General features: G+C 39.4%; 6 protein-coding genes across 7 annotated transcripts; 2 read left to right on the top strand and 4 right to left on the bottom strand.

Annotated features, from left to right (window-relative positions):
- The first annotated feature begins 39,633 nt into the window (after positions 1–39,633).
- Positions 39,634–213,212, top strand: LOC128738854 (putative uncharacterized protein DDB_G0271606). The gene is given in 7 exon segments (XM_053834298.1): positions 39,634–39,712; positions 137,949–138,143; positions 138,265–138,329; positions 138,635–138,795; positions 139,140–139,717; positions 192,967–192,974; positions 212,719–213,212. Coding segments are annotated over 7 exon segments (1,578 nt in total). The 3' UTR covers positions 213,211–213,212.
- On the bottom strand, positions 80,934–81,973 carry LOC128738859 (uncharacterized). Its single transcript, XM_053834302.1, has 4 exons — positions 81,797–81,973; positions 81,646–81,737; positions 81,431–81,578; positions 80,934–81,366 (listed from the first exon to the last, which is right to left on the bottom strand). The coding sequence occupies exons 1-4, from the start codon at positions 81,924–81,926 to the stop codon at positions 81,209–81,211; spliced, it is 528 nt and encodes a 175-aa protein (XP_053690277.1). The 5' UTR covers positions 81,927–81,973; the 3' UTR covers positions 80,934–81,208.
- LOC128738860 (uncharacterized) lies at positions 111,217–112,441 on the bottom strand. The gene is made up of 4 exons (XM_053834303.1): positions 112,187–112,441; positions 111,796–111,887; positions 111,595–111,739; positions 111,217–111,534 (listed from the first exon to the last, which is right to left on the bottom strand). The coding sequence occupies exons 1-4, from the start codon at positions 112,311–112,313 to the stop codon at positions 111,383–111,385; spliced, it is 516 nt and encodes a 171-aa protein (XP_053690278.1). The 5' UTR covers positions 112,314–112,441; the 3' UTR covers positions 111,217–111,382.
- Positions 123,628–125,949, top strand: LOC128738856 (uncharacterized). 2 transcript variants are annotated; one of them, XR_008412130.1, is made up of 6 exons: positions 123,628–123,847; positions 124,036–124,314; positions 124,384–124,652; positions 124,713–125,258; positions 125,317–125,553; positions 125,612–125,949. XR_008412130.1 is itself a non-coding variant. In XM_053834300.1 (3 exons), exons 1-3 carry the CDS (start codon positions 123,679–123,681, stop codon positions 124,542–124,544), a joined length of 609 nt encoding a protein of 202 aa, XP_053690275.1. In that variant the 5' UTR covers positions 123,628–123,678; the 3' UTR covers positions 124,545–124,687. The 2 variants fall into 2 exon arrangements, 1 of the variants encoding a protein (XP_053690275.1); XM_053834300.1 differs by lacking the exons at positions 124,713–125,258; positions 125,317–125,553; positions 125,612–125,949 and having other exon boundaries at positions 124,384–124,687.
- On the bottom strand, positions 162,543–177,108 carry LOC128738855 (uncharacterized). Its single transcript, XM_053834299.1, has 4 exons — positions 176,551–177,108; positions 176,175–176,266; positions 163,208–163,352; positions 162,543–163,009 (listed from the first exon to the last, which is right to left on the bottom strand). Exons 1-4 carry the CDS (start codon positions 176,708–176,710, stop codon positions 162,777–162,779), a joined length of 630 nt encoding a protein of 209 aa, XP_053690274.1. The 5' UTR covers positions 176,711–177,108; the 3' UTR covers positions 162,543–162,776.
- LOC128738857 (uncharacterized) lies at positions 199,161–200,097 on the bottom strand. The gene is made up of 4 exons (XM_053834301.1): positions 199,919–200,097; positions 199,681–199,772; positions 199,458–199,605; positions 199,161–199,395 (listed from the first exon to the last, which is right to left on the bottom strand). Exons 1-4 carry the CDS (start codon positions 200,082–200,084, stop codon positions 199,265–199,267), a joined length of 537 nt encoding a protein of 178 aa, XP_053690276.1. The 5' UTR covers positions 200,085–200,097; the 3' UTR covers positions 199,161–199,264.
- Positions 213,213–225,254: the final 12,042 nt, after the last annotated feature.

Here is a 225,254-nt window from a genome sequence, read left to right as displayed (position 1 = left end):
ACAAATTGTGCCTCTTCCTCCGTCTACTGTAGAAACCACCGACCGAGAAGTTTTAATCTAACTTGTTTTTACTGTCAGGACGACGACACTATGCAGGCCCTCGCTACTTACAAGGTACTGCGCGTGATGCTGTTCGTCTGTCAGCGTGTTAGCCGTGGTTCTCAGCGCGGGTTTTCGGAAAAAGGTTCCGTTCCTACGAAATTAAAATTTTATCAGAAATTGTACTTGAAATCAGTGTTTAAATTTGACTTAAAATTAGGCTCGAAGTTGAACTTTGAACATTAAACATTAAATTAGACTTAAATTTATGCAAGGACATGGACGAAGCTGTACTTGAAGCAAGGATTGACATATCTCGTCATACTCACTCACGCGTTTCACTTCTTTTATGTTTCTTTTTCCTCTTTTTCAAGCCCGTTTTCCACTTTTTGTTGCGTTTTTACATCTTTTTCGTACTGTTTGCTCTCACTTTTCTTTTTTTCCTTCCGGTTTGATACGTTTTCTCTCATTTTTTTAGTGTCTCGTGTTTCATTGTTCCATTGTTCTTCGTTACCTGTCCCACTTTTTTTTTTAATTTCCAGTTCTGTTTTTCCTCTTGTTTATCACTCATAATTTCGTAATTTTCTTTCCCGTTATCTGTCTTTTCTTTTTCCTTTTTTCTTTTCCGATTCGCCTTCTTTTCGTTTTTCGTTTTCGTCTGTTTCATTGTTGATTGTTGAGATGCTTTCTTTCCTGTCACGTCTATTTTGTTTTTGACTGCAAGTTTTCTTTTGCTCTCCGGTTTTCCTTTTTCTTTCCCGTTTGTCGTCTTTTTCTCTAAAGTTTAACCGCTTTCTTTGGTCAGTTTTTCCCGTTTTTTCTTCTTTTTCTGTCCCATTTTCCCATTCTATTCACATTTTCCATTACCATTTTGTTCCATCTTTCTCTTTTTATATCTCGTTTAACCCGATTTCCCCGTTTCCTCTCTATGTTTTTTGCTATTTCCTTTTTTGTTTCTTCGTTCTTTTCTATTTCGTTTTTCTTTCTTTTTTTCCTACCTTTTCTGTCGCGTCGTTATTCATTTTCTATCCCATCTTTCCTCTATTGGTTCGTTTTCCCTCCTTTAATCTTTCTTGTGTCTCTGTCTCGTTTTTCGCCCTTTTCAGTGCCAATTTTCCTCCTTATGTTTACTTTTCAGTTCCGGGTTTCGCCCTTTTTTCTTCCATTTTTTCTCTTTACCAATCTCGTTTTTTTCTGTCCCGTGATGTTTATGTTTTGTTTCCGTCTTCCTTTTATTATGTGCTGTTTTTATTTCTTTTCTGTCTCATTCTATTTTAATTTAGTTAATTTACAGACAGTTCTTAATATAAACTTATTCTATTGTCAAAGGTTTTTCTTGATACATTGAAATAATAGTAGTCAGATACAATATGGAATTCGTGGGAATACATTATTCGGGTCTTTGTAGGCAAAAAGAGTACGGTGTAAAGCAAGTTGAAAGAAATTCGCTCGTACGTTAAACCGAATCTGACCTAGTAGCTTCGGGCTATTTTGTTTTTCGTTTTATCTCTTTTGTCTTCCGTTTTCAATTTTTTCAATTTTACTGCTCCCATATTTTCTCTATGTAAGAGTAATAGACAAAACACGGTCTTGTACACCACTATTTGTATTGCGGTGCTCTTACGTTAGCATAGAAACTTCTTGTTTTCTTTTCCCCCTCTTTTATTTCGTTGCTTTGCTTATTTGTTCCGTTATTTCTCCTTTTTTTGCAGAGAGGCGGGGTACCTCTTGCCCTATCAAGAATTCCTCTCCTCTGTACTCGGTCCTGGGCTGCTCGTCGCTACTTCGTTGAGCGTCTCAACACACGGAAGTTGGCTTCAACCTGATCGGGCCATCTAGCACGTTAGGCCCCTCTATTCCTGGTGCCGTTGGGGTTATTGAAGAAAGCGGATTTCACTGCACAGTAGTCCTGCCTGTTCGTATGTTCGAATCTCGACAGGCGGTGCCGCTACAGAGTCCGTAAGATCTTTGCATTGGCCTCGTAATTTTCCTGTGCTCTAATAACCGGCTGCGAAGTCTGTCGATAAAAACGGGTCATGTTCTTAAGGACGTTTATCTACCCATGGCTTTGCTTTGCTGGTCCAGCATTCTGGCGGCGTGGCCGGCCCACCGTAGTCTCCCAACTTTCACCAAGTAGTGTCTGCAATTCTTGGTTCATACGTCTACGCCACTCTCCGCTTTCCGTTCGTACTCCGCCAAAACTAGCCCGCAACACCTTTCGTCCTGTGCCTTGCGGAGGGAAAAGTAGGCTCGATTTCCCGCTTGAATGTGTCGTTGAATCTCCTTACTCGTATTATTGTCGAAGGTGACCAGAGATCCCAAATATTCGAACTCGTTAACCACTCCCAGTTCATCGCCGTCAATAGTCACTGTCCGTGTGAGGCAAACGTTATTTTCTCTGGAGCCTATTCCTACCATATATTTGGTTTTCGAGGCATTGATTTGTAATCCCATCCTCCTAGCCTTTGTTTTAGCACAGACAAACAGACATAACACTCGTTTTCCATTCTTCGTACCGACAAAACCGTCATTTCAAATTTGGGCTTAGTTGGGAATGTCTCTGTTTTGGTCAAAATGGCGCTTTTTGACGAAAGAAGGGGAATTTCCCATAAAAAATACTTGCTTCTTCGAGGGATACCCATGTTGCTATTTGATATTTGGGAATGACGATCATAGATGGTGCTAGTGTTCAGGCTAAATGTGAGGTACGATAATTTTTGTTGATTTTTCTTCCAAGTTTTTTTAGTTTAACGTAGATTGCCTTCGGTGTCTAGTAATGATGTCGAGGTCGTCTGCGAAGCCTAGGAGTTGGCTACTTTTGCCAAAGATCGTTCCTCTCATTTCTATGCCCATTCGCCAAATCACACCTTCAATAGCGATGTCGATATGTACAGGAGAGTTCATCTATTTGCCGAAATCATCCGGGCGATTCGAAGGCACTCAAGAATGCTCCCAAAACACACATGTATGTATCATTCGCTCCAGCTTTGATCAGCCGCGTTAGTTTGGCCAGAAACCCGTTTTCCTGCATTATCTGTCAAAGCTGTTTGCGCTCGACTGTATCATATGTTGCCCTTAATTCCACGAAAATGGGATGCGTGGATACGTTGTACTCTCAACGTTTCCGTAGGATTTGTTGGAGAGTGAAAGCACGGACCCCCATATAGCCCACCTGGTATGTTGAGTACTCAAAATAATGGTTATTTATTGCACCGTAATGGAAGAATAACAAAAGTAATTTTACCGTTTTGGTATTGATGAAATCTCGTGCTTTTTTTCGAACTCATCATATTTTGGACATTCTGCTGGCTAACCTGAGCGACCACTTTGTTCCACCAATTTCATGTTTGTCGCATTCCAAGTCACCTCTCCACTCTTCTTTAACTTCTGTTTGACGATTGCCCACTATGCTCTTTCAATTGAGCGGAATTGAGTGGAATTGAGGGGTTGTTGGGTTGATTGATGTCCTTCTCGAAAAAATCCACCCCATTGCAATGTCTCGATAACACTGTAGCACTTCTCCGCTCTAGTGGCAACTTGTCAATTCAGGCTGAAACTTTACAGGACTATTGTGAGCTTTAACGTACGGAAGAATATATTTTTAGGCACTCCTTCCTGCTTGTACATTTTGGAATCCATAATCTTGTTTGTCACGAAAAACTGGGTTTTTTGTCCACAGCTGCAACCACCTTGCCAGATCATAAGTTTTCTTGCGAATTTCGTCGTGCATAAGGATGTATCCTTTGCATCATTATAAAACTTCCGGCACGTCTTCTGGTCTTTTGGATTCTGCTTCAGTGTCCTGTTGGGTTTCTTACTGGCCCGAAAATATGGAAATCCTACTCGCAGACGAATCCTGGCTGACAGTGTTGAACTTCTTGGTGATATCATAATTTGACATCCCTGGGGTTTCCCTAATCGTTCTCAACACCTTCAAAAGCAACTTCCGATCCATGTTTCCATTACGACTAGGATCCTGCCGATCGATGGTATGCAACTCGCAAAAATGTTTGACAACGCTGCACACGATCCAATTTTAAGGATTTCGCGATATTTGGGCCTGATTGCGTCAGATGTTCGAAGTTAATGTCTAAAATTAATTTTCGGTTCACGGCATCCATCAACCATAAAACCATCTTTTCTTTCGTGACGAACTGTTCAACACTGAGGAATCATTTCAAAACAAACTACTGTCAAAACACTCCAAATCCGACCATTTTTTTTTAAATAACCCTCCACTACTCCCACACCAAAAAGCTCTGAGTACGAGCCCCCTGGTAATGGACTCATCCAAAGTAATGAACAACGAAAAAGATATATTAGAATATAAAATAGGACGTGTAATTAATTGGTGTGTTTGAAAGTGATGAATAGACATAATAACTACGAAAAGGGGATTCCCAGTGGAACTTTGAAGGGATCCCAAAAATCTAAATAAACATAAATAGTGGTTTTTACAATACAGGTTACAAATAAGAAATATTTTTACCTAAACATTTATAGAGTGTATTTACTAACATTAAGCTGTGGTTGACTCGAAATTAAATTATGAATATATTGACTTTAGACTTGTAATACTGTTTCAAGCTTTTCTTAAATAGCAGTCTATTGTTGATTAGCCTAAAGTGCTCTGGAATTTTATTACATGCAGAAGGGCCGTAAACAGATATTCGCGTTTGATCAAGGGTACTGAGTGCTCGGGACCTTGCCAAGTTATTAGCGTACCTTGTGTTATGGTCATGAGCTCTAACCGGCAAAATAATATTATGATGCAACGAACTAGAATCAATGCAAGTTCATTTTCAGAAGATATTTTTTAATTTGAAACATCTGCTAAAATCAGTTACTTTTAGCTCTTGAAAGTTTTGCCCAATCGAATAGTTCTTCAACTTTGCGACATAGCAGATCCGATCCGATGAAAATGATCCGATCGATGAAAATAAATCCAAGTTTGATGGTTGTTGCTGACATATAGTTAGAAATAAACCGTGGAGGATTTAAATAAAAAATGTGGATAAATTCCGTGTGTTGGTCTGGGAGTGTACATGTATTATTTCTTCTCAAAGACAATTGGTAACGTTATGGAAAATTTTAGACTTAACCCGTGCAGATCATTTTCTATTTACGTCAATTTCCAACAGCTGCTGTTGACATACAATCCTGCCGAAACTAAGTGCGAGACCTTGGACGTCTTTCTAAGGCTTGACCCTTTTTTACCGACAGACTTCACAACCGGCTGTACCCTACTAACAGGACAGTTGCGTGGCTAGTGCAATAATCCTACTGACTCTTTCTAGCAGCTCCGCTTAGCCGGAATTCGAACATACGATGACTGATTTGTTAGGCAAGCATCATACCTCGTAACTAACTAAGCGGAAACTAAGTGGATAATTTCTATAAATCGCCCATCAGTCTTTATTCCAATGTATTGAGGGATTCAGGTTGTTCTTCGGTGGGAGAAAATATGTTTTCCATCAATAGTAAATCAACAGAGCGAGAGTGAAACTGCGTGCTATGAAAACACTCGACAAATAGTTTCACACATCGTTCAGCCGGATAATATCGGAAAATTTTTCCTGCACAGAAATATTATTCAGTAACTATGAAAATCCATCAGTAAAATCTATTAATAGTGCCTGCATTAGGAGTAGTGCTTTTTTCACAGCCTTATCAGTATAATATTTTTCAACCATCAAAGGAAAAAAAAAACAGTAATAAATAAAAATATGCTCTCGGATGAATCACACTGTTTGATCCTGATTTTGCAAACCACCGTCAGAAGTCAGAGGAAAACTGCAGCTTTCTATTGATTTTTCCCGTTCTATTTTTAGACACTGGATGTGGCAATTCATCATAAAAGCGATGCAGAAAAACAAAAGCCAGAGGAGCAATTTGAGAAGTGTGATAATGGAAGTTGATTCCAGGGGTTCTCTATTCGCCATTAGCACTTACTCTAGACGAGTGAGCTCTCGTAGGTACCTACAAGTTTCCGACATTTCGCGAGCTCAAGTTTAGTTCGCGTAAAAATGCTACTAGCATCGAAGTTAACAACGTTCCATGCAAAAACTTCTCAAATCACACCAGCAAGTTGTGCCTGCAAGTTTTCCTCCCCCCGGGGATCGTACGTACAACATTCAATCACCTGGAAAAGGCTACATCGCACAGAAGAACACCGTTTTGCTCGCCTGGTAACAAAGGAGGGAAAACTTGTACCGAGCAGCAGCAGCGGCGGATTTTATCAGCCAATATGCCATCGACTGGAGCCATCGTACTGCGGTAGTAAAAATTTAATTTCATTACGTACTACATGAGCGCACAGTATGGAAAAGCTTTTCACTGTAATAAAGTTGAGTTGTGAAGAGCTTCGCTGCTGCCGGCAGATGCTGCTGCGCGTCGGTCGTCGTCTGATTGCTGGATTTTCTTCGGCAGATGTGCTGCGACGGCGGCGGCAGTTTTGCGAAGTGTCGAAGGCGAACAGAAGGAGGACACAACTTTTCCCGCAACGAGCAACGACAAACGAGCCGATAACAGCGAGTATTTCTTTTTTTCTTGCTTGGAGCGAATGTTGTCGCGACAACATGCACGTCACTATACGTATGTCGGTATGATTCAAAAGCGTGCTTTTATCATTCGTCGTGTCGTCGCAAAAGCGTGCCCCTGAAAATACTAATTGAGTTAACCTGGCGGGAGGTTGGTCTCTGGAAAATTCTCGTCGTTCGTCGTGGCTGTCGATTTCGAAGTCGACAGTGTGTTCTGCCTGCCACACGGGTGGAATATCTCATTAACTTGTGCTTTCTAATTAGATTAGTGGTTGTCTTCCTGCAGCCTTTCACAATTTCACAAGGCAAGGCAAGCAGCCAGCAGTACAAGTATAGAAATGATACATTGAAGAATACACTCCACATGTCTTATGCTATACCAATTGAGTCTGCCGTTTGTCTGTCTAGCTATTAAATTGGTTCATTGCCTTTGCCTCTGTGCCTCGTATCTGGTATGGGAACGCGTGTGCTGGGATTTATACGATTGTGCCACATGCCCTCCAGTTATACTGTTGCATTACAAGCTGGTTGGAAGATCCGTAAATTGCATGGATTCACTTCCCGGATGTTTAATTCCGTAATTCTCAGCTAGCCCCTGGGATTAAAGTATTGTTCAAACTGTTGCCCTCGGTTTGAATTGGAAGCAATATGGCGATCACTCTAGCCAAATTATAAAAAAAATGTTGTGCAAAACATTATAGTTTTAAGTTGTTCCACGCGTTGTTGAGATCCTCCTCCTACTTTGCTAGACGAGCCTGACTTCCCATTTATTTGATTGGTTTATGATGCGGCTGTTGGTTGAATTGTTAGCTTCTCAATTATTCATCGTTTTCTGAGTCATGTTTTCTCGGTCCATATTTATTGTTATTCACAATATCTACAGGGTAGCGAAGAAGGCAGCTGCCATGGCGAAGCCAGACCGTCCTACCAAGCAGCTAAGGGCCACGAAGGTAGACCATCAAGAAAATTAGTAGATACTTTCTCTACGGTTATAGCCGGTCGGTAGCATGCTGCCCAGCCAGTACCGTTTCTTTTGCGTTCAAGAGTAACAACTTTCTTATTGGATGGGGATTACCGGCATCCGTGCGAAGCTCAAGGTTGTACAGCTGAGATTGTTGTCTGAAGCAAGCAAACAGAATAAAATTTGAAAACAACTCCCAGGTGCGTGTATCTTCTGATTAAGCAGCTCCTTATGAACAGTAACCTAGTTAATCATTAAGCTTATGTATCATTTGTAAATAAAATAGAATATTTTCAAATCAAAAACGCCATTGTGTAGACTTTTCGGTTGCTTTTATCATTTTTATTTGTTTTTATATTTCATTTCAATCTGACTAAGATATTTGAAATATGTCTCTGTTAGTACCAACCTAAGTAACAATTCTAAATCCGCTTGGTTTTATTTAAATTTTATAAGGGTTTTATTGCGGTATGTTGTGAACAAGTTATAATTGGTTCTTGGGCAAAAAGTCGGTAACATTCTTACAACTTGCCGTGGCATGAGGCTTCATTATTGGTAAATGCAGAATTGAGTAGAACGAAAATATGTAGAGGAGCCTGAGAATAAACCCGATCCATTTAATCACCAGCCGTAACCGAACCACGACCACATGCTGTTGTGGCTGTAGGACCCCTTAGAATTGGCCTTGAACTTGGGCCTGGATTTGGACTTGGACTTGGATTTGGACTTCAACTTGGACTTGGACTTGAATTTGGACCTGGATTTGGCTTAAAATGCAGATTTAGACGTGGAAATGGCCTTGGCAATACGATGACTGGTCTACGTCCATTGAATCCATCGAGGAGATACCAGTATTGTCAGATTTTGCTGAAGATGTTTTATTACTGAGGAAATGGCTATAATTTCTTTTAAAAATTAGGAACGAAACCAAACACCGTCAAACTTCATGTCACCTGCTCTGTAAATATTTATGTAAAACAAAATAATTTTAGTAATCCAGACTCAGAAGTTCGGATTCGGAGCATTGAATTTAATTGATCATTACTTTTGTTATTATTGTAAGTCTGATTTCAATTCCAACTGCGAGTCTAGTTTCTAGTCCATTTAAAACCATTTATTGCCATTTTTAAATCTAATTTTAAGTTATGTTATGTCACATGGAAATTTTTTAAATATTTTTTTGGTCAATTTCAAATATTTTAATGATAATTTTTTCACGATAACATTTTTTGCCGGAAAACGATCCATAAGAAAAGAAAAAAGGTTGAAAGAAGAAAATGGGAGAGAACAAGAGGGAAAAGCAAGGGAGACTGCAAAGAAGAACATGGAAAAGAAGAAAGAACCCCAAAACCGAATCAAACGAGAAAGAGTATGAGGATACACTGGACAAAAAAAAAGAGGGAAAACGACACAAAAATGAAAATAGAATGGGGAGGAAAGGATGAAAACAGAAAGTAAAAGCAATGAAACGAAACAGAAAAACAGTGCGTGACAGAAAAGGAGGAAAAGCAGAATATAATAACAGAAGGATTGGACCAAATTAACGATGAATCAAAACAAACGACGAACAAACGAATAATGGGACGGAAAAGGAGTTGAAAAGCGAAAAAAGAAGACACCGGGACCGAAAAAAGAGAAAAAAAAAATCGAAAATGGGTAGAACGAGCGAGGAAAAGAAGAGAGACGGAGAAAACCGGAAGAAGAAAGACAAAAAACGAAATTCAGGACTCAGGACAAGCGCGAAACACGGGACAGGAAAAGAAAAGTTAAGGAACATTGAAACAGGAAACAGCAGGCAGAAAGAAATGACGAGACAAAAAACTTGCCTTGGAAAAAGAAGAATAACGAGAAAGGAAAAAAACCGATGGAGGAAACGAGAAAAACGGCAAACAAGGTCAAACAGGATATAACAATGGAAAATAGGATATACAAAGAGGAAATGAACAACAAGAAAAATGGATTGAAAAATAAAAGAAATATGGGAGATAAAAAACAGAAAAGACGAAAAAACAGGGCAACAAAAAGAGATGAAGACGAGAAACGAGAAGGAAAGGGGATAAATAGAGTTAAAAAAGATCGAAACGGGAAAGAAAATAACAGAAAAACAAGTGAATAGCAGGTGAAAAAACAAGACTGAAAATAAGAAAATAGGAACAGGAAACGAAGATAAACGAAATAATGAAACAGGAAACACGGGACAGAAAAAAAGGAAAACGAGAGAAAAAGAGGAAAAACGGAGAGAAAGAGAGATTAAAAATTAAGAAAACGGTGCAGAAAAAGAGAAAACCCAGCACAAAACGTGAAAAACGGGACTAGAGCAAAAAGACAAAAGACGTAAAACGTGTAATTTCAAGTCTAATTTCGTGTCTATGCCCAGTTTGAAGAAAACATTGAAGTTCAAATTAGCCCAAATTCAAGTCTAATTTAATGTCCAATATCAAATTCTCACCACATGACACACACACAATGGCTTTCGAATTCCTCTGGCGCAAACCTAATGGATTATCATTCTCTCTGGGTCGTTTTGAAGAGTAAGGTGCGAACCAAAAATATTACACCAGCCTCGAGACGGGGCCAGTAAGTTGCATTCGGGCAGCTTGCGATTCGTGTTTTGATCAGCTCAAAGCTGTAGTCGAGGAAAAAGGTGATCATATCGAGCCAAAGTGAATTGATTTCGAATTTTTGATTATTTTCACAAATTCTATACTCTGAAATAAATAAAAATCAATTTCCAACCCGCATTTATGGCTTTTTGAATGGTTTACGCATCGAGTGCCGGGCCCTGTTAGCGAACGAATGTTCAAAAAATTGAAGTTGTCTGCTTTTCGCCGAGCTCAAAGCTATGGCTAAGGATTGGGCAAGGGCTAATGCAAATTATTGTCGAATGGAGGCCGGGATGAACTATAATGGGACTAAAGTTGCACTATATGAAGATCCAAATAGAGCCAAAATTGAGCGAAAACTGTATTAAAATCGAACCAAAATGAACTAAAATTTACCTGAAATTGAACTAAAATTAGGTTACAATAGGACTATAAGTATACCAAAAATGAAACAAAATTGATTGAAAATTGGGCCAAAAATACACCACAATAGGACCATAAAAAGTTGAAAACTAAAATTGGACCAAAGTCACATTAAAATTGCCTCTAATCAGGAACAAAATTGAACCAAAAACGGGAAACGGATCAAAGATAAATCAAAAGTGAACCAAAGTTAGGCGAAATCGCGCAATTATAATTGTGTGTGTGTGTGTGTGTGTGTGTGTGTGTGTGTGTGTGTGTGTGTGTGTGTGTGTGTGTGTGTGTGTGTGTGTGTGTGTGTGTGTGTGTGTGTGTGTGTGTGTGTGTGTGTGTGTGTGTGTGTCGGTTTCTGTGAGTATGGCATACGTATAGAGCAACAGAAATTGTCGGAGGGCTCGAGAACAAGTGCCACATTTGATTGTCTGATCGAACAAGAAGGATGAAACCTGTCGGCAAAACATTACACTCTGCTCAGAGTGCGTAAAATTAATATTCATTGATGAACTCAAGACTAGAAATTGGATGCCAATGATTTCTCTATGGGTTTCGTAATGCGTCTCGTGCCCGTACTCTTACGTACGTTTTGATCATAAATAATACAAATATAAATTAGAATTTTATTCATTCTCTACCTCACCGCGAGTCACCAATTGTAAATCAAGGCCAGTAGCACATATTATTATCAACAACACTAAAGTCATCCCATTGTTCGCAACGGTTTCATCGCGACTGTCGCTTGAAATTATACTTCAGGAGGAGGTCAAGTATCAAAACTTGTGCTCTTGTGCTCTGACGTCAAACAGTCATCTGAATCAAACAGGCCGCCCCCAACGTCGAGGCCGAGATTATTTGTTTTCACCAAATTAGCTCAACGTTGCTGGCCGACAAACGATACTTCTTCGGACCGGGCGGTGACGGACGATACGCAAACCCTGGGGCAATAAACAAAAAGTCTCCCGAGTGTAAACAGTCGCTCGTTGAATGGCACTTTCCACGAGAACAAGAAAGCGGCACAAACAGATTAGTTCAGCAGCACAGTAGAGCCATTGTGTGTTAAAGTGAAATAATTACAGCAGATATCGTTGATGAAGATGTTAGAATAATAATCACACTTTGGGTCATTCAACATTTTGCACACTCTGATATCATCAATTTATGCCTAATTTACTTACATTAACTTTCTTCTGCTTGGAAGATATCTGTACTAACAACAGTTCCCAATACAACCATCAAGTGATCCTCACCGGTCCGAAAAGTTTCCTAACAAATCCAATAAATTATCATTTACCCCAAAAGTGAACGAGAAAGAGTGACAGAGAACACAAAACAACAGATTTTTGCCACCATCGCACCGTACCCCCGCACCATTTGATTGCAAAGCTAACCGGCACACTGTTGAAAAAAAATCATAAACAGACGAAACGTTTCCCCTCCAGCCCCAATCCACCCCCGCATTTTCATAACCGGCAAGTTGGGTGGCGATGTTTTTTCACTCCGCAACCGTTCGCCTCCATCATCCGTCCTAAAGATTGTTCCAGGAGGAGGAGGAGGAGAAAGTACCTACGATGAAAAAAGTTTTCCTCGCAAAAGCAGGAGGAGCAGTTTACCCGCCTAGGCACACACGAGATCAAACCTAATTTCGTCGGAAGCCTTGCGTTCGGGTAACTTTTGGCTTTCGTGTACGTAACTACGTAAGACATAAGCCCAAAGCGCTCCCTGTCGGGCGGGCGGTGTCGCTTTATACGGTGTCGACGGTGCGGGTGTTTCGAGGTTTCATTCTTTATAAGAAAGTTAAACTAATTTGACGCAGCAGCCTGAAATTGCTTCCGAAGCCAACTAAAGAAAGAATGTAGGTACCTACCTATACCTACGTTGATACGAGTAACTCTCATGCGGTGAAACCTTTCCAAGCGTCGTCGCAGTCGAACTATAAGCTGTCATGATTCTGATTAAGAGATTCAATCTGGTAATTCCTCATCTGAATGGATTTCTTCTGATGCTGGTTCTAGTCAGACGGCATATTCGGTTGTCGTCGGTTTGCCACACTGCAACCACGGTGGCAGTGAGTGAGTGGGTGCAAACAAAACCGGCCCAGGAATGGGAAATAAATTACCTTTCAAGTTATTCATTTATTAAACTACATCGAAAGCATGCTAGGCGGTGAGAGTCCATTCCAATATAAAAGATGGATTAAGTACACAGGCGGAAGGTGTACGTGTATGAGACACTTGAGTGTAGTCTTTTGTGTTTGGTTCTAGGCTCTCAATGGGATGAGGTAGCTGCGGTTGAAAGGGTGATGTCCGAACAGAAGCAAATTTACATCAACTCCAGAAACCAAACCGATAAGATAATTCTATTTGTGATTTTACTGAATGCCTGTGGAATTGGAAATTAGAAATCAAACGAATTTGTTACCTATAGTTTTCTTGCTGGCTTCTACAAAATGCTGTCAGAACTGCGGCAAAGATAAATCTCCACTACAAACGGGCAGTGAATTTGTATTCAATAAAGTTTTTTTTTATGGCACGATCATCATTATTGACTTGGTTCAGGAGTCATATTTTTGCAATGCTTGTGTTTCCACGAAACCCACGTATTGTAATTACAGAGGTTTCACTCGTTTTTTTCTGTCCCACATTCCGACATTTTTGTTCTCTTTTTTCTTTTTTATCGTTTTTAGTTTTTGTCATTGTTGATTTGAGATAATCGCCGCCACCACAACGTTTGTTTGATTTTATCGACGGTATTCGGCGAAATATTATAAGAAATTTTAAATACCAGCTAATCCGAACGTTTCGAGCTACTGCTGGTCTTCCCTCATCATCTGTGGACACTAAAACATTATGTTAAGCACATTTACAAAATAAAACATATTACAAATTCTTAACTTACACTTTTATCGTCCATTAGGTTCTACTTGGTTTATCTGTCTCATTGCTTTATCTTACTTTCTATTTCGCTCTTTCGCAAGTTTTTTAATTACAGAGTCATATGCAACTTTGAACGTTGCGGTTTTTGTCATTTTCTAACTTCTTTTAACTCTCTCCATTCTCAATTTTCTTCTTCTTTGTGCGTTCCGTTTTTCCTCTTTTTAATGCTTAATTTTTTTCTGTCACATTGATTCTGTTTTTGGCTCCCATTTCCCTTTTCTCTTCGGTAATTACTTTTTATTTGCCGTTTTTCGTCTTTTTCTTCCGTTTTACTAATCTCTTTAAACTGTATTTACCGTTTAAAATTTCTTATTTTTCTATCCCATTTTCTTGTTTTTTTGTCTCTATTTTCTACTTTTATACCCTGTTTAAGCTCATTTTCCCATTTACCTGGTTTTCTCAATCGTTTCCCTTTTGGTTTCTTGTGTCTCGTTTTTCTTTTTTTTCTCTATCGTTTTCCTATTTTCCGCTGTTTCTTTCATTTCCTGTTGCCGTTTTTCCGCCCTTTTCCTGTGTCCTGATTTTCTACTGTACTGTTTTTCGTTTTTTCTTCCGATTTTATCCCATCCCCTTTTCATGGTTCGTTTTTGACGTAGGACTACGTGTTACGGCAAGATTTGAGATAGGGTGTCATGTCAAAAAATCGAAAAATGCGAGCGTCACGAAAAATGACAGGTTTTGAGCGCTAATAGCTCAGCGGTTTTCCGATCGATTTTCAATATTCTTACACCAATCGATCAGAAAATCTTCTAAGAATTGACCCAAATGCAGAAAAGTATGAATTCTTGCTGTTGAACTATTGAAAACTTGAAAATAATGAACCTATGTTTTACCAGAATTCTCGCTTCGTGATTGGTTGTTGGAAATGACGTCATCAAAGTAGAAACGCGTTTTCATGCTTCGGCTTATGATTGAGTCAATTTTTAATAGATTTCCAAGATATTTACACCAATTGATCGGAAAATCGATTTGAAAAATATTGAAAATATAGAAAGCTATTGATTTTCAATGCGCGTCATTGAAAAATTGAAAATAACTTTAACTCGGTCGTGCTAGAAATTGTCGCTTTGTGATTGGTTAGTAAAATTTCCAATTATTATCGAACAAGTCTTGGTACAATTCAGGAATCACCAAGAAAGTTGATGTAAGTTCCATTTAATTCTACTATAACAAAGATACAAGAGAATTAAATGGAATCCTACCCTTTCTCGTTGATTGCTAATGGATCATTGTAGGTTAGCTTTTGCTCATGTTTACCGCTAGATGGGCACTAAAGCCCCACGTGGCATATTTAGAGTAAACTTTAAGGCTGATACAGATTACACGTCATAATTTCTTGCCGTTCCGTTGTTGTTGACGGTTGATAATGGTTAATATGAACCGGTCTTTATAGGTGGACCAATCAGATTGCAAGGCAGTTTGACAGTCGGTCATAGACGTTCGTCGAGTGTGTTTGACAGAACATGTCTATGCTGGAGCCATCTGTGAAATTTTTTAGCTTTTTCAATGATCCATTGGCTTGAAAATACCTTATTGAGATGCAGGGGCAGACTGGGAGTCAAAGGGCCCACCGGGCCTTTGAGATTAGGGTCCCCAGTGTGCAATATTCTCCTGATAGTAAATTAATACAAAAAATGACATCTACTCAAAAGACATCAGCGTTACAAGGACAGTAAATCGAATAATTATGGGCTCTATTTTGTAAGTCATGTCGTGCAACTCGACTCGAATCAGTCACTGTCGAGTGCGAGTGTCGAGTACGGGGAGAACGGGCAGCATAGCGGCTCGATGCACGATCGAAACAAAACAAACTCACTCGTCATTAGGACCGAGTCACCAGCTTTTAGCGTGTGCATCATATTAGCGGTTCACGGTACTTTAGTTTGGACTAGGGCTGTCTAACCGGTAGTACCGGTAGTACCGAAACCAGTAATACCGACCAGTTTTTGGATACCGAAATACCGGGTTCGGAAAGGTAAAAAACCGGATTTCCAGTGTTTTCTAATATCCTAGTTTTTTTTAAATTCCTTTTTCTAAGAAGAATTAAGTTCGATAGAAGATTGTAAAATTCATAGAAAACCAACTGCGTGTTAATGCTGACGAGGTTCTTCAACTACTACCGATGAAGAGGGTGAAACTGTGGGTTAAATAATTATAGCTCTTGAAGCCGTTTAAGGTACAGGCCTCTTTGCTGTATTTTTCATGCAAATGTTCCATTGTATAAACCCGACGACGATTCGAAGTTCCCAAATAACGAATTTAGGAAACAAGATCAGGACTCGGCAACGTCGCTTACAATAGTAAATCGTCATTCAACAATAAAGTAATGAAGCTTCTGTTTCAACTGAAGCAGCGCTGGTTCGTTCCAAAACTTGCTTCAATCAGCGTCAATGAAACGATTTTCACTTCACCATGACGACCGGTTTTAAAGTTTCATTTGTATTCTTCTATCAAATACTCGCAAGAAGCCCAATAACTTTGAATGCAATTGAATTGAACTTGGGTAATATTTCTTACAATTTAAAACATATTACATGAGCCCTCATGAGGGACCATCACGTTGATAAAGTCCCCTGCGAGGTTAGAATGGCCATGATTTTACGGTCGATGGTGTCATACGCAACTTTGAAATCAATGAAATAATTGTGCGTTGAATTCTATATTCATGGACATTTTGGAGGATCTGCCGCAGCGTGAATATTTGAATCTTTTCTAACCGTCCTTCAGGGAACCCGGAAGAGCACTTTCCACATTCTGATGAGGGTTACTGTGCTTTTTTCTCGCCAATGCAGCGTTTTCCTCATCTATCACCCATTTATGTTTCTGCAGCTTTTAAGTTATAGGGTTAATTACATACAAAATTTCAAGTATCAAATAAGCTGATTTTATAAATGATAGGATCTCATCAGTTCAATATATACGAGTAGCTTACTGCCCCTACACGACATAACAGAGAAAAGAATCGATAGAACAGGATTCTTATTTCATAGTGCAGGCGATTCCCGTGCCGATTTATAGCTATCCCTGGGATTCAACTCTTGGATTCTCCTATAAGAATCCTGCTTCTATAAGCAAGGTATTCTGTGCGAATCCTGTGCAGAATTTCTTCACACGATTCCAATGTGAGGAATCCTAAAGGCTCTGCGCGAATCTTTTTGGTTCGTCCTGGTAGAGCTGCGGAAAAAAGAACCCACCGTCTAAAAAACGCCAGTACGAAGAGCACGTGCTCGCCGGTCCAGAGGAGAGGTTCGCCAGCAACGATACACGGAGTTTCTACAAAACGGTCAGGTGCAAGAATTTTGCCATGCCTGTGATAGTGCTGGCAACCTGCTTACTGACAAAACGACGGTAACAGCCAGGTGGAAGAGTATTTCCAGACGCTGTTGAATAGAGAAATAAACACAAAGATCAGCAGCTAGGGGAAGACGGGGTAAGACGGCCCCCCTAAGCGAATAAATTGCTGGCATAAAATGTGAACGAAAATTCACATTTTCTTGTTCCACACATGGAAAAGCATTCATTTATCTACCATTAAAAATTATATAATGAATTAATTAGTTTATTTTTCCGTGATTTTTCATCAATTTTCGAAACGTCTAAAAATTACTCGTTCACAACCAGGCGGGATAAGAAGGACCACCAAAGGGGTAAGACGGACCATGGCGGATTGTGGCAGATTTGAAGGTTTCTTTGAGTTGTAAACACAATTTCAATATTAACTAAGTAAGAACAAGTTCTTAAGGGGTTTTTAGGTACATGCTAAAAGAAGATATAGTTTAATTTAGACACCTGCTAAAAGAAGGAACTTTACTACTAGTAAAGTCGATACGGCCGAATGCCACAGGTTGTCTCGAAAGTGTTTAGATAGTCTAATAAACAAAACATACTGGGGCATTTGTAGAAAATTTAAGGATTTCTTGGTGAAATCGATGTGGTCCCTCTTACCCCGCCGGGCCTTCTTACCCCTTGTTACCCTACAGGATAAGAACTGTGAGTGACGCCCAAGCTGTGGCCGAGCAATCAGAGAACTGAAAAACGGTAAGGTTGCTGTAAAGGATGGTATCCTGCCTGAACTTCTAAAAGCGGGGGGCGAGCAGCTGTACGAAACAATTCGCCGCCTCATTGTCAGAAACAGGATATGGATGGAAAATCAATATCGGAGGAGTGGTTGATTGGCCTTGTTTCCCAAAATTTTAAAAACGGACATCGACTCGAGAGTAAAAACTATCGAGGAATTACGTTACTCAATTTTGCCTATAAGGTGTTCTCTTTATCCTGTGTTGTAGACTGCGACCGTTAGCGAAGTTCTTCGTCGGCGAGTACCAAGCTGGTTTTCATGAGGGTCGCTTCACGATGGATCAGATATGCGTCTGGTAACTGACGAGTACCGGAAGTACAACTTGCAGACTCATCATCTTTTTACAGATTTCAAGGCGGCATACGATTCCGTCAAATGAAATGAGCTGTGACAGTTAACGCTAGCACATGGTTTTCCTACAGAACTAGTTACGTTGATTCGTGTGACGCTGGATGAGTAAAAATAATGAGTCAGAATAGCGGATGAGACCTCACATGGTTTTTGATTTTGAGGATGATGTCGATATCACCGAAATCAACTGTTAAGCAGGGAAAGAAAATATTTAGGTCATTTAATTGGGAAATTGGGAATTACCATTAACACCGCCAAAACGAAGTACTTGGCTTGCAGAGAACGTGGAAATCCAAATGGTGTTGGTGCTGAAGAGGAACTGAATGAGGAACGATATGAAGTAGTAGATGAATTTGCTCGTGACATGTGACAACGATTCTTATTCTTCAGTAGCATAGAGCCGGGGTGGCGGATTACCTACGAATGGCCGAAACACAAATGGCCGAATCACGAATGGCCGAAACACAAATGGCCGAAATAACGAATGGCATAACATATCAAATGGCCGAATCACGAATGGCCGAATCACAAAAGGCCGAATCGCGAATGGCCGAATCACAAATGGCCGAAACACGAATGGCCGAATGTCATATTCGACCGAAAATATTCATAGTCTTCAACCTGTGCAAACGTTGGATACATGCTGTCCTTACTCGCTACCGCTCGTTCGGACTTAACTAAGGGATAATCCCTAATAGACAGTAAACCTAGGAAAATGCATGCACCTAAATAGTAGTGGTTTCTGCGGGGGGGCTGCCCCCCCGCAGTGGCCGGCGCTTCCGACGGCGGGTCACCGGCGCACACTCGCGGCCTGCGGCCGTCTCGCCCTGAATCATCTAGGAAACATTTGCTACTCACACGGTAAATACGTCTCGCACCTTATAATGAAGATGTGTTTATAATCAAGAAATATTTTCGGAATACTTATATAAGTGGGAGAAACCGGAACAACAGGCCATTGTTTCACCCCACTCTGTGGTCAAATTTTAAGCCTATCATTGACAAGCTACCGCGGAACACAAACAACTTGGAACCATGGCACCAACGATGGACAACCATTGTTGGTGCCCATCACCTGTCACTGACCAGGATCATCACAGAGCTTCGGGTGGAGCAAAATGCGATAAAGGGGAACATCCTTAGAATTCTTCAGGGGGATGTTCCGAATTCGCGCCGAGAAATAGACGAAAAAATCTACTCGAAATGTGTTAATGCTCACAAAATGAGCAGCAAAAATTTTGTTGACGCAGTTGCGATTTTATTAAGCGCTAAACAAAGACGTTCGTAAAGCATGTTTCGTTTGTTTAATAGTAGTAGTTTGTTTTTTGTTTGATTAAAGTTATTTGTTAACTACTTGCCAATTCATGGTTTTTTATTGAGTAGTTATTTAGGCATTCCGAAAAATTTCGGCCTTTCGTGATTCGGCCTTTCGTGATTCGGCCTTCTGTGACTGTTATTGAAATTCGGCCATTTGGATTTCGGCCATTCGTGATGCGGCCATTTGTGTTTCGGCCATTCGGTGCCAGCCCGGGGTGGCTCGTGCTGTTTCAAGCACTCGTCTCCATTCAACTCGGTCTTGGGTCACTCGTCGCCAATTTGCTAGTCGTCTCAGAAGTCGCAAATCGCTTTCGACCTGGTCGAGTCATCGTGTACGTTTGACCCTCCTGTTCCTGGTGCCGGTGGGGTTGTTGAAGAGGACTATTTTCGTCGCACTGTCGTCCGGCATCCTTACGACGTGTCCGGCCCACCGTAGCCTGCTAACTTTCGCTAGATGTACGATGGGAGTCTCCCCAAGCAGTGCCTGTAGCTCGTGATTCATACGCCTCCGCCACTCTCCGCTTTCAGTTTGTACTCCGCCAAATATCGTCCGCAGCACTTTCCGCTCAAACACGGCAAGGGCGCGTATGTCCTCCGTAAGCAGCGTCACGGCTTCAAGTCCATAAAGAACTACCGGTCTAATAATGGTTTTGTACATTGTTAGCTTCGTGCGGCGGCGTATGCTTCCTGATCGTAGCGTTTTACGAAGGGCAAAGTAGGCCCGATTTCCCGCTTGGATGCGCCGCTGGATCTCCTTACTAGTGTTGTAGTCCGCGGTCACCAACGATCCCAAATTCACGAACTCCTCTACCACTTCTAATTCGTCGCCGTCAACGTTTACCGTCCGTGGCAGACGCGCATTTGTTTCCTTTGAGCCTCTTCCTTTCATGTATTTAATCTTCGACGCATTTATTTTTAGCCCAATTCTCCTAGACTCCGCTTTCAGTCTGGTGTAGATTGCCTCCGCCGTCGTAAAGTTCCTGGCTATGTTATCGAAGTCATCTGCAAAGCCTAGAAGTTGGCTACTCTTGGTAAAAATCGTGCCTCTCGTTTCGATGCCCGCTCGTCGGATCAACCCCTCGAGAGCGATGTTGAACAGCATGCAGGATAGACCGTCACCTTGTCTCAATCCTCGTCGCGTCTCGAAGGGACTCGAGAGTGTCCCAGAGATGCGTACGAAACACATCACTCGATCCAATGTAGCTCTGATCAGTCGCGTCAGTTTGTCCGGAAAATCGTATTTGTGCATTATCTGCCATAGTTTGTCTCGATCGACTGTATCGTATGCTGCTTTGAAATCAATAAAGATGTGATGCGAGGGCACGTAGCACGTTGTACTCCCGACATTTCTGCAAGATCTGTCGGATAGTAAAAATTTGGTCCGTAGTTGCGCGAGCCCCCATGAAACCCGCCTGATAATTCCCTACGAAACCTTGCGCTATCGGCGACAGTCGGCGTAACAGGATCTGGGAGAGTACATTGTAGGGGGCGTTTACCAGCGTAATACCACGATAGTTGCAGCAGTCTAGCCGATCACCCTTTTTGTAGATGGGACAAACCACTCCTTCCATCCATTCCTCCGGTAGCTTTTCCTCCTCTCAAATACTCGAAATAACCCAGTGTAGAGCCTTTGCTAGCGTTTCTCCGCCATGTTTATAAAGCTCAGCCGGTAGGCGGTCCTTCCCAGCGGCTTTATTGGTCTTCAGCAGCCTGATTTCTCGTTTGACTTCCTGGAGATCAGGTGCTAGGACATTACTATCTTCCATGGGCGCTCCTAGGTTAATTTCCGTTCCGCCTGCTTCTGCGACTTCGCCATTGAGGTGCTCATCGAAGAACTGCTTCCACCTGTCGACCACCTCGCGCTCGTTTGTAATTAGATTCCCTCCCTCGTCCCTACACATTTCAGGTTTCGGTGTGTAGCCCTTCCGAGTTTGGTTCACCTTCTCATAAAACTTACGCGTGTCATTAGCTCGGAATAGTTGCTCTAATTCTTCACGATCTCTGTCCTCCTTTTGGCGCTTTTTTCTCCTCAGGATCGTGGTCAACTGGTTCCTAGCTCGTCGGTATTTGGCCAGGTTCTCTCTAGTGGCAATACTTAGATAATTTTTCCAAGCATTTTTTTTCTCCTCCACCGCTTGTTGGCATTCCCCATCAAACCAATCATTTTGTGTACTCCGAGGCTCAATACCTAGTGCCGCGGTAGCGGCCTCTCCGATGGCCGAGCGTATTCTGCCCCAACCGGCTTCGAGGTTTGAAGCACCTAACTCCTCGGAAGAAGGCAGTGCCTCATTCAGTACTCGCGCGTAGTTCTCGGCAGCTTGTGGGTTATCTAGCTGCCTGATGTTCAGCCGAAGAGGGCGGCTTTGCAGTGTCCGGTATACGGTGGACAGCTTTGAGCGCACATGTACTGCTACTAGGTAATGGTCAGAATCAATATCCGCACCCCGACGGGAGCGTACGTTCGTGATGTTAGAGAAAAACCGACCCTCTATGAGAACGTGGTCAATTTGGTTCATTGTACGTTGGTCAGGTGATCTCCAGGTGGCTTTGTGGATATCCTTGCGCGGGAAAAAGGTGCTTCGGATCACCAGGCCTCGGGAAGCTGCGAAGTTTATACATCGTTGGCCGTTATCGTTTGTGTCGGTGTGCAGGCTATGGGGTCCTACCATCGGTCTATACATTTCTTCCCTACCGACCTGGGCGTTCATACCACCGATGACGATCTTGATGTCCCGTGACGAGCAGCTGTCGTACGTTGCCTCCAGCCTCGCGTAGAACGCTTCTTTCTCATCGTCGGGTCTACCTTCGTGCGGGCAGTGCACGTTAATGATGCTATAATTGAAGAAACGGCCCTTTATCCTCAATACACACATTCTCTCGTTAATCGCCTTCCAATCTATCACGCGATCCTGCATTCCGCCCAGCACTACAAAGCCCGTTCCCAGTTCGTTGGTAGCGCCACCGCTTTGGTAAAACTGTGCCTTTCCGCCACGGATCTTCCATACCTTCTCTCCTTTGCGACAGATTTTCTGCAGAGCTACGATGCCGAGTTTGCGGGGTTCAAGCTGTTCAATCAGCACCCGCTCGCAACCTGGGAAATTTAGCGATCTGCAGTTCCAAGTCCCGAGTCTCCATTCGTCGTCCTTGTTCCGTCGCCTAGGTCGATGCCGAATGTTCCGCTCCGAATATGCTTGAATGTTGTTAGTTTTTGAATTTAGGTGTGTAGCCGTACTGGGGCAACACTACCGAGTCTCGCGATGGGGCTGCCATCTTATAGTGCCGAGACTCACTATACCTCCTTCCAGGTAAGTATACGACTTTAGTTCCCACCGGGGTGGGTTACCCGATCTCCGCTAAGGTTGCTCGTATTCCGGCTGGTACCACGAGGAGGTCGGGATCGGAGTTGCTGGATAAGAGGCTAACAACCACTAAGAGGTCTATATTCCGCATTATCCAGCCATTTACCAACCGACAACAAACCGTTTACAAACCGTTTTGGTTTAGTTACTTACTTGGTTTCGTTTTAATAAAATAGATTCAATCAATTCATGGATATAACCCCAAAATCGGTTAACGATTGAATGTATACAATGTTACTACTTTGATAAACGTTACGTATGTAGGTTGTATACATGAAGAATCGTATTATTACATACATGAATATATCCTTCTATTGCTACAAAGAGACTTACGTAGTCCTACGTCACCTATGCGGTCGTGTCTTGTGCACAACCCCTCTGATTTTTTTCTTTTTGTCATGCCAGTTTTCATTATATTTTTCTATATTCTTTGCCTTGGTATGATATTACATAGAAAAGGTGATAGGAGGTTCCCCATGGGCGCTCCTTTTGTTTGTTTATAGAGTTTTTCATTACGTGTGAGATAATTTTCTTGCATACACAATTTGATTAACGCCAAATATTTATTGGTTTTGGGTTCCCAATTACTATCACTGTGCTGTGTACCAGGAACAGAGGGGCCCAACGTCCGCGAGGTCGAAAATGATTTGCGCCCATGCCAGGGAAATGGATGACGAGTGGCTCACGATCAAGTTGAATGGAAACGACAGTTTCAAGCCTCAGTGCGCTTTCTGACTCAGTGAGCGATTTTGTCATTACTGATACTCGTACCACCAACGTTTTGGTAGTAATTTTGAAAATTTCGAACTCAATTTTAAGAAATCTAATGGCATTCACTAACCACTGTTGCGAAATTCTGAATATTGAGGGTCGAAATTGTACACAGATCTCTCCAATACTATAAAAGTGAAACAGATTGAACGGAATTAGTGTCACTTTGTTCGATATGCCCTAGGATTGTTGTCCAGTTCGTTTCAATATTAAAAAAAATCCAAAAAAATTTGTTAATTTACAAAACCTTCTTGGTAAAACTGAAAGGACTGGTTAGAACCTATTTCTTGACTGATTCTTAATATGTTCAGTACGAAAATTTCAAAAACTTAAAGTTTCGTTGAAATATTAAAGTAACATAGATTAACACCATCTTTATTCACGTTAGCTGGATGTTGAATACAGACAGAAGCTTCGAAGCTAACGTCGTTAAATATTTTTCTGTCAATAAAATTCGCTGGTTCTGAATCATCTCAGCAGCGCCAGCAGTCGTCCGTCGTTGGTAGCAGAATCGCATTACGCTTATCGCAAAAAATTTTACCCACCAACCAACGCTACGTTTGGCTGTTAAAACCGAACCACCGAGGTTTTACGCCCCCGAAAGGAAATCATCACATGCATCCGTACCGTACCGTACCGGATGTAAACGAAAATTTTTGCGCTTTTTCCACTATCTCACACCGAAATTTTTGCGAAGGAAAATGGTTCAGAAACAAGCGAGGCTCATTACGATCGACAACGGGGGTGAAGCGCCGCCGGCGCCAAAAAGGTTGGGGAAGAAAAACGAAAAATTTATGTAATACTTTGACCTTTTCACCTTTTCTGATAATCCTTGCAGCGCACTGGGGCATGAATGGACGATGCTTTACTTACTTTATTTTCAGTACATACAGTACGGGTATGTTTGACTGTTGGATAACGAAATAACACAACACCTGCCTGACTGACCGTCAGACTTGATCCGATGAACTTGGTTAATAGGATGAGAAAGGGGACATCAAATGTGGGAAAATTAGCTGACCTAATTCGAATTGCTTGCGACACGAGGGGTAGAACAAAATGCCTGCGGGATGTAGACGGACGAAGGACGGCTTAATAATTTATCTTGCAGACCAGCTCAGGCAGCCCGCCCCATTTCTGTGCGCTGAAACGTGTTGCGGTGTAAAGGATCTGGTACCGTGCAATCGAGTTTCTCCGATGGTTCCTACATTGTTTCGAATCTGCACGCTCGCCCGATAAGGAGCGTCAGCAATGGGACTGTGACTAAGATCCGAAAGAATGGCGATTGTTTGAAAACTTACTGCGAGTCTCCCGTGGACCGGGTTGGGTTGGGTTGGGTTATAAATAACCGGGAGTCCGGTTTTCTTTTCTTCGTGCTGTTTTGTTTCGTTTTGTCGTTTTTTTTTTGCTTAGCAAAGTTGGGGCGGAGCACGACGAATGAAAAGTTTAATTGTTTTTCTCTAATGGCACTGAGAAAATGGAATTTTTCTTTCGCTCGTTTTGTTGATTTACTAGTTGTTTCGCTCTGTGACAATGATTGATTGTTTGTGGTGGTGGAAGTCAGATGATTTCGTTTTTTTTTGTTATTCGCTTGTTGTAAACATTGTTGAGTGGGAGCTAACAGAGGCAACCATCCGTCTTCATATTTTGCGCTTCAATGGAGACGCATGGTTATTGAATGAACACTCGACAGAAACAGAGCAATTGAGGGATTTTTATGGGACGTAAAATAACAGTGTGACGAACCTTTTCTTACCAATTATCCTGACCGATAGAATTGCCACTCGATCACATAATTAAATGCATACAACTCTATCGTGATCGATAGGCCTTGTCTCAACAATGCACAATTGCTCGTTACAAGGGAAAACCATCGTCGTATGCATATCATAATGCTAGTACAACCCATGTGAACTCTCTAGCAGACGGGATAACCGCCAGCATCATACAGAATATCGAGCAACCTAACTCTTTAGCTGGTAATTCAGCTGAAACGATGGATATATTTTAGGATTTTTCGTTAAAAATTCACTAAAAGAAATAACCATTATTTAAGGCTCAACCATCGACTTAACAAAAATTTTGGTAGAACCAACAGAAGGATGTAAATTGAAGGTTTCAACCTAATGGGAAAAAAATAATCCTATGCAATTTCCACTTCCAATCCGCCATGCCGTTTTCTTCAATTACCGGCAATAACACATAGCCACTTTCCGGCTAGACAGAACCACTCCATAAAGAATGGAGAGAAAAAAAAAACCTCTTAAAAAAATGCACGTCTGCATGGAAAACAATCACCGCCCGTGCCGAGACAGCTTTCGAGCAGAGGAAAAAATCAATACCAAGGCGACACCGCAAGAAAGCGTTACGTGTTTTACCAGTAAAAGTCGAATGTTCCCGTTTTATTCATCCAGTTTTATTTTTCCTGAAGCAAATTATCCTATGGTTTGGTGAAGGGCGAGCATTTCAAAAACAAAAGCTTAACAGACAACCAATCGGCTAGTGGGGGAACTTTCGGAAACCGGCCGTCACTTCCCGGAATTACCGGCACCTCGCCAAGCATGACCGAGCGGCTGGAATACATCGACTCACTGGACCGGATCAGTTTCACCACGCGTATCCGACCACCAGCAGTTTGGAAGAGAGCCATTTTTGGATCAATCAATATTATGAAATTCCGAGCATCACACGCACACAGGCATAACATAACCAAACTATGTATGCCTGCCGATGAGCTGCCGGTTGTCGGTCAGTGCCGTTCCTGATCCTGATACGAAGCATCATTTGATTTACGACCGCATCGTTTCTTCTGTCGGCGACTGGTTAGGATGGTACCGCACACACAGGAGGGATGCTGTCAACGTCATCGCCGGCGCGTTTTACGCGTTGGCAGCGTAAAACGATTCGTTGTGCTTTTGGCACTTCATTTCTGCTGCGTCGGGCGGGTTCTTCTCTCCGAAGGCGGACAACACCAGAGAGCTGTGGAGGGGTGCTTTCCGTGAAAAAGTTTCCCCCCGTCGTCGTCGGCATCACAAAAGCAAACTTGCTCTTACTGTTCATAAATAACATCTTAAAAATGTCGGCACCATTCCGGGCACCGCCTTTCAACCTGAGAGCCTTATTCTATTTTTAACCGAATTTTCCAACAAATGCTTTTAGTGTGTACCCTCCTCTGCTGACAAGAAACCTGGAAATGCTATTTACGTTCGAAACCATCCGTACGACAACCGACGAAAGCTCCGGAATAGCTAAACGTGGAGGCCGCGGACTGTATATAATTAGATTTGGCACTCTCTGTGTGCCGCGAGTGAGTATTAGTCACGTGCGCCTCCGTAGCGATGGACAGGATCGTTCGGCTGGTGCCACATGCGACGACGATATCGCCCGGTTTAACTGACTGACACAGCATCGCAATTTCGATGACCTTAACAGGATTGGATTGCTTAATGGCCAGGTATAACACACGTCTCGCAAGCCGCCGGATGTTTCCTATTCACTTTTACTGGCTTGCTCGACGGAATCGAGCCGAACCGAGCTTGCTGACGTGGCTGGTTCATATGGTTGTTAGCACAAATCGTGATGATGAAGCAAACAATGCCTAATTAGTAATGAAGCATTAGTTTCGATAGCACTACAGACGTTGTTGGGCAGGGTTGTAACGATATAGCACCACTTGACAATACCGTTCTGTGCTGACCGGATTATATGGAATGTTTGGAAGTTGTTTGCTTTCCCCGGATTCGATTATTGCTTCAGATATTCTACAGTATAAGTTATTTCGTTGTTTTCTCAGCGGATGTGATTCAACTGTCGACTTATTAATTTACAATAATTTTTAACTTTTGTTCATTAATTTTTGTTTTGTTCAATTATCCATCACTTTGATTAACCTTCCTAATGCATTAGAAAAAAGTTACATATTATGCATTAAGGGTCGAAAACGACCCAAGTTTTGAAATTGCTCTCATTCATCCATTTTCAATCCGAATTTCGTTTTCTTTACCTCGTTTGAAAGATATGGCCAAAAACTAGCACCCAAGGTATGTTGGGGAATATTTGTTGACTGATGGTCACTTCTGCGTCGGTTCCGGAACACCCACTACCAGGTCCCGGGGGACATTTTTATATTTTGAGATAATTCTTTTTGCGGCACATCAAATCACATTGGCTTGATAAAATAAGATTAATGGAAGTGCAATGGGAACATTTTGGACCCAAGCGGCCATTTCCTCATTGGTTCTGGAACATCCGGTACCCGGTTTTTGAGGACAATTTTAAATTTTAGGATGATTTATCTTGCGACACGTCAAATTACATCAGCTTGATAACGTAAGACTATTGAAAGTATAATAAAGACATTTTGAAGGCAAATGGCTACATCAGCATTGGTCCCGGAACATCCGGTACCCGGGTTTTGGGGCCATTTTTGTATTTTAGGATAACCCATCTTGCGACACATCAAATCACATCGGCTTGATTAAATAAGACTGATGAAAATAAAATAAGGTCATTTAGAAGCCAAATGGCCATTTTACCATCGGTTCCGGAACATCCGGTACCTGGTTCCGCGGGATATTTTTGGATTATGAAATAATTCATCTTGCGGCACATCAAATCACAACGCCTTGATCAAATAAGACAGTTACAAGAGCTATGGGGACCATTTGAAGACAAATGGCCATTTCATCATCGGTTCCGGAACATCCGGTGCACGGTTTATGAGAACATTTTTGGATAGGATAATTCATCATGCGCCACATCAAATCACATTGGCTTGATGAAATAACACTAATGGAAGTACAATGGAAAAATTTTGGAGCCAAAATTAGCATTTCACCATCGGTTCCGGACTATCCGGTATCCGGGTTTTGGGGACATTTTTGGATTACAGGGTAATCATCTGCCCCGAGTTACCCCGTTTTATTGTTCATTATAAATACCGGGTACCGGATTATATGCGACTGACGCCCCATTATACTTCCATTTTTTATCAACGCATTATTTTATCAACGCGATGTGATTTGAGGTGCCGCATGGTGAATTATCTCAAAAGCCAAAAATGTCCCCCGAAACTGGTACCGGATGACCCAGTACCGATGGTAAAGTGGCCATTTGGCTTCTAAATGACATTGTTTTACTTCCATCAGTCTTATTTTATCAAGCCGATGTGATTTGATATGTCGCATTATGAGTTATCCTAAAATACAAAAATGTCCCCAAAAACCGGGTACCGGATGTTCCAGGACCGATGCTGATGTAGCCATTTGCCTTCAACATGTGTTTATTATACTTTCAATAGTCTTATGTTATCAATGTGATGAAATTTGACGTGCCGAAATAGAAATCATCCTAAAATTCAAAAATGGCCTCAAAAACCAGGTACCGGATGTTCCGTAACCGATGGGGAAGTGGCCATTCGGGTTCAAAATGTCCCCATTGTACTTCCACTAGTCTTATTTTATCAAGCCAATGTGATTTGATGTGCCGCAAAATGAATTATCTCAAAATATAAAAATGTTCCCCGGGACCTGGTAGTGGGTGTTCCGGAACCGACGCAGAAGTGGCCATCAGTCAACAAATATTCCCCAACATACCTTGGGTGCTAGTTTTTAGCCATATCTTTCAAACGAGGTAAAGAAAACGAAATTCGGATTGAAAATGGACGAATGAGAGCAATTTCAAAACTTGGGTCGTTTTCGACCCTTAATGCATAATATGTAACTTTTTTTGCTGTGGCTCTTCTAGATGTCGCTGAAAGCTGAAACTCCCCCACAATGCTAATTTTCCAAAGTTAGGAAAAGTCAGAAAATTTCAAGTCTCTAGCTCTTACCGTTACTGAGTATCAAGCTTTGTAAGTATGCCGATGGGTCGAAAACGACCCCAATGCACTAGGAAGGTTAAAAATCCTAGAAAGGCTGTGGGACAACACAGTTGTAGTAATCGACTATCAGTTATTCTCATCACAGGACTGTTTTTTTCGTTTTTTTCGGTTTAATAGAATTAGTACTAGTATTGGTATTAGTTGGTGTTCAACCTCGTTTGGTTTTGAACATCTTCGCTTCGTAAATTACACTGCTAAAGATAGTGGATAAAACGCAAAAAATTTCGTTTACATCCGGTAGGATGATTTCCGTTTGGGGGCGTAAAACCTCGGTGGTTCGCTTTTTACAACCGAGAGCAGTGTGTTGGTTGATGGGTAATATTTTGCGATAAGCGTAATGTGATTCTGTTAGCAACGACTGCAAGCGTCGGCACTGTTGGGATGATTCGGAACTAGGGAATTTTATTGACAGAAAAATATTTAACGACGTTAGCTTGGATGCTTTTGGCTGTTTTCAACATTCGACTAACGAGAATAAGGATGGTGTTAATCTCTAATACGTTAAACATTTTCGTTTAATTTCAAGAATCATCCACAAACATTCAAACAACATTTAAAAACATTCATCGCATAAAAACTAACCGGATACAAACAAATAAAATCAACATATTTTAAATAAATATATAAGTAACTTCAAATTACTAAACTAATTACGTTCAGCTGCCACCCACCGGAAAGATTAGTTTTATTTTAATTGAATTGATCTTGGCAAAGTAATTAAGTAAGAAGGTCGTAGAAAAAAAGTGCCCTTTATAACGGTTGCCTCCTACTTGCCAGTATGAGCAAGCGCACCCCAACTTCGCTGCTTGTGGAAAAGGAAACGAACTGGTTTCTACACTCTAAAAAATTGGCAAGTTCTTTTTAAGTGGAAAATCATGAAAACTGGCTCACGGCCATTGACATGCTCTATATTTTCATTCATTTAGTTAATGATGAAGTTGATGAAATTTACCGTTATAAAGTTATAAACCGTTATAAAGTTTGCTTCAGATAGTATTGGAACAAAAACAATTGCGTGTATTTCAATTATTTATTATTGAATTCAAGATCTTTTCTTACACAAATGTAGCATTTTCTTCATACTTTTAAGAAAATATACGGATAAAATTATTCGACACGGTTTCGAAGGAATTCTCGAACTTTTCCAGTAATATGGCTCATTAGGCGGCGCACACTTCCTACGTCCATCATTTTGGCTACCTTATTCCACTAGATCTTCATCTGATTGATGTCTTCGACAACTTTTTCCTTAGCCTTGAGTCTCCTCTTCATGATTGCTCAGTATTTCTCAATAGGGCGGAACTGGAGGCAATTGGGTGGGTTAAGGTCTGTCGAAACAAACTGGACCCCTTTCTCTGCATAGTGCATACCATTCTAGAACGGCTTTGCTGTAATGCCAGCTTGCCAAATCTGGCCAGAATATCACGGGATGATGCTGGGATCGAATGAACGGCAAAGTTCGTTTTTGGAGACACTCAAAACAAATTTAAATTTGCTAGGAACATCCCCCCGAGCCGTTGCCAAGTAAAATTTTTGACCTGGCATTTGCCCGAAGTCAGCATTGACATAGGTTTCATCGTTCGTCAGAAGACACCCGTCGAACTTGGTTAGCACCCGGTCGTATAGCTTTCGAGCACGGATTTTGGCCACACTATTCTGTTTTATGGTTCGGTTTGGCTGTTTGTAGGCTCGATACGACTTGATGCCTTCCCGGAGTCGAATTCTCCTCACGGTACTATGGGCAGCACCGAATTTTCTGGCCAAATCACGGTCCGACAGATTGCGATTCCTCTTGATGGACTTCAAAATCATACCACGCAGTTTCCGGTCGACTGTTCCATTCCGATGATTAGCTTGAGGCTTCCGAATCGTCGTCAATGTTTCCTGATACCGTTTGATAACGCGCTATATGGTATTTCTGGGCAAATTCAGCCGTTTAACTAGCTTAGATGCAGACCACAATGGATTTTCCAAATAACTGTGAACTATGTTTTCCCTTCTTTCGGCTTCCATGTTGTTTGTTTACAAAATACAGTCGTTTTGCGGAATGTCAAAAATACATAGGTGAAGCTAACAAAGATTCCGACACGTAGGCGCCAAGAACTTCCAAATCCGTACACCAAGAGCACCACAATATGAGTAAAAGTTTGTTCCAATTGTAAATGAAGCAAGCTTTAGAGCGCCCTACACGCTCAGTTGAGATTGTTTTTCCTGACGTACATAAAGTCGCTAGAATGGATATTTACGGTAATAAGGAAACAACAATATTCATTTATTTACATTCATTTATTTATTTATAGTCTTATTTCTTTAAAAAATTGAATTTGTGACACATTAGCATCAATTAACAAATGGGAGTCTCTTTCGGTTTTAAAACACAATAAACGAATAGCGTTGTTATTATTTATGGAATTTATTTTATTTTTAGTTGTGTCTTTTTTTTTGTGTGTGGATATTATCACTACGACCAGCATTTTGATCTATTGTGATTTTATCCAGGTGTTGTTCCGCACTTCGTTGTTATTGCAGTATCGCTATAAAGTGAGCGAACTGCTTATTATCCGTGCTTTTCGGTGTGTTTTCACCCCTTTTTCCCTCTACGCTTCTTACTACTTTTCAACCAATCTAGCTCTAGAGCCGGGAAGTGCGGAGACTAGTTATAATTTGTCCTTGGACAGTTGTGTTGCTTATTTTGTTTTTTTTTTGTTTGATTAAAGTTATTTGTTAACAGCTTTCCAATCCATGTTTTTTTATTGAATAGTTTTTAGGCATCCCGAAAAAATTCGGCCTATCGTGATTCGGCCACTCGTGATTCGAACTTTCGCGATTTAGCCAAACGCATTTTCGGCCTTCTGTGACTGTTTTTGAAGTTTGGCCATTTTGATTTCGGCCACTCGTGATTCGGCCACTCGTGATTCGGCCATTTGTGCTTCGGCCATTCGGCACTAGTCCGGTAAAACTCCAGAGTTGGCACAAATAAATGAGTCCGTGACCGTAAAACCAGATTTGGCTGGTGCGTTTTTGGTGGCAGCGACAGAGGAATTACGCACACGCTCCACTACCATGCGTATGAATGTGTCAGTGACCCGGATTTACACAATTTGATAAACGATTACTTCACGTTAGATGATGAGAAAGCGAAGCCGTCGCCGCAGCTAGAGTCCGAAGAAAACAAGCGGACTAAAAAAATTTATGGAAGCAACGACCTTCCGGGTTGAAGCTAGATTCGAAACAGGATTACTGTGGAGATATTACCATGTTGAGTTTCCAGATAGTTATGGTATGGTGGTCAAGCGCTTCGAATGTCTGGAGCAGAGGATGGTTCGAGATCCCGAATGCAAATCTGAGAAAGCAAATAACCGACTATCAGGTGAAAGGCCATGCACACCGTGCGACTGAAAGTTGACTGTCCTGAGGCGACCCAAAGCGTTTTGGGTATCTGCCATGGAATATCCCTGAATTCCATGCTGCTTAGGGGACCACAACAACTTACGTCACAGCCAGCTGTGCTATCTGGTTTTCGCCAGTATAGAGTGAGAGTTTCTGCAGACATTAAAGGAATGTTCCTCCAGATGTCGATACGGGAACAGGACCGTCATTTGCAATGTTTTCTGTAAAGGAACAATCCAATAGAACCCCTCGATACGTTCTTAATGAACTTTGTTATCTTTGGTTCTACAAGTTCACCGGCGTCGGCACAGTTCGTGAAAAACATAGAGGAGTTCGCGGATCAGTTTCCACGAGATGTTGAAGGAATCGTAAGGAATCGTTATATCGCCGACTTTCTCTACAGCTCCGAAGACGACAAGTACACGTTGTTACTCCGCCGGAGCGAACGCGCAAATCTACACACTTCTTAAACGCCACGTCTTCGTCGATGCGAGTGAAGTCTCGTTCTCCGCTGTGGCTTATTTCAGAGTAGTCAAACCTAGCGGTGAAGCAGAATATACGTTAGTAGCTGCCAAAACGAAAATTACGCCATTAAAAGCGCTGTCGATCTCTCGCTTGGAGCTGCAAGCAGTGGTTTTGGTAACCCACTTGATGTCATCGGTCGTAGAGAGCCTCATCGCCGAAGTGAAGTAATGCGTTCTAGTTTGGCTACATGCCAATCATCGTGCCGACAGTACGTGGCCTGTCATATTGGGGAACTGCTATCTTCAACGGATGTGCTACAATAGCGATAGGTTCCCAGCAAGTTGAATCCGGCGGAGACGGCAGCGAAATGGGGAAAAAGTTCGTGTCCGGCAACTACCGACGTTTGGTTTATAGAACCTGCATATTTTTCACAACCCGAAGAGTACTGGCCAAAGCAAAGATCATCTTTGATACCGTCAGAAGAAAAGCGGCGGTCGTGCTATGAGTTCACGAACATCTTATTCCGGACAAGGTTAAAGAAGTCAACCGCTTCTCTAAAATCTGAAACGTTAACGAGGAGTAGGAGCCGGAAATTTTGCACCTAACACAGAAAGAGCTGAAGAAAGCGAAGAGCAGTCTGTTGCGGATGGTACAGGGGGAAGTATATGCCGAAGAAATGATCGCGTTGTCAACGGGACAAACCGAACTAGCAAAGTCTAGCAGTCTTTTCAAGAAGTCACCTGCTGTGGATGAGTTCGGAGTCCTGCGAATTGATGGCAGCAGAAAACATCTGCTTACCGAGCCTATCGTGGACGACTACCGCCGTGCACTTTGTCATGCTAATTAGGAAACAGTGATGAATGGAATTCACCAACATTACCACATTCCTCGGCTGCCGATAATGATGAAGCTGGTGGCAACCACGTGTCAATGGCAGTCAGTGACAAAAGCGACACCGAAGGTTTCACGAATGGCCCCACTCCCACAAGCTCGATTAGTGTCGTTCACTTACACCCGCATTGATTTGGTTGGCCCGCCGATGGTGAAAGTGGAAAGAAGCACTGCGAAGCGTTAGATCTCCCTATTTAACTACTGGTGCCGTCCACGTTGAGGTTGCACACACTCTCTCTCTACGCTCTCTAGTGTGAAGTTTCATTAGCCGTCGTGGTTCACCGGGGAAGATACACTTGGACGACGGCACAAATTTTATCGTTGTCGCAAGGTTGCTCAGGGAGCAGGTCGAAGCTATATACGTTCACTAATACTGATACTAAGTGGATCTTCATACCACCGACAGTACTCCACATGGGTGGAGCGTGGGAGAGAATGGTACGGCCAATAAAACTGCAATGGAACCGCGTACGACAACAATAGCAAGCTGTATGATGAAGGATTAGTGACCCTGGTCGTCGTAGCAGAAGCAATCATCAACAAGCACTTACCTACTTGCCTCTAGATGCTGCCGAAGGATAAGCTCTGACTCCAAACCACTTTCTGTTAGCAAGTTCCAATGGTGTGCACCAACCTGCCACAGCGTTCACTGACCCTACGTTGGCGGTCAAAAGTTCCAGGTACCAAATCAACATCAGTTCGACATCCTCTGGAAGCGACACAATTCTCAAAAAAACGACTGGCTGCGTGGACGAGTCCTGGAAGCTGTGGTTGGCAAGGACGGGATAATCCGGCAAGCTGTTGTTCAGACTACAAGAGGGATACTGCGTAGACCTGTATGAAAACTGGCTGTGTTGGAGGTTCACACTGATGGTCAAACTGGTTTCGATGACCAGCGTTATGGAGGGGGGAGAATGTTGCACATTAACCCTAACCCTAGCCCACACCAATCGACTTTGGCCGATAGGGCCGTAAACAATCTATTTGGAGGTTTGGCAGATGTGAAATTGTTGAATCTACTTAAAGTTATGCTAAATACTACGGAAAATCTCCTTAAATCTGTAAATTTTTTAAAGCTGCTTGTATTAAAATTCATACGTTGCTAAGAAAAGTCAGAGGTCGTTTTTCTTTGTTTCGTTACCGCCGTCGGAACAATTACAGTTAAAAGTACATTTATTCGTTGGTCGAACATGCCGGTTATCTCGGTTATGGTGAATTTAGGTTATCACATCAAGTCTTTTTTGGCTGAAGCTGTAGAAAATTAGGTTAGGTTCTAATATTTTTTTGAATCGGTGGTTCTACAATTGATGGACGGACGGTAGAGGAACCCACAACACCCACCTACCGTCCCTCCATCAATTGTAGAACCACCGATTCAAAAAAATATTAATATTAATGCCTGACCGCATTTCATGGTCAAAGACTAAAAACACGAGTTTGGTCTATTTCATAGGAACAGAACCTTTCTCCGAAAATCCGCGCTAAGAATCGCGGCTAACACGCTGACAGACGAACAGCGTCACGAGCAGCACGCTGTAAGTCGCAAGTGCCTGCATAGTGTCGTCGTCCTGCTTGTAAAAACGAGTTAGATTTAAACTTCTCGGTCCATGATTTCTACAGTAGATGGAGGAAGAGGCACAATTTGTGTCTAAAAATAGCCCAACCACATACGTAGCTACTTTAACAAGGGGGTTGCGCAGTCTCCTTTTGTCTAGCGCCTCTGCGGTTCAAAGGTATATGGGTACCAGCGAGCCACATGCCCTGGCGGGTGTTGTTTCAACCTGCCATTTTCGTCTGATGTCGATTTGTCGTATTGGGCTTAAGGGGGCATAGTACTTTTTACACCATATTTTTTCTCTTATTTTAAATATTTTTTTCTCGATAACGCGGAAAGCGAATCGATTCGGGTTTTTTGCATTCTAAACATTGCACTTTATACTAATATTTACAATTTTGTCTGCATATGTGAACCTCTTCCCCTCTCCCCTACGGCTCCTTGAACATGATCATTCGAAAAAAATATGATTAGCGGTACCATGGATTGGCGCTGGGGGGCTTATCCAAATTAAAAATTTCAAAACGACATGAAAGTATATCAAATTATCTCGTGTTTGACCCATCCTTTTTTTTAAATTCGAACGCATAACAAAATGGCAGACATTCAAACATAAAAGTAAGGTTTTTAGTCGAAAAAATTGACTTTAAACATTTCTAAAATATACAAAAATTGTAATATCAAAAAAGGATGGGTCAAACACTAGATAATATTGTTGGCTTTGAAACAAAAAAGAATCATGAGAATTGCTTGAGCCGTTCTTAAGATATTTATGGTACCGACTTTCAAAACCTGGTTTCGAGAAAAACGATGTTGGAGTTTTTGTTCGCTGTGTAATCGCTCCAGACATGCGCGGTACAAATAGCTGTAACTTTGTCAATTTTTGGAATTCATCGAAATGACTTGAAACACATATGGCCAAAATGTTAATCTTTCGAAATAATCAATAAAAAAAATTTCGATTTTTTTAAATTGAAAAAGTACTATGCCCCCTTAACGGTCTTAAAATTTCAAAAACTATGTATGCGGGGGTCGTTAACGAACTTTTGAGCGAAAACAATATGTTTAAAAAATCGAAGTCTGGCACTGAGAGCATTGAAGGATCAAAAAAGATTTCCAAGTATTTCCGTAAGAAATTGTCAAAATATGCATGAAAACTAGATAGAATGAATGAATGAATGAATAGATATGTATTTCACTCTTTGATTTGTTTTTTTCAAATTTTTCAGCGAAGTGTTTGCTTCAAACCCTTTTTCTTTATTTGAATGTGTCTACTCCCTTTGTCATATCCTTTCATTATTGCCGCACAACCACTTGTAAATCTGTTTTCTTCTCGGTAATCCCTATAAATCGACACAAAGCCTTTGTTACGTTTTTGAACCTTCCCCTTGTTAATGGCCATCCTGTTCCCCCTTTCAGGAGTCCAGCCACTTGTGTAACTACTATCATTCCAAATACAAGAGAAACCCCTTTCCCCATTTGAACCTTCCTCCCCCCCCCCTCTCCCTCTTTTGTCAACCCACCTTCATTGATTCTTTTATCTCAAAAACATGTGTTTGACAAACGACGTTTGATGTGAACCGTCCAGACGTTCCGGAGTTATGGCGGAACATACATTCATACTCACGTTCCTCGTTCCCTTCCTGTCGGCTCCTACCCAGTCAGTTTACACTTCTATCACGTAGCTAATTGTGCATCAGCTTGCTCTATGAAAATTCCTTTTACGAAAATGAAACGAAGATTTTTTTCAAATATCCCTCCTTGGTGGAACCACCTCTTTTCTCAGTCACTTGCTCAACTGCAAACGGTCTAAACGTAACCTCTTTTAGTTATGTGGACCTCTCCCTCGTTGTTACGGACCGACCCTTTTGTCAACCCCCCAGTGCTGACCCAGATAACACAAGATCGCAATAGAAAGTACACAATAAGTCGTATGCATGTCCATTTTACATTGAAATTGCATAATGATTAGAATATGTCAAGACGAAGTGTACAGTAAGTTGTTTTGCAGTCGTGCGTGTCGTCATATACAACTTATGGCTGTAAATTGTAAAGCAGTATAGATGATTGTAAAATTTAGTTATATCTTAATCGTATATTGAGGATTATTAAGTTGCGTGTTCTAAAAATTGTTGTATAGCATGCAAGACAGAATTATCCAAATTTTTCCACGTATGTTGCCTCCACTTTGGTACTTATATGTTCTTATGTGGTGTGAAATATAACTTTTTCGTGCGAATATGATTTCGTATTTCTCGTTTGCAATCGAAATATACAAACTAAATTGTTTACTTGGGATTCCCTTACGTCAAGCAATATGAGTGTCAAGTTTGGAGGAGAACCGTCCAGGTGTCCCGGAGTTATGGCGGAACATTTAAACGTATAAACATACTCACGCTCACTTTTATATATGTGTGGCATTGTGACATTTATTCTATATTGAGGGGTTTGCCCGAACTGTGTATTAAGATGTTTACACTAGATTAGTAGAGTCGCGACTAGCGTGGATCGATGGACAGTGAGGGATGTCAAGGTAAGCGGCCCGTGTAGTCAGTCAGTGTAAGCACCTCAGGACCGGCAACATGGGATATCACAATATGGTCGGTGTTAAGTCAGACGGACCCAAGTGTCAAAACTCTGATTTCAAGAAAAACGCGTTCAAAGTTTGCTCCTGCTGTGTAGTTTAAAGCTATCAATCATTCGAAATAATTTTATATCTCTGGTTTTTTGCAACATTTATGTAATGTGAGTAGAGTAAAATGTAGCTTAGGAAATTCTTAATCGTTTGCTGTCATTAACTTATTTTTTTTAAATTTTGTGACTTAGTCCGGTCTGATTTAACACCGACCATATAAAGAAGATATTAGACTATTTGGCTAGCAACATTTTTCATTACTTTGTAATTACCTTTCGGTTTCAGTATTCTTGAACTATAAAATATGTGATTGAAATAACATTAAAAATTTACCATTTTTTAAATTTTTTTTTTAGATTTTTAAAATGACTCCTTTTGTTAATTTCTTACATATTTCAAGCTAAGCCGTTCTAAAAGCAGATAGCTTATGAGAGTGTATAATGGTTTGATTGTAAATAAATCCAGTGTGAAATATTTGATTTTGGATGAATATATGTTTGTCAAAACTAATGCACACTATTTCTTATTAAGTCGAAAATAGATCCTCTATTTTATCCATACATCACCGGTCGGTCACAATTCCGACGAAACCTTTTTCACCCATGTAACGCCGCCGCTGCCAACCGCCAGATCAGCAGATCAAGTCAAGTCAATAAACTAGGTACATTCCTGCGAATCCAATAAATTATGCCCCTAATTTATCCAAGCAACCGTATTGTGTGACACACGAATGTCAAAACGTAATAACTCACCGACAGTTTCAGGCAGCGAATGCATATACATCACAGCCTTTCTCGTTCTATCTTTCTTTCCAGGTCAACATTTCAGGCCGGCGTTGTCAACCTCCAATTGGACAACAATCGTTTGCGGTTCAACACGGTCGGTCGAATCGGTCGGTCGGTGTGGTGCAGCTGTGCAGCTCGTCACGACAGAGCATCGTCGGGGTCACGATTCCACTCAGTAGACCCCGAATTGCCGTCTCGATAGATAGCCGTGTGTTTTCCAGCATAGCTGCTCTCCCACGCACGTCTGCAGGTGGTGTAGGTGCTGGGGTCTGGTGGTGGTTAATTGACACGTGCGGGACGAACCGGGAAATGAAGATTTATGAGTGATTTATGTTTTGGTGAGAAGTGGATTCCGTGACGCGGTGCGGAATAGATCAATTAGTTAGAGCATGAGAGCAAGAGCAGGTGGAGCTCAAAGCCATTAGTCGCAATAAGAAGAGAAATTGGATTAGTGTTCAGTGAGGGGCGAGGGAGTGATAGAGGAAAAAATCAGTGTGCGAAGCAACAGTGACCCGCATTAACGACTGTGTGTTTACCGCAGCATTGCGACTGGATTCGGAGGTTTAGTTCGCTAGAGCAAGACAACCGAACACCGAACGAGCAGACGGCCAATTTTCAAATTACTGCACATCCCTTGAGCAGTCTCTCCAGAGAAGAAACAAAATGGGCTGTGGACAAAGCAAAATCCATCTCTATCCGAGGAAAAACAAGAGCAAATCCAACGGCAAGAAAAGTGGACACAGTAAGTACCTATCTGACCAAAGTACCATGCCATTCCTTCGGTGTGTATATCGTAAACAGTGCTGCCGGCCAGCAGTAATCCTTTGCTGGACACTTCCACTGTTGTAGTTGAGTGCAGTTGTCTGTTTTCCACCTGATCCGCCCGCCTGTCGGTTCTTATCCGGGATCAAAGGTATACATTGTCTGGTGGAAAACAGGATTATCATCAATCACAACTTTTACTACCGTTTGCTTGCTTACCTCAACTAATGGAGGTTAGAGTTGAAAGTACGGAAGAGAAGGATAATAATTTATTTTATGTTGATCATGGGTTAATTTTTAATACTTACCGTGTGTAATTAGTGGCACTTATTATCACCTTGCGAGGGTGGGTTTTCCACCAAAACTCTTACATTGTATTTTATTTCTGTTGAAACAATCAAAGCGTAAACAAAGACACACATGCAACTACCTCGCCGCCTCGTAGCGTGTCATGCGGAATTCTATTTTTGGACACCGTCTAATAGTTTTCCTTTCCTTCCGCGAACTGGGTCAGCGGGATCCCTTTCCATCCTCAATCAGAAAATCAAACCGATGACACGCGGCGGCCGGTTTGCTGCCATCGTTGTGTTGTTTACACTGCTCGCTATAATTGGCTTATTCTGTCTTATCTTTTCTCGGGGTTTCTTTCCGGCAGAACGACGTTTAATTACAACCCGAAACGATGGCTGGCTGGCTGAAGCCCAGCCTAAGCCAGGGTTTCTTTCCGAAGAAGGATTTCCCGCCCGGTACGGACGGGTTCGGGTATCGATTTGGGGCAGAGAAAGTTTCACATGGAGATTTTACGACGTAGAAACCCGGTGTTAGCAAAGGCTTAGAGGGGCTTCACGGTGCGAAATAAGTTTCATGCTGAAGTGGGCTGACATTGGGTTTTGGGGTTTTGTGGGTTGGAATCCACGTCACTCACGATCAGTATCCTAATGAATAATACAGTCCAATCATGGCACTAGCAGATGAATTAGAACATTTATTATTTATTAATATGATAGATTCGGAACCGAATCATAAATTTATTAAAACTTTTATTATCTACCGCACAGTTTATGAAATGATGGCTCCAAGCGGATATTGAAATTCGAATTAAATTGAATCCCCAGTTAATCAGTTTAAGCAATTTTACAGGGGGTTTCACTCTGTCGACTCAATTTCATTTCTTTTCAATCTGTCGAGCTGCTGCAACGGCCGGAAACCTAAGGTGCAAAGTCGTTCGGTTGCCGTTCCTTCTGACGGACCTGAGCTTAACACCGACCGATACGATATGCAGCAGTAAAACGGCAACCTTTTCCCTGGGATCGCTCCCAGTTTGATAGTAAATGTGTTAATCGGAAGGGAGGATATGAAAATGCTAATGGAGTTCCGTTTATGTCGCAGTCGCAGGAACATTCTCATTCTTTTGCCGTCCGATTTCCTGGGCCGGTCAGGCTGCAGACATGCGTGTGTTTTAAATATTTTCAAAACATGAAACGAGCCAAGCCAAGCCCAGGTCATGTCCGGAACTGCTGTTGCTACTACTGCTGCTGCCGCCACCGTGTACCAACTTTAATTTAATTTTGCTGCTTGCCTGCCTCAGGAGAATAACATCAGACGACTGGCTGCATTAGAATTCCAATGAAATATGCTCCTCGGTGGGTAACATTTTATGTTCCCTGGCGTTAGAGGCTTACGGATGCTCTGTTCCGTGAGATAAACACATTATAGGAGGGAACGTTTTACGGCTGTTCTGGCTGAACCGTTTAGCAGCAAAAAAAAGCCAGCACAAAATTAATACCAACACGAGCAAAATTAGTTGCATTCCGGGCAGCGACCCCCAGGCTGAGTTAGTGCCAAACCAAAACCACGCAGATCCGGTGAAAACATAACTGTAAGCGTAAAGGATAATTAGAAGGAATGCTCGAAACTCATTAAAAGTGTAATTGATTCACGCGAAAGGATCTTCCGGGTAAGGGTCGTTACGGGATTAACGCAAAACCTTTTTGTGGCGATTAAAATTAGGCTGGTCTGCACGGTTGTACTACGCATCCAATGTTTCTAACCATTATTCTTTTTCAATGCCACCTTTTCAGAAACTATAGAAGCTCGGAAAAAAATTTGGTCACCCTATCCTTATTGCAGACTTTATTCTCACCTAACCGTTCTTAATTTTTTAAAGCTGCTGGGGAATAACTAATTCCGTCGCTTAATCATAGCACCGACGTGAACGACATTTCAGTACTTCACATAGCACACTTGTTGCACAACTAATTAACCCTAGCTGTTAATTATGAGCCTTCTATTTAATTGCAAAATACGAGTGGAACATTTTCCAACATACATTGCGCCAATACCGAATATGCTAATGGACGAGTTTCACTAGAAAAACGGCTATAAATTCTTGATACAGATATGGAAATTTTGAGTAAGTAAAAAGTAAAAAGTAAAAAGTAAAAAGTAAAAAGTAAAAAGTAAAAAGTAAAAAGTAAAAAGTAAAAAGTAAAAAGTAAAAAGTAAAAAGTAAAAAGTAAAAAGTAAAAAGTAAAAAGTAAAAAGTAAAAAGTAAAAAGTAAAAAGTAAAAAGTAAAAAGTAAAAAGTAAAAAGTAAAAAGTAAAAAGTAAAAAGTAAAAAGTAAAAAGTAAAAAGTAAAAAGTAAAAAGTAAAAAGTAAAAAGTAAAAAGTAAAAAGTAAAAAGTAAAAAGTAAAAAGTAAAAAGTAAAAAGTAAAAAGTAAAAAGTAAAAAGTAAAAAGTAAAAAGTAAAAAGTAAAAAGTAAAAAGTAAAAAGTAAAAAGTAAAAAGTAAAAAGTAAAAAGTAAAAAGTAAAAAGTAAAAAGTAAAAAGTAAAAAGTAAAAAGTAAAAAGTAAAAAGTAAAAGTAAAAAGTAAAAAGTCAAAAGTCAAAAAAAAGTCAAAAGTCAAAAGTCAAAAGTCAAAAGTCAAAAGTCAAAAACTGGATAAAAAATTGGACAAACATCGAATCAAAGTTGGCCCAAATTAAACCGTAGTTGAATCGAAATCGGACCAAAATTGAACCAAAGTTAGACAAAAAAAAATACCCAAAGTGGAACAAAGTTGGCCAATATTAGATTAAATTTGAACCACAATGGGACCAACACCGGATCAAAGTTGTGCTAAAGCAGAAGCAAAATAAAACCAAAATTGCACTAAAAATAAATCAAAATTAAACGCAAGTGGACCATAATTGGTACAAAATTAAACTAGAATACCAAAACTGAATGAAAATCAAGCCATCATTGTACCAAAAATGGACTTGAAGTTGTACTAAAAGTGGACCAAAATAGGACTTAAATAGGACCAATATTGACCCAAAATTGAACCAAAGCTGAATCGAGAATGAACCACGATCAAACCACAATTGGTTCAAAGTAAGCCCAGAATTGGACATTTGGACCAAAATTAGATGAAAATCGTAGCAAAATTACCAAACCAAAATCGGACAAGAATCGAATCTAAATTGAACACAAATCGAATCAAAGTTGAACCAAACTAGACCATAGTTGAACCAAAATCGAACTAAAATTGGACCAAAGTAAGAATAAAATTAGATTCAAAGTGGACCGACAATAATGGAGCAAAGTTGAATTTAATTTAGACCAAAAACCAAAAAGATTGGAAATTGTAGATTCAGAATTGAAAATTAATCGTAATCGGACCAAAATTGAATCACAGTTAGACAACAATAATACCTAAAGTGGTCTAAAGTTGTACCAACATCGGACTAAAATTGGACCACAATTGGACCCACACCAGACCAAAGTTGGACCAAAGTAGGAGCAAAATAAGATCAAATTTGGAATAAAATTACGCCAAAAATAAATCAAAATTAGTCGGCTGTGGACCATAATTGGGACAAAATTAAACTAGAATACCAAAACTGAATGCAAATCAGACCATCATTGTACCAAAAATTGACTTCAACTTGAACTAAAATTGGATCAAAATAGTATGTACCTAAATAGGGCCAATATTGACCCGAAATTGAACATCAGAGCTACTCGTCCTTTTTATCATTTTCGATCCACTTCGTCATCAAGAGCCAACAACCATTCTTATGACCAGATAGAATGATGCGGCAGCGCATCCGTCAGCCCAATCTGACAACGGAAAACTGTCAATTTTACACTGATGGATATGTTGAAGCGCAATTCTGTTTTCTTTTTGTATTTTGTATTTTGTTTTTATATTCAGAAACTTCCCCAGTTCGAATTTTAGAGTGAAGTATTCAGAAATCATTGTCGTATACTTTGCCTGTCTCAAATTTCCTTTCCGAAAAACTACTCAATATTTCTATTATCATTCCATAAAACGTCTCATGCCCAGTCAATAATCACGGACTGCGATAGGTGCTCTATTAATTAACTCTATTAATCGAGTTTGCAACTGTTTATAATTGTTTCACAGAAACCAAATAAAAACGAAAAAGAATAGAATGAAATTATTTCAGAGAATGAAGTTAAACAAAACCAGGCAACTCCATTGAAAAAATAACAGCGGGAACGCATTGATAATGGAGTCACACATTTGTTCCATTAAGCGGTACCCCCCTGGCATTGTTCAACTTTTTAAATGAATTCATCTCCATCATCGAACCACCTCTGGCAAAAAAAAAGAAAAAGCAGCTAATCGGCATATTCTATTTGGCCCCCATTATCCGGCGGGGAAAACAATTTTCCTAGCATAACAACACACAGGAAGGCAGCAGCAACCATGAAAAAGTAGCTTCCCGGAATCGGAACCGAAATCGGTCTTTCTTGATCGATTGCATTTCAAATTTCATGCGAAAATTCGAAATCCATCCGCCACCCTCTGGGCTGCCGCTGGGAAGGAAAGAAACAATCGAATCGAATTTGACTGCGGGCAGAGCGGAGAAACAAAAGCGGACGACTGAGGAGCAAAAAAAAAATGTCCCGTCACCCAATCAGCCGGCAGCCGGGGACAATTCCGAGGAAAAGCCAACATTGATGAGTGTTTTCCCGAAGATAAAGAGAATAAAACCAGATGCAAAGGGGGGAGAACAAGTTGCAAATAGCTTGTTTGTGTTTTCAAACGGTTTGGTTAGCTGTCGGTCTGCGGCTCGTTGCTCCAGCTCGGAACGTTCCCGTGCTGCTTTTTACCGTGTGCCAATAAGCGTGACGATTTTTTTTTCTTTCACTCGGGTGACTAACAATGTGTCTCCTTCAGTTTATGTCCGGTGTTTCGCGGTAAGCGCACTGTACCGGAAGAATTCGGATCCAATTTTTTTTCTTTGCGCCCCAAAAGGTTACAGTTGAAAAATTGCCTCCAGCTTTATTTTGCTTCCGGATCAAACTTCTGGATTGTTTCTTCTTTTAGGAGGGAGTCCGGCGTTCAGTATTTGAGTCGGCTGTGCTTGGTGGCAACCAAGGATTATTTATGATCGGAAGCTGGAAATTTGATCTACAAATTTTGAGACTGGACAGATTGACGAAATTTGCTCGATTTTATTTTTTGGTAATAAAACATTGAGAGAAATTCTGGCTCAAATTCAAGTTGCCTAAAATAAATTAAATTGTGGATAAAAGTCATATGATAAGACATGCTTCTCGGTAATAAGGCTGTTCTAGAATGTGATGAAGTGTATTTCCTGCGTTAATAACCGTAATCCGCAGTTTTTCTGCCGTCAGCTTGTCATATAAGTCGAGTACCCTCCGACGTAATTGACAAACGGAGAGTACGATCCTGCATTATTTTCGTCTTACCGTCAACATACTCGTACTGTCTAATCACTGGACCAGTCACATTCATTCTCACTTCGAAAAAAAGCGCAATATTTTGCTATTCGCCGTCACAATAAGAAAGTTGGTCTGAGAACAGCCTTGTTTATAACGCCATCATCGTCGGCTTGATGTTTTTCTAATATACTTTTTCAGCAGACTTACAAGGCTACCCAAAAGCATCCGAAGGATATCATTTTCATTCAATATTATGACTCAAAGTTCAATTTTTCGCTTTTTTGAATTAAAATGATCTATCATATTAGTGGAATGAAAAAATATCCCAACTTTGTGGTATTAATATATGAGTGTGTCTCTTTTTTTCGATTTCTATTGTGCAAAATTGTACAACACTCCATCAGCCGCTAGAACAGGCTAGGCGAGTTTTCAAACATTTTTTACACTCTGTTCCGCTGATCCATTGTATGTAACAATACGTATATCCTCAGGCAGAGTAATTACCCTAAATAACCAAGGGAACAAAGACAAAAAAAGTTCAAAATTTATTGCCACGAGAAGAAGCCTTCTAGCGCAAAAAGGACTGATTTATGATATATGCACAAGCAGGGAGGGTCGTCATTTATCGCCGTTGAAAGGAACTTTTTACGTAGCAAATCGACCCATTACTAACAACACAATGGCTTTAACCTTGGCTTTGTTTTTCTTGATCAACCTCCGTCCTCCGTCGTCTGCTGTTATTCAGACAGTGTAGTCGAAACATATCACTCACAAAAACGTGTGGAAACACAACGGCACGGAAAGCGTCATTCAGAATCACAAGACCGATGCTTTTATCATCAATCATTAATTACCCGAGAGCAGATTACGCTGTCGACAAACGGCATTATCATATTATTGGCTGCTGAAGGACGGACGAAACAGATACGCAGCTGTCAGTGATAAAGCCTAACCTAAAAATATTGTTGAACTGTTAATCATTCAGATCATTATTTTAAAAATATCCTCTCCATTCTCGCAATTAATCCAACCAACAATCTTCTCAACTGGTAGCGGCCTCCAACAAATCCCACAACTGCAAAGCAGCTACTTTTACTGACAGTGGGAAACCGTTTCCCACACACGAAAGCACTGAAAGGCCGTTTCTCCTTATCGGGGCTGGCGGGCAGCGCCAATAAAGTCGTCACGTTGCGGCTTCAACGGAATTCTCCTTGGTCGTCGAAAATCGATGTGGCGTCACGGAACACCCCATTGTGGCACCCACAAAAAGAAACCTATTTTAGGCACATATCGCCCACAAAGGTCCACCCATCCACCCACCGTCCTGGCAAGCCAGAAGGCCGCATGTTATAGCCGTAACTTGTAACTTGTACACCGGAACGGTTCTGACGTGCCGAATATGCCGGAAAGTGAAACTTTATCGTTCAATCGTTTGGGATATGAGCATACATACACTATGTCAATGCTTTACTTTGCTACATACGTACATATGGCACAAGCGGGGAAGATCTTCCGGTAGATTCTCTTCCCGTGGACCGGTATACAAGCAATAACCGTCGTTGCAGATATTAATAGTATGTTACGTTCGAACTATGTAGGTTATACAGATTTATACGCAGCAAAGTTATAGCTCTATTTGTAATCAAAACGAAACTTTTACTGCAGGATAAACTAGGTGAACTGAAAGACAAACTACAAGGAATTAATATAAGGGTTATAGCCCTTTGATTAATTTTCCCAATTAATCTCCTTGCTTCTTACGTTTTATTTTTTGTTTCCTGATTTTTGTTTTTGATTTTAGATTTTGGGCTAATTTTTAGCTTTCGTTTCCGAAGCCTATTTTTTCATTTCCATTTTAAATTTTTGTTTTCTGCTTTTTTACGCTACTTTCCATTTTCTGTTTCCAACTTTTGATTTAGGGTTTTTAGTTCCCCGTCTGCTGTTTTTGTTCAGTTTCTTTTCACACGTATCTTTCCCCTACGAGAAAACTGAGCCTTGACGTGGTGTAGGACTTTTTAACTAATCAACTAATGAACAGTGATCACTTTTACTTTTGAATGTGGGTATGCATCATCAAAATACTGGGGATGGGAATGGGAGTAAAAATTTATCAAATTTGATTATTGCGTTGTTCAGAAAGTGCTTTTATTCCGTTTAAGAATAAAGCCAGTGCAAGGATCTCTAATAATCAGTAGATGAATGTTTCTGGGGCTCATCCTTATCTATCACAGCTGTCACATATGTCTCCGAAAATTGCCTCCGAAATATAATTTGACTGGGTCGATCGGGGGCTTAGGACTAGTAAGGATATTCGTCAAGTGGAACTAGAGGGTCAATGGCGCGAGACGGGACAGCGTAACTAGCTGTTTTGCTGATGAATACGAGGTCGAGATATCGCCCATAAGGATTAGAAATGCCATTAATCTGTAAAAGATTGCATCTAGCTACACCATCAAGTAGTATTTCTTGAACCATTGCTTCATTACGTCCTCTGGAAAGAGTATTGGCTGCATCAACATACAAATAGTTATGCTGCGAAAATTTCCACTTCAAATTAGGCTGATTATAGTCACCGGCCACAATTATTGTATCATCAACATTTGAAACTTGGTGAACCCTTTCAATACAATCCACATGTGCTTGAATAACCTCAAGATCGGCATGTTTATCCGGGGGTAAGTAGAAGCATCCAACAAATAGATGTCTGTTTCTTAGTCGAATTGGAACGAATATCTGTTCTAGACCAGCGGAATGGGCAACTTCGCAATAGGTTGAGTCAAAACACTTTCTGACGGCAATTACAACACCGCCACCAACCCTACGGACACTGTTTAAAGGGTTTCGATCCATTCGGTAAACAGCGTACTGATTGCACAAATAGTTGTACGGAATTGATTCTGTCGTCGAGCCAAGATTCTACTAGCATGATAACGTCATAGTCCTGGTCGATACAAGCTAGAAAAAACTCGACAATTTTAGACTTTAACCCTCTGACATTCTGGTAGTAAAATCGCAGAGAAGTAGCGGCGTCGTCGTCATCTTTGCGCTATCCATTTGGTCCAGTAGAAGCAGGCCGGGAGCCCTCTGCCCCAGTATCACTCACTGGATTAGAATGACTCGGTTGGTGAAGGGTAGCAGAAGACTCGGCTGGATCGGATAAAGCTGAAGTTCCCGTAGTGTCTGAAGACGTGCGTTCTGATCGAGCAAGTTGGAAGAACCCCTCGCCATTTCCGGACACAGGAACGGAACGACTTTGCAGGCGGGAACTTTCAGTGTCAGGATGATAACTGCAACGCACGACTGTGTCGGAGGGCTTAGGGTCTTCCATTATGCTATTTATCGTGCGTTCCGTTGTCGAAGCAATGTTGTCATCAATGAAATGGAAGAAGCATCTAGACTGGACTCGTTTCTTACTGACAAGGGGTGATAAATGGGGTGGGCGGTGGGACAGCAGGTGATGATTTCCCGTCGATTCGAGGGGTTTTGGAAGGCCCCCAAAAATCCCGTTCCGTACGGATATTTTCAAATTCCCGGAAGAATATTCCTTTCGGCCAGACGGATGGATCAAGAGCAGTTTCCTTCAACTTGTTATCGACTCCAACTTTGAAGGATATAAATGCCAGTTGAGTAAGGTCGGCGTCTCTACGCACAAGTTTTTTCACATCTATTGGCTGGTCAGTCTTTAGGCAATCTTTCACTAACTTGGCTACATCCTGTTCGGTCACGTGAGGTGCAATTCTGGAGACGTAAATCCAAAATTTCTCTGGCGGCTTAGCAACAGTTTGGACAATCATATCTGCTTTTTCGATGGGTTTCGTACCACCAACGAGAATAGCCGTCGGACGAGATCTCGGTATTTCCCTTGCAGAAATTTCACGAGGACGTTTCAAGTTTGGCCAAACGGGTCGGGTCAGATTTAAACTACTAGTGCTGCTCGATTGTACCTTTTCATTCAGTGATACCGCTAATTGCTTAGTCTCCTGCAATTCAACCTTCAATTCAGCTAATGAATCAGTGAGTACATTTTTCATTGCATTCACAATATCTGCCGTTGGTGCTGGGTTTTCTTTAAATGTTTTCAATTTTAATAAACACCCGTCACAAAACCATAGCAAGTTTTCATGTTCATTTATGAAGTCCATGTTGGGACGTTTTAAGCCGACACATTTGAGATGCGCGGTTTGTTTGCAAAAGCCATCGCACTGCATGAACTCGAGCGATTTGATCGGCTTAGAGCACTCGCAGCAATTCGAATCCATTTCAACAGATGGACCACACAAAAGATGGGTTTAACGAGAAATGTAATGACGGGAGAAGTTCAACTTGTTAATCGATTGCCACCACTTAAATTTTTTTTTTCAGAACTTTTATTTATTTTCGATTTTAGCCAAGCGCATTCACACTGAGGACCACCGTGATTTCTATACAGCGGTACCAATTGCCACTCTGCAGCGCTACCGGCACAATGACTGCTTGTTTGTCTTATGTGACAATGAATAACACTCACTAAATCTTTCGTTTACACTGTTAGTTTATCGATTTTCACCAAACTTTCATCTAATACGTACTAAAAAACATTGCATCCGCTCACTAGCGCAATTTTAATACACACCGTCAACAAAATACCGGTAAAATAACGAAAAGAATTCCGAGCTCACGCGATACTGTTGCTGTGTTTGCACAATGGGCGAATTACTGTTATAGTTATAGTTATAGATATTGCGCACTAGCTATTTGGTCTCGAGGGTTGGGAGGCGGGTGCGACTCTATATTTTAAAGCTTCTGTCGACTACTGCGAAAGTCCAGGTCGTGATGCTCTCGATTTACTTTGCAGACCTGTTTTGGGACAGTGGTTAAATGCTGGGGGATGTAGGATGATGCCAATAGGCATCATACCCGCTAATGCGCAGATTGTGTCATGTGAAACTGTGCGATACGCACTCGCCACTCTCAAGCACATGAGACGATAGGTGCTGTCCAGCTTGGCTAGATAGCTTTTGGTACCTAACGCCGATGACCATACCGGCCCGCCATACCTGAGTATAGACTGGACCACGTTGGCTAATAGCCTTCGCTTGCTGCTATATACCGCAGAGCTATTAGACATCATACAAGACAATGCCGAAATAGCTGTGGAAGCCTTCTTGCAGGCATAGCCGACGAGGCTCCCGAACTTGAGCTTGTCGTCGACCATGACTCTCAGGAGTTTTAAGGACGAAATAGTGCAGTCCCCGACGCTGATATTTACTTGCTGCACCGACTTGCGGTTGTTCACCACGATAACCTCCGTTTTATGATGCGCTAGCTCCAGTTTCCTGAATCGCATCCAATCTTCCAAGGTGATGTCGTCCGCAAAGCCGACTATCACCACCCCTACCGGGAACTATAGCTTCAACACCTCGTCATACATGACGTTCCACAACGCCGGGCTTAGTATTAAACCTTGCGGAACCCCTGCGGTGATTGGAACGTACTTCTGACCCGTGTTCCTCCGTGCTGTAGCATAGCACACGATTCTGGAAATAATTTTCCAGAACCCTGTACAGCGACACCGACACTTGGACGTTCCGAAGCGAGTTGGCTATGGAGTCACAGCTAACGCTATTAAACGCATTTCTCACGTCGAGCGTGATAACTGCGCGATAGCGGATACCCGTCCTCTTGCGCTGGATTGCCACCTCGGCTGTCTTAGTGACAGACAAGGTGGCATCCACCGTAGATTTGTCTTTTCGGAAACCGAATTCGTTCCTTGACAGACCGTTTGTACCCTCAGTGTACTGTACGAGTCTGTTAAGGATAACCCTCTCCAGCATCTTACCGGCAGTATCGAGCAGATAGATCGGCCTATATAACGAAGGGACACCCGGGGGGTTTCCCGGCTTCGGCAATAGGACCACGTTCTGTCGCTTCCATCTGTCCGAAAAATGGCCAGCTTCCAAGCATCTACTCATTACTGCCCCGAATAATTCGGGAGCCTCTAGTATAGCCGCTTTAATGGCCATATTCGGGATTCCGTTTGGCCCCGGAGCCTTGCTCACCTTTAGGGATTTAGCAATCTCAATGAGTTCCTCTTTCGTAAAAGTCACTTCCTCCCCGACCTCTAAACCGCTGTCGCTCAAGTTATTTTGGATGTTCGGCTGGGAGGCTACGTTATGGTCTGAGATACTGGAACGTCGAGCGTGGGACGACTCAGCGGCCTGGGGCCAGGGCCTTGGCTTGTGGCGCGGAAAGAGGCCCTCGATGATCCACTCCAGCATATCTGGCGATTGCGGGCGTTATCACGCTCTTGGTCTTTGCCATTACGATCCTGTAGGCATCACCCCACAAGTTCGCATTGGCACTAGCAGATAACCTTTCAAAGCAGGCTCGTTTACTAGCTTCTATCCCGTTCTTAAGCGCTGCGCGTGCAGTAACAAGTGCTACTCGACATTCAACCATGCCTTCGTCCGAACGAGCTCTTTGCATAATTCTCCTCGCATGACAGCAAGCTCCGTGGAGTTCCGCTATTTCATCTGTCAACCAGTAAGGCGGTGACCTCCCATACCTAGGTTGACCTTTCCTAGGTATGGTAGCGTCATACGCTCGTGACAGTACCTCAACCAAATGATCAGCGTTCGGATCGGGCATACCGCGATCACCACAGTTCCTACTGAAGGTACTTGTGGTGCCGACAACGAGTCTGTAACTGATAACTGCTTGGTACAACAGCCCGCGTAGCAGTGTTTCAAGTTTAGTTGCGTCTTGCGTTACCTGAACTACGCCCGTGTTTTAGTCGCCGGCGTGCCTGCCGGGCACTTTGGGTCTCCTATTATGTGCTTAGCGTCCCGTTGGCCGATACATATCAGGCACTTGAGCAGCGCAGCACAGTCCCTCGCTATAGGTTGCTTCGGTCTGGCTGCTTACAGCTCCAGGACTTGTGTCCCCGCTCAAAGCACCAGAAGCAGGCCTCCGGCTGCTGGAACGCGCTCAGTGGGCTTTGGGACCACCCCACCTTCAGCGTCTCGTCAGGTAGAACTGATATTTGAGGTCTCCCTGACACTTTGTTGATATCACAAAAGGGCCCGGCGCAGAGTATTATACGCTATTGTGACCTGCTGGATAACCCGAAAAAAAGGAAAAAGTTTTTGTTCACGCGTGTTCCGTTTTTGCGATTTTATGTTGTCAGTCTTGCTTTCAATTTTCATAATCTGTTTTTCTTTCTTCATTTTCTGCTGTACATTTTCCTTTTACTTTTCAATTTTCTGAACTCAGTTGTGAAAAGTTTTTTTTTAATTTCAATTCCAGTTTTCCGGTTTCTGTATTCGGTTTACTGTTCATTGTTTTTTACTTTTTAGTTTTTGATCTTTACTTTTTACTTTTTATTTTTTATTTTTTACTTTTTATTTTTTACTTTTTACTTTTTACTTAGGCCATTGCAAATCATTTTCAAAGTTTTTGACACCCCGCCCCCCTTGGGAATCGGCTTGAAAAATCGGGGGACAAAAAAAATAATTTGTAGGATATGAGATAATTTTTTTTTATAAATTCAATTGTCTGTGGGTTCTACAGCCTGAAAAACTTGAAAAATGAGTGTACGAGTTGAATTAACGCTTCTAGCATGAAATAGAAAGGGAAATTCAAACAGCGGAATTTCCGAAAATCGGCAAAAAAATTATCTTTCGTTTTTGTCTTTTTTTCGTAGATTTTGCATGGAAATTAACAACGTTTATATTAAAAGCAAGAATAGATTTGGTTTTCACGTTTAAACTTATAAATAAAAATGTCTAAAATTCATATTTTTTTGGCTCGATTCAAAAAATTCTCTTTGTTTTTTTCGCCACCCCCCCCCCCCCCCAGCCCTTCAGTGGCCCAACACCGGAGGGACAAAAACTTTTTAAAATATTTGTAATGGCCTTACTTATTGCATCTTACATTTTACCTTCTTCTTTTATTTCTAGAAAATTGTTAGGCACAAATTTAACCTTTGATATTAATGTCCACTCTTCCGATTGAACAAAAATCTCTAGTTTATCGCTCTTATAGGTATGTGCTCCACAAACGACCCTCGGCAGTGCTTTACATTGTTCAAGCATCGTGCTGCTGGAATATCAAAATCATAAAACAACATGGCAAAACACAAAAGTTCAACTATTCTCCCCCCAACACACATTTACAACCCGGTCAGCGGCTCTATGAGTGATGGCAGTTTGTTGGTTGGTAGGACTTTGTTTGCTTGCTTGGCTAGTCGGACGACTACGTGAAGGGTCATGCTGTTGCTGGTGCTGCTGCTGCTGCCGCCATCATGACCAGAAGCCAGAAGGAAAGATGGAATAAATCATTTTACAGCCAATTTGACTAAGTTGTCCCATAAATCGTCCCAAGCGTTTCGTGCTGCTAAATGTAACACAATTTATGGAATTGTGAAAAACGCGACACACCGAATGCAGCGCTCTTTACGGTCACCGTTACCACCGCGGACCCCGACCATCGTAAAGAAGTTAATGCTACTTTAGTTGGAACGACGAGTCATGCCGCCGTCCTCTTAAGGAGACCGTGACAATTTATTAACGCACAATGAGATTGATTGTAAAAATGTACAGATTTGAACCGCGATTTAGTATTCGGTGTACTAATTTCCCAGAATTAAACGACTCGATTTGCTGTTTATTTAGGGTTGAACCGCTTATCGGGAGAAACACCCCAAATTAACATTAGTTCCATTTCTAAGACTTTCCTTAAGACTTAGGTCTTAACACAGTTTCGCCCAACCAACATTGTAATTGAACACGCAATTAACATAAACATCTCATAAACACGCATTCAGCATATCGTAACAATTGCTAGTGCTTCTCTCGACAATCATAAAACGCAATTACACACACACACACACACCAGCTCCAGTTGACTTAACTGGCTCGTTGGCAGTGTTCTGGAAATGGAAACCACGGGGGGAGAGCAAATTGATATAAAAGTCTCCCCGTGCGTTGGTAAACGATTTTTGCGACGTTCGTGGCCTGTTAATTGCTGCGATTAATTAGAGCTCATATTTTTACTCTACCGGAAGTTACCTTCTTCCGTTCTTCCTCACCGTACGTAGGCTACGTTAACGTGTAGGTTCTACGGGAAACTCCGTAGGCGCTGGGTTGGATTGCTTTGAATGGCTCATTTCGCTTCATTGACCGGATAAATGGACCGAAGCATCTCGAGCTCGAGCAGGTGCGGAGCCTGCTTGTGTTCATTGTTTTCCTGTTTCCTTTTGTCTTCCGGCGGCATAGAGCCGCCGTATAAAAACGCTGAAATGTATAATCCGCCGTTTTGAGTTTCCTTGTTTCGCTACAAAAACTTTAATTAAATTTCCAATAATAATTCACACAACCGAAACGATTTATCGAGGCGGAAGGAGGTACTTAAAATTCAATATGTTTCAAATTGAACTGATTCAGTTCGTTCCTGGAATGCATAATTTGATGGAGACTGGAACTGGCGACGATTAGCTTGTTGGACCAGTTTCGTATCTCCAGGCCAACTGACTAAAAATGCCGTAGTTGTCACTTTGCCGTAAAATAGAACTGAAGCGAAAAAGCACCATTTACGGTTGTCACTGTGAGCTTTTGTGAACGTCACGTCGAGTTCATGTTCACTTGACTGCAGCCATTCCGGTCAGTTCACCCCGGGTTACACTGACAATAACTACTGGCCGATGATAATGGGGGAGGGAAAAAATGAAAGTATTCGTGCAAAGGAAAGACCTGCGGTCTGAAGCACCCTGTGTTGTAATATATCTCACAAAAAGTACGAATTATTATTGCAAGCGAATTCACTCAGTCATATTTCATTACATTAACTTGAATTAGCTTAAAGAATTTTCAGCACAGTTAAATATGAATCAACCTTATTTTCGCGGAAAAAAATTACGGTTTTATGCTCGAAAACGAAATGGTTCGTACAACCACCGAGCGTTTGACCTCATTTACCATCAGCAGACGCCACGAACTTGTCACCAGCAGTGACGTTCCGAGAACGTTTCTGGTGGACAAAAACTGTCTCCACCGGCAAAACATTCTGCTGCTTACCATGTCTCGCCGCCATTCGTAGATATCACAACACTTCTTATGAAAAGCAAAATGGTGTAAAACTTTCCTGCCGCCATCGTCATCACCACAGCGTTAATTTATGACGCGGTTTAGCGAAAACCCTGTGCTCTCCTTAAGCTGCCTGTCATCACTCAGCTGTCGGCGGCTAGTGCCACGTACCAGTAAGGTACCGAGCAAGGCGGATGATGGGGTGTACTGTGAAAAAGGATTTTAGGGCTGATCCTGCTACTGTTGTGTTGTTGTGCTCTCATCTCTGACTGGCATCACTAGTGTTATATAGTAGCATCACGGCTTAGAGGATGATGGCACTCGCCTTAATCGTCCGACGAAGTGATGGTGCTTTTTTTGTTGCAATCTTTTTCTCTGTCTCCGGTACTGTTCAGGACATTCGCCGGAAGTTTTACGTGAAGCAGTCACTGATTAATTGTTGGTCGGATGGTCGACGGCTGGTTATGACAAAATGTTCAAATGCATCTTTGAAATTCGTGTTTTCGACCTAGTCAATCGGATCTAATGCCATTCATTGTTAGCAACAGAGACTAAGAATAGCCCAATGTAACGAAATCACTGACGTAAAAATTCGGAAACATCCATCACTGGATTAATCGACCGAATTTATCATTTTTGCCTTGAACTTTGCGGCGGCGGTGAAAATAAGCTTTAGTGCTGATTCACGTCAATCACGTCCGACCGAGGCGAAACAATCCGGTCTGATCCGTTCCGGCAATTACATCGAGCAGATTCGGAAACGCCGTACTTTATTGCCCTGTTTGTTGTTGGTTGGCTGGCGAAGCTGCCACAGCCGATAAAACACAATGAAGCCCTAATGCCGGCCGCTAACATCACGAAGATTACGATGAAAGTCGATTATCATACGCCACACCCTGGGAATGGATGCCAAAGCGGGCTTAGCACCGCTTTCTTGCTCCCTAGTGGAAATATTTACCCACCTTGTTCACCAATTTTTTAGAATTCTATCTAAAACAAATATACTTCCTCATTTAATTAAACTGTTACACACTTTACTCCAAACTACACACAAGAATTAATTTGCAGCAGACAATTAATTTCATTTTCCCGCTGGCCGTTGGTTGTTGCAGTTGCAACTTGCACCGAAAGCGACAATTTTATTTCCGCTGTTAGTACATTTCCCGACCATTCACCGTCAGCCAACGTCGAATCGGAACACAGTTTCAATCCCGAAGGATATCCCGAAGAGGACGGCACAATGTGCCAAACGATATAAATTGCACGGCGCGCCGTGCCAGCCAGCCAGCCAGCCAGCGGGCAGTTTGCTCTCTCTCGAGAAATTACAGCTTCGACTTGGCGCTCCACCACTGACTGCACTTGGTTCTTTCGGCAGGGAATTGCAGGACTGTGGGCTCTGGGTAAGCTCACAGCGCAGCATGGAAGAAGGATAATGGTTGAGCTCACAGAAAAACAGTTTGCAATTGAAATAGTTTTCCTTCATGTTTTCTCCACTGGACGTCCGGTCCGTCCGTCCGTTCGTCCGTCGTGTGCCGCTGGCATTACTGCAGCTGCTGAACTCGACGGAGGTACATATTTCTCAATTTTCTCAAACAGATGAACTCACTGTGTGGTCGGTTGGTGTGCAAACGGAACCGGTAGGCGCCGTCGTGCAGGATTTTTATACAATTCGATATTGGTTCGACATCAAGCTAAACAATCAAGTGACAAACAGCGCCTGCAACTGTGTTTCGGAATGAAATGTAATAAAAAAAAGTTCCTTCCGAGTCACGGAACCAGAACCACATTCGACAGGAATCGGATCATTCCCGAAATCCTATTACTCTGATCAGTCGTAAACAAAACCGACACAAATTGCGTTTCGATGGAAATACTTTGCCCTCGTTCTAAACAGTTATTGGTTTCCATGTGTTTTGTGCGATCAGTGAGTGTCAACTCCAATATTTATATGATACTAGCTGACCCGACAAACTTCGTATTGCCACAAATTAAACTGTGTTGTACATAAATCCTGATTCTCGGATGACCTTTATCACAATCTGGAGTTTTGAAAGTTTCTGAGGAGCTCATGGGTGGTTTAATATACAAATTTTTCTCACAGTAAAATAGAAAACAACTCCCCTCATTGCTTAGCCTGATAAAATAAAGCGGATAGCATTTAAACATTCGCCATCATTACAAACCATTTCGCCGAATACCATTTTGTGGAACATCAATTCTCGGTTGACCATAACGCGGAATATAGAGTTTCGCAGAATACCATTTTGCGAAAAACCTTACGCGGGATGTACCATTTCACGAAAAATCTTTTCGTAGAAAGTACCATTTCGTAAGGGTGACCCAACTGAAGAGAAGTAATAGAGGTCAGTAGATCTAGGGAAATAAATAAATCTAGATAGAGGTAATCTCTACGGGGGGCTGACCCCCCCCCTCCCGCAGTGGGCGGCGCTTCCGATGGCAGGTCGCCGGCAACACCCCCGGCCTGTGTCCGTCTCGCCCTGAATCATTTAATGTTACAATTGATAGTTTCTGGTGGTCTTGTTATTGACTAATGTTTTATGAAAGAGTCTAACATTTCTAGAGTTCGATTAGCTTTAGAGTTACGCAAAAATTTCTGTTTTATTTGTATGAGAGTCCTTATCCCCCTACCACAGGGGTGAGAGGTCTCAAACCATCATAAAAAAATTCCAGCCTCCAAAACCCCCCACATGCCAAATTTGGTTCCATTTGCTTTATTAGTTCTCGAGTTATGCAGAAATTTGTGTTTCATTTGTATGGGAACCCCCGCCTTTTAGTGCGGGGGGGATCTCTAACCATCATAAGAACCTTCCCTGGCCCCAAACACCTCTACATGCAAATTTTCACGCCGATTGGTTCAGTAGTTTTCGATTCTATAGGGAACATCCCGACAGACAGACAGACAGACAGACGAACAGACAGAAATCCATTTTTATATATAAGATCAATCGTATCCTTCTGGAAAGAAAAAGATGATCTTTATAACGATAGTCTTTCCGAAAGATGAGAGAAACAGTAGTGGAAAGGAATGAAATATAGGTGTTTTGCAGTATCCTCAAAGCGGGACAAGAAGTATATTTACGGGCATCAGCGATACAGTTAATCTGACTGGAGATTTCATTGGACGAAAAATGAACGAGGAACTCTCCTTTCGCAATTCACTTGCAACTCTCCTTTCGCAATTCACCTACGCAATTGACTGCCTTGAGGAATCATAAATGGACCGCAATAAGATTAAAATTGTACCAATTGCACTAAAATAGAATTGATATTGGATCAAATTGCGCTAAAGTTAAACCACATTGGACCTCCATTAAAACAAAATTGGACCAAAAGTAGACCAAAATTGAAATAATTGGACAGAAAATAAATCAAATTGGAACACTATTACGCTAGCATTTCACCGCAATTAGATTAAAATTGTACCAATATTGAACCAAAGCTCGACCAGAACTGGACCACAATTAGATCAAAACCAGACCAAAATTAATAAATAAATGGACTAAAATTCTAATGATAGATGAACCGAAATTCGATCAAAATTAGACCCAGTGTGAATTCAAATTGGACCAACTTTAAACTAAAGTCAGGTCAAATTGGACCAAATGTAAATTGGACCAAAATAGGATTATAGATCGACCAAAATTAGATCTAAACTGGATTATAGTAAAGGCCAAAATTAAATTAAGTTGGACCAAAATAAGAGCAAAATTGAAAGCGAAAATTAAACAACTTTAGGAAAACGTTAAAATTGGGACAAATTTGAATCATTATAACAAAATATAATCGAAATTAACCGCAATTGGATTTAAATTGACCCAAAATTAGATAAAAGGTAAACTAAATTAGACCACCATTGGCACAAAACTGGACCATAAGTAGACCAGAATTGGAAAAAAATGGACTGAAAATATATCAAATTGAAGAACTGATAGACCAACATTGGACGACAAATGGATAGAAATTGTACCAATATTGAACCAAAGCTGTACCAAAATTTTACCGAAAATGAAGTGAAATTGAGCTTGCTATTCTATTGTATTAGAATTCGAATCTAAGTTGGACCAAAACGTAACGGTAGTTTAACCGAAATTGGCTCAAAGAAATTGGATACAAATTTGACCAATTTTAGACCAGGATCAGGTCTATGCCCGACTGAAATAGGACCAAAATTAGACCCAAATAGGAAAAAAGTGGGACCAAACTTTGTTTAAAATTGTTCCAAAATTAAACCAAATTTTAATATATTTTAAAGAGAACCAAAATTAAAACAAATTTAAACCATCATATGAAAATACTTGAACTATACCAAAATTTAACCACAATTGAACTGAAATTGGATCAAATTTAAGCTGAATAGGACCACCATAGGAACAAAATTGGACCAAAAATAGACCAGAGTTGAAAAAATTGTTCCGAAAATAAACCAAATTGAAGAACTGTTATACCAACATTGGATCACAATAAGAACAAAATTATAAAATTAGACCACAACTAGGCAAAAGTTGGACCAAAATCGAATCAAAGTTGGACCAACATTGAACGGTTGAACCGAAATTGAACCAAAATTGGACTAATTGTGGATCCCAATTGAACCATTCTTACACCAAAGTAAGGCCAAAACCCGACCTGAAATTGGACCACAACTAGATTAGAGATGAACCAAAATTAGACCCAAATTTGACCAAAGCGGGGCTAAAGTAAACCTAAAGTTTAACCATCCAAGTAACAATTCCAAGTTTTATTATGTTCCTATAGTGGTTTTCATGACCAATTTTATAAAACCGCTAATAAAACTATGAGCTCCACCAAAACTTTCAGATGACCGCTATAAAACTGCTTTTTGACCAAGTGGCCCACTCCTCAGAATGTTTTCATGACCGCTATAAGAATCAGGTTATAAACTCAAGTAGTCATATCACGCTCTGCTAAGAGCAGCAATAAAACCGATTAAGCTTTCGCTGCTTGACAGCCATCGCCATAATTTAAAAAAGCTTTTTGCTTTTTGCTTTTCGCTTTTCTAGCAAACGCCAGCTTTGTCAACTTGAAAATATATCCGTGATCAGAAAAGTTTTAATTTTACTGACAGATCATTCTGAACGATTTGGCTTATAGCGACCAGAATAAAATATCCCAAAGAATATTTATTAAATTTTAAGCAATTTCATTGGTTTGCACCATGTGCGCATTTAATTTCATCGTGCATTTTGATGTGATAGGTCGGTAAAATCAGCGCGCCACTGAAATTTGCAATTTTCGAAAACTGGTTGTTTTAACAAATTGATAATATTCAGTTAGTCTATTTCAATTTCTAGCAAAATCATTTCAGTTGCTTCCTCTGACAGGAAAACCGATTGATACCGATTGACCTGCTTTCTGCATAATACTTTGCTTTGATGAATTATTGTTTGCGAGCTAAAACAAAATACTAGAATATGGCAATATAGCTTCGCATAAAAAAATGATTTTGGTGTTGAACTTTGGTATTCATCATAATAGCAGCAAAAAAACTGTTTGCTTAGGGTGTTGCCGTTTTAATAGCTCTATAGCTGATTTATTGAGGTTTGACAAGTACGATCAATTTTGATTGGTGCGCCATTTTGTATTGTTACGCCACACTTATGGTAAGTTTATAGGAGACGTGGTGCAGCCAACAAGTTTTAACGTGGAAATAAAAGCAACCACAATAAATTTGCTTTATTAACAGTTTTATTATGGTTTTCTAGCTAGCTATAAGTGTGTTTGGACTCGTATCCTCTTGGTATTGCGCAATACTACAATAAACCTAGAGGTAATAATTAATACCCCAATAAAACCTTTAAAAAATTCAAGTAAAATCAAGTGGTTTTAGAATTGTTACTTGGGCTTAGACCAATTAGAACAAAATTGCACCAAAATTAAACCAAATTTGAAAGAAAGTGAACAATAATTGTAACATACCAAAATACCAATTTTAACCAAAACTAAACAACAATTGTATTGAAATTTGATCGAAAATAGATCAAAACTGAACTAAAATGGGACCTAAATTAGACTAAAGTTAAACTAAATTGGATCACCATTGGAACAAATTTGAACCCAAAGTTGACCAAAATTTAAAAAAAATTGTATTATAAATCAAATAATAAACCAAACTGGAGAACCACTAGACCAGTGATGGACAAAGCGCAGCCCGCGGGTTAATTTGAGGGATGGCAGACTTATGAATAATTTTTTTGTTGACACAAGGGTCACTCTGTTCAGTCGTAGTACCTTGTGCATATTGTAGATCTGATTGCTCTGCGGTTTAAATCTTGTAGTGATTGCTAAAAATCGGCTTTTGCTGCCGCCTATTTTACATTTTGGGATGCGAAAGAATGGCCAGAGGTCATTGCAGCCCGCGGACTCATGAGGCGACCTGATTTGGCCCGCACCACGCTGGACCATCAATACATAAAAATACCAATATTGAACCTAAGCTGGAACAGAATCGAACCACAATTAGACCAAAATCCGATAAAACATACAAATTAATCCAAAAATGGACCAAAATTGGACTACAATTTTATTATAAATAGACCAAAATCGAATCAAAATTGTACTAAAACTAGGCTTAAAGCGGACTTAAATTATATTAACTTTGAACCAAAATCAGGCTGAAAACCGATATAAATTGGTTAAAAGATGAAGCAACATTAGACCTATATTGGACCAAAACAGGGCCACAATATGTCCGAAATGGTACCAAAATTGCACCAAAATCGGACCACAAAACAGAATTAATTTTGGATCATCATTCCGCAAAAATTGGAACGTGATACATAATATGGACGAAAAACCGCAAGTGGATGTAATTTATACAGACTTGAAGGCAGCTTTCGACAAAATAGACCACAAAATACTGCTAAACAAACTATCCCGTCTTGGTATTTTTACGCAAGTGACAGCTTGGTTAGAATCCTTCCTTACGGAACGCGAACTAAGGGTCAAGGTTGATGGTTACGTATCGCAACCTTTCTCGAACAGCTCCAGAGTTACTCAAGGCAGCAATCTTGGGCCACTGCTGTTTATTTTATTTTTCAATGACGCTACTTTCACTTTGGACAATAGCTTCCAGCTCGTTTATGCAGACGATTTAAAGTTATACATAACAGTGCGCACGCTAGAGGACTGTTGGCGCCTACAAAACTCGCCAATATCATTTGCGAATTGGTGTCACACAAACAAACTGATTATCAGTGTTGGAAAATGCCAAGTGATCACGTTTCATCGTACGGCCCAGCCAATATTATTCGACTACCACATCGACGGTGTTGCTTTGGCTAGAGTTACTAAAGTAACTGATTTAGGAATTCTCCTAGATACAAAAATGTCATTCGATCTGCATTGCTCAACAATCATATCTAAGGCTACGCGACAGTTGGGGTTTGTTCCCAAGGTAGCGAAGGACTTTTCGGATCCGTTTTGCTGGAAGTCATTGTATTGTGCACTCGTTCGTCCGATTTTGGAAAATGCGTCTGTCGTATGGCATCCTTACCAACTCACATGGTGCCTTAGGATTGAGCTTGTCACCGTATCCTGATAGATGCCGGCTTTTGGGCCTTGATACTCTGGAACAACGACGGAAATTTCAGCAAGCACTGTTTATAACCAAGTTACTTAATAGTGAAATCGATGCCACTGAACTACTCTCAATTTTGAACTTTCGCATACCAAGCAGATCTCTTCGAAATACGACACTACTGCAACCAAATTTCCATCGAACGTTGTTTGGGTACAATGAATCGATTTCAGCATGCATTCGCGCTTTCACGGCAGTTGAAGAATACTTTGAGTTTAACGAACCGACTAGGACTTTTTTAATAGAATTAGGTCGTTGATAATTAGTTGTAGATATTAGCTAATTTTATTCATTAAGACTTCATTGTCAGATGGAAAATTTGAAATAAACAACAAATAAACAAATAAACATTGTACCAAAGCTCGACCGCAAATAAACCAAAATAAGATCAAAATTCTTCCAAAGTTAAATCGAAAGTGGACTTTAGCTGGATTAAAAGCGAATCAAAGTTGGATCGAAATTGGACCGTAGTTGCATCGGGATTGGGCCAATATTAGTCACAAGGTAGACCCGAATTGGTCCAATTTTAAGGCCAAAACCCAAGTAAAATTAGGCCAATATTAGATCAGAGATTTACTAAAACTAGTCCTAAATGAAAACAACGTTGCATCAAATTAACTTAAAATAAGACTAAAGTGGACTAAAATTAGTACAAAATTGAACCGTTATACCAGGATACTTCCATAACTTAACCAAAATGAAAGCACAATAGAACATCGCCTCTAGGTTCTGATAATAAAGAACAGAAGTTGGCGCTAGTGTCTCATCATGCGCCATGCGTGAGAGTATGCTTGTAACTATCAACGTTTCCCTGTTGAATACAACAGATGTCGTTAGTTTGTAACAATATGATATTGTACATATTGGAAACAGCCCAATTAGGTGCGACAATAAATTTACTCAGCGCAGCAACAGTACTCTCTCATGCATCTCAGTTTCTTTTGTGTTTATCGCTAATCGCAATATAAGGTTTGACACCTGAACAAATAAATAGTTGATAAACGTTGTTTCTATTTAGTATGCTCAAATTGAAATGCCGCAAACATATTCAGCTGCCGGCTCTCTTACGGTATCAAAATCACTTTCCCAGGCTCACGGAAGAATGATAGTTAGATGATATGGAGAGGTATAGGAAAAGTTTGTTTTTTTATCTAAATTAGGCAGAAGTTATGAAAATTAAGCATAACAGAGTAACTGTACCACAAATAAAATGTGATTAGTGATTGTTTTTTAGGTGGGTAAACATAGATAAGTGAGAACTTTCGATTTTACTACCACTTGAAAAGCGCAACCGTTTGAAAAGCAACGGTTCGTATGTGGTCTGCCATCTCAGATACCCCACCACAGATGGTCCTAAGCACACGACGTTCAAAAAACGGCCAGTGCTTTCAATTCAAAACCATTCAACTGATGCGACCAAGAACTAACCAATTTCGGTCTAAAATTGAATTGAAATCGGACCAATATTGGCTCAAAACTCTACTTAAATTGGACTAAAGCTAGACCAAGGTTGGACCACAATTGGTCCACAAATAGTCCAAAGTGGGTTAAAATTATACAGCAATTGGACCAAAACAGGGCCAAAACTAGACCTAAATTGGGTCAAAATTAAACCTAAATTGGATCGAAATTAAACAAAAATTGGACCGAAATTGGATCTAGATTAGACGAAAATTAGATCAAAATTGAGCCAAATTGGACCTCAATTTTTTACTATAAAGCTGAGATTTTGATAAATAAATATAGAAAATTTATAAATCCCACGCGTAGGCATATTGCGGGCCAAATTATATTTCCCTATGAAAGCCGTAGGCCGGAATGCCTTCTGACTGTTACTGCTCATAACAGAATGGAAATTACACGGCATCAACTATCCTTTCACGCCACGGATTTCACGCCAACTCGACCAAAGGTTGGCACGACTCTCTCTGAATTCAATGAAACTTTGTGTGTGTAAATAATTCAGTGAATAAGCAACTTTGCATACTTAGTTTCTCCAAAATTACTCTAAACTAGCTTTTGGAAAGGGCGCAATTTTTTTCACTTTTTTTTAATAAAAAATTTAAATCGAAAACGATAGGACCTACAAAAAAATGATCTATGAGTGACTTTCAGAAAATGTTCTGAATTTTCATAAAAAAATACTGAAAAATTTAAAATTAATTTCTACACTGAAAAACAGTGTTTTAAAAATTAAAAATCGATTTCTTAAAAAACGCCACCTCAGAAATTGATGAAATTTTTTTGAAGATAGATAATTATGTAGCCTACAACTCTTTCATATATTGCAAAATGGTCAAACTGAACAAAAACTTTTTTAAGTGCTTACCGGGACAAAGAGATATTTCAGTACAGTAAACTCTCGGAAAAGTTAATCGATTGGGGAATGGGTCGATTAACTTTTCCGAAATATTAACTTTTCCGAGTAGTCCTGAAAATCATTCAAAATGATAAATACAAAAGCGAAAAATGCACTCCAGGATATAGGATACACACTTTTATGTATTTTGAAATTGTAATGAAAAGAACTATGTAGCAAGATCTTTATGAAATAATACTTAGTTCCTTTCAGTAAGTTTAAAATAGTCAGTTACACTAGTTTACTTTTGTTTTTTTCGTATAGTCTGCGACTACGTTTTGATAATGTTCGCGCTTATTTTTAGTTTCTTGCTGTTCCTTCTTTTGCATTTAAAACTCAATCTGAGTTTGCGCTTTTCCAGTATATTATCAATAATCCTGAAGTAACTATGTGTAACTAGCAAATAGTTCAATACGCTATTGTTGCAACTATACGGTACAAGAGTTTAATTTAATTCCAGTTATGATGCGACTCTGTATAACTCTGTATGACTGTGGAAAGGCGACAATAAACCGAAAAATGAGAAATAAAGATAGAAGGTAAACACACGTGTGTGTTTAAAGGCTTGGACAACCAATGAATTCAAACTCTCAGAAAAGTTAAGGTAAAAATTAACTTTTTAGAGCGTTGCATGAGAGCTGATATTCGCTTAACTTTTCTGAACAATTAACTTTTTAGAGAGTTAACTTTTCCGAGAGTCTACTGTATTTCCAAAATTATAGCACCAACAAAAAAATAATGTATTAGTAACTTTTAAAAAATTTTCTGAATTTTCATAAAAAACACTGGAAAAATAAAAATTATTTCCTACACTAAAAAAAAGCATTTCAAAAAATAAAAATTGATTTCCGAAAAAACGCCATCTCGGAAATTGATGAAATTTTTTTTGAACATAGATAATTATATGGCCTACAAGTCTTTCATACATCGCGAACACATTTTCTAAAAGTCACTCATAGATCATTTTTTTGTAGGTTCTATAGTTTTCAAGTTAAATTTTTTATTAAAAAAAGTGAAAAAAAATTGCGCCCTTTCCAAAAGTTAGTTTACAACAATTTTGGAAAAACTAAGTATGCAAAGTTGCTTATTTACATGAACTCTTTACACACACACAAAGTTTCATTGAATTCTGAGAGGGTGCTGCCAACTCCATAGACGAGTTGGCGTGAAATCCATACCGAAAAGTATTCAGCTTCTTATCGTATACGTTTTTACACGGGGGATAAGTGCCGTGTAAAATAAAACCGTTTAAAAAAAAGCGCGTTAATTCGAAACATGTTCTAAAAAAACCGTGTTATTCAAAATTTGTAAAATTAAACCGTGTAAAAAAAGACTTGAGTGTACAAAGTTTCGCCACTAAGCTGCTTTCTGAGCCATTGAAAATTTTAACCTACAATCCCTCCCATAATCACACTAATTGGTCACGGACCAGTTCGATAGAGCCTCTGTTTGACCATCACTATTTTAAACATATAAAGTTGTGGTAATACAATGGACGCGTACGGCGATTTGTTTTCATGTACTAAGAAATGGATATTTTGAGCGTAGTGTAAATAGAATTATCCGTTTCCTTGCCAGGGATATTCGCTTTGCAACTTTGTCGCATTTTTAAAGCGTTAGTATTTTTGATAGACGAAGGAAATAGTAGAAGAAAGTTATAAAACATAGATGCTTTATAGTATCCCCAGCGCGGAACAAGATGCGAAAGGAAAGAGGGGAAAATTAGATAAAGAGAGGATATACAGGCAAAGGGTTTAAAAACTGTTTTAAAGGGTTTGTCCTCGAATAACGCTTCATAGATAATTTCCATTAAGAGATAAAAGTATGGTATCTTTGACAAAGTTGTTTGTATTGATATTTACTACAATTTTGCCGAAAGTACTAAACCTGTATCTCGAATATGCGAGAAAATAAATTTCGGATCTCACTTTTAAGAAAATTAATCACCCAAAGATTTCTCTCACAAGAAAGGTCTTGTTGTACCAAGAAATGTTCCTAAAGACACTATATGCGGAAAATTTCACGTTTTGGCGCTATATCACACGATCACGTATTTCGCTTTTCGGACCACTGTGCATTCTTCCAAGTTATGCTATGTCTGAATACTTACAGAAATCCGCCGAATAAGACGTTGGTTGGTGATGTACGCCTACCACGATTTCTCAGCTATCTGTCGATCAACAAAACTTATTTTTGGTATATTGTTAGAGTCCTTCATCAGCTTGTCAATTACCGAAAATCAATTAAATTTATTATAATGAAACTGAGAAAATGCTGTAGGCGTAAATTGGCCCCTACGGCCTTATTCTGAAGACTGCTGTATATAGAAAACAGATAACAATCATTCATTTAGCAATTCAAAATTAAATTTACGTTAAAATTTGCTAAAATAATGTAATAGAATTTACCACAATTGGAATATCTACTCTACGTTTTCAAGATTTTTATAGTAATCGGTTGGAAATCTGTGTTTTATTTCAAGTGATGAAAAAGACGTATCTTCGAATCAAACTTGTTCAACAAGAAACGGAAACAGAAAGAAAACGACATAAATAATGTAATAAAGAAAACAGATGAACTATTTAAAAAAATCTTTTGAAAAGTTTTTTTTCGCACTAAAAAGCAAACCCATTTTAGGAATTATTTCTTCTCCACTCTAAGAGCTCAAGACAAAGGCATGCCAAAGCTGATGTGCAAATGGTGAATGGCTATAAGTCACTCAAGAAACTTCTTTTAATTAGCACCCTTTTTGCTGTTATCATGATGATTGCACGACTGCTGGTCAATGCTTTACAGCTTCCCCAGCAGAATTTCTTTTAATCTGTGCCCACTTGAAGGGGCACCGAACAACGCGCCGCGCCGGCTGGCCTTCTTTGGTGTGGTTTGCGCATCAACAATCGCTGCTGGATGGAAAAAGTTTTATTTCCGCATGCCGCAGTTCCACTCCGGTTCTCAAGGTGCACCTTGTAATTTCCTGCATAAACGACGGAAACAACCCGGCATGGAAAAGTTTTTATCAGTCCAGCAGGCACATTTCAGTAGTTAGTCTCTGGTTGGCATTATGTGATTCGGTCAGCCACAATTCATTAAATATCCTGGCACACCGGTAGTTTGTTATCTCACTAAAACACGGAATACGGGACGAAGTAGCAAAACTCGAGAGAAATACCAATCTCAATCATTCGGGCATTACATGGCATGTAAATTACGAAGTACATTTCCCTGGAATCAAAAACTTCGATTACGGAAAAACCATCAACGTTAACCACAATTCAACAACGGAGAAAATAGTTCATGCTTATCACAAAATCTAACCTCACACCCCTACTGTTGCAATCAAATTGAACTACCACAATGTTTCAATCCTCCCTGCGGGTATAAAGGTGCCTATAAAGCGTTAACAACTACACAGATCACCCGTGACAAACCCACAGATACCGGACTGCAATTTGTCTTCGTTTGCTTACATCGATTTCCATGTGTGCTCGAATCGAAGTCATTCGTTGCGCCCGGAAAACCTGACTATCCTCCACACCCCGTCATCCATTCATCCCTCCACCCCTCCATCCCTTTACTCGAACCGCATAGTTTCCGGCCCGAAGCGCAAACGGAAAAACAGCTCATGCGAAAGCTTTTCACCTTCCATCCGTTTCTATCTTCACTCAGAAAACAAACCGGTCGGTCGGTCGCTGTTGCATGGTTGAGCACTCCCTGCTAGAAGGTGTCTTCTGCCTGTTGGTTCTCACGCCATCATCATCATCATCAGCGTCATCATCGCCATCATCCCCGCCGGCATCATCATCAGCATCATCATCATCAACAGTTACAATAATGGCTAGTGGAGGGAGCCTAACAGAACACTAACGGTATGCGATGGCATGCGATCCGATACGGCGCCTGGTCCCTGACACCTTCGATCGGGAGGCAAACGGTTCGGTTTCGGTGGAAATAGGGATCCCGGGAAAAATCACAAACCGTGCTACCTACCGACATAAAATTCCTTTCGTAAAGATGCTTTGTACACTGCTATTTTCGCTGTTGTTCGATTCAAATTCACCAACTGACGAACTGACGAGCTGACGGATTCGCTCGAGTGACTGAATGCTGACAGTTTACTAGGTACCTAGCTACTATTGCCAGTCGACGAATATGGCAGGGGACCAAATCCGCGCTCCAAACAGACAATATTCCCCAGCATGCAAGCAGCACCAGCAGCAGTAGCAGCGATGTGAAGGATTCGGATGGATGAGTTTATGACAAAACACATAAAAGGGTTGAATTGACGTTAGCTTTTGGGTGGATTTTTTTATGGTTATTTTTTTGCTGTTTGGAAATTGAAAGAGAAACCATTGCTGCGCTCTGTTTTCAACATCAAACTTGCCGTTTATACTGCCTACCATATCAAGTGGAGATACCAATCAAGGGACACCTCCGATTTCCAAATTATATTTAGATACAAACAAATTTTAAATAAATAGAAGGAATACTTCATGCTTTGCAACTTGGTCTGATATTGAGTTTTCTCATTCAAATTTGAATTTGAATGAATGAAGTTTGAAGTCCAATTTAAAACCAACTTATTTTTATTTTTAAGTCTAATTTTACATTAAGTGGTGGTGGAAAACTTCAAAGGAAATTCCGTAAAGTATGTTCTGTTGCAAGGAACTATTTTGGCATATTTATTTCTTGTTTTATCAATTTCTAATCTTTTAATGACAAAATTTTCATGACAACTTTTTGCCTTTCTACTATATAAATATATAGTATAAAGGTATAGAAATCACTTGGAAAACCGGAAATGCAAAGAAGGTCCTGCGGGCCGAATGTTATATACCATTCGACTCAGTTTCGAAAACTGAGCATTTTCTGTGTGTGTGTATGTATGTGTGTGTGTGTGTGTGTGTGTGTGTGTGTGTGTGTGTGTGTGTGTGTGTGTGTATGTGTGTGTGTGTGTGTGTGTGTGTGTGTGTGTATGTGACGCTTTTAATCTCACTCACTTTTCTCGGAGATGGCTGGACTGATTTTAATGTTCTTAGTGTCAAATGAAAGGTCTAGGTGTCCCATTGGTCGCTATTGAATTTCATACTGATCGGACTTTTAGTTCAAAAGTTATGTATAAAAATACGAAAAATATGGGACTTCATTATCTCATAGGTCTCTTAACCGATTTGAACAAAATTGATTGCATATGAAAGAGGAGCCTTGCAAACCCTTAACTTCCAAATTTCATGACGATTGGACTTGTAGTTTGAGAGTTACATAAAGAAATGTGAAAAAATAATATTTAAAACATATTTATGTAACATATAAGCATTAATTTAATGAAAAACATCACACATTTTATGATTATTTGAAAATTACTGCTGAGATCTATCAAACGAAACCGAGTTATTTAAAATCGGACGCTTCATTCAAAAGTTATTCAAACTTTAACACTTAAGCACCGTATATTAAACCGTTAAAACGTGTGAAATCAAAACATATCAATCAAATCTTGATTGTATTCAATGTATGAGATGTGTGTGATGTATGTGTGTATGTATGTATGTATGTATGTATGTATGTATGTATGTGTGTATGTATGTATGTATGTATGTATGTATGTATGTATGTATGTATGTATGTATGTATGTGTGTATGTGTGTATGTATGTGATGACAATTTGCAATTTTAAAATTTGCAATGAAATTCAAGAAATGTGAGAATCATGTCAATTGTCTGAAGTTTTTGAAGCCTCTTAGTGGAATACGAACTCTGAAATTAAAGAAAAGAAAGAACTTTTACCGACTAAATTCCACTATTTAATATTTATTCGCGACAGATACGTATACGCTTTGAAATAAGACACTGATGAAACCTGCACGTCGTAGGTGAACTACGTATCTGTTGCAAATAAATATTAAATAGTGGGATTCAATCGAAAAGTTTTTTCTTTTCTTTGATTTCAGATTTCAATTGTCATTTTCTTCACTTGCTGATACTCACAATTGTACAAGAAAAGCAAAAAGCGAAGAAAAGCAGTTTATTTATGCATGTAGGTATAGTGGTGTATAGAATCAAAAATACTAGTGAGTTGATTTTTCCAAATAAATTTGTACAAACTCCAAACAAATTCTGCGCATCAATAGATGCTCTTTTCAATCAATAGATACTAGAGCTTAGAAATGTTATATGAAAAATAGGAAGTAAACGTTGCACGGTAGAAATTTTGTAAGATTTGTTTTCGTTAGTGATATTTTAAAGGACAGATGTCTTATGTCATGTATCATGTTTTAATAAATAAATCAAAAAAAGAGAAGCACTGGGAATCATATCGATCGTATTTCCCATTCTCAAGCATGTTTATGGCGCAGCTTTGGCACTATTTTTCGACTTCATCTTGTTTTCCTAACCCTCTAACATTGGAAAAACGATGCGATCAAGCTAATGACTATCTTTTCATGAAAGTACATTCAAAAGAAGCTTAAGTTTTGATTTTCATGCAAAAATAATTATCTGGAGGAGCGCTAGCTAAGAAATAGTTCCATTTCTCGTTTTCATATCTAATGCTCTATTCAGTAAATTTTTTCTAATTCAGATATATTGCAAAATTGAAGCCAAGCACACCAATAGTAAAATTTTGAGATCAATCATTTTGTTGTAGATATCCTTTTTCTTCAAAAGCGAAATATAATAATTTTTCTGAACTCTTGTTTTTCAAAGATGCTAACTTTTGAATTACCATTACCATTACCATTAATATCAAAATATCAAAAAATCTGCTATGAACAAATACTTCATATTGTCAATTCAAAACAAGTTTCGTATGTGGCTCTGAAGTCCGAAAGTTAAGGCCGTCTGTAGACCCGTTAGAGGGTTAATTTCTAATTTTCTATACATATTCATTCAAATCTGTAAAAATTATCTTTTGTGTTTACATTATTTTTCTATAAATATTATAAAACTAAATAAGGTGTTCATCAAGTAACATAAATGACGCTTACATGTATTTACGAACCCAAGGAAAGAAAATATAATTATTCTACACATTACGTTGTGAATTTTACTGGCAAATAAGGATTTTGAGGAATACGGAACGGATATTTAAAAATATAGTCTAATATAACATCTATACATCTACAATTAAGTTCCTGAGAAATTAAATAATGATTATTGTGGCAGTAGAAAGGCTAGGTCACGCCGCTAGGTGGATTAATTCGGGTTTTTTTGTTTCTGAGTTACCATTACGTCTGTTAAAGTTGCCTGGATTTTACCAGATTTTTGTTTGCACACCTGACAAAGCTAAAAATCTTCCAGTTGTTTGGTAAAATGTCAGATATTTTTTTTTATTACAGGCGGAGGAACGTTTGGTGAGGAAGAATGGTGGACTGGATGCAGATTGCGAAACTTCGATGTGAGACCAAAAATATATTCCGTAGTTCAATTACTGAGTGGGACACTTTCTCGGTTTGCGCCCAAGTGTTTTGACAATTAAACTATCAGTACACAACACCCCATATTAGATGATCTCACATCTAGTGTCGATCATTCCAGTCTAACCATCCGTACTCACACACCATACATTCCACCCGCCGACGGTAACTGTTTTTATATGTTTGCTCTTTCTGCTTCTACCACTGAGAAGATCGACTGCATTGTGGACCGTCGATCAGCACGCTGTTGTCATTTACCACGCCCGGTGTGGTTTTTCTGTTTTACTTGTATTTGACTTTTTTAACAGACACTTTTATTCGGATTTGTCAGGTTTTCGATAAAATCTATGGGGAACCACGGTTATGGCTGAAAAATTTGGTTTTCTTGAATATCTACCAAATTCAAAATTCATATCTTAATAACCACACAACGTAAAGTGTCGAATTTCTTATGAAAATGTTACTAAATATTCTTAGAATAATCACAGATGGATTACCGATAAATCTAGAGGTAGTTCGTAGGAAAACGTACAGAACAACCGGTAAGAAGAAGAGGAAAACACGAGAGAGAAAAACAAAGAAGAAAAACTGGCATGAAAATATGAAAGAAAAACATGATTGACTAGGAGGGAAAACGGGCCACATAAATCTGAAACAGGAGAAACAAGAAAATGGAACAGAAAAGAGAGAAAGCGATACAAAAACCGAGGATAACAGTCTTAGAACAGAACAGAACAGAAGATCTACTTAAATTGGACTAAAGCTAGACCAAGGTTGGACCACAATTGGTCAACAAATAGTCCAAAGTGGGTTAAAATTATACAGCAATTGGACCAAAACAGGACCAAAATTAGACCTAAATTGGGTCGAAATTAAACCTAAATTGGATCGAAATTAGACAAAAATTGGACCGAAATTGGATCTAGATTAGACGAAAATTAGATCAAAATTGAGCCAAATTGGAATTCAATTTTTTTCTATAAAAAACTGAGATTTTGATTAATAAACATAGAAAATTCAATAATCCCACGCGTAGGCATATTGCCGGCCAAATCATATTCCCCTAGAAAGCTGCGGCTCGGAATTCCTTCTGGACTGTTACTGCTCATAACAGAATGCAAAAAACATGGCATCAACTATCAATTCCTGGGATTCACCAAAGCATTTATACTGAAAAGAATTCAGCTCCTCATCGTTTCCAAAGTGTCGCGATTAAGCTGCTTTCTGAGCCATTGAAAATTTTAACCCACAACTTGTCCCATAATCACCCAAATCGGTCGGCGGGCTGCAGTTTTGCTATTACAGTTTTAGACAAATAAAGTTGCGATAATACAAAAGACGCATATAGGTATGGTGATTTGTTTTCATGTACTGATAAATTGATATTTTGGGCAAAGAGTAACTAGAATTATCCGTTTCCCTGCCAGGGATATTCGTTTTGCATCTTTGTCGCATTTTTATAACGAGTCTTTTCGATAGACGAAGAAAATAGTAGAAGAAAGTTTTAAAACGTAGGTGCTTTATAATATCCCCAGCGCGGGACAAGATGCGAAGGGGAAAGACGGGAAAATTAGATAAAGAGACCAACCTTGTGTTTTTGTGTCTTGATCTTTGATTGAGGTCAGGCGTATAATTGAATTTTTTATAACGTTAGTGTTTTAGAGAGAACAGAAAAAAAGGAAGAGAAATGAAAAAAATGTGACAAAAGAAGGTAGAAGCATAAATAAATCGAAAAAAGTCAAAAAAATACTGGACTCGCTGTCGCGGAGTAAAAATGGAGCAAAAAAGGAAAAAATACCAGGGAAGGGAAATGAAAAAATAAGAATATGAAAAAGGAGGAAAAATGGAACAGAAAAAAAGGAAACCGGAAGAAAACAGGAATAAAACGAAAAAGAAAACCGGAGTGTGACAGAAATGAAAGAAAAACGGGGCACATAAAGAGGAAGAACGGAACAGACGGAACCGATAACGGGGTAGAAAATGAGTTTAAAAGCAAAAAGAGACTAAAACCGGACCAAAAAATAAAAAAAATCGAAACGGAACAACGCACAAAGCGAAACAGGAACAAAGGAACAGCAGGCCTGAAAACGAAACGAAAGCCGGAGTAAAAAGACGAAAATGGGAACAGAGGAAAATCAGGACACAGGCAAAGGCAAAAAACGGGATAGGAAAAGAAAAGAAACAAAGAAGAGGGAACAGCGAACAGGAAAAAAGAAAAACGACAGAGAAAATGACGAAAAACGGGAAGACAAAAACAATAGGAACCAAAAAGGAAAATCATAGATGAACAATTTAAGAAGTCGAACGAAAAATTGATAAAAATCATTAATAAAATTTTGTCGCCCATTTCTTACTTTACTTTTACTTTTTCGGCGACAATCCGCTTATCGAATCTATGCCGAGTTCAGGAGCCGTTTCAACATTACTCGGTCTTGGGCTGCCACTCTCCAGTCGCCCCTAACACCCGCTGTTCTAGGTCTAGCATCCTCGTCAACAGCGCTCATCCAACGGGCACGGGCACGGCCTCGAAGTCGTCGGCCTCTGTCGGGTTCTCTGCTAAATATTGTTTTCGCTGGTCTCTCATCCGGCATCCTTGCTACGTGGCCAGCCCACTGTAGCCTGCCGTATTTTAGGGCGCCAAGAATTGATCGCAGGATCTTACGCTCGAAAACGCCAAGAGCTCGTCGGTCGCTCTCTTTCAACGTCCACGCTTCGTAGCCGTAGCGTACCACCGGGAGAATTAGTGTCTTATAGAGCGCGAGTTTTGTACGAAGTTGTAGGCTACGGAACCTCAGCTGGTTACGTAATCCGTGGAAGGCCCCGTTGGCAGCCGCTATTCGCCTTTTTACTTCACGGCTCACATCGTTGTCACATGTCACTAACGTACCAAGGTAAACAAATTCGTCGACCGCTTCAAAAGTATCTCCATCTATCAGCACCGCAGTTCCAACACCCGAAGGGATGCCACGCTCTCTACCAGCTACCATATAATTTGTTTTGGTAGAATTTATGATAAGTCCTATCCCCGCAGCTTTCTCCTTAAGATGCGTGTACGCTTCTACCACAGCTCTACGGTTAACACCGATGATATCGATGTCGCACAGTGCGTTGAGCCATAGACAAAAATCGTTTTTCACTTTTTTTAAATCGGATATACTAAGTATTTAGAATTGTTTATAGATGCCTTCTGCTATATAAACAAGTATTAGTTTGCTTGGGAAAGCGCCACAACTACTATTACAAGCGTTCAAACTGTCAAGTTGCAGAGTGGATTTTACTTACAAATTTTGCTTTCATTTTTGAAGGTCATTCATCACGCTCGTAAAACTTTCATAGTTTGTGTAATCAAAATCTTTAAAATGGAGAATAACAATCAAGGTTAGTAGAATAAATTTCGGTTACAGAAGGAATTCATTTTGACCTCACTCCTAAAAAATCGCCCCATAGAAACGACATAGATATTGTCCTTCAAAAAAACAGAACTCCAACTTTGATTACTGATTTAAAAAATCTTCCACCGACTTCCAAGCTAAAATATACACAGAATAATTGTTCAAAGTGTCCTCTACAAGATCGAACAGGTTTTAGCTGCAACTACCTGCAACTCTGCAAGATATTTCAATATTTGTAGATCAACGTCAAACACTGATAAACTGTCAGATTTCCGGTGATTCTATTATATTATGTTATCCCTGTTAGAAGAAACCACTGTTCATAAATCTTTGTGCTATTACTGTTCAAACTTAAACTCAAAGCGATTTTATTTCATATAGCGAGTAAATATTTCTTTAAAAAAGTTAATAAACTTAATACCGGCTGCCGTTTTTTCCCGTTTCTCGAGTTGATAATAATGACGAATAATCAATGATAACGGTTTTCCTGCTGGAAATTCGTTTCGTAGATCTAATTAAAAGGTTTTCAAAAATTGCCTAACAAAAACAGAACGTCGAGCTGCAGACTTTGTCTCAAATTTTGCCACGGAAAATTATTATTTACTTTTCCGTTACGGCTGAGAATGGTATAAAAGAGGCTTAAGTATTACTTAAACACAAGCTCTGTTCACAGATATAGAGTGCGAAAGTATATTTTGCTTTAAAATGTTTAAACGTCTTCCATAAACATAGCTTTCCAATTTTTCATGCACTGAAGGAAAACTTTTCAATTACCAAAATTGCAGCCAAGGTTGATCTTCGAGTGCTGTTTAACCTAACACTAGATGGCATTGCTGAATTTACCAAAGTATTTCTAGTACAAATGTTGCTTTCACAAATAACTTTGGTAGTTATATAGCCGACGGCAACCCATATAATGATGAAAAACTTTTGCAATGCTTGCGTAAAAATTTGGCGTTTGGGACATTTTCTGCCATTATGTAAATATTTTGAGACATTTAAGCAAATACTAGCTTCGAGTATCACAAACTACTTTTTTCATTAAACTAGCTTGATAAAATGTCTAAAACTAGCAGTTTTGATTTTTGTTCCGCAGTTCCATACGTTCAACGCACTGTGTGTCGTCCGCGATACCTAGGAGCATATGAGATTTCGTTATGTTCAATTCAATAGTCCGTCACCTTGCTTCAAACCATCTAACGTCACAAACGATGTCTCGCCCGCTATCCTGACGCTTGATTTTGAATCATCAAGGGAAGCACGTATCAGCTTAATCGGTTTTGTTGGAAAACCATGTTCAAGCACAATCTGCCACAGCTCGTTTCGTTTAACTGAATCGTACGCCGCCTTGAAGTCTATAAACAAATGGTGAGTCTGTAAGTTGAATTCCCGGGATTTATCGAGGGTCTGTCGTAAGGTGAACATCTGGACCATCGTGGAGCGTCCCTCTCGAAAACCGCACTGGTATTCGCCAACAAAGGTTTCCTGCAACGGCCTCAGTCTGAGAAACAGGATGCGGGCGAGAATTTTGTATGAAGAATTGAGGAGAGTAATGCCTCGATAATTGCTGCATTCGAGTCGATGGCCCTTTTTGTAAATTTGGCATATGAGACCTGCCTATGCGCCTATGCCTATGCCCCTATGCCTATGCGCGATGCCTAGTCTCGCGGACAGGGCAGCTGTCTTGGGTATAGCTGGCGAGAGACAGCGTTTCATAAGTCTGCCGTCCGCTCCGGATCAGTCACTGTTGTATGCCGCCCCTAACCTGGGATACAGCCGCATACCTGATACGGAAACGGCGATTCACCGTGCAGTTGGATCAGCGTCGTGAGCCGCCCCTAATGGAAGCAAGGCCTTTTGACGCCTGGAAGCAAGGCCTTTTGCCAACACTCAGCAGATGCATGAGTGCCTCCTTCCCTGTTGGTATACGACCTTAACTTCCACCGGAGTTGGTTACCCGATTGGTGTCTCTCAATACCGGACACTTAATGGATATCTTAACCCTCCGTTACTCGCGCTTTTGTATTTTTTACAACGCCTGTAAACCGTTAACTTTTCCTCGGTATATCTCAAGATTCCACCGATAAAGAAAATTACTGTTTTCAGCAAAGTTGATCCGCAGACCAAGATCTTTCAAACGGTGGAAAAAGTTTCATAAGTTTTTCACCAAGTGGCATTAGTATTCGAGTGAAATCTTGTAGGTTTTAGCATACCTATAAATCGAAGTTGGCGCGAGTAACGAAAGGTTAAAAAACGAGTCCAAGGCTTATGTTTTCGAAAAATAAATATCAACATGGAACGGTTCAGTACGGCAAAAACGCCAATTATGCCTAATGTACTTATGTATAACGAGCATTATGCTTAACGACCGTATGCATATCCTCCATATGTGTAATGGACTACACCACTTAGATTCAGTTTGCGGTAGAATGTGATTGCGTTGTCATTGCGTATCGTGATATCCGCATTGGTGATCGCATTGAAGAACAGAGTGAAAAAGCAAAGAACCTAAGTTGCTTCCTTGTGGAACCTCCGACGTATTTCTAGATGGTTTCGATTCTTCTATACAAACACAACAATATTTCACGTTGGTCTCCGAGGTGATGGGTGTGCTGGCACAATATCAGAGATTATTTTACTAACTGTGCAAAGTGACTAACAGTGTTATTTGACATTCGCAAGTAAGTCGAGTCTAAGTCATTTACGTCCAAGATATCTTCAGAATTATCTGCGTCAAATGGAAGTCTGAAGTCTGGTTGTCATTTTTCTCTATATTTACTAGAGAAGTACCATGACCGCTTCTAATTCTGCGCATTTTTCTTTATATAAGTATTTTGTAACATTGTGCATAACTATGATCATTGCGTAAGTTTTTTATAAATGTCTGTTGAATATTACGCCATTATTCACAAACGGGCCATAATATTTGAGAGCGAAATAATTTAACGTGAAACTGAAAGTATTTTATATGGCAGAAAATATCGTCGTTAGCACCAACGCTAAGATTGTCCTTCTAGAAAATTAACAAATTTATGCTCGAAATTCTCTGCAATGATCAAATTACCCAGCATAATAGAAAGAATAATTAGTTTTAGTCATGTTTTAGACAAAAAAAGTGATGTATTGTTTTCCTTAGAAAAATGCGATGCAATAATGCGCAGATTTAGGCACAGATTTTTTATTCATGTTCCAAATTCTGCGCAGTAACGTATCGTACGAAGAAATTGCGAAAGAATACGCAACCTCACCCAAATGGCTGAGGTATAGAGGCATGAAAATTCAAGCAGAATCTTTAATTTGCATTGATTGGAATCCTGTGCTGCGTCTCGGGGTCCGAACCAGCGCCAATTCATGAAACCATGTCTTCTATTTGTTTTAATGTCCAACCTCATAGGGCTGTCAGAGAGTGGTGAAGTGGTTTCTATATGAAAACACAATTTTTAGTATTTGTCTAAAGTGTAATGTTCAGTATGCAGAAAACCCGAATCAGTTCGCCTTTCATGTTATCGAGAATAAAATATTTAAAATGAGGCAATCAAAATGATAGCAATACAGTAGGATTTCGAATTTGGCAACAAATGCGTGTCGCCTATGTTGCCAAAATCGAAACCGTGCCAAAATCGAGACCCTTTTGCGTTATGAAAAAATTTAATGTAAATGCTTTAGAAGTTGACTAAATATCATTAATCAACGATTGCAACCATTTTATGTTTAAAAAGTCCGACAAGAGCTATCCGTCCGGTGCAAATAAGTTATTGACACCCTGCGGTAAGACGTAGTCCTACGGCAATAAAAATATTATTGTTCGAAATCACATAACTTTTTTTCATGAACAGGCTAAGGGCATTATTTTTTCATCATTTAAAGCATGTATGCGGAAACTGATTGATACTTAAGCATATTTTTGGAAGTGAAATATCTTGTGTTGCCAAAAACGAATACTTTTGTTGCCAAAATCGAGGCATGCCAAAATCGAACCATGCCAAAATCGAACCATGTCAAATTCGAAATCCAACTGTATTGCTTTGCCACCCGGACAGCACAAAAAGGCCGGATCATGGATTTAATTATGGTAATGGCTAATACCGGATTTTTTTGTGTGCTTTCAGCGTATAAAGACATAAACAGCATGGCAGGAGTATTTATTTTCAGTTTTTGGGTGCGCAGAATTAGGAGCAAACATGCGCAGAATTAGGAACATGGGCAAGGAAGTGCGCAGAATTAGGCACCGTGGATAAGTTTACAAAACGAAAAATATACTCAATTGTTGGTCGACTTATAATTCCCATATTTTTTACCAGATATATAGACCATTGCACTACACGTTGCTGCTAACCACGTTGTTAATTTAAATCTAGAATACTTAGAATAGCGGAAGAATCATAAAAATGTCTTAACTGCGCAGAATATGGTACGTTCACGGTAGCTCGCGAGTACTTATTATCATTAAACCAGCGACACTCTTTGATGACGGTTTTGCTGGAATTTCTATCATCAATGAATGCGAGTTATTGAGTGCCTTGGCCATTCTCTCATTTCAGTTTTTCTAATATTTACCAGCATAAAGCGTTATGTCATCCCCTCAGTCAATATCGTCGCTCTGTACTACAAAAACTCTAATCCAATTTCTAATCTAATGTCTCTAGACATTACGCTCTTACGACAGTTTACGCTTTGCTGCAACACTAAATGATAATGGAAAAGGCATTGTTCCAATCTCACTATGTTAATCTTGAATTCGTTTATTAATAAAACTAACTTAATGAAGTAATATCTTTGGAGCAAGCACTGCTTCAGGAGTAACTTTCAAAGATGCTAAATGTAGATTATTATTCAACTGATAAGGCTTCCTTCATCACTTCCGTTTAGTTTGGTTTGGTTATCACACCTCTCGAGGAGTTGCATTCCTAGTCACTCTGAGTCGTAGTTGTAGTTTATCCCACCACAAGGGACACGACATCTTCCTCGCCCGAAGCCGATGGTCGATCGTCGCTTTTGAACCGAACAAAGTTCATCCCGGTTGGTTCCACCGGATCGTGATCGAACAGCTTACCGAGCGCAACAAGGGTCAGCATGATGTGTAAGACAACATCTGTAAGCAGGCAAGGTTGAATATAGAACCGCTACCCTTAAAAGCCGTTAACCGCCCTACTCACATAAAGCTACCAGTGCTGACAGCGGATTTAGAAGCACGGTTTGATACCATTGGGAGTTGTACCAAATCAGGAAAATGTCACGAACAAACAGTAGAAATAGGTCCACCATGAAAGCGACTGCGAAAGGGTAAATCCATTTTTTCACTTCCTGTTGATAAGCAAGATGTTGATCAGTAAGTGCGGTTGCGAGCAACATTGTAGCATTGTGTGTGAACCTTATAGATTCCGTAGAACAGTGCAATTCCAACGAACAACCACAGGATTCCGAAAAGGAGCGCTCCACTGCCCATGAACCGATACTCATAAACTGAGAAAATAACTGCAGTTATTTTATGGCACCAGCAATAGAAACAGTCCATAACTCACATTGTTCCAGTGGATAGAACATCTCACTACCAGTGAAGCACACTATTGTCATCAGAATCGTACCCAAAATGGTCGATATAGCCATAACGTAGCCATGAAATTTGATATAAAACCGCAAATAACGTTCCATGTTGCACTTCAAACAACGCTGCCACTTTCATCGATCAACCGAAAGCAATAACTGACCCAGCCAGTGTAGAGCGTAAAAAAGATTAGCTTCCCAGAATGTAAATATTATTCCTGTTCAGTCAAACAAGTATACACACGTCGATTACGCTTGATACAGTTTTTAAACTATCTGTACGCTGCTGCGGCGAGAGTGTAACTACTGATTGCCGGTTGATCTTGAAAATTAACTATATAGTTTCGCTCGTAAATAAATACAGTCTAAGCTTGGGTGTGGTGACAGGCTATACTGGCAACTGGCAGCAACGTTTTCCTACGAAACGGAGCTACAAATCAAATTACAATTGCGCTAACATCAAATTCTACTTTCTTTCGACATCAAATGCTTGTGCTTTCGATCGAGCACTGCATAATTCAAGCGCCGAAACTTGCTGCCAGTGCCGGGTGCTTGTTTCCACTTTCAAAATCAACCAGGAAATAACCAAGTTCACAAGTGCAAGTGGAAGCTTCTCGGTTTCTCCCGTGTGCACCGTCATCAACCAAACTATTGAACTTTTCGAGGATTTCTATCGCTCCTTTACTTCTTCACTCTGGTGCTTTATTTGCATGCCTGCGGTCCAGAGCAGTAACCGCACCAGTCACTGCACTGAACTGACTGGGACTCCTTCTGCCTGGATAGAATAAATTTACGAAAGTTTAGAAAACTGAAATTGGTTTTAGTGTATGTACATTAGACGAAGAAAAAAAAACGAACTTGTTGAACAACTTAGGCAAGCAGTCTACGGATAAGTTTGGATAATTTATTTTTTCTGCTATGCTGCAGGTTGGTAACATTTATGCCACTGCTCAACGCTAGCTAGGTACTAAAACTTACTCGAACCCGCGCGTTGGTTGAGGTTTCTTTCCCGCTCCTAGACATTAAAAGCAAAGTTTCGAACTGGAGCACGTGACTTTGTCTTTTCTCGAGAGCCTGTGGAGTGTTTGGTTTTTCACTTAAAGATGATTTAGTCTTTTTTAAGGCCAGCTTACCGTATCTGAGAAGAAGATGCTAAAAATCTGTTTTTTTTGTTTTAATTTCAGTCTATCTATTTCTCTGTACGGCTATAATAATTGTGTCATTCCCATTTGTGCTAACGTTTAACTTAGTTATTCTCCATTTATGGTTGGATGCAGATCAGCACTTGCAAGTTCAGGCATGATGATGCCAGATGGCATGGCATGATCTTTCGAAAAACGATTCTATAAATTCTAGCTCCTGGGTTTACGAAGCATGAGAAATTACAAAACTTGGTCATGACAGAAAATTTATTTCTGTTTTATCAAAATGATCGTGGTCTTAGATCCAAAATTGACACATTATTCATTATTGTGGCAGAATCTGATTTATGACATGAGATACATTTACAAATGATTTTTCATTTATGACTTAGGATTACGCTAAACATTATAGAAAGGATCTTGATAAATTAATAATATTTTTGCATCAATCATTTGGAAATCTTTATGGATAGGAAACTGCAGGACAAGAAACACTCAGTCCATGAAATAATTTCTTTCGAAATTTAAAATTGCTACGATTTGGTCTACTCAGATTTCTCCAAATTTTGTGTTCTTAAATATCACAAAACTAGTCATTTTTGTCAACATTTCTGTCTTTATAACACTCTTAAACTTTTAAACTGTTTAGCTGATTTTAATGATTTCGATTAAATGCAAGGATGAATGAATAGAATTTACTTGTATTAATATAAGTATAATATAAGAATAAGAATAGAACGTTACTGACCTTTTCAGTATAATTTCTTCAGAACAATTTTTAGTTTTTGACATGCAGGTTTTTTAAGAAATAAGGTGGCATTCTCAATGGAAACGCATGTGTTTTGATTTACCAGAAATATCTATTCAGTACAAAACACCATGCGTTTTGATTATCGAATCGGTTTAGTGTTTCATAAATAAAGAATTTAAAGAAAAATAATTAAAATTAACGACTTTTGTTATATTCCTAAATCAGAGGTGCAAGTGCAAAAGTGCCGAATAAAAAAGGATATTTTTCCTATGTATTTTTCGGCTTTTGCAATCTTTGTAAAGTAGAACTGATGTTTTTAATTCACTCCGACGTTACTACTGTTTATTTTAGTCCTATTCATCGATAGAACACCTAACACCTTTCTATCTGATCATTTCTTGGGCTTCAAAAGCTTTCCAAACAGAGACGACACTAGTTACGGACACTAGCCACGAACTAGTTACTGTGAATACATTTTCGTGCCTTGACGATTGCAACTGAGAAATAAGGAAGCAGTCGAGTTAAAACTAGTTCGATTGAATGGAACAAGATTGGATACCATCAAAACGACGATCTTGTATTTTAATCATTATCAGTTAGGCTTATTTGGTTAAACCTGCACATGCACAACATAACCCTACTGAACTTATTGAATTTTGCAACATCTTGATGATTTGATTTATAAAATCGGACGTTTTAACACTTTTAAAGACGGGACTCAGGTGTCTAAAAAAGTAATACACTTTTTTACTGAAAGAAAACTTTTTCACGAATAAATTCCACTGTTGAAAAAAAAAACTTTAATGATTCGTCTAGTCAGTGTCTTTATTTTTATTTAAAAGTTTACAGTCGAACTGCCGCTGAATACAATTCCGTAATTCTTTATTTACATTCATGCCCTAACCAGGGCTTGGAAAGGGATCGCAAGTTGAATGTGACTGCCGTGAATGCGAACTTTCCGCATTCAAACTCCGCTTTTTGAACGATCATTTGACTGTTTTTTGAATCCAGTCAATCTGCCGCTTGCGCTGCTGCCGTCTTACAATTCATGCGGTATCTCAGCAAAAGTAAACAGTCGACTCCCGTTTTGCTTTGCGCTTTGAGAATTTAAACTGCAAGCTGACTGGAAGCAAACGGTGACGTATTTTTTCGTTTCTCTTTTTGTCTCCAAATCGGTTGCTCACAGTGATAGTTCGTTACCCGGACGTCGGTCCGATGTAAGCAAAATATTCGTTTGTATTGGACGGAGTCCGACCGACTTCTTCCATGCACATGTAGTGGTTTTTTTTTTGTAGTATTGAATCATACGATTGTGCGGTTGCTTTTCGTTACAGTGGTGATTGCCAGTCATTTGACTGTTTTGCAGTCATTCGCTGCTCCAAACGGAAAAGGCAACTTGATCGAAACGAAAATGTTAAAAAGCTTTAGAACGCGTTCGTTCTACTGCGTGCAATCGGCGTTGTGTTACGCATAGCGTTCGTATTCCACCACTAAACGGACGGTGTGAACTTGAATGCGCGTTGGTGTGACTGCGGTAGAAAAAAAGAATCGGTCGAAGCCCTGGCCCCAACTCCTTCGTATTGTCGGTCATGGGTAGACGTTTTTTATTCGTCTTGAAAATCAGTTAAGGTGAAACGGTACTGAATCCCAACAAGGCCGGATCGATTGTACCAATATTCTCACATGGACGCCATTTTCCGGCCATGTTGAAATTCAGTACCGTTTCACCTCAAATGTACCTCTTCCTCGACAGCGCTTGGCGTACTCATTCTGGTTATGAGTTTAAGATGGTAACAACCCATTTTCTATTTCATCATTAAGTATTGACTGCAGAGTTTTACATTCGAAAACCCCAGATAGTGGTCCATCTGCTTCCTTTGGCATTTATGATCCCTCCGATGACTGTAATAGACCACCGAGAGAGTCAGTGATCAGCAAAGAGCTAGTTTCGTGAGATTTTGTAAGCTACCATGTACTTTGTTTCGGCAGCACTGATGATGAATCTAAATTTAAAACGCCTGAAAGCCTCTTCCCTCTATCCTTGATCGTCATCCGCAAAACCAAGAAGAATGTGAGATCCTTCTTGTTAGTTCGTTTCTTTGCACTGTTTTCAAGGCAATGTTGAACATCAGATTTGAGAGCGCATCGCCTTGCTTCAGTATATCCATCACGAATGCGACTAATGTCATTGTCACTATTCTATGCTTGCTTTAAACAAACCCGAGCAGGAGCAAAGAGCAAAATAATATCAAAATGTGTTATTGGAACTCGAATAACTCATATCAAAATTTGGTCTTGTTTTGGCTGACATAGTTGGTAAAATAACACAAAAAAATATCAAAATTTTACTCCTTTAAGGCCAAAAGAATAACTACTTGTGTTATTTGAATAACAAAGCAATAACATAACTGTATTCAGAACTTAGAATAACATATTTTAGTATTGAATAACAAATACAGTAGTATATGAGATTTTATAAAAGCATTTTATAGAATATTTATAATAAAAAATCTCTGTAATTAATAAAAAAAATTGTATGAAATATATCGAATGTCATTTTAAGGCCAAATTAGATATGATAACAAAATCAGTTATTAAACTGATCTTACAACCACTGTTTTAAATATCTAGTCAATAACAAAATGTGTTATCAATGTATCTCAATATCTATTCAATAACAAAATATACCATTATAACACAGTTTGATATTGTTTTTATATTATTTTGCTCTTCGCTCCTGCTCGCGAATCCAGTGCTGGTAGAATCACCTCAACGAAACTACGTCGGAAATCCACGTTTGAGCATCATCAACCACAGCCCGATTCGCTTGACTGAATCGTACGCCTCCTTGAAATTCACAAACAGTCTGTAAATAATACTTTCCAGAATCTGTAGTGCAGGAAGAACAAGTGGTCCGTTTATGATATTCGTCGACAAAGACAGTGGCGACGGCTTTTTATAGATCTCGCTCCAAAAGAATTGTGGTCCTCCGGTACTGTTGGTCCTGAGCTGCCATTCACTAATCCTTTTGTACAGCAAATGAACAAGTATTGTTCTCGAAAGCGATATCTGCCCCGAAATCTACGGCCTCTTCTGGTGTTCAGCTGGTATGGCTACTCTTTCGCTGGGTGAAAAGCGAAGCTTTGGGATTAGCGTCTTTCTAAGACTTGACCCTTCTCTATCGACAGACTTTGCAGCAGGCTGTTAGAGTACAGGATAGTTACGGGGCTAGTGCAACGGTCCTACTGACTCTATCTAGCAAGCACCGCCTAGCCGAGATTCGAACGTACGATGACTGGCTTGTTAGATCCGCATTATCGTACCTTGTAGCTAACTCCGTGAAGGGCCACCAGAAAAGCTAGTGTTCAGTAGAAATGTAGTTTTGTGCAAATTTTCATTTTATGGGAGTTAAGCTGGTCACTGGTCACTGGTTCCGTAGAAAGCTCTATTCTCAGCTGCAACTAGCCGTTTGACTTAACATATTTGGGATTGCTTCCACTTGCTTCAGTTCATTCAACCTTACGAATATGACTAAGGATCACTTCGGTTATTTTGATGCTAAATTTGAACCAATTTTCGATTAAACTTAGTCAGTTTCGTTAGACTGAGTCATACGCAGCTTTGAAATCCACAAATAGTACTTCCGGAACTTATGCAGGATCTGCCAATCGATTAAATCTAAGGGTGCTCCTTTCATCTCGTCATCATCGTCGTCAGCAGCATAGAGGCTTGATGGCTCGTGCTGTTCCAAGCAGTCGTATCCTTTCAATTCGATCTTGGACCACTCGTCGCCAATTTCCCTCAGATTTTTTCTCAGAAGTCGCAAATCACTTTCGACCTGGTCGAGGCGGTGCCGGTGGGATTGCTTAAGAGAACTGTTTTCGTCGCACTGTCGCTCGGCATCCTTGCGACGTGTCCGGCTCACCGTAGACTAACGATGTGAATCTCTCCACTGTTCGCTTTCAGTTTGTACTCAGCCAAATATCGTCCGCATCACCTTCCGCTCGAACGCGGTAAGGACGCGTATGTACTCCGTAAGCAGCGTCAAGGTTTCACATGCATGATTCATGTTGTTGTCCGCGGTTACTAGCGTGCCCTAATGCACTAACTTGTCTACCACTTCTAGTTCGTCGCCGTCATCGGTTACCGTTCGTGGAAGGCTCGCATTTGTGTCCTCTTCCTTTCATGTATTCGGTCTTTGCCGCATTTATTTTTAGCCCAATCTTCCTAGACTCCACTTTAGGTCTGGCGTAGATTGCCTACGCCGTCGCAAAGTTACTGTCTATGATATCAAAGTCAACTGCGTGACCTCGAATTTGGTAAAAACCTGTGCCTCTCGTTTTGATCACCCACTCAAGAGCGTTGCTGAACAGCATACAGGATAAACCGGCACCTTGTCTCAACCCTCGCTTCGTCTCGAAGGGACTCGAGTGTGTCCCCGAAAAGCGCACGAAACACATCACCCGATCATCCCTCAGAGCAATCACGTTAGTTTATCCGGCAAACCGTGTTCGTGCATTATCTACCATAGCTGGTCTCGATCGGGAGTATCGTATGCTGCTTTAAAATCAATAAAAATATGATGCGTGGGCATGTTGTATTCCCAACATTTCGGTAAGATCTGTGTGGTAAAAATTGGTCTGTAGGCTGGTATGTCCTAACGAAATCTTGTGCTATCGCTGACAGCCGGCGTAACAGAGTCTGTCAATGCTCAGCAATCATCCGCTAATGCTGCAAACGACAAGACGGTACGATGTGTTAAACCGGTTGGACCTCTGGCTACTAAAGACCACACGCGTTTAGAGTTTCACGAGAAAGTGCCTATATTTTCCATATTCTATAACATCTAACAGGTTATGGGCCCAATACGCATTCACTGCGCAATGCGCACTACCTTTAACAGGATGTACGGTCATCTCCATCGGATTACTTGTTGCTTTTAGTTTCCAAGCACAACGAACCCGATTTAGCGTTCTACCCTACTATCATGACCGTAGTAGTTGCGGCAGGTATGTGCCAGAAGTGCCTGCAACAGAAAGGATCCAAAGAAACTCCCTTTCTTTGAAATTTCATTACTGCACTTCTTGAACAGCATGGTTAGTAGTTCAGTTTACAGTTTCAAACTCTTATTAAAGCATAGAAACGGTTGTGACTTAGTTTTTCAGTTTTAAGCTAATAATTCAGTTTAATATTACTATAGTGAGAAATAACCACGCGTCCCCTTTTTTATTGGAATCGATGGAGGCGCCTTGTTCAGTACGAGTGTATAACTTTTCCACATGACAACCCGATCAAATGAAAATAGCAAATTTATAACAGGATGAATAATTCTTACTACCAAGTCTTTTATAACAAAACGTCCTTTGCGTTATGTTATAAACTTGGTCTCGTTAATAGTTAAAATTATAACAAAATCCGCTCTAGACATATCACAACTATTTATATCAAATTACGATATAGTTTGATCTAGTTTATATCAAATTGTGTCACAAAAACCTGCTCTACTTTATAATCAAAACGTAACAAAGCATATTACAAGAAACAGAACGAGATAGAATCTTTGTAAAATATTTTGCTTGCCGCCAGCTTTTCTATCACATTTTTAACAAACTTTGATAGAAATATCAATTGGAGTTACAATTTTCTTATATTTTTGTTAGAATCATCTGATCGAGAAGGCCCCGAAAAATTAACAAAACGTACTCTAACTCTAACTGTTCTGCTAATCAAGACTTTTTTTCATTGCTCTTCGTTGGCTTAAAAAAATTTAAACCCAGATTCATTCAAGATTCATTCTGTAATCGCCTGATTTTAAATCCAATCAGTAAATTAAAAAAATTAATCAATCAGCTCTCGTGTGTATTCTCGCCAGTGCACTCGTCACAATTTTATCGTTGAAAAATCCCACCTAGAACTGTTAATGCCTTTCGATTCATAATTTACTATATTTTTCTCTACATCGTCCCTTTAAACTAACAAAATTTCAATAGCTGGCACATTCAAATTGACGTTAATTCACATTTTAACCCACAATTTAAACACCTTCAATACTAATAACAAATTGTTACTGTTTAATTATTTTCCAAATTAAACTCCGAGTACTTAGTTGCACTAAATATAACTACAACATCAATGGGAGTGTAACCGTAAATACAAATGATAGAGATAGATAATTCATACGAGAGTGAGCTCTACAAGTGTCCCATTTATTACTTTTTCATGTCTTTCTTGGCTGAGACTGTACAATCAAAAGATTAAAATCGGAGAACAAACAACATGAAAGCCCTATTAATAAGATAATGATGTAGCCTGTCACATCTTCAACAATTGTATTATTTGTATTTCACTATTTGGACCTCAAGTATTTGTTTTATGTGAAGTTACGATGAAGATGCTTCAAAAATTAACATTGTTTCGTGAAATAAAATTGCTGCAAACTTCTTGATAAGTGAATAATTTTCTTTTCGAAGCACATGCCATTCCAATTTCCTATTTATTAGGTACTTACCGTTTTTACTATCACTAACTTAAATTTTAGGCATTTATGTACCCAGCTAGTGGTGGAAATTCAATATTCAACCTTCACTAATGACTTCAGAATAACAATTAAACAGCTAGAACAGTATCTTTTCGGATAAAAAACAACAAACTCTACACATTATTGTTGTACTACAACTAGACAATTTATTTGGAATGTTTAATTTCAAAACAAAAATGGAATTTTGGTGATTAAAACTTAACAATTACAGTGTATATTGTCGCGTACAATAAATATCGCTTATATTATTTTGAATTATTTAATTAAGAATAGATTAATTACGAGATAGTTAAAAGTTTGTTAAAAAGTTTTCCTTAGTTCAGTAAGTTTACAATAGAGTAAAATTAAAACTTAGTTCGTTAGTCAGCGGTAATAATCAGTCGAGTAAAACAGCACCAGCAGTTGACAAAAATCGTGGAACGAACAACGATTCCTCTTACAGCTAGAGAGGAGCAGCGTCCAGTTACAGATTTCGATAGGCTCCCGAGTTATTTTTTTCACGAGGAAAAAATAGCGAAGAAGAAACGAATAGAAATGTACCGTTACACCAGGCCTTACACTACATCAATTAACGATTAAAACGATTTTCAATTTCAACACCGCTTCTGGGCTGTGGGCCGGGAAGGGGGCTTGTGCCTCCTCGCGTTTGTTGCTCTGTGGATTTTGGTTTTGTTGTTCACATGTGGATTGTGTAATTGCTTGAGATGGATCTTGTTTCCTATATGCATGCGACCACAATGTCGGTCGGTAATGCGCGCATAGCGGACTACCGCCCAATTTGACGCACTTACCTGTTGCAGTTGGCACTGCCACCACCTTCACCCAACCGGCCGCGGCACCAGCAGCAGCAGCAGCAGGAACGGCATCGCCTCTATGCTTCCGTGTTGGTTTGAGTGTTGTCAAATCGCACGAAGTTATCGGAGCGGCTCTTCGGTAGGATCGGATCCACTTCGAACAGCTTGAGCAGGGCGAGCAGACTCAGTGCGATGTACGGAATGATAACTGTGGGTGGGAAAGCGGCGGGAAATCAATTAGCGAATTAGCAGAGACGCGATGTGCAGGGGGGCATGAAATGGGGCACAAGATTAGGCTGCACTAATGAAATTTTACGTATGATGTAATGCGACCGTTAAAATATTTTGTGTGCGCTTTAATTGGCTGACGGTAATGTGTTCATTCGCGAGGTAATTAAAACCATCAATTTTCAGCCTGGCTGCATTAGGCGTTCGACAGCGAAGCCTTCCGAACCGGCTGGGTTGGTATTAAAGTATTCAATATCTGTTGCACATATAATTTGCTCGACTAGCTTTTAGGATAACTTGCTTGTGCTTCATCGGCAGATGTTGTGTTCACAACACGCACAGCAGAGTTCAGCAATTTAGTTTGCAAATTCTTGAACGCATAATTGTGCTGCTCCTGCAACGTATCTGGGATGGAAAGGAGAAGAATGTTTCTGTTTCAGTTAACGCAGAAGCGTCGTTTTTTCTCCGGAAGAACGATCGGAATTTCATCTCTAGCAGTACATTCCGTTGGCAGTACTTACAGTGTTGCTTCCGGGAAACTGAATGCCTAAGCAAGAGGCTACGATGTCAGTAAAATATAACACCGACAGAGAAAGGTCAGGAACATCAATACTCCGGAAGTGTCTAACGTGTTCGTAAAATGCAATGATTTGAATAGTTTTGGGAGAAAACAAATTCCTTAAGCAGTAGACTGGAAAGTATAAAGCTAACAGCAAGTTCTTGTTTTATTACCTGAACAAGAACTTGTTGCGGACTTTTTCACACATTGGTTCTAATACAGGATATTCATTTCTGGCTTGTTCTGGGTCTGTATTGTTATTTCGCGGGTAACCCATACCTTGCGAAGACAAATTACCCAAGAAAAACTTTACCGATAAAATTTGATAGCCAAAACATGAGCACGAAAGATTTACGAGCAATGATTGTTATGGAATATATCGAGCTTGTGAGACACATGAATCTGATAAGTTTCACCGACTTTGTTAGATAAGATGCTCGAATCATTGTCATATCCTGCTATATTCAGTTTCATGTGTTAAAAATTGTTATGAAGTCCCATCAGACAGTGTCGTAATGCAACTTATCGTTGTAAAGAATCGTATGCTTTTCAATAAACGTTCAAATCCTTACGCTTAAAATGACATTAATATGCTCAAATAATTTAACCGCCCAGTTAGCTTCGAGGGACGATGCTGGTCTAACAAGCCAGTCGTGATATGTTCGAATCTCGGCTAGGTGTTGCTTGCTAGATAGTGTCAGTAGGATCGTTACACTGGACCCGTAATTTTCTTGTACTCTAAACAGCCGGCTGCGAAGTCTGTCGATAAAGAAGGGTAATGTCTAATGACGGTTCAAGCCCATGGCTTTGCTTTGCTTTTACGCACAAATAATTGACGACTGCGATTCTATGATATTAGTACTTTTCGTAGAGACAAAGCCGGCTTTTGCAGTGAAATAATGGTTTATAAACATCTGAAATAAATTGGTTCCAAAATCAATCCTTGTAGAACGCAGATTTTGTGCTGTTCTCCTGCATATGACGATCAATCACCAAGATAATGAATGAATAAGTTCAATAACATATTTTTTAAGCTTTTCGCTTAATGTTTTAATTTTGTGTGAAGCAAATTATGACTGTCAAGATCAAAAATCCAAACCGATTCAATTCCGTTTTTCGAGAAGCTCTATTGCATGTCGCGCCATCTCGCTGCAATCACAGGTGGTGAAATAAAGTTATGCTACCTTTTATTCCAGTTATTCATAGAACAAACTCAATGCGATGAAATGCCGCTTGCGCAAGTTCATATTTTTCATAAAAAATTAATAAAATTTAAAAGTGCTCGATTTTGTTCAAAATTTGTGTACTTGCTCGTTTTTCGAAAAATTTTAGCCTCGAATTTTCGTATTTGGTCCTTAGAGAGTTCCTTTGTGAGTCATGGTAATCCGATAACTCATCTTGTCAGCTTTCATTTTCGCTTTAAATCGTTTTTTAAATTTAAGATATTTGAACAATTAATTCTATTTCAATATAGGTATCAAATGAAAGCTATTTTAATGACCTTTGAAAATTGAATTGGCGCTTAAGGTTTTGGTTGAAAAAATATCAAAATTATTCGTTTTTTAGGTTTGTTGAAGGTGTAAAAGAGTCCAATTTTCTAATTTTATTCCAGAAATCTAGGATATATTTACATAAATACAACATTTAGAGATCTATATCTTTTTATTTTTTAAATGTAGAAGGACATTCTAAGTAAAAAGCAACGAGAAATGTCAATTTCCTTCCTAGAGATCAGTGCTTAGAAATCTCATATTGAATTCATGAAATACGTCTGAATTGATGCAATACTGCTCACTGCTCACTCTTTCTCGACTGTTTCTAGTACAGATGAAATAAAGTCAGCATTGCCAACCTGAAACCAACGATTCGAGCGAATCACTTGCCTTCATGTATGTGTTATCTTCTACATTCATTCATTCTCGACAATAGTGAATGAAATTAAATGTAAATCATTCATTTGTTTTGAACTGCCGACAACGGCAAACGAAATTACAATAAGCGTAAACATTGCTTCGAAATTTTCATGAATTTTATTCAGCCAAGTTTTCGGTTGATTTTAAAAAGCAAACAGTTAAAAAAACTAGACTTTGAGATCTAAAACATCAGCCAAGAGCAAGAAATGTAGCTGACAAGTTAATCGACCAACCATTCCGCATTGCGATTCATGAATGAATTGTTTTGAAGGGTAGAAAACTGAGAAAGACAAAAACTGTCAGCAGTTCAGTAGTCATGTCCATGGTTTGACAGACAAAAGAATGCTGACAGGGGTAAAACTGTATGCGCTGAATGCGTTTTTTATTTGCCTTCATTAAGGCCTGCCAACGTTTTTTGAGCACTGCCAGAAATAACCATTTTATTCTGTAAATTTGAAAAAAATTAACTTTCATGCTTTGCTTAGTGGTATTTTTTGTGAAATTTTGAGAAAATTTGGCTTAAGATTATCTAAAACAAGTGATATCCGAGAAAATCGGAAAATTTCCCTCTAGGAGTTTTTTGGGTAAACCTCAGGTCTTTCAAATATTGATCCAAATATACACGCTTACAAAATTTCTGGAAACGTACGGCTTAAAGTTTTAGTTAGAAACAATACAAAGTTAGGGCACAAGCTTAAAGAGAACCCCAAACTGCCGGAATGTCTTGAAAATAAGTAATTCACGGTGTATTTAAAATGTCAATTAAGCATCCAGCAAGATACTGCGTGGGTGAAGGATATCAAGGTTGGAATTAAAGCAGCTTTTAGAGCGGTAAAAGGAATTAAATTTCCATTTTCCTGGATTCACAATAAAGCAGTTCTGTCTTCTGTTTGTGTTCTATAGAAATTAAATTGGGCGAATGCTCTAACATGTTGCCTGATTCTAGTGGTAAAAGTATATTGAATAACAAAAAAGTAATGGTTCCATGTTGCTGCCTTGAGGAACTGCAGATATATTTCATATATCTGTCTACCGATACAAGTGTTCCAAAAACAACAAAAATGTTGGAATAAATTTGATAAATAATAAGAAAAATTGTTTGTCGTGTTTAAAAAACTGAAGAGACTTCCTTTTTTAATTGAAACTTTTTCATATAACATCCCAAGTAATAATTCTAAAGCCACTGAGTTTTACTTAAATTTTATAAAGGTTTTATTGCGGTATTAATCATTACCTCTGGTTTTATCAAGGTCAAAATACATTTACACAGCTAGGATACGACTCAAAATACACTTATAAGTAGCTATAAAACCATAATAAAACTGTAGTTGAAGCCAATTTATCGTGGTTGCTTATAGTACCACGATAAAACTAGTTGGCAGCACCATGTGTCTTATGTGTTTACCTTACGTATGGCATACAATATGGCTCACCAATCAAAATTGATTTTATTATGGTTGCTTGTCAAACCGCTAATAGTTTTATAGAGCTATTAAAACCGCAACACCATGACAAATCAGATTTTCTGCCGAAATTATGAGGAATATTAGTGTCCAACACCGGAATTTATTGCCATATTCTAGTATAGCTCGCGAACAAAAATTCACCAAAGCAAAGTGTTTTACAGAAAGAAAGTTATTATCAATCGAGTTTCCTGTCACAGGAAGCAACTAAAATGGTTTTGAATGTATTTATTTTGTTAAAACGACCGAAAATTACGAAATTTCGATGGCGCCTTGAATTTACCCACTTATCATGTCAATGTGCACGATAAATTTTAATGCGCATATGCGGCAAACCAATGGAGACTGCTGAAAATTTATTAAATATTCTATGGGATAATTAATTATAAGCGCTGTAAACCAATTCGATGTAGACGATTCAACGATTCAAGTCGAGCTTTGTAGCGAAAAGCTTCATTGAATAAATTATGGTCGTGGCTGCCAAGCAGCGGAAACCATAATCGGTTTTATAGCTGCTTTCAGAAGAGCGCGACAAGACTACTTGAGTTTATAACCTGATTCTTGGAGAGGTTATAAAAATTTTTGCGAAGAGTGCGCCAGTTGGTCGGAAGGCAGTTTTATACCAGTCATAAGAAAGTTCTTGTGAAGCTCATAGTTTTATTAGCGGTTTTATGAAATTGGTCATGACAACCATTACAAGAACGTGTCAAAACTTAGAATTGTTACTTGGGATGTCCCAATTTCAATTTTTTAAAGAAAAGAAATTACAATACTGCAATGGGACATCCATTACCATAGTCTTTTACCTGCATGGGAACGGATTCAAATAATTAGAGTACAACTTTTCACGCATATTAGGATAACTTTAACCTATTTTAGCTATTTTCATTTAAAAAAATACTATTTTTATAACTGCTATTTTATGGCTTTTCTACTATAACATCGCTAAAAAAGGCATCATGCAGCGAACACGACGTTAATTTACTGAAGGTCAAAAAACTGAAAAAAATCTTTTCTACAATGCGTTTTCTTTATTATCGATTGCCTAATGCCTAATATGCCTAATATTTTCCAATTACTCAAAAGCTTACAACAGAAATTTACAATTTACTGTATTGCATTGTATTCCATAGAAATATTTCCAATTTCTTCACAGTAAATTGAAGAATTGCCATATTGTAATCGTAAAACTGTTTTCTTCAGTTATCGAATAGATTTTTGTATCTAAAAGGTGTCTCCTGTAATGTTTTGCCTCAAAAAAGTGTCGATTTAATTCTTAAATGACCAATTTTAACAATCATTGATCTTGAATCACTTAGTGATGGTGGAGAAGTTTGCATGGGCTTAATTTACAACGATCGAGTAAACTTTTGGGTATTTCTATTCAACTTTTCCATGACAATTTTCATAGCTCTAATAAAGACTCATCAACTGTGTGTTGCGGAAATGCTTGCCGATGATGACTTAGTTTTTGTAAATTTAGCTCATTTAGACAAATGAGGATATCAAATGTGCACTTTGCAATTTTAAAATTTTGCTAGCTCTTCAATGACAAAATTCCCATCGATTTACCTCTCGTCATATACCAGAGTAACAACCGTTGAAAAGGTTCGGCTACGTAAGTAATGAAATAGCAAAACTTAAAAAATGGGATGGACTCAAATGTTACCTGAAATGTGTTGGAATAAAACAAGGGTTACCTATCGCAGTACTATCAGTAGATGTGAAGCAAGTAAACGCAAACCATCGGGATCAGAAAATCAGTGAAAAGCAACCAAAGGAGAAAGAAAAACACGAACGTTCACCGTCCCGGTTAGCTCACTACTGTGATGGAAAAACATTGTTTCTAGCAAGCATGATCTTGATCATAGGAGCGATCAGATTCAGAGCCATTGACATCAGTTCTTGTAAGCGACCAATAGTATGACGCGATTTGTGCAGAGTACAATAAACCTCATGTCAGATCATGTTCATTGCATGATTTCGTTGAGAATTCAGATACAAACATTAGTTGTATGCAGCGTACAAACAACACGAGTAACCTTTTTTCGCAGTTAGGAGACATGTAACACTGTGATCGACTGCTGAGAATATTTAGAGAACAAAATCTTGTTAGCATTGCCTAAGATTCACTGTTTGTCATGTATCGGACGGATCGTGATCTGTGCATCTGGCGATTTCCATTCCTGCTCACTACAATAAACTACAAGTGGTGCTATTCTTCAGTTCTCGGTAGGCAGCTGTGAAGCAGAAATTACACTGAACGTGTTGGTGCAGGTGCACCCGTTTCCTAATGATAAAGCATTTGGGACTGGTAGATTTTTGCCACTCGTGACAACAAGAAGACGATTAGCTATTGCTATTTGCAGCGTAACGACAAACAAGTGAACAAACTCGTCAATGGGGCTGCCATTGCCAAAGATGGTGTATTACCGAACATTCAAGCCGTTTTATGGATAAAACAAACCGAGACGAAAGCCCAAATTCTTAACATTGTTCTATCAATTATCCAAAACCGTTCTTTTCAGAACGAATATTTTTGGAAGTGAAGATAAAAAAATTGTTTGCTCTATAAATCATAATTGAAGCTTTCAGATTACGGACTAGCAATTTTAGTTAAAAAATTAAACTGTGGCACCATTCGTTTTTCTTTTTAAGGTACGTCTTGCAAATAGAATGAGCGACTAGAAAGAGTGAAATTTTATTTAATTGTACTATAAATTACCCAAGCAGCCCGCTTTTGGCAATTTTGGTTGAAGAGACTTATTTACGACTGAAATTGGTTCTAAATAAGTTGCCACAACTGCTTTATAACAACTGTGCTAGTAGAGTAATTACAGTAGAATGAAACGAAACTTTATTTGTACTTTCGGTGATTCGTGAATTATGTTAAAACGTTCGAAAATTATTTAAAATTAGCAATGCTTATTCAAATTAACCACGAAGCGAGGATTTCTAGCTAGACATTCTTCAATTATTTTTAGTTATTTGAAAGGTTGGTTAACAAATTTATTTATTGTTTAGTAAATATTATCAGAGATGATTAGAGAAATAATCCATTGTTTGGTACAAGTATCTCTACAATGTATTGAGGATTGACTGAGTTAGAAGTATGTAAAATGTTACCAATTTTACACTCGTAGCGTACAACGCATATTAGCAAGGTTTTTCCAACTAATCACGAAGCCAGAGTTTCCAGTAAGACAACTCACAGGCACCCCAAAATCAATTGTTTTCTTTATTGGAGTCAGGGCGTGGAAGATTAGTGCGATCGTTTAGTGCAAATGTCTCTGATATCTATCGATACGATCGATATGGTCGATACGATTGCAGATTTTCCGATCAAACCGCTAAGTTATTAGCGAACCTTTTGATTTTTGGGAACGACCACCTATCTCAGCTACCTTCCAGTCAAACGTAGTCTTGCCTCAAAAAATATTCTATTGATTACTAGCAAATAAACCGGAAAACATCATGTCTAAATTTGAAACTGAACGATTTAACAGGGTCAGTGAAATCTTGCTCAACGTCTTTGAAAAACTACAAGGTATACAGCCCTAAAGGTTGTACGAAACGGTGACGTAGGACTATATCAGATGATCAGATCAAAGACTAATGTAAACTGCATTTCTGGCATATGTATGTTTATAAGAACCTGTGAGTGCCATTGTTTAAGCGAATATTTAAAAGAGAAGTGCGAAATATTCAGATTCAATTCTTCATTTAATGCAATGGTGGCTTTGAAAATACGTGGACGGGGGTTCATAAGTACAACGCCTGCAACCTTTGAGACATAGCAATTTCTTTTAAAAATCACTTGTGTGCATCATAAAGGTTGAAATGGTAATGAATTAGCCTCTTATTACAGGGGCGAGGGGTCTCAAAGCATCATAAAATAATAAAATTCATGCCTCCAAACAAACCTACACGTCAAATTTAGTGCCATTTGCTTGATTAGTTCTCGAGTTATGAAGAATGTTGTATTTTATTTGTATGGGACTTCCCCTTTTTAAAGAAAGCAAAGGTTCTAATCCACCATAGAAAAAATCCCCCTCCCTGTTAAAAGACGGATGGGTCTCATTATACCATAGAAAAAATTCCTGCCTTCTAAGACCCCCACAAGCCATCTTTGGTTCCTTTTGCTCGAATAGTTCTCGAGTTATGAGGAAATTTGAATATTATTTGTATGCCCCCCCCCCTCCTAAAGAAGGGAGGGGTCTCAATTTACCATAGAAAAAATTCTTGCCTTCTGGAATTCCTACATTCGAAATTTGGTTCCATTTGCTTGATTAGTTCTAGAGTTTTGAGGAAATTTGTATTTCATTTGTACGGGAGCCCCCCCTCTTAGAAGGAGAAGAGGTCTCAGTACACCGTAGAAAAATAATCCTGCCTTCTGAAACCCCCACATGCCAAATTTGGTTCCATTTGCTTGATTAGTTCTCGAGTTTTGAGGAAATTTGTGTTTCATTTGTATAGGAGGCCCCCCTTTTACGCCCCCCTTAAAATTGCTCTCTTACCCTCATAAAAATTGCTGGTCATTTTATATATCCAACGACATATAAATTGTTCAGTTTCGTTCAGTAGTTTACTAGTTATTGGCATTTGAAATCTTTCATTTAAACGTTACACTTCTATTTTCGTTTTCACAAAGTGATACCCAGTCCCAGTATAGTAAACAAAGACGTAGTCCTACGTCAAAAAAAAAACATCAGACTTAAAACAATGTTTTAAGATAAAGTCGTAGGCGTATAACTCTTTCCAATCACTCTGACACGTCGTCAGAATTGTGCGTCTAACCAAATCGCTGCGCTGGATTGGCATGAAATTTTCTGTGACTGCACTCATATATTAGCACACGACGGCAATAATAAAGTGAAACAAAAATATTTTTTTAAATTCAACTGTATATCCCCTTCGAATACCTTTCATTGGATATCAAAATCAATGAAATTGGTTCAATGGGTCAAGAGTTTTCAAAAAAGGTCTAAAAGTAAGATTGGTGAATAATGATGATTTTAGGGTCCACCCTAGCTCAGGAGAGGTACCTCAAGTGCAAAAAAAAAATAAGGGGGCTAAAATTTTCTGAAAAGGAACATGTTCGTGAGTTTTGAACAAAACAGAAGCGTTTGTAAATTGATAGGAAGATAGGAAGTACTTTTTTTATTGATTTTATTTTAAGTGTCGCTGTGTCAAATTACTTTCTCCGCTAAATGCAATATACAATTTCTGCAACATATCGCAATTACCGGGCATTTTGCTAATATCCGATAAACCGGAACCCGTGAGTATTATGTACTATTTCAAGTCAATCTCTCTCTTTTAACGGCTGCACAACGCTGATTATAGGAACTAATTTTCGCGATATCTTTCTTGGTTAGTTTCATCAGGCCGGGAGTATCATTAGCTGATCCCTTTTCCAAGGCAGCGTAGTTTTTCCGGATTCATTGGCAACGGACAAAAGAGAACCAACCAAATGCGGCTATGTCTACCCTTTTTCCTGACAGCGCCATTCCGGACGTCCAAAATTTTCAGTTATTCGATTACCGGTTAGGCGATTATGATGGCCTTCATAAATCAATATTTTTAAATATTTTTAGTTGAATAAATTTACCGATTTACGGACCCTTTAAGCACAAAGTGCGAATTGTCAATTAAAGCTGGCGAACCTGCTGTTGGTTCCAATTAAAGAAGGGTCAACGACGTTCCTTATGTTGCTGCTAATCGAATAGTATCAGAAACTATATGAACGCAAATATTAATTACTTCCATTGTGCCAGAAAAGTAGTAAAAAATAATTAAAAACACAACCAAGCGGTTGTGTTCCGTTGAACTATCGTGATTTCCGCTAGCATCATTAATGTTTGATTAATTTTATGTGAAAACATCACCCGTTCATTACCGCAAAATTGGCTAAATCCATTGTGCGATTTATTTTATCGTTTCTTTTGTTTCTATGATAGCTCATTAGCAAGTGAGTGATAAATGATTAAACCGTAAAATAGTAGTGAACCAAATAAAGCCAAAAGATGTTCAAAGCTGGTTCAAAAATAAAATGGTCGAACTAGTTTATTATTGTTGATGTTTTTGTGTGAGAATAAGTATTCCTTTTAGAAATAAATGGACTCCGTTTAATAGCAATGTGAGAAACAGAACCAAAATTCAGAACAGTAAATTTAAAGCTAGCGCCAAAACAAAATGAACTCAGCACTTTTTCCCTATAAATCAATTACAAGAAAAAACTGCAATTTCGGCACAAATCGGCACCGAACATTGTTCAAAACGAAGCAAGTTAAATAAACGATCGCGAAAGTGTGCCCATTGCAAGCCATTGCATTGGATAGAAAACGCCCAAATGAGCAAACGAATGAATGGGATGCAAATATTTTTCCACTTTTCCTTCGATATAATTGTTCATTCGAGCATAGCGCAGCGCAGCAGCGAGTGGAAACCGCAAAGCATTATGTGGCCTCATCATGGATGGCGTCATTGAGCGTACAGTTTTCGACGCCTGTTGCCTGCCCGTGCCTGTTATAAACAAGCGGCGCAGCAAATAGTGCAGCACGGTGCTGTGGTGGTTGGATTGAATCTAAACCTGAATAATCGTACTTACAGAGCAACAGCACGACACTGATGTTGATGAACACCATCTCGTTCCAATCCTTGCCGGCTACCAGCAGATAAACATCCCGGAGTATCAGCGTCGTCAGTTCCATGACAAACACAACTCCGTACGGGTAGATCAGCCGGACGCATTCCTGCAATAGATAGTGGTGGAAACGATTGCACACGATCAGTACCGAGGCCGTGCCTGTGCAACAAATAATCCGTTCACCTTAAATACTCCAATTATGAGGATGACGCTCGCCATCAGCCAGGCGGCCCCCAGTATCAGCATCGGTATGCCGGAGAAGCGAAAATTGTACCCTAACGCACGCATTGATTGTGGGGTTCGGTTGGTTGGTTGGTTGGTTGGATGGAAAGAGAAGAAATTACAGGTGAACAAAAAAAGATCGAATTAACAACGCTGCTGGTGATTCGCGCGGGGAAAACTTACACTCCTCTAACGGGTAATGGTAATTCAGCCTGGTGAAGAGCACGCTCACTAGGGCAAATAAGATGCTGACCATGGCGATAGCATAACCATGAAACTTAATGAAAAACCGTAAGAATCGATCCATCGTTGCTGCTTGCTGTATGATGACGAACGATGAACTTCAGCGTCTCTTTTTGCTGCACAACTGTTACCGCTGCTGACTGCTGACTGTTGCTGCTGCTGCTTCTGGTGATGGTCGTTGGACGATGATTACTTTCACGAAACGGTTTTTTCGCTTTCGGTCGATCGGTCGCGGACTGACAGCCGCGCGCGCGTACTCTTTTCTCGCCTCTTCTGCCGTAGTGGTCTAGTGGTTGTTGGTTGTTGGTAATTTTACACTTCTTTTGTGTTGGTGACACAAATCCACCGATTTCACATCCGCTTTTTCTTTTTATCACACTTTTTTATCCAACTAACTCGGAGGTCAAATCTTGAAAAACACAAATCACTTGTCCGGAAGATTGGACCGGAGATTAGCTAGCTTTTTTTATCTAATTTAGCCTTTAAAAGATAAAGGAAACACTGCACTATTATATTATTAGTGATATCGCGACGCACGAATGAAACAAACCAAGTCGATGTTTTCTTTTCTGTACCGCCAAACCCGAAACGCACTGCAGAGCTAACGGCAACACACACCTTCTCTGTTCGATGATCGCTTCGTAATTGACGCTGTCTGGCACTCTGGTTGGCTTCGAAAGAAATGGACATGCGAAGCCGAGACCGAGACTGACTGACTGACTGACTGAGTACAGACGAGCAGGAGCAGCACAGCATAGACAATGTACCACCGACCGCACCGGGCGGCGATCGGCCCGTTGCGCGCATGATTATGATGCTTATACCAACAACCGAACCGACCGAACGAAAGGTATCATGAGACTCTTTCTTCTGCCAGCGGCATGGCCAGGCCTGGCCAGTGCAAGTGCGTTGCGTAAACAAAGGTAAATTTCGCACTGGATTAGTACCGCATTACGGCATGCATCCCATTGTAGTTTTTGTGGGAAGCAACGTTACACTCTTTCATTCATTGGAGAAAAGAAACTGTATGCAGATGCAAACGCATTGCCTAACAGGTGGTAGAATTTTTTAAAAATTACTTATGCAAACATTAGTTGTACCCTGTGGGCATTATTGGTTTCAGCATAGCGCAAGTCTATCAGTTCAGTATTTTCGTCACGCTTAACAAAATTTGCGGCGAAACGCCAACTATCGATTCCTTAACGACGTTAGAAAAGAGTAAAACGCGATAGTGGAAAAGAATAAAAACGGCCATGAAAGAAAAACGTGATAGAATGGAAGGGAAAACGGGAAGACAAAGAGAAAAAAGTGGAAAGACGAAAACAGAAGAGAAAAAGAGGGCAAACGATTCCAAAAAATGAAGAGATCGAAAAAAAAAACAAAGAAAACGAGAAAATAGAAGGAAAAATCATAAAGAAAATGCAGAAAATGAGACAAATTAAAGATAAAATGAACACAAAATGAGAGACAACGAGATCTCCTTTTTAAAAGAGAAGAAACGGAATAGAAAAAAAGGAAAATAAAAGGAGAAAATACGGGAGTAGGAAAATGGAAAAAACGAGAACACATAAGAGCAAAAGCGTGAAAAAAATTGAAAACGAAAAAACAGATTAAACTGAAAAGAAAAAGAGAACACGAAAAAGAAGGAGAAAAAGCAGGACATAAAGAGAACGAGCAAAACGGATGGCAGTGAAAAACGAGATAGAAAAGATATTAAAAAGCAAAAAAAGACAGAAACCAGGACCGAAAAAAGACCGGGGCAGAAAGTGACAAAAATGAGACAGGAAAACGGGAAAAACAGGGTTGAGAACGAGGAAAATGGAAGAAAAACGACGCAGAACGGAGCAGGTCAAAATCAGGTCTCAGGAAAAGGGCGAAAAACGGTACTGAAAAAGAAAAGAAACTGATAAAGAGGAGCATCTGACAGAAAATAAATCAAAAACTGGCATGAGAAAAAGAAAAACGAAACAAAAAACGTGACAGAATGGTAGGAAAAACGGGACATAAAAAGAACAAAGAAAGTGGAAAAGAAAATTAGGAGAAACAAGACAAGAAACGGATTACAGAGCAGAAAACAAGAAAACCCAAAAGCAAAAATTACAAGGTATATAGCCCTAAGGGTTGTACGAAAGGACGACGTAGGACTCTGTCAGATCATTAGATCAAAGACTAACGCAAACTGCATTCCTGGCCTATGTATGTTTATAAGAATTTGTGAGTGACATTGTTTAAGTGAATGTTTAAAAGAGAAGAGCGAAATATTCAGATTCAATTCTTCATTAAGTGCGATGGTGGCTTTGGAAATACATGGACGGGGGTTCATAAGTACAATGCTTGCAACCATTGAGACATAGAGATTTCTTTTAAAAATCACTTGCGAGCAAATAGTAATGAAGGACCAGCCCACAGATTATTGTATCAAATATGATTATACGTAGCTTGACATGTTTCAATAATTTTAACTTAACTTGCTTGTGAACTTTAAAAGGGCCATTTGTTACGAATAACATTAAAGCCAAAGCACTTTCATCGCAAATATGACGTGCCATTCGAATGTCCTTCTCTTTTGACATTAATGGCAACAGGCACGGAAGTTAGCGGCGTCGATTCACTGTCTTTTGCTCCGATATGGTTTTACTAGTTTACTTTCATGGCTTACCCTTGTTGCATAGCAGAAAATATGGCACATACGCAAAAATTTCTGTTTCATTTGTATGAGAGTCATCCTCCTAACACAGGGATGAGGGGTCTCGAACCATCATAAAATAAATCTATGCATTTAAAAATCCCCGCATGCCAAATTTGGTTCCTTTTGCTTGATTAGTTCTCGAATTATGAGGAAATTTGTATTTCATTTGTATGGGAGCCCCCCTCCTAACGAGGGGATAGGTCACAATTCACCATAGAAAAAATTCTTGCCTTCTAAAACCCCCACATGCCAAATTTGGTTCCATTTGGTTAATTAGTTCTAGAGTTTTGAGGAAATTTGTGTTTCATTTGTATAGGAGCCCCCCCTCTTAGGCCCTCAAAAAATTGCCCTCTCACCTCCTCCATAAAATTGCTGGTCATTTTATCTATCCAACGACATATAAATTGTTCAGTTTCGTTCAGTAGTTTAGAGGCTATTAGCGTTTGAAATCTTTCATTCAAACGTTACACTTCTACTTTCGTTTTCACAAAGTGCTACGCAGTGCCAATATAGTAAACAAAGACGTAGTCCTACGTCAAAAGAAAAACAGCGAAAAAGAAAAAGATAGACGAAACGAGGAAAGCATGAAAAAGAGGTCAAACGATATACAAAAGGAGAACGATGGGACGAAAATCTGGAAATGGGACCAAAAATGGGAAAATGGAATAAAAAAATCGGTAAAACGGAAAAGAAAAAGGCAACCAACGGGATAAAAAAAGGAGTCAAAAACAGGAGAACATTGACAGTAAAGACAGAAAGACGGGTGTGGGGATAGGAGGGAACTCCTGAGAGCAAACAGCGAATTGTGGAACTGTGGGATTTCTAATTTGGCATGTTTCGATTTAGGCATGCCTCGATTTTGGCAACGTTTCCGGGTTTCCTACCGCTGTCATCATTCCGTTTGGTAGTTTGATGCTGCTTGAACATCTAATTACTTGGGATACGGTTGAATGTTCGATTCTGAGCTGTTTACTGCTCCGTCGATGAGAAGCATTTGGATTTTCGAAGAAAGTACTCCAAGTTTTTTGCGTACTTTCTCTTGTTCCAAAGATATCACTGTAATCTCTTAATCAATTTTGGTGAAACTCTACCGATATAAACAACATACTTTCACCTATTTTTAGTCAAAATTTCTGTTATGTTTACTCACACGGTAAAAGGTTACTAACTAATCGTGTTCAGTTTTTTTGAATACCGTCATCCGGGGATACTTGCAACACCGGGGTTACTTGCAACACTTCGGCGCATCGCGCTTTTGACAGCTCCAACGCATTTGTTCGTTAACATAACCATTTGTACCCAATGCCATTTTAAAGGAGAGACGTTTACCTATTGTTTAGTTAAGTTTAATCCATTACATCATTGTTTTGCTTGTTTTTATACGATTGGAAAGTAATTTCATTTTCAGAGTAGGAAAAATGGATGTGCAAAGTTGCGTCAGTTCATTGACATGGAATTATTATTTATTGTTTGGTTCCTGTACACAATAAGTGCATCATATAAGCTAACAAATAGCAACTTTGAGCTTTGTTTATATTTTGAACTTGGAGAAGAAACGATGAATTCGTGTTGTTACTTCCAATATGGCGTGGCTTGCAGCACTTGTAAAAATGAAAATTATCGTAATAGACAGTATGTACAAAGCAAGTTTGCATCTGTACGATGTTATTTTGTCTACTACCATCTCCAGAAAAATTAAAATTGTGAAAAATTCCACGTGCCTTGAAACGGCAATTTGGAATACGCCGACATGCTGCATTTTCACCGAATATCTTTAAAAAAGCGATAGACGAAATTGGGAAACAAAAAACGCCTCCAGTATCTCTTGTTTTACTACAAATACATTCAAAATATCTCAAAACAGTCATTCGCGGTTTGAAACCAGATATAAAATCATAAGAAACGCAATATCAGAAAAGTGTTGCAAGTAACCCCGTTTACTGGGTAACTTGCAACACCCCTATTTTCGGTTCATTCTCCAGATTCATTTAGTTTATATTTTTTCTCATAATCATAAATCAAAAGTACTGACCACTATACAAGTTTTGGCTACTTACACTTGGACGTAAACGGTATACTTCGAAAGTTATACTAAGTCAAAGTTCAAAAGTGTTGCAAGTATCCCCGGATGACGGTACAGTTTCCAAAATACCCACAACTTAAAAGCATAAAGTTGAATCAATAAGGTGCATTCGGATAAATTGTAGGAAATTAAATGTAGTTATTAGAAATTTCATAGAAACAATGGATCAACTGGAGTAACATATGAAAAAGACGTGTTTAACATAAAAAATTAGAATAGATCTAACTTTTTCTCCAAATATCTCGAAAACGGCTACATTTAAAAAAATAATTATTATGACCAATTTTGTTGCAAATGACATAAAGAGTTGTTATTTGAATTACAAATTCATATATTACTTGAGAAATCCCAAGTTGGAAAAAAATCATGAAAGTCGTTGTTCTACGAAGCCCGTCCATGAAAGTTGCTCCATCTCAGAATAACTTTTAAAAGATTGCAAATTGCTGCTATTTTTTCCAAAAAAAATTTAAAAATCTTCAAATATGGTATATTTTTGATATCTTAATTTTTAGTTTAATTTTCAATTTTTTGAAAAATTAATAAAATATTTTTATTTATGTTATAAAATATTTATGTTCAGAAATCAATTTTCGGCAACTTTTACTTAGACATAATTTTTGTAAAATCGATAGTTTCCGAGACACAATCTTTTAAACATAATACACATGAAAATAAATACGCCCTTTTTAAAAATGAGTGTTGAATCAAAATGGCGCCAAAACCTGTGGAAGGTGCATATTTCCTCCTATCAAACACGTTTGTAAAGTTTCATCTAAATCAGAAAGGTTCAAATTTTGTCATTTACTTATATCACGTGGAACTGCTCAATTGCATGTCCGATTTTAAGAGCAGTTTCAAGTCTAGTTTAATTCCAATTTTGGTTCAAGTTTAAGTCAAATTTAAATACTTTCAAGTCCCATTTCAAGTACAATATGAACTTTAATTTCAAGTCTAATTTCAAATGTAATTCCACGTCTAATCTCAAGCCCAATTGAACTCCAATTTACGTCTAATTTCATGTCCAATTCCAAGTGAAACTGGCAGTTCAAAATACTCTAAATTTAAGCCCTATTTCAAATGCAATTTTTTTGTAAATCTGATGTAAAACAATAATACAGTAAACTAGTTGATCGGGCGAATGCTGGCACATTGCGTAATGCAAATCGAACAAACTTTTTCTGCACGCAAATTAGATTCGCCAGTTCCACATAAGCTGTCGAGGACACCAAAGCTCGGCAGCATATTCAAGTAGTGGTCGTCCCAACGAGCAATGCAATGCCTTCAAACAGTGCGGATCATTGAAATCCCGAGCAATTTAGGAGATAAAGCTAAGGTAACGTGTTGCATCAGTGATCGGGTTCGTACGATGTAGTTTGAAAGCTCTGAAGAGCTCTTATAATCGGCAACAGTCATCCATGGATTTTACAACAAGGTACAGTTTCACCAAAGAACAGTGTAAATAGCAAAGACCCCCTAATAATGCCTTGGGGCACATCAGAGTTGTTTCTACATATACTGTGGAGAATTGCAGGAATTGAGATTTACGCGGACACAGACTTCTGCCACGCAGATACAAACTTAGCCATAGAGTAAACTTCTGTGAAGTCGAAGTCTTGTATTGTTCCTTGATAATATACCATGATCTATACAATCGAACACCGCTTTAAAATCTGTGTAGATTGCTTCAACGTCACCCTTTTCTTCCATTGCATGTAGACGTAAAATTAAGTAGCTTCGTGCTAGCAGGCCGTCCAGGAATAAATCCATGTTGATAAGTGGAAATGTAAAAAGGCTACGTAAATAAAGAAATGACAAAATTTGCAAAATGGACTGGACCCAAATTATACCAGAAATGTGTTGGAATAAAACAATGGCTCTCTATCCGCAATGCTATCAGTTGCAGCAGGGCATGCCAACCAGCCATTGGAATGCTACTGAAAACCAGTGAAAAGCAACCAAAAAAGAAAGTAACCAAAAAAGAAAGTGGCTATCTACAATATTCGTGCTGTTTTCGATAGAACACTACGTAAAAGAAATTACGCTAAACGCCGGTTTCGTCGGCTTTCGCCGCCCATTTGTTGTCACTAGAATCATCCCATATCATTTGCAGCTGGCCAGCCGTAACGACAAACAATTGAACAAATTTATTTTTGAATGAGGTCGCCATTGTAGAATGTGGTGATTTGCCGAATTGGGCTAGGGCTAGGGCTAGGGCTAGGGCTAGGGCTAGGGCTAGGGCTAGGGCTAGGGCTAGGGCTAGGGCTAGGGCTAGGGCTAGGGCTAGGGCTAGGGCTAGGGCTAGGGCTAGGGCTAGGGCTAGGGCTAGGGCTAGGGCTAGGGCTAGGGCTAGGGCTAGGGCTAGGGCTAGGGCTAGGGCTAGGGCTAGGGCTAGGGCTAGGGCTAGGGCTAGGGCTAGGGCTAGGGCTAGGGCTAGGGCTAGGGCTAGGGCTAGGGCTAGGGCTAGGGCTAGGGCTAGGGCTAGGGCTAGGGCTAGGGCTAGGGCTAGGGCTAGGGCTAGGGCTAGGGCTAGGGCTAGGGCTAGGGCTAGGGCTAGGGCTAGGGCTAGGGCTAGGGCTAGGGCTAGGGCTAGGGCTAGGGCTAGGGCTAGGGCTAGGGCTAGGGCTAGGGCTAGGGCTAGGGCTAGGGCTAGGGCTAGGGCTAGGGCTAGGGCTAGGGCTAGGGCTAGGGCTAGGGCTAGGGCTAGGGCTAGGGCTAGGGCTAGGGCTAGGGCTAGGGCTAGGGCTAGGGCTAGGGCTAGGGCTAGGGCTAGGGCTAGGGCTAGGGCTAGGGCTAGGGCTAGGGCTAGGGCTAGGGCTAGGACTAGGGCTAGGGCTAGGGCTAGGGCTAGGGTTAGGGTTAGCAACACTGGTGTCTTTTGGGGAAGTGCTAGCAACTCTTCAGGCGAGCTCAGTTTAGCAAGTTCTGTAGGAACAGCATTCTCTACAATACTTCTAGATTTTTGTGTACCCCTTTCCCTTACAGCTCTTTGAAAAAGACATAATATAATGTTGAAACGTTAGGGCAAAGCTAAATTTCGTTTGTTTTTTTTCTGACTGATGAGCCGATAAAACCCAAGTCTACAGAATTATTGAATACAGTCGATAACCACGTCAAATACTTCTAGATTTATTAGTATTTTCTTGGGAAGTATAGGGAGAATGAAGATTTTTGCTCCCCCTAGATTTTGTACCAATGGCAAGAGAAGTGACGAGGTCCATCGACGGTTTCTGATTCGTCAGATGACATAGTCTAATAGGGGTTCGAGGAGATTGGCTCAATAAGGGCAGTCTTTTATAGTATATCTAAGAAGGTGCGTTTGGAGGGCTCCTTCAAAACTCGTTCGGTTTGGCTTGGTATCACCGCGCAATTTGTTCCCGGGACATGTCGAGAGCTCATGCCCATTTTTTTCTACGATAGAGGCACTTTTCACCACCTTTTTCGCAGGTTCCATCCGCATAATTCTCTCTGTACTTACGGCACCGTATCCTATTGCAACAATAAACGCAAAGGCAGACGAAGCGTATGATATGCTGCTAAGCAAAAACTCCCCAAACCAATCCGGAAGGAGTATATATTTTATTACCATTGTTAAACTATACTTTACGCAATTTATTGCAGTCTAGTATCCTTATCGTTTGGAAATTGAAATCCTTGTGTGGGCCAATTCCAAAATCTAGCAGGTCCTTGACGATCAGACTAGGCTCACTGATTTCGCCGTCAATTTCCAGTAAAGGGCAAGAATGCTCGCATGGTACTTTTGCGTAAAGCGCTCACAAGCAGCAACCTAGTTTGCTTGCTTGATGCTGAGACTGAAACACGTACTTTGTTCGGCCGGACACTCAGTATCTCGGTCGTGACTGCGTAATGCTTAGTTAGATGCCAAGCATTTTGCAAAAAAAATTTAAAGTTTTCATTTTGGACTGGAATATACCACTCAAGGTCCAACCGATTCCTGTGGGTAGAGCTTGAAAAAAAGAGTTGCTCTTATCATTCTAAGAAGGTTAGACTTAACTGAACAATCTGTCCGAACTTGGTTCAAATCCCCGAAGGTCAATTACACGGAATTCGGACACTTTGCGTGGAATAACCCACATTAGCTTATAGTAGATTAATTTAAGATTAGTTTTATTTCTAACATAGAATAAAATTTGTGGTAGACTAGTAACCTTTCACAGCAAAGTTTGTGGGTGGATCGTTTGATCGTTTCTTAGGATCAAATTCTAACACTGCATCTGCTGCACAGACAACACATACGGCAGTTAATGGCATAAAAAGAATGCGAAGAACTTTTCAACCTAAAGCGACCACTCCGTTGAGTCTGTCCGCATCTGCCGATGGGTTTCGATCGAATCGCACAAAGCTATCGTTCGTCCGGGTGATTGGGTCCACATCGAACAACCGCCTCAGTGCCAGCATGGTGAAAATCACGTATGGGATAATGACTAAAAAAAGTCAATCAAACGATTATTATCCAGCCGTGTTCCGTTCAAATGCGAACTTACACAGAAGAAACGGAAGACTGAAATTAAAAAACACCGACTTGTACCAGGCAAAATCGTTCGCTATCAAGTAGATGTCTCGTAAAATGACCAGAAGCAGTTCGAACAAAAACAGTATCGTGAATGGGTAAAGAAACGTTTTCCTTTCCTGAAAGTTTCATTAACATTCATTAACAGGCAAACGAAACTATTCAACTGTCTTACTTGGTATATTCCAATGATTAGCAAAGAATTAACCACCATCCATGCAATGCCAAAGACTAGTGCCGGAATGCCAGTGTATCGTAAATCGTATACTGAAAGGAGAAAGAAAAAAATTAAATGAACAAAACGTAAATCAATGAATAAATCTCCCAAACACTTGATAAGATTTGATTATGCTTCCGCAAGGTTAGCTGCTCTACCTCTATCTCCCCAGTGCAATAGTCGCAAGGTAAGGTGAGAAACCAAACAACCAACCGAATACGCAGACTCGGACCTTCGCATCCATCGCTTGGGAAATATAAACAAAATGTTTCGATCCTCTCGTAAGTCACATCACACACCGTCACACACCGCACCGCGATTTCAACCTTTAATCTACGTGTATACTCACGTTCTTCCCAACTGGCTTGTTGCATATGGCTGGTGAAGATGGAGGTAAACAAAACTGTCAGAACACTGGTCGCCACCGCAATGCAATAGCCGTGAAATTTGATGAAGAATCGCAACAATTTATCCATTTCGGTTGTGTCTCCGATTGCGCTGACACGCTGTTATCACAATCACACAGTCCACCTAATCCGATTTCGGTCAAGCTCCTCTGCAGGTATTTTATTAACAAGCGAACCGAACGGCGGCGAACAGAAAGTTCCGGTGACTAGCTACGGAGACGTCCTACGAGCGAATGGCTGCCTGAGCCGGCAATGTCTCACGCTCTCCGGGGGCTCTCCGTGAGCGCGAACAGGTCCCATAAATGTGACAGACAGGTTCCGAGAAGCATGATTTCCGTAGAATGTTGCACGCGATTGTTGCAGCTGGGTTGTTGCATCGCTCAAGCAGCATCGCATATGTACTGCTGGCAAGGTGCGCAGTTGCACTACAATTAGAGTGCTACAATACTTAGAGTTTTAGCGTGATTGAATAGAAGAAATAAGTTCGATCGGTGCATAATGGAAATTGAAATTAAGCTTGTGATAATAAAAATTTATTAGCATTATTAGGTAACTATGTTACTTGTTGTTTGCAACGGTACATTACTGCCGTGGTATCCATAAAAGAGACGGTTCAACACCAGCTTGGACAGCCCAATAAAAATTTCACCTTTTGTTCTGTTGACTTTCTGATTAAATTGTTACTCGTTCCAGAATGGCAAAATGACAGAAAGCTGCTTCTTTTCAAACACTGGCGCACACATAAAATATTGACAATAAAGACCGTACCTTCCTTATGCCTTACTGAGCAATCAATATGATGAACGCTTTTTAAAGCAAATGCACCATTTCATACCAAATGATTAGGTCTGCTCGTTTCTGAAACAAGGCCAGCGATTAGTATTCCATAGGAGGCGAACAAAATATCCTACAGCTTTAGTCATCAATTCAAACCATCAAACCTCACTCACCGTAAGGCACAAAAAGAATGAAAAGCAATGCCTAGGTGCTACATTCCGTTATCGAAACTTGACCTTTTGTTTTTCATACGACAGACTTCGCAGCCAGCTGTTACTAAATGCAGGACAATTGCAGGGCCAGTTGCTACGATCCCATTGGTTCCAACAGCCTCTCCCAGCCGAGATTCGAACATACGACGACTGGCTTATTAGGCCAGCATCATACCTCGAGGCCAACTGGGAGGCACAAAAGGTACAGAAAAGATAATCGCGCGTAAATCGTTCGCGCTACTGCGAGGAAAAGAACATATTTTTTCACAACATCAACAACAGTCCGGTTTTTATTTCCAATTTATTGCAACACTGCTTCTAACAGGCTGGCTGTTCTGGCTTTAGCACCGTCGAACTGGAAACAGCACTCTTCACCCTTTTGCAATCTCTAAAAAAACAAGATGCCTTCCGTTGTTGAATAGAACCAACCACACCGAACCTCCCCATCCGGGGGGCGATTAAGCTTATCCATTCAGAATGGCTAGCCGTGCGCGAGTTTCGGTTTCGTGCTTCCGGTGAAAAATGGTCTGCTGCTAAGGATGCAACATGCAACGCAAAGTGCCTGCTTTCGTTTTGGACTGTTTGTCTTCCGGCGAAGTCGGGTACAGTCAGTCCACAATCATGGGTCACACACAATGGTGGGTCATTTTAGCTTTAGCTGCTAATTTCCGTTTGAAAATCACCGAATGATTGATCAAATTGTTAATGTTGCTTATGAGTAACAATTTCATCAATCAATTAGTATAGTATTCACGCATTAATCGGCAGAAAAAGCTAAATTGACCCACAATTGTGTGTAACCCATGATTGTGGACTGACTGTACCTGCCTTCATTTTTGCAAACAGGTGGAAGAGGTTTATTATGCCAAAGCAATAAAATATGTTAAATGTCTCTAGATGGTCCTTGCTTTTAGAGCTTCCGAGCCACATTTAAAAATTGTTTTGTATAGATAATATGAAAACTATACTACGAATTAATCGCTTAACAGGAATGTCTAGTACAAATTGATGGACTACAAAAATTTTCAATAAGTAGTTTACATGCTTTATTTGAATTTTGAAATATATTTGATTTGATATATCTGAATAGAACATTGGACATGAAATCCTTTAGACAATTACATTTGGGGAAATATTAAAAATTATTTCCAAGCGTCTTAGCGGAATTCTCGAATAACTGAGAACAAATTAGAAATGAATTCCTTTTAAATCTATTATCTTTTACTATCGTCACGAATACGCATATTTCAGAAAGATATTAGAATAGAAATACATCGGAAGAGAAGGACATTGAAATAGAGAGAAATTTGGACAGAAAGCTATTGGGACAGAAAGACATTGGGACAGAAAGACATTGGGATAGAAAGACATTGGGACAGTCAGACATTGGGAGAGGCAGACAGTAGGGTGGACAGACATTGGAACAGACAGACATTGGGATAGACAGACATTGGGACAGGCATAAATCGGGACAGACAGACATCGGGACAGCCAGACATTGGGACAGACAGGCATCGGAACAGACAGACGTTCAGACAGACAGACATTAGGACAGACAGACATTGAGACAAACAGACTTCGGGACAGACAAACATTGGGACAGACAGATATTGGGATAAACAGACATTGGGACAGACAGACATTTGGACAGACAGACACTGGGACAGACAGACATCGGGACAGACAGACATCGGGACAGACAGATATTGGGACAGACAGACATCGGGACAGACAGACTTTGGGACAGACAAACATTGGGACAGACAAACATTGAGACAGCCAAACATTGGAACAGACGGACATCGAAACAGACAGACATTGGGACAGACAAACATTGGGACAGAAAGACATTCAGACAAAAAGACATCGGAAGAGAGGGACATTGAAATAGTAAGAAATTTTGACAGTAAGATATTGGGACAGAAAGACGTTGGGACAGACAGACATTGGGACAGACATACATCGGGACGGACAGACATTGGGACAGACAGACATTGTAACAGATAGAGAGAAAGGCAGAAGGAGAATATCAGGATTAAAAAGAAGACCACGAACAATGCCAGAAAGAAGGTCGGAAAAAACGAAAAAGATCACAAAAAAACCCACTAAAAGCCAAAGAGAGACCAAAAAAAAGGCCGGAAGTAAAATGAGACAAGGCCAGAAAGAGAGTTAGTAAGTAGGAGAGAAAGAAGACCAGATAGATGGTAAGGCCATAAACATATCAGAATAAGGCTTGAAGGAAGGTCAAAAAGAAAACCACAAAAAAGCCATGAAGAAAGCTGCAGAGGTGGCCAGAAAGAAGTCCACAAAGCAGGATATAAATAAGAGCAGACAATGACCAGAAAAAATGCCATAGAAAAAACCGAAAAGAAACCAACCAGAAACAATTTGTTGAAAAAGAAACAAACATTTGTTGTGCGACTGTGTTGCACTATGTCAGAAACGACGTAGATACCTTGATAACGAGCTGACTCAGCCCTGCGATATTTGGAATGCTGCTCCTAATCAGGTAATAAATTTCACACGAAATTCATCACCTGATTGAGATAAATGCCGACAGTATACGACATGGCATAAATTAAAAGAGGACACACCACAATAGATCAGAATAATGGTCGCGGTGGTAAGTCCCCAACACGGGAAAAAACAGAAACAATGTTAGATAAGAAGCCAGAAACAAGCCAGAGAAAGATAAAAAATTCAGAGATAAGTACATAAACAAGGCCGAATGAAATAAGACATGGAACAAAGCTCCAAAAACGGCCAGAAAGCTAGGAAAAACCCGATTTAATCCACCTAGTGGTGAAAGGAACCTTTGTTATACGGTCTTACTTGCTATTTGAGATAGAAATCGACACGTCTTCGGAACATAATTCATCTATTGGTTAACGTTGCGTGGTGCGTTGGTTTTAATTAAATTTTTGGAAATTAAATAAGTTTACAAAATTTGAACAAAATAGCAGCACCTATAAATTTTGATAGATCCTTTTTTCATGAAATTACTGAGTAAGGGTAAGCTGGTTGTTACTAATTTGAGTAAGTGCAAGTAAAAGCAAGTTATAAGAGGAAATATTATTCTTTAACATATACATTGCGTAGTAAAAGTCTAGTTTATAGGTTTTTGAACTACGCATAAATTTCTGTAACGCCATTATTTTTGATTGACATCAATAAAGTTTTCTTGAATAAATTTCATCAATTTCTATTAACCTTCGATTACTCACACTGTTGCATTTTATACAACACGTGTAGGTTTTTGAATACCATATTGTTATAAAGTTACAAATCTCTGTTTAACTAACGTATGTTCTTCAATTACCTTGTTATGAGCAAAATGTCATAATTATGCATTAATACTTTAAATTGTTGGGCAAATAGATCAGCATAAACTGACATCACAGAAACGAAGCAATCAGCATGTGAGTTGTACCGCGATTGGCCCTGGAAGTTTCTCTCGTTTCCTCATTTGTAAAAATGGTGTCTGTATGCAGCAACACAATCAGCAAATATAAAATGTTTAAAATGTATCTGTTGGTAGTCGAGTCATTCGGGGTCAAAATTAAGGCATTTTTTTAATCAAAGTTCTACAGTACCTAAACAAACAAACATAAGGTATACTATATTCATCAAAGTTGTGTATTTTTACTATTTATATAATTTTGTAATACATGAAAAAGGAATACAACAATTACAAAAAGAGCTAAAATAGAAAAAACTGATCTTACAAATTCATATACAATGAATAAGATTTTTCTCTCTTCGCTTAATAGATAGAAGGTTACTGTATTCAAAAAAATTTCTTGTAATAATATGTTCTAAAACTTTGCAGAACACATCAATGTGTTATATTGAAACTGAAGAAAAATAAATTTTATTTCACTTATAGGGGGATTAATCAAAATTTAAATTGCACCAGACGATAGAACTTTCAATTTCAAGAAATTCTTCCGAAGGTTCCATAAACCTAAAACCAAGTTTTCCCAGTCAAAATTCTAATGCGCATGTCTTTTTGGCTTTGGGCCATTGTGCGCGCGAGTAACCGAATTACAAAAGTCGGCGCGAGTGTTGGAGGGTTAATATCTTTTGATCGGCAAAACCGATTCTTCTGAAATTTTGCAGATATATTTGTAGCATTAAAATCTCTAATTTGATGCCAAAATAATTCAAACTAGATAAATCATGTTTGATGAAATCGTTATAACTTATTGTAAATTTTAATGTGTTGTATTCAATTGATCATAACTTTCAAATTAAACGTCCAATCAAAAAACAATTCAATAGTGATCTATTAGGTTATGTTACCTGTCAAATGAGACTAATAGCGTCTAAATCGATTTAGTCATTTCTAAGAAACAGGCGATAATTATTACCTTGTCAAAACAGGTTTTTTAAGCATAACTTTTAAACTGATTGTTTGTTTTCAATAAAATTTATCCGAAAAATTTAGTGTTAACAAGAGCTTTCATTCGATACCAAGATCGTTGAAATCTGTCATTTGGGTACGGAGAAAATCGTGTCACGTAATTTTTACTTTTTTACTTATAACTTTTAAACGAAATGTCGGACCTCGAAACAATTCAATAGTGATATACTAGGCAATAATACCTTTCAAACAAAAGTAATAGCGAACAAATCGGTTCAGCCATCTCCGAGAAACAGGCGATAGAAAAGTTGCGCCCCGCACATACATACACACATACACACACACACACACACACAGACATTGCTCAGTTCGTCGAACCCTGTCGATTGGTATATGTGGCTCGGCCCTCCGGGCCTCGGATCAATTTCGTGTTTTTCGACCAATTCCTAAACCTTTGTTATAGTATAACAAAGGTAAAAAGGCCAAATGAAGGCCAATAAGAAAGCCAGAAGAAGTTTAAAAAACAAAAAAAAAGCGCCGGGACAACATGTAGGTCTTAAATCTTCGGTCGTAGGTCTTACCATAATACCATAAGAAAGAACTGAAAAGAAGATGAGAAAAAGGTCAGAAAAAACCCAGGAGGCAAGCCAAAACCAAGATCATAAAGAAGGCTAGCAAGACGGACAGAAAGCCCTCACAAAGAAGGCGAATAGTATGACCAGAATAAAGGTTGTAAAATAGGTCATAAAAATATTAGAAGAAGAATGGATAGACGACCAGAAAAAGACCACAAAGATGACTAGCAAGCAAACCACAAAGAAGACCACGAAAAACGCTGCAAAGAAACCTCCTAGAAGACTAGAAATAAGACCACAAATAAGGATAGAAAGAGGGTCAGAAAAAATGCCCGGGAAAGGATGTCTGAAAGAATGCAAAAAATAAGAAAAACGCAAGAAAAAGGTCACAGAGAAGACTAGAAAGAACACTAGAAAGGAAACTACAAAGAATGCTATGAAGAAAGCTGCAAGGGTGGCCACAAAGGTGACTAGAAATAAGAGCAAAAAAAGAGCCAGAAAAACGGCCCGAAAATAGTCAGAAGTAAGTCCAGATAAAGATTAGAAAGATTCTCATAAAGAACGCCAGAAAAATAATCCGCGAAGAAGGCTCTGCAAAGAAGGCCAAAGGGCAAGAAAGAAGTCCAGAAAGAAGAACAACCAGAAGGCCAACTACAAAGAACGTCATAAAGAAGGCCAAAAAGGCCAGAAACACAATCAGAGGAAAACTAGAAAGAAAGGAGAAAGAACGACAGAAAGAACGCATAAAAAGCCAGAATGAGGGATGACCAATACGATTACCAAAGGTAAGGCCAGATAAAAACCCAGAAAAGCGAAACAGAAGGACAGAAAAAAGACCCTAAAGAAACTTAGAAATAAGGCCAGAAACTAGACCAAGAAGCAAGCAGGCAAGTTTATAAGCAGGCCGAAAAGAAGGCCATAGAGAAAGTAAAAAGAAAAATGGTAAGACCAGTAAATAGATAAAACAGAAAAAAGTTGAAAAAATGCTAAAAATATATAAACCATGTCAAAATGGAAAAATGAAAAATAATTTAAAAGAATATTGTACCTTGCAGGTATTTTACGAGCCCTACGCAAATTCGTTTTTCAATAATAATTATCCTGTATTTACTAAATACACTGAAACTATACTTGTTAAGCAAGGAGGGGCAATATCGAAAAACTGATGATTCAAATTGCTAAATTGCAAACATGAGTGGTAAACGCAGAAAATAACCACGCTAATAGTTTTCGCGTGGGACTCTAAATAGGTGGAAACTCCGCAATATTTAAGTTCGTCAAATGATTTGCGAGATGCAAATCAGGCCATTGAACGAGGGATGGTCCGATCACATTGACTCAATTTTGATTAATTTGACAGTACCGTTTTAGCGGAGCAAAATTTGACAAAATAATGTATGGAAGATTTGTAGAACTAGTTATAATCTACAGTTTTGCTGAATAAAGTTTTGCTGTATCTTTTGTAGTTACGGAGCTACAATGCTAGCACCATATTAGTAACTAAATGAACGTTCGCTTAGTTAATAATGAGCATTTTAGCTCCGTAACTACAAAAGATACAGCAAAACTTTATTCAACAAAGTTGTAGATAATTACTATTTCTACAAATGTGCCATACATGACTTTGTCAAATTTTGTTCGGCTAAGGCGATACTTTCAAATAAATCAAAATTGAGTCAAAGTGATCGGACCATCCCTGCATTGAACAAACATTATTTGCCAATTAGACACAATTGGACCAATATTTAATAGAAATGGGATATAAATTGGACTGAAATGGCATTACAATTGAACCAAAGGTAATTAGACAGAAATTGGACCAAAATTCAACTAAAATTTTACCAGAATTGGACTTAAACAAACCCTTAACCGAACTACAATTGAACCAAAATTGGACCTCAACTGGTACAAAATAATACTTAATAAAACTAACATTGACCAAAATTGGACTAAAATTTAGTCAAATTTAGACTAGAACTTGACCGAATTTGGACCAAAACTGTACTGAAGTTGGACCAAACTTACACCAAAATTTGATTGAATATGGATCCAAGTTGGACTAAATTTTTGGACCAAAATTGAATGAAAATTGCACTTTAATTGGGCCTCAATACAACAAAATTTGGAACCATACATAGACCATAACTAAATCAAACTTGCAACAAATATTTAAATTAAAATTAAACTGTATAATTGGACCTAAATTAGCACACACACTTGTAATCAAATGTGAGGCCAAAATTGGAATGGATTTGAACCGAGAATGGACCTAAATTAGATCAAAATAGAACCAAATTTGAACCAAATTGGAACACCCATATCGGACCAAATTAGATTAAAATTAGAATACAATTGGATACCACATAAAATTGAAATTGTACCAAACGATCACAAGAAGGTCACAGAGGAGAAGACCAAAAAGAAGGCCGGAAATAAGATGAGAAAAAGGATAGAAAGAAAGTCAGGAAGCAGGCCAACAATAAAGGCAGAAAGTTGGTTAGGAAACAAGCCATAAAAAAGTCGGAAGAAGGCTAGGAGGCGGACCAAAAACAAATCCCCAAAGAAAACCATGAAGAAAGCTGCAAATGAGCCCAGAAAGAAGACCACAAAAAAGGATAGAAATAAGAACAGAAAAAGACCAGAAACGCCATAAAGAAAACCAATAGGAAGACCAGAAAGAAGGTTAGATAAAAAGCCAGAAACAAGTCCAAAGAAAGATGAAAAAGAAGTCCAGAGAAAATGTCATAAGCAAGGCAGAACGAAGCCCAGTAAGAAGACCAGAAACAAGGATGCAAAGACAGTCAGAAAGAAAGTAAAAAAGAACAAATGAAGGCCAATAATAAGGTCAGACAAAAACCGGAAAGAAATTCAAAAAACAAAAATAAAGGGTAAATTGTAAAATAAGCATAAAAATGTCAGGTGAAAAATAGAAAGAAGACCAGAAAAAAGTTCACAAAGAAGACTTTAAAAACGCTTCCCAGGATGCCTCATAGAAAACTGGAAATAAGACCACAAAGAAGACCACAAAGAAGGCTAGAAAGACGGTCGGAAAAAGGTCAGAATGTAAAAAAGACAAGAAAAATTCCAGAAAATGGCCAAAAAGAAGACCAGAAAGAAGGCTAGAAAGAAAATTATACACTACAAGAAAGCTGTTAAAAATAATAACAGGCCCGAAAATAGCCAGAAGTAAGTCTAGAAAGAGACTAGAAAGAACGTCATAAAGAAGGCCAGAAAAAGTCCACAAAGAAGGTTCTGCAAAGAAAACCTAAACGGCAAAAGAGAAGTCCAGAAAGAAGGCCAAAAGAAGCCAGAAGGCCAGAAAGAAATTTAAAAAGCAAGCCAGGTCAGAAAGAAGGCACCAAATCAGACTAGAAAGAGTGCCAGAAAAAGCCTGAAAGGGGCCAGAGGTAAGTCAGAAAAAGGCTACATATAACGTTATAAAGAAGGTCAAAAGGCCAGAAACACAATCAGAGAGATGGCCATAAAGAAGAAAGAATGAAAGAAGGACAAAAAGAAGGACAGAAAGAACGCGGAAAGGCCAGAGAATGACCAATAGGAATACCTAAGGCAAGAAATAAACGCAAAAAGCGTAAAAGAAAGACAGAAAGAAGACACCAAGAAACTTAGAAACAAGGCCACAAACTAGGTCAAGAAGAAGATCAGTAAGCAGGCCGGAAACAAGACCTTAGAGAAATTAAAAATACCAAAAACTGATAGAATAGGAAAAAAATTGCAAAAAATGTATAAAAAATGTCGTTATGGAAATTTGAAAAATAACTTAAAAAAATATTTTTAAATTAGTTCGTTAAAAGATTTGCAGGATGTAAATCATGCAATCGAACAAATGATATTCACTACTTAGGCAAAAATTGGACCAAAATTTAATCAAAATGGGACATAGATTGGACTAAAATACCATCAACTAGGGGGTGACATTGTGGCAAAAACATAAAGTTAAGGTAAATACCTAAACGGTAAACATTAGCATGTTTATAAACAATACACATAAATATCAGTATAAAGTAGTTCATATGGGTCCGTCCATGAACTAAGTGGACTGTTAGGGACAGGGGTATTTGATCAGGGTATTTGATCATTTAACAAAAGTAATCATTACTTCGAGAACTCGCGGCCGCAGAACATGTGGCCCATCCCACCCCCCTCCCCGCTCCTTTAAACTGGCCGTTTATACACGGTATAATATATTCGTCTTATATTAGAGTGTTTATACAAAGCATCTGAAATTTCCAGAGAAAAAATAAAAATTAGCATAAATTATTTTTAAAGCAGACCTATGATGCTGTTTGCTCCAAAATGGATTATGCAATCTAATCTGTCAAAATATTGTGCTCAATAGTAAAAAATGTGAGTGTACTGGTGTATACTGACGTATTTTTGTTGTATATGTGTATGTGATCCATAAATTGGATCAATCATTATGGCTTGGCACAATCTCACCCCCGTGAAGCTCGAAAAGTACAAAGTTTCGAAAAATATTATTTTCGTAATCAAAACTTATCCAACGCATAATTAACCTTTCAATACATTGTAAATGATTAGTTTATATACCTTCAAAATAGTAGGTTGATGCGATTTCTTGTTTGGGTTGGTTTATGGGGGACATTTTTTACAAGTGTTATTTCCGAGTATTTTTGATCGCGAACTTTGAAGCCCTGTTTGGGCTAAATAGTTTGCTAATATTATCTGTGTTCCACTCTAAGTTATGAATAAATATGTTATGAATAAATATGTTATGAATAAACATTTTTGGTTTTTGGCCCAATCTCACCCCCGTGGCACAATCTCACCCCGGATGGCAATATGCAAAATTTGTAATTTTCAATCCTGACTGAACAAAACCTTACAGCACGCTCTATATTTTATTAAGATTATTCATGACAATAGCATTTTTCTAGTTAATCTCGGCAATGCAACGTAGTGAATACAAAGTGAAAAGTGCGCACTAAGCATATTTTTTGTTATTATTGACAAATCGCGTCCTTAAGCTGTGTCCAATAAATAAATGCAGTCAACAAATAAAACGCACAGCTCAGCTATTAATCAACGCTGACAAACGGAATCCTTTCGAAGAAAAATATGATGGGACAGAATTGATACAAAAAAATCACTCTGTTTACCTATGTATAGACTTTCCCCCCTCGGGCACCTATTCTGATATGAAAACGGTGACGCACACCGAGCACGCTCTTAATCGGCTAGCCGCTAGTCGAGCGCTTCGTGATAGTCGTCCTCTCGTGAAGTCTCCTTCTCCTAGGAGGAGTGATCAGCGAGCCGCAAGTAACCGCGCCGCATGCCGTACATACCATTATGTTGGCAAGTTGTTGTTTTCAGCTAGCGTCCACGTGCACGGCAACCGCATTATGTAGCCGCAGCCTAGAGCTCCTCTTATGAGAACGTATGATCGTAAGCGATCGCAGTCTACGCTCGAAGTTTGAACCGGTCGTACGTTTGTAGGATTTTTCTCATCATACTTAGTAAATTAGTAAATGAAAAAAATGCAACGGATATTCAGTGGATACATCAAATCCCACGGATATGCAATCGCTCTGGCAGCGCTAACGTTTGGGTGCATCTTCGCTTCCGATGTGTCACTCACGGATGAGCTGCGGCAGGTCCGGTCACTGGACGACATCCCGGACGGTATCGCTACGATAGGTGAGCAGCTACTAACTATTTTTGGATCCCTGACCGGCCGTGACAGATTGCGACGGGACGGGAGCTGATTTGTGTGACTTTTGGTGTGTCGAATAGTTGACAACAACTTTCGCAATCCGCCTGCCACACTCTCTGATGGCGATGATCACGATGATGATGGTGCGTGTCTGCGTTTGTTTTGTTTTTAGATCGACCAAATCACCACCACCGGCTAGATGCCATTAGCAGCAGTAAGACGACGTACTTTCGGATGCGCCCGCTGGGACAGCTGATCTTCTCGCTGGTGTGGGTACTGGCCGGGATGATCTTTCTGATCGGTTTGCTGTTCAACAAGAAGGAAACGATTTTTCCCTTCGCGACCATTTTCGCGATCGATTGGTGCGTGATTTTGATCCAACATTTGACCAAGCTGGAACGGCGGGGCTTCCAGGAGGTGATGCTGTCGGCCGAAACTGCAGTATTAGTCGGTAAGGACGAGGGAGTAAGGTTTCGAAGGATGCTTCGAGTATTAACGAAGGTTTCGTTTTGTTTCACAGTCATTCCCGTGTACGTTGGTTTCACACTGGCGGTGCTGTACAAGTTGTTCGACAGCCGGCAAACACAGGCGGAAAGTGCCAATTCAGATGATCTGGAAAGTGGTCACAAACCGGTCAAGTTCACGCTGGGGGACGAATTTGACGATTCCTGGATTAGCTAGCCGCACGAACGAACGAACGAACGAACGGCGTGGTCGTTGTTGCACAATCGCACCCAGCATAGCAACCCCAGTATTAGGCCCGTATAGAAGAGATTCCCTTCTCATTTTGTAAATATTTGCTTTCTCGAACGTGAAAATTAAAAACAAACTACGTTATAATTGTTACAGATTATGTTAATGTGAATTACAAAGAAACTACTTTCTTTGGTTCGGTTTGGTCAGCCAACAGTGCGTTGCGATTGCACCGATCATCTGTCTGGAGGCTGATCTCATTGACGTAGTCTCCGAGTAACGAGTAACGATCGCATCCTCTTATCTTCTTCTCCTTGTCCGTCTCGGTCTAGCTCATTGTCGATGGGGCGGCGGTTTCCTCTGGTGTTCGCCAGTAAACACACACGCTCGGAATGGAAGAAATCAATCTTCAACTGATAAGGACTACACGTATTCATGTTCCAGGAACGCTGCTTAATCCACGATTGAGTCCGATCTATAAACGCATAATTGTCAGTTGATGAATGTTGCCCACAAAAGCTGGTAGGTCGGAGCAGCTACTCGCCTAACGACGACTGAAAATGGAGCAAAAGCTGGTTCGTTTCATTAAATTTCACGGATATTTGTACTTAAGTTGTGCCTTGGTGTTTACAATCCGGGAGCTGTCGCAGCTAACTCTGGAGGCATTGTACTCTAACCAGAATTATTGGATCTATGGAAGAGGTACTTGAAATTGTAAGAAAAAAACGAAGAACTCATTAATGACGGTTCTGTGTTCTAGATTTACTGACCCGATGCAACCCAACAGTACGTTGGCTGTTTGCCTTACTGTGGTTAACGGCTTTGGCCGTTATGTACTACGGGATGCGCTGGGAGGAACGCCATTATCTTCGGCCGGTTAAATGTTTGTTTTTGATCGAAGTGGTGATAGTGTTGGTGCAGGACTTTGTTCATACGATTAAACACGAACCAGATGAACGACTGATCTGTGATATGCAGTATCTTTTCTTCTTCTTCGGTTTGTTTGTGAATTCCTAAAATTGTGTGCTTTAGTGTACTTTTTCCATTTATTTCAGCAATTGTTACCTATGTTCTGTACACGCTGGAAACACTGGCTATTCTATTCGATCGACCAAAGACACGAATTGTGACCAGTCCAAGCAAGACGCCAATAATTAACTGTGATAGTTCTATGATGGTTTAGGCTAATGAGCTTAACTATAGTTTGTTAATACTTTCTTCAGAATACTTAGTATGTAAGTATGTAAGATAAATTTGAAAGTTTTTTTTCTCAAATATACAAAATTAAATGCAAATTGGAACGTGTTTAATGCAAACTTCTTAAAAGAAAGCTAATAATAGTCAAAATTTTATCAACATTTTTTGCAGGACTAAAAATATTTGGGAACCAAAACTGCACATGTTATGAAAACAATTAAATCTTTTAACATTCTTCTTGAAATCGTAAAACAATTAATTATAGTAATTCATACAAGCGACTAACTAAATGTTCACCTTTTAAAAACAATCCTATCAACTTCGATGGAAGATCATCCATAAGGGTTTTGTTTTGGAAATTAAACTAATCTGCATGGAAAGATTCATCGTCATTCAGTTGTCGGTGTGCAAATAAAGCGAACTGTGTTTCGTATTTAGGCGAGCTTAATACATATGCACGTAGCGTACAGATAACAACACCTCAAGCTATTACTTTCTTGTTTACTCCTAAAGGAAAAATACTACCAATAAACTTTCGGAAGATAACATAGATAGCACGACGGTGCTTATTATCGCAACAAAAATCTTCAACCAAATGTCTAATAATGAGGCTGTTTTGTTCTTGATTAATAGATAAATTAGAAAAATTTTCTTGGATACAGATGGTATACCCATTAAATAACGCAAGTAAAATAATTCAAAATGAAATTCGAACTAGCGCAAACGTGCTCCGATTGTGTACAGATCTTGAGTAGTTCTTTTCAGAAAAGTTTACACCCAATAGTTCTTCATTTGACGCTTGAGATGAGGTCCTTTCTGAGTCAAGGTAGTCCCTACAATCACCTTTTTGACACATTTTTGGCTTTAGACCTAGTTTCAAATCAGAACTGTGGAGCCACGGAACAGATTCTAATGATTTTGATATCAATTATATAAGGTGTTTTACAAGGTTTTGAAAAAAATATTAGCTTGAGACTCTATTCTTTTGAAAACGCAAAGACATAAAAAGCATTTGTTGATTCATATTTCCATGGTTTAACGGTAAAAGTGCTTCCATATCTTGTATTTTTGCACTATAGTTTCACTATAGTGTAATCTAAACGAAAGCGCATCATCGTCAGGTTCTGCGAGGTTACGTACTTGCGTACTTTCATAACAGGCTTATTTCCGGTGGGTGACTTGACTGGAAATTAGATTTGAAATAAAGCTAAAATTGGAAATCAATTTGTACTTGAAATTGGACTTGAAATTAGAGTCTAAATTTGAGTTGAAACTGTACCAAAATTGGGGTTCAATCAGAATTAAAAATTTCAGTAAAGCATTAGCAATAACATATACATTAAAAAGGTGGGTTGAGCGATTTTTCATGCGTCGTTACCAATCGATTTGCACGCAGCAGCCATGACGAAAAGTTAAACAATTACGCTCGATGCTTTGTTCGTGCTGCCAGCTCCATCTCGTTGCGAAGAAGTTAACCGTGGTGAAGTGCTTCGTATCCACTGAATAGAGCTAATCTGGCAATGACATCAATCTCCCCCACGAGAAAGACGAAAACGTTTAACGGAAACCTGGTTCCGGCCACCAGTGCTGTGCGATCGTATCGTGCAGCAGAAGCTGAAGATAAAGACCGTGAGGAAGGTGGTCTCATTGTTCCGCGCCTTGGGGAGGGAGGTCGGAGCCACGGGATAAACTGTGAAAAAGTACGGAGCCAAATGGACATTTTCATGTGAAAGCGTCAGTTGATGCTGGCTGTGTCTGAGTTCCATGCAATCGCACAGCGAACGGCGGAAGGTGCTAGTTAAATAATTCCTCCGGCGAAGCACGATGTCGCGGTGATAATGAGTGACGAAAACTATTTGACGCTGGGCGGCAACGACTGGCAGAGGACCGACTACTTTACATCCTGCACCAGAAAGATACGGGCGATGACCTCAAGTATATCTTCCCAAAGAAGATCCCTCTGTGGTTGTTGATGGTCGGCGAGAAGAGAATTTTCAAGCTGTTGTTGTTTCATTCGGGGTTTACGATGTGCCTACCGAAAGTTGCCGCCTTAATCAAGGAGTCTTGGTCGTGGTCTTAATCTGGTCTTGGCCGTGGCCCATCATGCCAAGAGATCACTAGAGATGAATCGGCTAAAGATAAACGTTGTACCGAAGATCACCAACTCTCCCGACGTTTCCCCGCTACTACTGGTCAAAAATTTTTGGGCGAAGCTCATACGAACCATTTACTCCAATAATTTTGCAGCCGGAATGAAGAAGGAGCTGATCGCCAAGGCCAAGTTGAATAATATGCTGATGTCTATCTTTTGATCGGCCATTACGAAGGTTTCGATGAACCGCTCTCAAGTCATCTGGCAGGCTGTTCGAAGCTTTTTTATAGAAAACTTAATAAACGTTATATTTAAGGATAATTGTTTTAATTACATTAGCTTTTTTATTTTTTTTTCACCGCCTTCCGAGCTTAGTCCATTTTTTCAATACACGTTAAGTGCAGCGAAATATCGGATAAAGGGGGAATACGCAAAAATAATAAACCTAGAAGGAACACTGATTTAGAATGTCACGCTACAGCTCTGCATGCAATTGAACTTGAAATTGGATTTCACATTGGACTTTAAATACGACTTTAATTAGGAATAATGAAAGCCTGAAATTATACTAAAACCGGCCGTGGACATCAAATTAGACACTAAGTTGTACTTAAAATTAGAATTGACAGTTTTTGTTTTATTCTGTCTCTTGTTCTACCTCTTTTCTATTCCGGTTTTCCTCTTTTCCAGTTCCGTTTTTCTGCTTTTCGTTTCATTGTTCCCCCTTTTCTGTTTTGTAGCCGTTCTGTCCTTTTCCCGGCTTTTGCTGCCACTTTCCTTCAGCTTTTCCCCTTTTTCTCTCGTTTTCCATCTCTTCTGTCCCGTGGGTTCTGTTTCATTGTTCCGTTTTTATTCGTTTCATGTCCCATATTTTCTTATTTTTAGTCCTGTATTTTCTCATGTCTTGCACTCATTTTTTGTTATTTTCTTTCTCATTTTCTGTCTTTTCTCTTCTCTTTTTTTTCTTTCGTTTAGTTTCCAGTTTTCGTCTTTCTCTATTTTTTTTACCGCCGTTCCTTCTCGTTTTTCGTCCTCGCTTGTTCCGTTTTTCCTGACCTTTTTTTCTGATGCCCCGTTTTGGGGTCTTTTCTGTCCCGTTTATTCTGTTTTTGGCTTTCTTTTTTCCTTTTCCTCTCCAGTTTTCGCGTTTATATCCTGTTTTCTTTTTTTTCTTAACTCCATTTTACCTCTTTGTTTTTCTATTTTTGCACCTTTTTTCGTTTTTAGCCCATCATCCTTTTACATTCCGTTTGACCACTTTTCCCCTTTTTCCTCGTTTCCTTTATCTTTTTTTTCCTACTTATTTCTCCTTTTTTCTGCCCACTGTTTCTTCTTTGTCTGTTACTTTTCTCGTCTTTTCCTATCCCGTTTCCGGTCTGTTTTTTTCCTTTTTTCTGTCTCATGTTGTGTCGTTTGCTGCCCTGGTTTTCGTCTATTTTGCTTTTATACTCGTTTTCTAGCCTGTTTTTTTTTTCGATCTGCACTCTGTTTATTTAGTTATATCCTGTTTTTCCTCCTTTTAGAGATCACGTTCTGTTTTGCTTTTCCATCTTATCCCTTTTATTTTCCGTTTTCTTTTTTCCTCTCAATTTTTTTCTCTGTTTGTCTCAGTTCTCCTCTTTTTCTGTTCTCGCTTCTGCATTCTTCTTATCCTATATTTTTTTCTTTTTCTGTTTCCCTTTTTGTATCTTGTTTCTCCTCTTTTGTCCCGTTTTTTCTCTTTTTCTTTCCAGTTTATCTTGATTTTCTCTCTTGTTGTTGTCGTTTGCTTTATGATATTTCCCGCTTTTCTCTCATTTTTCTGATTTTGTTTTCCGCTATTTTTCTTTTTCTTCTTTTTTCTCTTTGTATTTCTCTCATTTTTCTAATTTTCTTTTCTTCTTTTTCTTATTTTTCTCCTCGGTTTTTCTCTTCTTCTCTCCCGTTTTCTCCTTTTACATTTTTTCTCTACCCTTTCCTTCTGTCTATCTATCGTTTTTTCTTTCATTTGTCTTTCATAAAATTTCTCCCTTAGGGTTTTCCCTTTTTTCTATCCCGTTTGTTCAACTTTTTTACGTTTTCTTCCGTTTTTCCCTCTTTGTCCCATTTATTTTTACTTCTGTTTCTAGAGATAAGTAAGAGACGGAATACCTCTGGATCCATCGGTAACTTTTCTGTAATTTGGTAAAAACGAGTTTTCAAGCATAATTGAGTGTCAAAAAAATATGTTACATAAAAATATTATCAATTAAAGATTCGAAATTGACAAACAAGGAAGAAAGAAAAATTCAAAAAATGACCAACATAATATTCCAACCTGTCTTTGGAGTTAAAATTAGAGTGCAACATGAAAACTGATTGGTTTAAAATTAGACTTGAAATTGGACATGAAATCGGTGTTGAAAGCAGGCTTACGCCGTGCTCTAAAAAAATCTCAATTCTCGGCGTTTTACTAGCAAGGCGCAGAAGACGAATCGATCTGCTCTCTCTCTCTCTCTCTCTCTCTCTCTCACACACACACACACACACACTCTCTCTGTCTCTCGGATGTTACCTTCTCCGACAACCAATGAGATTGTTTTCTTTTGTAGTGCTTTGCTGTTTTGCTACTCCCCCGAATGATCGTCAGTTTTGTTTCATCATTCTTTTTTTCTGCCGGAGCGCTATCGAATGCATGCTCTCAAGGTGACGGAGCAAACCGTTTCTGTCCATATAACTTGTCCAATATTCTCTTTGGAATGCAGAGAAAATAGTGTTCTGTCTCTAGTGTGTGAAGAGGAGATTAGCTCTGCTTGTAGTTGTGCTCCGTCTGCACAAGATGGCCGGTTGCAAGAGTAAACAGTATTCAAACATCAAACGGTTGAACAGATAAGAAAAGCATTTTGACTTTGCCAACTCTGCTTAAAAAACCTGATTTAATCCACCTAGTGGTGAAAGGAATCTTTGTTATACGGTCTTACTTGCTATTTGAGATAGAAATCGACACGTCGACAAATCGAATTGTTACTAATGAGGGTAAGTGCAAGTAAAAGTAAGTTGTAAGATGAAATATTATTCTTTAACATATACATTGCGTAGTAAAGGTCTAGTTAACAGGTTTTTGAACTATGCATAATTTCCTGTAACGCCATTCTATTTGATTCACAACAATAAAGTTTTCTTGAATAAATTTCATCAATTTTTAGGAACCTTCGGTTACTCACGTTGTTATATTTTGTACACCATATGTAGGTTTTTGAATGCCATATTGTTATATAGTTACAAATCGTATATTACGTATATACTAACGTATATTCTTCAATAAACTTATTATGAGCAAAATGTCAGAATTATTCAATGCATTATTACTTTAAATTGTTAGGAAAATAGATTAGCATAAACCGACATCACAGAAACGAAGCAAGTAGCATGTGAGGTGTACCGCAATTGGCCCCAACTGGAATTTTCTTTCGTTTCTTCATATGGAAAAATGGTTACTGTCTTCAGCAAAATGGATAGAAGGTTACTGTCTTCAGCAAAATTTCTTGTAATAATATGCTCTAAAACTTTGCAGAACACATCAATGTGTTATATTGAAATTGAAGGAAAATAATTTTTTTATTTCACTTTTAGGAGCATTAATTAAAATTCAAATTCTACCAGACGATAGAGCTTTCAATTTCAAGAAACTCTTCCAAAGGTTCGATAAACTTTAAACCAAGTTTTCCTAGTCAAAACTCTAGTGCGCACGTTTTCTTTGGTTTTGGGCTATTGTGCGCGCGAGTAACTGTGTTATAAAAGTTGGCGCGAGTGTTCGAGGGTTAATATCTTTTGATCGGTAAAACCAATTCTTATGAAATTTTGCATATATATTCGTAGTGTGAAAACCTCTCGTTTGATATTAAAATAATTGAAATTAGGTTATTTTTCTTGGTTAAAATCATTATAAATTATTGTTAATTTTGGTGTGGTGTATTGAATTACTCATAACTCTCAAATTAAACATCCAATCAATAAACCATCCAATAGTGATCTATCCGGCTATATTACCTGCCAAATGAAACTAATAGCACGTAAATCGGTTTGGCCATCTCTGAGAAACAGGCGATCATTTGAACCTTGTCAAAACTGGTTTTTTAAGCATAACTTTTAAACCACTTGTTTGTTTTCAATAAAAATTGGTGTGAAGTTTAGCAATAGTAAGAGCTTTTATTTGGTACTAAGATCGATGAAATCGGTTATGTGGTTCCGGAGAAAATCGTGTCACGTAACTTTCACATTTTTGCTTATAACTTTCAAACTAAAAGTCAGACCACGAAACCATTTAATAGTAATATACTAGGTAAAAATACCTTTCAAATAAAAGTTATAACAGACGAATCGGTTCAGCCATCTCCGAGAAATAGGCGATTGAAAATTGAAGCGCACACACATACACACATACACACACACACACACACACACACACACACACACACACACACACACACACACACACACACACACACACACACACACACACACACACACACACACACACACACACACACACACACACACACACACACACACACACACACACACACACACACACACACACACACACACACACACACACACACACACACACACACACACACACACACACACACACACACAGACATTGCTCATTCGTCGAACCTGATCGATTGGTATATGTGGCACGGCCCTCCGGGCCTCAGATCGACTTCGTGTTTTTCGACCAATTCCTAAACCTTTGTTATATTGTATAACAAAGGTAAAAATTACGTTTGGGAGCTGCACAGCAGTTCATCACGTGGCTAAATTCATTTTTGTGTGAAACATTTTTACAAGTTATGCTTGCATCGGATTTATCACCAAATCAGGTGTACCGCGGGGTAGCACGCTTGGCTCTCTCATTTTCATCATGTTTTCGATTAACGCAGCAAATGCCTTAGAAAATGGGTGCCGACTAGTTTACATCGATGACTTGAAGATTTATCACCGATTTGTTACATCGAGGATTGTTTATGTCACCAGATTTTTTTAAATAAATTTGTAAGGTGGTATATACTAAAAAAAAGCAAGGCCTTAGGCTTAAAGGTCTTTCTAAATCTTGACTCATGACCTTCTTTATCGACAGATTTCTCGGCCGGGTGGTGCACTGTAAATAAGCAAGTGATTATATTTCACCGAACGCAAACGTTAGTTATTTTGAGTTTAGCATTAATGGGTAAAATAGAGACGACAACGTTAACGATCTTAGAGTAATCTAGATGTTTGACAGACTCCGCACGGAAATCGTTTCTAAAGCAAGTGAATAGGCACCGCAAAAAAGGGAAGGAGCCTCATTGTTTGAAAACGTTTTACTGCTCCTTTATACGTTCCCTACTTGAATATGCTTACGAAGTTTGGACTCCACATCAGCTCACATGGAACGTGCGAATCGAGCGTGTGCAGCCGGTATTGCGAAATACTGTTTGTTTTATTTTTAGAATGTGAAATAGTTTGGCATGCTCCAAATCTATTTGAAATGGATCAGTCATTTCATTTGCCAAAAATCCAAATATATCGACAACTTAAGCCTGTATAACTACTTATGCATATAAGCTGGTGCTTGATTCACACTGATTAAAGTCATCTTTTAGACAATGATCGTACAAACCCATTTAATTTTTACCAATGATCGTATTTTAGCCATTTCATTCGTCCATGGTCTTACCAATCCATATCTTTTCATTTAACTATGTTCGTTCTAAACTATATATATCACTCAACAATAATCGTACCGAATTATTTAGATTATCTATGGTCGTGCCGAACCATATATATCATTTGACTATGATTGTATTGAATCATTTAATTCGTCTATGGTCGTACCGAACCATATATTACAGCAACTACAATGATCGTACCGAATCATCATGTTCATCTATAGTCTACCAAACCATATACAACATCCAACAATGATCATACCGAGTCATTAAATTCATCTATGGTCGTTCCGCACCATATGCTCCGTCAACAATGATATATTTCATCAACAATGATCGCATCATCTAGCTCATCTATGGTCATATCGAAACAATTGATTCATCTATGGTCGTACCGAACCATACAACAATGATCGTATCGAATCATTCAATTTGTCTATGGTTGTACCGAACCATATATTTCATCAGCAATGATCGTACCGAATCATTTCGTTTTGAAATCGTGCAATAAGTGGTTCGAAGTTCAAATCTAAAATGGGCTAAAATGGACTTCATAAAACTCTGTCATGAAAAACATCCCGACTCGTTCATTACAAGTCATGTCAGGCTTACTAAATTCTAGAATTGCTTGCTTAAACTTCTTATTATACCTATTCATTGTATTACTGCATTTTACATGTAACTGTAAATTTTTGTTTTAAAATAATAATTCAATTTTCTCGCTTGGGGTTTCGGCTATGCAATCTATAGTTAGCAGCTAAAACGATGTTTTGCTTCGACATTTCGGGGTTTTTATTCCATCGGAAACTAAAACTTTTATTATGCAAGTTACATCCGCAGTCGGATGGAGAGGTTTTTAAAAAAGGGTTAAGTTTGAAATGACCGAACTTTATTCTTTAGAGTCGAAATTATAACTGAGTTAGTTTCTAGAATCTAACACTCTTATATCTAGGGGTTAGTTTCATGTTATTTTCCTCCTGCTTAGCGTACGGCATGGGATCTATCGTCGTTGGCGTGCAGGTGTGAAATGCATCCTGTTGCGTCGGTCCGGGAATTGTTTAATCTAGTTCGGGCGGCATTGCAGCTTGATGTCGTCGGCATGGTCAAATGTTGTCGGCGCGGTTGAACATCATCGGCTTGGGTGGTCCTGCTCTAGATCATCTATGTTGGTATTGTCTCATCCGGTGATGCCGGTCGAGAAGGGTGTTAACTCTTCCCCGCTTAAGTTGCTTTGTCCTCGAAGCAATTGGCTGTGTTGACGATCATTCGGCTGAAGCGCATTTCGTGTGACCTGGATGTTGACTTTAGTTTTCCGTTTTCTGTAGAAATAAAGAAGAACTTTTCCAAGAATTGGCAATAAGATTACCATAGAGATGCTAATCGGTCCTGTTGTTCCAAATGTCCAGCTTCTTGAGGTTAGATCCACCATTTCTAATCGTTTCCTCTGGTCCAGAGTTATGTTTTGGAGATATTCGATTGGCAAAGTGTCAATCAGGTCCATTTCATTCGCTAGTATACCTGTTGTAGGAAGATAAGAGCGCGTTTTGATTATGATTTCGTCGTTTATGTACCGTTGGCCATTAACTTGTAGGGCACATTGTTGGAAATTGATCAAATATGATCCATTAAGAGCTTGAATATTGTCGCTGCAGTTTGATAGTACTTCTGCTACTGCGTTATTGATGAGAATTGTTCCGTCGTCGACCCTTTTGATAATTCCTTGGCTTGAATAAATTTTTTCGTACGTACAATTGGCTCTTTTTCCGTTTACTAGTCGATGGATACATTCTGTTGCTTGACTTATCTGGTTGTCCTTACATATGTAAAGGTTGTCTCGTTTTTCGCAGGGTTGGTTAAGCTCGTAAACGTCTGGCAAATTGAGTAAAAAGTGATTTTGTCTGGATCTAATTCTTTTACCATTTTTAATGAGTGGTTCGACGTAGGTATATTCATAGTTTGGTTGGGTAATTTGTGACACTTTTAAGATATACGCAATATGCGTAGAATTCGTCATTACTTGTGCAGTAGATCGTGACAATAGTTCGTCGATGGATGATATATGCGCGTCTCGGGAATTTAAGAAGTCTACCATAGATTGGAAATCTTGTGTGGTAAATAATTTGCTGTTTGGAATCCCGTGTTTGGCTGTTGCAATTGTTTCTTCAATTACGTTCATTTGTTCCTGTAGAGCTTCGATGTTAAAAAACACGATTAGAAGATTGATTAGCATTGTGTGATTGTATAGTCTTTCTTTTTCGATTTTTATCATGCTGTTGATGATTGTAGAGATGTTGTTTAACCGCTTTGCGATGGCTTTGTTTACAATTATTTGTTGGTTATTTACAGCGACGATTTGGTTCAGTGATTTTTCGATTAAGCGTAAATCTTCTGCATCCGGATTTCCTCCAATCAGTTTCCAAGTAGTTCCGATTTGATCCCAACGTTTCGAACGTCTAGTTGTTAGTGGTCTTATTTTAATAAATGTGTCATTAAGTTTTTGTTTTCTTATTTCAATTAAATTATAGAGTGGTTTATAAATTTCTTGCTTTATGTCAATGTTATCAATGGTTTCGATCGTTTTCTTGATCTCTACAAGGTCTATCGGATATATGATTCTTATATATCCCTTTTGTATTTGGGCTTTTCCTAACGGAATGATAGCTAGTGGATTGTCGTTCAGGTTGTGAACGTGAAATGTGGCATAAATACCAGTGATTAGGCATAGTGGGAGCAGAATTAAATACTTCTGTCGGGGCATCGATTAGACTCCAGAAAACCCTGAGCGGAACGATGAGATTGGATGCTGTCGTCGGAGGCAGCCGATAAACTCCGTTAGCCGTGATTGATGGAGCGACGTATCGTCTTATCGTCGGGGGCAGCCGATTAAATTCCAAAAGCCTCTTTCCAGGGTAGCGGGTTGTCTCCTTGTGATTGTGGTGCAATCCTTCGCCGTGCTTGTACACGCAAATCGGCCGATTGACGGTCGATGGCTCTTGGTCCGGTAGTACAAGTTCCAGTGGAGGCTAGGTTGGCTTGAAACTTTCGAAGTTTTTTATACACTTACCACACTTCACTACAAGAGGTCCCGGCTTCGGGCGCCAGTTACATCCGCAGTCGGATGGAGAGGTTTTTAAAAAAGGGTTAAGTTTGAAATGACCGAACTTTATTCTTTAGAGTCGAAATTATAACTGAGTTAGTTTCTAGAATCTAACACTCTTATATCTAGGGGTTAGTTTCATGTTATTTTCCTCCTGCTTAGCGTACGGCATGGGATCTATCGTCGTTGGCGTGCAGGTGTGAAATGCATCCTGTTGCGTCGGTCCGGGAATTGTTTAATCTAGTTCGGGCGGCATTGCAGCTTGATGTCGTCGGCATGGTCAAATGTTGTCGGCGCGGTTGAACATCATCGGCTTGGGTGGTCCTGCTCTAGATCATCTATGTTGGTATTGTCTCATCCGGTGATGCCGGTCGAGAAGGGTGTTAACTTGCATAAATTCGTTTTTTCCGTGTTAGAAAAATGACTTTTTTTTACTTACGGTTCATACACAACTTACCTATCGCTTAGTGGAGGTAGCGTGATCAAGTTTGTGTTACTTGTTGTTACATAGGGGGAGAGGGAGTTATGAGAATAGTTACGTAACAGAATTATGAATATAATTTGAATTTTTGAGTCACCGGTCAATTATGTGTGCAATTTAAAATTGATATTTTTCGATCACCGAAAAATATCAATTGTGAATTGCACACACAGATTTATGAATACCAAAAAGGTAGTTGCCAAACGAGGAAAGGACGTGTTGGATGTCGGTGGTGGAAAATAGTGAATTGGTTTATTAATAACTCGTTTATGCTTTATGCGTTACGCGTTTCAGCTCATAGACGTTTGAGTATTGTTCAATATCTGTATCTATCAGTAGAAGTGATATTATGTAACTAATATTGCGTTAGCAAACAGTTGAATTATGTTCTGCAGACGTATCTATTTCAATCTCAAATAACGAATAAGATAGTATAACAAAGGTTCCTTTCACCACCAGGTGGATTAAGTCGGGTTTTTGATTAGGGTAATGCAGTGAGCATTTAAGTGTTCTGTCCATCACCGCGTGTCTATTTCGAAACGGCGTGCGCTCAAAACTACATCTACAGCATTTTGAACTTAAGCATGGTTGAAATACCTAGAGGCTACATCGCCTACAACAATCGTCCTCAAAAAACCAAAAACACTATCCGTCGGTTACATAATTTTCTTATTCTCCTCGGCAAGACCTTCCTTCTTTAATGGTTGTGTATAATTACGGATTCCGGCAGCACTGGCTGGGCTGGTGGCACCATTAGCGTTTAACCTCCGTCAAAGTTACGATATTTAAAATTAAATCTCATTTTTGTCTATTTTACTCTTTTTTTCTTCTCGCTCCACCACCATCACCACAGTAGAGGATGCCGACGCCGACGAAGAAGATGGACACAACGGCCGGGACGAGCGGGATCGCGAGATTAATGGCGAAAAGGAGAAACTGGACGAGGACGGTTCGCTGCTGGACGACGGTTCCCCGGAGCCACCGAACGGTGAAATCGTTTCGATACTGCGGAAAAACGGATCACTGCTGCAGAGCCAGTAGGTTTCATTTTCATGTCCTGGAATCACTAGAGAACCACTAACAGACAGACTGTGTTTACCTGCCATGGTGGGTCAAGCGGATGTTCTGGTATTTCTAACGTTTTCCATTCTCTTCCTACATGCTTTCGCCATCAAGGGAAATTTCCACCAGTCAACAAAACTTTTTTCGAATGTTGGATCAAAAAATTGAGGAGGTAATAACGGCTGTTATTTTTCAACTTCAATTATATGTGCACCGCCCGTAAACAGGTGATTCGATGAAGGAAAAATAAAATTTCGCGTACCGGCGCAGCTTGCAGTTTGCAAGGTGTGGAAATTGAAACGTTCAGTTTACTCTCGGTTCACCGACTCTGCCAGACTCGTTCGGTTCTTTTTCATTATCCCACCTCAATGCGGCTCATGTGTTTATGGGTGCCACGAAATGAGCTTTTGATGCTATCAAAGATCCATTTTCTCATGTTCGGATTTTCGCTTTTTTTTACGTTACTCCGTTCAATAGGGACCCGACTATGATTCGAGCAGCGAAACCGAGCTGGCACTGGAAGAGGCACGGATGAACGCCCTGGTGCAGCACTGGGAATCGGCCAGCCTGACGACGTCGATGTGCTCTTCCACCAGCCGGTCACTTCAGGGAACTCCGGTGCGACAGGTGCCACTGAGGTAGGAACACGGCTCGCGCAGTCTGCTCTCTGCAGTCTGGCTTATCTGCAAAAGTCGAGAGGGAAATCAAAGTGTTTATGACACTCCGTCCGAGCAATGCATGAATAGTCACGGCGTTTTGATATACGGTTACATGGGCATATATCAGATCGTTTATTAAAATAAAATTAATTTTTTATGTTCTTCATGTGAACAGCACAGACCTTTAGTTGTCTATAGAACCAATACAAAATAAAATCAATATTTTATTTTTTATTATTCTTTTGATTAGACACTTACTTTGTTATTGTATTGCATCTAAAATAAATGACAAAAAACTAAAGCTTTTCAAACTAAACTTGCAGGCAACCTCCGCTGAGGCCCGCATTCCAGCAGCCGCTGAGTGCCGAACTGCTTTCCCAGCAGCAATTGCTCAAACAGCAGCACCAGCTGATTCTGCAGCATCACCAGCAGCAATTGCAGCAACAGCAACAGCAGCAGCAGCACCAGCAGCAGCAGCAACAGCAACAGCAACAACAGCAAATCATACACCAAAACTTCAACATCAACATGAGCATCAACAGTCCGAAACGGGTCATCGGTAGTGGGAATGCCGTGAGCGTGGGCGGCATTCCGGTTGGGTTGGAAGGTCGCCAGTTGCTCTCGCAAACCATCATCCACCAGAACTACGGCGTACTGCAGCCGACACCGACCGCATCGCAGCTTCGTCCCAGCTCGGGGAGAACTCTGCCGACGCCGGTTCAGTGTTTGCAGTTGTCCTACTACCAACAGCAGCAACAGCAACAGCAACTACAACAACAGCAAGCCCAGGGCTTGGTCAGTTCACTAGCGGGCGTAGGCCCACTGCAGCAGTACCAGCAACAGCAAACGATACCACCTCATTCGTACTACAATGATATTCTGAGGCATCCTCTACAGGTAGGTACAACCAATTTCGATGTCAAATGAAATTCCATTAAACATGATGTTATAAATGAAACATTATGGTGTAATGCAGTCCGATACACCATCCCTCCTGAACGGTTGCCTATAACTATCCTACAAATAGGTACGTTCGACATGGCATTTGTCCTTCAGGTGAAACCTCATTTGATGATCCATTCAAGGTCACAACGTTTGATTGACGCAGACGGACAGTTAAGGTACCAGTACACTGTTTGCTTTATCGTCAAATTTTCTTCCTGTCAGAATTTGGGCAAATTTTGGTATTTGACAGACATATTTGTCTTGCCCAGTACACTGTTTGTCAAATTTGATGTCAAAAATTCGATCTGAGACGTTACCCGTGTTACAAAATCAAATAAATTTTGACATATTTTGTGAGGCCAGTACACTGTTTGCAAAACAGCATGAAATTCGTGAGATTATCAAATACATTCGGCCCGAAAATGTTTGCGCCAGCAGATTTCTGTGCAGATCAAACAGAGCAAATACGCAAAAAAAAGTACGCTCGCAAAGTGAGGCAGTTCATTTAACAGGAAGCTGAAAGCCATTTTAATTTTTTTAAACACGTTTTAATACAGGCATTATTATTAATTCAAAATAATTAATACAAATTACTGAAGTCGCTTTTTACGAGATTTTTTACGCGACTATTTTCACGCGGTTTTCGGAATTTACGCGGTTTTGATTTACGCGGGACGTATCCTTCGCGTAAAAAGCGACTTGAGTGTAAATTCAATTTCTACATTTAGTGATGTCCGATAATTTCTCGATTAATCGATTACAGCATGGAATAATCGAATAATTTGTAATCGAATACTGCCGACACGAGTAATTCATTAAGCGAATAGTTTAAATAAGATTAAAAAAATGAGAACAATCCCCATTAATCGTTCATAATCGAAAGATTAGTCGAATAATTTAACGAAATATTCGAATATTTATAGTCGAATACTACTAGCTAGTGTTCGACATCGGAACGAAAATTGAAGTCCGGGTTCCGGTCCGGTCCGGTTAAAAGGCGGCACGAACTTTGTTATTCCGACTATAAAGACTAATGATCCGGTCCGATTTGGCTCTGTTCAGGTTCCGGAACCGGAACAGAGCCAAATCGGACCGGAATAAAGTCGGAATAAGAAAATTCGTGCCGATTTTTACCGGACCGGAACCCGGACCTCAATTTTCGTTCCAACGTCGAACACTACTACTAGCACGAATACTGAACTAATCGACCAGTGCCTACTCGATCGATTAATCGGCAATCGAATAATTAAAAATTTCGGACATCACTAATATCAATACCAATGTCAGCCGTGTCGCTGATATTGGTATTGGAATATCAGCCGAATTGACCATTTTACGAACCATAACAACATTGCTGATATTGATTTTGCTTCACAGCTGCCAGAAATACAGATATTTGTGCATGCATAAATTTGGGACCCTACCGTTTTCTCCGGAGTATTTAATTTTCTCAATCTAATCTTTTAAATAATTGCTTATTGCTATTTAATGTGGTTTTAACCAATTGGTCATTCACCAATTCTTTTAAATAACATAAATAGTTTAGGGACTACTTTAAAATTCAGGAACATTAGTAGCGCCAGAAATCACAGCAACTGAAATAATTGATGGGTCCCAAATTTATGTATGCACAAATATCTGTATTTGTGGCAGCTCTGTTTTGCTTTCCCGTGGGGCATCTGCGGATTGTCAAAGTACCAGCACAGCACAGGGAAAGCGCAACATCGATATCAACAAGTCAGCATGTCGCTTTGTCACGTAAAATGCTCTTTACATAAAGGCATTGCTTGGTATATAATAAGTTCGGCACCAACTTTTCAAAAGGTCGTAAGCAGATGCCAGATATATCCAACAAACATTTCTGTTGAATAACAGTTAATCAAGCACTTATTACCCGGTAATCTATACCCCTACTATTCAAGAAAAATGAATACTGCGGAAAAATAATGTCCCAAATTTATGCATGCACATAAATTTGGGACATTATTTTTCCGCAGTATTTCATTTTTGCAGTCTTATTTTTGCTATAATGTACATAGTTTATGAAGTACTATTACGTATTATAGAGATTGCTGACATTTACCGCACGCACAGTTCGCCGCGTATACGTATACGCGGTTTGTTTGCATCTCCAAATTTTTTTTCGCTACGAAAAATTTTTCACAATGCACACAAACCACTGTATTAGTCGCACATTAGCAATCCTGATACCGTCCGTTATTATGTCAGATGGTGTAAAAAGCTGGATAGCGCATCACTGTGCGATTACAGCGCACTACTTGCGACACACAAAACCAGAATAAAATTGAATGTCACACAGCTATCCACCCATTCGCGTGCGTAATGACGGCTATTGGATACAACTTTCGGAAAACGTTAGCATGCTTTTGGCAGCTTTATTCACGTTAAGTTAATATTTCCAGCCTTAATTGTCGTTGTAGAACTTTCAAGCATACGTGAGCGAAGTTCCCAAAAGCAAATAAACATTGTCGAAAAACGTACCCACTAGCCGCCATTAAGCGCGCGAAAAGGTGGATATGCATACAATTATTGTTCATATTTTCTAGTAAATTATCCATGTTAACAGAAACAGAATGTAGCCTTTCGATCCTGAAATGAACGTTTACATGCTGACTATTTAGTAGATTTACTAGAATAATGTTTCACATATGTAGTATTATATACGTGGTAGTGCCTAATTTTAGAGGGTATTTAAGGTGAAATTAGTCGTCATCGATTCTGCCAATTTCAAAAGCAGTTTTTTTGTTTGAAACAAAAATTCTGTTAATGAAAATATATTCGCTGTGTTCAGATTGGCAAGAAGAAGGCAGTATTTATATTTTTACAACCAGACCCCAGCTATTGGGTCCAAAAACTGCTTTCGAAATTGGGCTCTCCGACGAAAAGTTAATGACTGCTATTTTCCCGTTAAACAAATCATGTTCGAAAAACAGGTATATTAAATGATCTCCTCATTATTCATAATCTTTTTAACTTTTCACTATTGATTTAATAATGTCCTGATTTATTCCAGTGTCATTTCCTTTGCAAAACTTCCTTTCTGCACGATTTTTCCTGTACCAAATTCTATTTTGACAGCAGTTCAAATAATAAACATTGTGAGCTTTTTTGATAAGTTTCAAGCAAACAAACCGGCGAACAGCGCAAAATGTTGCGAAAACAAATTTAATTTGATTGGCATATTACACTGTTTTACAAACCGCCAAATTTTATTGGAAAAGCTCGGCGACATTTTGAAAAATAAAATTTGTTCGAATATTTGGTTGGGTCAGTACACGGGTTTTCAAATTTATTTGATGAAATAGATCAAATATTGGATGATTCAGCAAACAGTGTACTAGTACCTTTACGGAGGAGAGAAGAAGATACATTCAAGCGAAAGCGGGTTAAATCATGTGTCCAGTCTATCAATGGAACCCCCATAAAAAGCTACTTATTTTTCTTCGTGGCTGAAGTGGCATTGGCTGCAACTCGATGGTGTGACGTATTATACCACTCTACCATGGCACGGGAGAGTAAAAACCTTACCACGAATGATAGATGATTGATTTTTCTGGCGGATTTTAGCTTCAGCACAGGTTCTCTAAATAATTGACCTTAGTGCAGTGCAATCGTGCAAAGGTGGGATGATGACAGAATCAAAATTTGCACTGTTCTGATGATAAGTTTAAAGGGTTTAAAGGGAACTGCAGGATACTTGCCTGTATGAATTGAGTTGAGTTGATCGGTTCAAAGATTTGTTTCTACAATATTCAAATGCAAATTTGAATTGCAGATGTGAACACCTGGAGTAGCATTTCAGCAATGTTATATAATTAAAATAAAATTACAATTTTATATAATTTTCAACAATTTCTTTCGTGCACCTGTCAGAAGACACTGAACTCCTTTTGCAGCGCTCTGCACATATATTATTTCAAAGTAAAAATTTCTTTATACTGATGAACTGTCGGCCTGGCATTCGAATCAGCGGGCTTGAAAAGATATTTTCTACCAAAACATGAGAGGACTACAGACTACTGAACTAAAATTAATCAATCGATTTTCAAAGCGACGGCTGACGGGAAATGTAACGTTATTCATTTGACAACAATCTTAACAATAATGATCTGAAACCACTCTCTTAATTGAGTGAATATGAGTATTAAATTTCTAATCTGCCGCAACCAATATTCTATCATAGGATGGTGCTGTTAAGTATAACTACTGAACGAAAAAGAATAGAAATTTCTGTCTGAGAGTTCTTTTTGCGTTTTGAAACTGTAGATTGACCACGAAGAAATTCGAACACCAAAATCCTTTTAGAGTAAAATTATAATTCTATAATACTGAGATTCATTTCTGCTTATTTTAAGATCACTTTTTAAGCCTAACATTTTACCAAAGCTTATTGTTCGAACTGTTTTCTGAACTTTTTTTTCCCTTTGCACTCGTTTCTCCCCTATTGGTTGGCAACCAATTCCATTTTCGCTTGAACTTGCTTGCAGTTCTATTTTTCTTCAGTTTCCCAAGTAACAGTTCTTAGCTTTATTACGTTCCCATAGCGGTTTTCATGACCAATTTCATAAAAGCGCTAATAAAACTATGAGCACCACCAGAACTTTCTGATGACCGTAATAAAACTGCCTTCTGACCAAGTGACCCACTCCTCAGAATGTTTTCATCGATTATCGGTGTTATCGGTAACTAAAAACAGGTCCCTGACAGGACGTTATGCTTTCGTAGCAATGGGTTGTATTCTCAGTCACCTAACTGGTCGACTGCTGGACTGCTCGATTGGTCAACTGGTTGACTAGACTATCCGGCTGGACTGGTCGTTCAGACTGCTCGATTTGATTGCGCGACTGGACTGCTTAACTGAACTGCTCGACTGAACTGTTCGATTCGACTGCTCGACTCAACTGCTTGATTGGACAGATCGACTTGACTGAACAGCTCGATTTAACTGCTCGAGGGAACTACTCGAGTTAACTACTCGATTCGACTGCTTGACACATTTGCTTCACTTACTACTCGACCCGACTGCTCGATTTAACTGCTCGATTGAACTGCTCGACTGGACTGTTCGATTCGACTACTCGACTGGACTGCTTGACTGCACAGTATGATTAACTGCTCGACTCAACTGTTCGATTCGATGCTCGACTCAACTGCTCGACTGGACTACTCGACCCAACTGCTCGACTCGATAGCTCGAATGAACTGCTTGACTCAACTACTCCATTGGACTGACTATTCGAATCGGCTGCTCAACTCAACTGCTCAACCCGATTGCTCTATTCAACTGCTCGACTAGACTACTCGATTCAACTGCTCGACTAGACTACTCGATTCAACTGCTCGACTGGACTGCTCGGTTCAACTGCCCAACTCGACTGCTCGACTCAACTACTCGGCTGGACTGCTTGACTGAACAGTTTGATTTAACTGCTCTATTTGACTGTTCGACTAAACTGCTCGACCCAACTGCTTGACTCGATTGCTTGATTCGACGGCTCAACCCGTCTGCTCAACTCGATTGCTTGTCGCGATATCATATGGTCGGTGTTAAATCAGACCGAACCAAGTCGAAAAATTTTAAAAAATGCATTAATGATAGCAAGCGATCAAGAATTTTCTAAGCAACATTTTACTCTAATCAGACTACATAAATGTTGCAAACAGCTAGAAGTTTTTATTCAGTTAAATAAAATCCAATACGACCATAAAAATTATTTATTTCAGTTTCCGGCTATTCCGGTTATGCAATATAAGAACTCAAAGAACTAATACAAAGATTAAACATCTTCGTAAACACTGGCCATTGGAATGCACCCGCAGTTTTCGGAACTCTGAACAGACATTTATATTTTCCGGATCGTAAGTTTCCGGCTCAACCAGTAATTTAATAAAGCTATTCGCTTTTCGCTCTGTTAAAAGCTAAATCAGTTCGCCAGCTTTGTCAACTTGAAAATTCGTCCGTGAGCAGAAAAGTTGAAGTTTTACTGTCAGATTATTCTGATCGATTTGGTTTATAGTGACCATAATAATATATCCCATAGAATAATTAATAAATTTTGAGCAAACTTAGTTCGTTTGCAGCATGTGCGCATTTAATTTTATCGTGTATATTGATATGTTAGGTGGCTAAAGCCAACGCGTCACTGAAATTTGGCAATTTTAGAAAACTGGTTGTTTCAACTAAATAAATACATTCAGTTAGTCAATCTCAATTTCTAGCAAAATCATTTTAGTTGCTTCCTGTGACAGGAAAACCGACTGATAATAACTTTCTTTCTGCAAAACACTTTGCTTTGATGATTTTTTTGTTTGCGAGCTAAAACAAAATACTGGAATATGGCAATATGGCCTCGCATAAAAAAATGGTTTAGTGTTAAACTTTAGTATTCTTCATAATAGCAGCAATAAATCTGTTTGGTCAGGGTGTTACCGTTTTAATAGCTCTATAAAACTAACAGATTTCTTGCGGTTTGACAAGCAACCGCGATAAGATCAATTGTGATTGGTGCGCTATTTTGTATTGCTACGTCACACTTATGGTAAGCTTATAAGAGACGTACTGCAGCCCAACTAATTTTATCGCGGTGACATAAGCAACCATAAAAAGTTTATTATGGTTTTATAGCTAGCTATAAGTGTGTTTTGACTCATGTCCTCTTGGTATTGCGTAAGATCACAATCAAATCTTTATAAAACATATGAAACCTTTATAAAATTCAAGCAAAACCAGCTGGCCTTAGAATTGCTACTTGGATTTGCCTTTTACAAGCAACCAGTATTCCCCAGTCGGCACTTGCTCCGGGTAATGACTGGTAACCACAATGGCGCCATTATCGTTGTACCACTTTTTTATAACAGTGAATTTTAATAGTGAGAGTTTGTCAAATCGGACCAGAAACCTACGCTATTCCAGAATATCCTTGCATGTGGTTTTAGAAGTTACAAAAATGTTATTTTTCAATCCGCCACTACAGAATGCTTTCCAAGTGAGGAACTTTATCGAGAATATCGATCCCTACTTTCTGAGTTTAGAGTGAATCAACTGCTTTTTTGCATTACTTGCTTACTTAAGCAAGTGCCTTTGCTTTTCTATCACTTCCGGGCTTCCAGATGATGGCCAAAAGTTCTTCAAATTATTTAATGGTACTACATACCGTGGATTTGGAACAATTTGATAATTCAGCCAACTTATAACGGGTGGCAACTAAAATTTTGAAATTTTTTTCACAATCTGTCAAAAAAAGACAAAGATACACGAAGAAGATATGATTTACCGAAATTAAAGATACATTATCCATTGTTGAAAAAAAAATTAGTGTACATTTGAAACCCGGTCCGTAATCGGCTGTTCGGCGAAGCTTTCGTTTGACGTCAGAACATTGTACAGCCGTCATGTCAACTTTGCGAATGCCTTCCTTGATTCTATTAATCAACTGTTTGCAATTCATTCCAAGCAGCACTTGCAACATCTTCCATGTTGCTATTAGGTCTTGTTAAAATTGCAAAAAACTTCACCGGTTACAGTAGTGAAACACGCAACAAATAAGCAACTTCATGATATTAATACGTTGGATTCAGGTTATCCAATACTTATACTGGCTATCACAAATATATTAGTCAACATCTAGTAACATGTAACTTCATCGCAACATCGTGTTATTATAATGTCATTGCTAAACAATAATGTCACATGAGGTTGCATCATGTTGATTACGGTATATTTTTTAATAAAATGTAACCAAACAAATACAATCAATGTAACATCATATTCCGCCATATTTGTATGAAAAAATATTTTTCAACGAAGAAATGTTTTTATTTTAACAATAATTACACGAACATATTCATCAGGAATCGATGGCATTTACTAAAATATTATTTGATTACAGTGTCTAGTTCGATTTTACACCGCATTTTTCCATCGTAAACGAATTCTTAATCTGGCTGGTTTAATTCTTTAAATTTGAAAATTAATAAATTAATAACTTTCACGAGGCGTATCAAATAATACAAAGCAAAATAATATTTTGCACGATAAATTTTGAATGGCATGAAGATTAACTCATAATAGGCCCAAAGAACTAAAGTTTTGTTTCGCATTAAGGATATTAATGTAAATAATTCTCGTCTTGGAGACCAGAGAGTAAATTTGTTTCCGGGTTCCCGCTAAACATAATTCGCGATTACGCAGTTGCTCATAATTGTTTGGTTTTTGTGCGAGGAAAAAAGAAAACAAAGTATTTTTGTTTTTGTTTTCACGCAAGTTTTGACAACGCGATATATAGGATTTCGTGTGAGCGCGAACAGGTTTAAAATCTCTTTTAGTATCGTAGTCGCGAGTGGGTAGATAACGCGCATTGATGTTCCATAAAACATCTGTGTAACAATTGGTTGCATATAGGCTCCACCTCTTGCGCTTTTTCAACCACATAACAGTTCGATAAAGGTAACTGATGCGCACTTTTACCATATTTGAATGTTTCAATTATAGTTGCGTAACCCTTCATGCAACAAATTGTGCTGCTTGGGATGGCTCTCCAGTTATTTTTGTTCACCAAGGCCCATGACAACAACCGACTTTTTTGTATCACGGTTAAGTGCTATTAATGTGGAGTAATTGTGGTTTCAGCAAGACGACGCAACATTGCACACCGCGCGCACAGAATTGCTGTTTTTTTGTAAATTTTGTGCAATGAATTCGTGAATTGGCCTACAAAAACTTTCGAATTAACGCCGATGGACTCCTTTTCATGGGGTCATGTGAAGTTTTTGGTTTACGCCACTAAGTCGCGTACAGTTACGCAGCATTCGCCACATTATCAATACTAAACGATCTCTGTTGCCGCAGTGTCCAACATTGACTTCTTCCGAGCAAACCGAGATAGCCATATGCCAGAAATCATTTTTAAATAAAAATGACAACAGAAAGCTTCCCGAATAAGGTCAAATTTTTATAAAACCGCCCTTTATTTTAGGTTGAAAACTATTCGCATTCACGAAGAAATTTTAAGCCTGTTCGGACTCTCGTAAGGAAATAATAGTAAAACTACTGACGAACTGACATGACACATAGAAGAAAATCCTTTAAAAACCATCGTCCTACACATTTTGCTTGCACACTAGCACCCTCTGTTATGCATGTCGCGGAGTAGCTTGCATTTGCAGGGTTTTATACTGTAGGGTTTTTACATTTGAATGGTTTTATTCTTATTCTTATTCTTATTCTTATTAATATCATCACAGCCACAATAAAGGATTCCTGGAAATAATTTTAATTATTTCTAATCATAGAAATACATCAAATTATTTTCTTGTCAGTATTAACATTTGCAAAATATCAAAAATATATCGCAAATGTTTAATCGGCCAGGCCAACTGTGAAATATTGCCGCAAAGACGATTATACGAATTGAATCTTGTGTGAATAAGTTATTCATACATAGATGCATTTCTAAATCAATAGGGGATGAAGAAACGGGGACGTCTCGTACCAACCGTCTCTGAGTAATTTTAACTTTGTTTTCGTTGGGAGTATCTATGCTAATAATGGTAAAGTGATACTCCGGACCCTCGGGGATGAACTTATGGCATTTACTCCAAAAGCCCGGCTGCTGTTGGCCAAGGTTATAGCGCCGTTATATTTCGCTCTCTAAAATAGATCAAATACACCAACCACCAAACTACCAAAGACATGGCATATATCAATTAATTTGTTAAACAACAAAATTAAGCAATAATAAAGTAAATAAATTTACGTGCATGTAGTTGCATAAAACAACCTTAAAATAATGTAGTTATAAAACGATCTCACCAGTACTTCTGTTCCGTTAGAACGGCAGATTCAAGTCGAATGATTAACCTGGACCTAAAGTTCACCATGCTATTAGCTAAGTTTGATGGTCCCGTCTTTCGAATCGGCGTAGAAAGTGGTGCTGATAACTTGTTTGATGTTCAGGAACCACCGTTGGAAATATTTTGAAGTAAGGTTGAAACGGGTTGCGCTTGTGCGGTGATTTTTTTCGGAAGAATTTCAGCTAGGCGATCCACCCATTACCGTGATGAGACTGTGGGTTGCCAAATATCAGGAGAACGCTGCCATTCTAGGGGCTCCGAACCACCGGAATTTCATGAAACAGGTCTTGGTTATGGTATTTTTCAACAGTACCATTCGTAATATTTCGAAGACGTCTCCACTTGTGAGCATTTCAAATTAAAATTAAAACACTTGATCTCTCAATGGCTATCCGAAACAAAACACTTGAAAATAATAGTTTCCACTTCTAATTTACTTGAATTTTATCAAAAAAAGATATGGAAAATGTCGAAATTTTTTACGTCCGCTTCTTTTCGCAGTTTGCTTCGATCTTTTTACATTTGAATGGTTTTATACTGAAAACTCGAAGCGGCGCGTGAGTGTTGCTTCGTGTTTTCAACATGGGTGTAGCCATGTTACGAAACATGATTTTTTGAAAAATGAGTGGTTTTTGATTGGACGATGGAATTACCGCGAGTGTCTCGCCTGTTTGTCTGTGGTAAACCCTGTTATTTTCTCTCAACAGCTCATGATGCATATCACTAAAAATAAGTTTGTTAAGGTAGTGTCATACCTGGCTATCCTGTAAAAGTGTAAGTTTGTAAGAGAACCTTCAAATACTTTTTTCAAATAACCGAATGATACCTTGGCCCTTCCCAAAGCAAATTCTGGCTACGGCACTGGTTGTTTGAGGGCCCCATTGAGTGGGCGCCATTCCGGCTACATTAACCCCTCTAAGGTCTACATCATTTTTAGCACCGCAAAATAGCCGTAACTTTTTTGGGGAACGCAACATGGCTTTTTTAGATAACTTTGTCAATTTTTTGAAATTTGTTTAAAACATATTGATTTTTGCAAACAAATTGTCGGCTGTGGTTATACCAGTTACTTTACTCTAGTATCGATCTATAGTACGCGTCATCCGGATTCGGGAGGATGTTATGAATCCGGAGCTAGTTCTCATATAGGGGCATTTCAACATCAGTAATATATGCCATGTCGCGTATCAAAAAACATGAGCACTCGACAAAATAACCGTTGGTGATCATCTCAAGCTTCACAGAGCCCATGTGATCGATTTGAAGTCCTGGGCATTTGGGGTAGTCGATCCAACAGTTGTGGTAGCACCAATAGTTGCGCTACTATTCATTATTAATGCATCTTTTCATCACCGTAGCATTTTTAATAAAACAATTACTTTCATTATATAAAACAAGTTCTTGGGAGTATTGGTAGTTAGACTACACCATTTAAAATTAAAGTATTATTTGTTAAAATAATAATTTTCTAAAATCTAACACAACTATAGGCGCAACTGGAAGAGGCTCATTTCTATAGTTGCGCTACAATGGTTTTTTCACATAGCAACTTAGTAACTTATACGGAATAACGCAATTAAAGGAACACCAAAATCGATTAAAGGAACATTAGCGCAATTATTGGAACAATATAATTAAATCGGAAAATTCGTTTTTTTCTTTATAAAGCCTCCCGTACAACGAATGCAATTGTCTTAGCTTGTGACAAACAGCTTGTGTTTGATAAATTAATATTGAACAATATAATAAAACGATGGCCTTACCCGGAAATGCTTCACGTACTTACTGAAGCAGCTAAGCTAGGAGGTGCGAACTAGAGCGCCTGTTCTCCAGGTGAGGGGCGGCTCACACAGCGTCTGTCTCGTAACGGGCGGCTGAATATGAAATGCTGTATCCCGCAAGCTATACCTAAGATGGCAGACCCATCAGTGGGATGTAGGTATCGCGACCCCGGTGAGGTAGTATACCGAAAACTTAATTACCACGAACAACGAACAAAGAAATTCAGGACGGAACAATCGGTATAGGACACGGCAAGGGACAAGGAAACGATTAAGGGATAACGATTGGAAACTTGGTACCTGGAATGTCCGAACTCTCCATGAACCGGCACGGGCTGGCTTGCTTGCTCGAGAGCTGCATCAACTCGGAGTGGAGATCGCTGCTATTCAGGAAGTTCGGTGGCCAAATTCCGGAGAAAGGGAGTTCCGTGCAGTAGACCCTATTGCAGGCACTTCTTTTAAGTACCACATCTACTACAGTGGCGGTAAGAAAGCTGAACATGGAATCGGTTTCGTAGTGTTGGGAAAACAAAAGCAACGAGTTATCCGGTGGAGGCCCGTAGATGACCGTATATGCGTGTTGAGGATTAAGGGCAAATTCTTCAACTATAGCCTAATCAACTTATACGCACCGACAAATGATAAATCCGATGATGCTAAAGACGATTTTTACGACAAGCTTGAGAGGACCTATGGAGAGTGCCCAAAACACGACGTGAAAATTATCATCGGAGATGCAAACGCGCAGATCGGGAGGGAGGAATTCTTCCGTCCAGTTATTGGAAGACATAGCCTGCATCTGTCGACCAATGATAACGGTCTGAGGCTCATAAATTTTGCCGCGGCCAGAGGGATGGCCATCTGTAGCACCTACTTTCCACGTTTGAATATTCGGAAACAAACCTGGAGGCATCCAAATGGAGACTCTAGCTCTCAGATCGATCATGTCTTGATTGACGGTCGACACTTTTCGGATGTTATCGATGTACGGTCTTTTCGTGGACCAAATATCGACTCTGACCACTATCTCGTAGTGAGTAAGATTCGCGCAAGGCTGTCGAACACGGCGAAAGCTCGCACTGAAAGGACGCTGCGTTTCAACATCCAGCGGTTAACGGCAGACGGCGTTGCAGTGGAATACGCCAGGAAGCTTCACCAGCGAATCGCAGAACAGCAGGTAGAAGAAGAAGATATAAATGGGCTGTGGAGGAACATCCATGGTGCCATCCAAACAACAGCGAGAGAGGTGGTAGGCACGTCGCGTGGAAGACAGCGTAACAGCTGGTTTGATGCCGAATGCCAGAGAGTGACAGACGAAAAGAACCAGGCCAGGAGTCGCATGCTCACTGCGGCAACGCGTCAAAACAGAGAGAGATACAGAGAGACTAGAGCTGCGGAAAAAAGAATCCATCATCTAAAGAAACGCGAGTACGAGGAGCACGTGCTTGCCGGCGCAGAGGAGCGATACGCCAGCAACGACACACGGAGTTTCTATAAAACGGTGAGAAGCAGGAATTTTGCCATGCCTGTGAGGTGCAATGATAGTGCTGGCAACCTGCTTACCGACAAAACGGCGGTAGCAGCCAGGTGGAAGGAGCACTTCCAGACACTATTGAATGGAGAGGTAAATGAGGAGATCAGCAGGGACAGGATAGAAATTGTAAGCGATGGTCAAGCTGTGGAGCCACCAACACAGGAGGAGGTTAAGAAGGCAATCAGTGAGCTGAAAAACGGTAAGGCTGCTGGGAAGGACGGTATCCCGGCTGAACTTCTAAAAGCGGGGAGCGAGCGGCTGTACGAAGCAATCCACCGGATCATTGTCAGGATTTGGGAGGAAGAACAAATGCCGGAGGAGTGGTTGGATGGCCTCATTTGCCCAATTTTCAAAAAGGGACATCGAATGGAGTGTAAAAACTATCGAGGAATTACATTGCTCAATTCTGCCTACAAGGTGCTTTCCCGTATCCTGTTCTGCAGACTGAGACCGTTAGCGGAGTCCTTCGTCGGTGAGTACCAAGCTGGTTTTCGTGAGGGTCGCTCCACGACGGATCAGATGTTTACCCTGCGCCAGTTGCTAGACAAGTTCCGGGAGTACAACTTGCAGACACACCATCTGTTTGTGGACTTTAAAGCGGCGTACGATTCAGTTAAACGAAATGAGCTGTGGCAGATAATGCTAGAACATGGTTTTCCGACGAAACTAGTTACGCTGATTCGTGCGACGCTGGATGGATCCAAATCATGCGTTAGAATAGCGGGTGAGACCTCAGCTGCTTTCGTGACGTTGGATGGACTGAAGCAAGGGGACGCACTCTCTAACCTGTTATTCAACATTGCCTTGGAAGGTGCATTACGAAGAGCAAACGTGGAAAGGAATGGAACTATCATCACGAAATCTCACATGCTTCTTGGTTTTGCGGATGACGTCGATATCATCGGAATCAACCGTAGAGCAGTAGAAGAGGCCTTTAGGCCCTTTAAAAGGGAAGCTGCGAGATTGGGACTTACCATTAATACCGCCAAAACGAAGTACATGGTTGCTGGTAGGGAACGTGGGAGCTCAAGTGGTGTTGGTGCCGATGTGGAGTTAGATGGGGAACGATATGAAGTAGTGGAGGAATTTATATACCTTGGTACACTCGTGACATGTGACAACGATGTAAGCCGCGAAGTGAAACGACGAGTTGCAGCCGCGAATCGGGCTTTCTACGGATTACGTAGCCAGCTGAAGTCCCGTAGCTTGCAAATTCGCACAAAACTGGCGCTCTACAGAACACTAATCCTCCCGGTGGCCCTTTACGGACACGAATCATGGACGCTAAAGGAAGCTGATCGGCGAGTGCTTGGGGTTTTTGAGCGTAAAATTCTGCGATCTATACTTGGTGGCAAAATGGAAAATGGAGTGTGGCGCAGACGCATGAATCACGAGCTGTACCAAGTATACAAATATGCTGATATAGTGACGGTAGTGCAATGTGGCAGACTGCGGTGGGCTGGACACGTGGCCAGAATGCCCGATGAAAGAGTAGCCAAAACTATTTTCAGCAGAGAACCAGGAAGAGGCCGTAGACTCCGAGGCAGACCCCGCACCCGGTGGGTGTGTGCTGTCGAAGACGATGCACGTTCAGCTGGTGTTCGTGGGGATTGGAGAACGGCAGCCCAGGACCGACGGTACTGGAGGACTATAATTCGTTCGGCGCAGGATCGGTAACGGACCGTTGCCACTAAAGTAAAGTAAGTAATAAAACAGAACTGCCCTTAAACTGCACAGAAAACTAACGCCAACAGGAAGAAAAATAGTATCTAATTTGAAATTCTTTAATTGCCTGTACCTTTTGTGAACTTTTAAATTGTTTACATTCTTCGCAGTTAGGCCTATTCCTAACGCAGCTGAATTGGATAATTTGTTACGTGCTGCTAATTAATGTGTAACTACCTCTTATTCGATTCCCACGGTAGACGAGAAGCAGCGCTCAACGGCCGCGTAATTAGTTAACGCAAAATTTCCTACTAGTAAATAATTGTCCAGCTGTAGTAGCTTTGTAACATTATGTTCTATTGTTAACCGGCCATGGTTGCAACAGGCAAGCATCTGTGTCCGACATAAGTATGAGTAGTATGGGTTGGCTCGTTGGCCGACAGTCCAGCATCCTGTTGTTAGGCAGTAAAAACTCAAACCCGACCGACAAACAAAAATGAATAAAATCTTCATACGGTGATATGGCAGTAATTTAATTTCTTTTATAATCGTCTGACCAACTTACCGCTGGAAATTATCCACTTTGCGCGAACTACTACTACTATTACCTCGTGCCGGGCCGGCTTTCATACCACCACCGGACCGGTGCGGTAGTGTTATGACTGTGCAGGGCTATACAATGAATACCTACATCTCAGCTCACGGTTCAGTTCAGCACTCAACACTCAACCTGCGGGAGGGGCGGAGTAGTTAAACTGCGAAGATACATGCGACGATATGCATACATATCTACTACTTCTCAAGCATGCACTGTTCATACTATCTACCTACTAACTAGGTAATGAATTGATACCACACTTAAAGTAAAGACAATAAACAGTGCAGCTGTAATCTATACCTATATGGCTGACATGTCTATAGCGCAGCTAGACAGAGAAGAAAAAAACTCACAGCCTTACGTTCAGACTTTTGAGGTGTGAATTACACTGCTCTGGCTACTTAATATTTATTATTCGAATGATGACGTTTACAAGTTTATGCCTCTCGGTGTAATCAGTTGAATCCCTCCCCTGGTTTAGCTCAATCCATTCGGATAGTTTTAGTTCCAGTAAAGTTTTCTTTTAAATATCGTTGAAATGACACTGCCCAGGCTGAGGCACACTAGGGCACGTGCCCCATCTTCTCTGTAAAATTTCTTTCGCTGTATATTGGAATTCTAAAACCGCATATGTAATTTGTTCGGAATTGACAATATAAAAAATGTGCGCAAAACATATTTATTAACATTCTGATATTAATATCATAGCATTTTGACTTTCAAGAGTTATCATTTATAAAAAACGAAACTTCAGGAAATTTCCTAAAAAACTATTGCGCGAAAAGGGAATATTTTGCACTTTTGAAGAAAAAGGATATCTAGAACAAAATTATTGAATTTTTGTTATAAATCTGAATTCAAAATATATATGGGTAGAGCGTTAGTTCCATGAAAAAATACTCAGTAACTTGACCGCATCGTTTTACGATATGGCCCTTTAGAGGAATAATGTAGAATAAAATAATTTGAGTAACGCAGAAGTTCGCATTTTTGACGTAGGACTACGTCTTACGGCAAGTTTTGAGATAGGGTAAATTAAAAAATATTAAAGGTTTTGAGCGCCAATAGCTCAGCGGTTTTCCGATAGATTTTCAATATTCTTACACCAATCGATTGGAAAATCTTCTAAGAATTGACCCAAATGAAAAAAAGTATGGGTTCTTGATGTTGAACTATTGAAAAATTGAAAATAATGAACCTATGTTTTACCAGAATTCTCGCTTCGTGATTGGTTGGAAGATTCTTTAGGATGATCTAAACCTATACCAATTTGATATCTGTGCTTGGGAAGTAAGCCAAAACAAGTGACAGTTTCCTCATTTCAACAAGATTTCTTAACACCGCTATTAAACCTAGACCATTTTGATGTCCTTGCTTGGGAAGTACGCCAGAAAGAGTGACAAAACCCCCTCGTGCCAACAGATTTCTTACGAATGCGATTAAACCTAGTCCAATTTGATGTCTGTGTTAGGGAAGTGTGCCAGAAAAAACGACACAAGTTCGTTGCCACAACAGATCGCAAATTCTTTACTGCGAGACGATTAAACCTAGGCGAATTTGATATCTGTGTTGGAAAAACGTGCTACAGCACGTGCTACGTGCTGGCAGTGTTCGGTAATAATATGACTCTGTATGAATACGCATGCTTGCCGTTTCATTAGAAGTATAGTGAAAAGATGTGCTGTTGATAAAATAGGATTGAATTGGTAAAATCCCTTCAACGTGGGTAACCATGAGTAATAAAAACAATCTTCAATTTCAGTAAGGTAGCAGGAAAGCAATAGTTTGTGATCTTGATTTTGTTAAATTGTTTTCACATGCACATTGAAATAACTCTGAAATCTTTTGGGGATTGAACGTATGCAATATTACTACTTTGATAAATGTTACATACAACGCATGTAGCATGTATATATGTTGCATACAGCATGTATACATGAAGAAATGAATGATTACAAGCATGGATACATGCTACTATCACTACCAAGAGGCTAACGTAGTCCTACGTCACCTATATATGCGGTCGTGTCTTGTGCACAACCCCTCTGATTTTTTTATTTTAATTGGCCGCTATTTTTGCAATAAGCACATTAATTGCGTAAAAATAGTTCCAGTCTCAAGTCCAATTTCAATTCCGGTTATAAAAGAAATTTCAAGTATAGTTTCAAATGATGGTGGAAAATTCTAAGAATAAAAACGCGAAATCTTGTATAAATCTAGCCCGATCGGGCTGCCCCTCGTAGTGGCCGGCGCTTCCGATGACGGGTCGCCGGCAATACTTGCGGCCTGCGGTCGTCTCACTCTGACGACCTGGAAAGTCAGAAAAAATACTTTTTTACGGAATTATGCCGAAAGGTTGTGATACCAAATGTTTTTCTTGCAAATGGTCCCTTATGTTTATACCAATGTTTTCACGGCAAACCGTGCTATGCCAAATAGCATTATGCCAAATGCGTTTCTGTTAAGTGAGTGGCCCAAAGGGTCGGTCGCTCGGCACAGCCGTTTTTATGTTAGGCGATTTGAAACGAGTCGAATTGTGCCGATGCTGTACCGAAAGTGTCGAACTGTAAGATTTGTTAAATTCGTTAGAATCTGATAGATCTGGCAATAGATCTGGATTTTGACAACTGGCAGTGCATTTCATATGTAAAATTGAACCGGAGGTGTGCTGCTTGATATCTCTGGAGTGCCGCGGCACAATGTGCTGAGTGTCCGACTCGGTATTCATTGTATTAAGACGAAATAATGATTGGCTCAAATACATATTCATAGGAAAGCGAAGTTTTGTAAGTTATATCTAATGTCCAGTATGCCTACAGTCCATTACGCCTAACGTCCATTATGCCTAATGTCCATATGCCTAACGTTGCGCACCCAGGGAAACCGGGACATGAAAGAGAAAAAAGTGGAAAATAAAACGGCTCTCCCGAGAAAACGAGCAGATTGAAGAGAAAAAGATGAAAAACCGAAGAGAAAAGACAATAAATTATAGAATAGAAGGAAGAACCCTAAAGAAAAAGAAGAAAATAACGATAAACTGGCCATAAAAAAGGAGAAAAAAATAGGATAGACAAGCTGAAAACGAAAAGAGATAACACGGGAATATGAGAGTGAAAAAGTAAAAACAAAAAAAGAGAAAAAAGGGACAGAACAGAAAATTAAATAGTGAAAATTAAGAATGAAAGCAGAAGACAACAGAGATAAAAGGGAAAAGAAAGACTAAACGTAACAGAAAAGGAGAAAAGACAGAACATAATAAGAAAAAGCAGGATAGAAAATGAGTTGAAAAGCGAAATTAAGGCAAAAACCGGAACTGAAAATGAGATATAAGTTGAAAAATCAGCAGAAAATGACAGAACGTGACAGGAAAAAGGAAGTAACCGGAAAAACGGAAAACTAAAAACAAACTAGGAAAAACGGAAGAAGAAAGACGAAAAGCAGAACAGAAGAAATTTAGAACAGGACGGGTCAGGTAAATTGAGAAAAGGAGCAGAAAAATACAAAACAGCAGATAGAAAAAAGAAAATGCAAGGAAAAAGAGGAAAAACGTGACAAAAAAGGGAATACGGAAGAGATAACAAGAGAAACCAACAAGGAAAAGAAGAATAATGTGTGAGAGAGAAAAGAAAAGCGATAGAAAAAATAGGAAAAACGGAAAAAAGAGGTCAAACGGGACATAAAATGAAAAAGTGTGGGACAAAAAACGGTAAAATAGGACCGAAAAAAAAGAAAAGAAAAACAGGAAAAACATACTGAAGAAAAAGGTAAAACAAAAGAGAAAAAAGGGAAATTGAAAAAGAAAAACTGGCATGAAAAACTGGAAAAACTTGATAAAATGGGACATAAAAGAGAAAAAGGTGGCAAAGAAGGAAACGGTTCTCCAGGGAAAACGAAGCAAAAAACGAGGAGATTGGACAGATAAAGATAAAGACAATAGAAGAAAAATAAGGGAATAGGAAGAACCCTAAAGAAAAATAAGAAAATGAGAATAGAAAAACTGGTTAGAAAGAATAAAACGGCTCTCCCGAGAAAACAAGGTAGTTTGACAGACAGATGAAGAATGGACAAGAAAAATACCAATGAGAGAATAGAAAGAAGAATCCTAAAGATGAACTGGACAGAAAAAAAGAAAGAACTGGACAAAAACAGAGAAAACATGAGCCGAAAACAGACAGAAAGCAATTTCTGTCAAAACGAGTAAAAATATAGAAAAAAATGAGTCGGAAAAAGAGGAAAACCGAACTTGAAAACGAAAAAAAAACAAAAGAAAAACCCAAAAAACGGAATAGAGAAAAATCAGGACTCATGAAAAGGGTGAAAATGGGGGAGGAAAAGAAGAGAGAAAGACAAAGAAAGAGGAATCTGCGGACAGAAAAAAGGAAAACGATAAAGAATAACGAAGTGTTCTTACGTTAAGCCAAGAACCAAAAGGGAAAACCAAAACCAAAAGGGAAGAGTAAACGAGGAAAACGGAAAAAGGGGCAGAAAAAGCAAAAACAGAATAACAGACAAAACAAACTAGAAGAAGGTAAAACGGAACCGGACAGGAAAGGCAAAAACGGTAGTCAAAAACAGAATAAACGCAATAGAAAAGACGAAAAACAGGGTATCAAAACGAGGAAAAATGGAAATGGAGAAAAATGGATAGATAAAAAGAACTAGAAAAAGAGCGAAACTGCAAATGAAGAAAAGGCGAAAACATGAGAGAAAATATAAAAAACAGGAACGCAATTAACAAAAAAAAACAATGAAAAATATGAGGAAAAACTGGATTGAAAATAAGAAACAATGGGACCGGAAATGAAGAAACCCAGTATAGTGAGAGAAGGAAACACGGGACAGGAAAAAACGAAAACGAGAGAAAACCCGGACGGAAAGTGAGAGCATAAACTAAGTAAACGATACAGAAAAGGAGAAAATACGGACCAAAAAATGGAAAACAGGACAGGAAAAGAGAGAAAAAACGGAACAGCAAAGAAGTAAAACGAGTGAGAGAATAAGAAGAAAACTGTCAGTTCAAATATTCAGAAAAACTTCGTGTCTAATTTCGTGTCCATGTTCGGTTTAAAGTTAGTTCAAATTAGTCCAAATTAAAGTGTAATTTAATGTCCTATGTCACATTCAATTTCAATTTCAAGTAGAAAATTTCAATTTCAACGATGTAGAAAAGCTGGAAAAGAATTAATGGTAATACAGTTATGTGTTCATACGAGAGCAGGAGGATGGAGAAACGAGACTAGAAGAATTGTAATAACGGGACAGAATTGAAAATTAAATGGAAAGTAAAAAGTAAACACAGATAACAAAAGCGATAAAAAGGAAAGAAAAACATGACAGAAAAGGAGGAAAAAAACATAATAAGAAAAAGCTGTATAGAAAAGCGAAAAAAGACGAAAACCGGAACTGAAAAAGAGATAAAAAAGTCGAAAAGGGGTTGAAGAAGAGAAAGAATGAGACAGAAAAAGAGAGAATACAGGATTGGAAAAGGGGAAAACGGAAGAAGAAAGGCAAAAAACAGAACAGAAGAAAGACAAGACGAAAAAGAAGAAAAGGAGTAAAGGAAGTGGAAACAGCGCGAAAAACTGAGACAACAAAGGGAATACCGAACAAGAGAAAGTAAAACGAAAAAGAAGAAAAATGAGAGGGAAAGAAAACCTGACAGTGGAAACGAAAAAACAAGAAAATGAGGTTAAATGGGCTGTACAAGGAAAAAGTATGGGACAAAAAACGGGAAAATAGGGCGGAAAAAAAGAAAAAATAAACAGGAATAACGAACTGAAGAAACCGAAAGAGAAAAAAAAATTAAAAAGGAAAACTGAAGAAGAAAGGGGAAAAGTGGAGGGAAAAAAGGGAGTGAAAAACTGAATAAAAAGAAAAAAACCGGAAAAGAAAATAACAAAGAACAAGGAAAAACAGAACTGAAAATAACAAAAACTTAATAGGAAACAAAAGAAAGCAGAGTAATGAAACAGGATGTTTCTTGAGACAGAAAAAAAGGAAAACGAATGAAAAAGAAGAAAAAATTGAAGGAAAGAGAGAGCAACAACCGAGAAAACCAAGAAAAGGATAAAAAATAGAACAAAGAGTGGAAAACGGATCTAAAAACGAGAAAAAGTAGAGCAGAAAAGAGGGTAAACTTGAAGAATAAGAAGAATAAGACGTAAAATGTAAATTTTAATCTCAAGTAAAAATTAGTGTCTAATTTCATGATCATTTCCGGTTTGAAGTAAAATTTCAAGTTCGAATTAATCCAAAATTAAGTTCAATTTGAAGTACAATTACAATTACAATTTTAAGTTCAATATCAATCTTAATTTCAAATCCAATTTTATGTTCAATTTCCAATTCAATTTGAAGTAAAGCTTCAAGCCTAACACTCAAAGCCCATATTAGTCCAAATTGAAGTCTAATATTGAATGCTCTATGCAAAGCCATGGCTTAAGAACTTGACCCTTCTTTATCGACAGACTTCGCAGCCGGTTATTAGAGTACAGGAAAACTACGGGGCTAGTGTGAAGATTTCAACCATTTAGTGCGTTTAGTTCATTTAGTGCGGAGTTTTCAACCTAATCGGCTGGTTGTTGTAGTTGTTATGGGTAATAATAGATTTGCTTATCGTCCTACAATTACCTTGTTTTTACAGACCAAAAGATTCTTCTGAAAGATCGGATGCCCCATCTTTCAATTATGTCTGGCCACGCTAGTGGAAACTAATGTAAACACTTGAAGTTGAGACCATTCTCTTTTGACACACCTAAATAAGAGTGGTAAACTTTTTCTAGATATCTAGATAATGTGTGAACAGCTGTTTTTATTTCTATTTTTGGATACGTGGAAGTACGGCGATGCTGGTTTATACCTTTTAACTAGCAAATTAAGAGCTTACCTCTCCGTGTACTCTGTATCATATCAATTGCACGCACACAGTAGTGACCAATAATTTTTGTCCGAAACCCGTTCCTCACCGTGTTGCGTTGCTTTGCGTCGGCTTGTTGGCCAATCTATTGCCAATCCTTGTGCATTCCGCGATTTCGCTGTCTCAATTAGTGACAAATAAGGCCCCAACTCTCCTCTGCCTTACCTTCGACGGATCTGCGCAGGCAGGCAGCCGTTCTTTTCGTTGCGTTCTCTTTCGATTCGCTATCGAAATAGTTGCCATCAGCACATCGTAAGGCAGCAAGCCGATTGATTAAGGCCACACCAAACACCAGTAACCAGTAAATGAGCAACCAACCAACAACCCGGCCGTCGCCCGGCCGCAGTCGGTAGTGGACGCAATGAATCGAAACGGAAAAGAAAACAACATCGTTCTGTTTTTCTTTAACGATTTTCTTTTTTTTCATTGTCACTTGATATATTTATATACATTCATTCACAGATCACTTACGCACAACAACGGTGTTATGTTACTAATAATAGTAATAATAATAATTGTAATAATAACGATAGTTAATGATAGGGAAATGACTATGCACTAACTCTTAGCCGGATTACACCTGGACCAGGTGTGTACCGGACTAAAAACCATACCTACCGTCTATAAATACGATCTAGTCGAACGACACTAGCTTAGATTCTGTTGCTGCTGCTGCAGCTGCTGTGTGGTCAGCTGTTGCGGGGTGGTGGCTTGACTCTGGTAGTTTGGAACCTGGCCCGGTGCGCTGGCCGCTGGAGTTTGACTTTCGATGTCCCGCTCGTTATCGAACCGAACGAAACTGTTCTGCGAAGCGGGCAGCGGTCCCTTGGCGAACATCCGATAGAGAACTATTAGACTGACCAGCACGTACACGTTGACCACTATCAATACCAGCGGAAATGAGAACGAAAAATGAAACTTTAGTTCAAAATGGTGATATTTTTCGTGACCTTACACTGGTAACGTAAAATGCCGGCAAAGCCGGCCAGGTCATTTCAAGGGGATTAGCCAGGCGTAACACCTAAACTCGGTTTAAATTACCTACGACTGACGCGAGGGGGACATTAGCAAAAACTTACATATCATCACGAGCAGCTGACGGGTTTCGATGTTTGCCAGCTCGGATTCCCGGCCGGTGCACAGGTTCACGATCTCCTGCACTATGACGACCGCACCGTCGATGATGAACAGAGCCAGAAACGGGATGAGAAATGTTTTGTTTTCCTGAAACAAAATTTACAGTGGAAAATATATATAATTAATGTCGGAAAATTAAGTCAGTGGAAAAGATCATCAATAAATTAGAATTCAATGCATTCAATCGATGTAACCGAAACCGGAACAGGCAACTATACCGTTACTAAATCTCGCAAACAGGGCTGGGCATCAGCTGAACAACAGCAGCAGTTCAAGTAGAAGGTGGCACGGAAAGCGCCGCGGCGCTTCTAGTAAACAGCTTGGTTGACTGATCTCAACCGGCAAAATCTCGTCAGCCCGCCCTGCCTGTTGGCGCTGCTGCGGTGTGGTTTCTCCCGGACTAGGCCAACAGGTTGGAAGCGGACGTATAACGATCTCATTGTGATGCTAATTATATTTTAATGCGAGGCTCACGAGAGCATTGTGCCTCGCATTTCCAATCAGTCCCGCCCGTCCGACTGAGTGGAAGAAACCAGCGACGGTGAGACTGACCGGTTAATATGGTTAGTAGCGGTGTCCACAGTTGACAAACTCGACAAAGCCGGGCGCCAAATTTAACGCATTGAAGGCTAAACAGTCGCTGATTATCACGAGCCTCTGCTATCGGTTTCACATTTCGGAAATTTATTGTTGATTTATATATTTCAAGGACATCATAGAAGAACAACATTGTGAAAGCCGGAAATTAAGTCATCATTAGTTTATGGGTCATAACGCAGGAGCAAAAACACAAAGGTATCGTGAAATTATTACCATCGAAAGATCAAAAACTGGTGAACTAGAAAAAATACAAGAAATTTCCATTTCGAAGAACATGAGATTTTCTATTTTCTTTGAAGTTTTCCTCCATCGTGGAAAATTTTCATGTAAAACTTTACAAGATAATTTTTTTTTTATTTCTGAGAAAATTAACTTACATTTTCATCTGGAAATATTTGCTCAACGATTCTTAGTTTAGGATATCTGAATTTCATGAATATATAAATATTCAGGAAAAGTGAGTTTTTCAGTCATAGCTCAGGAAGAGTATTTTGAAGAAATTCGATGAGGTACAACACAGTTTGTCTGACTTTTTTTTTAATTTTCCACTACCGTGAAAAAATTTTTGAGATCGAGGAACAATTTTCAGGTGAAAGGATTCACAAAATCAAAATGCCCAATAGTGACCGAAGTGAGTTCGAATTGAATTTTCAGTAGATGCAAAGTGACGTATACAGCTTCAACGCATCATTTATGACCCGTGCATAAAAAGAGCATTTATTAGCGACCGGTCTTAATTTATATCAAAATGATGCATTTTTTGACATTAGTCACAGTGTCCATAAATGGTACATAAAATAGTTGTATACAAATGCTTACAGAGCTCACATCTCATGCAAAAAAACTACTATTCGTTTGCGTTGGTTTGCGTTGGAATTTTTTCATACTGCTACAAACTAATTCAAACGTATTCAATCAGTTCAAAGATACATATGATAACCTTTAAATGAAATATAAGTGACTTGAAATCGGAATAAAAGACATACATTTTCAAGGTCGTAGAGATATTACAAACAAACTATGGCAATTCTCAACAATAGGTACGCGATGTGGTTAGAAAATTAGAAGCGAGTGAAACAATCGTGTAGGACAAGCGATGGGGATTGAAGACCTTCAAGGCCCGAAAAAACATTGACCAAACATGGAATGGTTCTTCCCAGATATCTGGCAACATTTTTTGGCGGTAAAAGACAACTATAGTAGATGCTCCAGTAGTCGTGGTAGCACTAGTAATGGTAGAAACTCGAAAAATTTCATTATTTTTGCAGATTTTGGTACATATTTGATACTTAGCTAATGATACTGGTATCAAACTACCGGTGCTTATCAAACTTGTATTAAAATCTGCAAAAATAAAGAAATGTTTGGAGTTTCTACCATTACTGGTGCTAATAGCTGAATTCTCGAAGAACGCGGACTGAAAAACATTGATAGGAAATTCCTTGTTAGGCAAGCACTAATGTGTAAACTGCCCTTTATGATTATTTAAAATAGCATAAATTGTTAGACCAAGCCAGTTTGCTGGTCAGTATGTTCGAATGTAGATTGAGAAAGGTTGTAAGAGTCAGTAGGATCGTAGCCCAAGCTACGATGAAACGAAAAATTCAATAAGTTACTGAAATTTTCTAAGTTACACATTAATATGCCTGCATCTTTGGCAGCGTTGCCAGTTTCGAAAAACTTGTACTGAGCTAGCAAATTGGCAACCGTTCAAACTTTATACCTTTATAGGACCTTAGTGTGAACTGGTACCGTTCGTGTGAAGTGCAGATGAAGCACGTTCCAGCGAGTGTACTAGGTTCCCAAGTAACAATCCAAAAGCCAATTGGTCTCATTCATTTCTTATAGTAGTTTTATCAAAGCATTGCTAAGTGTATCAGATTTTATAATGTTTTTTCCCAAGTGAATTTTATCTTATTTGATTAATATTTCTGAAGTATGACTGAAGGAGACTTGAAGAAACACGCATAAAACTGTATTGTCAATAAGTGTAATTCACCTTATAAGCAGTTTTAAGGGATACTTGATTTATGCTTAAAAACGACGCTCCTTAAAGTTTAGCAATAGATTTGACAAAAATTTATGACATTCTTCTGCAAGATTGGTTTATCTCAACAATACTGCCATAAAACTCTCTTAAAACCGTGTATTCTTGAAAGAGAAATTATACTCTTAAGAAAGAACATTCTAGCGTAAACAACTGATCTGTCAAAACGGATGGCTGAACCAGGAGAAAATTGAAAAAATATGGATCTTTCAAACGGAAATTAAGCAAAAATCGGCCCAACATTTTGAAAACTCTTTCATATAAACAATTAGCGGAGTCACAAAATGAATGACGAGAGCAGCAGAGCTGGGGAAACGGTGCCGGTGATGATTTATCAGTGGTAGATTTGTACGTAATTAGATAAATTTGGTTCGATTCTGTTTTGCCGGAGACGGTGCGGGTTTCCTTTAGAGTTGTTTGTATTTTTTAAACTGAATGACCTCTATATCACTAGTTAGTATCTTTGTTTGGAAAATGATTGAAGGGATCGAAGCAATTGAAGCGTATTTTGTAAAAGCGATGATAACGATAAAGTGTATAAAAAATTCTGTAGAATAAATTGTCCGCATGGAACTGTCGTGCAGTCCTCTTTTAATTTTGAAAATCAATTTATATTGACAGTCAACATGTCTGCTGTACTTTGAAATTATCGCCCTAAGGGAAAGTATATGAATCTCCAGCACAAACATCGACACGTCGTTGACGTTTTCTTTGTTTATGCTAGAATGGTTGCGAAAAGCTTGGTTCCCTTAAGTAATTCTAACAATTCTTATGCAAGCGCAGCTTGTCTTCTTCAAGAATGCAATAAGTATAGATGAACTTATTGCCCTCTTGGAAAAGTTTTCTTTGTCTTGTGCAAGAAATGTTAGTCTAAGAATCGCTTTCTGGTTGATTTAGATAAAACCATTGAAAAAATGGCGAACAGGACTGTTTTGACTGCTTTTGAAATTGTAGCCAATTGCATATGGGCGTTTATAAATATAGGGTTTTGCAATACCATAAGTGATCTTATCTTTTTAAATAAATGTTTGAACATATAAAAGGCTTTTCGCCGCAATTTGTTAAAAATTTGGTAGCTATCAACTTTTTAATGAAACTATTGATTTTTTTTTATAAATTATACTTTTCAATAATCTAGCAAAAATAACCGGCGCGTTAAAATTTTATAACTTTCATGTAACAAAACATCGACAAACTGAGCGTGGCATGATTTTTTTTTTATTTATGGGCAACAAAGCAGCTGCTTCTGTTACCATTTTTATTTTCAATTTTCATTTATATCCATTTTGGAAAAGTAATATCTGTGAATGCTTTTTTCTCTTATAGCTCTCAGTCAATTAAAAACTTTAAGGCTGCGAAAAGTGTATGTTGTCTTGCAAGCGTTCTTTGAGAAGACAACCATAAAATCAGCAACACTTGTGGTGGTTTTCTTCTAGTTTCAAGCGACTCTTGAAAATCACTATAAATAGGTATCGATAAAAATTACAAGTTTTAAAAGAACCTTTGGAATTATTCCTGAGAACCTTCTTTAGTGTGGGCCTCCCTAGTTTTATAAGGGTTTTATGGCTGTTTTATCGAAATTTTGTAGAATTATAAGATTTATGATCGGTTTTAAGAAGAAAATGCTGGAAACCTCTTCAAGTGCACCTTAAAATTAACTTTGTTACTTGGGTTATGTAGTTTTTTGACACTGTTTTTTATTTCTGCCAGTTACCGCGCAAACAATGGCAAAAATCCTTTGTTTCGAAAGTCAAATATGAACATTGAAACGGATCTTTCCGACCCACTGAAAGTTCTTTATATTCCCGTTCCTAGCGTCCCTTCCGACCTTACTTGCCTATCGATAAAACGACTAAAAAAACATTAAACCATCATGCAGAAACCATCCACACGAGTCATGCTGTACCCGAAGGGATCGGTTATGCTTAATTTTTGCTGCTCAAACAAAAATGTAAATCCAAATGCAAATTTTTGGGATCTGGCTAAGCATTATTTAGTAAAGACCAAATTTTATGAGTTAGCTCAAACAAATTGCGTGTTACTGTATTTGACCTTAGACAAGCCAGCGAGATTAGCCTTTTAGGTCGGAGTATTGTGCTTACCTTTCCACCCACGTAGTGAAGATTGATGGTATGGTCCGTAATCAGATTGCAGCGATCAGTTACGCTCACTTACGCTCATTGAACTGTACTAACTCATAGAAGCAGAATCTGTAAAAGTCATTTATACGACATTTGTACAGTTGGGTGTAATCTACAATCTTACTGAATAGAGTGCTGTATTATTTTTTGTATTTACGCTGTAGTGAGCCTGTAATTTTTTCATTGGCAAACTCATTGGCAAATTCATTGGCATTGGATTAGCCGATTTATCCAAGCGGTAAATATTGGAAGAGCGCTTCCGCAGAATATATACACTTATTGATACAGTCCTCCTCCTTAATGTTGATACGACGGACCTCTCTGTAGATTTCGTATAAAGATGTCAAATTTGAGCATTATTAGGTAGAAGGGGCTGGTACCGAATGGCCGAAACACAAATGGCCGAATTCCAACAACAGTCACAGCAGGCCGAATCACGAAAGGCCGTATCGCAAAAGGCCGAATCACGAATGGCCGAATCACGAATGGCCGAATCACGAGAGACCGAATCACAAAAGACCGAATCACGGATGGCCGAATCACGAAAGGCCGAATTTTCCCGGAATGCCCAAATCAACAACATTTTTATTGCTCATGTTGTGAGACCTTACACATTTTGAATAAATTTGTTCATCTATTTCTCTCCGCGAATTTGAAACAACCCCCTGAAAAACCTTTAAATTTTTCTCCTTATTGTTCCACTCGCAGCTCTGTGATGATCCGCGTCTTGATAGGTGAAGGAGAAAAGCTTTTCGTAAAATTCTGTACCTTAGTTTCAAAAAAACAAGACATACTCTGCATCTTATTTTTTATTTTGGTAGATAGAGTATAGATGATTGAAGATTTTTTGTTCCCCTAAGCGCGAATTATTTGCGTTTATTACAGGGTGCGAGGCCTATTGATCGTGTCAGAAGCAAATGTTTCCTAGATGATTCAGGGCGAGACGGCCGCATGCCGCGTGTGTGCGCCGGTGACCCGCCATCGGAAGCACCGGCCACCGGCCATTGCTATTTAAGTGCATACATTTTCCTAGGTTTACTGACTAGTACGGATTATTCCTTAGTTAATTCCGAACGAGCGGCAGCGAGTAAGGACAGCATATACCCAACATTTGTGCAGGCTGAAGGCCGTGATTATTTTCGGTTGAATATAACATTCGGCCATTCGTGATTCGGCCATTAGATATTTTATGCCATTTGTTATTTCGGCCATTTGTGTTTCGGCCATTCGTGATTCGGCCATTTGTGTTTCGACCATTCGTAGGTAATCCGGTAGAAGCCTATGCTACAGTTTGATGTATCTACAAAAATTTATGAATTCCACTCTCAATAATTTTAATAATGCAACCCAATTCACCCTGCGTCAAATTTGAGTTCGTGGCTCAAGACGGTCTAACTTGTAGTTTCCAATTACAGTGGTAACCCGATTTTGTCACTCCCCGATTTTGTCACTCCCCGATTTTGTCACCCCCGATTTTGTCACGTTTTTGACCCGATTTTGTCACCCCCGATTTTGTCACGTTTTTTACCCGATTTTGTCACTCTTTTGATTTATCAAAAGCTTAGTTTGAAAATCATTTTCAAACATGTCAAATGTGTTAAAACACTGTGAAAAGAACTGTGTTGATTTTCGTGGAGTTTCCACAAAAGTTGTTTCTTATCTCCACAACTATAATAGCTAGAAGGTCACTTTCTTTGACAAAGTTCTTTATAATAATCTTCTCAAAAATTTTGTAGAACATTGTTTTGCTCTACCTCTTACTGCTTGAAAAATAAATTTTCTATCTTACTTTTAGGGGGGTTAATCAAAGAATCGTTCATACCATAAGAAAGAGCTTTTTACGCTGTGACATTTCTCTGAACATAGTCAACCAGTATAATCAAGCATTTCGGCGCAATTAATAAACGCGTGTTTTCATACCTGTGGGACCTCACAGCACAGGTGACAAATGTCCACAGAGAGGTAGAAGGAAGTGCGAAAGGTCCTAAAAGTGATCAGAATGAAATATATGTAGTTCGTTCTAAGTTATCTGCAAAAAAATATAAAATTGAAAAAATACCCGATTTTGTCACTGTCCCGTTTTTGTCACCCCTAAATTCATCATGGGGGTGACAAAATCGGGTCATTACTGTATTACCTAATTTTGATAGATTTAATGCAAGCTATGGTTTGATATATTGTCCACCAAGTTTTAAATCAAGCTGTAATCACCTCGTAGTTCCAGTGACTGGTCTTGAAATAGCGGTATGGAGCTCCAAAGCTTCTAGTGCTTAGCATAGTCAATATCAATAATCAATAAATAACACAGAGCTATCATGTTATTGGGAAAAGTTAACACAAAAAATGTACTCCACCGAATGTTGTGACATAATTGAACACAAATTTGTGAGCATTTAGGGCATATAAGCGAACTAACTTCCCCTTCTGCCTTTCAACAAAGCCAAAAAATGTTTCATCATAAACCTAGCGGAGGTGAAAAGATATCAATTACTGGATAATTACGTCTTCTAAACTCGCTTTTTACAGCTCATTAGTATCGGGGAAAAAGTCTTCAGTTGATGTTTTTCGAATCATTATTCATAAAGATCAAAGCATGCATTGAATTTGTAGACTAAAGTTGCGCGTTTTTGAGCATTAATGTATAAAGATATTTAAACCAAACCACGCGAAGGCATCATAGTTGGCCTAGCGAAAGTGTGCATTTGGAAACAATTTAACAAAAGCAAGAACAAAACTACTGCTGTCCTATTATCTTACAGAAATAAAGGATTGTTTTTATTACTAACCCTTTCCCCACGTTGAAGAAGTTCGACCAATTCAAGCACATCATTGCTAGAATATAATACATTCTCTTTTCACTAGTCCTCCTATGAAATGACAATATGCGCATGCATATAGAATATAGAACGCTACAGCTGTAACGCACTTCCCAAACACAACTATCAAATTGGCATAGAATAAGCCGTCGGACATAAAAATTTTTCGACTTGTTGGGATGAGGCGGTTTTCCCAAGCAAGAATTTAAGTTTTACTACGTTCCTCTAGTGGTTTTCATGACCAATTTCCATGAACCTTCTGACAACCGCTATGAAACATCCTTGCGACCTAGAGACCCACTCTCCAGAAGGTTTTTATAACCTCTTGAAGGAGTCAGGCCATAAGCTCAAGCAGGTTTATTATGATCAGCTGAAAGCAGCAATAAAACCGACTCTATTTGCCACTGCTCGAGGGCAACCGCCATAATCGAATAAAGCTTTTCGGTTTGTTCGACAAAGCTATAAAGCATGAAGCTTGCTAAAAAGTAAAAAGCGAAATCAACAAGACAGCTTTTTCAACTTGTAAATATATAACCGTGAGCAAAAAAGGTAAAGTTTCACTGTCAGGCCATCCTAATCGATTTGATTTATAGCGTCAATTTATAGCGTTTTTTTTGGGGTGATATGGTAATTAATAGCTCCATAAAACTGTTTTATAGCTGTTTGATAAGCAACCGCCATAAGATCAACATCGATTGGTGAGCCATATTGTATTGCTATGCCCCACTTATAGTAAGTTTATAAGAGATGTGTTGCTTCCAACCAGTTTTATCGTGGTATTATAAGCAACTACAAACAATTTGCTTTGTTAACAGTTTTATTACGGTTTTATAGTTAGCTATAAGTAGTTTTTGATTTGTATCATCTTGGTATTGCGCAACACCATGATAAAACCAGAGGAAATAATTTATACCACAATAAAACCTTCATAAAATTCAAATAATTGTTGCTTGGACTGACACCGTTTCTGGTGTACTCCAAAAAGCTTGAATCCATGAAATCAGCATAGCAGTAGCTAACAAAATCTTAATATCTTCAATCTACGATAAGTTTCAGAAAGGAATATTCTCAATTTGCTCTTTTCTTATTTTCCGCTGGTGTACTGCAGCCTCCGTCAGTTCGAAACTTCATCAAACGTATTTTTTGTTTCACCAGCGGACACCAGCGAAGACACCTGTAGAACAAACAATCTTCTACAGATATTCCATTTATAGTATCTGTAATAAATAATACATATAAATATCCATGCATTTTATTTCATGAATCGCACTTTGACCCCGCCTGTGAATCGCACTTTTGCCCCGCTAGGCGCTTGACCTGAGGTTTGATAAAATTCTGGAAAAGTGAAATATATTTTGTAAATTCTTCTCACCACATTTTCTAAAGAGATTTGAAAAACGCAGCTATATTTTTTCAACAAGTATTGCCTGATATCGTTTTTACATCAAAATCGATTTAAAAGAATATTTATAACACATAACTCAGTAACTATGCATCGTAAACGACAAATGTTTACGGTGGATTCATACTGTCAAAGTAGTCACTCATCCATGCCAATGTAGTCAATTTGCTCGGAATTTACACTGATAAATCATTGAATCACACTTTTACCCCCATCGCACGTTTGCCCCCCTTCCTTAAATAGATTTTTGTCAGAAAATATATTAATAGAAGGTTCACAAATTTTCACAAATGGATCTTGAATGATTTATGGCGAAGTTATTCTCGTTGTCTTACTGTTGACTACTTTCCCCTAGTTGTGTATTTTGAATAACAAAGCAATAACATTGCGGTATTCAGAGTTTGGAATAACAAAAGTTACTTCATAGCAAATTTTAAAACTTAAAGCATGTTGATAATAAGATCCAGAAACCAATTGTGACTTGAAGTTGAATAAGTTGAATCAGATCAGACGTTGTTTAAAAGGACCACGGATACTGTGAACGAGTTTGACAAACAATATTCGAAATGCATATTAATTTAAGAATGCTAATTTAACATTTGAACCTGTTAACAGTTATGAATAAAAAATACAGGTCTAAAATTTTTGCAAAAAATAAAAAGGAACATAACATTTGAACAAAATTTGAACGCTTTTCATCATAAAATTACTAAGTGGCCCGTACCCATTGATCAGATTGTGTTGATATTTTGGATGGTCAATTTAGGGTTAAACAGTGTTCGGAATAAATGTTTTTGTACACATTCCGTGAAAGAAAATGTTTTTTAAATCTTGACTTTTTCTAGAATCATTTGGGGTTATCTATATATAAGCATAAGCATAGGATACCAGGACCATTTGGAGTTATCTTGATATGCGCCAAAAGTGCCAAAACATCTGTTATATGAGGAAAAAATTGCAATGCGATATAATAAGACAATTGAGTAATACTCGCTGAAACGGGGACACTACTGACACGAGGTTTTCAAATATTGGAACTATTGCTGTTCATTGGTTGAAAATGGTTAAGAAAATAAGAATTACACTTTTGATACCTCGAAATAGTGGACCCCTCGTTCGCCAAGGGGTGTAACAGTTTCAAAAAAAGTTGTATTTTGAGCCTTGTAACCTTGAGATCTATATCATGCGATATTTCATAAATTTGCCATGAAATAACTAACAAATGGCCCGGTTCTGTAAAGAAGAAGAACATGGCTTTCAAATCGAATAAAAAAAAATTTTGGCAGCTATCTTGGATTTGGTCGCCATATTGGATTTTATCAAAAAATCACCATTTTCACCATGAGCCCCCCCAACTGATTTTCATTTTAGGACCACCATTTGAAAGCTGAGAAAAAATGCAACAAGAAACATTTATAAAATTAGGTGTGCAGTGGCATTAACTGAATAAAACAACCAGTTATTTGTAGCAAGGTTCACTATTTTCATATAAGTATTGTGATATTTCCACCCTAGAAGCTATGTCAATCAAAATTATTTCAAATTTCCGACAAAAATCGTTGTAATCCTCTATTGCGATGATTAGGTCTCTTAATTGTTTAACCTTATTAAGCACAAAAGTTCCTATATTTGAAGACCTCGTGTCAGTAGTGTCCCCGTTTCAGCGAGTATTACTCAATTGTCTTATTATATATGAGACATTTGTAGAACTAGTTATTATCCACAATTACAATGCTGAATAAAGTTTTGTTGTATCTTTTGTAGTTACGGAGCTACAATGCTAGTAGTAATAGTAGTAGTAGTAGCATCATTAGTAACTAAATGAAGGTTCACTTAGTATAAAGCAAGACTTTATTCAGCAAAATTGTAGATAATTACTAATTATATAAATGTCCCATACATAATTTTGTCAAATTTTGCTTCTCTGAGACGGTACTGTCAAATGAATCAAAATTAAGTCAAAGTGATCGGACCATCCTTGGTTACAAATGTTGAAAAACAATGACAAGGAACATGCTGCTCAAGCCAAAAGTGCCTAAATATCTGTTATATGAGGAAGAAATTACAATACGATGTAGGACAATTTGAAGGCTGTTTAATATTTAATGTTTGAAATAAAAAACTGTTTTACATCTAATTACCCCAGTAGTGAGCTTCACAGCAGCACAATTCCGAATGCAGACGGACGATTAGAGTTTTTCGCGCTGGCTCCTAACCTAACGCTTGCCAAAGCCGAACCAGAGCGAGTGTAGTGTCGCTATGTTAAATTTTCTTCACAGTAGCATTATCGAATGAAATAAAATTACAATTTAACCAAGTGGTGTATTTTGTTAAATAATTCGGCGCCTGAAATAAGCACTTTTCACCGCCGTAGATATTTTCTCTTGTCCTAGCTAGGAGTCAGATAACTTCATGGTTTTCTTTTTATAGCCAATACACTATCGAGCCAAAGGGTCTTAAAATTCCATACGTATGCTTGGCTACTGGGCTTCTGAACGAAAACAAAATTTTGAAAACGCGATGTCTTCTATTTTCCCAGAAAACTCCCAGTGGAAACTTTCCGATTTTCTTGGACAACTTTTGTTTCAAAACTCCATAACTCTTGAACCAAACATTGTAAAACAAATTTTTGAAAATGTCAGCCAATTTTCTTAACAATCAAGGTAAAATAATACCTGAGAAAAGTTAAAACCATACCGTTAATTTTTTAACTAAGCCCCATTCTAGTTTGACTATTTTAAATTTAAATTTAAGATCAAACAAAAGTGGAATAAAAATGGAGCCAAAATTGTAATCGCAAGAGCTCCAATTGTTTACGTTAGAAACGTAAAGCTTAAAGAAGATTCAAGTCAATCGCAATAATAATTTTCAAATTTAATGGAACTTAATCAGACAACTTTGTTTACGATAGAAGGTCACAGGGAATGATTCAAAGGTAACGAAACATCGATGTTTCGTGGTTCGATAGCGAAAGACCTTGAAAGGCGAACCTTGTTTACGGGTAAGCTGTTGCTTGAACAGCAACACCAAACGAAGTCTGTATGAAGAGTTTTACGATCCGTTAGGACTGTAGGTAGTTAAATGGTGGATAATTTCATTGGATAACAACATCTTGTTGATTAGTGCCAGCAACACCAAACACCAAACGAATGTAGAATTTTATTTCGTATCAACTGAGATCAGATGTTTTTAATTGGTTTTAGTTTGTTAAGCCATCATCAAACAGTGGCTATAGGCTGGTGTCGACAACAAAGAATGTACATTGTAATAAAGCGGGACGTAAATTTTAGAAACCAAGAGGATCGATAGGTATCTTACGCAATATTGCGCATCGTCATAATGGCTTCCATTCATAAGAATATTTCTCGCTCAAACTGAAGGAAAATTTGTTGTCTGAAAATAGCCATGCGCCTCCTTTTTCGTTTATATTAATGGAGGAGTCTAATACCATTCTGATGTCAGTTGAATACAATGCTTCACAGAGCTACTAGTAAATAACAACGCGTCGTTAGAATTCTAAATATTTGAGCTGATACATTTCTTCAAGTTTTGTTGATCAGTGATAATTGTTGTGTCCAAATAGCCATTATTTAATTTTGAGGATTATTCTGTCATTTCGAAACATTCACTGGCATATTTCATTAGGGTAAGCTAAATGTAGCATCAATTTACAACGTCCAGACCCGTTTGAAACGCTTGATAAATGGTTCTAACATTCCATACATATTTTTAACTGACAATGAAAATCCACGCTCCGAATCACTCTCTGCAGCACACAACAAAGTTAATCTTCACTGGTCCAATTGTTACTCTGCCTGCTGTTTCATTATCTGATTTTCCCAGCCTTCCGAGACGGTTCCGTTCGTTTACACTGAATACCACCCCGGGCCCTCATGCTCTTACCTTATACAATCCGACGGCTAATATCACAGATGCACACAGCCACAGCATCGATTCTACCTGTATCAACACCGGATACCTTTGCACTGGTTCATCTGCAGTAAAACCAAAAACACACGGCCAGGTAATAATTCCGCAACGGAGATCCGGCCACACATGGAATTAGAAAAAAAAATCGAAACAAAAAAACACACAAAATCAGCCAAACTCGCAAGCATGTTCACACTTTAATTTCGATCAATGCTTTAAGATGAGTAAACACTTATTGAGCTTGTTGGTCGATCTTCACTACAGCCAGCAGCGCAACGCCAGCATAGTTGGCGTTCGGCCGCGACCGAACCGAAACCCAGCTGCCCCAGCATAAGTAAACATCACTCACATTCCTCCTCAATAATGAACGGTTCTTCTTGTATGCTGCGGCCCATAAATGAGGTCACGATGATCACCGACGTGAAGAAGATGGTGCAGAATGCAATGAAGTAGCCATGAAACTTCATAAAATATCGAAAAACCCGATTCATGACGACCGCCTCTGACATGGCCCCGGTTGACCTGAGTCTCCCCTACACAGTCGAGCACACAGGCCACACTGCCTTGGTTTGCTGACAAAATCACTGTTTACCAAACCGCACGGAAATCGCGTACACCGGAATTGGTCGTTCCGAAATTTGCTACTGTTGTGAGGTAAATTTTTTGGTGATGCAGGCACTCACGCGTAGCATAGAAAGGTACGCTACAACACAACACTACCGCGGCAGGATGCGTACGATCGTCGAGTAGAACTGAACTGAGACTGACACCGACACGGCGGTGCAGCCGTGCTCAAGGTGGATAGCAAAGCGGAGAGCTTTTCGCTTAACTTTACCGTATGCGGTCTCGTCGTTTTCGTCGATCGTCTTCGCGCACGAGACTTCTGGATGTAGTTGTATGTGTGACCATCAAAAATGCCCGGCCAGAACACGGTGTGTATGACGCAACGCTAACTGCTAGCTAACTGTATGCAAAGCTGTGCAGAATTGCGCACTTACTACCGACAGACAGACAGACAGACACAGCCTAGGCAGGCGCACCGCCCTACTTGCTGGCTGTGCAAGCTTGGCACAGTGGGATAAGCGTGCTGGTTATGTTGAGAAATTTGGTTAAAAGGGGAAGTTTCTACTATTAGTTTAATATTTTAATAAACCAGCTACCATGGCATGGCCAAATAAAAATGTATCTTTACCATAAAGCATTCAAGATTTATGGTTTTTTCTTAACCTACATAACGTGATGTAGTTTGAGAAAATTTCATTGATTTTTGAATATTAGGTTGGTAACCAAAATATATGGTTTTTAACTCAATTCAAAAGTGTGCCTTAATATTTATTACTAGGAGTGTAGTTCAATATTGTAGTTGAAACTAATTTGGATTATAACCAAAACGACTGAAACTTTTCATCAGACAACTAGGAGGATGTACTTTTTAATTGGATTGAAGAACTCGTTGGTAGCTATCATCAAACAAAATTTAAAATTTTTGAAAAAAGTGTCATATTGTACAAGTATAATTGGAACTATGTATTTAGGTTTATGGCGGCAAAAAAATACTAACTATACCATTTTTGAATCATTTTCTTGTCATTGGTGTGTCAGTTTTTGTGTCTTTTTGGAAGACTTATTTTATTTGCTGGACATGTGGCTGACGACCCTCTGATCAGACTCGATCATGCGGCATTCACTCTCCTGGGGTCCGACGATAGCTTTAGCAGCTGCATAGTTATGGGTGTGCTGCGGTCACTATAACCAACTCCCTTTCGCGTATTTTATTATCTCACTGGATGAAATTATTGAATCGGAACGATTACTGTAAAACTTCTGATCTATCACCGTTATATTTTCAACCTGAGGTAGCTTTTATTTCTAATTCCCGTCGTAGTAAGTAAAGCGATTCTAATTTTCATCATTTGTTGGATGGATTTAATGAATACTCCAAAAGTTCTTGTGCTGATTTGACTAAAATACACTTACCTTTCGATCCGTGATCTTTGAAATCACTGAAAAGCGATTATTAAAGCATATTATTGAAATTACGCAACTGAATTTATTTCTTAGATTCGTCGTACCGTTTTAAAATCCGTCCATCAAAATTTTTCATCGTCCGAACTAAAAATCACAACAATGTTTACGAAGCTAACGCGCATGTATTTGTGTAGGACAGCTTGACAAATGTTATTCTGCAAAATTTCTGCAGAGCAGGCAAGTTTTCTTGGCTATAGAATAACGACAATGCCTTGCGTGAGTTATTTTCATTTATGAATGACGGAAATTAAAACGATAAGTCGACATTTTCTTCTTCGTCGCACGAAAAAATGTAGGAAATTTGGCTGATAGGACTTCTTTAATGATAAAAAGCATTCCAATAGATCTCAGCTCACTTTGATTGATCGCGTATGATAGAAAACAAACTAAATTATTAGGGAATAAGTAATTTTGCATTGTGTGTCATAAAAATGCTGATATTTTTAATAATTTGAGTTGAATAGGACGAGAATGGGCAATTACGACGAAGCAGCAACATACTCTAGATAGCGAAGTTTCTGAACATATGGCATCAGATAATCTGTAGCAGCTTTAATTGTGACGACTTAGATGACCTCATCTGCTCCCGAGAGGTGTAGCTAATTAGGATCCATAACAACCACTACTTTCCCAATTTCCATCTTCACTGGTAGCTGGCAATTTTTTATTCGACTGCCCTGTGAAACTGCACCAAGTATTTCGTTCTTCAACTTTCCTAAATGTCTTGAAACTAGCGCTGGATTAGTTGTCCATGACTAGGACGATTCAACTAGACAGTGCTGTAATCTTGTTTTGGAGTGGCTTGAAGAGATCCACCCGTCTAAACATGTGTTGGCGTCAATGGTTCTACAGTGTGACACATATATATTCGAACAAAAATCATTTTAAGCTTGCAGCGGCATATACAATTAATACAATCAAACTGAGACCATGTGTCTTTACCATCATGACTTAAATCATATTTAACGTAGTTTCATTTTCGTATGGTGTCTCGTTCGGTGTGCACGTACCAGAGTTTCAGTAACGGTCGTTGATAATAAATAAATTCCGAAACGGTACTACATGCGGCACCACTTTTCGCAACCTCAAAAATCACGGCATAAAAAGAATATTTGTATGCTATACACTAAAAAGTTTTGTCGAGACGGGATCTGTTGAAAACCGTAGAAAAATCGAAAGAAAACGGAGCGTTAGAACTGCAGAGGTAAAAAAGGTTGTTCGAGAGCGAATTCGTTGCAGTTGCGACAGGTCCGCACGGAAAATGGCAGTTCAACTGAATATCAAAAGGAAATCTCTTTGTCGAATTTTGAAAATGGATCTGGATATGAAAGCATTCAAAAAACGGATCTTTTCTGATAAGAAGTTGTCTGTTCTTCAAACCCCGCATCATGCTCAAAATGATCGGTTGTGGTCGGTTTCGATCATGGTCAATGGTCTTAGAACAACATTTGACTAAATCTTACTGTTGCGTGCGCAAACAGAATTCAATGCTCTATAGAAATTAATCATTTGTCTTTTTTGATCCACTTTTATCGGCATCGGCTCACCTATATAAGAGGCGCATCCTCACAATTCACACACAGTCGAAATTACAATTTGCTACCGATAAGTCCACTATGATGGAATAAATAGTTTTAGTCGAGACGTATTGTTCCTTATTACACCGAAAAGCCAAGCAGCAGCCAGTGACGAATTGGTTTCTTATACAGTCCACAACCTTCAGTCAGTTTGGTTTATCTGACTATCGAAGAGAGTGTCCAGGCGCGGACACTTACAAAAAAAATTTCCAGGGGCAATGAACTTTTCTTCAAGAAATGATTCATGACATGCAATTATCGAGGTAAATTTTGAAAATGCATGAAATGTATCGTGCTGCACACGAAGACTATAGAAAAATCCCCTCCAGTAAGGTGTTTGGGAAGGCTAAGGTGAAGTACTAGAAAAGCGCTATTTGTGAAGGTCGGGCCACTTGAGTAGTCATGGTTGGGCCACCATAATTTTAAGCGCAGAAGCGCAATAATCGCTAGAGAATTGTAGTTACGTAAAATGTGATGATAAAAAGCAAAATTAATACGATAAAAACCTAGATTTTTGTTGTTTTTTTTTCATTGTACTTGTATACCTCGGAAAAGGCGATTGTAGCAATATTGATTTTATAAGATCGCAAAAATGCAATTAAAAATAGGGTATTTGTACCTATATGAGCCGTTGTTCCCGGAATTCATTCTTTTCAAGTCTCTATATGGAATTTCAATGCATATGTCTTAGATTTTCTGCGGTGGCCCAACCTGTACAACATGGCCCGACTATGACAAAATTTTTTGTCTTCACGTAAATGCCTATAACTTTTTTATTTTCCAAGCAATCAGTTCAAAACTTTCCAGAAATATACTTTATTCTTAGACCTTTGCAACAATGTACATTGAAGTCGTTTTGTACGCGATTTTTTACGCGACTATTTTTACGCAAATTTCGGAGTTTACGCGATTTTTAAAAGCGAATTTCGGAATTTACGCGGATGTGCTCAAAACGTCTATTTTTTCGCGTAGTGTTGAAATCCACAAAGTTTTTTTTTACGCGAAATTTTGGTTTTTTCACGCGAATTTCGGAATTTACGCGGTTTTTTACGCGAATTTCGGAATTTACGCGGTTGTTTTTACGCGAATTTCGGAATCGACGCGGATGTGCTCAAAACGTCTATTTTTTCGCGTAGTGTTGAAATCCACAAATTTTTTTTTACTCGAAATTTGTTTTTTTTACGCGAATTTTGGAATTTACGCGGTTTTTTATGCGATTTTCGGAATTTACGCGGTTGTTTTTACGCGATTTTCGGAATTTACGCGGTTTTTAACGTGATTTTTGGAATTTACGCGGTTTTGATTTATGCGGGATGTATCCTTCGCGTAAAAAGCGGCTTGAGTGTATTTAGATTTCCAAAATTTCTTTTGAAACGAAAGTTATGGGCGAATTCTAAAACGCGGCTCAACCACGACGACAATCCCCTAAATATCATAATTTGAATGAATTTGAGTTAGTTATCAAGATATGGGATGTTATTCCGATGGAAGTAGTGTGTCCCGCATGTAACGACTTCAAAAAGCATTTGAAGCGTGTTACCCACGCAAAAGGCGATTCAATAGAGTAATGATTGGTATATAACTTCTTAAACCAAAATTCGAAATCAAGCCTTTATTTACAAAAATATATGATATACGAAATCCAACGGATCGTTAAACATTGACGTTAAAGGCCTAGAACAATGCTGCAAAATCCTCCCGCCCATGATACGTAGCAAGCGGCATTTTGCAGAACGAACGGCCGCCTCCCACTGCCCACCGAGGTGTGGGGCTGATGGGAGGTTGAAATGCCATTGAATGCCGTTCGATGTGCATTCCTTGGCCACAGCTTGCTGATTCTAACGTTGATCTTTTAGCAATGAAAAGTGTTTGCTGTTGGAGGGCAACCAATGCTAGTTACTTCAACCATACGTATCCTACGTAACCGTCATTCGTACGCTGCCATCTTATTTGTTTTCCGAAATCGACAAAAAATATTCTGAAGTGAAGCGTAGGTGTTTTTTTTTGTGTTTTTTGTGCCGTTTAAGTGGCATATTTGTATGTTTTGTACCGTTTTGTTACATTTTTGTATCATTTTAATGTATTTTTTGTGTCATTCTTATAACCTATTTTTGTAATCTCTATCATTTTCTTTTCATCATTTGTTATTATTGCATCTTTTCTGTATAGCCATTGTATATTGATTGTGTCAGTTTTAAATAATACTTGATACTTTTGTTTTATTATTTTCTGCATTATTTTTAAGTACCTTTGAATCAGTTTGTGTTATTAATAAATTATTAATATAGTAATAGTAACGTATAGTCACTTTTGTACTACTTTTTGTCATTTTTGAATCATTCGTCGTCGTTAGCAGTCTAGAGCCGGGCGGCTCGTGCTGTTTCAAGCAGTTCTCTCCATTCAACTCGATCTTGGATCACTCGTCGCCACTTTCTCAGTCGTCTCAGAAGTTGCAAATCACTTTCGACCTAATCGAGCCATCTTGCACGTTGAGCCCCTCTGTTCCTGGTGCCGGTGTGGCTGTTGAAGAGGACTGTTTTCGCCGCACAGTCGTCCGGCATCCTTACCATTTGTCCGGCCCACTGTAGCCTTCTAACTATCGCCAGATGTACGGCGGGAATCTTTCCAAGCAGTGCCTGTAGCTCGTGATTCATGCGTTCTCGCCACTCTTCGCTTTCAGTTTGTACTCCGCCAAATATCGTCCGCAGTATCTCCCACTCGAACACGGCAAGGGCGCGTATACCCCGCGCGAGCAGTGTTACGGCTTTTAGTCTATAAATTTTTCTTTTTCTTTTTCTATAAATAATTCTTTTCTACCACCTTGGGCGTTCATATCCCCGATGACGACCTTGATGTCCCGTGGCGAGCAGCTGTCGTACGTTGCCTCCAGCCTCGCGCAGAACGCTTCCTTCTCGTCGTCGGGTCTACCCTCGTGCGGGCAGTGAACGTTGATGATGCTGTAATTGTCAAAAGACACATTCTCTCGTGTAGTCTAATCTATCACGCGATACTGCATCCTGCCCAATACTACAAAGCCCGTTCCCAGTCCATTGGGTGTATCGCCGCCTTGGTTAAACTGGGGATTTCCGTCGCGGATTTGCCAAAAGACGGTTCTCCTGCAGAACTACGGTGCCGAGTTTACGGGATTCGAGCAGCCGCTACCTGCGAAATTTAGCGATCTGCAGTTCCAAGTACCGAGTATCAATTCGATGTCCTTGTTTGGTCGCCAAGGTCGCTGCCGAATATTCCGAACCGTATTTGCTTGCATGCTGGTAATAGTTTGATATAGGTAGTTTGTCTTACTAGGGCCACACTACCGAATCACTAGATGGGGCTGCCATCTTTTAGTGCCGAGATAACACTTTGCCTCCCTTCCTAAGTTTCCACCGGGGTTGGTCACCCGAGCCCCGCTACGGTTGCTCGTATTCCGACTGGTACCACGAGGAGGTAGGGATAGGAGTTGTTAGATAAGGAGTCAAAATGGGGTCGTATTACGCATTATCCGGCCATTCACCAACTATTATTTAAATTATTATTTATATTGTGAAATTTTTGTATCATTCCGGTGTCATGTAATATCTAACTAAACATTTTTATGTCATTTCTGTCATAAAATTTCGATGTTCATTAAATAAGGCGTTATTCTAGATGCACACTTGTATAGAAATTGAAATATTTAGGTAACTAAACCTTTTCATCTGTACCATTTTCCTGTTATTCTTGTGTTACCATTTCTGTCTTTTTGTTTTATTACTATTTTGGTTTTATTTTTGGAGCTATTTTTGTGTTTCTTTCTTTATTTTGTTTATTTTCGACTATTTTGAAACATTTGAAATGTCATTTTTGTTTCATTATTATGCCGTTTTTGTGTCATTTCTTTTTTTGTGCCAGTTATTCTATTCCCAAACAGTCACTAATAGGGTCCATTTTTCGACAGAGCCTCAGGTTTTGCAACCCTCGTGGTACACAGGTGTTTTATTGATTTAGGATACAATAAATTAGCCTAACATGTTCCATAATTTAAACATAATTATATACTGAACCAACTTAATACGTCTTCAAACCCTTTATGGTTACATAACTCAAATTGACATTATTCTTTGTTGGTCTCGTCAGATTGAGATGCTTTGAGTGTGATCCACTTTTCGCGATCCATAATTCTGTGTGACGCACGATTATGGACCGACTGTAAATATAAATGAATGTCCAGACTAGAACATGATGCAAACGATACTTCTGGGTGTGGCGAAAATTGGAGCATATGAATAACGAAAACAGGTACTTGGGGGTCGAAAACTGGTAGTGATACTGTTTTCATTTATAAGTCCATAAACAATGTCAGTGTTACAAAATTTCATAAAATTCTATGACCCTTAAATCCCTCATAAATGCACGAATGTGTTAGCTGAGTATTTGGATGAATTCAGGCTCAGCCAACATGTTTTTACCCTTGCTGTGTGTGAAAGCCACGAACGGACCAAAGTGGCAGAAGAAGATATTGGGCTTGTCTCGGTTGACTCGAATGGCTTGGGGAACGTTTTGTTCATTTTGACTATATTCTTATGTGACTCAAACTGTTCAATTATTTTGAATACTTGTCCACTTCGTAGGCTTTAAAAAAGCAAAATCACCATGCATATATATGAGTTTGAAAGAACTTAAATTATAAACAGAAAACTATTATTTAATGAAACATAGGCCATCATCCGCATCATAATTGTGTACGACATCAACATTTAAACAGCAAGGGCTTAATTTTGTTCGAGCACATGCTCCCATAGTGATGCTTCCACTTATTCAATTACAATTCACTGACACCTACTTATTTAGTAATACTGAGTTTTCCTAGACATTGCTGTAATAGACTGGCATGCTGCAAAACAACATAACTGACGTTCCTTCTCAACATTTAAATTCATGTCACGTAAGGAGTTCCTAAACACTAAGTTGAAAGCGTGGACCAGTTTCAGTTTACCATCATCAAAGCCGGTCTCTTGTGGAAACATCTTTAGGGGAATTGTGTATAACGTGCCCCCCCTGGCCAATGTGCCCCCCCTTCGTTTTTCATTAAGCAAGCGAAATTAAAATGCAAAACCACCCAGAAACCATAGTATTTGATGGAACTAGCCTACTATGCAAGTATGACACTTGTCACATGCTGTAAAAACAAAACAAAAATAAATTTGTTTTTGAGCAGCTTCCGATGTAACTTTTGGCGTCATTTCCATAAGCTATTTTCTTGTCAAAATCTGTAAATAACCGGTTGTTGCGATTCGATTGCGTGAAGTGAACTTCAAAAAGACATCCTTGCCAAAAATGACGGTTTGAAACGCTTTATTTGCTTTAGCATTAAATATTTTTTCAAATAAGTAAAAGCAGGCCAAAATGCCCCACTTGCGGTGGTGCAATTTGCCCCCCTTGCAAATGTTGCTATAAACATATGTAAACAGGTCTAAGTTGAAGTCAATTGCCATTATTTAATTCAATTAGTATTGTAGAGTAATCGTGGTGGGAATAATTTATTACCTACGTCCAAATTCCAGGTAATTCAACTACTCGGTGCGAAATGCCACAGCTGCGGTATAATGTGCCCCACGCAGAAAAGAAAACGTGCACCAGAAGGCCGAAACTAGGTTTATTTTATATAAAAATACGATATTTTGAAAACAAAGGAAATAGTTTTACTTTCTACAAAGTAGAGTTGGTCTGTCACTGGTAGAAATACTCAAATTACCGCATTGGGCATATTATACCGCAGGTGGGGCATTTTATCCCGCGCAGACGAGAAACACAACATTTAGGTGCTTTTCTTAAATAATTCCTAGCATCTTTATTCCACAATACTAAACGAAATAAACAATTGCAATTGGTTGTAAGCTTAAATACCAACATATACTCGTAGTTGTCACGTTAGTTTGGGGAAGCATAACAGAGATATATCCATTTATTCTTAGGGGGGGCACATTATACACATTTCCCCTACTTCAATAAACACCGAAATCGGAACAACTGCTTGAGCAAAGCTCATCAACAGCTGAACTGCATGTGTTGGTCCGGTCCGTCCGAGTCCGTCCGAGAGCGGAGTTGGTCGTGTTTTCCGAAGCAAATGTTTACATTTACCTACCATACACACAGCTTAATGTTGGTGTGTTTGCCGATTCTGTTTTCCCCATCCCATCATCGTCGCATTCGAAGAAGCTCTATGTTATTGGCATGGCAGTTGGCTTAGCATATGTTTATTTATTTGCGTACGTTCTTAACCTGTGTGCCTCACATTGCTTGCCTCTTCCATTTAGCTTAAACCAAACTGCAATTTAATAGCTAACGGCTGGGCTGGACTGGACTGGTAAGAAATTTGTCTATTTCAAATTGCGTTTTGCATACCCCCTCCGTCTTCCTACTGTGCGCTGTGCGTTGGTGTTAAATTGCATTAGCCCCTTGTTTGCTAACATGCTGGTTGGAACGGTTGGAACGAGTACGGCACCAGCCAGTGCAGCCCGTGAAAGTTTCAACCGGCGAGGCGATGCCATCATCCGTTCTGCTGTTTTGCTCCGTCCGTCCAACCATAGCATAGCAGGTAGGTACTCGAATGACGCGACAGCTTTTATTACCTGTCCATTAGCAATTTCTTTTATGACGTGGAAAAAGTTGATGATTAACACAGAAGCGAATCAAGAGAGAATACTCAATTCAGTGTGTCACCCAGTTAAGCCACCCAACTTTTGCCGTGTCAGCAAGCACAGCGATCTATCTACGTACGTAGGTTCGAGGAGGGGGTGAAAAAGCTCGTTCGTTTTCTAATCATTTATCTTGATTTGCATCGAATTGTATACACGGATTCAGGGTCACGACTAAGTTCCTCCCAGCAGTGAAGCTCGGATTTACGTTGTATTTCGGGGTACCGGAACGTTGCAATCTACTTACCGGGCGCCAATTTACATTAATAGACAAAGTCAACAAAAGAGACCCAGGCAACACACATATAGGAAACCACTTTCCGAGTTGCTTACCTCCAATGTCATGGGAGTATGAAAAATGCTTACGTCTAGTCGTCGAGATTTTGCGGGCAGGTAATATATCACGCCGTTGGGTCGTTGTCATTTTGCTGTCTATGAGATAACGCTCTTCCTCTAGTTAGCTAGCTAGCTAGAGCATGAGTTTTGTTTGTATTGCTGGTAATGAGTTCACGTTTGCTCTATAAACAACGCCGGTAAAGTTTACCTTTTTTTCTACACTTTGCAAAGTGTATACGAACTGTCTGCTGTTTGTATCGCGGCTGTTGTATGCTGAAGAAAATGCATTGTAGCGATTTGGCAAATGGATGTATTACGGCTTCAAGGCCGAAAGTCGACATAATAGGTGCGAATTACTTTGGTATTGAATTTTTCGAGACTTTTTGAGCAACAAGAGTTTTGATATGCTACAATTGAGCTTTGTTTTTGTGTACTAAATAACACTGAATCAAATGTTTAGTTTGCTGATCAAAATTAGTTCCTACGATCTATTGAAAAAGAACTGAATCGACGTTGAAATGACTGTTCTTGACGAAGGGCTACATCTTGCCGCGTCACGAAATAACGAAAGATTTTGAACGCTACTAACTCTAACAGCTCTGAACAGTTTTCAATGCTTTGAATACCAATCGATTAATGAAAGATGTAGCAATTGAATAGTAATACGAAAAGTTTCAGTGTCAAATTTCCTTATACATTTTCATTGTGATCGTCTTACTTCCCAGGCGCAGACGACAATTAGACAACATGCTAGCTATTGGAATTTTGTTTATTTCCAGTTACGTAACATAAAGCAACAGAGTTCTCCTATTCCAACAGGATGAAGTTTTGTCGCCTGAACCTAGAATGATATGTTAATACTTAAACTTGGTTTCATTCGGTTTAAAGTACATTCATTAGCACATTCATAATACTACGTTTAAGCCTGCGATTCTCGCGAACTGACTATGCAGACGTCCACAGTACAAAAATATGATCCAAGTTAGGCTTTCCACTCTTTCCACGGTTGAAAAAGGCGCTACCACCGATTCCTGGAAAAAGAGGGCGCATGGTTATTTATGGTCACGTGAGCCGAATGACTACTAAACTTAAGTCCGTTTTTCACGTGAATGACATTTTCTGAGCAAAAGGAAACCGCGTAAAAAGTGACTGCTTTCAGTATAAATGGAAGCAGTTAGACGAATCAGTCGTTTAACCTTCAGCGGCTAAGGTATTCTGACAGGTGGTAGTCTGACAGGCACCGACAATCAGCAAAATGCAAAAGAGGCGTTGTGTATTGTATTTTGATTCCGAAGTTTGCAGTGTTTTCCCGACTCATATCTGCGGTTTAAGATCCAATAGGTTGCTAAATATATGTTCTCAATTCTAAAATAATAAAAATATGAATAAACATAATTCTATATTAAGAATTATTAAGTTAAGTTTGGCTGTCCAACAGACTATCACGTCAGCATAATCATTAAGATTAGGGCACCTCAGCCGCAGAAGGGTAATACACGATTTGAGCAGGTTTTCAAGAGATTATCATTTATAGGAAACGCTATATGCCAGGCACAATAATGATGTACATTTACAGCACGTGGAACATTGTGAGACTCTACCCCACTAAAATCATCATGATTGTCACGACCTGCACCTCCTCACGGCCACCCTCGCAATGTGGTTATTTCCCTCTTTTGCAGAGCGTGCAGCTCGGCGGCTTTACATAGTCGCTTACAAAATGGCCATGGCCAATTACGTATTTCCGACACGATCTGGATCTATCTGTACCCTCACATTTTCGCGCCTGGTGTCCGAGCAGGGCTTAAAAAGGGATCGCAAGTTGAATGTGACTGCCGTGAATGCGAACTTTCCGCATTCAAACTCCGATTTTTGAACGATCATTTGACCGTTTTTTGTAATCCAGTCAAACTTCCGCTTGCTCTGCTGCCGTCGTACAATTCATGCGGCATCTCAGCAAAAGCAAACAGTCAATCTCCCGTTTTGCTTTGCGCTTTGAGAATATAAACTGCAAACTGACTGGAAGCATACGGTGACGTATTTTTTCGTTTCTCTTTTTGTCTCCAAATCGGCTGCTTACAGTAAAAGTTTGTCACCCAGACGTCGGTCCGACGCAAGCAAAATATTCGTTTGTATTGGACGGAGTCCGACCGACTTCTTCCATGCACATGTAGTGGTTGTTTTTTTGTAGTATTGAATCATACGATTGTGCGGTTGCTTTTCGTAGCGTGGTGATTGCCAGTCATTTGACTGTTTTGCAGTCATTCGCTGCTCCAAACGGTAAAGGCAACTTGATCGAAACGAAAATGTCAAAAAGTTTTAGAAGCCGTTCGTTCTGCAGCGTGCAGTCGGCGTTTGACTGAGCAAAATGCCAGTTGTGTTATGCATAGCATTCGTATTCCACCTCTAAACGGACGGTGTGAACTTGAATGCGCGTTGGTGTGACTGCGGTAGAAAAAAAGGATCGGTCGAAGCCCTGTCCGAAGCCCCAACACTCGAAGCATCGCTTAATTTTCTTGGTCTCGTGAGGGATTGCTTGCACTGACCACTCGACTTTGATTTTGCCTTTCTTTAGCTTGGGCGCTGCTATCACCGAGTTGCGAATCGTCACCGTAGGCCTTCCTCAGCCGGATTCTACGCACTACTAAGCTCCTGTTCTATTGTCATCTCATCCAGCTCCCTGCACTCGATGATGGTTTCTAAGCAGAGCACTCTCACGGTCGCATTATTCCTCAGCGCGTTAGCAACAATCTCCTTGAATGCTGCACTCTTAACCTATAGAACCCTTTACAGTTCGAAATGCATCTCTCCTTTTTGGGTTCTTCAGGTCCTTACTACTTTTTCGCCGAGCTCCTTCTGCTTCGGAGCTTCTCGTACTTTACAGAGGATCGCTGCATACGAAATGATGCCGCTTGCTTCAACAATCAGAGCATCGTCTTTACTTTTCTCGTGCCGAAGCTAGGCTTCTTCTGTTCTTCTTTCTTCGCTGCATTTTCTTATTGCTCCTGCTTGCCCTTCTGACTTACCACATGACACCATGCGCTGCATTCACCCTATTTCTAATCCACTTCTTCATTGTTCTTAATCTTTTTTGCTCCTCTTCTTCACCAGGCGCTTTTGAAATGCCACGTTTCAGGAGAACGACAACAGTAGAGACTATTCCTTTAAAGTTCGAACACGGTATTCAAAAGAACGGATATAAAATGTACGGATAATGTTGCTCTCGTTAAAACTCTTACTCATATCTGCGTCCAAGGCTGGTGTATTTTCCCGTGGCTAGTCCCGGTTTACTGTGTGTTCTCCTCGTAGACAACGGTTTTACCACACACCACAGTGCTGGTGCCTGTTGTTCTAAACCACGGAAGCTGGATGATACGGGATTTCACTTCCTTTCTCCAACGATAAAACCGACGACCAGGTCACCACTGTTTTAACGTGGACAATAGCGAGTATAGTTCGGCGTAGACAACGCCACGAACCTTTCATGATTCGGGGTCTCGACATCTTCCCGTAGCAATTGAATCGGCGACACCGATTGTACGGGTGCTCTATGCAACCGCTGTCTTGTAACCTGCTTCACCCATCACAGCGGTAACTACTTATTTTATTGGGTCTGTGGAATAAAGTCAAAGAATAAAAGGAGTAAAAGAAATTCCCTTTGGCTATGAATACCTTGGTTGTATTCCCTACGGTATTCGTGAGCAAGCCTGTAGGGGTGACCTCTCCGTCTCAGACGAAAAGCGACAGATTTGGAGTTTTGTCACACATGTATATGAGTCTATTTGTTTGTATTAGAAAAGCCATTTCGCGAGAGTCATCCTTTCGACCCAGACGAAAACACCCGCCATGGAGGGATATCACTCACCTAGTTGACTGCCTGCTGTAAATCCATTTAGCTATGCCAGAGAGAGAGCTGTCCCGTGTGAGCGACCCCTCCGTCCCAGATGCAAAGCGAAAGACTTGGAGGGATATTGCTCACCTAGATGACAGCTTGCTCAGGTCAGTTCCGCTATCGCAAAGCAAGCTTTCCCGTGTGAATGACCCCTCCGTCGTAGACGCAAAGCGACAAACTTGGAGGGATATTACGCACTCAGTAGACAGCTGATTAGAGGCATACTTGGGAAATTTGGGTTAGGAATTTTCAGCAAGGTTGAAGACGCTTTGTAACCGATAATTACACATGGTTATCTTTGCAAGCAGCGAGGTCGTGCAAGAGTTGACTCGGATCCTTCATGAGAACCCGAGCCAGAGCCAGATCCGCGCAAGTTGGAAATTGTCATCTGAGGTAGTAGGCCCATCATCTAAGGTGCCGAACCCTTGAAGTATCACAAAGGCTTGCCAAGTTTTAACGGGACGGAGATAGTCGTAGTATTAATGCAAACGCCGTTTCAGCAAACTGTAATACTTGCCCAATGAGAGAATGCGATGCCACATGCCAAATCAAAACGTCGAATCAGATTCATTCATTCATGCCGTATCCATTAGTGCTGGCCTTGACCAGTATACCGTAATCTAGATCTCAACTGGCACTCCAGGGGCTAAAGTGTTTTAAGCGGCACTGACTCGCTTTGAATGAGCTACTTTCGTACATTATTGTTGGTATTTTATCAAGACTCGATAAAGCCCACAGTCAAACCCTGCCACATCCTAAATGAAAAACAATCATTAATTACAGTCACATATTCAGGAGCTGAATCGAAAAAATTAAATTTCGCAACCTGAACGCAATAAATAAAAACAATGTTTACCAACTATTTATTATAATCTGAGTTTCTTGATATTTTCGGAGAAACTGAGATGCATGAGAGAGTAATGTTACTGCATTCAGTAAATTTATTTTCGCGCAAAATTGAGCTGTTACCGAAATGTACAATATGCAGTACAAAGTAACGGCATCTGTTGTATTCAACAGGGAAACATTGATAGTTCTGTTATTTATTATCAGAAACTAGAGGCGGCGTCCTATTGCACTTTTGGTAGACAGGAGACCCAACAATGGCGGAGTATTCCAGCATAGGACGAACCAGCGAGCAATATAAGGATTTTAAACAATATACATCCTTGAAGCTTTTTGCAAAACGGAACAAGAAGCCTAGTTGCAAGGAAGCTCTGGATACAACGAAGGAAATGTGATCCTTGAACGTTAGTTTCGAGTCAAGCAAGACTCCCAAGTGCTCAACAGTAGTTTTGCACTTTAGGTGCGTCTCACTAAGGGCGTAATTGTGCAGATACATGTTACGTTTGCGACCGAAGGAGATGCTAATCTAGCAGTTGGGCACATTTAGTGGCATCTTGTGAATTTGGCACTATTCGTCAAAGGTCTCCAGATCCTGTTGCAAGAGGTGGGCGTCATTAGGGCTTTTTACTGTGTAGTACATTTTAAAATCGTCACCATAAGATAATCTCAAACATTTGAGGATCATGTTCACGTCATTCATGCACAGCAGAAACAGAAACAATCCCAAATGACTGCCTGCCTTGGGCAGCGTCGGAGATTACTGCGAAGGGTCACGAAACGTATTCGCCGATTTTGATTGACATAGTTCTGCCAATGAAATAGGAGCGAGGCCAAGTCAGCAGATTGTCGTGAATGCCCAATTCGTGATATTGAGAGACGGCTATCTCATGACTTTCGACCGTATAAAAGCTGCAGGTAGTTTTCAAAAATTGCAAAATTTTAATAGCGCGTTGAATTTATCCACCTATTATACCAATATGCAGCAGTCGTATGGTGGCCAAAGGTCAAGAGGGGACAGCCCAAGCCAAACTAAACAAAGTTCAGCACCTGGCCTGTTTTACAGTTACCAGTGCCATGCGTACAACACTTACTGCAGGCATGGAGACAATGCTATGCTTACTGCCTTTGCATGTCCATGTGAAGAAGGAAGCAGAGCTCGGCGCGCTACGGTTGCAAAGGAGTAAAACCATACTCGAAGGTGACCAAATCGGCCATCTTCGCATACTTCGGAAATTCAATCTGACACCCTTAGTAACTTCAGTCTCTGACTGCATGGAAGCCAGGCTCAATATGGACGTTCCATATGAGGTGATTGAAACAGATCGCTCAATGTGGAATAATGGAGGGCCAGATCTTCCATCTGGAACTATCTGTTTTTACAGATGATTCAAAAATGGGGGCCTGCACAGGCTCCGGAGTCAACGGACCCGGCATCAGGGAAACTATCTCATTAGGAAAATGGCCCACCGTTTTTCAGGCAGAAGTATATACGGTATGCATCTGTGCAACAATATGCTTGAAACGAAAGTACAGGCATGCGAAAATCGGTATCTTCACGAACAGCCAAGCAGTACTACTGGCACTCAAGTCCGCCAAAAGCGTGTCCAAATTAGTTTGGGAGTGCAGCGCAGCATTGAGGATACTCTCCCGCCAAAACAAAGTTTTATTATGTTGGGTGCCCGGTCACTGCGGAATCGAGGGCAATAAATTTGCTGACTACCTAGCAAGACAAGGATAGGCTCAGCAAATTATTGGTCTTGAACCGTTTCTGGGCACTTCCACATCCGCCGTAAAAGGCGAATTGATGACATGGGAAAAGCTAGAAATAGTATCCCGTTGGAATCACACACAGGGTTGATCACAAGCTAAACAGTTTATCTACCCAAACCCTGCAGTCGCTAAAAAACTACTCCATTTAACTCGTAGTGAACTACGCACGATCAAGGGACTCCAAACAGGACACAGCCCCGCTCTTCATCATTTAAAGGATATCGGCAAAGTATCATCCGACACCTGCCGCTTTCGTAACTTTGAACCTGATAGTTCAGCGCATCTGCTTTGCTATTGCGGAGCTCTTGCATTATCAAGGCACAACTTCTTAGGAAGTTTCCTTCATACTTCATCAGGTATGGAGCCTAAATCCCAAAACGGTCGTTGGCTTTATAAACCACGTAGTGCAGCGTCAGTGCCCAGGGGCGTGCCCGTACGGGTAACATTGACAAACGGTAGCATTGACGGTTAACATTGACCGAAGCTTCCGCGACAGCGAAAGTTTTACCTTTCGGTGCGGTTTTGTAAAGTTTATTTCTCTGACCGTTTCAGGGGCAAGCGCAAACGTTTGCACATGGAACATAACAAACATTGCACGTCGAACGTGCGATGTGAGTTAGCTTAGTACATGTGTGAGAGGTTTCGCGCGCCACCCGAAACTCTCATAGAACTAAAGTAAAGATCCGCTCTACTCTCTCTTTGTTTTTCTCAGCAGCTGTTCTAGTACCTCTTACTACGAACAATTAAAAGCTGTTATAAATACCAGCGGCGGCTCCGCGAGGAGGGGAGTTGTTCGTTCGTTCCGTTTTACGGACAGTTTTAGTAGTAAAATTGTAAGTTTAGAGAGAATTCCGGGTCAATAAAGTTTAAGCTACATACCTTCTTATATCACTTCTTATTATTAAGCTACAGTAGTACCGAATAGGGGCACAGGATTACAACTATTTCGCTCAACTCCATCAATGGGTATGAGCGATCCGTAACCTGTGTACAGCAATCGGAGCCTGCCACAAAAGACGATCATTAAGACTGTCGCAGTGGCCTTTTAACCCAATGCACTTCTGGCTTACAAAAAAAAAAAAACAATATGCACGATAAAATTTAATGCGCATGTGTTGCACAACTACCGAAACTGCTGATAATTTATTATTTCTCGCATAACTTTTCAAAACGTCTAATCAAACATTGAGAGTATCTCTCCAATGTCTTTCTCTTTCGGTTATCATGGTTATATAAACGAATTTCGAAACAAGGATTAGCTAGTTAATGATGCTATAACTTTTCTTCTCATGGTAATATATTTTCAAATTAACGAAGCTGATTGACTGATTTAGCTTTAAGGCTTTGTCGAACAAAGCGAAAATCTTCATTGAATTATGTCGGTGGCTGTCAAGCAGCAAAAAACCTATTTGATTTCATTTCTGCTTTTAGCAACGCGTAATAACCCATGTAACAATTCCAAGTTTTATTACGTTTGTATAGTGGTTTTCATGACCAATTTAATAAAACCGCTAAGAAAACTATGAGCTCCACCAGAACTTTCTGATGACCGCTATAAAACTGCTTTCTGACCAAGTGACCCACTCTTCAGAATGTTTTCATAACCGCTATAAGAAACAGGTTATAAGCTCAAGTAGTCGTATCACGCTCTGCTGAAAGCAGCAATAAAACCGGTTAAGCTTTCGCTGCTTGACAGCCATTGCCATAATTTAAAAAAGTTTTTCGCATTTCTGGCAAAAGCGAAATAAGTTCGCTATTTTTGTCAACTTGAAAATATATCCGTGACCAGAAAAGTTTAAGATTTACTGACAGATCATTCTGAACGATTTGGTTTATAGCGACCAGAATAAAATATCCCATAGAATATTGATTAAATTTTAACCCATTAAGCCCCAGACTTTTCCCAGCAGGGATAGAAAGTTGAAACTTTCAGGAAAATTCTCTTTTAGGTCAACTAAGAAAAAACCACTGACATGTATTTTTAATTTTGACCCTGTGTCCTGCAACGCTACGTTGCGAAAACGCAACGCTGGGCATTAAGGGTATACCGTTTTTGCATACTTGCATTATTATGCATATAAATGCTTCATACTTTTTTACCGTTAAATCAAATTTGGAATGTTTTTTGTGATTTTGAGTATTAATAAAGATTAAATGAACGGCTTAGAGTATTACATTTTATGTTTTATGATAGATATCAAAACATTTGGGTTGGAGACCATCTTTGCACTAGACGCATAGTATGCAGTTTGAATGCTAAATGCATGTCATCGCAGATGTTTAAATGCCTACCAACACGTTCCGGAAAGGTTGTAACATTAAATTTGGGTCCATTAAACTGTCGTTGCCATCACTCAATTCCTCCAGATATTCCGGAGGCAAAGGTACTTTAACAATTTTATTACGCTCTTATCACAACGGCATCTCCATCTGCCATCAGTGTTTGAAGCAGCGAATTCTATGTTATGTAAACTTTTATAATGTTTCCGGGATATTTTAAATAAGCGAAAGATAAGATTTACATTCATTTGTTTACTAAAAAGCAACGACATCAAATGAAACACCGCAGCGAACGAACGAAAACAAACATTCCCGTTGCAAATTGTGAATATCGTTAATTCCTAGCGTTGCGTTTTCGCAACGCAAAGCTTCAAACCTATCTGAAAATTACAAAAATAATCAAAATTATGAAACAAAGTATTTTTTGGCAAGCAACCGATTCTTACTAACACTGATTGATAGGTCAGGCGTTAATAGAGGTAAAATCGAGTTTTATGCGCATTTTTCCTTAACTGTCTGAAAAATAGCAAAACCTGTTGTTTTGTCACAGCTGTAATTATGTTACATGTAACATCTGACCTTTGAGCAAAAATAGGTCGATTAGATTTTTTTCCAATCTTTCTTTGTTTCTCAGGGTCCAAGTTGATATCTTCAACCGGGTCTTCTCTAGAACCGAATGAAAGTGCGTTGCGTTTTCGCAACGCTGGGAGGAAATGGGTTAAGCAATTTCGTTGGTTTGCAGCAAATGCGCATTTAATTTCATCGTGCATATTGCTATGATAGGTCGATAAAATCAGCACACCACTGAAATTTTGCAATTTTCGAAAACTGGTTGTGTTAACAAATTGAAAATATTCAGTTAGTCAATCTCAATTTCTAGCAAAATCATTTTAGTTGCTTCCTCTGACAGGAAAACTGATTGATAATAGCTTTCTTCCTGCAAAACACTTTGCTTTGATGAATTATGTTTGCGAGCTAAAACAAAATACTAGAATATGGCAATATGGCTTCGCCTAAAAAATGATTTTGGTGTTCAACTTTGGTATTCTTCATAATAGCAGCAAGAAAACTGTTTAGTCAGGGTGTTACCGCTTTAATAGCTTTATGAAACTAACAGATTTATTGCGGTTTGACAAGTAATCGCGATAGGATCAATTTTGACTGGTGCGCCATTTTGTATTGCTACGCCACACTTATGGTAACTTTTTAAGAAACGTGGTGCAGCCAACAAGTTTTAACGTGGTAATATAAGCAATCACAATAAATTTGCTTTATTACCAGTTTTATTATGGTGTTCTAGCTAGCTATAAGTGCGTCTGCCCTCGTATCCTTTTGGTATTGCGCAATACCACAGTAAACCCAGAAGTAATGATTAATACCGCAATGAAACCTTTATAAAATTCAAGTGAAACCAAGTGGCTTTAGAATTGTTACTTGGGAAGGCTACTTGAGTTTATAACCTGATTCTTAGAGAGGTCATAAAACCTTCTGAAGAGTGGGTCACTTGGGCGGAAGGCAGTTTTTATTGCGGGGGAGCTCGTGGTTTTATTAGCGGTTTTATGAAATTGGTCGTGAAAACCACTAAAAGAACGTAATAAAACCTTAAATTGCTGCTTGAGGTCCTCTCGTTCCTACTACAATTAAGATTGAATGAGTGTCAGTACAATTGAGTGAGTGTGATAATTCGTTTGACTGATTGTGAGAGTGAATGAGATTAAGAGTAAGAGAGTGAGTGAATGAGCGAATGAGCGAATGAGTAAGTGATCCATTATAATTTATTCTTATTTTATATCTCTGTATATTTTTTTCTTAACATTTCAGCTCTATTTTCTGGTCTTGTTGATTTTTACTGCATTTTCAGTTGATAATCTGCTTACTGTCGATATTTAGCTTTCACCTGTGTTATCACCTCTTCCAGCATTTTTTCACAACAATTAGCTAATCGTTTATCTTTTTCTTTATGACTGAGTGAACGAAAGATTGTCAGTACATAAAGCTTTTCATGCTGTATTTCTATTTTGATAATGCCGTTAGGCAGAATTTTAAAAGAATATGTAGTAGGGTAGGGAGGCCCTGTTAGATTCAAGAAACAAGCTTCAAGGTGGTCTAACAAGCCAGGCGTTGCATGTTCGTGTCTCAACTGTGAGAGACTGTAGGAGTCGATGGGATCGTAGCACTAGCCCAGCCATTGTCCTGTACTCTAAAAGCTGGCGGCGAAGTCTGTCAAATATTAACAGAAGGCTATGATCCGAAAACGGAATGACTCTGCTTTATGTATAGAACATTTGTAGAGTTAGCTATTGCCTACAATATTGCTGAAGAAAGCATAGTTTTATCTTTTGTATTTATGGAGTTATAAGGTTGCAATACTGTTGGTTGCAAAAAGAACACTCTTTTTCGCTGCCAACTATATATCAGCCTTATAAATTACCTAATATAACCATGCTCTTCAGCAGTTTTGTTGATAATAACTAAGTCTACAAATGTCCCGTACATCTTTTTTGAAAGTTCTGCTTGACTGAGACAGGCGGTGCAATTAAAAGAGCAAAATCGAGGTAAAAAGAGCGTGCCCGGCCTGAGCCCAGCTAACAAAGTTTTATTTAACTTGCAAAGCTGCCAAAACACCTCTACTTTTGTCGAGAAAAATCATAAGTGATTGTCTATTTCCCTTTATTTTTCACTAACTAGGTACACTTGCAATCTTTTTCTCAAGCACTGTGATTTATTAGGGAATGGTGTTCTTACGATTAATTTTTGATTCTTTACGCAAAGTTGGTAATTGTGTGATCAGCATAAATCAAAAATCAATATTTTAAGCGCATTCAAAGTTGGTTCGCTAATTAGAAAATGTGGCCACCGCTGATTATTTCGTTGTTGTAATTATTAGCTGTATTTAAGCATTATCATTTAGATTTCGATTAGGTAAGCAAAATGATTGATACTCTTTACTTGTGATCATCAATAGCAGCAATTAAAGTTATTATAGTACATTAGGCAGCGCGCATTAGGTACGAAACAGGCAGCGGCAGTAAAAATAATTATGAAGATCTTGCACAGCTTTAGCTCTCAAGAGTGGAATCACCCATCAAGGAGTCAATCAAGTGCTATTGTTTTGGTAAATTGAATTTGTCACTGTTCAAGCTATGTCTTGCTCAGTGTTCGTCAAAACTTACAAAGTTAAGTTCTCCTTGAGAGTAAGCGTTGCGCAAATTTCCTTTTTCCTTTTGTTTTAACTACTTTTGATTTAAGATTTAAGTTAAATATTTATTGGCTGGATGACACGCGGTACGTGCTTTCTACATCCACACGAGCCACTCGATCAGCGGGTTGCTTCAGTAGACTGAAGCAAGTACGCAGAATGGTTTTGCCGGTACTCACAATGCGGTGTGCGCTATGATGGAACAAACGCTGTCATATATTATATACCTATGCGTTACAAAGTAGCATTGATTGGTTTTCCATTTCTAACAGACAGAAGAAGGAAAAACAGAATCGAAATTACATACGCATGCGTTCAAGGTTATTGAGGTTTTCGAATTTTCCTAAGCGAATGGATTTATTTTTCGAAAAATTGTTCAATCAATTGTATGCCTGAATCAATAAAACTACCTTTTAACGTCTATAAAGATTTCAGTACTGGGCAAAATATCCGTCCATCTACAGAGTACTTTCCTCTGCGGTATCTGGAATACTCTGATAACCACCTAACCTATGCGCCTTAAGGTGCCGCTTTCGCTTCAAACTTCGGTATAGTATCAGGACAATGGTGAGAACACATATGAATACGGCTGTAATTGATTTGGTTTAAGGTTACTTTCATCCAAAATGACGACTACTTCACGTGACCTACCGGTGTCGAAAAGATTTTTCTTCCATCGCAGTCGGTACAGTTTTTGGTGGCCATGATAGTCGAGCTGGATGATCACCTCAGACACAATGTAAGCCAAAAAGTCCACCACGAGTAGCGCTATGAACGGGATCAAATAACGCTCGTTGGCCTATTTTATAGAAAAAAATAGTAAACAAAGTTCACAATTTCATTGAAAAATCACCGAGAGTAAATCAAAACATACTTTGTAAATACCAAACAAGTAGATACCGACAATTACTATTCCTATCAGTACAATGACAACATCTACTATGGCATAGTTGTAATATGTTTGCACTGAAAGAAACGTACGATTATCATTCAAAGCTTCTCAGCACACAAGTAAAGTCTTCAACTAGAATTCTTCGACACATCGGTTCATTCACTACAGTTTCCACTAATCGCACAAATATCAGATGACGTCAGATCTCTGCTGTACTTACAACTATCCGGCACCTTCCGGGCATCGTCGTACTTCATCAGCAGGTAGACCGATGCCGAGAGGGAGGCGAGCATCGCCCACAGGCTCATCACACCCACCAGTACGCCATAGAGCCGCGGACTAAGCAGACAACTGAGCAACGAGCAACCGTCGGATTTTCCACTCATGACTTCCTGGATCGCCGCCTTTCCTTACACTGTCGAAAAAAACACTTAGTGCGGTGAAAGAATCGAGCGAGAGTCTGACAGAGTATGTTTTAAGTTCTGTGATAGATGAACCTCTCGCGAGTGATGCTTATCAATCGCAAAATACGCGGTTCGGGTCGGGTTGGGATGGATTTTTTCCATTTCAATTTCAATTCGTTCAATGCAATGTGATTGAACGCTAACACTCAAATCCCAAACCACAGAGATTTATATTTATCAACCAATAGACAGATAGATAGACAGACAGAGCTGCGGTTTCGTATTCGTGCTTTTCCATCGTTTATTTTAACCTTCTACACTTATGGCTATAGACTATAAATAACATATTTACACTTCGGCGTGATTAACACTACAATCAGTACAGTAGCTTTGGAGCAGATGAGGTTTTTGACTACAATCCATCACCGCACCGCGCGGACCGGACAAGTCAAACAAGTAACTCGCTCTGAAACTTGACGAACGGATCGTTGGCTTTGGTCGTTTTGATTTCCGTCCCGAGCAGTATGAAGAGGCAGAGCATCGCCACAAAGACGTACGCGAATAAGGCTGCGAACGAGATTATAATTATGATTAGTGTTTATAGCTTATGTTGTTTCAAGCGACAACGACGACGACGACGACCAACGAACAGTTCGTGGGGATTAACTTTAATCAGTTACATACCGGTGGTAAGCAGCCACACGTGATAAGGCATTCCTTGGTCGGTGTTGTGCACCAGGTACGACACCCAGTCGAAGCAGATGGCGACTGTGAAGGGGATGATGCAGTAGCGGTTTTCCTGCAGATGAAATCGAAATTACAAAATGTTGAAAAATGGCTGTTTTCTGAAAAAATCGAATAATTTCCCTAGAAGTTTTCTGGGAAAAGACGAGCACTTGAATTTTGTTAAATAATGATGTGGTAAATCAACTGTCATTATAAAAATGTTGATAAATCAATTTGATGATAATGATAGTCCCGCCACATACCTCCCAAGGATTGAGAAAAATCATTTGGGGACTTTCCCAAACATCACTTATTTCAATCTCCATAAAGCATGAAATATTACTGAAATACGAGGTAAGAGGAATCGGTAATGATCAGATAAGAAGCAATGTAACTAATTAAACTGTTTGAAGCTATAAACGATACTCATAGTACTGTATACTGAATTGATATCAAAGCTCCGCAAGGGAGTAATATAGATCCCCTACAGTTTTTTTATTTACACGGATTTATTACACATTTGCATTTCAGGATTCTAGCTTATGCTTTATGAAAATATGCCATAAATAATAATCATGATAACACGAACTTTTTACGGTACAACATAACATCAGATCATGAATCATTATTATTCATGATTTTGTGCTGCCTGATATTGTAGTTCAGCCATGATTTCACAGCATTTCAAATTTCATGACTTCATGATTTTATTCATAGTATCGGAATAGGATTTCTTTCCGTGTATCAGTGATTTTGAAAATTGAAGTTTTAAGACATAACAAAACTTTTCGAATAATACAGAGTTGCTTTATCATCGCATCAGTGTTCAGCCTATTATAAACAACATCGAATCGTATTTATCAGCTGTCGCTGAATTTTTTAGTCCACTGAGTTTCATTCCAACCTCTAACATATCTGTCTGAAACTTCGTCAAAATGCTTAGCTTAGCTTAGCTTAGACTGATTGCACATATCAATGGTTGCACTCAGTGATTGACCAGAATCAGTGAAATTGCACAATGAATCAAATGAATGGGGTTGGGATTTACCGATCATTCTCATTGTGCAAAATTCAGTGATTCGACATAATAATGATCAATAACTGCGCCGGCCACGTCCTTGCAATCAGGTGGGAACGGGGAAGGAATGTTAGTGTAATCTTTGCTGTTTTAGGGACCGTGTTAACCTCTGCATCCCTACAAAGATTACAGGAAGGAGTTTTGCTAGTAAGGTGGGGTTTGTTGGATCAGGATTCACCTTGATAAGTGATATGATCGTCGCTTTTTTATAAAGTGTTGAATTTTAGCTATATTTTTCATCTATTCATTATCCAATCGATCGTATTTATTTTTTTTTTCAATTATTAGTATTTATAGCAATTTAAACTCCAGACAGCCGGCTGTAGGGAGTGTTGCTAAATCGTGCATAACCGCGACAATGTTTCATCTCTGTAAATGGAGTATTTTATAGTATAGTACGACTGGTACGTTTAAACATAAATGCCGCGAGCCGAAAAAAATGCCGGTAACGAAGAGGATTCGGATGTACCAAATGAGGTGGTGGGGTGAGTTAAGTCAATATTCCCCTTCATTCATAATTCTCGGTAACATAGATGAAACTGTCTACTTATTACAACTTTAAACTAGTAGTTATTATCTTTATCACGCGATATAAGAAATATATTAAAGGAAAATATATGTTTTTAATAGTTGATGCGATGTAGTGCCAAACACTGCTTACGAAGTCTACAGATTAAAGTGAAAGCCTGATACCTAAGTGTACACAGAGCCGCAAACAACAAACAATGCAGAGTTTTCAAATTACTGAGAAAATGTCAAATTATCCAAAATTGCTTATATTTACTTGCTTATTCAAAGCCAAAGTAATTTTCAAAGGCGAAAAAAAAATAGAACGCGTGCTTATCCACCGCACAATCAACTCCTTGCAAGTCCAAACCAAGCATTAAACACTTTCATGAAATCTGCACAATGCCGATTCACCGCCCCGCAAAACAAGGCTCGACCTGGGAGCTCAGTGAGTTCATACAACCGCTTTAACAAAACAAAAACCAAACAGTCAATGCTGTTCAGCGACATGCGCACGCGAATAGCGCTAGGCACATTCGAACATCATGTCATGATCAACCAAGTGTTATAGTTATCAGTAAATATGGTGAATATGATATCTCCTATGAGACAGCGTAAATCATGCACCCGCAAGCCTCGCAACTGTTGTTTCCCGACGATAATCAGCTGTTCGTCTGGTCTCCATCTAATACAAAACGATCGATCCTATCCGGTCTGGACCGATGGTAAACGATTCTTATAGATACATTAAGGTTTACTATAGATACAATGGAGATACTATCAATTTTCCTCTTTATAGTATATTAATGCCATATTATGCAAGGTATAGAATAAATTCTTATAAAGTGTGTTTCAACTTTCAAACCTACTTCACATACTAAGTTCTATTGCAACAAAATTGATTCACAATTAAAATTGAAATTTCACAATTACCTACTTATACTTGAAAATAAATAAAAAAAAAACAAAGTCCGCACCCACTTCGCGCAACTCTTATAAGATTTGATTACAAATTTGCAGCAGACTCACGAAAATCTCAAGCATCTGCCCTTTATGAAAACTACAGATTCTAAAAGTCTGGATACTACAAAGAAAACTAGTACATCTGGTATCCCTGGTCGGCTCTGAAATTATCTGACAAATACGCATACATGATAATTCTGACACCGGTTCATAGGAAACGTACACTCTTAAATGATTCTACCTGTAAATAGGTCGGATTCAGCTAAAACTAGGTTGAAACTACTCAAAATGCCCACAAAGTGTACAAACTCAAACTTTGGGTAAAAATTTCAACCAATTTTGGCTACTTGCTACCGATAATTGAATTATTCTCTATGACAAATAACGCAATTTTAAGTTCCTTCTACCAATTTTTTGGTTGAAAAACTACTCAAAATCTGAGTTTGCACACTTTAAGGGCACTCCGAGTAGTCTCAACCTAACCTCAACCAAATCCGACCAATTTACAGGTAGAATCACTTAAGCGTGTAGGAAACTTATGGCTTTTGTAACGAGGGGTGTCCTAAGCATTTAGAGTCTGAGTGTAATGTAATTGTTAGTTGTATATGTGTACATTTCAAGAATTGTTGGTACATTATCTACCATTAATAACTTAGCCTGACATATTCAAATTTGTCGGTTATAATTGCTCTAAATTACAACAAAATCAAAAATCACACAATCTTCGTACTGCGTAGCAAACGAAAAAATCTGCAAGCAATTCATAAAGTTATAGCCCCTTGCTCTAAAATAGAGAAACAATAATGCTTCGCAATCGTCACACGAAAATATGTGGATGGCGAGGCGAAAAAAGCAGGCAACTTTGTCCCCCTTTCTCACACACACAAAGGCCTAACGCCTGCACTCGTACTCGTACTTGCTGAATCGAGCAGTGAGAGAAAGGAATGAGCTGAAATGGAATGAATCAAATGGTATAGATAGAAGATACTTCCTTTGACGATATTTTCCTCTGAGGACATTATTTTCACAATTCCAAATAGACAGCAAAATCACGACTCACTATTTCACATTACCATCACTTATTTTGTAACTAATCATCTACAAAACACTATTAAAATTGATTTTTTTGCCGCCTACTTAAAGCAGCCACTTTTGTTTCATATGGTTGCCAAACTCTCAATTTTCTGTCTGAAACTTCGTCAAAATGATATTCAAACAATTTTGCTTACATTGAGGTATCCCTATATACTGAAGTTATTCTTGACAGCATGGCCAACTTTTCAGTCACTCCAACGACTAGCTGTACTAATTAAGGGACTATCAGTCTCATAGCAACAATAAACAAGAAGGGCAAAAACTTATGTCGTTCAGCGATGACACCCCATTAGCCATATATTCGTTTACCATACGGACGGTTGCCATAAAGACGAATGTCTTTGTCGCTTCTTTATCGACAAACTTCACGGCCGGCTGTTAGAGTACAGGACAGTTACGGAGCTAGTGCAAAAATCCTACTGACTGTATCTAGCTACTAGCATCACCGCCTAGCCGAGATTCGAACATCGTACCTCGAAGCTAACTATGGCTCCCGTTCATTATGGCAAATATACATTATGGCATTCGTACGTATGGCAAACGTCCGTCTGGTTATCGTATTTATGGCTCTCGTGCGGTCACCTACATGCCTCCGTGATAGTGCAAGGTATCTTTATGTTACAATCAGACTCATTGCACACAGACTAATTGGTGAATTGGCTGGGCAATGTGTAACCTGTAACGCAGGTGCTTCGCTTACCTGCAGGTGTAAAATAGGCTCCATAGTGTTTCTCGCTCGTGGTATTAGTCGGAATACTAGCACTTTTCATGGAAATCATAAAACAAACCCGGGTGGAGGGAAGGAGGCACTCATGCGAACCGTGACAGCCTTGAGCGTCTATTCCCATTTCGGGGGCGTCTTCTGTTGGCTTGATGATTTCTCAACCAAGTACGCGGTTGTACTCTAGGTTAGGAACGGCTCACGACAGCGTCTGATCCGAAGCGAGCGGCTGAATTAAGAAATTGAAATTGTCTCGGCCTCGGTCTCAAACTAAACTAACTACGAACAATCAAGGAAATTCGAATCGGAATATTCGGCACGGACAAAGGCGACGAAATAAGGACATGGAATAGATATTTGGTATCTGACACTACTGAGATTGATGAATTTAGTGGGTGGCCGACAGGGTGCTGCTCGATCAGTTAAAACTCCGAAAGTTCGGTCGAGAATGTGTGGAGATCCGTATCGGCAAGGATAAATTTTACCAGAGCGGTGGAGTGACCAACGAGCTGTGAATGGGTTTTGTATTAATGAGCAGAATGTAGGATCACGTGGCGGACTGGAAAGCAACATCTTTTGCGATGCCTGCTCCCACGCGAGAGAGTATGAGAAGAATAGCATTAAACTCTTACGTCGCACACGCAAGCGTGAGATGAACAGCCGTCGTTGCTGTGTGCAGACATTCTGCTACCTACACACTCGCGAATGAACTTATTATCTTCCTGCATAGCTTAAGAGCCAAGTAGAATGCTACGTTAACGTATCTGTCAGCGTCAATTTGACAGTAAACCCATGGGGAAACTGTCAGAATAACGCTGATGGACGCTTTGACGCAGCATTCTGTTTGGCCCTTTACTCGTGAGTCAAATAAGTAGTGAGTAGTCAGCTGTCCGTGAGGGCTAGTGGCGCACTGGGATACCGATTTTGCATTTCTTTTTCTTTTCTACTTTATCTTCGTGCTTCATTCTACTCAGGGGCGAGAGTACAAGCCCTAGCGAGTAGTCGCTAGTTGGTGTCAGCAGCCCGGGCTACAATGACGAACGAGAGGGACGACCGCAGCTGTTAGCTAAACGAGCGCGAGTTGGTCAATAACTCTAGAAAAATAGCAAAGAACCACTGGTAATGGCACTTCACGGCTTGGCAGATATTACACGAGAGCGGTCTTTCTGAAAAACTTACAAATCAATGCGTCTAAAACCAAACATAAGGTAGCAAGAGGCTCCAAATAAAACAACATTCGCCTGTCACGGACAGTGACTATTATGGGCGATGAACTGGAAGTGGTTGATGAGTTCATATATTTGGGATCCCTGGTTACCGCCGTAAACATACTAGACATACATACTAGATTGTTCAATTAACAACTACCGTAGAGATGGTTTAGTTACAATGAAACCTAATTTTACATAAAACATAAAGTTTGGCTAAAAACCTAAGCAGTGAACAATAGCATGTTTATAAAAAATGCACATAAATATCAGTATAAAGTAGTTCATATGGGGCCTTCCATGAACTAAGTGGACTATTAAGAGCACGGGGTCGGCCAAAAACAACGCATCATTCAAAAAGTATGAATGAAAATGACCCGGAGAGGTCTGAAAAAACTAAAAATGAGTCCGTAGTCAATGGATAGTCTTTATATAGCCAATAGCGTCTCTAGAGTTAACAAGGGAGAGATATATGAAGGGGTGTATCCTAAGGGGGCATATCTATTTGATCATTTAACAGAAGTAACCATTACTTTGTTCGAGAACCCGCGGCCGCAGAGCATGTGGCCTATTCCACCCCCTCCCCCCTCCTTAAAACTGGCAGTTTATACACGGTATAATATATTCGTCTTATATTAGAGTGTTTATTCAAAGTATCTGAAATTTCCAGAGAAAAAGTAAAAATTAGTTTAAATTATTTAGCAGACCTATGATGCTTTTTGCTCCAAAATGGATGATGCAATCTAATCTGTCAAAATATTGTGTAAAGTATGTGAGTGTGCTGGTGTATACTGACGTATTTTTGTTGTGTATGTGAAATCCACAAATTGGATCGATCATTATGACTTGGCACAATTTCACCCCCGTGAAGTTCGAAAAGTACAAAGTTTCGAAAAATATTTTCTCGTAATCAAAACTTATCCAACGCATAATGACCTTTCAATACATTGTAAATGATTAGTTTATATATCTTCAAGATAGTAAGTTGATGCGATTTCTTGTTTGAGTTGGTTTATGCGGGACATTTTTTTACAAGCGTTATTTCCGCGTATTTTTGATCGCGAACTTTGAAACCTTGTTTAGGCTAAATAGTTTGCTAATATTATCTGTGTTCCATTCTACGTTATGAATAAATATGTTATGTTCATCATCATATTGAATTTAGGACACCAGTTTCTATAGATATAATAAACTTTCACAAATAAACATTTTTGGTTTTTGGCACAATCTCACCCCCGTGGCACAATCTCACCCCGGATGGCGGTACCACAAATAATATGTGTGATTAGTGATTGTCTTTTAAGTAGGTAAACATAGATAAGTGAGAAATTTGGATTTTACTACCACTAGAACCGCGCCATCTCAACGGAAAGCAACGGTTCGTCTAATGTCCTGTCGCGAACAGATTTGTGGGAATTTATTAAGCCGGCTTCGTCGAAGGACGGCCAACAACGGATAAAATATTTACCCTGCGGCAGATCCTCCAAAAAGACCGTGAATACAGAGTTCCCACGCACCATTTGCTCGTTGACTTCAAAGCTGCGTACGATACCATCGACCGAAAAGTGCTATGGAAAATCATGGACGAGAACGGCTTCCCCAGGAAGTTCAGCAACGCAGAATATCTCCCGTGTTCGCTGATTACTGTGAATTTCGAAATTTTTCATAAAAACAAGGCTGTCCTGCACTCAGTGCACCTATATCGCTTATTGACCTGTAACACCTCAACCAAAAATTCGCAAATGTCATGTATAGGGCATTTATAGATTCAGTTATTATCCATAAGATTGCTGAACTAAGTATTGATCCATCTTCAGTATTTACTTCACAGTTACTTTACAGTTCACACTAGATGGTGCACCAAGAGCGCTCTCTACGCACCACCCAGTCTGAACTGGGAGTGCGCCGAAAATACTTAAAATAGAGCAACACTTAATTCAGCAATCTTGTGGATAATAATTGACTCTATAAATGCTCGATGCATAATATTTTCAAATTTTGCTTGGTTGGTGTGTTACAGTTAAATAAGCAAAATAGGTGCACTGCGTGCAGGACAGCCTTACACAAAAAAATATGAAAACTAGAACAATTTTCCCGCCGAATGCAATATATTTTCTTTTAAAAATGTCAAATATTTGAATGTTATGGCCGTTTGAATTTCGTCAAAATTTTGCCCGTCCCTGTTGTTGAGACGAACACCGCAAAACCGGCAACCTTTGCAAACCAATGTAAGGGACGGAAGTAACACCAAACAGTAACACATTGGACAGCGACAACTTCTACATACTAACACTACATTACCACTCAGTACAATTAGATAGATCACTAGTAATACGAGACAAGTGAAGACGTAACTAGAATTTTGTTAATAAAACTTAAATTTGTTATCTTAGTTAAAATCGCGGCAACACACAAATTATACATATATCGAACTAAAATGTAAGTAACATACAAAATCCATGCAAATTAAATACTAAATCTATAAATAAATTTATAGCTTGAAGCTTACGTAAATCATAAAAACGCGTTTGCTTTCGGGAATCGATAATTGTGTGGCAACCGCTCCAACACCTGTCTTTTTGTCTGGACATCCTTTAACATGTCTAAAGATGATTCACAGAAATTAAGCATTAAGTCTTTCGAAATTATATTTATTAATCAAAATACGGCCATTGCAAATTATTTTTAAAATTTTTAAAGTTTTTGTCCTCCCGCCCTTCAAAATTGGCCTTAAAAATCGGGGGGCAAAAAAAATTGTTAAACTTGAGTAATTTTTTTTTGTATAAAGTCAATTATCTATGGGTTTTACAGCTTTAAGAACCCGAAAAAAGAGTGTACAGAGTGTTAACGCTTCTAGCACAAAACAAAAGTAGAAGACAAATAATGTAATTTCCCAAAATCGGCAAAAAAAATTTTTCGGTTTTGACTCTATTTTGGAAGGCTTTTGCATGGAAAATAATAACGCAAAGCAAGAATAGATTCGGGTTTCACGATTAGACTTCCAGTAAAAATTCCTAAAAATCTCAACTTTTTTTGCGTGATTAAAAAAATCTCTGTTTTTTTTCGTCAGTTGTCCAGCTTCGGAAGGACAAAAACTTTAAAATATTTTTCTAATGGCCGAATTGCTTTAGAGTAACAAACTTTTGATTTCACGTTTATATTATACACGAAAAAAAAAACTTTATTTTTCAGCATGGACATGAAACAGTTTTTGTTAGACAAACTTTTTTCCCTTAAACAAGCGTGTCTTGCGGCGATGTATGGAAGATTTGTAGGTAACAGTATTGTCTTGAAAAAAAATTCCATCATTTTCTGAGATGGCATATTTTCCAGTGTAGAATTTTGGTTTTACTTTTTTCAGTATTTTTAATTTTTTATTTAACTTCCAAAAATATTCTAATATTTCAATCAATTTCCACATACTTGTTCAAAATGACAAAATAATGATGCCCTCAGCATGCCCATGAAAAAGATTATAGATATAGAATGTTTCGAAAGATAATATTTTTACTGCCGTAGGACTACGTCTTACCGCAGGGCGACAGAACATACTTGCATCGGCCGAACAGCTCCTGCCGGGCTTTTGGAACATAAGATGGTTGTAATCGCAGAAAAAACGTTGATTAATGACAATCCATTTTTATTTATCAAACGAGAGTCTCGATTTTGATAATATAGGCGATACGCATTTGTTGCCAAATTCCAAACCCTACTGTACCAAGTTTCCTAATTCGACGTGAGCTTTACGCTCAATAAGTTTCATTCGATTCTGAAAGGTTCATGCTAACTTACCAAACATTTTTGCTGAAAAGTATCTTGTTCAACCATTGTACAGCTAATTGCCGGGTATCAAGCGTTTGATAAGCAGTTGTTCAACAAAAATGTTTGTTGGGTATGGTCAAGTTGTCGCAAAATCCGTCAAAAGTAAAACAAAGTTATTTTCTGTTTGCAGAAACAGAATGTGTCTTGATAGCAAAGCTTCTACTGTTTCTTACCTTGTATGTCCCATAAATCAGCATTACAGTAGCAGTCAGAATCACCACATCTCCGGCATAGTCCACAGCAGACGTACTAACCAGGTCCAACACTTAAAATGAACAATAACAAAACCAACAATTAAAACTGTTAGATCACACACATTTAATAAAAAAGGGGCTTACAATCTTCCGGCAGCTCAGAATGATCCGGATCATCAACCACCAACTGGGTATAGGCAGAAATACTTAACGAAATCACTTCCAACAAACCGGCCAGCACTCCGATAAAGTACCCGTGAAATTTGATATCCGTACAGAAAGCCATCGCTACACTATAGTTTGTATGTTTTATACTTTACTGATCCCGATCGATAGAAGGATCCTTTCGCGGTCGCAGATTGAACAAGACTAATCAACCCAAACCGTGCGTCGGTTGCATTGTGCGTGCATCCACTCTTCTTTCGGCGGAGGCTGCGGCAGCCGAAAAACTCCGTCGTCGTCACACTCGGAAATAAACCCAAAAGCCCATTCCAGAACAAAAGGCACAGAAGAAAGCGCAAAGAAGGAAGCGAGGAAGTGCAGTTTAAATAGAATAAAAAATAACAAAACAGCATGCAGCAAAAGGGAAAATCCTGAAATTGCAGCTGGTGCTTTTTGTGGTGCGGTGCGGTGCGGTGGTAGCTGATGGATCATATCGCATCGGTCTCTGGCTCTGGGTCTGGCCTCATGATGATGGTTATAATAATGATGACGTTCCGCCTTCTGTCCCGTACGTTACCGTTCCGTTGGTGTTGCCGCTTTCTTTTTGTCATGTGTCACCGTGCGGTGACGTTGCGTTGTCTTCTTGCATACTAATTAAGGCTTTGAAAATGAAAGCTTGCTGAAGTTACGCTACGGTACGGCATGGAATTTTTTCCTATGCTGCCAGAAGATCGACTCCGGGGAAATTGTCATCGTCATGGCTCGTGCAGAGTAGTTGTGAACGTTTCTTTCCGCTCTCGTTGCACGTTTCCAACTGGACGTGTCGAGCTGAGAAAAAGGACATCTTAGCATAATTTGAAAAAATAAAACATAAATAAATCAGACCTCAGACCGTAGGTACGGAATTTCTCGGTTTTATATTTTCCCAGCCAACCAACCAGCCAGCCAGCGTCTGATGTTGTACCGCCACGGCGGTTTGGAATACCCATCACCAGCGACGGCGACGGGCTTATCTCCGGGTTTACCTGGGCTCATTCGATCATTATTCTTGTACACACATATGGATTTATTTACACCCGGCTCAGGCGACGACAGGACGACCGACCGACTGACACCGGTCGGAATTGCGAACCACGCACCTCCTAGGTATAGGCTGTGGCTGTGCAAATGCCGAAATGAGAATTTCAGGACCAAAGCCGGAGAAAGAAATAAAAAGCATGTGTAAATTTTATGAATGAGTTCATCAGAACAGCTCGGAGTCGAAAGATAACAATGGAATTTGGATGAAAGCAAATTAGGAAACTGTTGGAATAGATGCAACAACAACAACCACGGCGTAAGGATTGGGACGGCCAGACCGGAGAAACAGCTGCCTTTATGGTTTTTGCTCTTAAAAAGGGGATGAGGGCTAAGTGCTTCTCGAAAAGTTATTGTTCCGGGAGATTTCGAGCATGAAATGATTTCGCCTGGCAGAACACCGGGACACCATCGCATCGCGCCGTGCCGTCAGGCCGGCCGGAGGATTTGGGGTGTCGTTGTTTAGATTATATCATGATCTGAGATAACAGTTTTCATAATTTGCTATCTTATAAATGGGTGAATGATGCCGAGAGGGGAGATCGAAAGCGGCGGTTGTTTCATGTTAAGCCACACATCCGCAACGAGCATGGCTTGGTTGGCTGGCTGGCTGGCTGGCTGGCGGTGAGTGGTCCTTGACTGTGACGTAATGGGATGTTCTGTTTTTCTTCCTTGAAAACGATATCGATTGCGCAGAGCTGGAAATTTTTGACGGATAGGTTAGAGAGGTATTGACAATAATCTGTATTCTGGAAAGTTAAGTTGGGTAATAAAGCAATAATGTCTAGGTAAATTTACAACGGAACATCAGTTGAAAAATAAAGGGTTTATTTTTTCTAAGGTAATCGGATTACTTGTCATAATGAGAATAATAAATGTTTCAAAGGAAGATTAAACGTAAGCCAACTTGTACTTGGGTATTACCACAGTAGGCTGCTGTCGAAATGTTTTTTTTGCTCGGTAATAATAATCAACTCATTAAGTTTTATCACTTTAAGGACCCAATATTTGTGAACAATAATACAAATTATATCAACGATACTTTCTCTGCTCTTATTTTCAGCTATCGTCCAGTCAACTCCAATCGCAAGCCGGCGGAGGAATCTCGTCGGTGTCCTCTTCGCTAGCATCGTCCGGTGGTCCCTCCTCATCGGTACTATCCGTCGGTGGCAGCGGGAGTCTTCTGTCGTCCAGCCAGCTCCAGCAGCAGCAGCAGCAACAGCAACAACAGCACACGTCACCACCACAGCCACCGGATGCACCCCGTTTCCCACCAGCGATATCGGTTCAACGTCTAGCACCGCAAGTTCAACGTCAAATCCGCGAAACGCAGGAGCTGATCAAGGACAGTTGCTCGCAGCTGTACGCCACCAACAACTACGGCAGCCCCGGGCCGCCTCCGATGGCACCGCTGCGCTCGAATGCGGCCGCTGCGGCCAATGCCGTTGCGGCGGCTCGGGCGGCAGCGGCGGCTGCTGCTGCGGCCGCTTCCGTAGCCCGACGACCGCCGCCACCACCCTCGTTGGAGACACAGTATTCGCAGGAACTTTCGTGATATCTAGACAAGTAGTGAATCCATTGTAGCAGTAATTATTCCTTCAATTCTTCCGATCGTTCGATCGGTTCGTTGCGCGATTCGGTTTAGGTGGCCCGCTCCGATGGCCAGTGTTACATTGCAGTCCGTTGTGTTTTATTGCGATTTGTACGAAGCTCGGCTAGTGCGAATCTTAGCCGATAGTCTACGCGGTTAGTTCTGTCAGTTGTATAACAAATTCTGTAATCAATGTGTTTTAGGCGGGATTTACGAAATCTGATTGCTTACTTTAATATGAACTTTATAGGTTTTTATTTTATTGTGGAAAGTTTTGACTCGCGCTTCCAGGCAATCGAATGAATCAATTTGAGTAGCAATTACGTATAGTTTGGTCGCTCATCTGGCCATTTTCGCTTCATGTTTAGTCCAGACTGCAATCTAGCAGGGTTTGTTCATTTACCTTGTATTTGGGCATCCGTACACGTGATGCACTACGTCTTTAATGGGTAGACGCCACATTTCATCTTCCAGTTTGCTGCAATCCTGGGTCCTGGGTATCCTAAGCTCAAAGAAGCCAAAAGCATCGGTTTATCCCGACGAACTCCAGAGTTAAAGAACAATATTTCTCTGTACTCAGAGAAAAATAGGGTAAAATGCCTATCATTTAGGCGAAACTGTTAGAAACAGTGCCATGGTGTGAGCAAGGCCCAAACCATTAGAATCCTTTTAAAAATATGTTACTTTCGACATCAAAAGTATTTCTGATTGCACCGTGAATGTGCTCACAGCTCAAGTCACGCTCCGGATCTCTTTTCTGTTCATTGATCCGCCCATCAACTTTCCGTGAGTATTTTGGCAGCAACTTCCTGATCTAAGTCATCGTTTGGTTCATATAAAGCTAGCTCGTTTGTGAAAAGTGGCAACCGCCTATCAGAACTAAGCTGATCTAAGAACAGGCCTCTCCATTTCACGTGTGCATTAAACTTTGTGGCTTTGATGATCCTTAATCAGATCCGAAATTCGATGCCACTCTGCGGCAGCAGTAAGCTGGATCCATGCTATCCGATCATGTGTGAACCATATCAGGACACTCCGTATAATATTAGAGCAAATCAAATCGACGTTGGTTCAAATGTTTGTAGAGTCAGTCCATACGAAATTAGATGGCTTTAGCTTGGGTTTATTCTCAGGCTTCTTCCACATCCTTTCATAATTCTGAATTCTGCATTTACCAACAATGAGGCCTCTGGCCGGGGCGCTTGATTGCGCGCCAGACAAACAGACAAAGCTCAAAAATCTTCCAGGTATTTGTCAATGTGCAAGATTTTTGCTAGGTTTTCGGTTCTCCATCTTTCAAAAAGCTCATCACCTCTAATTTCGGACATAATTTTATATCTGCGGTGAGCGAAATATGCAAAACCTTTTCCGGAAAACGCCTCCCTATCGGGCAAATTGACCCTCAGATGTTTTCTAAGTACTTTTATTTTACAGAGTTTCGGCAAAACCTATTGACAACCCTGGTTATAAGATCTATTGCCGGACTTTATAAGGGTAGCGCGAGCCACGTTCACCGCAACTATTGTTTGTCGTTAATGTCTTAATTGGAGCCATTGATAGAATCAAATCAAATCAGATCACTTTATCCATCAAAACTAGGGTTGCCAAGTGGCCGGTTTTTGGCCGGCCCGACCGGTTTTTCACTTGCAAAGCCGGTGGCCGGTCAATCCAGCAAAAAGGCCGGTTTTCCGACGTATGAAGCCGGATTTGTACTTTTTGCCTGGTGGTAATATACATTAAATTGTCCACTAGCGCCAGAAGCAAGCAGTTGTCACTCAAAAACTAGCTATCTTCAATGATTTACACGGGAAACTGTCTAACGCACATTACACATTACAGGCAAATCTTCTAATATGCTGCTAACACCCCCCCCCCCCCCGCATTTTTTGATGGCTGTACCGACCGGCCGGTTTTTGTAATTTTCAAACTTGGCAACCCTAATCAAAACACGAATTTTAAATTAAAACGTAAAATCTATCCTATTGTCCGTCTGTGAGATATGGAGAAACGTAGAAGAATCGGGCAGAAATCGAGAAGAGGAGCGAACAAAATCTGCGCGAAAGGCACCCGACTCCAACCCGAAAAGACAGCGTTGAAGAGACAGACCAAGAGTTTCATGCTGGTTTTAGACTGTTGATGTGAATCTCTCCTGGCGGCAGGTGAAAGCCATGGCAAAGGACCATTGCCAATGGAGAAATCTTCATCAATTTGTTCTGTCGAATCGGCGGGCACAGGCCTCTCGCTACAAGCCGAGCTTCACAGTGATCGAATTCACCGTTCAGTCTTCGCTTAATCCGGAAAACTGACTTGTTGGTCACAGCCGACCATCCTGGCAAACTGTTCAAGTGCCAGGTGCAACACCAAAGTAATTCGCTGTCATTACAGTTTACAATCCATGTTACTACCAGCTGGTGATTCGGTCTTTGCCTCTGTCACTAATTCAGTCTAACTCATTCGAACGTCTTCGATAGAACTTTAGAATTCATCATTTAATTCACCAAACAGCGGACTTAACATGATCAGTACTTCAGCGCGAGAAGCGTTGGGTACTACTGCTGCAGCCGCTTCCAGATGATGAGAAGAATCGATCAAGAAGTCACCTATTGGCTGCAACTGTGACACGCCAGAGCAGAAAGAGATACCGAGATGCTAGAGCTGCCGAAAGGAGACTTCACTGGCGTAAGAAACGCCAGCACTGGGATCGCGTACTTGCAGAGGCGAAGAACTGCTTCGAGAGGCACGATACTAGAAGCTTATTCTTTAATGCGATCAACGGAATCAAGAACCGGGCCGTGCCAACTCCTGTTACGTGGAACGACAAGAAAGGGAACCTGATTACGGAAAGATCGGAGGTGGCTAGGTGCTGGAAACAGCATTTCGATGCTTTATTGAATGGTGAACAAGATGGAGCGGTCAACAGAAATACGATAACGATTGAGGCTGAGCTGTGGGTCCACCAATCTCGGACGAGGTTAGAAAAGCAGCGAGAGCGAGAGCTGGAAAACGGTAAAGTAGCTGCGAGGGAAGATATTCCCGCCGAATTTTCGAAAGTCGGGAGCGAACGGCTGTATTGTGCAATCCATCAGGTTATACTAAAGGTATGGGCTGAGGAGGAACTGGCTACGGACTGGTTAAAAGGTCTCATATACCCTATTTCAAAAAGGGCCATCCAACCAAATGCAGCAATCGTGGCATTACTCTCCTCAATTTTGCATACAAAATTCTTCCCTACATCCTGTTTCTCAGACTGTGGCCGTTGCAGAAAACCTTTGCTGGCGAATACCAGTGCGGTTTTCGAGAGGGACACTTCGCGCCGGACCAAAAGTTCACCTTGCGACCAATCCTCGTTAAATTCCGAGAATTCAACTTGCAAACTCACCATTTGTTTATAGACTTCAAGGCGGCGTACGATTTAGTTGAGCAAAATGTACTGTGACAGATTATAGTCCCCCGTTTTATTATAGCTATGTTGTCAAGATGACGTACCACTATCAGAAGTGATCGTCATTGTTTGACTAATAGCATTTGTCCAGCCGGATGAAGTGCGCTACTACACTGGGAGTTGTTCTCCAAATATCAGAGGGTTCTAACAGCCCTCTTTCAAAGAACCTTAATCTTTTATTGAGAATTGCCGGACATCGGCGTAACAGGTGTTCCGAGTCTTCTTTTTCTAGGCCACAGAAGCGACATATATCATCTTGAAGTTTTCCCATTAGCTTCAGATGAAATCGGCTCGGACAATGTCCTGTTATAAGACCAGTATAAATGCTAAGATCTTTCTTCGAAAGCTCCAGGATTTTGCGAGTCATTGAAACGTTTGGAGAGATAAACCGTTTCGACTGCCTAGCAATGAAAGTGTTATTCCAATTTGATTCCACTTTCGTACATTCTCATGCTTTTAGCTCCATTTTTAAAACAGAAGCAGATAAACCACAGAAGGGCTCAAGTCCTACAAATTGATGAGATGATCGGAGTCTTGCAAGCGCATCAGCTCTTTCATTTCCATCGATTCCACAGTGACCTGGGACCCAATACAGGTTGACTTGGTTACGACAAGATAATTTTTGGAGTGATTGAATATATTCCCAGACAAGTTTTGATGTGCATGTTGCCGACTTAAGAGCGTTTAGAGCTGCTTGGCTGTCGGACATGATGCATATAGGTATTTGAATGTCTATAGTTCCTACGCAAGCACACAGCCGTACATTCTAAAATTGCTTGTATTTCAGCTTGAGAGACATTTGGCCATCTGCCTATAGGGATTGGCAACTCGATTCTTGGGTCAGTTACTTCTGCTCCCACTTGATTGTCCATTTTTGAACTATCTGTATAGAAAACAGTCGAGCCTGGTCGAAGATCGGGGCCATCAGTTTCTCAAGAATCACGCCGAGGCTCAAATACACGAAATATTCGATTAAAGTTGTATTTTTTCTCCATCCAATCTTTATTATTAGTTACAATAGGATTAATATTAATAGTTTTTAGAATACTGAGATGACCTGTTAGATCACCTTCAAAGAGGCTCATTGTTCTTTTGATCCTTAGAGCACTCTTTTCAGCTTCTAATTGTATAAACTGATGCAATGGAAGTATATAGAGTAAAGCATCCAATGCCTTCGATGGTGTACTTGCACCTGTTATTGAGAGAGTGGCTAGCCTTTGAAGTCTTTCCAGCTTTTTTTCGGTGGCTTTCTCTTTCGTTTTTGACCACCAGACTAACGAGGCATGGGTAATCCTGGGTCTGACAATTGCCGAATAGATCCAATGGATCATCTTCGGTTTCAGTCCCCATTGCTTACCAAAAGTTCTTTTACATATCCATAGAGCATTTGTAACTTTGTTTACTGCTTGCTCTAGATATGTGTTCCAATTGAGGTTTCTGTCAACAAATACTCTAAGATATTTGACAGTGTCTGAAAGTTTTAAAAGTGTTACTTTCAATCTGATGTTGTTTAATGTAAATTTTCTTCTTCTCGTAAATGGTATGATAGTAGTTTTATTGGCATTTATGCTGAGGCCCTGCCTATCACACCATGTTGAAATCAAATTTAAAGCCATTTGCATTCAGTCAGCGATAATAGAATCAAATTTACCTCGAACAATTGGTCGGTGTTAAGTCAGACCGAACCAAATGACAAAAATCTGATTTCGAGAAAAACGAAGTCAAAGTTTGCTGCTGCTGGGTAGTTCAAAGCTATCAAACGTTCGAAATTATTTCATATCTCTGGCTGTTTGCTACATTTATGTAATCTGATTAGAGTAAAACGTAGCTTAGGAAATTCTTAATCGTTTGCTGTCATAACCTTATTTTTTTAAATTTTGCGACTTGGTCCGGTCTGATTTAACACCGACCAATAATGACTATATCATCTGCGAAGCCAATTATTTCAAAGCCTAGCGCTGTCACCTTTTGAAGAAGATCATCAACTATTAAAGACCACAATAAAGGTGATATTACGCCTCCTTGTGGGCACCCTTTTACAGCTCTAATGCTTATAGATGAGCTTCCAAGGTTTGCTGATATCTCCCTTGTTGATAACATTTCGCTAATCCAGTGGAAAATGGATATATCGAAACCACGTTTCGTCATAGCCGTAATCATTGAATTATGAGATGAATTATCAAATGCGCCTTCTATGTCTAGGAAGGCAGCTAGTGAAATTTCCTTCGCTTCAAAAGACTTTTCTGATTTTTTTACAACAATTTGTACTGCTGTTATCGAAGATTTGCCTTCTAGATATGCGAATTGATGCTCAAAGGATCTTGAACTAAATATGATGACTTTATATGCTCATCAATTATTTTTTCCATTGTTTTTAACACAACAGAGGATAAACTTATCGGCCTGAAGGATTTTGGTAGCCTTCGGCTGCTGGTATATGGCCTAGTATCAGGCTTGATTGAAAAAGGTTTGAAAAGGGGGCATCAGATGCCACTTCTACGAAAAGTTCCATTTTTCGATTTTCACGGAATTTGTTCGAATTTCACGGAAATACCGATCCATAGACAACATCTATGGAATTGAGCAAAATCTGCACGTCGGAGTGTATCAGCTCCAGCACTCACGATCACGACGAAGATTGTTGTGAGTTATCTAGGGCTTCGATGATTACCGGTTCCGATGGCGGAAATAAACGGAATGGAAATTAATCTGGGAGTGCCTTGAGGCTGCGCCGATAGTTGCATCCCGCTTCCCAATCTGAAGGAGTTCTGTAAACATGAAGCCTACTTGGAGGAAAAATTGGGCCTAATAGCACCGCTAAAAAGGAACGACTCCCAGCAGAACTCTACAAACACGATAGCGAACTATGGGTAAAAGCAAATTATCGGACAATTTCCAGAATTTGGTGGGTGGATCAATTCCAGGAGAAATGGATAGAAGGAGAGTGGTTTTTCCTACCTGCAACAAGGTGAGATTTATGGGAGTGCTTCTACGAATCAGAATTCACACTACGACAGAAATTTTTTCCAGAAATGTCGAAAATTCTATATTTTCGTCGTTTTTAGGGCAATATGTGAGCAGCTATGACAGATAATGCACGAGTACGGTTTTCCGTATAAACCAACGTGACGGACCAAAGCTACTCCGAATGTAGCAGCAATGGGATGAACCGTAGACCTACATAGTCCATAAGATATAGTCCAACGAACGGGCATCGAGATAAGAGACCAACTCTTAGGCTTCACGGACGACTGCGATGTTAGTACTGGAATCTTTAGGACGGCAGGCAATCTACGCCAGACTACAAGCCAAGGCTAATGAAATTGGGCTAAAAATCAATACGTCCAAAACCAAATACATACATGACAAGTCGAGACTGTTGTCGGTAAAGATCTTGACGTGGTTGATAAGATCATATATTAGATCACTGATCGTTCCTGACAAAGAGAGTAAGGAAATTCAACGACGCATCCAAGCTGGAAATTGGGCTTCCTTTGTCCTCCGAAAGGCATTCCGATTAAGAAACATAAGCTGACGCATAAAGCTAAATACGGTAGACGTACGTGCATGTGTCTTATTCGAATGAAAAGTGTTGTATTGTGGACTACTTTTCGCAGAGAGTGAACAGAAAGCAGAGAGTGGCACAGACACTCCTTGGAGAGACATCCATAATACACTTGAGGAATGCCGAAATTATGGTGGGTCGACCACGTAGCGAAATGCCGGACGAAAGTGTGACAAAGTCTGCTCTCTGCAAGGCGAATGCCGGGTCCGACGTGTTAAGTGACTCGACCAGATTGAAGCTGACTTGCGATTGTTGAGAGGCCCAAGGAGCTGTCGAGCGGTAACCCATCAGGATTGAGTGGAGAGCATTTCTTGATACAGCACAAGTCACCCTAACTATAAAACCCTGATCTATATCAGTTTTCTCAGAGAAATATCCAATTTATCTTACGGCAGCCATTACCACGAAAAACGATGATTCTAATGTAAGAAGCTCCGCTCCAATCATACGAAACGATACTATCTAACGAGCCGGTCGAAACACAAAAAGTGAGTCCCCTAAAATTAACAACCGACGTTAAGATTGCTCAAATTTCGGAAGGGGTCTCTTTATCCTGGACGTACTCTCCTAGGTGAAAAAAAACACCTCAACAACATGTTTGGAACAATTTGGGTGCACAATCAAATGTAGTTATAAAAGGTTCGCTGAAGGGGAAAGCTCTCTAGAAAATTGTTTTAAAGGGGCTCAAAAAGGAACACGTGTTTTTCACTTTTGGCGGTACAAAGTGGGAAAGAACAACTAATACGATCTGTAAGTTTTGTATGCATTTCTTCAAATCGTGCTCTTCCTATTGTTGCAAATATCTGACCAACTCCTCTTGCTTATGATTTGGTTATTTATTTACGAACGCAGCCATAAACCACTCCAGATAAAAATCCCGTGGCAGATATATGTTTTTCTTTTCGAAACTCAGCTCGGTTGCCTGATGAAGCGTCATTTTTTTCTGTACAAATATACCCCGAGTAATTTCCGTCAAAGTTTATGAAATATGACAAGCATTCAGAAAGAGTAACAAAATACACTTTAGCTGTGTAAAAACAAGAGAGATCCGATTGTAGTTATGATTCATAGTATAGCATTCTATAAGCAAATAAGCAAGTGTTGATATAAATGAAATAGAATTTAGACAAAAAAAATAACAAACTATAATAAAAAAGAAATGCAAATGCTGTCAGATGCGAGAGAGACGCTAGATCTTAATACAAGAAAATAAAAATAAATGAAGCCAACACAATTATTGCAAATATTAGACTAGAAATATCGAAATAAATTGCATCATTTCCGGAATCGACCCTTACACATCCGACGAAATATAGCCCAACTTTTGAACACAACACCGTAACTATACACACACAGTAGTAGCAAACTCAGTTTTATACATAGAAAACAAAAAAAAACATTCGACCCAAACCCCCGGCGGAGAAGATAGTGATTCTGTTGAAACAACAGCCAGCAAGCGTAACATAGCGTAAAAGTTAAGCAAACCCGAGAATTTTTCTTTTAAATTCAACCTAGAAAAGGGCAAACTGTTCGTATAGTCGTTTGATAACCGCATATATACATATATTTTTGTACCTTTTTGTAAAACATCCGCGAACATAGATGAAAGTGAGGACTAGCCAACTGCATACTGCAAGGAAGAATAAAATTACGAAATAGTTTTTGTGCCTGATTCAGAACACACCCACTCAAACCCACTAAACTGCAGTGCATACATTAGTTTAATAATCATTGTGTAGCGAGCAACAGCAACAACCAACGTGTGCGGGGACGATTTAGGACTGTAGAGCTAAACCGTGACAGCAAAAACCCTTTTAGTGAAGCATCCTCCCAATAACTAAATCGAAACCGAAACCAAATATACCAGTCGTCGGATTCCACTGTAAGAGAAACCCGCGTCACCATGTTAATGTTTTTCATTCACACAAAAAAAAATCTCTTGAATAACTAATTCTCCATCAAAGTAAAGCAAGAAAAAGACATACATTTAAAAGAAGAACAAAAAAAAACAACGTAAAACAGAGACGTTATTCCGATAGCAATCTGAAAATTTCTAAATTTTATTCCTAGTCCAAGCCAAACTAACGTTGTCATTGTTTAGGTAAGATTCATCAACTCCAACAACAAAAAAAAAAAAGCGCTAGGCGGAAAACAAAAAATAATATGAAATGAATAACAAAACGAGCAGCAACTTCGACGTGATCGTTACGAATAGGAATCGTATCCTGTAATGCCAAATTTAACTAAGTAAATCGCGCCAACCAGCTAGTCAGTCAGTCAGTCAGTCAGTTAGTCATCTGTCGAAACAAGCAAAGCCAGTAAAGGATACATTTTTACATACTTACTCCATACGCCATCTGTATTCTGAACCACACACACCCCGATTCCGATTGATACCCGAAGTATGTAGTCGCAAATTAGGGAAATCAGTTTTCCATTTCATTTAATCATTTACACGAGAGTATCACTCAACAAAGCAAACAAACAAACGTATTAAAGCCAAATAAGCAAGCGGTTGAAGGTGTTGAATTATAGTTCAAATTACATCAAAACAGCAAACAGAATCGGAATGTGACACAACCGAAAACAACAGAACAAGATTCAAATTACAGCTGGATGATGTAATGAGTCCTATCTTCCTAAGAAGAAGGCGACTTGTACAAGTAAGTGTGTTCCAGCCGGTCATACGGAGGAGTCTCTAGCGGCAGCAGAGTTACAAATTCACAAGTTAAATAAAAATCATCATACCAAAAAAAAAAAAAACAAACGGATTGATTACTACTCCAGAAAACAGAAAACATAACTCAGTGCACTTTCCCATTGTTTAAGTGAATTAAAACTACAAAAGGCAAATTATCTGAACCAGAATGTAAAAACAAAGCATATACAAATGAACCATGAAGGAGAATGAATAAATACAAACGCTAAGAACCATTTACTGAAAGCACTCGATTGGTTTTGTAATTACAGAAGAATGTCCAAACGAACTACCTAACTCTGCAGTAACATTCGGGACATTTGCCATAGTTTTTTTACGTAAAACTATGTCCTACGGGAAGGTTTATAAGGGAGGATTTATAGAATTGAATCTCCAGAATCGTATCGAGTCACGACAAGCGGTCAGTTCTTAGCCAATTTGATAGACATATATTTATATCAATTGATCAAAAATAGATTTTATGACTAAGTAAGCCCCATGTGGAAGAGCTCCACAGCCAAATGACCTAATCATTTCTTTGACCAGTTTTCACAGTGTGTGATGGAGCATTATCATGCAGCAAAATTACCTTCTGTTGCGATCAGATTTTCGATCAAAACTTTAAATTTAAAAAAACCAAATTTGAACAAAATTGGAGAAAAAGGAAACCCGAGCATGGGGGAGAACATGACGAAAACTGGACAAATGGGATAGAAAAAGAAGAGAAACAGGCATACAAAATGAAAATCGTAACACAATGGCTGAGAAAACAGGTTATAAAAAAATAAAAAAACGGTAAGAAGGAAACGGGAGAAAAAAAGAAAAACTATACATAACCGGGCAGACTGGTCAGAAAAAGAGGGATAACGGAAGGGAAAAGAAGAAAAATGAGAGAAAATAAGGAAAAACGATAAAGAAAACGAATAAACTGAAAAAAAGAGAAAAACGGACCAAAAAAGGAGGAAAAAACAAGATAGAAAAGGAAAAAAATACGAGGGCCCGAAAATTGGGAAACGAGGAGAGAAAAAGAGGAAAATATAGAGAAAAAATTATTAACAGAAGACAAACGGGATTAAATGAAAAACTAAACCTGTCAGAAAAGTAGAAAAAGCAAGACATAACATACGGAAACAAAATAAAAAAGAAGTTGATGGAACATAAAACGAAACCGGAAAAGAGGAAAAACGGGCCTGAAAGTGAAAGAAAAAAGGCGTAAAATGTAACAGAAAACAGAAAAACGAGAGAAAAATCCGGAGTGAAAAGGCCGAAAGTGGAACAGGAAAAGACGAAAAAGAGGAATATTGGCACGAAAAAAGATAAAAAAGGAGAAAACAATTCAAACAGTGGGGACTCGAGACATAAAAAGAAAAAATGTGTCAGAAAAAATGGGAAAACGGAAAGAAAAATGGGAGTACAGGACAAGAAACGGAAACAGAAAATAAGAGAAACCATAATGGCAATTCTTTTTTCGAGAGATAGTTTGAGAGAACAAATAAAATCGATAGAGGAAACGAGGAAAACGAAAAAAAAAACATGTCGAACGGGATATAAAAAAAAGATGGGACGAAATGGGAATAAGAATGGGATGAAAACATTGCACAGAAAAAGAAGAAAAGATAAACAGGAAATGCGGACCAAAGAGTTAAAACTGAAGAGAAATTGACGAGAAAGGGAATATCAGAGGAAAAACACGGGCCGAAACAGAATAAACATGACAGAAATGAAGAAAAAACGGGGCATATAAAAGAAGAACAACAGAGCAGACGAAGACGAAAAACGAATGAGAAGGGTCAGAAAAATACGAAAACTGGAAACGAAAATAGTGAAGAGAAAAGACGGAAAATGGGAATGCAAATTACAAAAAAAACTAGTTAAAAACTAGAAAAAAAGAACTAAAAATGAAAAAAAAGGGACAGGTAACGAAGAAAAACAGATTTCTAGTTTCTAGTTTAATTTGAATTTCAATTTCAATACTAATTTATAGTCCAGTTTCATCTTTGATTTTAAATCCTATTACACCCGAGAGTTCGGAGTTCTCAATCTAATCGAGCGGTGTTTTTTGATAAGATTACTGAAAGGTCCGATGGCCCACCCTTTGTTTACGTCTGGGGGCACGCTGACGTTTATTTCGTCATATCAAAACAACAAATTCATAGCGTACTTACTTCACGTTAGTCGCGACGGCCCGTTATCGATCCTGCGCCGAACGAGTTATGGTCGTCCAGTACTGTCGGTCCTGGGCTGCCTTTCTCGTGTATCGTTCTCGATAGCGCACATCCAGCGGGTGCGGGGTCTGCCCGGAA

This window comes from Sabethes cyaneus, chromosome 2, assembly GCF_943734655.1.
Source record: "Sabethes cyaneus chromosome 2, idSabCyanKW18_F2, whole genome shotgun sequence".
Taxonomy (NCBI): domain Eukaryota; kingdom Metazoa; phylum Arthropoda; class Insecta; order Diptera; family Culicidae; genus Sabethes; species Sabethes cyaneus.
This window is presented reverse-complemented; position numbering and strand designations above follow the sequence as displayed.

What these genes read in the sequence shown, in the direction of transcription:
- LOC128738856 (XM_053834300.1), top strand. Translation starts at nt 123,679, where the DNA reads ATGAAAAAAATGCAACGGATATTCAGTGGATACATCAAATCCCACGGA. An exon ending in GGACGGTATCGCTACGATAG is followed by an intron (nt 123,848 to 124,035) that starts GTGAGCAGCTAC and finishes TTTTGTTTTTAG; the next exon opens with ATCGACCAAATCACCACCAC. An exon ending in CGAAACTGCAGTATTAGTCG is followed by an intron (nt 124,315 to 124,383) that starts GTAAGGACGAGG and finishes TTTGTTTCACAG; the next exon opens with TCATTCCCGTGTACGTTGGT.
- LOC128738857 (XM_053834301.1), bottom strand. Translation starts at nt 200,084, where the DNA reads ATGAGTGGAAAATCCGACGGTTGCTCGTTGCTCAGTTGTCTGCTTAGT. An exon ending in CCGGAAGGTGCCGGATAGTT is followed by an intron (nt 199,773 to 199,918) that starts GTAAGTACAGCA and finishes CGTTTCTTTCAG; the next exon opens with TGCAAACATATTACAACTAT. An exon ending in ACTTGTTTGGTATTTACAAA is followed by an intron (nt 199,606 to 199,680) that starts GTATGTTTTGAT and finishes TCTATAAAATAG; the next exon opens with GCCAACGAGCGTTATTTGAT.
- LOC128738859 (XM_053834302.1), bottom strand. Translation starts at nt 81,926, where the DNA reads ATGGAACGTTATTTGCGGTTTTATATCAAATTTCATGGCTACGTTATG. An exon ending in GTTCTATCCACTGGAACAAT is followed by an intron (nt 81,738 to 81,796) that starts GTGAGTTATGGA and finishes TTATTTTCTCAG; the next exon opens with TTTATGAGTATCGGTTCATG. An exon ending in GTCAGCACTGGTAGCTTTAT is followed by an intron (nt 81,367 to 81,430) that starts GTGAGTAGGGCG and finishes GCCTGCTTACAG; the next exon opens with ATGTTGTCTTACACATCATG.
- LOC128738860 (XM_053834303.1), bottom strand. Translation starts at nt 112,313, where the DNA reads ATGGATAAATTGTTGCGATTCTTCATCAAATTTCACGGCTATTGCATT. An exon ending in TAATCATTGGAATATACCAA is followed by an intron (nt 111,740 to 111,795) that starts GTAAGACAGTTG and finishes TGAAACTTTCAG; the next exon opens with GAAAGGAAAACGTTTCTTTA. An exon ending in CAGTCTTCCGTTTCTTCTGT is followed by an intron (nt 111,535 to 111,594) that starts GTAAGTTCGCAT and finishes GACTTTTTTTAG; the next exon opens with TCATTATCCCATACGTGATT.
- LOC128738855 (XM_053834299.1), bottom strand. Translation starts at nt 176,710, where the DNA reads ATGTCAGAGGCGGTCGTCATGAATCGGGTTTTTCGATATTTTATGAAG. An exon ending in GTTCATTATTGAGGAGGAAT is followed by an intron (nt 176,267 to 176,550) that starts GTGAGTGATGTT and finishes GTTTTACTGCAG; the next exon opens with ATGAACCAGTGCAAAGGTAT. An exon ending in TAGCCGTCGGATTGTATAAG is followed by an intron (nt 163,353 to 176,174) that starts GTAAGAGCATGA and finishes ATTTTGTTTCAG; the next exon opens with GAAAACAAAACATTTCTCAT.